General features: G+C 38.5%; 2 protein-coding genes across 7 annotated transcripts; one reads left to right on the top strand and one right to left on the bottom strand.

Moving 5' to 3' along the window:
- Positions 1-23,378: 23,378 nt before the first annotated feature.
- Positions 23,379-207,965, top strand: STXBP5L (syntaxin binding protein 5L). 6 transcript variants are annotated; one of them, XM_077174254.1, is made up of 27 exons: positions 23,379-23,567; positions 39,420-39,517; positions 90,176-90,257; positions 92,283-92,383; positions 112,504-112,638; positions 123,384-123,447; positions 130,347-130,430; positions 135,101-135,224; positions 136,746-136,824; positions 136,997-137,151; positions 138,743-138,815; positions 140,060-140,207; positions 141,767-141,834; positions 143,000-143,040; positions 146,286-146,503; positions 149,749-149,921; positions 154,248-154,373; positions 158,215-158,366; positions 160,054-160,125; positions 174,403-174,453; positions 185,646-185,816; positions 197,324-197,563; positions 198,452-198,812; positions 199,746-199,911; positions 201,706-201,817; positions 202,193-202,413; positions 203,407-207,965. In XM_077174254.1, exons 1-27 carry the CDS (start codon positions 23,379-23,381, stop codon positions 203,446-203,448), a joined length of 3,546 nt encoding a protein of 1,181 aa, XP_077030369.1. In that variant the 3' UTR covers positions 203,449-207,965. The 6 variants fall into 6 exon arrangements, with proteins under 6 accessions (XP_077030369.1, XP_054483838.1, XP_077030371.1 ...); XM_054627863.2 differs by lacking the exon at positions 174,403-174,453 and adding an exon at positions 166,833-166,898; XM_077174256.1 differs by lacking the exons at positions 160,054-160,125; positions 174,403-174,453 and adding an exon at positions 166,833-166,898.
- Positions 207,966-211,377: 3,412 nt separating this feature from the next.
- On the bottom strand, positions 211,378-264,395 carry POLQ (DNA polymerase theta). The gene is made up of 30 exons (XM_054627804.2): positions 264,197-264,395; positions 260,407-260,589; positions 259,553-259,683; positions 257,988-258,144; positions 253,968-254,076; positions 251,124-251,343; positions 249,133-249,277; positions 248,898-249,044; positions 247,012-247,224; positions 243,185-243,327; positions 241,728-241,932; positions 241,037-241,179; positions 238,479-238,672; positions 238,034-238,158; positions 236,285-236,528; positions 232,441-235,496; positions 231,335-231,478; positions 230,534-230,730; positions 228,857-229,097; positions 227,592-227,785; positions 225,729-225,866; positions 224,247-224,421; positions 223,659-223,794; positions 221,098-221,213; positions 220,335-220,519; positions 219,880-219,991; positions 218,182-218,306; positions 216,563-216,716; positions 214,683-214,798; positions 211,378-211,855 (listed from the first exon to the last, which is right to left on the bottom strand). Exons 1-30 carry the CDS (start codon positions 264,393-264,395, stop codon positions 211,742-211,744), a joined length of 7,761 nt encoding a protein of 2,586 aa, XP_054483779.2. The 3' UTR covers positions 211,378-211,741.
- Positions 264,396-264,961: the final 566 nt, after the last annotated feature.

Raw genomic sequence — 264,961 nt, 5'->3', positions numbered from 1 at the left:
AAGAAAGTGTCAAATCCTGAAGTTTAGTGAGGCAGGAAGTCCTTTTTTCTACTTTTTTCCTCTGGACATCACTGGCTTTGTTGTGCTTCCCCCATTCTCATTTTCTGAGCAGGCAGGGAGGACCAAATGACCAAAGAATGCATGCCCAGACATTTTCAGCTGGATTATGACGTGGCAGGAATTTGCTGTAATGGCAAGAGTTAGTATTCATCATCAGAGTTTCATTTCAATTCTTGTTCTTTATCTGACCATCTTTCCTGATACTCACAGGATACAAGGAAATGACATTGCCATAGCCATTTACATTTTAGGCAGGGGATAGCTACTGATGATCAAAGGCTGACACACTTCTCTTCACATGTATGGAAAAAACATTTTAGTTATTCAGAAGCAGAACTGAATAATCTACATCCCAATTAAGGTGCAAACTGTGTTTGCAAGGTACAGAGAAATGCTTGCAAGTTCCCCCTGTGGAGATTGCTTGAGAAATTGTAGGAATGGGCATTGTAAGAGCAAAAGAGGGAGAAAACATCACAAATAGGAATGGAATGGGACTGAGTGATACCTCTCCACCCATCTGTGTGCATTTGTCTATAGCTGTAGGGGTGACAATAGTAAAACCCCCCTAGAATTTTGCTGCCTGTGAGCAGGGACTGCTGCTAACCACCCAGTGCTAGTGGTGTAGGCACCCCAGGAAGCATGACTATGGCCCCTTGCTGTAGCTCGTTCCCCACATGCTGGGGGGTATGAAGAAATGATCCCTTCTTCTCCAGTGGTGAGTCCCAAGTGCTCATCCGCCCCTCCATCTTTTTCTAATATCAGCTGAAAACATCACTGGTGTTCCTTTCCTGCAGTCTCTCAACATCCTTCATTTGTACACTACTATTTATTATTTAAAGCACTGCCTGTATTATTTAACTCACTGAGCATTTCTGGGATATGGTTTCCATGAAAGAGGCAGTGCAGCACCCCTCTGTTGAACTGTGAAATAGCAACATCCTTCTCTGTTGGAACAAACACCACCCATAGTGGTGGCTCAGGTGGCTTTGAAGTCCATAAACATACACAAACATGCATAGCATGCATACATTTGTGTCTGTGCACATACTTTCATGTGTCTATGGTATGTGTCAGAAGAATGTGATAACCTGCCAGATATTCTGGAAAGTCTTTGCTCAGCTGCAGCTTTCTGCACTCTGTGCTGTTTATCCTGCATCTTTGGCTGCTCCATCCCCACACCAGACTGTTTTCCAAAGAGCTTTTGTTTGTAGTGCTGTGTCTCGGATCCCAGCCATGGATTTTCTCCCCTCCACATCCAAACTGGCCACTTTCTCCTAAGCTGCAGGTTTTTGATAGCAAACATGCCCAAGAGATGAAATGAACTGGCCAACCAATTCATAAACACTGTCTCTCTTCTTCAGCCCCAAAGACATTTGGTTTTCATGATATTATTTTTATATACAAAAATACCAATACTTCTAGTTTGGGCTAAGACTGAGTTTGTTTTTTGCCTACTGTTCTTTCTGCTGATCCACCACAAGACACATTCCAGCTGAATCTTCAGTCTCAGGGATCACGGGGCTGCTGTGTGGTTTATTTATTTTTTGGCTGTGATTTGTCAGTCTCTCTCTGACTTCTCCCCACGCCACTCCTCTTCCTCTCATTGAGCCACGGGCTTGCAGAGCCCTGGGCTATGCGTGCTGTGTGGATCTGTTTTAGTTCCCTGTCAATTATCCCTCCCTGTTTACGGTAACAGCTGAGATCACATTTTATTACTGTGGCTCATGTGCCTTTCACATCATTGCTTTTGAAACACTGAATTTATTCTGAAATGCGTCTGGTTTTCAGTCTAGCTCCTCACTGTTTCCTAATCCCAGGAGGATTTTGTTGTTGGTTTTGCATCTTTTTTGCCAGCTGCAGCTGCATCCATGTCCCAGGATTATTGCTCAGGTTGCTGTGAGAAACATGGAAATGTTTTTCCTTCTTGTCTCTGACCTTCCAAGCCCTTTAGCTACTTCTGCCCCATCTGCTCTCCTTTCTGAGCCTTAAGTGCTGTGCTCCCTTCCTGGTCATTGTGTCGGACACAAAGATGAAATGGCTGGGGCGTGTGAAAGCGCTTGACAACGCTTCAATATTATCTTCTCCTGCAGGATATCACAGTTAACCCTGGGTCTCCGCTTCTCTTTACAACTGCCTTATTTTCATTTTGAGGGAACTCAGGCTCTCAGCAGCATGGAATTAATATCTCAGCTGCTGCCATGCTCAGGCAGAGAGCCAGCTTCCTCTCCCAGCGCGTCGCCCAAGTGTCTCGCACTTGAGCACCTGCATCCCTGCGTGAGTAAGGGCAGCCCGGAGCTGTTTATCCCTCTTGCTGTTCCCCCACGTCACTGTGCCCTTCTGTCAGGGCCTCATTCCACCTGTGAGGCTGAATTTTCTAGAGGGCAAACACGATCATCTTAGAGAAGATCTTGCTACCCCCGAAGGAGGGGAGCTGATGTTTCTGATAGGCACTTTTTAAAAACCCAGTACAGCTGATCTGGAGTGGGGAATGGGAGCAATGTACTCTGTTTATAATGTAAACAGGTCTTAAAACTTCCCCAGACACTTGTACTTTTGCCAGCTCCAAATGATAAAAAAGCACACATCAGGTCTCAAAACACACGATTGTCTTTAAAATTCATTACATTTAAGAATATAAATTTTGAATGTTTATTCACTCTTCCCCCTCCAGGCCTGGAATTGTATTTGATAGAAACTTCCTTCTTTGACAATGGAAGCTTTTACCTCAGATACTGGAGCATGGAAAATGGGAAATGCACAGAGAGGTTATAGCTTGGGAACTGAAGCTCAATGCTTCAGTGACTTTGGCAAAACTTAATTTTACTACTCCAGGGTTTAGAGTTTTGGGAAAAAGAGGAAGAAAAAAAGATAGGCCTGGATGGAAGAAGTAGGAGAAACTCCCAGAGAAACTGATGCTGAGAAAAGAGATTAGTTACTTTTACCTCCAAGTCTTGCCATCCCCATCAATTCCAAAAACTCAGGCTTCCTCTTTCATTAGTACAATGTAACTTGTCTTGCCACAGCTTGGGCAAAGTAGGCTGAAAAAGTATGACTTTTCTACCCCTAAGAGCCTAATGTCCTGGTTGACAAGACCTTCCCTACCTCTAGAACCCCCTCCTCCTTATATCCTGGCAGAAGTCTCTCTAGGAAAGGATTTTAGGGTGATCAGGATACAAGCTGCATCCAGAAGCAGCTTCGGACCAGACCCACATATTTTTTCCTGTGGGTGGTAAAACAACCAGGAGAAATTTGGGGAGCATTTCACCCAAAGTGTCCCTCTGGCTATTGCAGGAAGAGAGAGCATGCACGACAGTGAGGGCTGCACGGAGTTATCAGTGTCTTACAGAGCTGAGGAAGCTGGTTCTGAGCAGCTTTTGTACTACACATGCTGCAGGGTAGCTATTCCAGGCAGGGGTTAGAGATTTCAATCACAGCTTGTGGCTCTCAATGAACTTGGAGCAATCCACACCCCTTCTGAACCCCAATTTGCCTTTTCTAAGAGATAGCAAGAGTGAAATCCTTCTGCTACAGCGGAGCCATTGAGAACATATTAGTTCATGTTAGTAAAGCAGGTGGATATCAATCAGTTACTACAGGAAAGACACACAGAACATTTTGGTTTATTGTGGTTGTATGAGGACTGAAACTCTTGCCTATTTTCTACCAAAAAGCATAATACCTTAGTCAGGTATTATGTCAATACCTTTTCTGATAGCAGGAAGGAAGCAACAAGCCAAATCACAATACAAATCTATGAAGTTCAACATGAAGACACAGAAAACTTAAATACAGGCTATTACTCAGTGTAGCACCACCAAATGTAGACTGGGTAACCAGCTGAATAATCACAACTGCTGATGATTACTTATGAGCACTCCTGAAAGTAAAGTGTGACCCTAAATGTTATCTGCTGGGAAAGAATATAAGCCAACTTTTCCTTCCAAGAAATGAGCTAGTTTCCAATCTATATAGGTAATGGAAGACAGGGAGCTAGAACACAAAGAATACTACATCAATTGCTAAAAAATAGGTAAGGAATTAATAACATAGTTGTTGTGTGAGCAGCTACAGCAAAATAAGGTGATAAATAGCAGGCATCTGGGGCTTATAGTGCATCTGAGAAGCCAGCTTAATTATATTCTTTGACAGGATAACAAGCCTAGTGGACAAAAAATACTCCACAGTAGCTATGTCTATCGTTCCCTGAGATGAGCTTGTATGTGGATTACTGAAATCTGAATGGTCCTTCTCAAAGCCCAGCTCTTCCAGCATGTGCCAAATGCAGGGAAGTGTGTCCCCACCACACAGTGTCTTGAAGCCAACACACCCATTTTAAACTCCATGGCTGTTCTAAGCATGTTTTCTCACCCTCCACATCTATGAAAGCCACTGAATGAAAAGTGGATTCCATCACATCCTTTTTTATATGAAGGCTCTGAGGATCTAAATCCTCAACTTCAAGCTACCAGAGGGGCTCAGGAGCACAGCTATGCAGATGTTTTGCTGTCAGAGCAGGCAGTAGAGGCGATGCACACAATTTTGGTTTATTTTGCCATCAGATGGTAGTCAGCAGTTTGCTGGAGGTGGAAAAATCGTTGGAGCTGTGAACAAACACCCTCATCCAAATACATCACGAAGGCTGCTGCTCAAAGGTGCATTCTTCCCTCCTTCTTGTCACCCACTCTCCTGCCTGGTCTCCCATGCTGGGAGGTGGCATTGTTCAAGCATCCTGACTTGTTTCAGCCAGCATGGGAGGAGCTCATCCTTGGCTCTCTGTCAGGCAACTAGAAAGGGCTCCAGGAGAGGGATAGAAGGGTGTCAGTTTATGAGAGATGCTCTCTGAAGAGGAGCTCCATTTGGAACACCATCCATGGTCAGTGTATTGGCATTACTGCAATGAAAGGTGTTTGTTCCCTGTGTCCTGGGTTTGGACCTACAAACACCATGGGCTCCAGTGGTTAAAAACAGCATAGTTAGCACAAGGACTTTGTTAGTATCAATGCTAGGAGCCTAAACATGATCCAAGTGTGGAAGGGGTGACATGGATCAGATCTGCTAACACACAGGTATTAGAAAATTCCTGAACCTCACTGTGGTCTTGCTACTGGAGGAGGACAAAAGTCCATCTTCTTGGGAGAGGTCACACAAGAACACAGTTTGGTCCATTTCTCCTGAGATCTGGAGCAAGTATTTGACTTCCCTATCCCCTCCTGGTTTTTGCTGTCAGTTGCATTCTACATGACTCTGTGCTCTGTCAGCCAGGTGGGTGGCACCTGTGCTCTGGTGGGGGACCTGGAACTAGATGACCTTCAAAGTCCCTTCCAACCAAAACCATTCTATGATGAGTCCTCTCTTATCTTTATGTTGAATGACAAGGAAACAAGAGAAGCTATTTCTTTGCAGAATTGCAAACAAGTCTCTGCTGCAAGAGTGTTAACTGATGATACCTCTGCCTTGTACAAAGCCTGATGGAGAACAGGCAAACAGCCAGGAGAAGTGTTAGTGGTGGAGAGTTAATCAAGGAGGTCTCCTATCATGCCCAAGCAACCCCTCTCAGCTTGAGAGCCTGCTCATACCTGCAGAATAGAAAGAGGGAAGCATGTACATAGCTCTGGAAGGTGAGAATAGACAAAGTGCAAGCTAGAAGAATGAGCTGAAATCAATTAATAGAAGTTCAACCTCAACAAATAAAGGAAAGGATGAATAAACATGAGTACAGAGAAATGAAGAGATCACAGAGAAGAGTCCTAGGGTTAATGAGAACATAGTCAAGGGGGAATTGCTAGATGAGCCTGGCACAAATGCATAAAATGTATTATCAGATGGATATTGGGATTAATAGGTGTCATGACTTTAAACAAGTAATGTAGCTGGAGACTATTGAAGCATGTTTTGATCAGCACAATTCAAAACAAACATAAGCCAAATGGATAGAAATGAGATGAAAGAATTAAAGAATCGGCAACTCTGGGGCTATTTTGTTTGTTTAAAAAACCCAAGACTCAGTGTAAAACTTTCTTAATGCTGATATGAGTAAGTCTCCTGACTATAGAGCTTAAAAGAACAGGACCTTGGTTCCCCCTTTCATGAGGGAAAATGGAATTGGCCATTTCTAATTAGCCACATTTTCAGGAATTACAGTTTTGTTCACTCATGCTGGGGTTTCACGTGCTGTGTGTTTCTGCTCTATTCCCAAGCAGAACAACTCCTAACTAATGACATGTTACTGCTGTGGCTGTGCCCATTGCAGGGCACAGGGAACACACACAGGCTTTAGAGAGGCTGAAGCACAGCCACGCAGAAACTTCTGGACTGGGGACAGGGATGCAAACGTATTAAAAAAGGGAAGAGAGCTCTGCTTACCAGCCTCTAAATCACTGTCAGGAAGCTCCCATTCTCCAGGGCTGGCTTGGTGACTGTAAGGTGACCTCACAGCAAAGAGCAAGTCAGACCCTTTGCAAAGGTGCACAGGTGATGTGTGATACCTGACTGAAGCAGCACCAGTGATGCCAGATTTTAAACAGGCGTTGCCAAACTCAGAAGGAGGACAAAGCCAAAAGTGATGAGCCACACCAGAAGGCACAGATTTAATTGAATTGGAGAAGCAAAGAAAAGTCTGTGTCCCCCTGATACCTGTAAGTGGCAACAACTGTCTGTTCTTCCACTTACATAGTAGCAGCTGCTACACAATGTCAAGATGTCCACTACAGTTTCACTTTAGGATGGAGGGGAGCATGGGCTACCACCCTGCAAAGGAACAGAGTGGAATGGAAGAGGAAAAAAAAATCCCAAGGGACAAGTAACTTAAATAAATTTAAAGATAAAACACAACCAGGATATCTTACAGGTCAGGATAGGCACTGTAAACATCACTGAAAAATTTTCATCTTTATTTTAAAATGAGCTTGTTACATTGGTCACTGCAGAAAAACTGAACACAAACCACTGGCTTCTTGTTCTCAATCAAATATAACAGCAACAGCCCAAAGCAAACTTAACTGTGGAAACAAATTACTGCTGGGCTTTGGTACCTCAGCTCTTGGGAACTTGTTAACTCTTTCCTTGATGGTGCTTAGTGGAGAAATACCCAGTTACCACAGCTACACCTACACTGCTAAAGGCCATCCACCTTAAGAGATGCTTACTCTCTTTTCCAAGCCAAGTCTTGGAGTGGAGCAGTCCCCTGGCTGGTGCCAGGTCCCCCTAGAGAATGTCTACATGCTCAGCCTGGGCATCCTCTCAACTCCCCATGGAGCTCCCAGGGCCAAGGGACAAAACCCTTTCCTTCTTTCCTTTTCTTTCCTCCTTTCCTTCCTGTGTGTGTTAAAACAAAAGCCCTGTGCTGCAGGCCCAGCTGTTTTTAAGTTGCCACATGCCATGAAGGTTGGTGGAGGCATTAAATTCTCCAGTCCCAGCTCTGTTTGCCTAGATAGTGACTCACCTCACATGTTTCAGATCAGCTCCTTTTGAGGAGAGGAGGTGTGATACAGGTCCCACAGCCGTGCAGAAGATGAGGCTCTGTTATGCTTGCAAGACAGGTCTTAATTACAAAGTGAAAATTGTTATTTCATGTTGAAGTGGTGGGAGAAGATATATGAAAGCAGAGGAAATATTCAGTAACTGCTGAAAAGGACACACAATACCCAGACACAAGGAGATGTCTCATTAATTACTTGCTTTAGTCCCCTTTGGGCTCAGAACACAGCAGCAATAGAATTACTTTTGTTAGCAGCTGTGGGTTTTGTTTTGACTAAGATATGTGTTTTCTATTTAGACATTAATGTTTTTTGACATGTTTCCTTTTGGTGTGGGAATTAATTACCTACAATTTATCTAGAGACTGTACTTAATCCACATGTCAATCATTCATGTTTCGTGGTGTTTCACAGACAGCAGAAATAAGGACTACTGAGAATGGAGCAATCCTGCCAGCATATGTGGAGTCATTCAGGGCTACACTGTTAGTTACCAGCCCAAGTAGGTTTGTGATTTTCAACAACTAAATTTCACACCAAAAAGAAAGCACAATGAAGCAGTAGCTGTCACTGACTGAATTCCAGAGAAAACCTCTCCTCCTGGAGACCAGCTTTGTCATTCTATTTCACTTGTCCAGTATTTTCTATTGCAAGTCTTGAAATCTCAGAGAAAATAACAGGAGTTAGTGAGAGACTAAGTACTAAGATGTTGTAAAGTGGTGTCTTTCCCACAGATAAAGCATAGCTCACAGCATAACTTCAGATTGACAAGAGGCCTTAAGTTGTGGTGTCACCTCCTAACCCCAGTCAAAATGTATAAGCAGAGCTATCAAGTGCTGCCTTATGAGCAGGAAAGCACTGAAGTTTGAACCGAGGTCTGAGTTTCCTGGAATTTGAAAGCTACTGTGGTCCAAGGGACTTGTTTCAGAACTGCTCCTTGTTAAATGGAGTTTGTCACTCTCCTGAAAACAGCTTACCCTAAGAATCAGGGAGGGAGGGTCAGGAGGGAGCATCAGTAATTGCTGCTCTGGAGCTATAGGCTAGAATGCAGGTCTGCCTGTGTTATCCACTTGCTCCTTCCCACCTCATTCCCAAAAATAATGGAACACGAGACAGAGTAATTCGGTCACCTCTCCATCGTGCTCTGTCAGCGCTACCCATGATCTTGGCAGTTTATATTTATCCAGGGAGAGAGGAGGCGAAACAAAAAAACCAAAGGAAAGATGGAGGAGTGGATGAGAAGCTAACAATTTCTAAGACTGTAAAATCTGGCAGGCTTTGGTTTTATGGCATCATGGTGGATGGCTGCACAATGAAGAGCTGGCTACTGTTGATAGCAACACTATCAGCAATTTCCCATCCAGCTGGGAAAGGTTTTTTTGTTAATACACATCATGATTTTAATAGCATGTGTGTAGGTGGTGAAGAATTGGATTTTTTTTTTAAACTTTATAATCAAGGTGAGAGGAGGCAAGCACAGTATGTGAGAGAGAAACATGCAGTGTCAAAATACTCTTATCCCCCAGGTCACAGGGTAGATCTGACCCACCTCCCACCTACTGACTGGTCTTACATTTGAGAAATGTACCCTGCACTTGGATTTTTAAATTTATTTATTCTAAAAACTCAGCTAAAGGTGGTGACAAAATACCACTGAGTATATCTGTTCATCTCAGAGGTTAAAAATGATTGCTCACACTTTGTATCCAAAAGGGTGTCTACATGCAGACCTCAATGTAAAGTCTGCCTATGGAAAGAAATCAGAACAGTGTTTGTTTAGTACAAGATGAAGAGGAACGTGCAAAAAACCAAAACCCAGCAAGACAAGGCAATTAGTAGTTTTACTGTTAGTACATATAAATGCAATAGAAAACTTGAGCTTTGCATTCTGGTGACTCAGGTTTAGAGCACAGCCTGCTTCATTTTCACAAGGACATTTTCTCTCTACCCTAATGACAGGGACACCAGCTCCAGTGATGCTTTTTGGTGTGCCTTGCCCAGTGCCTGCAGAAAAGAGGTGCCTTCCTGGCCCTAGCCTGTGCTCCTGCAACTCCCCTGCTTTAGTTTTAAGCTGTAGAAGTTTTGAAACAGCAGGGTGGGCTGAGTGAACAAGCTGATCTGGCAGAAAACTGACATTGCCAAAAAGCAAATAGTTTCAGCACGTTGATCAGACCTACACATATGATCTCACAAGTTTTGGTACAAGGGATTGAGCACAAGGCAAGGGAGAGATGGCTGGTGTAAGGGCAGAGGAAGTCAGGCCACGACTGACCTGTCACCACCAACACAGAGTGGTCACCCATGACAGCTCTGAGACACTCAGAGCAGGAGTCTGGTTGTTTGGGCTTCTTTTCCTCTTTCTAAAGAAAAGGGAAGATTGATTGAAAGGCTGTGTAGTTGGCCTGGTGCCAGTCCCATAAATAATGTCAAACCAGCCCTATACTAAGCTTGCTGCCCCACAGAGATGGACACAGATGTGCTAAGGACTCCTCTGCACTCACCATGGGGAAGGACAGAGTTATCCAGCTGACAATCCACTGTACACCTCCAAGTACATTTCATCATGTGGTGTCTCCAAGGACGGCACAAGTATCCTGGTTTCCGTGCCTCATTTGGCAGAATCAGCCACATTTGGTTAGGATGCCATAAACTTTCCAACCCTTCAAAGTGGCTTTTATGTCTGACATGTTTTGTGGTGATTTCATATCCTTGGCCCTAAAACTCTTTTTCCCTCTGCACATTCCCTGAGGGTAATTTCATCCACACAGATTCAACAAGCATCACGATCCTGACAAACACAGTAGTGACTGGTGTCACTCTTCTGTCCAAACTAACATCTCAGCTTTCATCTGACATAATTTTAGGGCTAAATAGCTGTCAACTTCAATTCAGTATGACCAGAACAGAAAGCTGATTTTGATTTTTCCCATTCTCCCCCACCTTATGTTTTTTCCTCTCCTTCTCTATTAGTCTCAACATTCCCCAAAATGTTGAAAACCTATGGCTTTGTAGTGACACCAGTATCTAGTCCAAATCAGCTTTTTCCCAAATCTCTCACCCTGTCTTTTTTTACGTCTTGCTGCCTTGTATTGCTTATTCTAAAATCCACCCTGTCCTTTTCATTGACTCAACTACATCTGTCAAATGCAATCAGTTTGTCAGCTCCTGTCTCTACTATGCCAGTGAGAACAGAAATTTTACTACATTATTACCTTTTTACTTACAAGCCAGAGCAGGCTGTGTGGCAGAAGAAAACGTGGCCCAAACAAGACATTTCCAAAACCATTTGTGATGCAGTCAGAAAAAAAAGCACAAGAGTTTCTTGCTTAATGAATTCTGTATCTGTGAGGTTACACCAGGCAAAAACTGAGATTCAGTGTGTTTTTATACTTGACATTGTCAAAGCTTACTTAAAATTAATGCAAATCTTCATCTCAGCATGATAGCAAGGGGTTGAAAATATAGTGGTTTGTGATTTTAATGTAGTACTAGAAAGATGGTTTTAGAGGGCCTTCCCTATCTCCAGGTGTAATTGTGTAATCCCTAGAAACTGCAAAAACTTCAAAATTAAGTTGAGTTCAGCTAAATTTGGCTACTTTTCCTGAGGTAAAAGAGCATCTAAATAAAATATAATGACCCCTTTCTTCCAGGAATGATTTTGTGGGGTAGGATTCTCCCAGAGCTCAAGGAAGAGCCTTTGGGGATTTCCTTGCTGGATGAGTCTAGTGTGGAGGCTGTGTGAGCAAATGCCTCAGAGGAAGTGAGAACAGAATAGCTGTTAAGAAGATTAATGAGTGGATTCCTTAAGCTACTTATGGGAAAGGTGATCTCTTATGTGTGAGCCAAAGACAATTAATTAAAATGGGTCAATTAGCCTGTCAAATACAACATGTATCCAGAGTTCAAGTTTTTATGTATTCACACCAGAACCAAAATCAAGGGAGAGGGAAGACCTTCTGAAACTCTACAGGGCAAAAGATGAATATGAGCTGGTGAAGAGAGAGAATACTTCCCAGAGCTAACAGAAGCTCCACACTTGTGAGCAGGTAAATGCTGATGTGCTAAGTCCTGTCACTAGTGTACAGGACAGTGTTTGCCTGCATCTGCAGTGTCCTCCAGTGTAACAGAGCCAGAACAATCTACAGAGACAGAAAAATGTGCAATTTAACACTTCTGGTGTTTTGACTCTGACTGGATGCCAGTGCCCATGAAAGCTGCTCTTTCACTCCCCTCCCCACTGGGAGAGAGCAGGGGAGAGTAAATATAATGAAACCTCATGAGTTAAGGATGGGGAGAAATCACTCACTGATTACTGTTGTGGGCAAAACAGGCTCAATTTGGAGAAAATGATTGAATTTATTATAAATCAAGCCAGAGCAGGATAATAAGAAGTAAAACAAATCTTAAAAACACTTTCTCCTCTCCCCCTCATCCTTCCCAGACTTAGCTTTATTCCCAAATCCTTACCTCCTTCCCCCCTAGCAGCACAGGGAAAGGGTTATTTTTGCTGCTGCTTTCTCCTCAGGGAGAGGAGTCCTTCCCCTTCTCCAGCACTGGCCCTTCCCACAGGAGATCCCCATAAATTTCTCCAGCAGGACTCCTTCCCATGGGTTACTGTTCTTCACAAACTGCTCCAGTGTGAGTCCCCTGCAGGGCCACAAGTCCTACCAGCAAATGAGTTGCAGTGGGGGCTCCTCTTCCACAGAGCCACAGGTCCTGCCAGGGCTCTGCCCCAGTGTGGGCTTCCCATGGGGTCACAGTCTCCCATCAGGCATCCACCTGCTTCAGCCTGAGGTTCTCCATGGGCTGCAGGTGCATCTCTGCTACACCATGGACCTCCATGGGCTGCAGGAGTGTCCTGCCTCACCATGGGCTGCAGGGGAATCTGTGTTCTGGCACCTGGAGCACTCCTGCCCTTCCTTCTGCACTGACCTTAGCATCTGCAGAATTATTTCTCTCACATATTCTCATGCTCACTTGTGTCTTCTCTGGCCACAATTACTTCTGCCCAATAATTCTCTTCCCTTCTTAAATAAGTTATGTGGGCTCAGCCTTGGTCAATGGCAGGTCCATCTTGAAGCCAGCTGGCTTTGGCTCTGTCAGACATTGGGGAAGTTTCGCATAGCTTCTCAAAGAAGCTGCTCCTGTAGTTCCCACCCTGTTACCAAAATCTTGTCACACAAACCCCAACACAACACTGAAACAAAACCATTTCTTACATGGAGGAGTCAAATCCCAGCTATGTGAGCAAAGAGGATGTGAGGAACTATACCCCTTTTTAGTTTCTTTGTAAAAAACTAAAGCCTTTTTTTCTTTCTAAATAAACACAGTGGCATCAGTAGAATCAAAATAGAAAAATCTTAAAACATTGAGGATGCAGAATGGATTAGATTTTAGCACAAATCTTTGGAAAGACAAACCCACCTTGACAGAATGAGTTTTGGTGAGGCTAAACTAAATGCAGTGATCAAAATACTAAGTCAGTGATATATTTTAGAGAGTAGTCTGATGAGAAGTAGAAACATTCTCTGTTCCATCAGTCACTCAAAACACATTTCATTCCAAATGCGTTTAGAATCTGTCCAAGCATCAGTGTATGTAAATTCAGAGATGAAAGCAGTAATTCATAGTGGTAGGAAAGCACAGGGCATTTCTGGTATGAATGCCAATCATCCTCCACAGGCTATGTTGCTGAGTGAGGAACAGGATGTGGACGTACACCTGATCAAAACTGAGCATTTCAGAAGGCATGCAATCCATAAAATGTCTGAGGATCTTAATACTCAAAAGGAGTAAGAAGTTTGGTTTTACAGCTTGTCTGTTAGCAAAGCAAGGCCTGGGATGTTGTGTTCATGTTAACCAAGAATGGAAAGCTTAGACACTCCTCCTCTTGGTTTTTCAACAAATGCTGGGCTTGTAATGAAGCAGGGTCTGTGCTGTCTGGAGGACAAGAGCCTTTGATGAATCACCCAAACTCCTACAGCCCAGGCACCACTAAGCAAACTTAAATACCAAATAAATTACTGTTTGTATCCGTTATACCTACTCACCTTCAAACCTGCCAACAGGTGAAACAAATGACTAAAATACGTGACAAATGAGTTAGAGGTACAATACTTCGTTTTGGCTGCATGTTATTTAATAACTGCCAGATTCCTGGTGTTATCCTTTAGACCAGGATTTATAGTCTTATTTATTTTACAGAGATGAGAAAATAATTCTCAAAAATACAGAAAACTGAATTCTATTAGGAAGAAACTATCAAAATGTTCCATATGATTTATCACTCTGAACACTTCCCTAACGCTGGAGTCAAAGATTAAAAGTGATTTTCCTTGTGGATAGAGATGAGCATGATGTGACGTACATGAGTGGGCTATGCAATTATTTGCTAATCACTTAGTAGAACAATAGAGAGAATGTTTTTTTCAATTCTTTGCCTGGATTTGGGTAATAAAGCATGTCTTGATGACACAGATGGGATAAGCAAGCCCATCAGTCTGGTGCATTCCACCTGGGAGGTGGTGGGTCTGCCTGAGAGAGACCTGAATTTGCAATGGGGACCATGATCTCTACCAAGTATTTCAGAAAAATGCTCCTGCATTTTTTGGGAAACTGCTTTGATTCAATGGTCATCACACAGAACTTGATATGTAGGACAGCTGTGCCTAATTCTCCACTGACAAATGCCTCAAATCTCTACAAAGGATAGAAGTGGAAGTCAGTGACAGCAATTTTGGACTAGGTTGAGTCGATGGCAAGACTGAACGAGTATGTCAGGTTTAGAAGATGATTCTAGTAGAAATAAAATGCAAGCAATATTTGTTAAAAATAATTCTGATATTTTCAAAGCAGATAATTCCTTTTTAAATTTACATTTGGATATTTACTTCAATATATTTTAAATAGATAAACATTATTTTGAGCTTCTGAATTGGAAAACAAATAATTCCTGCCATTTTAAATACTGATTATACATTGAAGAATTAAACTCAGATCTGTCCTGAGGTGGATTCTCATTTCCTCCAGGGTTGCACAGACACAGATTGCAGAGAGACAGACTTTGTGTTCAGCACTGTGTTGCAGATCAGCACAGCACTAACTTCTTAGGTGGAAAAGCACTCTGCAAATATCCACTACCTAAAGGATGCAAATGGGACAGCAAGGATGCCAAGCCCCTGAGACAACTCAATCCAATCCAATCCAGGCACTACACAATAAATTCCTATTTGATATATCACACTGGCACAAAGAAAATCCCTGACTGTGAGAGAGAACAAGAGCTGAGGAATAATACAGCTGTCATTTCTGGCATGAAGAAACATTTTTTAAACTTTTAGGACTGATTGGATTTTCACTGCTAACATTTCTGCCAGACTTCCTTTCAACAAAGTATCAGGACTAGGATGGAGTATTTCATAGAATACTTGCAGAGGAGATAGAATGGTCGCATCTGCCTTCACTTTGCTCTTAAATTAAGATTAAAGGGGGGAAAAGAAAGGCATAAGAGCCATTTCAGTGATTAGATTCACCCATGGAATAGCTCAACAAGACATTAATTCTTAGACAGCTGATTAGGTGGGCAGTCCTGTGCTGAAGGACCTGGCTGTGGTCAGGATGTGGTCCAGGTTTGGGGGATGGTTTGGGACATGGGGGTGATTCTATAGAGTAGCAGCACGGATTTTTTCATAAACTTCAAAAGAAGGTTGGCAGTCAGACTGCAGGTAGCATTTGTTCCCTGGAATCTTCTGCTTAGGCTGAATTATTATGAAGAATTATTTAGTGAAAAAGAGACAAGGGTATTGGTCTTGCAGGTCAACAGCAATTTGCAGAATATATCAATTGTTAAAAATGAAAGGTGCAGACATAAAACTGAGTGCTCTTAATAACAAAAGATTGAAATACTGGAATGTGGGCTCCATTTTACCTCTGTTTTTCTTTTCTCTCTCTACTTTGATCTTTCCAACTACTTTCTAATGCAAATATCTACACTATTAAGGACCATCCGTACGAAATGCAGGCACTCCCTCTTGGAAGAAGATTTTTCTATGAAGGTTTTCACAAATAGACCAGAAATGTGATATCTGATGTTTTGTGAACTGACGCATTATATTTTTGGTTCCTATGATTCATCAAACTAGTTTGAGTGAATGGACATTTTTACCCTACAATTTAAACTGAAGGATATTGAAAGGCAGCTGAAATTTTCCCCAACTAATAAGAAGTCTCTTTTCTGTGAACATTGGAAGAAACCTGCCCAAAAATGCAAACTGTGCTGATGGCTTTTCTATAGAGCAAGTGCAGACTCATTAAACATATTTTTTTCCTTTCAAACTCCTTATGCTTTTAAATGAATTCAAAGATTATGTTTCAAACTTGCAAGACTGTGTGGGTTTGAAAGCAACCAAGACAAGTAGCCCAGTCCTAGCTGAGACCTTTGTTAGGGCAGAATCTAGTAAAGTGAGCTAACAATTTGCAATACATTGGCTGTCACTTCAAATGTCAGTGATAATTTGCAAAACACTCAGAGCAATAATGGAAAAAGGCATAAAATGTCAAATTTGTAGCAAAGCTGACAACAAAAAGAATATTCACTGTGAATTACAGTCTTCCTGACTTGCTAAAGCTCTTACTGATTTTGCTTTAATAAAGGATATTCTCCTCTCTAGGGATTTAAATACAGTAGATTATCTAACATGCTTAACTGATGCTTGAAGTTCCCTATCTGAAAGCTTATCCTTGATGACTGGGAAATCTGTGATCTCTTGCAAACATGTTTGGGAGGGTGACTGGTCAGTTTGTTGGATCTGTTACCTAGATAGGTACACATTTGGTCAAGGACCCCAACATTCCCTGGTATTGAAAAGCTAGGGGCTATTCCATTTTTGTAGATGTCTTTTTTTGGAAAGCTGTTCAGTGAACTATTAACAACTGACTTTGAAAAGGCATCAGCTCCTGCTGATGAAAATGCAGCTCCTAGAGAAGATGAAAATGTACAGAATGGAAAACATCCACCAAAAAACTTAGAAATGCATATATTGATCAAAAGTCAGACATATGCTTGATGGAAATGAAAACTTCAGAGTACAAAAATAACAACTCTGCTTTCCAAAAACCTGTGCCAGTTACTAAAAATATTTTAATGAACCAGTACACCTTCAGATACATGGGATGTGCACAGGCTGGATTGCAAGCCCGGGTCATTAGGAGTTCAAACAGCCTGGCTCACAGCAGGACCTGGGAAAGCCAGAGCATTTTATCTAATCCTTATTGAAGGGGTAAGAGCGGAAACAGGGAACTAAATTATGTGACAGACAGGGATCTATAAAATGAAGTGTTAGGCAAAAGGATTAAGAGGAAGCACTAGAAAACTGTGCATGGAATACAATGCAAGTCGGATGCAGAGAGAATACCAAAAAGTCAGTCTGAGAGCTACAATAAAGGTGGATAAGAAATCTCTGGCAATATGGTACATGGTATATATTAACTACCCTAGAATTTATCAAGCCTCTCGGACCAGTTGTGCCTCCCAGGCATGGCCCGACATTGTCTTGACTAGAACCCAAGTTATCTTAATTTGACATCCCAGATATTTGCAGACTTGCTATAGTAAAAAAGCAAGTTACTGCTGTGCAATCACCTTGGACCCCTCAACCTGTTAGAAAAGGGCCCCTGCTTCAGAGCAACCAAATCTAGGTTGAGTCCCAGAGCCTTGGGAGAACCCTCTGCAGAAAGCCCCATTGCTCTGTCACAACAGGGCAGTCTCTTTGCCCTCAGCTGCTTTTCAGGTGGCTTGGGACAGCTCTTCACTGAGATATGCAGCCCTTCCTGAGCAGGGCAGGTATTTGGAAGGCAGCTCAATAGGCCACCCTCACAATGAATTTTTAGTGTACACCAGAGCTGAACCACATGTAACAAAAGTGGGGCTACCCTCATCTTTCTGTCCAGGTCTGCTTTCCTTTGCACTGGCTCTAGGGCTTGTCTGACTCTGTGCAGAGCTAATCCAGCTCATTAACCCAAAATAAAACTATTGACTTCCCTAGCAAATGAATGCATTGCTGAAGGGACAAAACCCTCCCAAGAGTTCAAATGGATGCAGGATCTTCCTTTTCAACAGCAATGAGAACAGATCACCTCAAGCTGAGGTGATTTATCCATGGGGAACTCTACCCAGGGGCTAATTTACACCTGTACTTTGCCTACTGCACAAAATGGAGTCCTTATTACAAAATTACATTCTCAGTTTTGTACAGACACATTCCACAGCTTCTTCATTAAGAAATCTGGTTTCAGAGCATGCATAAAAGATCTCATTTTTATGGTAAATATTTCCATCCTGTTCTTATGAAAAGAAAGAAAAATGATAATGTATTAATATTACATGAGGATGATGAATTATCTTTCTATCCATTGACACCTCTGTAGGATGAGAATGGCACTGCTGTTTTTCAATCAGCAGTCTCTATGGCACCTGAGTATCCAAAGATCCTTAAAGAGTAGGAGACTTCCAGCCTTCTTATGTTAATTTTTAACAGCTCTCTTTACAGCTAATATTCAAAGAGCAAAAGGAAAGCTCATGTTATTCCCAGAATCAAGCAGAATGACCAAGGTAATAACAGACCTGGCATCCTTGGTAATCCTAGACAAAACAGTGATGTTATGTGAATTAAAGCAGTCATGCTATGCGTGATTCAATCAATAAAGAGTTAAAGGTAGGAATGTAATGAAACAAGTCCACATGGCTTTATGGAAACAAGACTTGACAAGCAGGCCTGACTTCAATTTTTGATGCGATTACAGGTTTGTTTGATCAAGGTAACCACATGGATGTGATAGACTTGGACCTTCCTAATGAATCTGATTTAGTACTGCTTGACATTTTGATTAAAACATTAGCATTATATGGCCTTAATAAAACACATTAAATAGATTAAGATCTAGCTAATTGATAGAGTTCAGCAAGCTGTTCTAACCAGATATTCAGCACTGACTGGGGATATTTTTAGTGGAGCTCTGCAGGCAGGAACACTATGCTTGCTGCCATTCGATGTTCTGGAATTACACAGAAACATGGATAACACTGGCAAATGTCCCACAGTGCAATGAGGAATAGGTAGCTGTGCAAAGTCACAGTTTTGCCTGCACTGGCATAGATGTGTTTCTGGGATTTGATTACATCTTTTTCCTTAGTTTCTCTAAAAGCACTGAAGTTCTTTGCCAGGGTGTAGTTGCAAGGCAGTGGTCCAGTCCGCTGCTGGTGGGCATACAGTGATTTCTCTCAAGGGTCATTGCTTTTAACTGCTGACACATGGATTATCAAAGGGATTCACATGAATCACTTAAAAAGTGTCAACTGTGAAACCATCATTTATTGCACAGTTCTGCATGTATTTTTTTTTAAACTACCAAAAATATAAACTGAGATTAAAGTATGTTTGCAGCTTTGAAGTCAGGAAACTCTAGTCCACAGTCTAAAGTAGGATTTGCTATTAAAAAAAAATTAAACAAGAAAGTCAGAGAACTGACCAGAACATTAATGATCAAAATATATCCAATCTCTAATATTGTCACTTTCTGGTCAGCTGATCTAAGCACATCTTTCCCAATTCTTCATTTTCTTGGTAAGTTCTTGAATCAGATTGAGAGAACACTGAATTAATATCCCTCTCCTTTGCCAGGTTTTATTGTGACCAATCTTTTTATATTACTGCACATAATCACAAGCTTCCTTAAGCAAAAATCAGAATGAAAGTTCATATGAATTTTGATGGTGTGGACTGTTAAAGATCCTCTTTCTCAGCAAAATCTTTGTAGTAAACTGTTATCCTTTTAACATTTGGTTTCTGTTTGACCTTGCAGAACAAGATGACTACTAAATGTAAAAGATACTATTAAAAAAAACCAAAAACACTGAGGAGAATACCCTCTCATTTCTATCTAAAATACAGATCCAGATACATATTTCCCACAATGCACTGGCATGTATGATTTAACTTCATTTATGTATCAATTTAGTATCTAAAATCTTTCCAAATTTTCCTAATTTTATCAACTTTTATTAAAACTGTAAGATTGTGGTGGCAATCTCACAAGTATCCTATGAAACACCAATATCATCTAAACCAGTACAAGCCAGCAACAGATTGCCTCATATCTACTGCTTGTTTCTCCACTGAAAAAAAAAAGAAGCAATAGGTTTTTTTACTGTGTCAAAACCAAATCGTTCCCCTTTTTGTTTTTGTTATACAACAAAACTTCTCAGCAATGTGGTCATTCAATGGGGCTTCTTTCTGCGCCTGTCAAAACTGAGTTTGCCTATGTCCTGCATTGTGCTGTCTCCCTCTGCACCATCCCACAACTCTCATTTCCATCACTCCCTCTCTGCTTCTGGATTTGTGTCCAGCTTAGAGAAAAACTTTCAAAAGGAACATACATGCTTTACATGCACCAGTAGTGAGACCAAGTTTTTCTGACAGTTGTTTATAAACAGGACTGATTGTATTTTATTGGTCAGTTTGTTTTTGTTTCGGTTTTTTTCCCTACAAGTCAGTTTTCCTAACAGCACACTGGCAGTGTAAGGATCCTTGCTCACCCTTTTGGATACTCTGAGGTAGTATCTAATCATCAATAACCCGCTTTCCATAGCGATTCTCTGGAAGAGAAATGTTGTTGGTATTCAAAAAATGTCTGCACCTTATTCCAACTCCAAAGTTATAATTCATTCTTCTAATTTTCATCCTTTTCTTGACTTAAACTGTCTTATCTCTGTCCTCCCTAGAACTGTAAAATTATTATGTTATCAGATTTTCTTCCTCTAGTACCCTCTGACTCCCAGACAGACTTTTTGTAAGTCTCTGTGATATTTTCTTCATCTTAATTATTTCATTTTTTAACCTTATCTTTCCCTTTCCTATTTACAATTCATGTAGTTATGTTTCTTTTGGGCTTTGTTAGCTTTTCTTTTTTTTTTAACTTGCATTCCCTCTGGTGAACATAGTATTAGTAGGACATGACATTCTTCAAATAGCTTCAACTGGGTTTTGACTTTTCCTCATTCTTCAAAACTCTGTACTTTTATCTTTACAGATTTGCTTACTCAGTTCCATTCCCTTTTTCATTTCTGTCTCCTTGCCATAGTCCTCATATATTTTGTTTCCCATACAAAGTTTTGTCCATTTTTTCCTGGCTACAGAAACCTATCAACCTTTCCAGTTTCATCAGCAATGTACCCTTTATTTTTCATGAGGGCATTAAGTGAAGCTACACTTATTCTTTGAACTTCACTGCAATCTTTTTATCATGGAGATGGGGAGTACCTGTGAACACAAAGGGATAAGCTAAAGTGTAAAAAAAAAAAGCATAAATCTCAGTGTAAGATAATGAAATAAAAACTAGGATTCATGGAACTGTAGTATTCTATTTGATTAAAAACCAAATTTGGGGTTAGAGTGGGTATCAGAACTACACTAAGCACCCCTAAAACGTGAAAAATTAGGTGACCAGTGTGCACTCATTGGTCACCTCAAGTGTGAAGAAAGTACAACACTTTGGTGAGGTGTTACAGATTAATTCCTATACAGGAGAGGTGCTATGTGCTTATTCCTTACACCATTTTATTCAGTTCTCGGCTTCCAACCACGTTGACAGCGCTGTGCCATGAGTCACTTTTAATCGCTGCCTCATTTGTTCCTGACCTGAATAACCTTTTTATAGAGGCTTGTGTGCAGTGCAACACCTCCTGTGCCGGATCGCGCTTCAGAGGCCACAGAGCTGTCCCCAGCGATTTGCACGGCTTCGGAGCGAGCCTCGGGAAGGGCAGCCCTGGGTCCTTTGTAGTCCTCCCGGGAAGGAAAAAGGGATTTGCCCCCGAGGAGGCAATGTCAGTGTGAGGGCTGAGCACCGACCCACACAGACCCCTCCGAGCCGCTGCGAGCAATGGGGGCTCCTCTCAGGACCGCTCCTGACACCGCCGAGAGCGCAGAGAGCGTCACCTCCCGTGGCATTTGCACAGAACCACAGAATATCCTGGGATGGCAGCGACCCGCAAGGATCACTGAGTCTATCTCCTGCCCTGCACAGGACCATCCCCAAGAGTCACACCATGTGCCTGAGGGCACTGTCCAAACACTCCTTGAACTCTGTCAGCCTGGGTGCTATGATCACTTCCCTGGGGAGCCTGTTCCAGTGCCCAACCACCCTCGGGGTGAAAGAACCATTTCCTAATATCCAACCCAAGTCTCCCCTGACACAACTTTATGCCGAATTTTGGGTCTGTTCGACGTCCCGCACGCAGCTGAAACTGCGACACCAACTTTCAGTTCCCCCCACCGCCATAAACCCTGTTCCCTTCCAGCCCCGCTGCCCCGGCGCTGCTCCCCTCAGCAGCTCCGCGGCCGCTGCCGCTCTCGCCGCAGTGGGGCGGGGGCTCCCCTGGCCCCGCCCATCCCGCCGGGCTGGGGGGCCGGGCGTCGCGGAACTGCGCCTCTATTGGTGAGAGTGGGCGCCCATCCTCACAGCGCTCCAATCAGAGGCTGCGGATCGCGGGGGCCGTCAAACATCTCTTGTTCCCTGTCTGGAGCCGCCCCTTCTGCCCTGCCCGCCAGTCACGTTCCCGCGGCCGGCCCGCAGTAAGGGATAGGAACGCGCGCGTACCTGTCAATCACTAACGTCTCCCCGCCCTCCCCCCCGCCCACAGCCCAGCCGGCAGCGGAGGCGGGGCGCGGACTGCGCGCTGCTGCGGCAGGCGGGGCCTGGCGGACGGGGGCGGGAGGCAGGGAAAGAGAGGAGGAGGAGGAAGGCGAGGAGGAGGAGCTGCGGCTGACTCCGGCGGAGCTTTCAGTACCTCGGAGAACGGCTGCGAGCGCGCCGGGCGGGCAGGAGCCGCCACCACCACCCTCCGCTGCCCGCTCACCTGCCCCGCTCCTCACCTGCCCCTCCCCGCCCCGCGTCCCCCCCGGCGCCCGAGGGAGCCCGGTCCCGCCGAAGCGGTTCCGGGGGAGAGCACGGCAGCGGCACAGGCTCGGTGATCGGGACGGGCGGGGGTCCGTCAGCGCAGGGACGGGACGGGTGGTCAGCCCGGGACGGCCGGACTGGCTTAAGGGGGTCGCTCGCTGCCGTCGCTCCTCACGGAGCGGCGGCCGGGGCGGCGAGGAGAGCGAGGGGGCTCGCAGCCCGCACCTCGCAGCCCGCTGTGGAGCCCGAGGGGAGAGACAGGAGCGCCGAGTGCGGCAGCGGCTGCCGGCATTTGCTGGGGTGGGCAGGGAGCCGGGAACAGGAGTCGCACCCGCGTCTGGGAGCGGGGAATCCGCTCCGCGGAAACCTCGGGGGCAGAGATACCCCTGGCTCCAAGGGGTTCTGAGGGGAAGGGGCAATTGAATGTAGACGCATTTTGGTAGTTTTGCTGAAATAATCAAGTGCCGAAGGCAGATCTTAGGCAGATAAGGTAGAGGGATGGATCCCACTGTTTTGGATGCCGGCTTGAATTTTTTATTTACTTTTCTGTTTTGACCACTGCTAAATGTGGATTTTGCGAGCGAACCCGATGGCGGTTGTTCCATTGTTCCTTGTTTGAACGTAAATCTTAGTCCTGCTGCTTGTGGATTATTTATTTATTTATTTATTTTTGGAAAGGACCATCCCAGGTAGCTTTTGCGTCTGACAAAATGAAGCCTTTGTATTTTTCGATCAATTATACCTAATATTGACATTCTGTTTGGTACAAGAGACTTAAAGTGCTGCCTCACTCAGAGGACCATTAAAGACTTTCTCGGTCGCTACATGTAGCTGAATGTGTTACGACACATCCTTTCTCCCCCCTCAAATCTTCCTAAATATTTTTCCAAAATGAAGAAATTTAATTTTCGCAAAGTTTTGGATGGTTTAACTGCCGCATCCCCTGTTGGAAGCAGTGGCGGTGGCAGTGGAAGTGGGGCTGGTGGCTCCGTGCACCCAGGAGGGACTGCGGGAGCTGCAGGGACACCCAGAGAGGAGATCCAGGAGACGCTCACTTCAGATTATTTTCAGATCTGTAAGGTAAAAGCTGTATTTTTATTTTCTATGGAAATAATAAAATCTATCCTGGGTGGGGGGTGTGTGTGGGGGGGGGGGTAGTAATATGATACCAATAAGCGTTTTACTTGAGAACTGCAGTGGTTGTATAAGGACTTTGGAATGAAAAGACAGAGATCCAGTGGATGCTTTTTTCTTCCTGCTGCAGAGTTGGGGTGGTCAGTAAATTCGTTGAAATGTTGATTTCAGCACTCAGGGCTGAATTCCAAGTTCACACTTGGACCCCAAACGGCTGACAGGATTGTGGACAGGAAAGCACATCAATTGGTGCTACTACCGATAACATTTACAAGTCATTAGAAATTGAAGATTGTATGCATCTACTTCCCCTCCTCTCTCTTCTCATCCTCCCTGCTTTTCCTTCTCTATTTCAAGAAAAAGGCACAAGCTAGGAATAAAAAACAGTGCAGTGACTACTGAACCCAAGACCTCAATTATTTGTGAGGAGCTGGATGTAGATTCAAGGTGGCTGTTTACCATTAGTACTGAAGTTTCTGATTGCATGATAGCAAACTTAGTGGGACAGCATAAATACCAAAAGTTGCCAAATCTGTTCTGGTTTTTAATGTGTTGATCACTTCCTTAAGTGGGAATTTTCTATGAGTAGAAAGTATAAGATATCCCTGTATGTATTTTGGTTTGTATCTGTTTTCTGCAACAAAGCTTTTAGTGGTGGTTTTAAATACTTGCACCTGTAAAACAGAACAAACTATTTGGTACTTCTGATGAACTCTGGAATATGAAAATCATACTTTTGTGGTGAAGACAAAATACGAAAGGAGATTATCGTCTTCTACTATTACCTGTCAGTTTTATGTGAATTCTGGTGGCTTTACTAGAAATTTTGTTTGCTTATTTGTTTTGATTAGAAGCTTCAAAACCAGAATTTTTAATTAGTGCAATTTTCATTACTAGGAGTAAATGGACTTCACCTCTTAAGTATACTTTTATTAAACAGATACAAATTGATCTGAAATTTAGGTGACAGTCAACTCCAGCACATCATTATTACTTTTTCTGTTTGGAAAGAAGAAAGAAATATAAATAACCAAGACAAGCCTATGAGACATTTTGTGTGCAGATCTGGTCCTTGTGAAACACACAGCTTCCCTGATCTCAGATACCATGTTTCTAATTCTGTTTGGCTTGCAGCTACAGCTGGTGTCAAAACTCCTCCAGAGTTCAAGGGGAAAAGAATGAGCCCCTATGGCTTAAAGACTCAGAGACCTTTAGATAGATAGGTTCTACAAAATACTAATTCTTTTTTTCTTATAGTTCTTTGTCATCCTGAACCACAACAGGTTCCAGCCTTTTGACTCAAATGATTCTGTAGTTTAATAGAGTGTCAGTGATGAGTGCATTAGAATCATACCTGCTTGCCAGGCTTGGATTTGACTACTTTTGCTTGGGTACACAGTAATTTAGCATTTTGTGAAGCTCCAGGTATTCTGGAGTGATTTCTGGTTTTTGTCATGTCAGTAAAAAGATAACACAAACAATCAAGGTACATTATTCAGAGATTTCTAGGTAAGGCTAAAACTCAGCATGGTTTTTTCATGTTTAAGTCATGTGATAAGGACAAAGATCTGTATTTAGTGAGATATATATTCTTATTTTGTATGGCATATTTGTGAAAGTAAGCAACATAAGATGAAATGAATTTTTTTTTCCTAGTCTCCATTATTTCTCTTGTTTGCTTTGATATTACTTGAAGACAGTTACTGTTATGTCCTTGATAGATCTACTTGGAATATGTGTAAAGGAATATGTCATTTGAAGAAGATTTCAGTAGCTAATATTTGCCTGTCTTAGTTCTCAGGTTAAAATGTTCTCAACAAAGTAAATATTTGTGTAGGAAACCTTTTGGTTGCTTGCAGCAGCGCTTGCTTATGAATGTATGTCACTGCAGAAGTCTGTGGTACACAAAATACCAGGTTCCTTTTTCCAAGATACAAAGGTATGCCCAAAGCAAACTTCCAAGCCACTGGGTGCTCATGTGCTCCCGACACTCCGCAGTGTTTATTCCACGGGCTCCATCTCAGCAGCTCTGCCGCACTTCAGGAGCACCTGGAGCGTGGCTGAAGGAAGCCCCAGGAGCTGGGAGGGCCCTGTGCTGCTGCAAGGGAGCCGGGGCAGTGGGGCCTGATGCAGGCACAGCTTCCCCCTGCCTGCTCCAGGGGCCAGAGCCCTGCCAGAATTTGTACCTCGGTCAGTCTGCATCGGATTAAAAGTACACCACACACACATAACCCAAATTCCGTCCTCCCTGAGCTTTTGTTGTGCAGCACCTCTGGTATTTCAGTTGGGTATTTGCATGTTCAGTTACATAAGTTACACGGGCTGCATATTCAAGGATCTGTGATCCTGCTGCACGCAGAACTGGGTAAAGCTAATGGCAATTTGGGTTTGTTATCTGCAGGGTCGAGGCATCTGGGCTAGCAGCCTAAGTAGCACCTCAGACTGGTTTTCCGTTCTTTGCTGGTTATAAAAATCCTCGTTTAGAAGGGAAACATAAAAGCTGACTCATACTTAAGAATTAAAGGGCCTTTCCCTGCAGTTTTTTATGTAAATAAGTTGCCTTTCTGAAGTTAGTGGGAGGTCTGCTTGACTGAAAACACAGATCCAATCCTCTAGCAGAATGCTGTTTTGAACGGCAACACTCCTGCTTTCATTTGTAACACACTTGAAAGCCAGCTCTCCATTTTGTGGCATTTTTAGATTGGTTATGACCACAGTGTCTTTTTGAGATACAGATTAGAGTTTAACAGAAGTAAACTGAATATTTTACACTGAGATGCTCTCAATGAGTTACTTTTGGCCTTTATATTTAAATCATTAATGTGATCTTCCATATTGAAAGAATGAAATATTCTTGAAACTATTCTGTATGAAATAGCTATGTCCTGTTTTAAGCATGATAAATTTATATGTTGGTAGATGTAATAATAAATCAGTGGCACCATTTTCAAAGTATCAAGCAATGTGAAATATTGTCTTACCTATTTTGTGACAGCAGGAAGCTGAGGTACAGTTTAGACTGCATCTAGGGGCTGCTCTTGGGATTTGATATCCAAGTGCAAATAATGAAAATATTGATTATCGTTCACATTACTTGAATTGAATATGTGAGATAGCAGCATCGTCCTAAAACTAGGCATGATCCAGTAGAATATGCTACTAAAGTCTATGTTAATTTTAATTGGGATATACTTAATTTCCTTGGGTTTGGTTCTTTGTATTTTCCCTCTGTATATGTGCTGTTTCTTTTTCTCTGGCAAGCATTTTTAGGCTCACCTGTGTTTGTCCAGACCATCCAGAAACTAAAATATGGCACTGGAGAAAGATCTGCTATTAATAAAGGAAGTGAGAAGTGAGAAGCTCACAGTTAGGATGTTTTAAATCATTTAACTAGAACTTTGAGCAAATGGAACATAAAATGAGAAAAGAGTGATTTTATTACTTTTTCAGAAGGTTGCTTTTTAGGGGATGACACAATTGGGAAGAACTGAGTAAGAATGAAGATGTACATTTTTTTGGTATGTGAAGTATTTGTTCCTCATGAAAACAGGTCTCCCATGTAGAACTACTCGGGGTTTTCTTGGAGAACAATCATAGAGTTGAATTGAATTTGTAGAGCGTGAGGTTAATAACTTTGAAATCAAGATCTCAGTTAAGAGCACAGTAACAGTTGTACTTTACCAGGTATACAATTAATCTACTCTAACACATTTTCTTTTGCTGTGGGCAGCAACTGAGTACCCTTGAAAAGGTCCAGGAACTGGCAATGTAATCTTCTCAAAGAAATTCTTCCCAAATGGTTATGGACTACCTTTAGACCCCAAAGCATGAGATTTATGTTCTTTTCCAAACTGGTCTTCATTGTTATTACTGGGTAGTCTTGCAACACAATAAACATCCTTTAACTCTTGCTGTATTGTTAATATTGATAGTATAGTCATACTTTCAGTATGTTCATTACCCAGGCTTTTTGCAAAACCCATGGAGACCAGAACAGTTTTAGGCTTTTGTTAAAACTGATATGGAATCCCATGGCCAATTGCAATTGTGCCTTCCTAATCCTGCTTACGTTTGGCAAAAACAGGCCTTCAAGATACAGTCCAGGAATAGCCAAGTTAAATACCTTAATTATCTGGATTTCCTATCAGGTGGTCTTAAATTTTAATTCTGAGAGTTTATAGATTATAATACTTTATTTTGTCAACCTATGAAGATAAACATGCAATCCTTCTGACAACAGCCAAGTAGGTACTTTAGCCGCAAATGCAACATGATACTATAGTTCAGTGATGACAGAGAGAGGATGAATTTTGGAATGGCAATTTAAGCACAATGCTGCAGGAGCACATTTTTGATTATGAAGTATTAAAAATGAAAAAAACCTTGTTATAAGCTATCCACAGTGTTTTAGTCAGTTTGAGCTGTTTGGTTAATCTGTCTTGTTTCCTTGCTAAGGTCATACAGAGAGCAAAAATTAAAATGTTTGGAAAATGGTACATTTTAGTGAAAACCCATTTTAAAATTAGCATGAGCTTTTACTTGCAAGTTCTCAGAGTTCATTTAATACTTAAGTGGTAAATAAAATAGTGTGGGGAATTTTTTTTTTCCTCTATACCAGAGTTTGGATCTAAAGTTACATGCAGAACCCTATTCTATTTAAAACTACAGAGTCATAAATGACACTTCTAAATTAGAATATAGTAATTTTGTGAAATTTGTGATGAGCATAATCTATTCTTCTTTTTTAAGTGTTTGTATTAATTAGAAATAGGACTTACCCATGGGAAAGAGCATAGCACATAAAAAGCTTCTTTTGAAAGAATTTTGAAGATTTTAAGGTGCCCCTAGTAGTATAACTGGATTTACTTGCTTGGGGTTTTTTGTGCAAATATCTGTATTTTTGTGTTATTAATCCTAAATGAAGTAATGCACACCCTTCATGGCCAACTCATGCAATTACATCTTCAAAATTATTTCCAGACCTTTAAGGTTGCTGAATAAAGAACTCAAAAAGTTCCACATTTCTTAAATACCTTTGTTTGCACAGACAACTTTTAATTACATGATCCCATATTTCTTCTATAGGTTTAATTTAGCAGAACAAATAGTGTTTGCTCATAGGAAAGTACTTCAATATTTCTTTGCATACTTAAAACTCAGAGCATGCCTGAATATTAAGTTCCCCATGGACTTTTCCAACAGAAGTGCTCACCACTGTAGTTCTGAAAGCTTTATAAACATTAATGAATTGACCTTCATAATCTTTCTGTGAGATGGAAATTATATTATCCCTGCAGTATAGATGCCAGAGAAAATCCAAAATGTTCAGGGTCCTCTGTTTTGAGTTTCCAGCTTGACCTGCTTTGCATCTGTTTTTCTTTTTAGCATATTTAACTTATCCCACATCTTCCCATTGGGCCTCCCATTGTGTTCACATTCTGTTGCACATATTCTGCACAGTTGCAGCGTGATCTTAAGGTTAGTTGTTCTTTTTATATGCCCACCTTAGATAGCCAGAATGACTCTGAATTTCCTTTCTGTCTCAAATGACTGCAGATGGATTTCTGGCTCCACTGTACAATGGCAGAAGAAGATAATTTAATTAATACCTACAAGAGGAGAACAAATTCATACTGCATAGATTAACTTATTTCATGTATTTATTTGTTTTGCTTTTTATGGTTGACCTTGCATTTTTAACAATATAAGAATCAAAGAATTACCTGAGTTGCAAGGGATCCTTGAGGATCACTGAGTTCAACTCTTGATTTCACAAAGGGAAACATAAAGGTTAAGATATTTGCTCTAATTTTGTGTCCCATTTCAAGTGGGGTGTTTTTTTTAGTTGTTGGTTTGGTAGTTTTTTGGGTTTTTTTTCTTAATTCATGGGATCATAGATGTTGGAAGATCATCCAGTCCCAACCCCACTGCCATGGGCACAGACACTTTGCACCAGACCAGGCTGCTCAAGGCACCATCCAACCTGGCCTTGAACACTTTTAAGAATGGGGCATCCACAGCTTCTCTGGGCAGCCTGGGCCAGTGCCTCACCACCCTCACAATAAAGAACTTTTTCCAAATATCTAATCTGAATCTACTCTCTTTTAGGACAATGGGACACAAATTGAAGTTGTTTCCCCAGGTAAAAAGTCCCTCTCTAGCTTTATTTTAGCCCCCTTTAGGTACTGGAAGGTGCTCTAAGGTGTCTCTGGAGCCTAATCTTCTCCAGGCTAAACAACTCCAACTCTAGTGGGAACACTGGCTGTATTATTCCTCACCTGAGGGTCACCAGGTAGTTAATGAGATTTTTTCTCACTATTGCAGTGGGAAAAGCAATTTTTAATCTCTTGTAGGAGGGATACACGAAATTCAGACTGGTTGGCTCACAGTGTTCTGATTGAGGAGCTGTCACATAAAAATTTGGTTGCATAAGCCACTTTGCCCCCAACTTACTTCTGGAAGAAAAATACTTACACTTAATTTTTTAAAGAAATTACCAAGAAATTACTTAGAGGTTTTTGGCTAAAAATATAAAGATTTTTTTTCCCAGATAGAAATACATATTCTGTGTAAAACATGCAGATGTTCTCAGTGGAGCTGGACTAAATCCAAGACAGACCCCATTCTCACTTTGTTTAGATGAATATCCAGTCATATCTGCTTCCTATTCTGAGACATCTGATACTCCCTGGTGTATGATTTATGCCCAAAACACTTTTTGAAGTCTCTGTGAAAATACTATGAAAAGTTAGTGTATTCACTTTATAAACTGAGAAAAGGAAGCAGTAGAGAGTGAACTAACACATGAATATAGCGGTCTGTTGGCTATTCTAAGGAAAAGTGCTTATGAAAGTAGCTTATAGAGTATATTAATTTGTCACAATGTGTGTTAGAGTCATTACAGGGGAAAATTAGAGGACTGTAGGATTAGAAATACAAGTAATGTGCATCTGTGGAGAGGAGAGAAAGCAACATTATTAGGTACAGATGGCTGGCAAGTGTGCTCAAATGTAATAAGATGTTATCTTTGTGCAGTGCTGTGTCCATTCCTAACAGATCACCAGCAAAGACTATGAATAATAAAAAGTACTAGACACAATCTGTCACCTGTAGCTAGGGTCAAAGTCTGAGGAGGTGCACTCTTTATGGCTCCTTTGAAGTTAAGTTGTATATAGTACTGAAAAAACCCCTACCTCAATATTCAAGTCTTTGAGTTGGTGAATGCATGGACTCAGAAGGAGCCTTACTGAATTCTGTGGTGTGTATAAGTAGATGCATGTGTGTACGGTAGCACGTCTTTTTTGCAGAATTTGAATCCAACAAATTAAAAATAATTGTTTCTGTTTCATTTAAAAGTCTGTTATATAAGAATGCTGTGAGGTCAGAAGTCAGGTCCCTTATTCAGCTAGTATCCAATTATGTCTATATGTGAGGCAATCTAGTCTTTACTGCATATTTTTATTTTCTTGAAGTGTTTGCTTATATTTTGTTCCTGTCCTCCCTCACATTTGTTTTGAACATTATACAACATGTGAGGAGGATGAATGCTATTCTGTTTGTGTTCTTTGCAACAGTTCCTGTGAGAAGATCTCTGTTATCCACTGGACATGACAAAAATAGTAAATAATAATAAATTAATGAATGCTCATCTCTGCTTCGTTCATCCTGTTCCATCTATTGTATCCCTTCAGGGTGGAGATGTGCTCTCAGTTACAGCTGTCCATCATCACTTGTGTTACAGATACATTCCATGTAGCTGTGGATGAAACTTGATTTTACTGAGTCCACAGATCCCTGCTTTATTCCTGTTTGTCCCTACGTCTATTTAGAAATGCTCCCCGAATGAGGCAAGGGCAGGAGAAGTGGCCTATGGTTATGTAAACAGAGATCTGGTTCTTAGGATCCTTCATTGGTGGCTGAGCTGTGTCCTTGGTAGCTCCATAGGCAATGCAGAGGGGGACAGTGATGTGCAGGATCTGCTGGATTTCACTGCTCTGAGAGTGTAAAAACCTGCCACAAAATACCTGCATTTCATTTGGAATATACCTTCACCCTGTGTGAGGTGAGATGCTGGCTGTTATTTTCAGATTAAGTTCTCAATTCAACATCAGAAAAAAAAATTCAAATTGAATACAGCATGTATACTGAAAGAAGGTGGGATAAGATTAATTATGAATTAGTATTAAATAGTGAACAACATTGTAAATGCCAGTAATGAAATCTGGTAATAGCATTTGTATACAAGAATGCTAAATTACATCGCAAAACAGATTTTTACAGAAATAGACCAATAATACAGATTATCTTTGTATCAAAGTGGTTTTAACACTCTGTTTCTCTAGCTTCCTCCCCTGCCATTCCCCAGACCAAAGCCCCCACCCTTCAAGAACTTTATCACAGCAGTAACATTTTTTCAATCCCCCAGTATGGCTGGTTTATTTTTTAAAACAAAAATATTTTGAAAGCATCAACTGAAGCTTCTTTTTTCAGAGCAGAAACCACAATCAGCCATAACAGAACATAATTAGTCTAAAGTAGTGAAGTTTCAGAAAATCCAAAAATGGGAAGTCATGCAAAATTAATTAGTGTTATTGTTATGTTGGTCTGATGTAAACTTAATAAAAACAGATTTCTTTTTGTTTAATTTCTTATTAAAGTTACAAAATTATCTTATTCCCTGTATCCACAGTCATGGTGAAGACAAAATATTTCCCTTTCAGGGCCATCAGATAAGTTGAATGATTTTGCAATTCTTGTACATGCCCCTGAAGCAGATCTCCATCAGGCAGATGATATTCTGAACCAGCCTGTGTCAGGTTCTAGAGTGATACAGTTAAATGATGCAATGACAAAATCAATGGAGCTGCTGTTTGAATTACTTTGATTATAAAGGTTTTCCATTTGGTGGACTGAAGTCTTGCTTAAGTAGGTAGGCCAAAATGAACTTTGCAATCAGTAGTTTAGGGTTGGGGTTTTTTATAATTCTCCATTAAAGACAAGGGTAGATATAGTTTTATGAACAATCAAGATATTTCTCCATATGCTGATGCACTGTTTCTTCTTGCCAGTTTACATGGCAATAGTGGGAAGTACATGATACCATATTAACTGTACAGTGGGTGCAATTCCTTCATTGTGCTCTCATTTTTTCTTCCCTTTTTGTATATTTGCCTGGGGTTTATTGTGGCTTTTTGTTTGTTTGTTTGTTTTTGGACTTGGGAGAGTTCTTTTAGAAAGAATAAGAAGGGAAGAGGTGAAAGAATTTTGCATACATCATTCTCCCTTGGACTTGGGATTTCTCCAAAGGGCATAATGCCTCTCTTGGGATGGTTATATTCATGTATTACCCTGTAACTTATTATGCTGTAACTCAGTGCTGTGGTGGATGTAGCAGGATGGTGCAGCTGCCAAGCAGTTGCTTGGCCATAGCTGCACTGATTTAAATAGATCCAGAAAGTGATATTAAAATTCAACCCCTTTAGCTTTGGCAGGAGGGGTTGGACCAGACAGTCTGCAGAGTTCCCCTCCAACCTCACCTGAGCTGGCGATAATGAATCTTATGGATAATGTAATTTTCTTTATTTGTGGATTTTCCTATCTAAATAATTTTAATTTTGTATTTTTGATACACAACAGTGTATTTCAAAGGACAAGCATGAGGAGAATGCTTTTTGAAATTCAGAGGGCCTTATTTTTCCCCTGTGGTTTGCTTAGCTTGGCTGTTTGTATCTATATGAATCACATCTAAATAGAACCATCCTTATTTAATAGTCTAACATCTAGCTTGCAGAACTGAAAATGACAGTGGAAAAACACATCTCTGAAGTACCTGCAGAGATCTTTTTTACAGAAAAAAAATTTTGTATGTTCATTGTACAAAAAATGTATAATATTTAAGTCAGTTAATTTCAAATACTCTAAAATCTCTCTTATTTTTCATATAATTACCAGTGTGTAATATTTGTGAAATGAAACTTTTAAAATTCAGGCTGTATTTGAAGTCTGCTTTATGTCCAGGACAGCTACTTTCTCAAAATTCTACCATAGCTAATTAGGTAACATTTTATAACAAAGTAAGTTCCATATTTCAAAAATTAAACAACAAACCAAATTTGCCTATTACTAAAAGTATTATTCTTCTATGGCAGAAGTTTTTGTAGGGGAATATTATGAAATTCTGCTTGTTTCTTAAACATATCTTTTCTTCCTGCCCCAATATTCCTATTTCAGTAACACTTCTCTTTTGTGCCCACATTTTCCATGTTTTTTTCTTTACTGTATTTTTCTCCACCAATACTGATCTCCTTTTTCTTCCTCTCTGTTTCATTGCTACTGGTGAGGATAATAAGCTCATAAGAAATGGCCTGCTGAGACAAACCCATGGTCCATATCTCCCAGCAGTCAGTCTCTGACAGTGGCAGCGGAATTGTCACTTAGGGAGGGTAATAAATTACATCACTTTGTGCAGTCCATTCCCTTTCCAATCTCCCATCATTCACCATCACTGGATTTGATATGTCGGAGGGAGTATCTTTAGCTGGTCCTTTTAAAATCAATTTAGCAATCATGTCAATGAATTTGTCCTATTTCCCCCCCCCCCCCCTTTTAAAACTAATCTTTAATTTCTTTTAAATGTCTCCATGGCTTTGCCAAATGTGTTTAGCTTACCCCCACTCACTTGTTTATGAAAGTTTTATTTCAAACACAAACAGCTCTGATGTCCAATATTACTTGGCTTTTTGGGGTTGCTGTTGAACATTAAACCAAATATTTCAGAGGAATGAAAACCATCGCAAAAAATTACTTTGCGGAGTTGTAAATGCTAGTTCCAATTTCAGCATTGTGCAGATCTAGTTAAGATTTTTCTTTCTTCTAGATATCTTATATATATCCACACTGAAGCTCATTTATCAACTTCTTGCCCACTTAAGTCACTCTAATGAAGTCTTTCAGGAGTTGCTCACTGGTAGTACTGAATTTCACTATCCAAAGGAGCTTACTATTAGCTGTGATCTCAGAGACTTCAGGGTTCATTACCTTTTATAGGTCTTTAAAGACAATCAATAAAATTGGTCCAAGCATGGAGAACTCTACTTGTGAATTTTCTTCTTGGTAAGAATCCATAAAACTCTGTCCTTTGTCTTCTGTGATCTAACCAGCTTTCAGTCCACAAAGAAATTTCTTCAGTCCCATGACACTTCTGTTTCTGTAATAACATTGCAGTGGAATATTATTGGAAGGCTTTTGGAAAACTTATGTATATTCATATTCCCTTTATTTACTTGCATGCTGACAGCTTCATAGAATTAGAGAGAACTAGTCAGACATGATTTCCCATTGAAGAAACTCTGCTGACTTCTGCAACAATCTTTATCTATGTGCTCTGTTAGTCTTTATTTTATCATCTTGTCAGGGACAGCAATCAGCTTTCCCAGTCTACAGGTCCAGAGTCCTTTCTGTAAATGGCTTTTTCCAGATGACTGTTTCTAGCTTTACACCAAGGAAAAGAACTATCTGTGGGTATATTTATCTAAGAAAAAAAAAGTAATTTTTTAGAATATTCTGTGAATATGCTTAGAAGGTCTGGTTCCTATTAGAGGTTGAGAGCTAGATGGAATCAATAACTTGGGTTTGAAAATCGAAGCTAAGCTGTGATTTTTACAAAAAGCATTACTTTGAAAAATGAAAATTTAACTAATAAAAAATTTATCTCTCCTGTGTTGTTTACTTTGGTTGGAAGCCTGCTGATACCTTGTCCTCTTTCCATTTTTAATGAGAAGGGATCAGTCTTACCAATCAGAGATTACAGACACAGTGATCCATAAATGGGGGATGTCATGGTCTTGTAGTGATATAATACATGGCAGCTCATTTGTGTAAGCACTCATTTTTATCACTACAATCTTGGAGCACCACATTACTAAAAATAGTATTGAAGTGGGGAAAATGCTGTAATCATTGTCATTTTTTAATTTCCGACATAGAGGCTGGAGAGGTTTCAGTCAACACTTCATCCTCTATTCTGTAAATTAATCAATTATTCTTCAATGACATTTTTGCATGTGGCATGTTGGTGACAATTTGGAAGTAGATTCTACATATGGAGCCACAGGTTTAGACTACGTAGTTGAATTTTAGCAAATGTACATATTCTCAAAAATTATTTACCTAAGTAAATCAATTTTGCTGTCAGATGTTAAATGAAACAGAATATCTATAAAATATTAGTAGAAAAGTTACAATTTTTAAGTTAATGCAAATTTTCAGAAACACTTTTGCCTATAAACTCTATTAGTTGATACAGTTGAATATTTTGTCTAGTTCTGTGTTTTCTGGAGTGAGAGAATGTTATAATTACTTTTATTAAAAAGGTGTCTTTGAAATCTGATATAAACTACCACAGAATAAACGTTAAGAAAACTTATACTGAAGAATTGCCTTATGCACCCTGTGAACAATTGTACTGGATATTGCATATTAGTACTAGTGCAATTTTTTTTTCAGCTAATGAAATCTATCATGGTATTTTCGACTGAAAAAGACCATTATGTTCTGTACAGGATATTAAAATGTTCATTGGTAGATTACTAGCAAGCCCAAATAATCAATTTCCTATATTAATTTAGGTAAATTGTTTGTGTAAAGATTACTTTAATGATAAATACATGCAATTCACTGCTTAAAATTATTTAGAAGAGAATTTAAGAGAAAATAACTAAGCTGAACAGAGATTTATGCTGAAATTGTATCTGCATTTGTAATTGTTTTGTTTCAAGTAAATTGTTTTGCATATTGCACGGAAACTGTATGTCCTAGGGAGCACAGACTGCCTCTAGAGACAACGTGCCCAAAAAAGAGACATTAAAGGAAGCTGGATAATGTGGAGAAAAGCAGTCCTGGCTCCATCTGCTGTCTGGATTTTCTCTCTCCCTTTTATTTTCTTGGCAGCTTCTTTCTGGGGGTATTTGGGGTAGTTAGGCCGCCTTATATTTCTTTGATCACAGACTGATTTTTAACCATACTTCTACTTTTGCCTGCTATTGGCCCCAACTGCTTTGTTTTGTGTTTCTGAGCATCACTGATAGTTTTGTTCTCTGTTGTTCCTACTGGATATAACTCAGATAAAATAGGAATGGTTTTTGTTTTTTTTTTTTTGGTCATTCTAGGATCAAGTTAATTTTGTGGCCTTCTCTTCTTTTTCATATGTATTAGTAAATGCTGTAAGGAAGCCCAGCCACAGTTCTGGAACTGTTACTCATCCTTACACTCAGGTTCACTCAAGCTGTATCAAAGCACAGCTGAAAAGTCTACTCCAAGCTCTGGCTTTTCATGTCAATCTTTCTCACAGTCCTTTGAAAAAGAAAGGACCAAAAAGCTTTTGTTACACCAAAGCTGAGGACAAGAACCTGGGAGTTTGGAGTGTTAAAGATTTTCCATGTTCTTTTGTAATCGGTTTAATTTTCAGAATAATTTCTGAGGCTGCACGAATTTGGGCCAAACCCTCAGTTATAGAGACATCTTTTTCTGCCCTAACTCTGTACTGTATTACTTGGCTTTCCTTCCAAAATGGTTTTGTTCTTTTGGAATCTCAACAAATATAAATATTTTAATTGAAAGGTGTAATATACTTGGATGTTCAGTGGATTTCAACAAATTTTTAAAAAAAATTTTACAAATGGCAGAATTTTGCACTCACAAAAAACTGCTAATTTGGACTAGTCTAAATACTCAAAATTGGAAAATGGCTGCAAAATAGAGCACTTTTGAGTCAATCCTAGAGTTCAAAAATTGTACTGAGCTATGATCCTGAAAAGATGTATATCACTGTTCTTTCAAAACATAGTTTTATCTCAAATACAGGACCCAATTAAAATTTCCAAATGGGAAGTCTGACTCTAGATTGCAGAATACTGAAAATACAATGCAGATCCATAATATGTAGACAAGGATGCAAATAGCTCTTTAAAAATATTTATCTTTGCATTTTTAGATCTTAAAAATATTACTGAAAACTCCAGTCATGGCTAAACATCAGAGAAGCATACTGTGACTAGAACTGATAGGATTTCAAACTTTATTATAGACAGCATTTCTAAAATCAATAATTGGAAAAGGACAATTGGTGAAAAGAAAGTTTTTTTCAGATAAGGAAGAATTTTTATTCACCAGAATACAGAAATTTCAAATATAGTAGCAGATTAGTAATGCTACATGTTCAACACACTAGAAAATGCTACAATCCATGGTTGCTTCTATTTTTGTGACATGAGAGGTAAAACCACTTCTGGGGGTGTAAGTCTGGTCCCAGCTTAGATATAAGAATAAAAAAACTATATTTGAGTAATCCTGATACTTAAGAAGATAAGAAAGTTAAAAAACTCCAAAACAAACCAGATACAGAATTGAGATCTTTGATAAATGCCTACATTAACATAAAAAGTGAGTTACTTTTCTACAGCTTACTGAAGTAGCATATGCTTCTAGGTTTTTTCAGCCTAGAAACTAATAATTAGACATTCTTTAAACAACTTCCCTTATCAGCAGCAATTAATATATGAGACAAGTAAGATCTCTTTTAAGGAAGTGGTTATTTGCTGAAAAACATACATTTGGTTGTTCCCAAACTGCTTGTGAATATCAGTTCAAGTGTTTCCAGCTGTAATGGAGGAGCTGGAGTGATACAGCTGTGGAATCATCAGCTGCCTTTTACTCAACAGGTCTGCAATTAAGGAGTCCCTTTTGTTGACATTGTTCCCTAGGGACTGCTGAATGCTTCAGCAGACATAGTTCTTGAACTAGATAATTTCAAGGAAGAGGAAGACAGCTTAAAAAGTTAAAATTCATTCAGTTCAAAGTACTTCCTCTCCAATCCCAACCACTTACTAAAAAAAGAGTCAGTCTTAGAGTTCAAGGTTTTATTTTGTTAAATAATATAAACCATTATTTTTATACTGAAAAATAGCATTTTGTGTCCATTTTTAGGAAAGCAGCCCCCCACAAAAATTTAATTACTGTTCATTTTATGTGTATTTTTTTATGTGTCTTGGGTTTTTTTATGTGTCTTATTATTTTCACTTTTGTTCTTATGTTAGTGTTCTTCCTCATAAGAATTGGGCAAGTCATGTTGGTCATAACCTCCAGGTTAAGGTAACTTAAAATACTGAGACAGTCTTCAAGGGTGTGTTGTATCTTGCTCAGTTTATTTATTCCCCAAAGTATCTCTGCAGAAATTAGAATTAAAAGCACAGTATTGTAAATAAAGATTAAGAAAGGGTGAGTGGTTCAGCTGCTCATTTTGAGAACATTTTCTCTGGCGTCTTTGTTTTTTAAATTGATATTAAGGGTTTTTACCTCATAGACTCGATTCAGTTTATTGGTTTATTGGATCTTTTCCCCTGGACATATTCCATTTCTTTCTGCTGGAGCTGTTCTGTTGAGGCTGAGTGTTTTGAAAGCATATTATGTGTCTTTTTTTTCAGTTTACAGTTCAGCTGCCCTGCATATCAAGGTTATCTTTCAGTGTACCACTTCAGCAAAATATACCAGTTGTATAATAGCATACACTTTGCAATCTACTTCGTTGCAATAAAACTATTTAAAATATTACTGAGTGAAAAGCATAACTAGAAATTCATATGACCAAAATTTACCTCTGTATTTGAAATACTGTATCTTTTTAAATACCTCTCTTGAAATGTATTGAAAATGCTAGAATATCCAGAAAAACACAAGCATGAAGCATTCATGCTGTTGTCAGTGGTTGCAGTTCAGTCACTTTGCTCCTTTGCTCTGTTTCAGACGGTTCGCCATGGTTTTCCTTACCTACCCACCGCCTTAGCGTTTGACCCAGTTCAGAAAATTCTGGCCATTGGAACAAGAACAGGAGCCATACGAATGTATCCTTTCTCGTTCAGAATTTGCACCATTTCTGTGTATTTGTAATACAGGGATGGGAATTACCTTCCTCAAGCTCTCAGGTAAGGCTACAGTTGTTACCTTCTACTTCATTTTGCTCCATGAGACAGACTGGACAAAGATCTGCTGTTGAGGAATCAACCAGGTCCCTAAGGGGTTCAAAGAACAATTTCTCATTGCATTTTTAGCATATGTTTTTGGCATATATTGGTTAAGATAAAACAGAATTGATCTTTTTCAGCATGAAAGTAAAAGTGGACAGCAAAGTGGTAATGAGCAAGCAGTGAATGTTGTGCTAGCAATAAATAAATTCATTGCTGCAATGCAGTTAGCCAATGTTAGATTGCAGTTAGATGGCTGTGTATGAAATTATTTGGACACTTTCAAGTGAATGGTGGGAAATAGGTGATTTTAGGACAGAATTCATCTCTTCCCAGAGGAGAAGGTGAAGCACTATAAAAGTGCCTATTTCTTTTTGTCAATTATAAAGGTACTTCAGTGCCAGCAATTTATATGTTGTTTTTAATACAGTAGGATTTTGAAGTTAGAAGTCTATACAGAATAAATTTAATTACAAGGTAATTAAAATTTGAAGACTTAAATTAAAGAAAAAATTAAGAATATTTAAATGTGATGTATTTCAAAATGTTTCTCTAAATAATTTTCTTAGTTTGGCATGGTTCCAATGTTTTCCACTTCAGTGAAAATACATATAAAGCAAGGAAAAAAGAAGACAAGCAGGTTTAAAAGTTACAGAATACAGAACTAATAAACTAATGTTTTTTACAAACTTTTTGTAGCCAAATAAATTAGGGGTTTAAAATAGGGGACAATGGTGTATGAAACAGCAATATAATATTTTCTGGTTCTTTTGCTATCCCTGTTCCCAAGGTAACTGTAAATGTAGTGAACCCAAGGCAGGTTACAAAGTAAGAAAAATCTCCTTGTGGAAAGCAAGCCTATGCCTCATGTAACATTACTAAAACTTTGGTTCTTCCATTTTTGGGTACTCTTGGTCTGAACAGTTGCATTTTCATAAGCCTCAATTTCTATCTGATCCAGAATTTCTCACCAGACTCAACTAAACCTCAAGTTATGTGACAAGCTTTGCTTTGATAGTTCTACTCTTTATTTCGTACCTATGTGAAGTAGATTGAATATGTTGTGTTCAAATGCAAAGAAGAAAAGTGTCTGTGAATTTGTGTACCTCTGGGAAATACAAGTCTAGTAGTCATGGTTTCTTCTTCTTTTTAGAGGTATGCAAGGTTAAAAATCTGGGCCTTTGTCCCTGGAGACTTAACTGATATCTTCAGAGTGAGGGTATTGGGAATTTCATGGTCGAAGTAGGAAGAAGACCTTGCAGAAGATTGACTCCTGAGCCCACCTCTTCTTTCCATCTCAGCAATGTTGCTTTTCTAGGATGCTGACACTGGCTAGGCATCCTTATCTCTACAAATTCCTCCTTTGAGGAAAATTCGGGTACAGAGCCTGAATTAATACAGGTTCATGTAGATTTAATTTAAACCTGCATGTCTCCTGATACAGGAAATGGAACATGAAGTGGAAAAATAGCTATACCCCTTAGCTTATATAAAATTCTCTATATGTTTTCTATAAAAATAGATTATAAAGAGTTAGGAGAAGGGAAAAGAATGTTTTTCAAAGTGTCCTTCCTTTTAACATTTCTTCTCCTGTTTGCTAGCAAACTGCTACCTCATTCATGGAAAAATTTCTACCAGTTCTAGTATCTTAATCAAGCAAGGGCAGCAGGATTACCAGGGAATTTGATTTTTTTTTTTTTTTTTTGGAAGATATGTCATAACATAAATGCTTCTCAGCTTAGTCACAGAGAGCCTGGTTTGCTTATTTGAGCCCTGAGTTAATGGAAACTGTGCTTTGAAGACAGAGGGTGCCGTAAAAAGAATTACTTATTTATTCATTTTAACTGAGGTTTCTTCACTTGGCTGTAAGTTTTGCAGAACATATTACATAAAAAACCTACTTGTGGACTTATAAATTTGCAGTGAAACAGGCCCTAAGACTACCCCCAGAACACCACTCATTTAAGCCAGTCTTGTTGCAGATGTTTGTAGTTGTTGAAATCAGGCAATAAAATTCAAGTAATGATGTAACAGATTAAGTATTACATCTGAAAGTAAAATTCATAATGTGGGGTTTTTTTAGCAAACTAAGGAAAATATAGGTTTTAGTGGCTCTGAGTTTTCCACAGTATCCTGTGAAATACCATTTAACAGAACTGCACAATTTCATTCTGCTATGAGTAGGTCATGTAAGAAAAAGGGAATTCTTTCTATACATACATTGTGCTTCTAAACAGTACTGTTGATGGAGTGAAAGGACAGACTACTTGGCTGCCACCAAAGAAATTCACCCCCTTATTTATTTGTTTGTTTACTGTTGGTGCCAAAGGCACCTGGTTTGGATCGGGAAGAGATCGGTTTGGATCTCTTCTTTAGGGAACAGAAAAGGATGGGAAGACTGAATTTATGTTTAATATTCATGTCATGATGTAGAACAAGTTTTCCCATTATGAGTCCAAGTCACATGATGTTATTGTTGCTTCCTTGACTTTCTGAAAGATTCACAAGGTATTGGTATTTCTACTGGTCACAAGTTAACAGGTCTCAATATTAATGTCTAACATCAGGCCTTCAGGTGATCATTTCGAGTGATCCAGCAGCAGTACTGAAGTTGACTATGTTAAATTGTCCTGAAATAGAGCGTATCATTCATAAGCTGCCATTAGAGTGCAGAGATGGAAGTTCGTTTTGATATGGCAGTCAATTTTTTTTCCCTAGAGTTCTTTTCAAGGTGCTTAGATGCAACTGCTCTCTCTAGCTTCTGTAGCACTGGGAATTGTTGTTGCTATGCTCTACTGATCCTCACAGTCTCTGTGGGTTTCTCAAGGAAGTTCAAACAACTGTAGGCTACCTCCAGCACTGCAAACCATCAATGCAGGAGTATCCCTACTACCAACACCCAACACAAGCTAACAAAGTCTGCAAATAAAGGGCCAAAACCCTGCTCCTGAAACAGTTGCTCTGGCATCTGGTCATTCTTTACCTTTGTCCTAAAGACAGCAAATTTCATTTTTCCTTTGAGGTCTATTCTTGCTGTCAGAAGCCTGTTCCCAGCTCCCATACTTGTGATCATTGTTCAGATCATTGCTTGATACCACTCTAAGTGGAATATCCTTGCTTCAGGAAAATGCATTCTATTGAAGAGGGGCTATGAAATGGAATTCCTTTTCTTATTATCTCCATATCCATCTTCTCTAGTCCCAGTGTGAAGAACCTTCTGACACAAGAAAACCAACTGTGCAGTCTTGGGTTGCTGTCAGAGAAAGCTCTGTATCACCATATAAGGAGGTGAGAAATTAAGATACTTGGTCAGACTGAAGTCTCTTCTTGATTTCAGAGGAAAAGGAGAAGTCTGGAGATTTTTCACATTCTCAGTCTGAATAAATAGATTAAAATCAGTGTTGTTAACAATGATTATTCCAGTAACAGATCTGAAGAAGTGGCATGCTGTGCTCAGATTTTAGGATGCATATTTCTATATTGTAATTTATCCAGCTGACAAATTCTTGTTAAAATTCATTCTGAGTACTTCCTGGAGTCACTGAGTCCTTTCCTTTGGAGTTCTTTTATTGCATCAGAGCTGTGCTTAGCCATTACAGCTCTCTACTTCAAACATACAGAATGCAACATCTACTGATGTGGGGTTTTTTTAATCAAACTGCTGACTATTTAGTGGTCAATTGGAGTGAGAAATTCTGGAAGAAACTCTTCTCTATGTATTATCATCTTTATTGATCATTAAATGAGAGGAAGTTTGTCTTAAATCCAGTGCAAAGAAAACAACCTACTGGGTCCAGAATGGCCTCCACACCACTGAAAAAGTCACCATCAAACAGGCTTAAATTAGTAATATGGTTTTGTATGTGTTATAGTGTGATCTGGTGCTGTTATTGGTACATATTCTTTAGACTTACAGGCTCCATATTGTTTGGATGCAGGTTGTGGGGCATGCAGGTCTTCACTTTCACTATTAGTTACTTGAGGAAAGCTGTAAGGCATCTGCAACCCATGCAAGGCTTTTCCAGTAGGCATAGCTATTTGTTATCCATGTTATCAGAAAATACAGTGGCCATTTTATACCTAGACGAACAAAGCATTATTCTGACTTGCTAACACATGCCAGTGGCAGCATTGCTCTATCCCCACCTTTAGCTTAGCTGCCCGGTCCTGACCCTTCCTTTGCTCCAAATCTGCTGCTTGTCAGATCTATTTCTGTGAGCCATCCAATGCACTAACCTGAAAAAATATCAGTTCTTCTGCTGTTCTACTTTTTTTTTTTTTGCCAGATTAACAAACTGATTTATCTGGTGCTTACCTCCAATGTTAGTCAAAATGATGCATAAAGAAAGTGGAAGGAGTGCAGTTGGGACTGGATAGAGAAGGAGATGGAGGAGTAAGAAAATTTTGGCACTAAGGAGCAGGTCATTAAATTGACTTGTCTTAGTGGATGAAATTGCATCTGATAAATTCAGGGATGGCAGATTGCAGCTATCTATGAAATTTGCTACAAAACAGTCTTTCAATTTTGAGTGGTATAGAAGATACCATCTCTTTTACTTATGTTTAAAAAATCTATGCATAAAGCCATTTGAAAATCACAAGAATTCTACAGGTTTTGCTCAAGGGAGATTTTGCTTTTGAATCGTATTTGGAATAACTTTTTCTGGCCTGTTTTATGTACTTCTTCCAATGCTTTAATAGGAAGAGTGATTTTTGAATGTCAAATAAGGTGCAGAAACACTTATTTTAACAGGTGTATTTTGTGAAGAAACAAACATGCCTTCAAAAAGGCCAATGGCATCCTGGCCTGTGTCAGCAATAGTGTGGCCAGCAGGACCAGGGCACTGATTGTCCCCTGGCACTCAGCACTGATGAGGCCAGACCTCAAATCCTGTGTCCAATTCTAGGCCCCTTTCTAAAAGGAAGATATTGAGGTGCTGGAGTGTGTCCAGAGGAGGGAAACAGATCTGGGGAAGGATCTGGAGCACAAGTCCTACAAGGAATTGCTGAGGGAGCTGTGGGTGATTAGCCTTGTGAAAAGGAGGCTGGAGGGGCGGAGGGGAGGGGGACACCTTATCACTCTCTCAAGTACTTGAAAGGACAAAAGAAAATGGCCTTGGATTGTGCAGGGGAAGTTTAGATTGGACCTTAGGAAAAATTACTTTGCTGAAAGGGTTGTCCAACCCTGGAACAGGCTGCTCTGGGAAGTGGTGGAGTCACCAGCCCTGGAAGTGTTCAAAAGTCATGCAGAGGTGATACTGAGGGACATGATTTAGTGGTGGACTTTTTAATGCTGGGTTAGTGGTTAGACTTGATGGTCTTGGAAGTCTTTTCCAAGCTAAGTGATTTTATAAGATCATCTTCTTTCTGTGAAACAGCCAGTAATCATGTCTTCAATTCCAGAGTTACTGTGCCATGTAAAGGGGAAGGTGAAATCTAAGCCCAAGATAGCTCTGTTGAACATCATGGATCTTCAGCAGCTGATATACACAGAGAGACTGTATTCCTGGGAGGTAGAACTGAGGCTGTTTGTGCGCTCTGGAAAAAGGAAAATCTGGCAAAGAAGATAAATAGCGCTAATTAAATCATTGCTGGCAGAGTTCTGAGTAGGCATGGAATTTTACAGTAGCTAAAGGAAATGTGGTAAAGAATGTTTGACATCAGGTTGGATGTACTTTAAAAGAAAAGAGGAGAATGTAACTTGGGGTTTTGGTCTGTGAGAAGGGTGGCATAAAAGCTAAATATAAATTGTGACAGATTTACTCTCCCTGGAACTGCTGCCTTTTAATCTAAACAAGGTGTCAGTAGTTCTTTATCCTTAAAATAAGCCAACTGTGTTCTCTGCTGTTTACTCTGTGCGATTTATTGGGCAGATGGAATGGGGGTAGCACAGACAAGACCACAAACCCTAAGTTCTGTTGTTTGACTTGGAGGAATCATTGATACATTTCATCTTTTGTCTCATTGTACAATGTATTTGAGATTTTTCTAGAGAACTTGAGCTATTCAGGAATGCAAACTTCACTGAGAGTCAGTACTCCTAATATAAGTTCTTTTAAAAATTCCCCTGGAAATCAACATACAAATGTCTATTTTTGTGTGTATAGATAGCTAAATAGGTTATTACAGAAATGAATTTATTTTCAATCTATAAGAATAAAAAAATATTGTAAAAGATACCAAAATAATCAAATTTACCTTTTTTACTAAATCTAACAGAACCAGAGTTTGGAGATTTTTTCTATGCTAAGACTACTATGCATTTGGTTATGTGTGCATTCACATATATATACACATAAACATATACAGATATATAAATATATAGGTATAGATATATATTAGGTTTCTGCACACATGCATAAATTTGGGTCCCAGGTATGTTAGTTTCCCAAGCCTCTTCCATGCTTTTTAAGTAAGGAGACTAAATATGTTACAGTTAAATGTACTGGACTTCCCTCACTTTCAGTTGCTGTTTATCTAGGAGATAAAAATGGAATCTGACATCTGCAAACAAATATACTGAGAAAATGTAGATTTTCATATATTTGGAGATGCATGTAAAACTGGCATACAGGTGGATGACTCTGGCAGCATTTTAAGTGGAGCTGATGACTGCATTTATGAACAATATCTGAAAAAAATGCTTTCTGGATATCTGTTACAAGGGGGTTTTTGAGTATAATAAAAAACCCCTCAACTTACTCTCATAGTGAAATTATGACTACTGGTGATAGTCAACTATTTCAAATAAGTGATGTGTCTTAATTAGACCTTGTGTCAGCTTTAGAGCTTTCCCTACCTTCTTTGTTCCAAACTTTGTCATCAACAGAAGTGTTGATGTGCATAGGAAATAAAGTACGTCAATTTGCCCTCCTTTCCAGTCTGCTAATTATCTTTTTTAGACAAATATCCATGACCTAAATTTGGCAGACATCCTTAAACCACAGAAATTTGTAGTCATACTACACACTTAGTTATTTTGACACTTTTCTTCTTTTGCTTTTATCTGGCAGATACTCTTGATGGTAGAGGGAATTGATACTTCTCCAAATAACTTAGGAAAGCTAATATCTAGTAAAAGACAAACCCAAAGTACACAGACACATACAGTGGGAGCATTTTAGTGTTGTGAAAGGAGACCTATTTTCTTCTAGCTACAGGCACTCATTCAATTTAAATTCTTGATGACTTCTTGAAGTTAGGTGCCTTTCTTGCACCTAACTTCTCCCTCCATTAACAACCTGGTGTTGTTAATGGAGGGAGACCAGGGATGAAAGGGAGCTGTGGAGGATTGAATGCCCATTATGAGGTAGAAAGGCTGCAATGACTCTGAATAATTGTCTCTGCATTGGGAATACCTAAGGAGAAGTTTCTGAAACCAAAGAGTTCCCCCATGAGGACCTTGCACAGCAAAGAACATGAACCATGTGATGAGTGATTCAGTAGAAATGGGACAGACACAGTCACACACTATTTCAGCCTAAACCTCAAGAAAAGGTGTAGGATAAAAGCTCAGTTTTCCTGAGGTTCAAGAAATGGGGAGATGAGCAAAACAGAGACTATGATCTCATTCAGGAGAGGGGGAGGGAAAGATTTTCTTGAAGAAGTTCTCTTCCCTCATCCATGGTCAGCCCTCTTTCCCTAACTGACCTAGTTTCACTCCAGTTCTTACAGTTCTTAGATTTCTATTCCTCACCCCTGACCTGTCTTTTCTTAGTGGCATTAAGCAAGCAATATTCTTTCAATCTCCATCTTGGACCTGACCTGTGCAAAGCAGTCTCTGAATTACATCTTTTTCTAAGGAGGCTGTTCAAGTCAAGAACCAAGATGTTTCCCAGGTGCTTCAGATAGCACATTCGAAGCCACACTTGAGTACAAAAAGAAGAATTAAAAAAGACCATCATGGAAGAAGCCAAGTTTGTCCAAAAGAGATTGTGGATCAAGAGCTATCAGAAAATGAATAGCTGAAGTAGCCAAGTCTTAGAGGGCATTAAAGAATGTAAGTGTGGCATCAATCTCTTTGTCCAGAGAGAGCACAGGGAGGAGAAATGACAGAAATTTTGAGTCTGCTCCTCTTTAGTGCTGTTATGGAGATATTCTGGTGTTTTATCAACACTGTTTTAGTCTTGTACTCAAAACACATCACCCTGCAGGCCTCCATGAAGAAAATCAGCTCCATTTCAGCCAGACACATCACACTTCTCAAAGATTCTGCAGTACTGTTTGTTTGAACTGTTGTTGTTTTCAGAAAATGGTGAGTGGAAATTCAGCACTCTTAACATGCTTTAATTGTAAAACTGATAATTTGAGCAGAAAAAGGATAGATCTTCTCTCTAATTACTGGCAATAACTATGCTTTGCAGTAATCAGATTTTTGGGGTTTTTTTCATTTTATGAATAAATAGTAGCATATATTTATATGGTATAAAATAGATATACCATATATAGTATATTTATATGTTGATATTCAACATTAACCCTAAAAAAATTCTCACAGCATAAGAAAGAAATATTGGCATATGGTTCTTTAGTATTATAGTTGATTTCTGGTTGGGTTTTTTGTGTGGTTGCTCCAACAAAGCGCCAGTCACTGAATACACTACATTTTGAACAGCTACAAGAAGTGCATTTTAAATGCTGTGACTTTTAGAGGAGTTTGACTTTCTGTTATGTTATTTAGCTGTATTTTCTGCAATGCAGAATTGATAGCTCTGTGACATATTAATGTATTTCAGTTGCTTCAGTAAATAAATAAGGATTGACTGAATTATGTGGTCTGATCTGACACACACTGATTTCAAAAGCACCATGCTTTTATTATGAGATGAATCAATATGAGATGTGTGGTAGAAGAATACATTTGAGTACATTCATGTAGTAGGCAAGCAAGCAAGTGGCTTTAGTCAATATTCTCTTGGAAACCTATGATCAGAACATACCAACTTAGGCTTTACAATATTTATCTTAATATTTTTGCCTAATTACTTGCAATACATGAGTTCACATTTGCAAATAATTTCTCTATTTCAGGTGTGGATAGATGTGTGCCCCAGTTCCCATTAGATTATAACAGCAGGGCTTTCTTTTTCACAGCAGTTTTATTAATCCTAATTTGTAGATTTTGAGAAATTCCACTTTAAGTTAAATGCTTAGAACTAAGGAGAGACTAATATAACGCATCAATACTTTATCATTGAAGGACTGGATTTAAAATTTCTGCAAATATCCTACATTCTATTTAATAGATGATTTGCATAGTTTTAATACTAATATATTTTATCTAACTGGCAAAATTCATGAGAGGGGCATCATTTTGAAACCCAAGAATACAGTCTCTCATATATAAAAATGAAGTTAAAAGTTAATTTTGTCTTATGATAGAACACTAAAATGATTGATCAATCTTCTCCAGCAACCTCTGTTACAGGATTAGGATTTGGCAGACCGCCTCAGAGAAAGTGTAGCAGGTCAGACTGAATGTAAAATGAAGCAGTGGGTGCTACTTCTAAGGGTTTGTGCTCATCCACTGCCTTGTACTGTGGATGTAGAGAATTGAGATGTGGGACTGTCAGTTCAATTTTCATAGCAGAATGTTTAAACCTACACATCCCGTTGCACACAACATTTTTCCTACCAGAACATATATACCTGTGAGATATTTTTCACCTTAAAGTGTTGCACTTCATAGGAAAAGCAAGTGCAACCCAGTGTTTATAGGATAATGATTTAGTCACGTAATTTAAAGGGGCAATCTTGCATTCCAGTCTGTGCTCAAGAACAGATTATAAATTTTCCTTGGAACAGTGACTAGATGCAATAGTTATAACCTGTGAAGTCCTTCTCATTTTTGTAGATCGTGTTATCTTAGCAAGACAGATGGAATATCTATTTCATAATAGCTTCATATGTTTGGGTCACAGAAGTTGTTCATAAAATATTAGTTTGTAGTAGAAGATCAAATGGTACCCAGTAGATTTGGTGATTTCAAAGTAGCACTTAAATTCAGAGCTGCCTGTCTGCTCCCGTTGTTCTTGTCTTTGGTAAATTAATTTATTTTATATAAACAGATCATTGGATAGCGTACACAGGTTATAATAGGGGTGGAACCTAAGACCTCCCCGTCCTAGGTGAAAACCTGCTAGCCATGATTTCTTGTTCCATCTCTCTTAATTGAGTATTCCTTCTTGTCTCAAACTCCCATGTCCTGCCCTCCTGAGCTGAGTAAGTCAGGAGTTGCTGTAGTTCCAAGTAAGGTGTGGTCAGGACACTATGCTTATAGCACTTTTATTTTAAGCACAATAGCTGTTCCTTTTTTCTTCCTTATTATTTTGAGACACAAAAAATGTTGCACTGTTAATGGGAAAGCTTTTTCATCCTTTGTCAGTACACCTTTTCATTCATACAATAAGGTGTCTAGTGGATAGAGACACCTGCAAATTTAGAACTGGTCACATGGATTTTTTGAGAGAAAAGTTCTAATCTTCAGCAAGAGCCAAGACTTGCCTTTTCAAGTCCTTTGGCCTTTAATAAAATGAGCTTTTAACTTGATTCCTGCTGTTTGTGGCTGTAAAATAGTGAAATATCAACCAGTGTCAAGAAGTCATTAGATTTAATAAATGTAATGCATGGTTTTAAAAGGCTTTTAAGATGAAAAATACAACATTTATATTTTCCAGAACAACAGACAGAGAAAATCCATAAATACATTGACATCAGAGTGATGAGCTCTGTTAAAAGCATCTGTGAATTACCAGGTGTGCTTTAATTATGCCTCCACAGTGTGTGCTTTGAATAATATGAATTAATAACCATTCTTGAGTATGTATTTCTTAATAAAAATAAAAATTTTCTAGAAAATGGACCTTAAATTAAAGATAACTTACCTAAATTATCATCCAGACCATAAGCTTTTCAAGCTGCCAACTTCCTCAAGCAGGATGTCCCAGCTAATAAGAAAACAATACGAGAACCCCCAGTCTTTTCTGAAACAAGAGGAGAAGCAAATTCTCCTGTGAAAATCATCCCTAGGAATGTCTTCTCCTATGCTCCTGAATTTTGTACCTTAGGATCTCTCTAGCATTGCAACTCTCAAATGAAAGGAAAGACTAATGAAAAACTGGCTCATTGTATAGGCTCCTTCAGTTTTAATTGATAGATCACTATTTTGGACTTGAAATTACAAGAATCACTTCATTAGGTTGGTAGTTTTGCTACAGCAAAGAAGCTTTCTATTTTTAAAGTGTAAATTAAATCACTGGGAGATCAGTAAATGCAATAAGAAAACAGTGTTGTTTTCATGGTTTCTGAGCAACTTAAAGACAAGATATTTTTCAGTTGTTAAAAAGAAAAGTTTAACTGTTTTAAAAAGAATTTATATAAGGCTACCTGCTACATTTTCCTAGAAGTAGACTAAATCTTCTGCTGTAAGAGACGACAGAAGAACACTGAATCCTTACTTGTTTCTTTAGAGGAATGGTTCTTTTCTGACTTGAAATTCCTTAATTAGTGTAATTCTGAGCGAGCAGGTAGAATGTTGTACCTTACTTGTCTATTTCAGCTAACCACTGCCAGGGCTTCCCTATTCTAGCTAGCCGTAACCCTTTTTAGGGCTTCACAGAAAAGCTTATATTCAAGTGAATTGTTTTACCTCTACATTGATACCCTAACCAAAGGAACTCAAACATAGAGTCCTTAGAAATATGCTACAATTAGGTCTGCATGTTCAATTCATTTTTCATTAGTCCTTCATCAGTTCTGTCCTCACACTTCTTCAGCTTTGCTCATGTCAGGATTCTTCACCAACCTTTTGCTTTGGGGCTGTGTCAGGGTCCTTGTCTGCTTTGCCATACTGTGAGTTGTAGAGAAAGGAAGAAGCACAGACATTACACTTAGAGGAAATGAGGATGAAAGAATGAAATACTGCTTTTTTGAACTACTGCATTTCTCTGTTGTTGGTTTCCTGTCTCATCTCCTGTGAGACTGATGTTATGTCGTGAGGAGAAAAATGAGAAAATTTTGGTGGTTTCATGAAACAGTCTAGTTGGTTGACTGCTCCCAAAGTACAGCAATCAGATGTCTGCTCTGGTTTCCCTGGCATGTTTCAAACTGGCTACAGGGACTGAAAGTTCTTCTGTTCTCCCAAGAGGGGCACCAGGTACAGCTAAATTTATTCACCTGGGCAAAAACCACCAAAGCTGCTCCCACTGAATAGTTAAAAGATTTCTTCTGCTTCCCTAGGTTAGAACAGGATCAGAATGTGGGCAACCAAACAAATCCAGCAATTTCTGCTAATGTGGTGCAGTTTCTCACAGGACAGGTGAAACTTGTGAATGGTGGAGATGGTCAGAAAGAATCTTCACAATCTGTGTGCTCAGTGTTATCTTTGCTATCCCGAAACAAAACTTCCACTGGGGCCTAATGGTTGTCTGGCTACTGGTTTGTCTCTAAGCACCACTAGATGAGGCTCCTGCTATCAACCTGTATAAACAGATCTCTGAGTTTGCAAAGATAAGGAACCAATAGTTAAGTAGGGTTGTGTTATCTGCCCTTGCTTCTGATATTTCCCATATTTAGAACATCACCTGTGTTATCATCAGCTCCTAGTTTTACAAGATCTGTGCATGGGCAAAAAAAACAGGCAATGGCTGATTGTTACCTTTTGTTTTGGGGCTTCGTCTCAGGATAAATATGTTGCACTTCTGGACTCTGATATGATGTTGGCATCAGGATTTTAATTAGGACAGAAATCAAGGATTCACATGCAACTTTAACCCTTCCAGGTGATCATATTTCTGAATTCTTGGCTTTAATTTACATTCTTTAGCATTCCTTTATCACTTCAGTATGATCATATAGTAAATAATTATTCAAGATTTGGGTCAGTTTTGCGCTAGTTTTGGAATCACAACTTATTTTCTTGTAAATGTACTGAAATGTATTTTAAAACATCAATGCTAATACTGACTTAATAACTACATAAATCAGTTGAATTTCAGAAAAAAGACCCCAGATTGTATAAACTGTTTCAAAATCTGAATTAGAAATAGCCAAATATATTAAAACCATTGGTTTATTTGCCTTTTAATAGCAGCTTTATGTTCCTAATTAAAACTATCATCCTGCTCGCTAGACTTACCTTTAGAATCCAATTTCCATTCAGTATCTCTCATTTTTGCTTTCTCTTCTTCCTTAGTAGAGATTGAAAAGAACAGATACTGTCTATCATTCTAGCAATGATTATAAGGGGAAGTATGTCACTATTCTGTGAGGCTATAAGTGGCTTTTATGAATGAAGTTAAGCCTTCAGAGACATAGAAGGTATCAGAGACATAGAAATTAAGTTAAACATGCCTGTGTTGCTGCTTATGACATGGTTAAGCATCTTGGATGAGAGCAAAAGAAGCTTCCCCCAAACTAGATAGTTTGAGAATTTCATAGGAAGTATTTTCAAACTGCCTGAAAAACCATCAGAAGCTTTTGGGAGGAGCAGACTCATGTAAGCATATTTCATTAAAAAAAAAAAAAAAGTAAAACCAATTTCTCATCAACTTTCTTAAATGCATACTTAGCTTCTTGTTTATCAACCAACTACAAGACCAATGACAAAATTAGCAAGTGTTATTTAAGTGAGAATTTTATACTGTCCATGGAAACAGTGGTTTGGGTTTTTTTTCTTTAGTTCTAGCCAGTTTATGGTTATGTAATCATAGTATGTCTGCCCTGGAGCCTTGTTGTCACTGCTCATTGCAGTCATTCTTTAGACATGATTCTAGAAATTCAGGCAGGGTATTTTTATCATCAGAATCTTGTAAAGTTATCTTTTAAAGAGAAATTGAGCTGTGATCTTCCATGTCAGCTTGAAGCTTGTAATCATATAGGATCTTTCATGGGTCTTCTTTTATTGCAACAATTCTATTCATCAACACTGCATATAGAGCTGGTTGTAGAGGATCATACATCTCCTCCTAGAATTCCTGCTGTAAGTTTAGATTCTCCTGATGTGCATAAGCAACTCAACTGATTTTTTCTTCTCGTGGAAATTATACTGAATTTGTCAATTTTGCACATAGCCATCATTTTGCTCTTTCATCAAGTTATTTTGGTCTGTTTAAAGATTCTTGCTAAACTTGCTAAACCAAATGGATTTATCACATGTTTAACTCTTTAGATCTTTAACAGATTAAGAAATATAGCAAACTTTATCACATGTGTACTGTGATACTGTGACTTTACCAAAATGCCATTGCTTTTGGTGACTATCTTCAGAATGTCAAAATCACTACTGAAAGTGGACTGTGCTCCCTTATCTCCCATTCATTTTTTAAATGCTCTTCAGTTACTGGAAGATCCTACTGGAAAGTTTTGAAGCCCATTAGAATTCAGATTTTTATTGGCAGTAAGTCATACCCTTTTTTTCTATCATAACTGTTATTTAATGGAGGTATTTTCTCTAGTTTGTGTCTTCAGTTAGTTTGTTTTCTGTTTAAGGAGACTTTCTGCAGCCTTTTGATAACAGAGAAAGTTTTTTTCCAATTTCATTACTTTTCAGAGGGCCAAGATGTATCAAGAGATCAGTATCATATGCATATTTTGGGAGGAATTATTGTTAGTTTTTGGAAAATAATGTTTAGACTAAATTTTTTTATTTTTATATTCCTATTTTAATTTAAAGGTGTTTGCAAGATTCCAGTGTAAGATTTACTGTCTTATAATTTTCTGGATAATCTCAAGTCTCTTTTAGAAGTCTTAGCTATGCAGTTTGGGAGTGGGCATTGCTAGCATCCGTTCTGCCTCATTCCTATGCTCCTTTCAGAGTATAAAATAAATATTGTTAAGACTTACTAGTAGTTTACTTGGGACTTGAGCTGCAGGTTTCTGAACCTACCTTTCTGATACCTGCATCTTTAATAATCTTACTTAAACAGACACACAAACACACACACAAATAAGGAGTGTGCAGCAGCATAAGGAACCTTTGCCAATATACTCTGTTAAAAGCTGAATCAAAGAAATAATTAATTTTTTTAAATATTCTTGTTTGATTGCTTCCTGTAGCCTGGGGAACCCAAGAGATTCATCAGGTTTTGTTGTAGTTATTGTTTTTTAAGTTTCCCATTTCCAATGTGATCCAAACATATCACATTTGAGGTTTTTTTACCTTTTTCTCTGTTAATACTCTGTACAATAGTATAAATCTAGAGCAACCCTTTGGAGCTGAATGTGGTTATTCCAGATGGATGTTGTACTTTCCACCTCCACACAGCCTGGCAGCACTTTCCCTCAGGTTTTATTCTCCTTATTAAAATAAAAAAAAATAAAATGTATGAGCAAGAACATCTATTTGCTCATTATGATAATGGGCAAGGAGTTGTGCTAAAAACTGGTTTTACATAAAGAAGTTTGAACTGTTAGCCCAGCTACTGTTCTTACAAAATTTCCATTGTAAAGTCTTTCTTCTGCCTTTCTCAGGAAAAATTATATCCATTTTGGTTCCCTCATATTTTATAAGTAACATAGTCTTTACTTGAAGTGCATTTAGGCTTTGGGGTTTAGTTTCTTAGTTTTTCAAGAAAATCCCTCTTATTAGCCAATGCCTATGGGTGTAACACCAAGCAAACTGCAGGGAATGATATAGTTCTGATGGATCTCAATCAGTTTCTTTAAAAAGGAAGTTTAAACACTCTTGAGAAACATTTAATATGAGGGAAGATGGAATTCATTCAGTTTTAATACTTCCATTTTACATTTGCATGTTTGAACTGATCTGCAAATAGAACAGTTCTAGATCAGTATTTTAAAAGCTATACCCATATGAATTAAAACTACAAAAAGCAACACTGAAGAATGGGGAAAAAGCAGTATTTCGTAGGGAGAACTTTAATCACCAAGTATCAAAATTATTAAAATGGATATTGACAGAGCTATCCCAGTTTTACTGATGTGAGGAAACTGAAGCACTAAAATGATTTACCCAGTCTTTAATATGAGATGCTTGAAGAGCATAGGCCCTTTGATTTTCAGGCTGGCACTTCAACCACAATTCAATGGCATTTAGCCTGAAAGTTTGTGTGCATGTTTTTGGTGGTGCTCTTACATGTTGTCTTCTAGGTCATAAGGAATTAGAATTTGATTCCCTTACCCTTTTGCATTTTGGTGCTGTAATAGCAGCCAAATAATGTAATGTATTAAGGATAAGTTAACTACATCCTTTATCTTATTTTCCCCATTTACTTTACTGTTGCTATGGCTTGATCTATAGCTTTTAGATTGCCTTTTACAATCATTGAATGGCATATATGTCAAACATGGAAATTGTTCTCACAGTCAGGTTTTGAGCACTGGGATGAATACACAGGCATTTGTTTAATGTATTGCCACATACAGAAATGCCATGTGGAATCATGGAATAAATAGATTCAGTGTGCACATTCCTCAAATGAAAAAAGAAGTAAAAATTTCGTCACCCAAATGTGTGTCTCTATGTGTTATTTTAGTCCCTATCTGAAGTGAGGAAAAATGAAACAGTATACACAAAAAAGAAGAGAAAAGAAGATACTTTTGGCAACTGCATGCTTCCAGATTGCATTTGTATTTTATGGGGGGGAGCTGGGAAAATGCTGTGTAATGCGGCCACCTGTCAGGAAAATTACCACCTGTCTCCAATCTTGATTTTAGTCCTTCATAAAATTAAAAGAACAGATAAATAGTGATACCCCTATAAGTGAAAACAGTTGATGGATTGATCTATTTAACAGGATTACAAACTATTTATTACCCAGATAATAAAAGGCCAAATAAATTCTTTGTACTGTGTATCAGAATATCAAAGTCTCAGGCAGACAGAACTGGCTCTTGAAATCTGTGTGCATGTTAGGTTTTAGGTTCTGTAAGGCTGCATATTAAAACCCTCTGTTTACATTTCTCTTCCAGCTCACTAACACTGCTTTAATTTCAGTTACAGTGGCAAAATGATAATCACTCTTGCTTAGGAATTCAAACAACCACCAGCTATATCATCCATATATATATATATGTTATATATGAATATAAATTCATATAGAATTCTACTGTTGGTTTCTCTTAACACCTTTCTCACAAAGAGGGGTTGGGAAGCTTCCAGATCCTCCTTTGTCCCTTCTTCCCTGTTTTTTCTCTCTGAAGGATGAGTTCAAGTAACTGTTGAACTGAAACAATGAGTGCATACATGAAAATTTCACATTGCCTCTACTGCCATAGCCAGTCCTCAAGCTCCTCAAGCCAGTCCTCAAGCCAGTCACTCAAGGTGTGAGTCACATCTTAAAGGAAAAAATTTAATAGGAAAGTGCTATTCCTTTTCCTTGTCTCCAACTGTGTTTTGTTACTAATTTCAATCACTCAGGCAACCTCCCTTGCCACTAAATTGTAAAGCTATGTGGTACTCCACGTCTTGCACCCAGAAATACTTTTGTTCTGCTGCAGTCCTGTGTTCTGGAAAAGTTTGGGGAACCTGGTCTTCATATATGTTTGTCATAGATCCTGAACTGGAAGCTTATGTGTCGGCATCTGACTATTTCACTTAGATTGTAACAAGAGATGGTGAACAGGAGAGAGGGAAACTGAAATCATATCTCAGGGAGAGGACACAGTCTTTTCAAAATCTTCTGCTGTGGAATACTGTCCTGCTATTGCAGAAAACTCCAGTATTCAGTTCCAGCATCTTCAGACTACTTAGTCTTCATATACTGTGGTCTGTGGTATTTCTGCTGTTTCAGAAATCTGCAGCCACCTTTCTGCATTCTCTCAGTATCAGCAGATACCCACATGAAAGCTGTCTTAGCAAACCCAGGAGTCCTTCATTCCAGCCTGCCTAGCACTCCTCTGCACATTTCTCAGGTCTGGCATTTGCCTTTCCCTCTACAGTGTCTCACAGCCTCTCAGCACACCCAGCACATCTTACCCTTTTTGTTCATCTGTAAGAGCCTCCAGGTTTTGCAGAGCTCTGGTCTTCTGTTGCTATTGTTTGCTGCAGAATATATTGACCATATATACTAATATTTGTAACTGAACAGAAAGAACTTACAAGTTATTCTAGGGACAGCTACAGCAATTGCTAAAAATGGAACATACAAAAAAAAAAAAAAACCAAACCAAAATCCAAAAAAACTTTAAAAAAAACCCCAAAAAACAACCAAAGAAACAAAAACCAAACCAGACCAGTACAGTTTTTAACTTCTTTCAATGCAATTTGGTTAGTTGAAAGGAGAGGGAGAATAAATATCATCTGACTTGGACAATTCTTTGAATTCATCAGCAAGTCTTCAGAGATTGTTCAAATACTCTTGCATTTTGAAGAATGTTTTTTTCCAGTTTTTATTAAAGCTTAACGCTTCTAGGGATGTCGCACCACCGCAGGCTTTGCCAGCTGTGGGCATGCCTAAGCTGAGTGACTGGATTACAGTTGTGGTAGGAAAGAACTCAGCTGGTGAGCTCACGTTGTGCCTGGGAATGTGCATAAATGCTGGGAGGTCAGCCCACAATAACCTTTTGGCTGCTGCACATTATTACAATACTGGGACTTTGTGAGCTCATTGGGAATTACCTTCCTGAACTGTAGTCACATCTTTGCTGGCTGTATGGTTGTCTTTTTGTAACTAGAGGCTGTACTCTTTTCATATTTTACAGTAACTCATAAATGTTTAAGACAGCTTTTGAGCAATTAGTGCTGTTTCTGCTCTAGAAGTTATGAATTTGTTATGTGCAATGATTTTCATAATGTGTCACCTTAATTTATTTCAGTCAGTTTGGCAAAGAAAAGCAGCAAAACTGAAAACATGTAAGATTGCAGTTTTCTAGTTGCATGAATAATGTGCAATATGAATTCCAATCTATTTTCATGAAAAAAATAACCAATGACTTATTCTACTCCATTCTTAGCCTGGAAATATGCTGACACATCTAATGCATCATGAAAAGTACTTTACACATGGGTTACCTTGGTTAGTGGCTCACTGGGTCCCCACACTAGTACTTCCTATTTATGAAGAGACTTTACACTTGAATGCCATTTGTTTTGTAATGATTAAAGACAAATTGCTCTTTACAGCTATAAAAATGTGAAAAAATCTGGTGGACTAAAAATCTGGTTTTTTACAAGCAGTTTAGGGGCTTTTCCTCCTCAGAGATGTAGCCATTGTGTGTTTCTTATTCTTCCTTTGTGTGTGACCTATCAGATTGAAGTGGTTTGTGGAGAGGAAAAGCATTCCCAAGACAAAATACTAGGAGCAACACTAGAAGGATTTTGATGCAGTTTTATTTTTAGAAATCCACATCAGAAAGCCATTTAAGGCAATGATTTTTTGACTTGTGACCATGGACAAATGTCACATTTTTTCATATCAAGTTGGAAAATACATTTACATATTTATCTGTAATCATTCCCATCTCAGAATGGGATCATATGGGCTTGATATACTTCCTAGAAATCTTGAGGGGTTGTGCCTTTATGAATTCTTGGGTTGCAGATGAGGCTGATTATTTCATCTTCCTTCAGGATGTCTCCTGCCCAGGCTGGGAACAATGTGGGTATCTGGAAATGGTGGATCTGTGCTATGTCCTTGAACTGGTTAAGGAAAAGCAGTGCTGCAACTCCTGGAACTTTTCACTGCCACTTTATCTCTTTAAATTTCTCTACTTGCTTCTTCTTACCCTTTTTTTTACTCCTTTGCTTTGAGGGGAAGGTTAGGAACGATGTCTTTCTAGCAGCTCTACAGGGAAGGCCAGAAAAAAGTATAAAAATCATGAAATTGTTTCTCTTTAGTAGGTTCCTAAGTAGGGAGATCCACTTCTTTTGTCCTGTAATTGGAATCCCCTTACAATGCCTATTTTGTAATCCAGGATCAAAATAACTTGAGCAATTTTGAAATGTAATCCAGCATATACTATGCTACATGGTTATTAAAATTCTAAAATGTTCTTCTAGATATCAATTCCAGTTATTTGTGTTTACTTAAATTGAAACTTGTGGAAGAAACCAAAACCTTGCAGCAAAAAATGTGTTCTCCTCTTTGCTGCTTTAATGTGTTCAGAGCCAACTCACACATTAAATAAAATTTGGTTTGAACTAAACACTTCAAGATATGTTTTGCTTTTAAGGTTATTCACCCATTAAAACTCATACAAGTGGTTATAAATTTTCCTAGAGCTTCAGTTTTCTCCCCATCTTCCATGAGTGCAATGAAAGCTTTGCTTGAAGTTTTACTCTTGGTGGGTTGAATGACTGGAAGTCCCTTTGTTGAAACACCAAAAACCCTTTCTTTCTGTGCTGATGCAAACAGTGCAAGAAATAAGAAAAAATAAAAGACTATTTTCTCTGTCTGCATACACTTCCTTTAGACAAGGTATTAATTTACAGTATTTTCCTTTGTAAAATGACACTAGAAATAGGGAGTAAAATTAAGATAGAATCATTTGCTGGTTGCTTTTGCTTGCTGCCATTTTGGTTTTAGTATACACTGAGATTTGCATTACAGTTTCACTTCCCATTGTCAGAAAGTAATTTAATCTTATGGTAGTTTCAAGATCTCCAGAAACAAAGTTAAATTAGAAACAAAACTGCCAAAGGGATGTTAAATATACAAAAGAAAGTAGTGGGGAAAGCCACCGAAATATTGTAGAGTCTAGCAATGTTTTGGAGGCTGGATAGCTTGTGTTAGGTTTCTGATCTATTTAGGTAGATAAGAATGGCTTGATATGTTTTTCTCATTAACAAACTCAAGGTAGTTTAACTTTTTTTTTTTTTAATAATGAACACATAGAGAAAATTAGCCATTTTCTCTTTCTCTCTTTTTTCTTAAATCCATTCCTTTATTTGAGGAGTTAAGGACTAAAAATTGTAAAAAGTTGGAATATTTATTTAATGTTGTCTCAACAGCTGCAGGTGCTCAGCTGATTTAAACTAATCTCTGTGTGTTCTTGCTCTGAGGACTGCTTCCATTCAGTACCATCCACCACCAGCCAGCACTGCCATCTCCCCCTCTTGCTGCCTGGTGAGCCAGATCTGGGAGCTGGGAAATTCAGTCTAGGGGGAAGGAGTTGTTTTGTCTTTTTCTATGTAGCTGCTTTTCAGTGCAAATGCCTCCCTGTTGTGCTTGTGTGGCAGTGGAATGAGCCATGCTGTCAGCACAGGGAAGATCAGACTGCTCAGCCAAAGGCAGGAGTGAGAAAGTCCAGAGATCACTTTGGTCAGTGCTCTGGGCTTAAATTTGTTTAGACCAATCATGGAAACACACCACAGCATTTCCCCCTTTGCTGTTTAAGAGTTGATGTTATGGGTGATCTGAAGGTATTAACTAGATTGATTTTCAATTTGTCAGTCATCTTTGCAAACATCAAAAAGATGAACGAGGCAGAGCAGAAAGATCAGACGAACAAACTGGACTGAGTGAAGTCACAGAGCTCCAGGTACAATAACATGTTTCAGAAGTTATTGTATAGTGCAATTACATAACTAACAGTCTAGATTTTATCAACATGTCTGTTCATCACTGAAAGCTGTAGAATGGCTATTTTTAATCAAAATTTCCACAAATAGGGCTTTGTCTCAACAATTTTTTTTTCTTGTTTCAGAAGGCTATCTGTGCAAGTAGCGCAGAATTCCAAATGGCTTTTTGCCATCATCTTCAAAAGGGTGATGTCTGCACAAGTTAATGATTTGATTCATTTTAAATGATACTATAGTTGTAAGATTTCACTTCCCCATTCACATGTTTTGGGAAAATGTGCATTTCCTGTCTTTGAAAGTTATTTATATAAATACTTGTAATCACATTTTTGCTTTATAATACTGTCAGGTAATACAGGTAGTCCAAAAATTCCCAAATAACTTTTAATCCATAATTTTAATATTTGCCTGATCTTCTGATTTTCATTCTTTACCTCTTCACCCCTTCATTTCCCAGTGCTTTGAGGAGTTGGTGTTGAACCATGAACATTTTACAGTCTGCTAGCAGAAGTGAAGTACTGTTGACATCATTTCTGAATCCATTAAAAGCAGGTTCCCACAGGGCAAATATTGCATGTGTACAAATTGTTTACAGCTTCTGTGTGGTCAGTGATGATAATAATCATAGAAAAAACGGTCCTGGGAATTAAGCCATGCAGAGATTTGCTGTTTAATTTTGACAGTGCGTTGGTTTTCGGCTGCTGCATGATCTTTATGCTTGAAATATGCTATAGAAATATAAAGGGCATTTCTTCTAAAAAATTACCATGAGTGGCTGAGACAGATGCTCTTTAGAATGAAATATAATGATATATAGCATTCAAGCAAACTGTTTTTTCACATGTCAACCTTTTCCTTATTCTGTTTAGCTAATTTTGTCAGATCTTACTGTATTACTGATAGCTTGTCATGGAAGAGCTCAGTGTTATGACTCTGACTTTGCTCTGTTTTCCTTTTCTTTCACTGTACTCCATCTCTAAGTGAACTCTTTCCTTTTCTGAGTATGATGTTATTCATAACAGTTGCTGAGTGGCTGAGTTTAAAAATGTTTTAGAATATGTCCTTTGATTGTGTGTTCCTTTCTTTTCCATGTTGCAGTCATTATTGGTGATGGAAATATTTTACATATATATATGTCTGTATTTCAATCAAAGTACTTTTTTGAATTTATATAAAAATATGTTTGATCAATCAGACCTAATTTTAGTTTAACAAGGGTTAGAAATAAATTTGCATCTAACAGCTGTACAATACACAGGTACATTAAGCAAAACAATATACATGGAAAAATACACATGGAATGGAGCAAGTACTATGAGTCTTTTAACTTCAGAATTGGCCTAAATTCAAAAATGCTGTATCTTGAAGCAATGTTCAAGTTTTGTTTCATAAGCACTAAAAGGTTCCTGAACTCAAATAGTCAAAAGAGATTACATTACCTAAGTTATGCATATGTTTTATGCTTCAAGTGACAGTGCCAGGGAACTCACTGAGTACATGCCCTTGTATCCTCAGAACATGGGGTGTGTGTAGCTAAGGGAGCACTTTTGTGTTGCACAAGCTGGAAGGACCTTAGCCCATTTGTTTGCTATATGTTGCCCTCTGGTCTGTAAAGATAAAAGAGATATATGGGGGTGAATCAGGACTTGTTCAGGATAGACATCTGTCATACTTCAGAATTTTCCCGGAGCCAGTGCAAATTTTGGCAGTCTATACTTCTCTTTAAAAGCTTGAGCAATCTACATAGTTCCCCCCCTAACCTTTTGCAGACAGAAGAGGATTCCACATCCTCAGATTCTTAAACAATTCTTTTTAACATTCATAGAAGCAAATCCTTCAGATTTTTTTCCTAACCTCTAGAGGCAGAGCATTCTTATCTTGCCATTTTTTATTATAGTTCATCTTGCTTTTCATCATTCTACAGGATTTAAGTAAAGCAAAGATTTTAGTTAGCTGAACTAACTAAAAATCTAATTAAATTCTGGCTCAGGATTTTATGAACAAGATCATATTTTGCACCTCATTATTTCTTGTCTTTTTTTCCCCCCTGATCACTACTAATTACAGAGTCTCTTCAGCTCTTTAAATTTTCTTTAACTAATTTTTTTCACCTTTAAGTGTGAGTAGAGTAACTCAGAGGATGTATGGGCCAATGAAAATGGTGTCCATCTGAGGAAATGCTTGTTGAACTCCCAGGGATGGCTTACCTTGCTTCAAAACTACTCATGTCTCTGTTTTCTGAGATCTCATCCAGCATAGCACTTGAATGGGTTCCATTAAGGGACTCTGATCCTTTTGTTTCCTTTTCCTTTGTTGCTTCAAACCTCTTAAATATGTAAGATCTGTGTCTCAGCCCTACAGCACAATATTTTTGTAACACATGACAAAGGATGTGTCTTTCAAGCTCCAGTGTGTGATAGGAATGTATGCAGTGATATTTGAGGATGAAAAACCTTTGGAGATAGAGCTGGAAGACTGTACAGGGAAGAAGAACCCAAACCAGGCACAACATTTTCACCTTGTATATGGAGAGTGCTGCATGGAATATTCCTCCTTCTGCATAACTCCCTGGTTAGGTCTCAGAGTGAGCTAAATGCATCTCTTCAAAGCAGCCTGGAAGCTGAGTAACAGTTACATCACATGGATAATCATGGAATCTGCTCCTCACTTTGCTCCTGGGGATTGTTTTACTTAGCAAAGTAGATGCAGTAGTCTGCCTTCCAACTGCTCCTTACAGTCTGGACTAGTTCCACATTCATCTATTGCATTTTTATTCCCTTGGATTTAAACACCAGACAGAAATGCATTTTCTGACAGTTGTCAAATCAGGCAGTCTGGCTACTTAAAGGTACCTACTGAATTAACCAGGACCTGTGGCAACTGTGGCAAAGCCACTGAGGTCTTTTTCTGGAACCAGGCACCATAGTTAAAAACTGTGTTCATGGCTTGTCAGCCAGCTGCTGTTGTCCAGCACGAATGTTTTATTTTTCAAGCATTAAATCACTAAAGACACCAATACAGTAACATGAAATATTATGCAAGATATCTGTTACGCATATATTTAATGATCTTTGCTACTCTTCCTGTCTTCCCACATTGTCAGTGAAGTATCATAGTAACAAATGAATATGTGATATTTATTAATTTCTTATTACCTAGTAAGTAAGACATAAATCTTGATGTGAAGACATAAAGTGCATAATTTAGCCTTTTTTACTTATTTCTTAAATCTGTAAAAAAAATACCTTCTTTTTTTGAGTTCAACTTTCAGGTATTGCCTATTATTATGGCTTTCTCAGATTACAGAACTCTTTGGTAGGCTTTTTTTTGTTTGTTTGGGCTCTTTTATGTTTGGCTTTGGTTTTGGTTTGCTTGGTTTTTTTGGTTTTGTTTTTTGTTTTGTTTTTTTTTTTTTGGTTTGGTTTTTTTCGTTTTTGTTTTTTTAATTTTTATAGACAATGAGCAAATCATGCCTTCCATGTCAGTGTTTTGTGTGACCATGGAATTTTGGGGACTGGAACGAGGCAGTAGAAAGCCTCATAGGAATGTTTTTCTCTGAACCAAGGAAGGGCATCCATCATCATGCAAGATTCTTGTGTGAATGTAGCCTCATAAGTGTTCTGTGGCTCAGTGCACAAAGGGGGGATGTATAGTCTGCACTGTTGAACAGGGCTTAGTGTTGACATCTTTAAAGCAGCATTCATCCCTTTCTAACTTACAAATGCCTGTTGGAACAGAAACACAATAATGCAAGAACCACATAACAAAAACCTGTAACCTGCGTTATGTGAAAGATAAAATTATCCCCTTTTGCCTTAATAGCTTGATATAGATCAGTTTCTTCTTAATGTAATCATTAACAAATCATCACACACAAAATTAGGAAGGCCATTGCATTTTCCAGTAATTTGTTCATATGGCTTTTGAAGATGCTCCAGAGGTCCTACTAGCAAGTAATTTAATTAGGTGAAACTATTTCCTTTGCTGTTTCCAAGCAAGATATTATCAAATTTAATAGCACCAAAAATATGCTCCATAACTTGATATATAAAAATTACCATGCTTTAAACTGAAGCTGAATTATTTTTGCTCCTGGTTTCAGAGTGGCTTTTTGAAATTCTGTTTAGACCTTTTGTTTTTCTGTAGCTCAGAGTTTAAAACTAGTATCATTCCTTGAGGTTCTTAGATTCTAAGAGTGAAAGCTATCACACAATTGCTGAGTGCAAACTTGTAGGCATGCTGCAATAAATCAGGGCATTGCTTAGAATTATCCTGACTCAAGGGAACATTTAAAGGTTCTCTCAATGAGTTTATGTACAATGAATTGACCATTGTTCATATACCTGTTACCTAATGGCAATATTATATCCAGTAAAGGATTTAAGTTAGAGAGACTGGCAGGATAGTTTTTTATTCTTATAGGAAGAACAGAACATAATTCAGGAAGCAATGTATTTAAAATAAAACATTGTCATGCTTGTCTTTGCCACTGTAATTTTAACTCTTTTATTTGAAAATACTCTAGAGGTGGTCTTTAATTGCCTGAATGCACAGTATTTTTTCTGCAGGATCCTTAATGCCATTAAACTTAGCTAATGGATTTGTTTGGGATAAGCTATCCGTTCAGTGGTTCTACAAACATCATTTGTGTTCTTGCCTCAATAATAGTTACTGTCCTGTGTTCAGTTGTGAAGAATACACTCGTAGGGGTTTTTTTTCACATTTCTTTTTAAACAGTTTGTTGCTGTCAGAACAAGCTTGCTGTTACTGTAGTGCTGCCAAATGGATTCCAAGATATGGGTCCGGCATCCATATTGTCTTGCAGCCCAAAATATCTTGGAGGAGTTACTGCTGTTTTCTGTTTGAAAAGTCTTAACTAGCAATAGGTTCTGGAAGAGCTTTGAACATATTAAAAGAGGAGATAAGAGGGGCATTGCTGATATCTGTTGAGGACTAAAGAGTGCAGCAATCAGCTATGTTCAAACCAGCATGTTCTGGCCAGTAGCCTCCTACCCACCAAGTAGCAAGGGAAGCTTCTAACTTCACTTGCATACCATTCATGACCCAGTTTGATCTCCCAAGCAATTATACTCCACGGTGCCAGCAGAGAAAATGAGGAGAGGGTTTATGCAGGGAAGCACAGCAGCAGTAATTTAGACTGGTAGCCAAGAGCAGCAGTAATTTAGACTGGTAGCCAAGCACAGCTATAAAAGAAACCCTGACCCAGACTTTTGGGTGAGTGGTAATCTTAATTACTCAGGTATCTCTGAGTTCCTATCCTGTTCTATTTGTCTTTTTTAATTCAATAGATTTTGTTTGCTTAAATATCTTTGATTGCCACTTCACCACCCTGACACCTCCAGTGAGTAGTGAACATTGCTCCCATTCATAAGTTTCTGGCCAGGACATTACACTAACGTTCTAATGTAAAAAGATAGAAGCAAAAAAAAAAAAAGTTAATCACTGTGTATTTGTTTGAGGCATATTCTTAGAAGCCCTGGTAGCACAACTCCTTGATCACTGCCTTGTCCAGGAGCTAAGAGGAAGCCACTATCAAGATTTGTACATAAATTAATATTCTTGACTCAAGCATCCTCAAAGATCAGTGTTTGTAAGGATAAGGTATGTGGCATCATGTGCTGTATATCCTCCAGTCTGTTCCATGCAGAAACACCATAAATTCAAAATTCTGCAATTTGAATTTCAAAGTGTACAGTTACATGTGCAAAAGGCAACCTGGTATAATATTGTGTAAGGGTGACATTAACATTTAAATACTCATTTATTGAAAGTGCTATCCTAAAAGAATGAGAAGGAAAAAAAAATTATTCAAGTGGAAAGAGTAGCAGAATAGAACTAGCAAAGCTATTTAGAAATATCTTCACATCACTGGAATGTTAGGATAAATCATCATTTTGGAAAGGTATGTGGATGAAATTTAAAATGGATATTTACAGTTTTACAAATTATAGCATTTCATGTTTCTTTTCAAAGCAGGAAATTGTTATCCCCGATCTTTCTCCTCAAATAAGAGAAATAAGAAAGGACAATGACAGTTCCAAAGATAGGCAGGATGATTAAAACCCACTGACTTATGCTTTATATAAATGCAGAAATGGCAAATGGGCATTTTTTGACTGCAATAAACTGCCTGAATTATTAAATAGCTGAGGAATGAAAATGAGCAGAATTTTGGCAGGCATCTTAAAAATCTCATGCAGAGTTTGCCTTTTCCTTAATTGCTGCTCTTTCTAAGGGAAAAATGCATAGATTGTAATAATTTGTTTCATCTTTTTAGGTTATCTCATTGTTATTATTAAAATGAGCTCTCAAAATACAACATTCCAAGAATCCAAAAATCTGTGGATTGGTCTGCCCTTTTCTGCTTTCATAAATAAACTAGAAATCCAGAAGGCACAAATTCTCATTTCTCTTCTTTCTTTGATTTGTTATTACCATTTTCTTACACTCTACAGTCAGTCCTAAGCTTGCTGTTCATATTTAATTACCCTCTCTCAAAGGTAGAATTGTTGGGGCTTAAAATGTCCGCCCACAGTTGTGTTGGAATGTTGAATCCTTTTGCACACCAGCAACAGAGAAGGGTTTACAAATGATGTTTCACCTTTTGTTCACATCACCATGGTGAGTACTCAGCAGGTACTCTCCCCAACACAAGTGGGATGCTGCAGTGTAGTGGGACAGAACAGGTATTTGGTAGTGTTGGAGAAAAGCATGGAAAAGGAGCCTTGAAAGTCTAAAAAATTAAGATGCCACTTTTGAATGGTTTTATTTTTTTACTGCTTCAAAATGAGAGCAAATGAAATGTGAACAGATCTTCTCTCCTACATGCATGGCATATGCAATTAGACATTATAGATTTACGTCTAGCATAAATATAGTCAGCTTTGTTCATGATATCTTTGCTTTCCAACTTAAAAAAAAACCCAACAGCATTCTATTTGCTAACCTGTGGACATTTTACCTGAATAAGAATTTTATGCAGTTTTTCTGTTTACATCAGTAAAATTACCAATAAGAAATATGGATTAGGATTAAATTCAGGGAACTTGGATTCCTCTTACCATACATACTTTTTGCAAACTGAGTTATATCAGTATGTCATTTAGAGGTATTTGGTCTATAAACTATTATTACTGCAAACACTGAGTTCACACTGTTTCTGACTACAGAAATTCTTAGATCAGTAGACAAAGAAAACTGAACTTGCTTAACTCTAAAAAATCAGATTGCTTTTTAAATTGTCTAGGAACATAACTTGAAGTGTACCATTTTAGGCTTATAATTTGAGAGTTGGGGCAATTCTTGCTTTTTCTGGTCTTACAAAGGACAAAAAAGACATAAATGCTTCCACAAGGATTAGTTTGTGTTGATGCTATTGATCTGGTTCCTCTTGTGACCGAAGGTCATGCTGACTGCTAAAAAGAGAAAGTGGCTGAGCAAAAGACCACTGACTTAGAGGGAGGTTGTTAGTAAAGGTGGTTCAGTAAATATTGTCCTTTTAGCTGCAAGCTGAGCTGCCATTTCTGCAGAAATTGTTGTTTTTATTTTATTTCACTGAGTTCAAAAGGTCAATTCTGAGTGCTGAACCAAACAATGGGAATAATGTAAGGTTTAGGAGAAGTCCAGAATTCCAGTATAGAAGGGATATTCTGTCAATTGAAGGGATGCCATCCCAGCAGACCTGGGCAAGCTAGAGAAGTGAGCCCATGAGAACCCTGTGAAGTTCTAAAAGGTCCAAGTGCAATGTGCTGCACCTCAGTGAGGGCAAGCCTAGACCTGAGCACAGACTGGGACATGAACTCATTGAGAGCAGCACTGCTGAGAAGGACGTGGGGGTTCTGGTGGATGTTAAAATGGGTCCAGAGGAAGTCACAAAGATGATCAGGTGACTGGAGTATCTCTCATATCAGGAGAGGCTGAGATAGCTGGGGTTGTTCAACCCAGAGGAGAGAAGGCTCTGGAGCCTTTTTTATATCAACTTTCCAGTATGTAAAGAGGCTTATAAAATAGAGGGAGGGTGAGTTTGTACACAGACAGGCTGTGGTAGAATAAGGAAGAATAATATTAAACTAAACCAGAGGAGATTTAGATTAGATACTAGGAAGAAATCCTTTACTGTGGGGGTGGTGAGGCACTGGCACGGGTTGCCCAGAGACGTCGGGGATGCCCCATCCCTGGAAGTGTTCAAGGCTAGGTTGGGCATGGCTTTGAGCAACTTTTCTAGTGAAAGGTGTCCCTGCCCATGGCAGGGGTCTTGGAACTACATAACCTTTAAGGTCTCTTCCAACCCAAGGCATTTTTGGATTGACTCTATGGTTTATATGTAAGTCTAAGTGCAAGTGTGGAGATATAGGTATATTTATCTACATACACACATATATATGTATGTAATCCAAAGTCTGGCTTTTAATTCTAAGGGTTTGGCACCATTTGAAAAGGAATTAAGAAGGTATAAAGTGAGATAAGCTTCATTCAAACCTTGTGTTAGTTTATGGGGTGGGATCTGAAAACCAGAACAAGGACAATGAAACTGACATTGTCAGTTTTCTTGAGGCTGTCTACACAGTTCAGTTTTTCAATATTTTCACATGTTGCAAGGGGGGAAAAAAAAGCACTAGGTAATTCTTGCTATCTTTTGATAAATAAACTGCTATGCATTCTTGGATTTCTTAGAAGTCTTTTAACTTTGTCCTCCTTTAGGATTTTCTGATGTCTTGTCTTTGTAATTCCATGTTGTTTCTAAGGTCTCAAGCATGTAAATGGAAGAGTTTTCACTGTAAAATTCTTCTTCATGCTAGCAACATATATGTAAATATCCGTCTGACATAGGGAGTCAGTAGTTCAGAAACAGAATTTCATAGACCAGATATTGTTTATTTCTTACTGGGTTTCTTTTCATTTTTGATCAGCATTCTGGTCACTCTTCTTTTAGCTGGTTCAGGAGAACACACACACTCTGACTATATAGTTAGTTACTTTCATGTTACCCCCATCCTTTCAGATTTTTGGCTTGCCTTTTTTTGAAAAAAAGTTTCTTGTATTTTTTCAGTATTTTCGGAGGTCCACCTTTTGCCAGAATTTGTGTTATTGGTTTTCCCTCACGTTTATGAGATCTTTGTTCATTGTGGATGAGAGGTGACCATATCAGCACTGTAGAGCCAGTTTAATAGTATCAGTTCTGGTAAAAGCTGAGTCTCCAGAGCTGTAAAAATGGTCTCTGAAAAATCCAATGACTGCTGCATCTGCAGAGAAGCAGCACTGAAAACTTACTGCAGGGTGAGTCAGATGAAACACAATGAAAGAACATTTTAGCGATTTCTAGAGTTTTGCAATTATTGAGAGTGACATTGACATTTTTCAGAGTAAACTGTGTCTCTGGAGATTGCCTATACAAGCATTATGCATTGTGCAGCCTCACTTAAGCTATCTGGAAGCTTTAAATGTTCCATGGTCTTCATTTGTCCTCTGTAAAAGAATAAATGTGACTGAGGCTGTGTCTTCACTCGCTGAGCAGACATTGACTATGTGCCAAATGTAGCAGTGAACAAGTTTCCTTACCTGGAGACTTTTTTCCAAGCTGTGTGGCATTTAATTTTATTTTCTAGAACTTTATAAACAACATCTTCCTAACAGCAACCCATAAGAAACTGAAATGGGGAGATGGAGGGTCAAGGACGCTACCTGTTTTGGAGGAGCCAGTTCTGTGAGATCTCATGAGCTCTGCTTACACTTGACTCCTAGAGAGAGTCACAGTGCATGACTGACAAAGCAGGATGAGAAAGTGGGGAGTGTGCAGGAAGGGCTCTAATTCTGGCACAAGTGCATGGGCTTATGGCTGAAGGATGGAGCATGCAGGTGCTTAGGCTCATAAATTGGCTAGGAGAAAGGAAGGGCTGTCAGGATGGGGTAGCTTTCACAGTTAAATGGAGAATTTTGGAATGTGCCTCATAAAGAATAAAAGTATTGCATATTTATGTTATCAATGCAGCATTCTTCAGATTGGAGGCAGATGTACAGACCCTAATGGACATGAATGGCTTTAAATAGTGTAAAGTGAAAGACATTTTTCATTAACAGCTCAGAGATGTGTAGTTCGTTGATTTTAAATATATTCAAAAATCAGTTTATGTTTATATATATAGTTCTGTTCTAACACTACTGAAAAGACAACCCACATCACAAGCATTAGTACATGACTTTTAGATCTGGGTTAGGTAAGGATCATGATCACCAATATTCCCTCAGACTTCAGCCTAGAGCTGCAGAAAAATACTACAGCTTGACATTTGCATAGTTAGTCAGGCTTATGTTTTTAGGGAGGCCAGGCCTAAAGTGAAACTGGAATATTTTCTGTAGCTTCTCAGTATGTTACCTTGCTTTGCCCTGCAGAGTGCAAATGTCTGAATATTCTTGTTTTCCTCTTCTCTCTCCTACATCATTCCCACTTCCCTTTTAGGAATCCATGGAAGTTTTCACATAGTGTCAGAATAGCTTGTGTTTAATGATTTCTTTTTCATTCTGAAGAAATAAGCACAGTGAGCTATTTTACCAAAACTGAAATAAAGAGAAACTGCATGTTGATAGTGAAAGATAAATTGCACCCTTTGCTATTTTAATAAGAAGTATTTATTCAGTTACAGAACCACATTAAGATTTTCTGATTATAAAAATTACAAGATAGTCCACATTTTAAAGTACAAATAGCAATAGTAGCAACCATTTAAAATTTGCAACTAATTAACTTATAAATTATTACTGTAGACTGAACTATAAAAGATTACAGCTCTTACGCAGCAATAAACAATCACTGTATTTTCCTTTTATAGATTTACATTTCTTTTATTAAAATGGCCTTGAATTTTCAAAATATTACTGGTTTTACTGCATTATTGATGTAGCATATTGTGTATGCTATGTATATTGTGTATAATTTTCATATGTCAGACGTTGTTCTTCTGATGTTGGTACCTCCCAAATACCTCAAAGGGAATATGTGTTTCATGGGAATCTGGCCACAAACCATTTGTCACTGAAAATGGAGTTTCTAACATATATATTTGGTACATACACATAAGTATGTAATTGTATTTTGTTTATGCATATGTATTGTATTTATATTTCTGTGTGTCGATATATATAGATATATATACACATATAAGCTGTAATGACCAAGAATGTTCTGCATATTGAATAAGACAGATGTCTTGATAGATTGGAAGCTATACGTATATAAGGACGATTCAAAATAAATAGTTATCTGTAGAATCTGAGAAAATCTCTTGGTTTACCTCCAGATACATAATCTGTGAAGAATAGAAGATAATTTTCTGTAAAAAAAAAATTCAGCCAGTTGAAAAAAACCTCAAAACATGGAGGTCAGGAAAAAAATTCCAAGTTTTTAGTAATATTAAATAGGTATCTAAGATGCTTTTTGAGGATAAGTATATTTAGTTAAACTGAGTCTTTCTGAGTCTAGGAAATAAAGATATCAAAATAGTGTAGTCATTATGTATATCATGCTTTAAATCATATTTATGCATGCCAGATATTGTCATTTTATAATTATATCAAGCTGTCTGCAGAGCTTTACTTCATCACTTTTTGTTAAAGCCAAGGAAAATAATAAATCACTATATATCAGTACATTTTTAAAAACAGCTTATTAATCATGGGACTAATGCCATAAAAATATCATGTGACAACAAAAATAACTGTTGGAAAGACTTATTGCATGACATAAGTGAAAATATTAAAAATATCCCATATGCTTCCCCAAGTTATTTTCAGATGCCAAATGACAAAATTATGAATTATCTGGGTCAGTTGAAAGAGAGGTCTTCCATTTGCCTTATGGTGGCTCCATCTTCACTCCTTGCTGGCTGGCTGGATCTCTAGGGCAAAGCTGATAGCCCTGGTTTGCTGTCAAATCCTCTCAGCCATGGGAAGTTTCCAGTTGTGGAGGAGGGAAGAGTAAGGAGTAGAAAACAACATTCCTGGCAGCTTGGTGTGCAGGCAGCTCTGGGGGAAGACAAAACATGAGACCTTTTGTAAGTGCCAAAGAGGAGCCATCCCGGGGTGATGTGCCCCTTTGCAGGTGTGCAGTGTGGAGGTTTCTTGTTAACTCGTTTTTGGAGCAGCCTCACTCCCAACGTGCCTGAGTTTTTATCCTTCCCCGTGTTTTGTGCCCTGATAAGAGCTCATGTCAGTGATCCCGAGCCCTTGGGGAACTCTGGAGGTTGCCCACTTGGGGGAAAAGAAGGAGGTAGCTCTTCTGAAATGTGTGATCATGGCAGGGCCAAGGGGCAATGTTTCTTCTGTGATCAGGATGGGAAATGTGCAGGAAGCTTGGGGGCAAGGCTGTGTTGTGTTCTCTCCCTCCACTCTGGGGAAATGTCTGAAGCAGTGCTTTGTGCTTTCCACAAATGTAAGCCTCTCTTTACTGCTGTCTTAGGGTAGCTTTGCATAATTCAGTAGATCTTCTCTTCCCACTCAGTGGCCACCTCCTTTTGCTCCCTTATCTTCTTGCTTTAGGCAAATGTGGCCTGAAGGATTGGAAGAACTCCTGCTCTTCCTTATCTTCTGTGATTACAAAATTCTCTGCAGGCTTGTCCTCAGTTCCCTACAGTTTCAGGCTTTTAAACAAATTAGTCTTAGTCTCACAGTCTTTGTCACCAAGCAGAGTCTTCACAGATTGTGTCAATTTTTCCTTCAGTGACCTTTTTATTATGCACTTGTGGAACAGATTCTGGATCAGACTCTGTATCAGACATCAGATCTTGGGAGACTAATTTAAGTATGAGATGACAAGCTTTCCTGTTTGTGTCATTTCAAATGTATTTTTTCATAAGCTCTTTAAAAGGCTAGTTATTGGGTTAAGAGTGTTTTAGTCTGAAAAAGTGATTTTTCCTCATTACACAGTCTTTTCTGCTTAAAAAACCAAACACAACAGCCAATGTGGTGGAATGTATGCTCTGAAAAATGTTTTTCAGTCTCTTCTGACTTCTGTATTTGTGTTGGTCAACAACCAAATGACATTAACCTGCAGAATACTAGTATGCTTTCATGCTCTGTGAGAGGTGATGATAATTCAGATTAAAAAAATACCAGGAAATCTTGCATGCTGTTGCCTACCTGACATGGTCTGTGTGGGGTTTTGTCCTTTTGTCCACCTGAAATCTTTCTCCTTTTTTTTTTTTTTAGTGCAGTTTATATAGTTAGAGTTCTAGTTTAGATATAGTTTGTATAGTTAGATTTTTATGTAGTTAGAGAATCAAAAGCATTTTATCTAAAGCACAAGAAATTATTTCTCTATTATTTTATAAGTTATCTTAAATTGTTAGTGAAAGCCAGGGAATTAACAGCACTATATGAGAACTCCATATCTAATGAAAAATTGATTACAGTTGTTACTGGTAACTAATGCTTCACTTCTTGAAAAATTATACTGTTGTGCTTGGGTGATATATTTATTTTTTTTTAGTGTATAGTCAAAATGTTTATTTTTAAAATTTTTAGCTGTTTTATTTGAAAAAAAAATTTAGGCAATTTTGTAATGATAAAATAATAGTTATGTGTTTCATCGATTTATTTCTCAGTAATCAGGAAAAATAAAGGAATTACTAAACTATGATCACATTCTTATTTCCATTCAGTTAAATCCTCCAAATAAGAGGTTCTATTAGAGTTGAGAAAAACATTCCTCAACTTCTTAATGCTTGACCTTATATCAATGTTAAACATGTTGTTTTAGAAACCAGGGCTGGGGAGAGGTGGAGGAGACAGCAAAATAATTAACATTGAAAAATCTATTGCTTGGACAGATTTTTGTCCCCAAAATCTCCTAAAAAATTATCTGTCAGTCTCTCTCTCCCTGCTGCACAGTAACAAAGACTTTGACCATACCAACTGGCTACAGATCACTGTTGTTCTGGCAGCCTTCCTAGTTAGGAAGTGCACAAGTGTGGAGGTAGGTGGCAGCCCAAATCATCCCAGAAACTCCATTATTTCTGTGAGTAGCATCAGCTAGACTTCATTGCTGCCATACAACTCCATGGCTCAGACTGATCTTTACCAGGAAAGAAGGTGCAAAGAATATTTACTTTTGTGTTTACTTTTTCCTAGGTGAGGCACATTCCCTGCCCCAGGACTTAATGATGTTAATATTTGGGAGACAGGGAAACTGCTTTGTCTTCAGAGACAAAGTATCTTCTCATGAAGCAGGTAGCAATTTAGATAAAGAGAAAATTAATGAAATTATCTCCCATGAAGAATCAGAATGCATTTTACAGTCTCATTTTCTGGAGAGGTGATTACATGTTATGCTTCTCTATTTATGATTCTGTACCTTAATGTGAGGGTTATTAAGAGAATTGGTTAATTGCCTTACAAACAGGAGTGTGTGTTAATGGTACTGAAGTTTAACAGTTGACTGCTACATTACTAGTTTAGTTCTGCACTGGTGGTTGAGTTATTTTATAGCAGAGATATAAATTACCAGTGTGTGAAATTTAGATAAGGGCTGAACAACCAGAATGCAGTGCTTTTTAGGGAAGCTTTCACTTTTTTCTCTCTTTTTTGCTTGCGTTGTCTTTTTGTTTTTGTGAATGTAAAAGACAACTGTAGAAATCTTGATAGATTTACAGGAGAGAAACAAAAATTACTTGGCTGGAAGAAGTGTGATATAATGAGAGACTTGAGGATCTCAGTCTGACTTAGTTTATGAAAAAGGAGAGAGAATGATGATTTAACTGCTTTCTACATGCCCTTCCACAGGAGTAAAATGGCTATTGAAAAGATTTTCTAAAGTAACAGAGAAATATATTAGTGGCTTAAAATTAAAGTCTGACAAATTGTCTTAATATTTTTAGCAATATATGTTTTAGTCTTTGAAATGAATTTCCAAGGAAAGTCATAGGGTCTTCATTTCTTGAAATTTTAAACTTTATTGTCTTTCTGGAAGACAGGTTTTTATTAAAGAGTGTTGTGTTCATTGAAGTAATAGAAGGGGTTGGAGTAGACATTTTCATGCTCAACAACCAAGAAAATTTGCTTTTTTTCCATTAACTATCAGAGGATTGTAGTTCTAAAAATTTAATTTCAGACAGAGGAATCTTCTTTTATAGTATTTTGTCTACTGGGGTTTTTATTCTTATGATTTGTTTTAATGCTAATCCAGCAATTCTGGCATATCTGTAAAATTGGACCTGGTAATAGAAGAGGGCTAATTCTGAAAGAATGTTCTAGCAAGAGTTTTGGTTAGACCATCAATAGTTGACTTCCTGTACCTTGAGAATACCATGATATGCTACATAGTGATCTGAAATAGATTCAGCACCAGAAGAAATGAGAGAGTCTTGGAAAATTAAGAATGAATCTGGTTCAGGTTTCATAATCTGTCATGCAAAGATGTCAAAACATACTTAAATTAATGCAGTACACTTTGATATGCAAAGTGCCTTAGTGCAGAGCTTGGAATTTGTGGTATTTGACTCAAATAAGGCTTAAAACAAAGAAGCTGCCCTGATTTATGATTCTCCACCTGATTTTCTACCAGGCCTTTGCTAGGTAAACAATTACAGTCACTTTGCTCTTCACTATTTCCTTCATTTGAAGAATTTCCATTCTTCAGCAGAGCATTAAAACCAGGGGGTCCAGCTGTGGCATTTGCATTGTTCTAGAGGAACAGTATTCCTGGGAATATCACTGCAAAAGAAATATGGCCAGAATCTGAGTATTCTGTATCAAAAGGTGTTTGTCACAGGAATCAGGATTTTAAAAACAGTGGAATAGAGTGCATTAAAGCTGTTGTCATTGGTCTGGATTCTGTTAGGTAAAGCAGGATGCATAATGCATTGGTTATCCACAAGTATGAATGTCTTGAAGTTCAAAGAAATTTAGGGTATTGTTTGTATTACTTGAAAACATCCTCTTCCCCAACCCACAAAATATACCAACAGCAAAAAAACCCAAACCAACCAATTCAGGGTCCTTTCCCCCGAATCTCTAAGTATCAAAAAAGCTATTTTGCTCTTTCAGACACCAGAGACTATGGTAAAAATGGGTCGGAAAGGAGGAAATATGAAATTTTTAGAATTTTAAATTAATTTCTTATCACATTTTATTTCTGGATTAACAAATACAGCAGGGAAATAATGTGTAATGTGTATATTCAGTGAAGAAGATCTTGTACTTTCCAGATGAAATAAAATCAGTGCAGTAGCTGGAGCAACGGATAGATTGTTTGTACCCTCATTGAAGAGATGTGATTCAGAAGAAATGAAGGAAAATGACAAGTATTTACTGTCATGAGGTGTAGTAAAGGAAAAGAATATTTTCACCTGTAACCCTTGATTTTAACATGGTGTGGGATCATCAGTGCAAAAGTTAATCTTCCTTACACTGGGACACAACCTCTTTTATTGTCTTCAATGTATTGACTTAGATGTGTTACTGATTTTTAAAACAAAAATGTATGAAATCTGAAGTATATAGTTGAGTTATTAGGTAGATAAAAATTTCAGATACTTTAATTGCTTTTTGATAAATACTATTGAATCTATTCTTTTTTTAATGTCGGGGACCACTTAAATTTGACACTATCACTATCATTTTATAGTACCATTAATAATAAATCTGACCAATGATTAGTGTGCATTGAATATGAATGCTAAATATTAGACTAGGCTGTGGGAAATATAAATGCCTGGGTGATTTGAATTTAAAATTGCTTAATCAAAAAAAAGCCAACAAAAAAATTGTAACTTTGTTATGGGATCAGAGAAATCATATTGAGCAACCAATGCCATCTTAGTAGTCAGGAAAATGCAGGTCTTAGTCCCTGAAAAAGCTTTGGTGTGTTGAATTTGCAGTTCTCTTATTCATGGCAAGATCAGCTTGGGAAATGTTTGTTGATAAGGTAGAGCTAGAGCTCCCTCTCAAAATTGCTTGAAACCAGACAAAAACTGAAAGTAAGCCACAAGGGGACACCAAATTGGGTAGCAAAAGTCAGTTTAGGAATTAAACTCTTTTGAGTCTATAGAGCTGAACTTCTTGGCAAAGCCAAACCTGACAAAAAAGCTTCACTGTGGGCTGCAACAGCAGAGGACTTCTAGTGAGATTTTCATATTCTTGTGGAAAAATGTGTATAGATATTCCATATCATGTTGTACATAATGTTAGCTTAGGTTGCATGAAAGCAGCTGTTCTAAGTACCTATCAGTTTCAATTTCTGATGTTTGTCTTTGGCAGAGAGGAGCTGGGACACTCAGCAAGAATAAATATTTGCCTCTAAACATGGTTAATTTGACATCATCCCTTTCACAGGCATTTCTTCTCTTTCTATTTACTTACTAATCAGTTCAGTTTTCAAGTTACAAATGAGTGCTAAGATGTAAAACAGGTAAACTGTGTAACTTTACCCAAGCTACGGCCTTACATTTTTATCACATATTAGGATGCAAGTATATCTCATATTTAAGAGAAATCCATCAGCAAATTTGGACAAGAAAGCCTCCAAGCATTGTCAGTAGCTGTGAGTATATCTTGTCAATGCTTGTTCTAATAAATCAGTATTCTCTGAAGACCTTGTACAGCTCCTGCTTTATCTGTACAGATACTGGCATTTCCTTGGGCAAACCTAAATTCTAAATCTGTTTACCTACTCTTTGAAAATTCTGAATCCTTCCAAAGTATTAAAATTACAACATCAGAAGTCTCTGTTGAAGAAAACTGGGAGGTTGTTTAGGGTTTTTTGGTGTTCCCCCTCCCCCTCACTTTGTCTGGAGAATGTCAGAAAGTAAACTTTCTGTTTCTCTGCCATTCCTTATGACTTTCTGGTAGGAATGATCTCATTTTTCTGCCTTTTGCAAGCACTAATCAATTACATCCTTCTCGCCTTGTTATCTTCACATTTCCCCCTTCTTTTAGACATTTCTCTCCATCCCAGTATTTTTGTGTGGATTTGTATTTTCCAGTCTTATTTTGTGCGTGGATTTGTCTTTTCCAGTCTGATTTTTTTGGGCTTATTTAGCAAATAAATTGTGGTCACACAAAAAAACATCCCTTAATAAATACATATTCATTTTGAAAGTTGATAGACTCAAGCTTTCAAGCTTGGAAAACTCCTGCTCGTTTTGGTAAATTAAGTCAAAAGGAAATATGCAACAACAGAAAATAGGCTGTCCAGTTTCCAAATTCAGAATGAGCCTAATGTTTTCCTAGACAGACATCCCAAGAAATGTGATGTTTATGTGCACTGAAGTCAAATGGAGATAAATAACACTCTTCTCTAGTTGCTCCATTTCAACCTTTTGTATTTATATTCCTTTATCTATCTTAATATTAATCTGGGTCATAGTTTCTATGCTGAACTTGGAAGAGCAGTGCTTGGAAAAAGAAAACTTTTTTTCCCCCATTTAGATTAGTAAATTTCCTTTAGTAAAATGGCAAATCAGGAATATAGAAGTGCAGCAACAATGACCATGCAAAGGTGATCTTTATATATCAAGTCTTGCAGACAATATAAGATAACTGAAATGTGACTTTTGTGACTATTGTTTGTGGAATGAAAAGAATAGATACAGCTTTTATGTTACTGAATAGTCAGTAATGTTTGTTAGGGTTTCACAAAATCAAAGCTAACTACATCTCCATGTTTAGCTTCCCAAATATTTCTGTTTTGACCTTCACATTAGTGAGAGTCAAAGGCTTTAACTTATTGGTGGTTCCCTTTCTTATCCTACCTACAGTTTAAATACTTAAACTTCATTATGGCCATATGAGTAATATCTCCAACTGCTGAAAATCAATGTGGGGAGAAGCTCATGCAATTGATGTGTGTATACTGTGAAGCTGGATTTATCCCTGTTTTACTCCAGGTTTCTCCTCTCTTTTGCTCATCCTACATGTATGATAGGTTGCTCTGCAAGAGCTGTCTCTCCCTAGATGAAGCCTATCTTAATAATTAAAATTATAATGGGGACTTCTCCAGGAGGCAGAATGGATTGTCTACACTGTATCTTGCTTCCTCTGCCCAGTTTGTTTCCCTGCAGGCTTCCTGCCTCACATCACACTGCAGAAACACAAATTAGATGGAGCTTAAAGCATTTTTCTCATTGTCTTGAGCAGAGAGCAGGGCCCTGGTGGTGTGTCCTGTCGTGCTGGGCTGGATCTGCAGCTGTTACTGCAGACTTGCTTCCTGACATGAGACAACAAACTCAGCAGATCTTGCCAAAGATCATGGCAGTGGGAAAACTGAGCTTAGAACCATCCAGCCTCTACAGTCTCTGCCAAATCTCCTTATTCTGTAGAGAGGGATTTGGGTTTTTTGGGAGCCAGCACCCCCAGCAGCACCACCATGTTGTCAGTTACCTGGGGGAGCCAGATCTGCTTCAGCTGCAGCAGTGCTTCAGTTCTCTTCAAATCTGCAAAGAATAATCCCTCCAAGGGAGGCAGAGCTTTCAGTCTTTTAAATTAGAATTGCCGAGGAAATGTGGAAGTAGTTTTGATCCTTCTTGATTCTTGTCCAACAAGAATTGGGTTATTCTGAAATAATGCTGTATTAGTATGGTAAGTTCTGAAACAGTATCCTGCTTCACTGAAACATGCAGATTTTCAGTAATTGGCATGAAAAAACTGGGATCCTGGGAGATTTGTGGTATGTCCTATTTTATTCCCAGCAGTAGTCAGTCTATTCTTAAAATGCAAATGCTCTTTGGAACTTATTCAGTATTCACTAACTACATTTTTAAACCTTTACACATGTTTTAACCCATATCAACTAATGTGATTATAAATTTTAATTCAAATAAAACATAAATGCTTTGTACAGCTATGTTCATCAAACATGAACATAGTTTGTATAACACAATCTGCAAGTGTGTGTTTAAAGTGGAAAAATGATAGTTCATACTCATTTACACCAAAAAGACTTCCTGAAATACATTTTAGCCAGCTGCTGGTTACTTGTTTCATGTATATTGAATGGAAGGGCTGATTAACTATGGTCTATATTGTACTTTATTTCAAAATCAGATGGAATAATTATGTGGCTCAGGAGGGTTATAAAAGTGATGAATGTAGATATAATTTAACCTGTATCTTGGACTAGAAAAAAGAGCACCTCTTCCATGTAGCTCATTGCTGAAATATTTTCTTTAAAATGACATGAGTTTTATGATAGTAGAAAATAAAACTATTTAAGGTTGACTGATACTTAAAATGCCTTTCAACATAGGCATAATTATAGTGTCAATTATATGGAACTAAACCTAAGAATAAAACTTGCCAGATGATTCATTGAAATTCTGTCAAATGCTAAATTTACTTCAATTAAATTCTTACATTTTTCTAATTTTAGTAATTCAAATTTGAATAGCTTCATTGTCGGTTTTGGCTTTTATTGATAGCACGTGTTCCTGTGTGCTTTACATGACCATTCTTGCTTAACAAATGAAATTCTAGATTAACATCTTCCTTTATTAAGAGCCAAAATAAATATATTGAGTGGCAAAAGAGCTGAATATTAATATAGCCTAAATGAAACTTATAGCAATATCATTTGTCTGTTTTTCTGGGACAGGAATGAAATTATTGCCTAGTAACATATTGGACTTCCTTTTAATAAGTTTTTGAATATGAAGTACTTTTCTGTGTTGTACCAGAGACCTCCTGGAATCATCCAATACTAAACAGATGATAATAGAGCTGAAGCAGTGGATGAATTTAAGGAATTGCTCATCAGCTGACTAACAAGCTGTGAGCAGTTTCCTGTGGAGTAATGGAATTATTTAATATTTTAGGCAGCACTGCTCTGCCTAAAAAGAACATGGTGTATGACCTCAGCATCTGTATTATCTTGTGGTTGGATAAACACTGAAATTAAATTATTTCCATAGGCATATTGATGTTAAAGGGCACATTCCTTGGAACAGTGGAAATGTTCAAACACTCAAACAAATCTCTCTACCACTTACCACTTCCAAAGCTTGAGTCAGGATCAGGTGCTGTCTTTCCCAATTAGTACATGTGTGTTGGTGCACTTTTTTTTGACTGAAATTCCCTTGCATAATGTATCTCTCTAAGTATACTTAAATGTCTCAGTTTACAAAAGTGATCTGTGATGTTATGCATGGAAATTTTCTGACGTATTACTAAATAAGACAAAAAAATGTATCCTCAAACCATGCACTTTTACTTTAGAGCCTCAGAGTTATATTTGCACAGTATTCCTTACTGCATATTCCAGTATAATCAGAAAATTTAACAGAATGGTTATATAATTTTATTTGAAAAGTTGAGTTCAGACAAGAAATATGTCAATCAGTATACAAGCTCTGTTCATCATCTGTTATTGGACAATCAGGTCACTTTCATAACCCATTTACTGTCTTGATAGCTGGTAGTCTGGAGATTTTCAGGGAATAAATTTCTTAAAAGTAATTCTGGGATTATTTTGTTGTTATTTTAGCAGGTAATTGTAAATTTAACTTTGAAGAAAGTAAGTTGCCTATAGAAAGCATTTATTTTGTATTGACTTTTTTGAATACCTTATAAAGATGCTTGTAATTTTTCAGTGAAGTATATAATTCTCTCACCTTTCCAGTAGAAACTTTTCACTATTTCAGTTCAGTGTTGATTGGTTGATAAAAGCAGTTTTGGCAGGGTCTTGGCACCTGATAAGAGTAAACTGTAGGACATTCTTATTGCAGGACAGAGCACAAAATTTCTCATGAAAACCAGTCATATATGCACTCCTGATTGCTTCTGCTTTGCCTTTGGAGTAACACAATAGGGTGCAAGGCAGTGTTAGTCTTAAAGTTCCTTAATTGCTCATGAAGCACAGAACTAGAGTTGTGTAGGACTCATTGCTGTGATGTACCTGGCACAGAGAATTAGCCAGAAGTAATTGCAACAACTGTTAATTATTCCATCACCTTTGAACAATGAAGTTCTTCTTTCCCCTGTGTGTACTAGCCAAAACAGTGGAACAATTTCATGTAAAAGGGAACATTATCTCATCATTTGCTCCCATCTCCTATAGACTGCATAATTTGCCATAGGACCTTCATCACCTTGTTCCTAGTCTGGTTGTTGGGGCTGGAAGTAGCATTTGGGAAAACAAGCAGTCTTACTTTTATGGTTTCCAGTAATGGCTAAGTGCTGTCTCTGTTTAACAGAGACAGTATAATGTGTATCTCAAGCTCTGTCACTATATGGAGGAAGGCTTAATGTATTCTTTTACTTGTCTAACTTTTCCATAGCAACTCTGAGAGGAATTAATATTTGGGAAAATATATTTTTATTTTCAGTTACATTTACTTCAACAGATCTTTTAACCTTTTACAAAAGACTGGTTATGAAATCACTTTTCATTCTATCCTCTGTTGTCACCAGTTGTTCTTCATAACTGGCATCTATGAAGACAATCTGTGCCTTGTAATCACTGTTACTAATCACTGAAAGTTCAACAAGCATTAGAAAAAATCTGTTGAAGAACAATATGAAAAATACTAAGTTTTGACCTTATGTAGAGTTTGTATAGTCTTTCATTTTTGCTTGAAAAGCACATACAAAAATTCCTTAAACTTTCTTAAATCTGTTATCAGCAAATCCAGTGGCAGAGTGTACAAAACCAGAGAAAACAAATACTAACATAGCATTGGTGCTTAAATTTTAAATTCAGCTGGGTTTAGTATGAAACCATTGTAGATGGATGCATTTGTCATCAGTGACTGCACATGTGATAACCTACATCTGTTACGGATGTTCTGGGTGTGAGACCCACATGAAGCAAATACTGTGTTAAATATTAATGCCCGAAGGCTGAGATGGAAAGCAAATCAAAATGGCTGAGTTAAGGCTACCTGCTTGGTGTCTTTGGTAGGACAGAGTGTGTTAGACTACCATCTGTGCCCACTGCAAACAGATGGGCAGCAAATGGTATGATTTGCCTAGTTGTCTTAAAAGGCAGTAAATTGAATCAAATGCTGTGGTCTTATCAATTTTTTTTTGTCTATATCTCTGCAGGTTGTTGCTCAGGATCTTGGTTATGTTCAAGTAACTTTCTGGCTTTGGAACACACAGCCCTCTCATTTATGTCTGTTTAGTTTTCCATAATCTCCAGTGTGCATTAGGGCAAGAATATTATTCTGTCCCAGCTTATTCTCTCTGCAGCTTTTTACCAGATGGGTTTGTAAACAGATACATTCCTGCTATCCCCATATTTGTCATGCTTTTGACTGAACTGGTGTCTGCACAGGCTCTGAAACACTGGCACCTGTGAATATAATTAATTATACTCTTCACTTACTTCCATGGATTCCAGTTTTCATTCAGTTTTGCCTTTCTTGGTGTTATCTGTATGTGTCAGTTAACTTGCTGAGGTTTATGACTACCTGGGAAAAAAGAGGAAGCCCACTGTGAGTGCAACCTTTTAATTTTTTTTTTTTTTTTTGCTACTGCATGAATTACAGCCTCAAAATACAGATCCTTCAGTGTAGATGCCTGGCAATATGGAGCTTTTACAGATTAATAACTAAATTGCTTCACTTTGGAGGTGAATTTAATGCTAGGTAGTTTCTGTTAATCATTGTGTGTGTGTGTGTATGCATAGGCAAGAGGACATTTAAAATTATTCATATTTCACAAATGAAATATAAAATTCTTCCCCTACATGGGAACTAGATAATCTTGAAGGTCCCTTCCAACCCAAGCCATTCTATGATTTTGTGTTATTTGTGAAACGTTGCTAGAGTCAGTACTTCTGAGTAACTGCTTTTCACAATGTACTGCTTCAGGTTTAGGGTTGATTGAGTTCAGTCACATGTTGACTCTATTTGTATTCTGTTTCTGGAACAGATAATTCTCAAAATGACAAAGACCTTGAAAGGCAGTCTTATCCAGAAGAGATCAAAATAGGTAGCCTTATGAGTTTTGCTTATTCTCATGGTGCCTGCATATACTTTGGGAAATAAAATGGCTTCTAGTGTATAGAGTTGCCATTAAATAGAAGCTATCTATAAGTTTTAACATGGAAGAAATCAAAGATTTGCCAAAAGCAAAATTTTCAGCCAGTAAAGATAATAATGAATATTTAACTGTTCCTGAGATTAACTCTTACATAATTTGTATGCATGAACAGAGAAATCTATGTCAAGAAAAATAAACAAGATAAAGGTCATTGTAGACCAAAATCTCATATTTATTGGTGCCAAAAAAGTTTGAATTTATGAAAGATTGCACATGTAGCATCCTAAGATAGCAGCCAAGTGCAGCAGTATTTCACTTTTTCATAGTGGAGAAGAAAAAAAAAGAGCTATTTATTTAACCAGCTGAATGAACTCCAGACATAATGAAGCTCATTGTAAAACTGAATCCTCTGTGTTCAAAACAAAACCCAGAAAGATATTGTTCAATGAAGCAGTGCCCAGTGAATCTACAGCAAATAGAAGGCTATAAAGGTAGAAAGGGGTTGTGTGTCCTTTGTAAGGAATTCAGTGCACTCAGCTACAAGCAGCTGACAGAATGGAACTTCTTAGGGAGTGCTTATTTTTTGAAGAGCAATGAGGAAGTCTCAAAAACCAAAACCAATATGATTTCCCAATTTGTTATTGTAATAAATAGGTGGTACACACATGCATTAAAAATTATATTGAATATAAGAAATTACAAAATGCAATCTATGTTTTTACATTGTTATAAAGAAACCATTACTAAGATGACGTGTGACTTTGGTTTTGAGATTTGAAAGAAGTTGAGTGCACATTCTAGACTATGTATGAAAACAGACAGGAACTATTCAAAGCTAAGAAGATTGCTGGTGACATGAAAGTAAAGGAGCTCAGAGTTTTTTCTTTTATTTATGAAGAAGATAGATAAGATACAGCAGGAAATTCCTGCTAATATGAAGGTATTTAATTTAGCATTAAAAAGATGTAATGATATGCAAAAGCTTGAAACTAAAGCTAAATTTATTGATTCCACATATAGCATGACATTCTTAATAGTGAGGATAACAAAACAGTGGAGCAATACACTTCAGAAGTCAAAATATAGAATGTTTCATGTAAAGAGAGAAAAAATCAGTTTGAACCACAATTTTGTACTCAGGACTTAGGCATTTATTTAGGACTTAGGAATGTGGCATTTATTTGTATCAGAATATGCACTGTCCTTTGTAGAAAATAATTGTGTGTGAGACATGGAGAAACTTCATGATAGAACTGTAAAAATATGTATTCCAAGAACTGCAAGTAGCTATGTTCAGAACTGTAAATCTAGGTGCTAAAGGTGCTGTTTCCATAATTATCTTTTTACAAGATCTGCCCCACGACACAAATACAACTGAGAAACCTTCTGGTTGGTTTCGGTGGTCAGAGGTGTGGTTGAATTCTTTGATCATTCTTGTACTTGACTATTTAGATAAATCCATTGGTGCTTTTTAAACTGATAAATCACTCAATTCAGTGGGATAAGTCTTCTGCAAGAAAAAGCTGTCCTATATTCAAGTTACACCCCAAGTCAGTTCTGCAGTTGGTTTATGTAATGGAGTAACACCAGCCCACAAGCATCTGCTCTTAGGGTGCTGCATAGTCCTACTCAAACATGTACCAGTCAGTGCAGATCAGATGACAAGGACTCAGAGCAGCAATGCTACTTTTGCAGCACCCCACAATTCCCAAATGTTTTAAAGGAGAATCTTTAAATGGAGATTTCCCATTTCTGTATGCATCATTTTAATAAAATAGTAGATGTGAGATCATAGTTTCTGCTCTAATGTTAATTTCTGTACATAGATTGTTCTTAGTCATGGAAAAAGTTGGTTAAGTACCCCAAAAAAGTTAGAGCTGCTTATCTACATAGCTTGGTGTCATTTTCTTCTATGGAAGAGTTTTGGTTTTGAAAAAGGTGCCATATGTGATTTAGGAGTTTTTACTTGAGATATCCGCTATCTGCCTTGGAAGGAGGTTCTTTATGACACCGTATTTTCACTTCCTTGCCCCTGCAAAGAGGAATGAATCACACTGCAGGCCTTGTTATTGCTAAAAGATTTAATCTCACACTACTAAAGAGTCACTGTCTTAATGAAGGAAAACATGTCCTACCTTATCCCCTTCTGATCCTAAGAAGTTAAATACCTGCTGCAAGTGACACTGGCCTCAACTTCCCGAGTCAGTTCTGAAGTATCTGCGCTTTTGGTTCTCAGTGAACACCAAGGACTTACAAGTCCTTGAATTCCATTAGTACTAACCTCCGAGAAGAATGAGACATATCAGATCTGTGTGCATCACATAGTAAAAATGAGTCATGGAATAAAAAAGCTGTGGGGTACTGTGGAAAGTGGTCATAGATCATGCTATGAAAAGATTTGGTCATTGTTACCTCTCATCATGAATGTAATCATTCACTAACAACTTTAATTTCCAGTATGTGAGAGTGTAAATTCTTGGTTACTAATGTATTATGCTGTCATGGAATTCTGCATCTTGGAAGATGAATCCAAGTATTTAAAATTAGTCATCTTAGCAACTGATTTTTTTCCCAAGTAATTATAAGCTTTGGAATATCGGGATGTTAAAATACTCAGTGAAAAAGTGTTGCATACAAATGAATGAAGAGCAAAAAATCCTGTTTTGCTCTCACAGATATTAAAGCCAGGATTAAGTGTAGTTTTCAGAAAGAACAATTTTCTTTTAGAATGTTATTGCTGTCACACTTTCACTGCTTGATGCACGTAATTCTAATTCTACTTGTTTCGCTCTAGATCCCAAAAGACATCCAGACTTAGTTTTCATCTTTTCCCTTTTATGTATAAATTAGGATAATCTGGCATGGCTTTGAAGGCCCCTGGGAGATCCAACATACTGATGAGAGAAGATAGTGACTAGCTTTTATTCTTGAAACCTATGGTGTCTACTTTGCAGTATTTAGACGTATTGGTCCCCCCTTTTAATATCCTCAGAGATACTCCATTCTCCCTGATAGCAGAGTCATCATTGAATGAAAAGGCAAAAGTAAAAAGAATAAAGTCAGTCCAAAGCCTGAACTATAGGTATTTCTGCTGTATGTCCTGTTGTAATACACTGCTATGAAAAGATTTGATGAAGTAAGGTTGTACTTGTCCATGCTTGGCAGCAAAACACAGAATTTGCAGAAGATGGGCTCAAGTGCCAAGAACATGTGCCAAGTCATCATATCTCTTCAGCTTCTTCTGCTGGAAGGACCTCACTGCAGCTCCCAGAATGTTTGAAAACCACCAGCAGTCAGTGCTAATGCTGCTATTTAAGCATCAGTTCTCACTTCAGGGCAACTGGCCAAAATGAAGCAGACAGCACAATTTCTCTCTTATTTTAGTAATTTGTGAGTACTTTAGTAATTTGTTTTTCAGGGTGAACACTGATGCATATAAATGTGAATTTTTGGAGAGTACTTTGTTTGTTTGGGATATGCTGAGTGAAATCATCTACTTTGTTAGGATGTTTCCTAGAAAACTGACTTAGCGTGATACTGAACTGATGCTGAAGGGTGACAGATGCTTAATCAGGGCAATGCAGCTGTAATTTTCATTAACGACATTCATTAAGTAGTGCCATGTATTTGCACTGAGTATTAAACTCAGGTTAAAAGGAAAGCACTTATCTCTTAAAAGTTCCAGTTAGCTTGAAATCCCAGGTGGGTTGGTGACTTGCTTGGTTGGTTTTGGTGCTTTCTCTCATGTTACAAGAAGTGGTTGTTAAATGTTAAAAAAGAGTGCCACAGAACAGTCATTCAGAATGGACCAGAAGATTACCATCAACACTTAGAAAGTGCCTTAGACTACAATACATCTTTTTTGTCCATTTTGAATAGGTTTTTTTAAAAGATGCAGGTTTTTATTATTTTATCAGTTATGATTGTATCCATGACTACAGCTTAGGAGCAAGCAGCAAACAGAGTTACTTCTTTTTCTCTGCCTTGATGATCTGTAATGTAGTTATGGTGTTTTATACACAACTTTTCATCTATAAAAACCAGTTTTGTAAAACTCTATCTCCATCTTACAAATAGAGAAAAGAAGGCTCAGGTAAGAAAAAACACTTCTTTCCCCCAAAGGTTATCCACTAGACCAGGTGACAAAATCAAGAGTAGATTTCAAGTCTCAAGGTAAGTGGTATCCATTAAGCTGCTTGTTTAACAGTTGGAAGAGCAATTGCTTCATACTTGGAGCATTTTAACCTCAAATTTGCTAATTAATGGATTGTACTTTCTGGAGGCCAATATTAGAATGGTTTACTGTACATCTTTCTCCTATGAAAAGGGAAGTAAAGATTCTGACATTTACCTGCAGCTAAAATAAGTGGACAGTTGGCTTTTTTTGGTCAGGGTTTTACAATATGCTAATATGATTGTATATTACAAGTGGATCAAGCTCTGTGTTGTAAAATATTGTTTCTAATCATAATCCTGATATTTTTAAAATGTGGTGTTTCATATGTTTCACACAATATGATTGCTAATAATATATTTCATATTTCTCCTTTTGCCTTACTTTTGATCTTCAGTAATTTTCAGGAGCAACAGTTTCTTGCTGAAGTCTCTGACTCAGATGAGAAAGGCCATCATCCTCTAAGTTAGGGAGATGACAATTTAGCATGCACAGAAAAAGACCTGAAGAGAACAGATAAAAAGCTACATTCATTATATGTCTAGTCTTGATAAGTACAAAAATCTGGAACATTCATGTGTTATATAAACCAATAATGTATAAAAATAAATTTTAGATGCATCCTGCTGAATTTATCTGTTAATTCTTGTACTTTGTCTCGCAGGAAAAAAAAAATAAGCTAGAACAGATCACTCACAATTGCACATGTTTCAGGCTGCTGAAGTTGGTACTTTAATTAGAATAGTGGAATGTCAGCATGAATTCTTTTGTTTTACAGAAAGCAGGAAGAATTGAGGTTAATTAAAGGTTAATTAGAGTTTAATTGGTAGTTCTTTCTTTCCCTCTTTACTTCTGGTGATAACAGGAATGTTAGAATCCTTGACTTTGATGACAACAGATTGGGCAGGCCTGGTGTTGATTGCTACTGCCAACATGAAAGTGGTGCTGCAGTTCTGCAGCTCCAGTTCCTAATCAATGAGGTAAGAACATATTTACTCAGATTCTTCTGTATAAATTTAGTTTAATAAGTCAATTCATGTTATTGTAATTGAGTGATATAACTTCTCCCATTGACAAATTGTGCCAACAAATAAGTGGTGTACATCCAGAGAACATTCAACATACAGCCTTTTAGAAGAATATTTATGGGACTGCACTCAGGGAAAACTATTGCCTTCCTATACATCAGTTTAAAGTACTGAACAAAAGGCAGTCAATACATGAATGTGTGTAAAATGATGTAAAATCCATTAAGTTACTGAATATGCTGCACAGTTCTGGTTCAAATAGAAATTAATAAATGAGCTAAATCTTTCTATCAAAATATATTGATGGTTATTGGCTGAAAACTCCAGGGATTTGCTGGGGATATGCTATTATGTGAGGCAATGAAAAGCAATTGCAGGGATCATCAATTAAACCATCATGCTTAGTCTTTGTAAATGGTTTGTCAAAATCCAATTTAGACAACATGAATAAACAGTGCCAGATTATAGCTTGCTCTTTGCAGAAGGTTCAGAAGATGGGAATAGCCAAGAAGACTTTCTGGTCAATACAAATCAGAGGGGGTTTTTTTGAGGACCTTAGAAGTTGGCCAAGTCTTAGTTCAGTTTTGATTAATTTTCTCCCATGACACAAGGAAACACTTTTGACAGTTGCAAGTCCTCTTTGTAAATGGGGAGGTCTTAGAACTTCTCAGGAAAGAGTTTTAGTTTGATGGGTTTTTTAAACCTGAAAAATCTTTAATTTTTTCCTACACCTATTTGGAGAAAGTAACTGAACTGTGGACACTGAGGAGGGAGTCCAATGACACAGTCTGGTGAAATTCTTAAGAGTAATGCAGGGATGAGAACAGGAAGGACAAAGTTTGAATTAATATTCTTTCTTTTCATTGGGTGAACAGCAAACCCTATAATACATGGAATTAATTTGATTTCAGTGGTGGATAGTCTTTCTGACTCTTTGGGAGATGAGAATTAAAGCATGGATTACACTGTATTAGAGAAGTCTCACCTCCATATATTTTATTTGCATAGGTCAATGTTGAAAAGAATATTTACTAGGATAAGAGAAGTTTATTAGCCAGTCATAGATTGTAGGAACTAATCTTTCCAGTTACATGCTTGCCCTTCCTCAGTATAAAGCATTGCCTTGGTTTTGGGCAGTCTGTTCCCCTCTGTGATGGTAATACACAAGGGTAGATCTGTGCCTGGCCTGATGTCAGGTGTAAGTGTAGCAAAGCACTTCAGGAGCAGTAGGGAACTTCCTGTGCAGGTAAGTTTCACATGTGATCAATATTCTGTGGTGAGGAGAAAGGCAGTTAAAAGCAGGTAGAATAAGTTCACTCTAAGTTTCTCAGTCAGATAGAGGCCTGGGCTTTGAAAGATGGCCATTTTTGGGACACCACAAGCAGAACCAATCTTCAGAGTATTTCTGATCTGTGATAAAGACTCTGTCCTTCTGTCTACATCTCTTAGTTCTTCCTACATCCTGTCCTCTTGCTACCTGTCCCTACTTTCTTACTTGCGTCCTCTTTTCACAGTTCCAGTTTTGAATTTTCATTTTACCTTGATATGACTACTAAGCTGTGCTTGGCACTGTCACATGTGTGCCCATGCATGTACTAATCCCTTTATCCTTCAGTTATATTTTTCACACTCACCTTTTTAGGTAGTGTTGTCTCCTATTTTGTTAGTCTTCCCGCTTATGTGGAAAGAGTTGAGAGTTGGCTTGTGTAACCTTGGTACAAAGCTTTAATTTGAGTTTTAAATTGATGGAGTTTTAATTTAACTATGGCTGATCTTGTACTAATTTAAAATGTTTACATTTACCAGATCGATTTAATTGTGTATTATTTGTGGTAGAGTATTTTTGTTCTAGAAGAAAGGAACGATTTTTCATAAACTGTTAGTTTGACAGGTAGATTTTTAGCAGTGAGGATCATGTAAGAATAATACAAAGCCTGCAGAAAAACAGTGTGTTGCTGTATTTTGTGTCTGCTCTAGGGTGCTTTGGTCAGTGCGTGTGCAGATGATGCACTTCATTTGTGGAACCTCCGGCAGAAACGACCAGCTATTCTACATTCTCTGAAATTTAACAGGGAAAGGTAAGACTGTGTGACACAAAATAGAGATCTCATTACAAAAACAACACTTCCTGATTTCTTATAATATATTTTGCCTTTCTACAGGTGGATATAGTTTTGCCTTGAATATTTTTCTTTCAGGTTTGTATCTATGGAACAAAAACTTCACTTTCTCTTTCTGCAGCTTCTCAGAACTAAAAAAACTTGGTCTTCTTTATGCCAAAATATTCTTCATTTTACTTCTATTTGTATTAACTGCTGTGAACAGTAATTAATTTTTTCTTCAGACTGGACACAAGCACTCACTTTTGGCTGAACTGTTGTTCAGTAATAGAGTACTTCAGCTGGCTGTATGAGGGTAATAATTATTTTCTTTACCTGGAAGTTTAATAGAAATAGATTGTGAATTTGGGAAACTCTGGTAAGTGTAAAGTGAATCAGAGTGTTTTTCTTAATTTTACTTTATCAGTACCTAATTGTAGGAAACCCTACTGAAAATGGATTCAATGAGTGATTGTAATTTTCAAACTCAAACAGGAACTGAGCACTTCAATCTGTATTTAGTCACCCAAGTAAAACCTGATATGATGTTAGGGAACTTCAGTGCTGCACATCTATTAATAGTGAGAAAAAGTTCCAAGTTTCTCTTAAGGAATTAGGGCAGTAGTCAGGAGACCAAGATGCAGTACATAAATGCAGCAGTTGTTTTTAACTGGAAATTTAACTCATATTTTCATTCTCTTAGCGTGTGCATTCAGTGTTTATTAAGATGCTGCAACTTTTTTTTATATATTTATATTTGCTTGTGCAGTGGGAAAAGATCCCAGTACTTCACCAGAGCAACAGACTCATCAAATCTTTAGCTGTAGCAAGTCTGAAAATTATTATGGAAATACATTTTTCTTTGTTGTTTATTATCCAGATACAAATCGTATTTGCACTAAAATGTCACTGAGGTGCATGATTTGTAGTGGGAAGTACTGTGTAATAATTTAGGAAATGCATAGCCTGATTCCAATGAGTTTATAACCTACAGCAGAAGTGTATCAAGTGGTTTGGGACTGAGTGAGAGAAGATGAAAATGAAAAATTAGGTGTGCATTTCTAGCTACTTCTGGACAGTAAGTTATCATTTTACACATTGTAAAATGTTTGAATCTTGGTATTCTCATCAGGTAGGTGCATTATTCACAATTCGTCATTGATAAATCTAAATATCAGAGAAGTTATTCCAGTACATCTTGGTTGAGCTCTCCCAGCCAGCAATCTGACACACAACCTAACTGATCATTGCTTATAAGAATGCAGCCTCTGTTCATCTCTGCCTTCTCTTTAGAGATATTAACCTGTTATCTTGGTCAATATTTTATCAGTATTTCTTGTTAAGAGAAATTCACGCACATTTGTGCTTTGCTAAGAGCAAAACATTTGTCATCGCACCTGCCTAATTTTCTTTTTTGTCTGACACCCTAAAACATTGAGCAAAATATTTGCAAGCAAGTTGTTTAGAATACTGGAAAATTTGCTTAAAACCAAATTTTCTCTAATGACATTTTTGAATGAGGTGCAAGTAGGATATGAGAATGTAAGTTATTTGTAACAAATACATAGCTAACTATACTGCCTTCTATCAAAATCTAGTAAGTTGTGAACAAAAAAATACTGTTAGTTCTTTTATGTATATTTTTGTACAGGGTTCAATTGCTGCCATTTAAATAATTTTTATTAGGACATCAGAGTCTGTGAGGCAAATATCCTGCAATAGAATATTGTCAAAGAAATAAATCCAGTCTTAAATTAAAAAAGAATTTTCCATAAATATGAAAAAATAACATTGTAGGCAGTTCACTCCTTCTCAGGGTTCTCTAGCACTGCTCTAATCTTCTGGTTGTTTGGGTTTTTTTAAAATTATTATTCAAGCACTTGGCTTCAGAATGAAATCTCTTCATTTTTATTACATTTTCTTTTTACATCCATATAAATTTATTTTAAATCATCTAACTTTCAATTTTCTAAGCTCAATTACACATTTAGTATGTAAAATTCAACATAATCCTCTGGGCAAGTAACAAAAAGCTAAGGCTAAAGCTCTAATTAACCCTCTCAGTTTGGAACATGTATATGCCTAATAGAGCTAAGTCTAAAAGAGAACTTTCTTTTTTTTTTCTGAATATATTTTTGGCATTAGAGAACAGAAACTGTAAATTATGGAATGGTCAGAGAAATAGTGAATGAAATAATAGTTGCTGTAGCTATATGAAATCTATGACTAAATGGATGTAAAGGGAACTTGAGAAGCTGATAAAGTCATAAGATCAGAACTGATTTTCTTAGAGAAATTCAAAGGTCTGGCCTTCAAAAAGTAATGTTTTCCTCACGGTAGGAACAGTTAAAAATACTTTCTTTTTATCCTTCCCTCTCCTCTTGTGGAGAGGGAGGGTTAAGAGAAAGCAAGATTCATACTGAATAGAGATTCTTTTGTCTTAAGTTTGTGAACCAGTGAACAAGCTGGTTTTTAAATGTTTCTTAAAATACTCATTGACATAAAATAGGTTGAAAATATGAATGCATGTCTTCAAAAAATAGTAAGGTATTGAAAGATGCCATATAGGGAAGTGTTTAGAAAGTGAAAGGCTAGTTCTTATAAGATTATTTATAATATAACCTAATTTTAGATTTAGGTAGCTTTCACAGGGCCAACCACTTAATTGTTCAGGTGCGTTTCATCTTTGAAAATGGAACATGTAAATCCTTCAAATTTTTCCATTTGCATGTCTCTCTTCAGGATTTAAAAAAAAATAGTTTTATTCATCCAGTATATTTGTCTCCTTGTTACCCTGTTTGGTTTAGTTGTTTGGTTTTTTTTAACAAATGGCAGATTTACTCTATGAGGTGATGTCGTATAATGCACTTAAAATTCTAATATTTTATCTGCTTGTGATGATGAAGGTGATTTTATTATTCGAAATACTTGTTTTATTTGACATTGATTAATTAACTTTCATGTAGAATCAGTTTTTTCTGATGTTTTATGTTATTTGGTACATGAACCGTAGAGCTGGTAGTTTCTCTTAGACAGATGAGTGTTACTTAAGTCTTTGGCTATTACTCACAATGCACCAGTCATCATGTAGTTGAATTGTTTAATTTGCAGTTTGCTTCTGCTTCTTGACATTTAAGATTTCAGGATAATGGACTACAAGCTACTCTTTAGCAGTGTTTCTGTGTAGATTTCTGTAATTACTTGAGTGAAGTTTCCCCAGGTGCATACATACATATATCCCCTCTCTCCCTCCCACAAAAGTAAAAATGTTTGTTCTTTTCTTTGGATGTTGGTAAAAACCTAGTTGTAAAGAGCAAAGAACACTTAAAAGCAGTAGTCTTTGACTTAAAAGGCAAGATATAGTATTAAGACACTGAATGGTTTATGAATAATAATTCACTAACAAAGTGCACCTTTATAGCCATTAAATCAGAGTTTGCAGCTTCTCCAGATTTAGTTTTTTCTTCTTCTGACCTACTGTTAAACTAATGATGATGCAGCACTACCAATAATAATTCATAATTCACTGCTCCTTTACTAAGTGTCTCTTTGGAGCAACAAGGAAAACTAAAGAGACTTAATAGCAAAGAGATATTTTCTGTTTTATGGTGTAATGCTCTGGACTTTTTTGGACTTAAGAAAATTATACATTTTTGCCAAAAAGTATATATTTATTTGATATGAAGTAATCATCTTAGATTTCTATTGCTATAATTGGAATGTAATACAATGCATTAAGAACTTTCACGAAAATACAACTGTAAGCAATGTGTCTCAGTGCTTGGCTCCATACCAAGAGCTGTAATGATCAGACAGTTACTCAAAGACATATTTGACAGTAGCATATGGTTGGTAATACATGATTTATGGTTTCTTTTACAAATAGGGTAGACAGGTAAAACATTTTAAACTCTGTAAACATTCCATAAGAATTGCCTCAGTGTTTTTGAAGGTCAAAATTGCGGACACCTTCCATATGTTAGTACCTCTTTTTCCTTCCTTGATGTCATAGGAGATGCCAGATTGATCTTCAGTAGGCATTTTAGGCAACGTAAATAACTCAGCTGATTCCTCAGGTTTTAGCTTTTATATTTTTCAAGTTCTATTCTGCTTTAGTGTGTAAGTCTAGGCTTCATCTTAGCGGATATTAAGCTCTCTCCACAGAATAGGTAGACAAAACAATTCCTTCTCTAGCTGGGGACCAAGGACAGGTGATCCAGATCTCAGGCCCAAGGGCATAAACAACAGTGGATCGAAGAGAGAAAACAAGAAGGATGGGACTTCATGGGCTAAAGCTGCAATTGGACAATTAGCTACAATAGGCTAATGGACCAAAATTTATAAAAGTGTGAAACCCTGGGACCTGTCGTCCATTTTGTGGCCATTTTGGGTTGTGCTGCCCAAGGTGGATCTATTGAGGCCTCTTAATGAATACCTACTTTATTCTTTAGCTCTGTCTAGTCTCTGTTCTAGGTCAGCCTTCACAAGGCATCAGTTTTTGGCATCAAGCTACTGGAACTAGACACTGTCTCTATCTGCTGCAAAGAACATTAGGATTAAGCAAAACCACTGGAAACTATTATAGGTCTTCATTATTTTTAATATAATCAGAGCAGTATTCAGCAAGCACAGGTTTAAATATACAACAGCTTAAAGATTCCCATTTAATATAAGTGCAGCTGGGGTAGGAAAACCAGCAAGGATTGCAGGGTGAAATCCAGGTCTAAGCCAGCAGGCGCTCGTTTCACTTACGAACACATCAGTTCATAAGTTCATCTCCTCTGAGCTGGTTCAGGTGTGTTGGCTGAAACAGGGGACAGTCCTCCTCTCTTTCTTCTTTCAGCCATTGCTGACTGGTGTGTGACAAAGGAGCCAACAGTGCTGCAGCAGCTTAGCCAGTGACTTAGAGCAGCACACATGAGTACAGTGTGACACAGATTGTTGGGTCTTTAAATCCATCTGCATGCACCCCATACCAATGCCCTTCTGAGGGGAGTCACTAGGTGACACAATCTCTATAACTGGCTTTGAGACTCTTAGCACTTTCTTCAGTGTTAAGGTATGCTGGCACAGAGCAAGAGGAGCCTCTTAAGTGGGTGACTTTTAGAGCAGTTCTGTTAACTGTAACTCACTATTAATTAGAAATTTGACTCCTACAGTTGAGATCTTGCAGTATTTGAACAAGATGATTGAGAGTATTACTCCAAATGCTTGGAACAAATTAAAACAAACCAAACCCAAAGCAAACAAAAAAATGTGTGTTTTTAAATAAGGTAACTTCTTGAGTCTATATTCTTTCCTGACAGTAGGAATCTTATTTGCCTTACTGTATCTTTGCAGGGTTTTGTGTCCTGTGTTAAGAGCATTTTAAATACTTTCTCCTTTTCAGATAAACCTCATCAAAATGACAGCAAGAGGCTATTGAGTGAATACTGGTGACTGGCTGTGCAGTCACAGCAGTACCTGTGTCTGTACATTTGTATTAGGGAACTTATAAGGGCTAGTTAAAGTAGATTCTCTGTCTCACTGCCTGTTCAAGGAACTGGATTCCTGTGATAGCTTGCCTGCTCATAAATGAACCTCCTTGTTAATATTGTGTAGCTGCAAACTCTATTTATGTACTTTCAAATTAGTCAGAGGCTGTCATCAAGCAAGGTTCTGTACAATTGCATGGTCATGCTATACAACAAAACAGATTCTGATTACATGGTGTGGTCTAGCATTCAACTATTGCAAAGAACCATAGAAACCAAATATAAAGCAATATTTCACCATAAAGACATGCCAGTTTCTGGAAAGGATGTAAATTTTCTCAGATTGATGATGGAAAAAAATGAGGAAACCAAAAGAAGTGATGTGATTGGCATTCGCTTCCACATCTTGATGAAGATTTTACAAAACATTCTTCTGGGGGTTTTTGTTTGGGTTTTTTTTGTTGTTGTGGTTGGTTTTGGCAGTGGTTGGTCGGTTGGTTGGTTGGTTGGTTTTATGTGTAGTGTGGTCTTACATCAGCATTTGTCACTTTTGAAAGAATAGTGCTCAAGGGTATAAAACCCAACATTTTCATGCAATTCTTGAGCTTGAAAAGATTCCTGAAAGATAAAAGGCTGGCAATATTCTTCAGTGAGACTGACCCAAATATCTTGTTAATGTATTTATTTACCACATGCCTCTGCATCTCTGTTTAAAAAAACCCAAAAAAACAAACCACCAAACAAACAAACAAAAACCAACCAAACAAACAAAAACCCCCCAAAAACCCAACAACAAAAACAAAACAACAAATCAAACAAAAATAATTCTTTTTTCACATCTTATATCATGTTACAGAAAATTTTGTAGTGCATTTGACCTGTAGAATCAATGAGAGCCATAAGCTCATCCTGGAAAGTGTCATGCAACCCAGCTGAAAAGAAGACTGTCTTGGTTATAAAAAGAAATCAAGCAAAAGCATTTTGGGGTTTTTTGTCTTCAACACAGGTTAGCTAAACAACCAGCAAAGAGGAAAAATGCAAAACTTAGAATTGCTCATTGATACCAAGAATCAACAGCTTTGATTTTATGGATTTTTAAGACTGTGCAATCTGCTGAACTAGAATGAAAATTCAATTGATCCTTAAATTTTTTTTTTGATAGACATGTGAGCCTTCTAAAGGAATGGAGCTGAAGGGACCTCCCTGGTCTGGTTCCCTCAGTTGCACACCAGAGAGCTCATATACCTCCCTGTCTTAAATGAGCAAGCTGATGATGCTTTGTATTAAGGTTTGCCTGTCCCTTATGATCCCAGGAAGAAAGGCACTCAAGGCCTTAGAAGTTAGCATTCAAAATGCTATTTATTAGAACTAGCACTACAAAGAATGGCAGAAGAGCACAGGGAATCTTGCATCCCTGTAGATGCTGGGAGTCCTGAGTTACGCATCATCTCACAGGCCTTCAGTCAGCAGGTAACCCATCCATAGAAAGTGTCACCCCATTTTTGTCATCCAAGTTATTGCAGGATTTTCTTGTAAGGAGACAGCTGTGTGTGTGATTCCTACTATCAAACAGAAAGGACATTAAAACTTCCTTCTGCACTGTTGGTGCAACACCCAACTCCCAAGCGGGAGCCGCCTGCAGGCTTCTCAGTGTCTATGCAGCTTGGAGGGGTACGTGCAGCGCCACACAGCCTGGAGACCGCGCTGCTCATGTGGCCCCTGGTGCCTGCCTGGGGTCACTCATGTGTGGATCACCAGCTCCTCCACATGCAACAGTCTCCCAGCCAGGACCTTGCACTGTTATGTAACTACTCAAGCAGAAATCCACTGTTTGCTCTGCAGGAAAATTGTTTGTTCGTTTGGTTTTTGGGTTTTTTTGGGTTTTTTTTTCACTACAAAAATCAAGATTCTGTGTTTTCCTTTATAATTTTTTTGTCTTCATTACCTTTTATTTTCTTTGGGTCTCTTTCCTCATATCAATTATCTCTGAGCTGATGATTCATCAAGGAAGCACATTCTAGATAGGGTCCCATCTGTGCTGTGGCCATTGACAATACCATTTTCATTTGTAATCTCTGCAGGAATATGTTTACTGATGCATGCAAAAATGGCATCTTCCTTTCATGTGGCTGCATCTTACCAGTGTTTGTGGTCTTGCTGTGATTGACTAATACACCCATTACACTCTTCCCTGATGTATATCTAGCTGGCAGGGAATGTGCTACTTTTCAGTGCAAGGCTTTAATAGTGGAAGCAAAGCAAGACAAGCAAAATTGAAATTATCTTTTTCCATCAATTCCATATCATGAGCTCTAACCCTAAAGTGGAAGTTCTTTGAAGTTTGAGGCTGTGCCCATTGCATTTTAAATTTAATTTAATTTCTTGTAATTTACTCATGCAGATTGTCCTTCCTCTCTAATATTGTGTCCCTCAGAGGTTTCATTAGTATTAGTACCAAGATCACTTGTGAAATTACAACAGCTGTAAAACTAATTCTTGAGAATCTCTCAAATATTCAATAAAAAAAAAATTCCTTTTGCAGTAAAACCCAGTGTAAATTAGACATTAAAAATAGAATTTTATAGTGATGGGTTTTTTACAAGTGCAATATTGAGCATATTTAGATATGATGTATTTCCTATAATTAGAATATTCTGGAATAGTTTACCTTGGTGAACCTACCTTCCATATTTTACTATAACTTTCAAAATTTTTCCTTTTGAAGGACAAACATTTTGAAGGACACCAAACTTTGGTTAGGGTGTATTTTTAAGTATAAGTGAGCAAGTAGTAATAACATTACAGTCAGAACATCAGAGATAACATCATGGCTTAATTTTATCAGGTTTAGTTTTTTATGCTTACCATCTTGGGTGGGATTTCTATTTCAATCTGAGTGTCACTTGGTGCCACTGCAGAAAAAGTGCTGCAAGAGCTTAAGATAGCTATTCTAAAACCAGTTTGGTTTCTTTGTGCTTAAATTACACAAGGGTAAATGTTACTCTAAAGATCATGGAAGTCCTGGTCATATTTTTCATTCTAGAATATTAGAAGGATCTCTGTTTTTATACCTAGATCCAAACTTGAATTTAAGAATCTCTTTTCTTTCTAAATGGTGGCTTTTATAATCTTTCCCCAAAGTAACTTTTAGTCCATCAGGATTCTGCCAATATTATTATCATCAGTTTCATTTCAATTTAAAAAGCCCTTAAATGCCACAGTATCTGCTTTTATATGTGTTTGTTAAACAACTTCTCTGAGGGCAAAATGCCTAATATAATACATCTGAATTACTCTTAGAGCTAGCAGCTGTCTTTGATAGCAGAAGGGAAAAAACCCCTGAAAGATGACTTACAACCAATCACTTAACACGTGCACACTTGAAACCATAATGGCCCATAGAGCTGCTGGAGAAAAATGTGTAGCCAGCACAATTACCTGAGGACTTAACAACAGCACAGAACCCTCTGACCTGACAAACCCCACTCTTCCAATCTACATCTTTCTTTGGGTCTCTCTGGCTGTAGTTCCTTCTATTCTCTGAGAAAAAAAACCCACAATCTCTTCAAAACTCCATTAAAAAAAAAACATCTTTGTGAAGTTTTACTTTTCTTTCAATAGGGAAGAAAAACGTGTCCTGGCTTATTTAAATTTTATGCCACCTGGCCACATGTGATTGTTTGCCTGGATTTCTTCCTTCTGGAAAAGATTCCTTAGCAGGAGACATAATGTTTCTATATGCTGTCAAACCTTACATCATATGCTGAGCAGTGTGCTAGTTGTTTCTAATGCTTTGTAAAAAATAAAGCATTTTTGTCAGTGGATTTATGCTTTTTTGCGAAAACACAGGGTAACATGTTCTGTTGTTTTCACATAGCGGCTATGTTGCCAAATTGCTCTGAGGCCAGGTTTGGATAGCAAAATTTAAAATATATACTCACAGCTATGCATTGAACAGCTGTTTCATGGTTTCAGTCATAACAAATGAGAGGCCCAATACTGTAATACAAAAATGCATCATATCAGACAACAGAAAAGGTCTTTTAAATGTATGACAGTTCAAGCAGCATGAACAGTCTACGCTATCAATTGGAATTTTCTTGTTACAGTTATAATGTAGATCTGGGAATTACATGGTTTTCTCTTTTGAAGTTTTCAAATTAGAGTTTCGAGACATCTTTCAGAGTTCTGTTCAGATCTTTCCTTTGACCTTTGTTAGATTAGATTTCCAGTCATTTCTTAGAGCAATGAAGAACAGTCACCCATTCAGTTGCAGTAAGTAATTTAGTTCTTGGAAACCACACCACCTCTTTCCTGCCCAGACACATGTCAGCTTCGAGCAAGAACCCAATGCAATGATTTAGGATACTTTTCCTTCTGTCACAATAAACTCTGGGCATTATTCCAGTAAATCAGAAATAGAGCTAGTAATGTCAGTGTTGAGATTATATCATTAAACAGTACATGAGCAGGAAGAGAAGAGAGACTGCAGATTGCAGAAAAACAAGGACCATTAATCACAGAGTCCCTGTCTACTGAAGCGCAACAAATGAGAACAGCTGGTCTCCAATAAGTCTACATGATTTTAATTGATGGAAGCTGTTAAGGAAAAAAGCATGCATACAAAGAAAAAGCATACATATGTAAAATTATTTTTTCTTTGAAGTCAATTTCAGTATTTCAGTCTTATCCTGATTTTAGCGTGTCATTCAAAATAACTTGATTGATATTGATATAAAACTGGGTTTAAACTTATTTTAGTAAGAATGTATGATAAACACAGATTTGTGTTTGCTGCAGCTAGCAGAGGGTGAAATACTTATGTATCTTTAGTTTACTTTTCTAACAGCTCTGTGAAGTCAAGCTGTTAAACAAAAGACAAGTTTCAACCTTTCATCTTTAAGCTAGGTCCCAGTTTACTTTTTTGTAACTATGAGATTAGAAACCAAAAACTGCATTTTTGATTTATGTATTCAATGTTGGATGAAGGGATGAGAGAAACTCTACCCTTAGGTGTTTGGGGTTTTTTAATGCAGATGCTACAAAATCAATGAAATAAATACATCAAAAACTTTCTCTTTTGAGAACATCATCCTCCTGTTCCAGCCTTTGTTATTTGGCTTTCTTTCATTGCTAAGTAATTTAGTGGCTCTTACTGTGCTCTGTATTGCCCATCACTTTCACTGTGTTTGGTATTACTGCCTCATTTTTACTTAACCTTCAAAGAAATTTATGAAGGACAAGTGAAGTATTACAAATATGAAATAGTGATTTCACAAGCCAGTAGACAAGAGAAAAATCATGTACATTGTCTTTCCCCTGAAGATGGGAGCAAGAGCTGTTTTTCAACCCTGTTTCATTAATTTGCTCACCTCACAGATTTTGTGGAACTTTTATTCTCACTTTTGTTGTGTAATGACCTTGAGTCAGCATCAGAAACAAATTAGAAGTCAATGAAAAGTATGCTGATTTCTTCCAGCCTCTTTTTCTATTTAAGGAAGTGTGTTTCCATGTAATTTCCTTATCTCTTTCTGTTGGGACCAAGTGTTCATGTTACACCTGTTCGATCCACAGCATTACTGTTGTGTAATACTAAAGATCTAGGCAGGGAGAAACTGTAACTGTCAGTGATCCTGCTCCTACAGGTAAGACCTCCAATGAATTTGCAGTCAAAACCATAAAAGGGAGTTGACAAAAGAGCATGTCTCTTTGCTGTGCATTTGCCCAAGAGGAAGGAAAGTAATTTTCTGTCATTCTGAAAATGAAACAAATTATCTGTAGCACAGGCTACCAAAGCTGTACGTCCCATTGCACACCAGGATGTCAAGAGTGACTTCTAAGTTGTTCTTGAGCTCCAATAATGCCCATAACTTGCTGCAGTGCTACTGCAGATGGCCTTGGAGTTATTGAGGGTGGGAATTTCAGTGCCTGTATCTCATAGGAAGTTATAGTGCAGCTGTGTTTCTGTACGCGTCATGGCATGCTGGACAGATCAGGGTGACCTTTTGTGGAATTGTAAATAAAAGAAAGAAAGAAAAGAAATAAAACTGGGAAAAACCAAAGGTCTCTGTGGCATGCTGTAGACTTTGACTGTCCTTGTAAATAGTTCATAATGACCTCATAAGATTTTATCTAAATACATAGATTAACTCTTCATTCAAAGGAAATCTCTGGGTTTACTAATTAATCAAATAGAATGCATCTAATGTGTTTCTGAACATGCTTTTTCTGATTTGTTATAGGTTCTTTTAAGCTAACTGCTTGTAAATAATTTATGTTGACACCCATTGCAAATGTTCATATAGTTGCTACACTGATGTCCTTTGACATGAGCATTTCCAAAAACAAGTATTTTTAAGTGCTGTAAGCTATTAACTACAGTTGTGATTGTAAAGTCATTTTAAATACTAAGTGAACAAGTCAAGAATGGGCCTAAATTCAGGCTTTTAGGGTTATTTCCCCTGTCCAGAATGTTTACACAGAAAGTTCTGGCTTTTGCAGAAACATAGGAACAGCCTACTTTTATTCTCAATTTTTTAACAGAAAAGAAGGGGGAAAAGAAACACAATGTACTATTAATAGTGCTTTATCTTGAATTTTGTATTTTCGTTTTTAACACTTCAAAGGATTAATGATCAGTACCAATTTCTAAAAAACAGAATGCTTCAGAATGTGCCAATAGATCCAATGAAAAAAAGACACAAAACCAAAATATCTTGAGAAAGAAATTGTTTTCCAGCTGCATTTCTTAAAACGTTATGGGTGTTTCTTTGGGGTTTTTTTGTGCTTCTTGTATTCCTGTTTCTTATTCTTGTAAGTTTCTTATCTATAACATTTCAGGTAGGGAACACCATGAAAAATACTTGTATCTTAAACACTTTGAAAGCAGCAGTGGACCACCAGCCAGATGACATATCTAAATAATTTGATGGAAAATAGCAGCATAAGCTTTTTTGTTTTGTCAAAATAAATGTGTTAGATATCTCAGCACTATTTAAGCCTATTTGCCTTAAATGAAACTCTAAAGTGAAAATGTTTTCTTAACATTTCTTCTACATAGAATTTGCAGAAATTGAAGTGGGGGTGGGGGAGAGGAGAGGAGGATGTCTTAATTATATGTAAGATGTTCACAAATAGCTAGAAGTATACTTTGCTTAGGATAATTTGTATTGAAATTATAGTTTAGAGGTGGAATCCTGATTTGTTGTACTCAGCATTTGTAGAGAATCTCCCATCACTGAAATTCTTTAAATCAAGAGGTGTCTTACAGTAATTTGTTCTAGCTCAAGTAGTAGTTAATTTGAAGAAATCAGATTAAATCAGTATTAAACAGAAGAGAGGAATCTTAGAGGTTCATTTCTTACATTCCAATCCACAAATTAAATTTTTGCTGTTGTACAAGCAGCAGTGACTGTGATGAATACTTGTATCTAAACCAGTATAAAACAAAGAAAAATAAAACTGCTCTCTGGACTGATTGGGTAAGATGAATAGTCTGAGATACCAAACTTGAAAGGAACATCGAGAAGCAGAAGTCTAGAAAGTAACTGTTACCACTGCCTTGACTCCATTTTTCATTCATGTTTCTTTATAAGGAACATGTATTAGATTGCCTCATGTAAAGCATTTCATTTTACTGTCTTACATTGATCTTTACGGATATGAGGTGTAAGCTCAAGTAATGTCTTCAGGTGATCCTACTGTCTGCAGGTATTGGTTGTTCAGTCAGGAAGTAGGCACAGTGGTATGTGAGCTAAATGATGACTTGTTTCACAGTTTTCAATGTAAATAGTTTGTGACTTTCATTATTAAGTTAAAATTTATTGGTAGAGATGACTCACGGTGTATTTATAAACAGAATAGTCACATTCAGCTCTGAATTTGGTGGAAAAATGCAATTAAGTTTTAGTTCTTACCTTTCTCATTAGATAGATACTCTTCATCTACCCAGTCCTGTCATCACCTTTATTTGCAGTGGATGCACTATAGCCTTAAAACAGCAAATATTTGAGCAGTCTGTATAACACTCTGGAAAAAATCCAGAGACAGAATTGTTAATGCAGTATTTTGAGAATATAATTTAGCTTAATATTCCTTTTATGTCCAGATATTCCTAAATAACAATGGGGTTTATCCCATGTTATGCTGTCATCAGGATGCAATGCAGTTTGTGTTCAGGGTGTTTTTATCTCTACTTCACTTTCTTCTATGTAAGTAATTAAAACATAAAATAAGACAGATCAACTGATTTTAATTCAAAATAAAGGTTGACTGTTGCTAGCAGAAAATATATGTGAAAGAGATTTTTCTTATTTTAAATTAAAACTAAACCACATTATTAAAAAACTACAAGTATCAATCTCAAAGGCATGTTTGGTTCATTCACTTTCCACTAGGATCTGTGTGTGCAGGGCTGCTAGAAATTTTTGAAATTATCTTATATGGTATTTGGGGAATCTAGTGTGAATAGGAGAAATACTCATGTTGTGATTAGTATCACCAAGACCCTGAAAGGAAGGAACTCTCCAGATATGTTGAACTGCTCTCTATTTCATTTGGCTCTTAGTCAGCCAGTTAGTAATTTAAAGTATTTCCTCTGCTCTTACATTGGCCTCACAGACTTTGCATACTCTGCAAGTAAGTTAAAATGAGAGTTGAAGTTAAACATTGGAACTCATAATAATGGAATTCATCTTGGGTTTCTGCCTTCCTAGGGCTTCCTGGTATATAACAATACCTCCTGTAGCAGAGGAAATGTTGTTATTACTATGCACAGACCCAGTTCACATCTATCTGGGGAGCTGCACCACCATCTGCTGAAAACACATCACATCATGTGGATAGCAGACTGCATGAATTGCTGCTATTGTTTATTGTTACATGTCTTATGATGCTGATGAGCTCCAAAATTATATATAGACCAGGAAGAAGATTAAATACCTCCAGAGGCCAAATAGCTCATCATTTACTTTCTTTGCTAGATCTGCTGGAAACTACTCCTTTCTTTCATTGTCAGTAGCTTTAACCTGTGCTTCTGTTTAGGCACTTCAGGTCAGCTACAAATTACTTTGCCTGAATATCTGTCCAAATCTTCCTGTGTCCATGTTGTGACTTAAAGCAATGATCTTAGCTCTAATATCCTCTACTAAACTGATGGAAAAGTAACCTTACACTTCCTGAGAGTAGTGGGTAGCCAGAAGCTACCTCAGTCCATTTTCAGCCACTGGAGAAGGAGGGGGCACTAGATGAGTCTGTTGTGCTTTGTTTTGTATTACTTTTTTTTTAAATTACCAAAAGATTAAGGGAGTAGGAGGGAAGAAAATAAATTGTGTGGGAATAATTTGTGCTTGCTGCTGGAGGGAAAAGAGGACTGATACAAAGTCATGAAGCCCCCTCTGCAGCTGTAGTTTTTTTGTTGGAGTGGAGAAATCCTGCAGAAGTCAAGAAGGAAGGGAAGGATTTATGCAGTGTTCTTCCCCTGTTGTGAATATTCACTGAGGGCTACATAGGCCACAGATTCCTCTCTAGAGGAATCCTTTCAAAGAGCTGCTTTGAAAGAGGACATAAGATCAGTCAGTCATTGGCAAGTACCAGGGATGCTGCCCAGTCCATCAGGTGGCAGTGCCAAGAGAACAGCTCTTGGGAATGACCAGCTGAAGGAAATAGCATAAATTAGTGGAAAGTACTGAAAGCACCAGAGGATGCTGCAGAAACTCCTTGGAGTCAGGAAAAAAACCATAATCACTGCAGCGAAAAGGTAGACTTCTGATAGCCATAACCTTCTTCAGAAGGTGATTAACTTTCTCAGCAGCTGAATTCGTCCATGCTGGGGCAACTCACTGTAAATTGGGTGTAAGACAGTGGCAGTCCCTTAGGAGCCCTGAGAGCATAGGGCAGGGCTAGGACTGTGACTGGCATGGGCTTGCTTCCTGTCAGCTATTCATGTTCCCTAGTTACTGCTCCTTCATGTTTTATCTCCCTCTTTTCCTGTAAATTTGTGAGATTTCCATATTTCCTGAAAACCTGGATGCTGTAGATTATTTTGGTAGGATTCTGAAAGGGAGCTCAAGCTAATGGGTTTTTTTCTGTAGAAACTTATAGAAACAGAACTCTGAGAGTCAGTGCTGGGCATAAGGAATACACAGTTTCTATGCTTGTTCATATTTAAGATTATCTGTATAAAGGGAGAAACCACAGTGTAAATTTAATTGCAGTTTTGATGTCTATAAATGCACGACTAAATAATTAAATTGGAATAACTGTTTCTCATTTTGACAAAAATGCAATTTACTTTCCACCCTTCAGCAGGTCTTCCCACTCACCACCAGCAATAGTGTTCCAGGAAACTTTTCATGCTAAAAAGAGAAAAAACAAAAATAACAAAGCAGAGGCAAAAAGTGCTCTCAAAATTATCTTTTCTTTTTCCTAGAGGAATACAATTAACATAATAAAGATGATTTTAAGTAATCTGAGAGTTTTTACTAATACTTTAGAGGCTATAGCATTCTAAATTATTTTAACATTGTAGTATTCTACTAATATGCAGTGAGGTTTTGGCCATGGTTGTTAGACTTTAGAGTGCTGAGATTTTCTGAAAAATATACCTTTTCAAGATTTGCTAGTCAGAATATATTCCTTTCTAAAATAAAGTTCAATGTTTTGACAATGCCTCTTTCAGTTATTCCATTATATCTCTTTTTTACTTTCATAATTTATGTAAATAATATGGAGTTTTTTTAGGACCTTAGCAAAATAGTTTTCCTTACTAAATTCCACTTTAAGCATTTTAGTTAGTACCTCTGATTTTTTAAAAATTACTATATCCTACAGAATATTCTATATCCTGGTTTGTCATTTGGAAAAAATTATAAGATGTTTCAGACTGTTCTGGCAGAGTAGAAACACCTTTTTTTGTATCAATTCATCAATTTTTCGCTATTTCTTAAAATGATCAATAGGATTTATGTTGTGGTTTGCTGCTAAGAATGTACAATATCCACATTTCTGGCTGACTTTCTGTTAAGTGATCAACAATGAGAAAATCCTCAAGTTTTCATTTAATTTTGTTGCATGTTATCTCAATCAGATTGACAATCTGATTAAACTTTGTCAGAAGCACTTCATACTGACATAATTCAGTACAACCCCTAACTTCTTAAAAAGAAAAATAGCCTTTCTTTCTTTCTGGCTTATTGACTCGTTTTTGTAATGGCATCAAAAGACATCTTAATTTGCTTGTGGGATATATGACTAACAGAGTCATATAATAGAATACCTTTCATCCCCAATGAAAACTACAGTATGAGACTTCATTGTTTTCTCTTGAAGAAATCATTATGTAATTTCAGTACTTACTGAGATGGAAGATGTTCATTAAAAATCTGAGTCTTGCTTCAAAGCTTCCAAGCCTCAAAGTCAAGTTAATATTTTCTGTAGAAGTGAAAAGACTATAATATATAAAGCAGTTTGAATTTAATTTACATAATGTAAAATAAAACTACTTCAGAGAAGTGCAGAGTTTTAGGAGAATATGAAAATCATATCGGTTTGTTTGGTGAAGCCTAACAATATATTGTATTAAAATGCCTAGTAATCCCTGTGCTCTAATAAGTTTGTTACATACCTGGATTTTCTTCAAGGGAGTGCTACTTTCTTATAAGCTCACATATTGTAAAAGGTTTCATAATGACATTTATGCATTTCATAATGTTTAATAACAGTTTGGGTAAACAATAAAGATTCATAGGGTAGTTTTCATTGTGAAAGAAAGAACATGCAGGATACTTTCTTACGTGGCTGTCCTATACATTTGGCAGAGCAAAATGATATTATTTAAGAGAAAATAGTTGGGCTTAAGAAAACAGGCATGTCTGTGGTGCTTTTTTTTCCATCATTTAGCAATACATAATTCTCTTTTGGTCCTTCATATTGTGCATCCAGGCTTAGTAGTGACTGGTGTCTGGGATTTCAGATAGGCCAGCAAGATATTAAGTCTAGTAACTTATGACCTAACAACTTTTTGGTAGTTACTACATTAGTCTGATTTTTCTCTTGCTATAGGACCTTGTTTTTAAAGCATTATGTTCTTGAAATTTTAAACCTAAGGCAGGCAAATGGAGGACATGCAACACCTGGGAATGCAGACCCCCACTTTTTCTGTTGGTTGTTGTGGCAGTGTGTCTTAGAATTATGACACGGAAGCAAATCTCTAAAAGGATGAAAAGCAGCCCAAAGCTGCCTCAAACAGTGTGTGAGGTGATGTTGAAACTTTATTCATAATCAAAATGTTGAATTCATTCTTGCACATGGGAGATCAAGTTTTCTGCAGTACCCTGTAGTGGCTTGTGCTTGGGTTTAACAAAGGACTGAAAAATAGCTTTATCCTAGGATGACTTAAACCTGCTTAGTCTGATGACACTACTGCAAGAATTTGGAGTAGCAGCATTCAAGTCAAGTAGGGCTCACTTTGGAATTTAGGATTTTTTTGTTAGTGACTAGACAGCTACATTTTCAACACTTTCAAGTCAAAATTATCTCCTCTTCCTGTAATTTAACAGTTTACCACAAACAAGTGTTGGGTGATCTTCAACATGAAGCGATTAAGAGGGTTTATTAGCCAGAGAAGTTTTTTGTGGGACCTAGCAAAACATCCATATGCTTTGCAGTGCAGGAAAGGAGAGTAGAGGTAGCACAGAAATGCAAGAAATGAAACAACAACAACCAAAAAAATGGACTAAACAAGAATTTAACCAGAAGTGAAGAAAATGGTGCACCAGAAGAGAAAACAAAAGAAAGTGTTGTTTAAAGGAAAAGGATCAGGAAAGATGTGAACAAAACTTCCCTTTTGAAACTATGAAGCCAAAACGGCAAATGGTTCCTGGCACCTGTTACGAGCAGAAGAATAAAGCTCATAGCTTGAGCTCCATCAAGGATTATGTAGGTGGCATATACCTTCTGCAGTTGTTTCTGTTGGATCTTTGTTGGTCTGACTGTATCCACAATTTCAGTATTATGTTGCTGCTTAAAGGCATTTTTAGTTATGCCTTCTAAAATATAGCTCCCATTCTCAAAGCAATTCTCTTGAAAAAGCTGGTGCTCTTTCCACTAAAGGCTCTGGAATTGTTGCCAAACTTAGACAACTGATGGTAAAATTTAGCCCTGTACAGCAGGACAGATCAAAGGCAATCTCATACTTAGGTCTGGCTTTAATCAACAAAACAAGATTTCTGTAAAGGATAAGCCTTATTCCATGATTCCACAATAAGTTTCTCCATAAATTACAAATGTGACGACTCCATATTTCAGCTGTATTCAATCCAGTGTGATGCATAAGTACAAAAAAGTAGTTTTCCTCACTTGAATGAATCTAGCATTAAATGTACTGACAGTTTATTAGATACTTGGAAAACTACAGAGCTATGCAAATACTGAGTATAATCTGTTTGGAACCTTTTTGTTTGTTGAGAGTACTTTACAGGGAATCATTACATAAAGTATATTTAATTTGTATAATTATTGATCAATTCCTTAAAGAGTGGCAAATGCTCTACGCAGAAGACTTTACTTGACTGAGAGAGCCAAATTACTGAAAGATTGCCAACACCCCCTCACTCCTTTATAATAAACTCAAAAAATTGCTATACTATAAGAATTAAATTTTTTTAATATGCATGCTTTTAAATATTGTATGTACTTTTGTGGTGGTTGAAGGTGCTAAGGAAGAAAAAATTGAGTTTGTATATAAAAGCCAGAAATGGCCTGTTTGTGGAACTGAGTGATAAATATAATAACGTGTGACATACCAAGCAAAATACCTGCTTTTTTGTGAACATTTACAAGACTGTACCATAAGGTTGGATTAAGTTTCAGTCTCTGTAGGTAGCATGCATTCACTTACATTTTAGTAGCAAATGTTTTCTCATCTCATAGATTTAGTTTTGTTTTAGTGTATGTAATATCTATATAATATAAAAGTAACCTGAACCTACTCATTTGTCATCTGTGGAAACTTTTATGTATTATCATGAGAAATTGTCATGACATCTTTCCAAGCTAATGTAGCACTTTTTCATCACCTTGTAATGAGTGTAGGGTGCAATGTGTCTGTGGTAGTTCAGTTTTGATAAATGCTCTTATCTAAGGCCCTGCTCTTCCAGATGGCAAATAAATGAATGTTTTCTCGTGTGAATTATGGTATTATTCTTCTGTTGTGCAAAACATGAATTCCACTGATGTCTATAAAACTCTGTTTGACTGGATAATCTGCTTATTCTGAGAAAGGATATAAGAAAGCCTTCCTTAAGAGTCTTGACTACCATCAAAGTGCAATTTACATACTCATGGAGATAGATAGACTTAATTCAGTGCTCAGGTGATGCTTCTCTTTTGTCCTGGCCTTAATATCGGCAGGCAGGATGGCCCTGTTTTGTTTCATGTTCTCTTTTATCATTTTCCTGGAGATGACCCCCAGAACCTGCACATTCTTCAGAATGCCTTCTGGGCAGGTTTTTCTCAAGTTATAAAATGGAAAGAATAATTCTTTCAGCTGCAGAAGTGTTAAAAAATATAGTTAATGTGGTATTCAGTCACTTTTATTTTGTTGTTTTGTGTTTTTTTCTTTTCCAGGATTACTTACTGCCATCTACCTTTCCAGAGTAAATGGCTTTATGTTGGAACAGAGAGAGGAAATACACACATTGTAAATATTGAGTCCTTCATTCTTTCTGGATATGTTATCATGTGGAACAAGGCAATAGAACTGTAAGTGCAGATCTATTTTTTTTTTCCATTTGTATGTGTGGCCATTTTCATAGCATAAATTAAATTTAATTTTAAAGAATTATTTGGTTTTTCAAATATTACCAGATCTTTTGAAGCCTTTAATTTCAGTGAATGCATTTGCAGTATTATGTGTTTTTTTACAGGACATTAGGAATCAGATTTATGTTGGAGACCGTAATTATATTTCATGTAAAAGAAAAAAAATTGGTACTGTTTAACTATGAAGTTCCATGAAATACAGAAAGTCTTTAATCACTAAAATTCAGATTTTGCTATTTTTATTAGGAAAGCTTGATCACCATGTCCTCCATCCTGTGAAGAAAATAATGGAGGGTATTCGCCCTAACATTCTACAGAGAATTTTTCTTCATTGAACTGTGGAACTGTAGGCTTCTCATTTAGATGAGAAGGGACAGGAGGAGGTCTCTAGACCAAGCCTCCTGCTCAACACAGTGAGAATTTGAAGGTTAATTCAAACAGATCAAAACCTTATTAAGTGATAGGAAATAGAATGAGTGCCTATTAAATGATAATTTTCTAACAAGCTAAGCAAGGTGCCTGTGTTGTGGGTATGAAATGGAAAGAGACATACAAAAATCTGGGATACATTTATGCTTCCTGCAAGGCTTTCCTTCCAAAAGCCTTGACAGAAATGAAAAACTCTTTCTCTGCTGGTCCCTCTGTGAAGTTCCAGCAAGAGGAACTTCTATAGGAAAGCTCAAAGTACTTCTCGAAGTTTCTGAGACATTTGCTTCATGTTGTGAGGGACCTGTAACCTCTGATAGTAAACTGAAATACACTGATCTCAGTGAGCCAAGAGAACAGTAGCTAAGAGCAGGGTTACAGGCCTGCAGTGTAACCCCAGTTCTCAAAAATCCCTTCCTTTCTTTTCCCTCTATTATTATTACTAATTACTAATTACTCTGTCCCCCAGGTTGAGCTGATGCCTCATTTTCTTTCTCCCTCTCTGCCCTCACCAAACTTCATAGGCACAGTTGTAAAAATCTAGGTTTACCTTCAAAGGACATAAAACCAAGGATTCAAATAGTAATCAGGATTCAGTCTGCTGGTAAATCTTTCATCCATTTCTCAATTTTGGAATGTTTGGTTGTTCTGCCCTTGTGGGACTGCTTGGCTCTGTTTAGTAGTTTTGGCTGCAAAAAAGTACTGCTGGAAAACATGGTTTCCACCAGAGTATGATAATTTTGATGAGTTATTCAGGTGGAAAGTATCCTATTTTTTTTCTGTTTCTCACTTTGTTTTGGTGACATTGACATATTGGAGGGCTTTTTAATTTCTCTATTTTAGAATGTCTACATTTACTACATTGAGTAGATATGTCTTTAAGTTTTTGGGAACAACATGTTTTCATTTTGTGTGCACTTGTAATTTTCTTTCCTCCAGAAATTATGATGTTTCTATTCTATAAGGAAATAGATACAAAAGTTTTTTATGGACTGGAAGCCTTCCACCAAGTTTCCCTTTCTAATTATTTCAAAATTCTTCTGGATAAATGTTTTAACATTATTTTAGGGGTCACAACAAACATTTTTCATGAAAGTAGAGTAGAATGATGCCCCTCTTTCTATATGGAAAATAAGGGTTGCTTTCTAACAAGCTTCACAACTGATTTGTTGACATAGGCTAGATGCTGTGCAATATGCTCCCTCTCTAGAACCTTCAAGGAAGCAAGCAGCCCCTCCTAACTATCTTCTTTGTATTTTCTATGCAGGAAAATATCTAGAATTTCAAAATTTTCTCTTTCCATAAGTTGTAAAAGGTAATAACAACAGAATAAACATAGACTTTGTCACCTCAAGTACTTAGATGTGCTGCATGGTTACAAAAATGGGTTCTTCTTCTAAACAGCAAGTTTGCCATGTACTGTTTTGTTGATAGGTGAGCACAGAGGTATTGAATGAGGTATTCATTCATTACTGCTTCTAGTTCTACCAGTTTACAAGGATACATTGATCCATGTGAGCAGTGTGCTTCTCTAAAGCTCCATCCTTTCCATCCAATCTTACCATGTACTCCTTGATATGGAGTGGAGGAAGTTGTCCTTGTCAATCTTTTGCAGGTGGACATGGGATCACATGTGTCTCCAGATTAGTTTCTCTGTATTAGAGGAAGAGGCTGGTGGGAATAATTGTGATGTTTGCCACAGCAGCCACTTTTATAAATGCTACAGTCCCTCTGAAGTTGAAATTGGGTGACTCAGTAAAGTAATTTGAATGCTCTCTGGTAATAAACTCTGATGTCTGTTCCAGTATTGTTGCTTTCCTGCATGCAAAATGGAATGTAGATTAGCTTTTAGAGGAAATGTTATTACCTTTAAATGTAATTCATGAGGATGAACTTATGATTGTAGACTTTCCTTTAGAATAATATTGAGAAAAATGGTGGAAAGAGCAGTTTTATTTTGGGCCATGGGTATGTTCTGATTTTATTATATTTTTAATCTCCACATTATTTTCATATAATTTTTGCATATTTTTCACATTTTAGTATTATAGAATCATAAAATAATTCGTGTTGTAAGGCTTCTCTAGAATTTTCAAGACCAACTTCTTGCTTGTAGTAAAATCAGGTTTTTCTGGGGTGTATAAGTTCACAGGGTCTGTTGATATTAGGTGCTTTCAAAGATGAAACAAAATAGGAAAATATATGTATGTAAAATTCAGGAAAATCTTCAGCCTTACCATGAACAATATAAGGGGCAATGGTGCTCGTAACATTATGTTGAATTCTGAGCCAATGATAACATTTCAGAATCTGAAGTGAGCTTGAAGATGTTACTATTCTCTATAAAGCTTGGAAGGAAGGGGATTACCTTTGCTGCAATCATATGTCTTTCAAGCTTATTGGCAAGAAAAGACCAGTAAAAGCCATTGCTCTGCTGCTGTATTCAAGTCCTCAGCTTAGATGGAGGGTTTATAAATTGAATTTTAAGTGTGACAAGCTTGTGTATCATCTGCTCTAACAAGCCTGAAGGAGTTCATCCCTCTTCATGCAATTCTCATCCAGTTTCTGAAACTGAAGGTCTACCAACATAACTTCTCTTTCTTTTAATTGTCCCCTCTTACTTTTCACTGATTTGTATCTACTTCTAATCAATTTTCCATGTAACCTTCATCGTCAGAAACAACCAAATAGTTTGAGTCATGAGGCCTATCAAATGCCTGCAAGAATTTTTTTGTAACAATGATTCTGTTGCAGTGAAAGACTGAGGTGAAAAGGCTTGGTAGTTTGAAGACTTGAAGGGGAAACAGGTTTAGATGCAACATTTTTAGACTTTGCAAATGATGCAAGAAATCTGATCATCTTGTCCTGCACAGCTACTTTTACTTACAAAGTTGGCATTTGGTGCAGAGGGCTTTTTTTTGTGATTTTCTTGTCTACTTTTGTATTTGAAAGATCTCTAGAGCATAATTTTTTTGAGTGATAGTGGTTTTATGCCATATTCAGAAGCATCTAGTGAAGATACATGTCAAAAATATGATTGCAATATATATTTCATCATAAGTGTCTATTGTCTTCTCTTAGGAGAGAACATTCAGTGAGCTTAAACAGAATCTAGTGTTAATTAGAAATTAAGGCCTGAACAGATAATAATGCAAAGGAAACAGATTGTTTTTCTTTTCTTTTTTTTTTTTCTTTCTTTTCTTTTTTAGATTATTTTCAGAACTGAGTTGTAACCAATTCTGGAAGTAACAGGAAAAATTTCCCTCTTAAATTATCTGCACTGTCTGTGTCTCAGTGGATCTGTCCTTGAACAGAGCTGAGAAAAAACACAAGCATATGGGTACCAATTCTTGTCTCAGCCCTTTCTATCATCTCATGCATCATCAATACTTCAGGCCACACAGAAGAAATCTTCTCAGCTAAGAATGAATAAATCAAAACTTTTTCACTTGTAATTTCTCTGTCATGTATCAGAGCTAGTCCTTTGCCAGAGGGGTTTGAGGCTCATGATACTGTTTCGTTTTCTACTCTCTAATAAGCAAACAGTTTATCTCTTTTCCTTCCAAATGTTTGGAAACAGCTTTGGAAGAGAAAAATAGTCAATGAGCCCAGCATGTCTCCATTTACTCCAACTACAATGAGATCAATTTTCACAGCATGATCATACATTTGGGAAAGTCATCTAGTGTTGGAAAGGAGAAGAAGATCTTTATGTGTCCTCTGAATTCCAAAAATGAAAAACATGCATTATAAGCCCCCAGTAAGATTCCAGTGTTTTAACACCCCACTATCTAATGAATGAATAACTGAAACTTGCCAAAATGTATAGGATTTGAGGGATCAAAGAATTGGGTAGACTGGAACTATGACAGAGCCATAACTTTGTATCTCCTTTCTTAGCCCTTTGTTTGCCCATCCCCATTTCCTTAAATGGAAATTCAGAGTCGGTAGATCCACAGCAGTAAGGGAAAGTAGTACAAGGAGGAGAAGTAACAGTCTAGAAGAATCTGCTACCCCCTCTGTGTGCAGACCCAAATGGAGAAAGTTATTCATATAAAGAAAGCACAATTTTCAAGGCTTCCTTTTTCTGGACATTTCAGCAAGGATGTCTAAGACTCAGAGTCGCATCTTGAGGTTGAACTGATTCTTGCTTACTCCAGCTCCCAGCTTTGATCCACATCATATGAATAGTGTGTCTAACTTATTGATTCTCTTAAGTTTCTCAATGGCTCTACCAATGAAAAGAAGGTCTTAAATACCCTGGAGCACTGCACCTTAATGGAAGGCAGAACTGTGGTTGATGTCTGACTACTGACACGGAAGAAGTATTTGTCTATGCACGTGTTTTTTCAGCACATTCAGTCAACTTCAACTTCATAACAATGACTAATAGGATGTTTTCTTTCTTTTTCCCCTCTCCTAACTGCTTCTATCATGTTCTAACACCAGATTTTTATCCTTCTCAGAAATCATTACAGTACTTCTCCAACTGTGCAGACTATTTTTTCTTTCAAAAGGAAAATGGTTTTGATTTGATTCTATTTTGTCATAGCATACTTTTACCTGCTTTAAAGATTGTCTTGGTATTTGAAGTTCTTATGACAGTATTTAAGTCACTTAATTTCTTAGAGTGCATAAAACCTCCCAGGATGATTGAGGAATACATCATCTGTGTATTTTCCACATTTTGCTGGGTTCAGATTCTACCACTGCTTAAGTCTTCTTTTGGTGTTTGCTAATTTTAGGATAAAATAATCAAATAAAAGCTTCCATCCTTACAAGTCTTTTGAAAACTGTTTTACAGTGACTGCTGTCTTAATTTCAGTGCAGTTCTTCTGAGTAAGAGTCATGTCTTACAGCATAACCACTCTCTCATTTCCCCAAATGAATATACACCAAGTAAATTAATACCTGCTGCTGTCAGGAACAACTTTTGATGAAGTGCAAAACAACTCAAAAGTATCAGTATCTTCTTACCAAATGCCTAGTTTTAGTTCTCTACAGCTGTCATGGGAATCTTTGGTTCCATTTTTCAATTCTGCAGTCTGTTTTTTTGTGCTTAAAGGTCAACGAAGACTATGAAATGTTGAAAGTTTTGTATCGTTAGCTCATACTTTTTTCTTGCTCTGTTGAAGTTAGCTTTCATTTCAGAAATTTTTTACTGCAAATCATTGCTGATAGTTTTTAGACTTGACCTTCTTTTTTTTCTTTTTTCTTTCTGCTGAGTATTGACTTGGATTTGTGTTTTATCCTTTTTGTGTCTTTTATTTTCTCAGTCATTCTCAGCTGTACCCTGACTGCTATTTGGAAATGAAAAATGCCCTGGTCAACTATTTCACTTATGCCTTATTTTCACCTGCTGATTCTTCTTTATTTTTCCCTTTCTCAAGGAATAGGATCTAGTTAGTTTTTATGCAGCTCCCCAAGGCCAGCTTGAAGGAATGCCTATACACAAATATCTGTCATCAACAGTAGAGTGCTTTATTCACAATAGCTTCAAATCTGGTTGGTTTTCCAGCACCTCTTTGTCCTTTCCAGGAGCTGTCAGATCTCTGCTTTTGCATTTAACATAATTCAATGGCACGTTTTTTCTTTGTAAGCAGTTCCACAATGACAGTGTCCAACTCTCCAACCTTCTTGGCAACTTTACTGTAATAGCAATGAGGGGAAGCGGAACATTTTATGTATATGAAAACAACTTGAGGCAAAATAGAGTTTGTGTGTAGACATTTCCCCATGCAGTATAATTTACTGTATGAAGGCAGTAATTACTGTTATCTGTAGCTCTGATTGTGCTTCATGGGTTCTATAAAATAATGTTTTTGATATAATATAGTTAACTAAATAATTGCTTTGTTTAATCCTGCATGTAGTGCAGTCATGATGTCTATCCTCATGAGAAATTGACTGTACAGCCTGATGCCTTGCTCTCCTTTTACGAGCAGCACTTCCCTAGGGCTCCAAAAGATATTGTTGTTATTTCTATTTATACATAGCTTCCTTGAGGAGACAAGGAGATGCAAGAAGTGAGGCACTGATCTGCCTTTGGCAGATAGTTCCTGGTCTTAGTGTGGCACAAAGGACAAGGTTTGGGTTCCTTGCCACAGTCCTGTACCCAGAGGGAGATAACATCACTTCAGGAGAAGCAAACCAGAGAAGATTTACCATGGCTCTCCTTCTGTATCGAGCCATCAGGCAGGCTCAGATCAATGAGCACAAGGTCTTGCAGAACTGAGGAAGTTGTAATGCTTTCCCACACAGCAATGCTGTCTTCCTTGCTCCACCTGCACTGGGATTATTTTGTATAGCTTTATTCTCCCACAAACATCTCCCCCAAGATGGGACTGTGCATGTTCATCCAAAACCAAACTTTATGCTTGCTGCATCTTGTGAATATTCCTTATTATGTAGTCCAAAGAGGAATCAGTTTTGATGCAAATACTTTACTTGCTGTGTATTAAAAAAATCAATGTTTCTTGGAGCCCTGGAAAGGCAGTGCAGGAGGACTGCCAGGGAATAGGCTCTACACTCCAAAAAGCTTCAGGAACATCTGTTGTCACCTGTGTGTGATCTTATCTGTGATGGCACATTAAATACATACAACTATTTAAAAAGGATCCTTTCTGCTTTCCTGACAGAAGCCATGTTATGACTGCCAAACTTAATAGGCTCTTTACTTACTCTTACCTATGGATAAACAAAGCTGGCCTCTGTTAAGCAATCAAGGAAATTGGAGGTTGGATCCTGGCTGGTTGGGAAACCTCCACCCAGCTGCTCTCTCACTCCCCATCCTCAACAGGACAGGGAAAGAAAATAAGATGGAAAAGTTCATTAATAATGGGAAAATCAGGAAGATCATTTACCAGTTACTGTCAGTGGAGAAACCAGACTTGACTTGGAAAAAATTAATTTAATTTATTGTCAGTTAAAATAGAGTAGAATGGTGAGAAACAAAGACAAAAACTAAAGCCCCTTCCCCTGAATCCTTATTTTTCCTAAACCAATGATGTGTGTATGAAAACTAAAGAATGGTTTGTTGAGTGTTTTGATGGAGTGGCATACCTGACAGTCTTAAATGTAATAGAAGTGAAAGAAAAAGGAAGAAGACAGAGCAAGCCAGGTATTATACAAAACAACTAAATTATTAAAATAACAAGAAGGTAATATGAATACTAAGAGCATACTTATATCAAATATAGAGGAAAAACAATGGGGAAAAATAAAATCTCATACATTCAGTACACAGACTGCTGGTTTTGGTATCAACTTTGCTGATAGTATATATATAGCTGTTTTTCAACAAAACTAAAGAAGTAACTAGGTGCATAAAAATTAAATTACAATATTCCTAAAAGAAACAAAAAGTGCCTAAGAAAAAAAATACCCAAACCCTTCAATATTAATACAGTGCAGTAAATCCCAGGATCCCCCAAATACAATGAATTCAAGAGGGAAATGGAGGAGATTGGAAAATGTATTATATTAGTGAAGGTTTCCTCTTTCAGCTGAGTTTTTAGCATGGACATTTGAGGCTACACCCTGCAGGAATATAAGATAAAAATAAGACTGGTAGTAAAAGACAGGGGTTTTGTACCATTTACAGAGGAACAACGAGCTTTCCTATACTATGAAAGTATGTTTAGCCTAAAGAGTAGAGGACAGCTCATGTAAGAGTTTGCTTCTACCCAAAGAGAAATTGATGCATTCTTTGTTAAGCAATGTCGTATGTGTCCTTCAAAGAAACTGGTTGCACAGATTTATCTGAACTGTTCCTGACTTTTAAAATTAGTAGGTACAAAGAGCTGACCTGACTAGATGGAATCAATCTTTACCTTAGAAAGACACTGTGCTTTTTTCCTTTCTCCCTCCATTTGTCATGATTTTGCCAATATTCCTGGTCATGTACCAAGACTGGAATGGCCAAGCATCCAACCGTGCATCCTGGTTGTTTCAATGGTTTCAATGGGATAGCTGCCCAACCCATTGTGCTTTGTCAGCCTCCATGTGCTTCTGCTACCATTTTGTTTGTCCCCAGCCTTCTGGGGAAACATATCTGATGTTTGTTTGCCTCTACTCTCTCTTATGTGGTCTGTCTGTGATCTGGCTAAAAAGTGAAAATTCTTATACTGTGTCTTCTCATCTTGTTTTTTCCTCTTGTTCTCACCCTTCCTCCTTTGCCCATCACTGCATAGGCAGCATATACTCCAAACAGACCTAGTTCTTTCCATCAAAATACTCTGACCAGTTCAGACAGGTGAATCTATGTCAGAAACAGCACTTGAAACTGTCCCAAACTGTCACATGTACTCCCTCAGGACAGATGTACAAGATATGTGTAGGTCTAAGCACTGCTTGCCAACAACCTCATCTCGCCCCCCAGTTCCCTGTCACTGCCTACCTACCCTGCCTGCTCCAAGGCCTGGTGTTGTGAAATGATATTTTTATTTCAGTACAGGTTACTCAGAAACAGAAGCTCAGCCAGAGGGGTCCCCTCTGGTAAATTGGCTTGTATAGGAATGACAGCCAGATCTCCTGCTATCTGTATCTCTGTAAAAATGGCTTTGTTCCATGTCTCAGGAGAAATGGGTGCTTGTTGCTGGCACCATCAAAGACAGTCTGTATAGAATATCACTGTATAAAGTCTGTCCACTGCTTTCCTGCTGACCTCATTTCTGTGATGGGATATGCTGCAAAATGCTCTTGCAGAATCCTTGCTGGTGGAGACCTCATGTAGGAGAATAACATGCTGCATGTTCAGGATGTCTGGAGTAATTTTTCATTGTCCTCAGCTCAGATCTTTGCCTCTCTGCTTTGACTCAGATTTGGTGCATTGACTAAATAGTTAAAATATTTCAAACATAATGTAGGCAAAGTATAGAGGCCAGAGAAGAGTGTGCATGCTTTTAAGAGAATTGGAGCATACTGTTCTGGGAAGGAGAAGCTTATGAGGCTATGGATCAGTCCACAGTGTCTTAATACTTGAGTTGTCTGAGAATTTTTGTGACCACTCTCAGTCTTGATTTGGAGTCTGACCTATAGAAGAGAGGCCAGTTTTGCTACAGTGCAGTATTCAGCCAAAGGAAGAGGCCATTATTTTAGAAAAATCCTTTGAGTAATTCAGCTGGAGAAGCTTGTTTTGGTTTGTTTCTGTAATTCTCTTGCAGATTGTTTTAAAACTTGGAGCCTAGGTCATTTTACGGATGCTTTCCAGATAAACTCTTCACTTTATGGGTTCTGCCAATCTCTGCCATATTTTTTTTCCTGATGACATTTGGTGAACCAAGACCAGTCATGCAAGTTCAGATCCTAAGCTGAACTCCAAAGGGCATGTACTCTGACCCCAGAACGTAGATGGGAGAAAGGGCCTCCTCTGTGCAGGCATTCAGTGTGGACTGGTGCTTGTCTTCTTGCTCTCTATGACTGCCAGGGCCTGAAGGTCAGGTCAGAAAATATGAAAAATCTCCATCTGTCCAATCAGTTTCCTTTGACAGAAAATGATTTGCATTTTCTGTCAGGTGCTGGACATTAACAACTCAATACTAAGTTGCATATGATGTGGTTGATACATGTTGCAAAAAGGGAGGGGGTGTCAAGGATAGTAATTAATTTCTCTATAGGTTTACAGAGACTCATAGGATGGGTGTTGTGGCTGAGGAGCCCCACTGAACGTGCATTGTGGGTGTAACTGTGTTAGTTGGTCTGAAGATGAGGTAAGGCTTTACAGATCAGACAGAGGCAATTTGCTCCATTTCTGAAACCCTGCTGAAGTAATGCTAAAACACTTCCTGACAGGGCAGTGTAGGTGAGGTTACTGAAACCCTTTCTTTAGTGACATAGGAACTTGGTGAGTCATGCTATGAGTATCTGAAATGAATCCAGTGAAGACTTTGTAAATCTTTGGCAAATTAGCCTTCAAATGGAGCAAGTAAGGAGAGAGGGTCAGAAAGAGATGGAATAGAGAACAGAAAAGGCAAAAAAGCTGTAAGAATGAGAGAGGAGGAAAATTACTGTAATAGGAAGAATACTGAGATTTAAAAAAAAATGAAGGAAGGATTCATTAAAAAAAGAGAATCTTTGCCTTCAATGGCAAAAAGGAAATAGAGGAGAATGTTAAAAGATACCTATAACTACCCTGTCAGGCTTTTTACAATTATTTTTAAACCATTGGAGGTACATGTTAGCACACCTAGAAGCTGAGGTATCTAGCTCTTCTTACAACAAAAAACATTCAGAGATTTTAATTGATTTTTGTATTGCAGGTCCACCAAGACTCACCCTGGCCCAGTTGTACATTTAAGTGACAGCCCAAGAGACGAGGGAAAAGTGAGTACAACCAATGGTATAAAATTTTGCAGCATTTCATAGCCTTTATTTGCCTTGCTACTCTTTCCTTTTGCTTACTCACTGATTTTATCATCTGCTTCCTTTGTACGTTTGCAAGTAATTTTAACTATTTTACTGTTCTTAAGAAAAAAATTATCTTTGTACAAATTTACCGAATAAACATTTGTGATGAAGACAACATACTGTACTTTGAAATGTATGCCAAAGACAATGTACCTTGAAATGTATAGCCATCTAAATGGTTTTGTTTAAAAAAGCTTGACTAAGTAAGGTTGACTAAAAGCTGTATCATGACTTTGGTACTTGAATAAACATGCACTTATGAAGGCATTATAATAAGTTTTTATAAGATAGGAAATCTTTTCTTATAGGAGAATTATCATGATAATAACCCAAGTTTGGAACTTGCTGCTGTTTGCAATTCTCAACTCTGTTCACTGTGCACAAGTGGAAACCAAACATACAGTCAGAGCATTAGGGTTGTTACTGATATCACCAGGAGGCACAATCAGAGCTGGCTTTCTTTGTATGGTACTTTTTCAAAGATGAAATATGATTGACAGAATTCTGATTCTATTACACCTTTTTTTTTTTTTTTTAATGTGTTGCTACTGATATTTGAGCATTTTGCCTGCATGGAAAGGGTATTTAATTCTCTCACTGGTTTTGATAATTTTTATTAATTGCATTTCAGTGTGTATTTATAAAGTACTGCGTCTTCCAAATGGTGTATCTGTTTGACAGTGTGCCTCACATAGCAGCTAATAGTTGTTAGAAACTGGCAGCAGTTTGAATTTCTGATGCTGCTATGGGGGATATTATGCTGGAATTATGGGTACCTAGAAAAGCACTGATGACTGCATCTGATTTTCATTTGCATCACTTGTACTTGGACTTACCCATATTGCAAGGAGAACTACACACAAACAGTGCACTTGTGAACCAACCCTCCAACAACTTGGTTGGCATCTCTGAGCCTTTCTGGAAGAATCACAATAGGTCAAGCAATTTAGAAGACTATCAAATAAAGTAATTAAGCATATTGAAGTGTAGTGTTGCAGCCTCAAACAAGAAGCCATCAAGAAATCCAGTTTAATTATCTCTGGCAAAATACCTGATGAGAATAAAGGTTTATTGATGAGACATCATTCTCGTTTGCCGGCCACAACAGAAGCTGCTGATGAGCTACCTAAGGCACATAGTGTAGGAAAAAAGGGTACTAAAAAAAATGGTCTTGTCAGTGAAGATTTTTTACAGGAATGCCATGCACTGTGTCCAAACAGAAACCTAAAAATATTTTTCAGCAGAAAAGGAGAAGACGAAAAGGACCCGGGCAAGAGAGTTAAAAGAGAACTGGCTTGGGAATACAAGTGCTTGTTGCTCAGAGGGCACATGGGAGACATCTGGGCACTGATGAAGTACTAGCATTCAAAGAGCAACAGCAAATTCAGACAAATGCCTATGAAAAACAAACATTGAATATTTATGGGGAGCAGTAGTAGAAAATGTAAGGTATACTAAAACCATCTCAGTACAGCTCTTTATATCATTGATAGGTTGAGAGTGGTGTAAAGAATGAATTGGTACTAACAAAATACTTGCAGTTTTGCAGAATGTAGAATTGATTGTGTTTACAGGAAGATATCAGTAAAAGGTACACAGGTGTAAGAGAAAATCCAAGCATTAAATCAATAGACAATTCTAAGTTTAAAAAAAGTCAACAGTGGGGAAATAAATTAAACTACATTTTTCAACTTAGTCTCATTAAACTTTAGTTAAGAATGCAGAATAAATCAATCGTTATTCAGAATGAGGAAAAAATGGGGGAAAAAGCAGCTCCTGGGACTTTTACTGTTCAACATGGTCATATATAGCCTAGAAAATAGACTAAGTAGTGATGTCACCTGGTTTGCTGGACTTTAGGGGGCTGGGAAACTCAGCAGTAAAATGGCAGGTTAAATACTGTCTTTTTAAGTATTTCAGGGTAAATGATGGCAAGTGGTACATGTAGGGCAAAATAATTCTGACTTTACATATAAAACAATGGGTGTGAGCTGATGATTCCTGTTTGGTATTAAGAGCTTTGAGTGATGGTTGATAATTCAATGGAAATGTCAGTCAGCTCAATGCTCAGTAGTGAACAATAAAGAAAATCAAAATTAGGCATTATGCAGAGACGAATAGAAAACAAAGCAAAGCTATTAAAGAAATGCATTGTTGACCTGCCTGCTGATTACTGAGTATAATACTTGTCCTTCTATGTCTAAAATGAACATAATGCTAAAAGCAATTCAGAGAAGGGACTGGGTTTTCTATATGAGAGACAACTTAGTGAGACAGGAAAATTCACTATGGAAAACACCTGATTGTGATTCCAAGTTTGAAAAAATCACAGTTGATATTAAGAGGATGGAAACAGCTCAGAGTCTCTTTCAATACAAAAACTAAAAGGATACCAAATTAAGCTGACAGGTCAGATTCCAAACAAGACAATTAAGTACTTTTTCAAATGTGCAATGGGTAGAACCTATGAAACTTTTTCCAAATGCTATTGTGTGTGCTGAAAATGTACGGATCACAAAGAAGACTAGAAAAGTTAACAGAAAAGAAATCCATGTGAAGGTAACTGATGAAATTTGCTGAATTCTCCTAAAAGGTTCTTAAAGATGAGGTTAAACAGGACCATGTATAGTTGAGGAGATGGCTATACTTGAATGAGAAAATTACTTAGAGAATATGTGTGAATGTTGCAAACACTTGTCTTCTTCCCATATTATTTAGTATTTGCTCTTGGCCATTTCAGTACAAGATACTGTCATAGGTAGACTTTTATCTAATTTAGCAGAGTTATTCTTAGATAAAAGAGCTGTTTGATGATAGTTCAACATACTTTGCTAATCTCCACAGCTCCAAGCTAACCAAAGACCACCAAAATGTATTGGAGGCAGAAGTCAGACTCCACACATCACATCATGATAGGCAAGAGAGAGAAGTGTTCTTTGCATATGTTTCAGGAATTTTTTTATAGTGGGTACAAATCAGTCATAATCATTACTCAAAATGCAGAGGTTCTTGTACTTTACAAGACTACTGCTCTACAAGTACTTTGCCAAGAGTCCAGTGGTATAGCCTTCCCTGGCATATTAAAAAGTTGGTTATATACCTGGGATAGTTTTGCTGAAGTAAATAAGTATTTCTTCTATGAACGATGAGTGGTTCAGAGTCCTGAAACATAGTCAGACCTTTCAAATTCTAGGACAATCATAAGAGCTCTATTTAAAAGCCAGGGAGGTTTGTTCTCTGGCAGTATCTTCACCTTTTTCATTAAGATCCTTTGAATTCCTAAAAGTTCGAGTTCATTTCATGGACTGGTGATGGGGTTCCTTGTGCCAAAAGAGTGAATGCAATTCAGGATGACTTCTGCCATTCAAAACTTGTCTAGAGTGGCTTCCAGTCAAGCTATCTAGGTAGGCTTTGGAGACAAGTCTCTTTTATGAATCTAACAAGATATGGCTGAAAGACAAACATCAAAGAGAATTTAGGCATTTAATGTGTCACTGAAGAACAATTCGGGGACCAAGTGATTAAGTTCATGAAATAAAACTGTGTCTGCCAAATCAATTAATAAGTGTACATTAGGGACAGACTGGAGTGCACAGACATTTATAAGTGGCAGATCTGTAGCAAACATGATTTTTCTTGCTGACAAAGGAAAAGACATTAACTGAATGATCTGCAGTTTCCCAGCAAACAGAGAAAGCTTAATAGGTAAAGGTTTAATGTTATTTACAATTAGCTGGTGAGCTAAACTTCCTATCTCTGAGTCTGAGTTCTGAGATCTAATAATACCTAAAACAGCAAGCCTGTTTGGCAGGCTTGCTTGTTTGGGATTTTTTTCTCCAGCTGTTTTGTGTTACCAGGACAAGGAAGGGGCTTGCTGTCATGTACCAGAATGTAATTAGCTGACTGTGAAAAAGAAATTTCCTCCCATCATCAAAAGCATTTGATGAAGAACGATTTAAGTCAAAATGTGAAACAACTCCTCTAAAGGAAGATCTTGCCAGGACTTCTCTCTCCAAATTCTGTCCTATGTTCTGCCTTTTTTGTAACCTAATTAAGCATGAGTAATTAAATGAAGTGCCATGAAAGGCAAGATACATGTTTGGAGTTTTCTCCATCCTCGACTCTTTTTACAGATATTGTTTTTCTTTGTCTAGGTTTTCCTCTCCAACTTCAGTTATGGATGTTTTGCTTTTTACTTCTATTACAGAAATAGAGCTTGTCTTATAGATCTCCCAAGTGATCACTATGACCAAGAGGAGTGGGAATGTTTGAGTTTCTTATGGTTCAGACAGATCAGAATCCAGAGCATCACAAATATCCTGGCAATGAGACTAATCTCATTCACCCAAGCTGGCTTCAGTGCTGTACCACAGTTTTAGTACTAAAGCAGCATGACTACTGTCTGAATAAAAAGAGAGATTCCTGACTATGCAGCAAATCTCTTTGCCTTTCAATTTCTTCCCTGAAATCATACTTTGTAACTTGCAATTCTTTAGTGCAGTTGTGCATTAAGCATTTCAGCAATAGTTCAGGTGAAATGCAGCCTCTGATAAAAGGTATTTAACCTTTAAGAAATTACCGGGAGCATGATATCTTTGCAAAAGAGAGGGATAAAAATCAAAAGGCAAGCCTGCTTCCCCAGGGAAGAAAGGCATATTAAGAAACAGGGCCACATACTAAATGCTTTTCAATTCCTTCCCTTTTCTGAATATATTTGTACAAAAGCTGAGGTGAGAAGAATATTGGTAGATATAAACTGAATGTGACTGGTTTGGTACCCAGTGTAATGCCCAGGTGCAAGTGCTTGTTGTGATGACAGTAAGGAGGGCACACAGACTCCATAACTTACTAAAATACTATTTATTGGAGTGAATACAAAAAGGAGCATGGGAAGCCCAAGCTGTGTAGCATGGGATGAACCTCCAATAAGGGCATGGCACCATCCTCTATGAAGAGGCGCTTGCCAACATTTTGGTCTTTGGAGATCCCAAAATATTTTTTTTTAAAAGCGACATATCCATTTCCACAGTCAAGCAAAAGGATGTTCACATGAGACATGCTGCCTTACATTAAGATAAGGGCACAGAGGTACTGCCCTTACCTTTATCAAATGGGGGAGGCCTACAAGGTCCTTTAGAAATAGCAGCTAAGTTTTTACCCTGTGGCCAAGAAATATGTGCAGGCCTGAAAGCCAAGTGCTGTGTGCAGCACAGCACAGACCTGCACCAAGTCAAGTGACCTGCTATGAGCATCACTAACTCCTGGATATACAAATAGCTTCCATTTGGGATTGCTATACCAACAGTGCAAGCATCTACAGTAAGACCCTCCTTGTTCACTGTGTCAATGGCAGCCCATTATCCCAGAATACCATATGGCATCCTGACATAAGAGCTATCCAGTTAGCTGCATGCTTTCTGATTCTGACACAAAATCCCATATGGAGCCATCCAGAGCAAAAATGCTACATATTCTGGAATTTTTCCAGGGCAGTTTGAATTTTTTTCAGGAGAATATTTTTCAGGAGCATAAGTAGTTATTGTTTGTATTCAGGTATTAAATATATTAACTATAAATAATTTCCAGATTAGCTAGAAGATTCCACAAAAGGAATACTCTCCTGTCAATGAAAAGAACCATATCCAGTAGAACTGAGAGTATTCCCAGGCTCTTTTGTAGCAGTATTGATGTATCAGTTATACTTCGAAAGAAAGTGATGTTTTGTTTAGCAGCCCAGCCAAATTTCATTTTTAGGACTCATGCAAGCCAAAGTGAGTGATAGTAAAGGTGCTGTTAAGGTTTCTCCAGCTAAGAGATTGTCTTGTCATTATTCTTCACAAATTCTTTATATAGAAACTATAAATCCTTGCCTGCATCTTGTGATATATCTGTTTACAGATGATGAATAACTGCAACTATCTTTGCCAGTTTTATAAAATATTCTATCACAGAAATGTGAGTCTGCCAGTTTAGCCATTTCCAGTCTTCATGTCCAGAACAGGTTCTTAAGAAGACAGATTCTATGGGAAACAGTTTCCAGGACACCTAAATAAGCTAGATGTGATCTTGTCCATAAGATCTGAAATTAATTGTGTTCAAATGAAGAGTAACTCTACAGTACCAGATCAATATTTCACTTCTTCTGAGTGGAAACAAGGAGATATGATTGTGTTCATTCTTATTTTTCTCCTGACTATTGTTTTTCTTCTCTTTCATATTTTCAGAAATCTTTGCTGGTATTTCTCTGGTGTGCATGATGATATAAAGTCCCAGTTCTATAAGAAGTAAAAATTGACGTATCAGTTAATTTATTTTAATTATTGGAAAGCAAGCAATTTATTCTCTGCTGTAGGAGTCCTTGAGATTGTTTTAAAGCAATAGTAAACATAAATAAAAGGAATATAAGTAGCTAAATGAAAGTTTAATCTGGTGATTCTCTTGGTTTGAAGTTATTTAGGTGGTATCTTAGGTGTCAAACATTTTTTTTCTCCAACAAGGGGAGGGAAAGTAAGACCTGGTAGGAACATGCTACCATCTTTGGTTTTCAGCAGATATGCAATTGAGAAGACTGTCCAGGTGCATAATCATCCAGGGAAAAAAAAGGTGTATAAAGCCCTTTTTCTTTTCCATGTCAGATCTTAAATTGTCAGCAATGTGAAGTAATTTATACTGAAAGATAATTTGAAAGCAAGGTATTATGTGTAGGGCAAATTACAATCTTGGCCATCACTTTGTTATTTCTTTTTATATTATTCCATATTTATATGTACCTTTTGAATCAGAAAATGTAATTGTGGTTTTTTTCCCTCCTCCAGCTGTTGATAGGCTATGAAAATGGGACCATCGTGTTCTGGGACTTACGATCTAAAAGAGCCGATCTGAGAGCTTATTATGATGAGGTAAGCAATTTCCATTAATTCAGCAAAGCCATTATTCAGCAGTTTGCCATATGTCTTACCAAGCAGATGGATGTTTATCTAAAGGCATTGCTGGTTCTGGAAATACTGTTTGTGCTATGCTTTTTGGGCAAATTACTGACAATAGAAATCAAAGTCTGAAATCTCTAGTTCTGATGCTTTAAGCTCTCATGAGTGTACTATGACACAGAATGTCCTCCCCTTGATCCTGACAAGTTCATCAGCTTCTCTGTGGGGATACTCAGTTGAACAGAGTCTAGCAATGAGCTGACCTGAGATATAGCTACAATAGGAATTATATAATAATCTCTACTGGGTATATCTAGAACATTCATTATATTGGAAGATGAATTGCCTTGTACAGCAGTTGATATTGCCTAGTATTTAAGATCTGATTAAACAGTTTTCAAAATGATATTGCCATAGTTATCACAAATTGTCTCTTGTCATTTGTAAGCAGCCTGCGTTAACCACAGGTGCAGTTCTTTATCAATAATCAAGCTGCTTGAGAAATAGATATATTCCTAGTTATTATGATTTTAGCACTAGCCCTAGGAAAGAATATTCTTTGTTCTGCCAGTCCTCTAAAACCACCATGGATGAACATGAATGCAGCTAGGCTAAAGGTAGAAAAGGACATTTTCTTTAAAGTGATCCTGGCAGTAATTGTTTTTTTGTAGTTCTCTTTCCTTCTTCATCTTGTCACCTTGCTATGTATAAGGAGTGTATACACATTTATTTCCCCTCTAAAAAGCAATCTGAATACATGTGGACCCTGTACTCTTTCAGACCTGCTGTCAGAGGCACATTAAAGCTACTCTGAGCTTCAAGGTTAAGTTTCTGAGCATCAACATAGCAAATGTTCCGAAGGACAAGTTTGAACAGGCCAGCACTTAAGCCTCAAGACATGCCCACTGAATTGTCTCTCAGTGACAGTCTGCTTGTGCAAACACTTGTGAAATTGCACCCCTTCTATTACTTAAGGCTGAACAACTTCTTCCTTTTACAGGTCTCCTCAGGAAGGGTGGGGGTGGGGATGTCTGTTCACTCACTGTCCTCTCTTGTACTCAGAATGCGACTGCATGAAGCAGGATCTTCTTAATGCTGGTTCCCCTTTTTTTTTTTTTTCATTTTGAGACAGAGTGGGTGGTTGTTGAAAATTCCTCATACAATTTAGAATTTAGTTGTTCCACATTTTGTCAATATTGTTCTCAGGAACTTTTTTTGCCTTTTAATCAGTCCCATGCTTTCTTCCTCAGTGGTTATTTGCTATATCATTACTCCACTTTGTGCAACTTGTTCTAGCTTCTTACATACTGAAATAATGGCAAGATTCTTATTTTGTTTTTAAAAGGATTGTTTGACTAGCCATTTTACTTTATTCCAGACTTTCAGGCTCCATGTTCATAATGTTCCAGACCTGCTAGAATTCCCTCAGGGAAGCCACTACCCCTAGGGAGCCACTAAAAAGGGATATTTTTAAAATCCTGGGTTACATGTGCCACTTGGTACTTTGCAGCAGTCCAAATTATCAAGCCTAAGCCTCATGTTATGGGTTGGCCACCAAAGATCACAGTGCAGAAGTCATTGTTCCCTTCACCATGCTATCTGAACTGATGGGAGGCCTCTGTGCCCCATGATGTCTGACCAATCTCTCTGGCATTGATCCAGAACAGTTCCAGTTGCAGGCTATCTGTTAAGTCTCAGATAAATTCCTGTAAGTGTTCTGTATCTTCATTGAGTACAAAAGTGCCTCTTTGCATGAGTTCTGAATTAAATTAATTCACCCTCACTTTTCTTACTATCATTATGATTTTCATCTTCTCAGTGGTGATATGCATGAGATATTGAGGTCCTTCCAATCAATGCTCCTACACATTGCCTTCTATAAAAGGCTTTCCTTCCAAGCTCTTTTATAATTTCCTGCAAAAGTTTATTTCCATCAAGTGGTATAAAAAGACAGCACATAAACAAGACAGATCTTTCAAATGGTTCTCAAGTTGTTACTGATAGTTGGCAAACCCAAAATCCAGCCATCTTCCTGTGCAGGCTTTAGAAGTTTGCATCAACCCCCATTCAGAGCTGTCTGAAGGAGTTGTCATCTTTCACTGGAACACATCCCAAAATGAAGATGCAGAGTTCTCAGAGGCATATGCCAAATTACAACTCCCTATCTTTGTCTAGCACTGTGCCACTATGGAAGTATCAAATTGGATGTGGCCCTTGCTTTAATGGTCCTGCAGTACTATGAACACAAATAATTTTTAGCATTTAAATAGTAAGATGAGACAAGCATTGCTCATTCCAAAATATGGTTAAAAGTGGTACTACAGACCGTCAGTGGTGAGGGTTTGTGGTTAGGAAGGAACTGAAATGGTGTTAGGCATGCTTAATTTTAGTACAAGCTGAGTATGAGAGAAGATGGAATGTGTATACAACCGCTGTGGGTATTGCAGAAAGAGAAACATACCTAATCTGGAGTGAGATGCTTTATGTGCTTACACTCTGTGAACATTCACATGAGCCACCCACCATGAGGAACTCCTGTTCTAAGCAAATAACTGCTCCTTTGTGTTTGGATGCTAAAGAAGTGGATCTGAATGCTAGACATAATCTAACAGAGAGAAAATTTAGGACTTTTTCAGTATCATCTTTCAGAATTACTCGTGACTTGCAGCTGAGACCTCCAAAAGCATTTCTGTTCTTCTTGCCCATTTTGTGGCAAAGTCTAACAGGTCCGTTTGAGTTGCTGCTATGCCGGCTGGCTATGCCAGGATCATCCCACCTCAACTCTGCTCCATGGGAGTTTTATGCTGGCAGGTGGTACCTGGTCACAGAGAGGCAGTTTAACAAGCAGCTCAGTACAGGTTTTAGCTAGTTGGTAGCTTCTGCTCAGACACAGTCAGTGACTGTAACCATGTGACATGTTTCTAAGTGTGACAACACATCAAAACCAGATTCAAATTTGGCATGATAGCAAGCATGAATGAGGTCATGTCAGAATTAATTTGCATGAGGATAGACATGTCTTCAGTGTAAGTGAAGCAGTGCTCCCCGCAGAACTAAGGTTATTCTACCTGAGAGCAACAACACTGGACTCTGCATGAACCATCTTTCTGAGTTGTCTTTTGTTACTGCAGTTATAGTTCAGTTTCTTCTGGTTATTTAAGAGGAATTGTGTACCAACTCCCTCTCTGGAAGATAGAAGTTTGGGTGATACCCCTTATGTCACCAAAAAATAAATACCTAGAGTTCAATTTTTTTCAGCTCTGTTTTTTGTGTCCTTTCTGACATGACTATTTTAGTAGTTTAGTGTTAATCAAGCATTGATATACAAGGCATGTTGGATTGCTGTTAAAACATCTGGGTCATCTTAATGCAATCTCATTTGTGGCTTTGCTGTCCAGCCCCAAGAGCTGAGTAAAGCTTTGGTAAAGGGTCGTGGCCCTTTGGTTGATTTCTTCTGATACTCTCTCCAGACCATGAGCTGTAACCAACCATAACAATCAATATAATGATTAAAAGAGGAAAACCAACAGGGAGTTTAAAATACTGGCCAGTAGCACCTGAATACCCAGGCATGATGTTAAGTCATTTGAATAAATCAGGTAAATGTCTATATGCAATTTTAAGTGCATGCAAGGCCTTAGCATTTCCTAGGTAGAAAAAACCCTGGAAATTTATTAAGCTGCATTCAAAAATAGGTCTCTTTTATTTACATTTACATAAGATTATGTTGTGTTTTTTACTATTTAGCAGTGAACATTTCTGGAAGGGATATGGATTCAAGGGAGAATTCTGTGAGTTTGTGCTTCTGTGAGGAGTGTGTGAGGAACTGTGGTACAGAATGAATGTTTTTTCACAATATGGCTTTTGTTAGTTTCCAGCACATATCAGGGAAATTGAAGGACTCACCCCATTATCCTTTCCAATAGTTTGATGTAACTATGGATATTTTCAGTTCCACTAATTATGCACAAAATACTAAGAATGGTGTACATAACATTCATCATGTAGTTCTTGTAGCATGCACAAAGGAGTGTGATATTCCTCTCCTCTGACTCACTATCTCTTCCAAAACTATCTTGCATCATTGTTTTGGTAATTTTCTGTACCAGTGAAACAGCCCTGGATTTTTTAAAACCAAAACCTGTTTTGGTTTTGACATTAAACATCCCAGATTTCTGTGGACTTGCTCTGCAGCTGAAGTATGTGAGAATGCATGTGGAAATTATCCAAGAACAGTGTTTTACTTCCTCTGAGGAAGACTCTGTGTGTGGTACCTGTAAAGATTTTTACATAGAATTACCTGTAAATTTACCAGATTAAATACTTCTAAGGAGAGCTATCAGACATATTACAACTGCATTGTATGACCCTTGTTCTTACTTTTTTTACCTTAATACCCTTTTCCTTCAGTTTTGGCCTGATTCAGTACAGGCTTTCTTACATTACTGTGCTACATTAGCCTTTATGATGAAATGTGGATTACAGCCATCTGTTGGTAAAAGTGATGGTAATGGAATTCAGACAAACAGGAGCTGTCCAACTCTTGATATACCATTAGAACAATATAATCTAAAGTCATACATGAAACTATCAGTAGTGTAAACACTGTATTCCACTCTCAAGTTCTTCTTTCATTTCTGTAGGCTATTCATTCTGTTGCTTGGCATCATGAAGGGAAGCAGTTTATGTGTAGTCACTCTGATGGCAGCTTGACCCTATGGAATCTGAAAAGCCCTAACAGACCATTCCAGACCACAATTCCACACGGTAATTCTGATAGTTAAAATGTGTAACTAAGAAGCAAAACAGTGTTCTCAGTGCTGCTTGCTGATATGTATGTTTATTTAATTTTTCCTTGTAGCCCAGATGTTGCTTCTTGCATAAATATTTTGATCCACAAAGTATCTGCAAATTATTGTAAAATCAGTAACTTAGATCAAACTTTTTATTGTAATTGGTGTCATAAATACCTCTTTCTGATTTTTTTTACTCTAATGTCTTATCCAATTCCATTTTAGAGTCTACTGCTGGATTGTGAGACCCTCAGGCTCTTTCTTTCTTTTATAGTTTGTACTTTTATGTGCAATTTTCACAACAAATTAATGCGTTTTGTACAAGGTACTGTGGTATTTGTCATGGGGATGGTACAAGGCTTCCCAAAGAACTGCAATGAAGAATTTAAAGGAGCCATAGTAAGAGATGGGTTTATCTTTATGTGTAGGGCATTATATAAATTTGCTTCAAACAAATTAGGTTTTTTAAAAGTACTGACACCATTGTAAATGTATACATTTACATTTACTTTACTGAAAAATCTGACTGGGTAAAGAGGGAGAAAGGAGAATAAGTCAAGATCTAAGTAGGCTCAAAAGGATTTAGCATTTTCTTAATTTACCTCTGTTTTATCATTTTTAGTCATAATTCTATAATGTCAGAAGGGAACTCTCAGCCAGTCAGATGACCAGATCAAAAAGGCCTGATTTGATGAGTAAACTCAGGACATTGGGCACTTGAACACTTCCAGCAAAAAATTGCACAACCTCTTTGGGCAATATCTTTTGATATTTAATGACCCGTGTGGCACAATTTTTTTGTTAATATCTAACCAGAATTTTCCATGGCACAGCTTATGTCCTGTACCTCCCATGATAGCACTGAGCACCTCTGAGAAAAGTCTGGATCCATCTACACTGTATCCTCCAGTCAGGCTGTTGTCAAAGCAAGCATAGACTTTCCAAAGCACAAACTCAAAATGGATATTTTTTTAGTTTGCAAGTGACTTTTCTCTGATTGGAAGAAAGTACTGAGCCATAATTAACTAAGAACTAATGAATTTCAGTTGTATGCTTCATTTAATTTTATCTCTCAACTAGGTACACTCCAAAGCGTGTAATGTTTTGTCAACAACAGGAATTATGTCAATCTAAGAATGTCTTAGGAAAAAATGAAGCTGTTTATGGTCATTATGTGTTCAGAAAAAAAGGCATATAATTAGTATGATTCATTCATTATTATTTAAGATTCATACTCAGAAATCTGCATGCTTTATAGATGTCTTTGAAGTGTGTTCTGTGGTTCTTTAGATGTGGTAGTAAAAACACAAAGACATAATAAATGTAATTAATTTAGACAAATGCATATTCTATGGAAATAGGAGCTAATACTTCTAATCTTTTGTAGCTTTAAAGTTCCTTTTTTTGTTTCTTATACAGTTGTTTCAATATATATATTTTAGTTTGATCATTGAATTTCATGTTTTAATAGTTTCCATGTTCTTTCTTTCCTTAGGAAAAGTTCAAAGAGATGGAAAAAAACCTGAATCTTGTAAACCAATTCTTAAAGTAGAGTACAAGACCTGTAAAAACAGGTTTGTTTTTAATTCTGTAATTAAGTCAATATTACATTCTGGAGTTTAAGTCCTTTTAGAATCTTTTCCTGCTTTCTTTTAACAAACCTATTTATTAATTTTTGCAGATACTAAACCTATAATGTAAACTTGTATGTACTATGTAGACTTACATCTATTTTTTTTAATACAGTGAACCATTTGTGGTATTTTCTGGTGGATTGTCATATGATAAACCTTGTCGAAGACCAAGTTTAACAATCATGCATGGGAAAGCAATTACAGTTCTTGAAATGGATCATCCTATAGTTGATTTTTTAACTCTTTGTGAAACCCCATATCCAAATGGTGAGTTTATTTGGAATAATACAATTATGGAAAATGTAAACAAAGGGACCTTTCCTCATACATTAATCCCATTCCAGGGACTTCCATTGTAATATTTGTTTTCATCTCAAGAAAACTACATAACCGAAAGTACTGGGAAGTTGTTTGAATTTCTCAAGTGAGTAATGAATGGACAATAAAGCGTGCATAAATCTCCCAAGTATAGGATTGAAACCCATGGGCTACTGTGAGAAAATATTGCTATTAATCAAAGATAGGTGCTCATATTTGTGAAATTTTTCATCATTTACAGCTCGCTAAATTATAAAAAATTAACTATCACTTACCTGCAAAAAAATTCTTACACTTCAGCATGAAATTAACTGTTAAAAAGTGTTATGTTTGCTGCATACTGTGGGGCTGCCAAGTTCTGAAATATTTTGTCAGAAAGTTCTAGAAAATAAATTAAGAAAAGCTGTAAGTCAAAAAGGAACTAACTTTACCATTTTAAGCCCTCAAGCAGAAAAGTAAAATAAATCTTATATACATAGCTAAACCAAATACATATTAAAAACATTTAGTAAAGTGTATATGTGCTTCAATATAATGCAAAAATTTAATTTTCCGTAATCAGAGTTGCTTTGGGCCTTCATTTAACTTTGTCAAATACGTCCCTGTCCTTAGGTCTTATAGCATCTTCCCCTGCTCACAGACCAATATTTGAACATTTTGGTTTAACTTGTGTTATTCATAGCCCAGTATAAAAACAGGCAAAAAATAATGTGCATTCATAGCAGGACTGAAAGGAAGATGAATCAGTTGCTCTCATTTACTCGTCCTTTTGGCATCACCCATCTGAACAGTTTATTCTGAGCTTGCACGTGCTGGAATGATTTGCTGCTGTTGAAAAGTCATAATTTCACATTTATATTTTTTTATAAAAAATGTAAATTATAAAAAGTATGTAAATGAATATACTCTATGCATCAAGGGAAGCATTTATTCGTCATCTTAATTCTTTAATTTTGATAAATAAAAAGAGAATTGTATAAAAAACCAAACCATATAATCCCCTAAAGAGTGTGCAGGAGGAAGGGACATGTTATTACCTGAATTGAAAACAGCAGACTAACAGGATTCCTAGGGAATATTCTTCTTGAGTCACCTCAGAAATGGGGGCATTGTGTATCAGGAAGTGTCCTGCACAGTCTATTTCTGAAAAGCAGTTGTACGCAGTAGAAGTATTACTTTTGGACAGCAAAAATACTTTTTCTGTGTAACAATTGGATTCAATAATGCAATGATACACAGAACTTATTCATATTCTACTTCTTTACTTTCAACATAGCATCATGCTGGCAGTCTATAATACTCCAATTCTTCTGCTGCTTTATATGTTTGCCAGCAGTACTATCCAAAAGTAATTTCCTACTTCCTCTCTGGCCCTAGTTTCCAGCTCTGGCTGGTTTGTGCATATGTTAAGGGTTTATACCTCAAAGCTTCTAATATACTGTGAAAATGTAAAGAACATAAATATTGCTTGCTTGCTTGCTTGCTTCAAATGGCTGATAGGAGAACTCCATGTCTTTTATACTTGATTCCTTGCTTACAGAATTTCAAGAGCCCTATGCTGTAGTTGTGCTTTTGGAAAAAGATCTCATTGTTGTTGACCTGACACAAACCAAGTAAGTATAAAAGGTTTAGATGAAGTTATTTGTGTGTTTAACTGTCCAGTAAATTACCATAAAATTCAAAATCATTTAACTATCCAAAATCATATATTTCACTCTTATAAATAACTCTTGCTAAATATTTACTTCCACTTTAAGAGCTAAGTTCATCTAATGAACAGGAACTTATGATAATATTTGTTCTTAAACTTTGGAATACATCTAAATCTGCAGTCCTTTCAGCACAGCCCTCAAACATTTATTCAACACCAAAGTTAAATAATATTTGAACACATATGTGGCTTGGAAATAAGATCAACAACTACTTTTATGCATGTCTAGCCTCAGTCTCTTAATAAATAATGGCATCGTTTTATATGGATCTACAGAATTACTTTATGATCCAGTTGCTGGTTTAAATGACAAATAGTTCTTTCATATCAGAATCAATGTTCCTATCAAAGAGGAACTCTGCATCATGTAAAGCATAATCCAATTATTTATTTTGTTCTGCCTCCAACACTACCAGTAAAGGACATCCACATTCACACTGGTGTAACAAGGAACAGATTTTGCTGTCAATGGATTGGAAAATGTTAAGTGAATCATATTCAGATCTCACTTACTTTAAAGAATAATTCAGATCATCTCAGCAGTATAAAATGGACATAACTGAAATCAGAACCCAATTTCCAATGTTTTTCAATTGTGAATAGCATTGTATAATGTGTGAAAAGTGAGGTTTTCCTCCTTATCAGGCTGTTCAAACTGATGAAAGTGAGAAATAAACTGAGATCTACTCATCTGTTACTGCAATTTTTCATTGTATAATCAGAAGTCTACCAACCCAAGCTAAGATGTTCAATATAAAATCCACACTTGTAAAAGTAGTTTGTAGTTCATACTATATATCATATCCATGAACCTGAAAATTCTGGAAAATTTGTCACTTCTGTATAATAAGATTTTGAGATGTCAGAAAAAAATTAGTTCTTGTTCATTCATAAAGGTAGCCCTCTTAGCCTTAGGGACTATTTATGTAGGATTCTTGACTTGTTGAATTTTTATGTCTTTATTTGAGTAACTACACGTTATTACTGATATTAAAAATAATACATAAGTTTGAATAAATAAGGGAAAATATATTTAATTAGTAGTAATTTAACTTAGATTCTGTTATATACTTTAATATAAGAATATGTTTTATTCTATGGCTCAGTGTGTCACAGTGCTTCTAATAAATTGTCTTCCTTAACTAGTTTTCCAATCTTTGAAAATCCATATCCTATTGACATTCATGAGTCACCTGTTACCTGCACAGAATATTTTGCGGACTGTCCTCCAGATTTGATCCCTGTACTCTATTCTGTAGGAGCAAAACATAAAAAGCAAGGATACAGCAATAAGGTAAACAAAACAAATATTCTTGTTTTTAAGCAAAGGAAGTAGATGTGTAACCTATGTATTTATAACCTCTTACCATATTATTTTTGTTTTACTCCTTTAATAATTATTTTAAGGTTAGTCCAGCCAGCAGCTTAGCAGCCTGATTACAGGCTGCTAAGTATTTGTCCCTCAGAAACATGACCATTTAAGCAGAACAATTAATTATCATTAGATAGGACTTAATCATTAAGATGCTGGAGTTATTCCAGGCCAGATTGTGTTAAAGGCGAGCTAGCAGTGTACAATTCAAATTTGTATGGATAGGTTCTCTTTATCAGAGAAAAAAGTGAAAGCATTATAATTGGAAGACTTAAGCAGATGTTCAGTGAGAGATGACAATGTCTGTGAGATTTGTTATTAAATAGGGATAATAATAATAATAATTTTACTGAGCTACCAAAGTCTTACCATAATGCTCTAGAAATAGGACAAACTTCAGGAAGTAAAAGAGGAAATGCAATTAATTTATAAATTTCAAGCTTTTAACTGGTTTGTATTTTGGCTAGAACTAATGCATTTTAATAAATAAACTAGAAAAAAATACTGGGTAAGCAAGCCAGACATCATCAATTTTCTATTCAAATCAACGGAAGTATTCTCCTTGGAGCTGGGTTGTTTTCCATTAACTCAAAAAGTGAGCTCTCTCTACTTCTTTTGCATCTTGGTTCACAAAAGTACTCCAGAAAATATTTTTACTTCTTCTGTTTGAATCTACCCTTACCTCATACACTTTGCATGCCTGCCTGTATTCTCTGCATCCTCTTTTGCCTCCTTGCTTTATTTGTGCATGTACAAATGCACTCTGAAAGCAGGTGGTAACTCATGTGCCAGACCCATGTACCCATTTCTGTAGCCACTAGCATCCATTCCATGTATCCACACAAACAGTTTGTGCTCCTGGTTTTTCTCCACCCACTCATACTCTGCACATGTCCTGACCCACTCTGCACATGTGTCACCCTCTGCATCCTGGATCCATACATGTCAGGGCTTTAGGCACAGGGCAGCATTCTAGACCATTAGTAAACAAAGGGCAAGGAAGAGATGATGATCTCATATCTTCTGTAAAAGTTGCAATCTCTTATCTCATGGCATCATGCTCTGATACTTGTTTCTGGCCCAGCTTCTTCAGTGGTCTTTGTATTCAAAATAAATTCTCGGTCTATTCAGTGTTGTATGGAATCTCCAAGAGAAAAGCCATTCTCAAAAGACCAGCAGAATTGTTTGTTATTCTTCCTTCTCATTCCTGGTTTAGGTTGTTGAATGTTAGCTGTGTGGAAATATTTTTAAAGCATAGAACATTAGTTGATAATATAAAAGGGTTATTAAGTTTCCAAAGCCTGAACTGATGACACAAAAATGTTAATAAACTGTAAAAGCCTTGAATTATACATATTTTTGTTCTTTTACAAGTTATAGTGGTTTTTTGGGGGGAAGATGTTGTCTACTCCTGAATTTAAAAAGTAGCCAAGCAAGGTTCATCAGAATAAGTTGTGATCTCTGCACTTTTGTTTGTTTAGGAGTGGCCTATCAGTGGTGGAGCATGGAACCTTGGAGCTCAGACATATCCTGAAATCATTATTACAGGGTGAGAATGAAACTGGGGATTGGTGCTTTTAAACTATTTGTGTCTACTCCTTTTGATTGTGGGTTACCTATATGTAAGAGTTGAGACTTCACCACTTTTGCATTTCCTGGCTCTTCTCTTGAGTAGTGTCACCACAGAAATTCTCATTTGCTCTAGAAAGCAGAGCTTAGTACCCAGGGTTGAGCTACAATTAAGAATGACCATTTGAGCTCCCAGTGTTAGATAGCAATGCTTGTGAAGGTGAGGTCTTTGGAAAAAAAAAATCTCTTGCAAGAGAATATTTTGGCCTTGAAGGTCACAGAGAATAGCTTCAAAAAGGAGAGCAGCTGTTGTCCCCTGGCTCTCAGGACTCTGTCTGGGGACAGTTTGGCAATTCATTTTAATACTCAGCATTAGTGAGGGTGTGGTACACTGGGATGAATTTCACCTTGTGGGCAGAGAAACAGAGCAAAAAGGCCTAGAAAGGCTCAGATTGTAGTAGGAGCCCCATGAGCAGTGCCTGGTGGATTCCCAAGGGATCACACTGTAAAACAGACACTATTCATTGAGCTAAGATGCACAATGAGTTTTTCTCTAGTCTCAATCATGTATTTGATGAATTGTTATTATCAATTATACTAAAGATTTGATTTTAAACATAAAGTTATGATGTATGCAGTAGTATGAGAAGGTGATGAAGGGATCATTCTCATTGTAAACAGAAGTGTCTCCTTTTTCCAGCTTTGCTTCAGCAATTTTATGTTAATAAAAGGAGCACAGTTGTGAAGTATCAAGCAGAATGAAAGCACCTTCTGTCCTTTCAAAGTTCACTGTACATGGCAATTTTGAGTGCATAGGTTTTGCTGGCCCACTGCAAAGCCAAAAGTGCTGTGACTTAAACTTTTTATTAGTATGGGAATTAATTTCTTCTTGTTTCAATCTTAAAATTTATTGGGGGCTTAGTTCTCTGCAGGAAATGCATAAAAATATGTTGTTAACCAAATGAAACCAAATAGCAAAATATTTTCTTCTAGTTTGTACTTATGTCTTTAATATATTGTCAGTAAGTTATAGAGAGTTACATAAAGAATTTTTTTTTCTGATTGTTTTTATTAGTCACTGAAAGTAGATAATGTTCTAGAATTGCATCTTGTTTTAACACATTTAATTTTTATATTTTTTTAAGCCATGCAGATGGATCAGTAAAATTTTGGGATGCTTCTGCCAGTAAGTTTCTAAAGTTCACTTTTACATAATGCTGATAAATTCCACAAACACACATTTATATATAAAACAGGATATTTAACAGGTTGAGTAGTGATAGCTGGGCTGATATAATTAGGTCAAAGGGGTGAAATTCAGAAAATGTTTAATAAGTTAAGAGAAAAAATGTTGCTAATGAGATATATTAGGCAGAAAAGAGTGAGGAATAATAACTCAAGGTCCAGCATACCAAAATCTATGAAGGATGAAGTGTTGGTAAAAAATCCCTAGGGCACATTCTTGTGTGTATAGAGGAGAGGGCTCAGTTAGATCTAACATTCAGTTCCAGTTGTCATGTCACTTCTATATTGAGTACAGCAAAGTCTTCTTTATAGCTAAGTAAAAATGAAATATTGAAGTACATTCATATATTTCAAAACATTTAATCTGGTGAGGGTGGAAAATACTGAAACCATTTCTTGTCCAGTCTCAAATCCCAGGAAATAATTGGGAAGCATTTCCATTCATCCTAGCAGGAAAAAGCTTCAGAAAATACTTGTTCCATATAATCTGACTAAAACTGCACATATCAGCAACCAGTATTTTCCCCTACAGAAAATACATATGGTATTCATTAGTAAAATATGTTTATTAAAATACACATACATTTTGATGGAAATTGAAAATATTCTGCTTCAGATAATTGACAGTACTTCACCAAAGTTCCTGTAGAGTTGCCTTGTATTCTTGTCTCTTTGATAGTACAGGTATGTCTGGGTAATATCTCTCTTTTATGAGGTATTAGTGTTTTAAAGAAGAAAGAGTATGAGAGAAAATTCTGGATGAAATGTTAGGCATAGAGAGATTTAATATGACCCTAATAACCAGTCTGTAATGGGTGCCAAGATCATGGAGTATGGGGTACTTAAAATACCTGCTAGTTCCACATGGTGCCACAGAATTGAAATTATTAATATTGCTACCATTACCAACGAAGCATGGGGAATGTTGACAAGTTTTTAATGTCAGCTAAACCTGATTACTTTGTCAGGTACTTACCTTTTTGCTTAATACCAAATATTTTCACTCAGGATGGACAAGGACAAAATGGGGATTTTCAAAGCCTCATTTCACAAAATACATTTCACGTATTAAATAGGCACAGGAACTGAACATGGCCATAGGTTGGTTTTTTTTATTATGTAATTTGTCTGTTTGGAAATGGTGGGAGAACAGAAACATTGTGCTCAGAATTTACATCTTCCTCTGTCTTCAAGTTATGGTGAACACCAATCATCAAATGAGGTCAACAGTTTATCTGATGAAACAGAAGTTTTTGAGGGCTTTGATATGAACAAAAGTAGGATAATTAGTTTTATTTAGAGAAGTATGGTGAGACATTAGACTTTGTCTTGTGAATATTTCAATTTTAAGAAGAATGTGCAAATACAGACTCTAAAGTTAGGGTGAAAACAATGCAGACTGTGGGAAGACCCCAAGGCATTTAGTGTGTGTACTGCACAGGAAGCAGTGTGCTAGTTATTCCTTCTAGAACTCTGGCAGAAATGGGGAAAGAAGAAAAACCTCTCATAGGGAATATAAGCATAACCTAATCAATATATACATGCTGCAGTAGGAATTTTTCTTAACATTAAAAGCTTAGATGATCATGAATATTCACAATCTCTTCAACAGTGCTGGTATTTTCAGTGCATCTCTGATGTCCTGATTTTCAGGGCATGCACTATGTTACTCCTACCGCACTTGGTACTCTTTATTTACAAGGTTTTGATTATTACAAAGTTTTGTTATTTATTTTATTTACAAGGTGTTCAACTTTTTCATGGAGTTCAGAGTTCATTCGAGATTCCCTAGCAAACATAATATCCTACCGGTATTTGAAGGCACAAAATACTTTGCTTTTAGACATATTTTAATTGTGTAGTCTTGTGTCTGAAAGCACAGATCTGTGAGAGACAAGGACTTGCTAGGCCACTGGAGCTGTTTCCAAAATGCATCTTTATTCAAAAGATATTGCTGGTTTTTTATTTACTTGTGCAGATGGTACCCAGTAATAGAGCATAGAGAGTCTTGTCTTGTACTCTGTACCCTTTGATTCTATAATTCTTCCAGTCATAATGTGCATGGACCCATGATGCCTGATTTGAAGTGCCGCTCTAGATTTGCTACTGGCACTAACTGGCAACCTGAATCCTCTTTATTTGCCACTGAGGGCAGGAAGAATTATGTATTTATTACAGAAGCCCTTACTGTAATTCGTGAAATCAGAAGTGCTTTATGTGCGAAAACTTTTTAAAACATTAAAAACTGTATATGCTAAACCTCCTGGACTATATCTGCACTGCCAAACAAAAATGTAATTTTGCTGCGTTCATCATCTGGTTACATAACTAAAACACTGTCCTTTCATCTTCCTATTGCTCTTGTTACACAAGCTGGCCAGGCTGAGCTACCACAATTACACTGACGTAGGCAGCAGCTTTGCCTTTGTGGATATGCACACCTTTATAGATGCTGAGCTTGGCTGGCTTTCTCTGACATAATGCAGTTACTGATTAATGCCACTGAGAAACCAATGTAAAAGTAGTAAAAACAGGGAAGAATGTGAAATATAATGGGGTGAATTGTCACCCCTCATTTTACTTCTGGAATTTGCTGCAGTGGAGTTCTAATCTCGACAAAAGCTTCTGGACACTAGGATTTTATATACAGGTATAAATATAGAGCTATATATTAGTCAAGAAATTAAAAAATTTTTTGAACTCCCATTAATTCAGAAGAATTTTGTCTTCACCAGGCCACCAGCATGCTTTCCTAATGTTTTTTCTTGAATTGCCATACACTCTTTACATTCTATCAAGACCATAACCTCAGACAGATGAAATCTTAGTTTCACCTCTCTTTAGAAAGTATCAATATGATCAGAGCCTCTCTATAGCACTCATTATAAGCCTAATTATGAACACAATGATTTACACCTTTGACACCCTTCCCCAGAAAGTACTAAGAATATTGCACAGACAAATACCCTTCTGAGAAGTATTAAATGCATATCCTACCAGTAATGTGTACCAGAACAGTATCGGTATTGTTGTCCTAGTTTGGACAATTGTATAATACATATCTTCTCCTCTTAGGCTTTCTTAAAATTCCTTGTTATGCCACAACTGAGAAGAAGGTGGGAACTGAGGAATTTTATATCTGATTTGCTTCATGTTAGTATTTTTATATGTTTTAATATATTCCAGTTACTCTACAGATGTTGTACAAACTAAAAACATCAAAGGTCTTTGAAAAACAGAAAGTGGGAGAAGGAAAAGCAACAGCTGAGATTGTGGAAGAAGATCCTTTTGCTGTTCAGATGATGTACTGGTGTCCTGAAAGCCGAATTTTCTGTGTGGCAGGAGTTTCTGCCTATGTGATTGTTTACAGGTTCAGCAAACATGAAGTAAATACTGAAATTGCAGTAAGTACTCATTTCACTCTCTAATAAGAGAACGATTTCTAAATCAATTTGCCTTGCTTCATCTGTGCTCAAGTACTTAAATAGAAACAGCAATCACTATAAATACAGGTTTAGGGACATTCCATTTTAAACCTTTCCAGGGAAATCTTGATCCTATGTCAGTTACTGACAAAAAGCTGAGGGTTTGGGAACCTACTCTCCACTTTCTTTTTGCTTTAGTAAAATACATACTGCACATACAGTGCAGCTTTCAGACATAGTTTGCTTTTAAGACTTGGTGATACACTAATCTCTGTTGCATTTATCTGGTCTAAAATTACTGTCTGCTGTATGTTTTTATCAGTTAATGTACATTGTGTATGTGCACAATGCTCTTTTTAACTCAAGTATTTAATCTCTTTAATTTCTGTTCATAAGGAGACTGAAAATTATCAGTGGCTTTAACAAAATATCAACAAAAGAGTTGATATTTTTCTGGCTTATGCTGACGTTGTTTCCCTAAAGATGGAAACTATATGAAATGCCAGATTACTTGTTATCTTCCCTGATTATAGTTCTTTTCCTTTTCACACTATTTTAATGCTCTTTAGAAAGTTCTACTGTGGCAAAAAACCTGTTACTGTGTTATTTTTGGCCTCCAGCCATGTGCCATTCTGTATGGCATATTCATAACTGTAGTTATGATATTCATTAGCTGTAGTTCTTCTGTTTTCCACTCTTTTCTCCTCCCCTCCCCCCCCGGCAATTATTAAGCTGCCTGAATGTATCATTTCAGGAAAGGTTTAAAACTGATGAAGAGTAATTTCACATTACTGACCAGCTCATGTATAATGCTGCTAAAATTACTCCATTTCAGTATTTTTACATTGTTCTACAGAAAATGCACCTTATCTTTTATTATCTATAATTTAATGTCTTTTTTCCCTGTTGTTCACTTCTCTGGCTGAATTGCATCATTACTGGTATTTTCCAAAGTGTTATAATAGGTGCAATTTAACATTTTCTTAGATTTCTTCTGTAATTAATAAGCATTTTTCCCTGAATATTAAATTATGCAATCTTGGTGGCATACTCACAGAATTCCCCTGGGTTTTGTGCATCTCTGAAATGGCCTTCTCTTTTCTTTCTGCATTTTTGCTGCTTGCATTCAAGTCTTCGCTCTAAATGATGGGAGGGATTTTTAATCAAAAGTATGGAATTCTTTGTTGGAATCTGTACTTGACTTCAGGCTGTGTGGTTTTGTCTGTATTGAGACTGAGCTGGCCAATCTCAGGATTTCTTTGCTGCCTGAGGCACAAAGCACTTTGTGTCCTCCCTTCCTTATCAGTCAGGCTGAATTTACCTTGAGTTCAGTCTCCAAATCCCAGTATTTTAAGGCCCCCACATTGGTTTGACTGCCCTGATGTCAGTGTTGTAATGTTTTTGCTGTGGCAAATGGGAAGTGTGGGGGCTACTCAAAGGTTGCTCTGTGTAGTAGGGAAGTCTCCAGCTGAATATGCCTCAGGGGCATAGGCTGTGCCTGGAATTTCTTCAACACAAGTATTATTTGCATCATTTCATATCAGATTCTGGAGGCAAGGAGTATGCATGTGACAAATTCTGCTTCATATCCAACCTTGGAGTCATTGCCATGCAGTTATATAAAAAGCATTTACTGCTGTTATTTTTGTTTTCTTATCTGAATCCACTCCATCCTGTCTCAAAAGGATCTATTAATTAAACATGATCACTTTCTCAGTGAGCAGTCTTTCCTCAGTGAAGCTCCTCTTCAAATCTCTTGAGAAGAAACATAGGAAAGAAGTTTACATTCATTTGAATGTGGAAAGGGGAATCAATCAATAAGCCCAGTGATGAGATCCCCCAAAAATATCTTTACTCTGTGTCAAAATAAATCAGTTCAAGATTTCTATAACCCTCCTAAGGTCCAGCCAAAGCAGGGACAAAAACAGAAGACAAATTTACAGTCATGTTTTTGGCCTGAATTTTTCCTTCTCTTTTCAAATGCACAACAGCTAGAACTTAACAAAATTAACTTTAGTAGAAAAAGAAATACATGCAGAAAAAACATTCAAAGAAGAGTGATGCACTTCTGACATGGTAAGCAGAAGAACATACTCTTCAAGAGTTACTCCAGTCCTGCATAAAGATTAAACAGCATTATAAATTGTTTCAGTCAGCTGCAATTACTTCCAGATTAGATTTTCCTGAACTCAATATTTCACTCATTAGTCTTTGAAGGCAAATGTTGTTTGTACGTTTCTTTAAAAGATTCAGGCACAAAATATCCATGGATTTTGAAAGGAGAAAAAAGGGAAACTTTGAGAAAGGAGTCTCTCTCCTGGTTGAACAGAATCTCTTCTTTCTGAAATCTTTTGTGTTTTAGCACAATGGTTGAGAAACAGGTGACCCCTTCAGTACTACTCACCTTTATCTCCCAATTCTCCCAAAATAGGTAATGAAATTTAGCTAGTTTGTTAATCTTCATTCTGGTACAGATGACGTCTCAGTGAAAGATCACGAAGATTGAGCTTGTAGTGTCTACCTCTGCAATTACTTCTATTCTTTTGAAGGTAGCAGCACTGAAATTACTGTTCAGCTAGTAACCCCCAGACCTTGTCTCTGAGAGCTGTGCCTTGTTTTTTATTCTTTCAAAATGCAGATTTCCTTGGACAACTCATGAGGTAGAAAGAATTGTTCAGTATTTACTTACCTAGATTTGAACTTCCTGTCCAGTGCCTCCCTGCAGTCCTCAGTTAATATTTCCTGAATTAGTAGAGAGAATTGTAGGGTGGTTTGGCGTCTTCTTCCCTTTCTAGAGAGGCCAGAAGGAAAGCAAAAAGTAACTGGTTTGAATTTTGCTTTCTAAAATCCACTAAACTTATGTTCATTCTAAGGAACACAGAGCTGTCTGCGCTGTAATCTCTGATTTCCTGGCCCCACCTATGGATAAATGAAGTTTATGTACTATTCACACTGTCAGGCTTATCCACCCTGGATAAAACTTGTCTCTTAGAGACTCTGCTGTACAAGTAATCAGGTGGCAGAGTTGGTGATCCTTCTAGTTCCTATCTGATGCTGTTACTCTGTATAAATAACAAATGACAGTATTCTTTGCCTGCAAATTATAATGATAAATGAGGGTTATTTAAAGAAAAAAAAAGGCATATTGATATTTATTTGAAAGTGACAGAACTTTCAGCAGCTTTCCTTATAAAATGATAACTTAGCTTTTTTATTTATTTAAGTCATTAGAGGTACGACTTCAGTGCGAAGTAGAAGACATCATTACTCCTGAACCAGAAACAAATCCTCCATTCCCAGATGCCTCCTCCCAGCTTCCTTCTTTAAAGAGCCTTTCAGGCAGTACCAACACTGTAGCATGTGAAGGAACAATGAAGGACAGTATCCCATGTCTTAGGTAAGTTTATGCCATTGTTTAAATATTGATCTTTATAAAAATCATTCTTATCTGTTAGTCAATCCATCAACTCCCAAGAAAAAGAGATTAATTGTCTATATTTGACACAAAGAAGAAACCAGAATTTGGAACAAACAAAATAATTAAGGCAAAATAATCAACAAGGGATTGTAAAACGATAGAAGTAATTTTGAAGAATATAAACTGTTAGAGTGAAGGTTTGACTGTCATTTTCCAAGGTGATCTAGGAGTACATCTGCAAGGAATTTCTGAGGGTAGTTCATGAAGAAACTTCTGTAAAAGCAGGCATGTGCAAAGCTTTCTCTCCTTGATTAATTAATATACTACTGGATTTTTTTAAATTTAAGAACTGTATGCATTTTATGGTGTGTAAGACATGGAAACTGTGTTCATACTTATGAAACATTCTTCAAAATGTATTACCATAAAACAATCGCATAGCATAGAAGTGTATATTTGTTTAATCTTTAGGAAAAAAGCAGATTGTTTTCTGCTAGAATACATTGTCACTGTTTTGGAGTACATCAGTATGTTGTTATTATTAAGGCAGATAATTATGGATTTGAATAGCTTAAAACAGTAATTCTGTACAAAACTCTATAAAAACTGTAATTTTCCAGCAATTAGAGTGCATTGCTGACAAGGATTGCTCTCATTATTATTTTGGTCTAATTATTATTAAATCTTTTAAATGCCTCAATTATTTCAAAAGCAGTTAAAATGAACATTTCCTGCTTTGCTACTTTGGGCTGCTTGGCTCCTGAAAATGGCATTAGCATTTAAAAGCAATATTGTGATATTGTCCCTGAAAAATTAACAGTATTTTTTGGCATTCTGTTCATTTGTCCATCTCATTCAGTCAGGCAGTTGAACTTCAGACCTCAGTTTAATCATTAATTTGAAGTATGAAAATCAACAGAAGAGGCAGAGATTAGTTATTTAAAAAATCCAAATGTGAAATCTATTTATGACATTGATATCAGGAAGAATGCAATCATTTAATCATTTCACTGGCTAAGAGTTTTGCTTAAGAGATTCTTACTTGATTTTGTCTGTGAAAGAGAGGAATTGTCGACATTGGAGGCAGAAAAGTTGTAATGAACCCACAGAGGTTCAGCCTGCTACTTTTTAGAAGTTTTCTTATCTCCAATAATCTCAGATTAAGCTGGCCAATAGATTTTTGTCAAATTTTAGACAAGGTAACTGTAGTCTTATTTTGACTGAGAAGTGATTTTTCAAAGTCAGAGTAATTATACCACTAGAACTGCTGGCACACTCCTACATTTAGATAAAAATATACTTATGAATGCTATTATCCTTCTCAGGAAAGACATACAAATATCTGCACTTTCCCCCCAAACCTTGGCTGGGTCCACAGACCTTGTCTATGTAAGAACTTCTGATCTAAACAGAATTATGGTGGTAAAATGAAAGTAGTGCTGAAAACACTGGAAAAAGCCAGAAAAGACCAGGGTGATGCTGTTGACTTTATATGCAAGTCATTCAGGTGGGCAGCAGGATAGAATCTAAAATAGAACAACATTAATGTAAAGCTGCAACCAGCTGCACATGGAGGGTGAGTGCACAGCTTGAACTGTATTGATAATGCACATAAAAATTTTCACACATACATAACTGGCTCCATTATGTTTATTTTCATATCTGTTTCTCAACATTTTTACAGCAAATGAATGGCACTCCACAGTACACAATTTTTTCTAGCCAGAAGTCAGAATGACTGAATGTGTTTGTGTCTGTGAATAGCTACTAGGAAGAAAGTAATTGAAGGGACTGAAGTAATGAAAACTTGGGACTTTTCTCAAATCAAAAGTAACTGTTACCAGGAGAGGCAGGCAGCAGTATGGAATAAATACTGTTCTTGCTTCTTTCAGAAGATTTTGCAGTGAAATAGGCAGCTGTAATAACCTAAGAAACCAATGGATTTGTGATTATGCAGATAAATACTTTTGATGTAAATGCTGTTATCGTAAAGCTGAACCCAGAATGTCAGTCTTTGTTCCCAGACTTCTAGTATCATCCCAAAATTGGGTCAATCAGGGGTTTTGACAGTAGCTTCAAGTAACTCCAAAGTGATAAGGAACTGTGAATATCTTGTGAAAACAACGAAAAACCAAAACTTTGCAACAATGAAATTCAGTGTAGCATAACAAGAACGTGTCAAGGAAATCACTGAAATGTCTACATTCCTTCTGCTCATACTCCTGCAGTCTGTTTTGGCTTTTATTATAAACACTTCAGATAAAAAGCCATCCAAAACAAGGTGCAGAACTGAATATCTGCATTACTGTTTAGGCAGGTTGCTTAGGGAAACAAGAGAAAAAGCTCAAAGATTCTTAAGGAGTAAGATGTCACAGAAACATGGTAACAACAATCTGAATCATTAAATCTGAAATTACTTTACTCCGTTATTATAGTCTTTCACCACCTACAGTTTATTATATGCTTAGAGAAAATCCCTGTGAAATAATAATCATTTTTATCAAAGCAGATCCTCAAATTTATAGTGAAAAATATTTAGAGGGAAATGTGTTTGCTTTTTTCCCCTCAAGTGACAGCAATCCAAAAGAAAACTTAGAATGTACTTGCAGTTCTCTAATTTTTCAGGATGCCATTAAAAACACATTGGAAAAGTAGTACCACATTAAAAAACTTGTTTTAGAAGATCAGAATTACTTCTTCAGCCATTGTCAGTCTCATGGTAGCTTTTTTAGAAGGAAACAGATTCTTGCTTTGACAGATACTTGTTGGAGCAGCATGCTTGCATCTTGTGTCCTGCCACACCATTAGTTACCCATTAGAAAATATGGATGGAAAGCTCACCTAAAAGGGCATTAGACTAAGTCCTGGTTCTTGGATTTCATTTACCTGGTCTATATTTTTCTAACATTTTTAAGGGCAGGAGCTGAAAGCTGAAAATTAGGTACCAGATGGAAAGACCACCCCTATTATGCCTCTTAAAGGCTTATCCACAGATATTAGAAGTTGAAGGGCTCCATCACAAAGATACTCTGAAAGACTGTTTGTAAAATATTCAGCTTCTGCTTGCTGTGAAGTTTCTTTGAAAATAATACATTTTTACTGTATACAACTCCTGTAGTTTCAGTTTATCCTGGTCTCAAAGGGCCCCTCTCCCTTGGCAGCTTGAGTTCACAGATGTTCACACCTTTGTTCTCAGCACAAATACTCCTGGGTAATCCAGAGCTTGCTTCTTTAAGGTTATTAATAGCATCGCTTCAAAAATGCTCATGGCTATGTATCATATGAACAAAGAAAAGGGCAAAGCTTTTAGTGCCGGCAGAACAGGTCAGAAATTGCAAAACTCTGAGCAGAGGTTTGCTGTTGATAGAAAACAACAATACGAAACTGTTGCCAACTGTAGTGGGTTGAGCACTTGCTGAACTGCTCTGTCACGTCTTTTCTACAACAATATCCAAACCAAGTGCCTGATTACTGCTCCAGACACATGTAAGGTCTGAAGAGTACTACAGGGAAAAGAAATAGAACAGTGAGTGTGCCAAGCTGCTGTTAAAGAAATGCATTTAGAGGATAGATCAGGAATGACTTTCTCATAAAGTATACTGCCCTATTTTATGCCTATGTGCAAAGGGGTGCAATACAAGCACTATCACCAGTAACAGGTACAGTGAAAATGCACTGACTAGTGGGTTTTACCTGTAAAATACTACTACAGCATGAATGTACTAATGACTTACATGAATACCTCAAAGTATTGCTATTATTGCATAATGATTTCTTCCAGCGTATCCCACATTGTTGTACCACCCAAAAAAGCACATAAAGCAGTCATACAGAGGTGTTCAGCTCTTACATTTCCCCTTAAAATGTACACCTTCACTACCTGCTTTGCAAGTCACTGAACTTACCATAACACAGTAGGAACAGGTGTTAATAGTTATATCAGATTTGGTGTAGGAACCATTCATTCACATAATAGGTTATTATGCTCCTAGAAGTAAAACAGGACTTGTTTGCACTACATGGACAGATAGATTTGTCAAGTCCATAAGTTTTTAATATGCTCTGGTGGGGACCACTGCAGAAAGGTGTATCTTCTCATCTTCTCTAGCCTCGTTACATTTTTCTGTCATGCTTTGCTTCATAAGGCAAAAGTTCCAAATACACAGAAATGCCCTTTTTCAAAGTCTCAAAATAACGTATTTTAGGTTTTCTGTTCAAGTTTACAATTCATAATGATGCAAAGCAGTTGTTTTTCGTGGCCCAGTGTTTGTTTGCTTGTTCTTATTTTGTACCTCTTCTTCTTAGCGTTAAGGCTCGACCTGTGCGGATGCCTCCTGGCTACCAGGCAGATCTGGTTATCCAGTTGGTGTGGGTGGATGGTGAGCCTCCACAACAGATTACCAGTCTTGCTGTAAACTCTGCTTATGGACTGTAAGTAACTCAGAATTAAGGTTGCATTGATTTATTGGTTATTGCCCTAAATCACATGCTTTCCAACTATACTTTGAAATTTCCCACCAACAATTAAGGTCAAAGCAAAGTATTCAAAAGATGCTGTAAATCAGATTCTTGGGGGAAAGTTATTTGAACTAACACAGAGATTGTAATATGGGATGTTAAACTGCCATTCTTGCCAATATTTTTACTAATCCTATTTAAAAGACTGAATCTTTTCACATAATTCTTTCCATCCTTTCAAATAAGATCTAATTGCATTTCAAATCTGTAATTTTCAAAGTTATTTTGAAAGGTTCACCAAGGTGAAATGCATTTAATGGAAAATGGTGAAGTGATTAACTGTTAAATACCATTTTTCATTACATCATATTTTAGTTGGAAATTGTCTTCTGAGAGCAGCATTTTTATGTCTGTGCTAATGTCTGCTTGCACAAGAATCGGTGACCTGAAATTGAGAATTGAATAAGGAGCATTTAAATGCTATATTCTGGATGGCAATGCAAATGAGTGTGTGTAATTGTTTCCTCAGGTTCAGTTTATTTGCAAATTTTTAATGTTTTCCCTTACTGGGAGTCACCCTGATACATTAAAATGGTTTTCCCTGTAGGTGTTACTCCAGTAAAACTATTGGCTGTAACTGGTGTTAGGTGCTGACTCCTGCTGATTTTCAGTAAGTCACTGGACTCTTTTCAGAAACTTAGGCCATTTAATGCAGAGTTTTTACATTTCTGCAAAAATACTGTCTTCTGGGGCCTGATTTTTCAAGTTTTCAGCCTGAATTTCTTGACCATTTCCTATTAATGAATTCTAGGAGTTTCTTCTCTTTACTGTACCTTGATACATTTGTCACTTGTGCAAATTGTTAGGCTTTGCTCCCTTCCAGGTCTCAGACCTCAAGGCAGCATCTGAATGATCACATCATTCTATCACTTGTAAACTACTCTGATAGGTTGTGGTTCTCCTAATGGTCACTGTGGTTTCCTAAACTACTGATTGATTCAATCAAGAGCTCTAAATTGTTTCATTTGCTAGGAGCAATAATAGATTACAGGATAGCCTCCTTTAAAACACCATAAGCTAAGTACAAGAGTGTTTCAGAAATGAATGCATGTATGAATAAAGTAGGCTGATAACCTGAATTTAACTTTCCTACAAAATCTACCCAAGAAAGATCTTTTTCCTTACATTTTTTTTCTGCAGACTCTCTTCTCTCTTTCTTTGTCTTGTCACTCTTAACTTTTTCCTCAGGCCTATGACAAGGCACAGTCCTTTCTTTCATCAGAATTTTTGTTTACTATTTTGTCACCTGTTATCTATCTTCACCATGTGGAGAAACCTATTCCACTTCAGCATGAAGCCTGAGAGCATGTAGTTTTTGCCATGCTAATCGTAGAATTATTTGGATCATCTTTTGCCTTATTTTTCTTCATACACCAATCAGTTTAACTAGGTCAAAGACATAAAATGGTGTGTGTTCTGGAGAGTCTGTTTCCAGCATTCTTTTAATTAAATTTCTATGATTTCTGGAACTGTTATACTGCAGCCATGAAACAGGAATAAAGTATGATGCAAAAAACCCTTTATTCCCAGTAAAGATGAAAGATTTCAGACACTGCAAAATTTTATTTAATGTAATTGGTTTACTTATAACAGTACCAAGGCTACAAATTAAAAGTATTAACACCTGTTTTATTTATGTTGAAATGAATCATCAAAAATTTCTTCATGTTATCTTGCAAAATGCTTCAATTACAACTGAAGGATTAGGTTAACCTTGAGGAACAAGGTTAAATACAAATAATAAATTTGTTTTGAAGTAGGTTCTGTTGGACTGAAAGCAGTGACTGAAAATTTATTACTGGCTCATGGGGTAACAGTTTTCAGCTAATCTGCATATTAATTGTCCAGAAATGTCTGATGAGGGTTTTATGACATTTCTGTGAAAGATACCAACAGAATAGGACATCACCTAGCAACTAATTCTGTTCATTGCTCAAAACTGAGAAATTCATTTTGGTTTTGATTTCATAAGGACTTGGTTGTTAGCAATTTATCTTAAGCCTTGCAAAGAGTAATGGCTGTCTAGATTTTTTTTATCCATCCTCAGAAGTGTTATTAATAAGCAACTTCAGATTCTTTTTTAAACTCATTTGTTTGGGTATAAGAAATATTAGATCAATGCTTGTGTGTGAAATTAGAGGAGTTTAGAAAAATACAGACCAGGAAATTATACATTTTGTTAATGTGCTGACCAGGGGTGTGAATGATCACTAGCTCTTCTTGTGACTCATGTTTTCAAAAATTAATTAATCTCAGGTTAATAATTTTCAAAGTGCAAATGACCTTTTTTTCCCTAAACTATTAATAGATGAGATTGACACTTGTCTTTGTTTTTTGTCTTTTTTTTTTCTCCTCCCAGAATGCAGTAACTTATGAACACATAGAATCAATCCTCTCTTAGTCTAAAACCATTGCCCCTATTCACACGAGCATTTTCTCAAGTTTGTCCAGGTCCTTCTGGATGGTTCTTGTCCCTCAGGCACATCTCAGCTCGGTGCTGTCTGCAAATTTACAGAGGGTGCCCTCCATTCCATTGTCTCTGTCACTAGCAAAGACATTAAGCTGTACTGTCCCTCAGGGCCCCTGAGGGACACAAATGGGGGAAAAAATACCAATGGAGAAAAGTCGAAGTACATCCATAGTTTTTCCATAGATGCTGTACTGCAGTCAGTGTTGGGACTAAACACAGTGTAGTAACAACCAGTAGAATTCAAGCCACTGTTGCACATGGTGCCTTAATTTGCTAGTTTGACAACTGAGGGAAAATAATTTCATTTTTCTTTACTATTACTTTTTTATTTGCTATATGGAACCCTCTTTTTTATAATAGAAGCAGTCTAAGAAAAGGTAGGACAGAAGAAAATTTTCTAGCTACCCTGATTTCCCTCCACCTCATTACTTTCCTTTTGCATTGTTGTTTTTCCACACACAAATTCCTTTCAGATATTTTGGAGATACATTAAGAAGAGTCAGGTGGAGGTGAGTGCACACCTCACTTTTAGTGTGAATTAAGTGCTTTTATGCTTCTGTGCAGAAAATTACAGAACCTGATAGCAAGTGATTCTGAATATGATTGAACATAGTTTGGGTTTTTGAGTTTCTTTGTGGCTGTACCTGCAATCCTTTCTGTCTGGAATTTAAAATTGCAGTCTGATGCAGAAGGAGAGAGATCTTGCCCATAAATCAAACCAACATCAAAATGCATTTGCAGAAGTATTTCAGTGGGGTAGAGACTGTTTTAACAGAAATCTCTGCTGTAGATAAGCTGACAGAGTTGGAAGAAATTTTATAAATGCGTTTCAGATTTGGGTATCTCCACCATACAGCCTAATATATTTCATTTTTCATTAACATTTAGCTTTAAAATGTTAAATGTAATGTATTTGTATTTGTATTTATATTTTAATTTGTATTTTATATAAATACATGCCCACTTTTTAATATCTATGTCCCAATTTTTAGTCTTAATTGATATCATTATCATTAGAATGATATTGTTCAATGAAGGAATGTTTAGACATTACTGCAATGTGTTTGATACAGAAAGTTGGTAGAAGTTGTAACTGCTTTCTGGAAAATTAATTCAGAAAACAGTTTTTTAAATTCAGGATTACAAATCTGTAAGAAATAAAAAACGTGAGCTTGAGTAGTTCCTGAAGAAAAGGTTTGTGCACTATTCATAATAATAATTATTATCGTTTTCAGGATTAAATTACATATTGCTAACACTTTTGAGGGACATTTCTCTTTGCAGAGTGGCTTTTGGGAACTGCAATGGTTTGGCAGTTGTGGATTTCATGCAGAAGACAGTCCTGCTGAGCATGGGCACCCTCGACCTCTATGGGTCCAGTGATCCGTACCAGCGGCAGCCCCGCTCACCCCGCAAGAGCAGGCAGTTTGCTGCAGGTAGGAAATAAATCATTGTGCTTATGAGCCTGATATGTTTCTTTGGTTTTTTTTGCCTGTGGCTTTTTCTAGTGCTTTTGGAATGCATGACTATTTGCCGGCCAATGGAGTTTCTATAACTTGGCAAAAGAAACTTGACATGCTCTAGGTGCGGGCATTTTCTCAGAAATAAAATGTTTTGTGAGGTTGGTTTTTTTCCTTTTGGGATGGAGGTCAGCAAGTAATTCCCTTAGCTGAGTCTGTAAAAAATCAAAATGAGCAGAGTAATAAATTGTTTTTCTGGCAGTCACTTGATGTGTAGTTTGTATGCTATTTTATTTCTGATTTCAATAAGTTCATACCACTAAGTAAGACTTCAATTTAAGCTTAAATGTATTTTCTGCCAGGAGCTATTCATTTGAATAGTCAGCTGTGTTTAGAGGTGTGTAACACCTGGGAGGCATGTTATGTAGGTAACACAAGGAGCTCAAATTAAGCACTTCATTAGTGCTTCATTAGTGAAGTTCTTAATATAAACCTAAAACCCGTTTTAAAATTTGATGCTAAGAGGATCAAGTAAGTCATAACTGTTGTTATGTGTTGTGTATTAGAAATATTAATTCTTCAATAGAGCTAAATTTTACCATACTTTGTTGGTTATCTAAACATTTCCTTGTATAAACATTTATTTGTATGAGAAAAAGTTAGATCATCTGTTTCAAGTCTTTCCACTTGACATATTCCATAGTAACATGCAAGAGTTAGACACAATTATGAAATGTGTTTTTCATAGCTGTGAAGTTTTAGAATTCGATTTTAAAATATCTTTGAAAATGTGGAATTTTAAATCTAACCCTAAAATTATAAAAGCAACAGATTATAGTGGGTTTATGCCATCAGCATTTTCATCAGCAGACCCTGCACTGAATCAAGTCCTACTTCTCCACAGAATTATGGGATTTTTTTTTTTTTTTTTAATTGGGAATGTGTTTACACTCCAAACAGAAAGTAAAATCTAGAGGAAAATTTATAGAATAAAATACAAGTCTTCAGGCCTACTTCTGCTCCTGAAAGACCATCTCACTTTCTATGCATTTAATCATGGCAAGCTTAGTTCCCATCTGTGCCAAGTGTTAAATATGTAAATTTGGCACAGCTGAGGAGAGAAGAGACAAGCAGCTTCAAGTTACCTTCAGCTTCTCTGTCTAGTTTCAGCCAGCCTCACAGCAGCTCCATAAGAAATGTGAGCAGCTAGCCACAAACAAGGTGCTGCAGAACTCTGGACAAAAGGTGGAGGATTGCTCATGTAGAAAAAGCTGTTATAAGCACTGTATCACAGAGGGTTTTTCTCTGTCAGTGGCAGTCTGGGCCAATCCTTTAAGGCATCATTCCAGCTATCCAGTGCTGCCAGAATGGAGCCCACTGTGGATAAATGACCACTGAGAAGGATTGCAACTTCTAGATTGCTCATAGAAACTATGCATCTAAAAAAAGCCTCAGCTGCTTTCTCACCATCCATCCCACATCTTTTACTTTTTTGATTATTTTTCTTGTTATATTTCCCAATTGGAAGGTAAGCATCTGCTGAAATTTCTTCACCTTGGCTGTTCTAGATGCTGGTTATGATATCACTTCCTTTCACTTTAGACTGTTTTTTCTCTCTTTCCTCTGCCTGCTGCTGATGCTGGTGTACTGGCATGTTCCAAAGACAACTTTTGCATGCGTGGCCTGTCTAACTTTTATCCAGATTTAACGAAACGGATCCGTACTTCCTATCAGAGTAAGTTCTATAAAGGTTAGGCAAAAAGCTTTATCATGATTGGACTATGCCTGACTTAAACCCATGTGTTTGTGCTTTGTAATGTGTTTTTTTAAACACATTCAGCATGCATGCAAACTTACTACATTTTGTGATGTCAACCATGCTTATTTTTGACAATTACCTTTATTATACAGAAATTCTTTTCTTTAAAAAAAAAGTCAAAGAGAAAACCTCAGTGTTATATGGGACAGATTGGGCCTTAGAAAGTATTTTTCAACAATGTTATGTTCTTGGTGACAGTATCTCTCTTTGGTTTTATATTTGTTTCCATGTACATTTACTAATATGAAGCATTTCTTGTTTTGCAATGGCACTATCTGTAGTTACCAATAAATTCTTCCCTTTTTTCAGAAGAACAATGTGGCTTAAAAGAGTACCCATTGAATTGGATGCTGTGAAATTTAAAATTTTAATCTTGGTTTGGTACTTGAATATTTGGCTTTGGGGAGCCATCCCATGCCTCTGTTCTTTGATGGGGAATGTAAAGTGGGCATAAAAATACATACATCAAAGAGGGCTATGAAAATTCATGGTTTTAATATCTTTAACATTTGAGTTATACTGATATGAAATTTAAATATTAGTATTCATCACTGCAGAATACAGTGAACAAAGCTATAATTAATTTTGCAAAAATGACTGTTCAACAGATGAGCCATACGTATCTTAATTAACTGCAGTGCTTATATGTAATTAGGTCTCTAGGATGCCTCTTTTTAAAGTACTTTTCACAGAAAAACAGGATAGGCAATTTTATATTAAATATTCAGTATGGACAGGATAAAAGAGTGGCAGTTGTTTTATCATCTCTCATAAATATAAAGTTATGTAGCTATTGAAATACATTCATACACTTGCACGACACATTCTGTTCCGTCCCTCTAGGCTGATTTCTATAACTTTATTTCATAATAGTTCATAAAAGGTGGTCTGTTTATTTAAAAGACTAGTCCAGTTACCAATTCAGCAGTCCATTAAAAGGTTTGGTGTATGGTATCTTAAAGTCTATTAGTCTGATCTTGCTAATTTCAAGTCTGTAACAGAGAACCTGAGTGACAGACAGCAGCCAAATATTTGGGGTTTTTTTGCCCCCTCTAAAAATTAATAAATTCTAAGGGCAAAAATTACTAGTGTTTTCATTCAGAATTACAAACATAGACCACAGAATCTTTCATAGCTGAAAATGCATTATCTTGTTTCTGTCGTCATCCCCATAGTCAGAAAAGTCCGCAAAAATCTTCCTGTGAAGTATTAGTCTGAGTTCTAGGCAAGAGCATTGTTTAATTTCTTTCCTCAAAAATGGTTCTTGCTTTTGTCATTTGATACTTATACAGGAGTACATATTGTATGATCTGAAAGATGCAGTAAGATCAAGAACAGGACTAGAATCTGTCACAGACTGAAATATCTTGCCAAGTCATTCTCAAGTTGTGCTTTGATATATCTCTTATCTGAGAGATGTATTTTAAAACGGGTATTAAGAGGGAATTTTGGATTTCACTTACAAGTTTATCTTTTCTCATAAGGGATGATGATGGGAAAAGTAAATTATTTTTGGGAATCTTGCAGTCAAAGCCAATATTATTATGACAAAAGCAGGAGCAGTCATGTGATAACAGAAGCATTAGGTCTAAACTTTTAAGGGTTATATCAATGAAAATGGAAGTTAATGGGAAGATATATGAGTAGTTGATTCAATTAAGTAGTGAAGCAGGAAGATAATTTCATGTGGATGTGTATGAGAAAATAAGACTTACAGGTATTGAAGCCAAAGAAGAGATTATGGATGAGCAAGATACTTACTTACATTTTTGTTGGTCATTTTAGAGGTGATTTCCATGAAAAGACAATGTAATCTAGTGTCCAGCTTAATTATGAGGTTAAAGTGTGACATTCAAAGATAATATTATGTATTAGAGTACAAGAGAAGACAGTGATGATGATAGCTCTGTTCATGTAGTAAAGAGGAGATTTCAGCACAAAAATACGTTGAGTTGATCTTGGCAATGTTGAATTCCTATTTGGAACTATTTCCTATTTGGAAAATCCTGAATAGATTTTAGAAAGACAGGATTACTACTCTAACTTGGATGGAAGAAATCCAAGTTGAAGATGTGTATTTATGAATCACTAGGGAGATATATATATATATATATATATATATATATATTAAAAACATTATTGCTATGTTTATACAAAATAATCTCTTCAAATGCTAAGTCAGAGAAAGAAAGTGTTGATATTTCAGTCTGAGATGTCCTGCAACTGAACAGGGAAAGGGGAAAAAAGAATGAACACGTAAGAGGAAAGAAGCAATATGTTGGAGAAGAGGAAAGACATAATTGACAATGTCAAGGACATCCAATATGGAAAGCACTGTGGTGGAATAAATGTTCTCGATTTTAGCCAATAAATCTATAGATAGCTTGATACTGGTTACATATGTAAAGTAGACTCCAATGCACCCAGAGTGGACTTAGCATTAAGGCAGCACGTTCTCTGGTTTGGGAGGTGAAAGTGGGAAAGGGAAGCAAGGAGGGGAGAAATGTCACCAGTTCTAGGAGTACACAGTGGAAGAGACTGGAACGTAATTGTCCAATCAGGGAAATAATCTGAGGAAAAGAAGAAGCTAAGATGTGCATAAGTGCAGAGCTGGGGATAACTGTCAGGTGTTGATGACTGGTTCCATTTGCTGTAACATCTACAGCCACCTCCCTTTGTAGCAAGACTATATGACAAGCTAAATAAAATAAACTCTCTGTGCTGTACTGCAGAATTATGAGGTTGCTTGGTTGTTGTTTGGTTGGTTTTCTTCTTCAGTTGAAATCAAGTTGTATGTGTTATTACATGGTTTTGAGTAACATGCATTCAACTATTAAAACAAGTACATTTATTGCATCTAGAGGGATAATGTCTGCAGCAGAACATAAAAATACCAAAATGATGCAAAAGGAATTTGCATCTCCTACTAGAAATTCATACCATCTGTTGGTAGAACAAGAAAATAGTCTTTATGAAGCATCCAAAGTGTTGTCAAATCTGAAGGATGTTGATACATTGCAAAATAATTTTCATAATGAAGACTTTTCAGTGAGAAGTTCTTGTTTCTCCCTCGGGCCAGTCCCTTGAGAGGGGGTGAGCAGAAGTATGGTTGGTCTGACAGGAGGATACAGAAAACTGTGTGCTATGAGTCATTGTATATCAGTAATTGGCACTTTAATTCACACCTAAGAAGCTAATATAGGTTGAGTTTAAGTCAATAGCTATATTCTGAGCTAACTAATTTCCAAAGAATGCATGCATAGATATATATAGGTATATAAACATAAAGAAAACATGGTATGATAATTCGCTGTGAAGATGAGGGATTAAGATAACACTGCGCTTACTTATTTTATTGGCTTGTGAATATTTATGACAATTTATTTATAATCCATTTATTTATAAGCAAAGATGTGATGGCTTTGGGGCTTTAGAGTAAATGATTGGTCTGAATCATTCAAACATACAGATAGAAATTTCAAATTTCAAACATAATTTTAAATTATGGGTTCATTAAAGTTGTTACCTCATACTAGTTTTGATCCTTGAATAAAAAGGAAATGAAAATCACACTAAACTTGGAAAATTATCCATAGGACAAGTCTTTAAAAGTATTTTAATGTCTTATGTGATATATTTACCTCTTGCACTATTTACACATTTATAATTTGCTCAGACTAAAGCCAATAATGTCCATGGGTATATCTTCTCTCAGATGGTTGTTTACATTGCCAGTCTTGGGTTTTTGCCTTTATTTTTACTGCTATATTCCTCTTGCTCTAGGTGGGCTCAAAATTTGCTGGGGTGGTGGTTCGGGGGGGCTAAAAATAGCTAAAATATCTTGGGGCACAAACTGCCTATAGAATTCAAAATGGAAAGTGAAAATAGTTTTTAATTGAATTTCAATAGCTGTTGTAGTCTCTCAGACATTTGAGGGAAGCTGAAGTTCATGGAAATATTTATACATGGTTAATTATTGAGAATATTTAGTTTAGTTTCCTTAAAAAGGAAATGAGAGTAAAAAATGAGCAGTAGTATAAGGAAAAGCTTGAGAGCTCACTTTCTTATCTCAAAGGGAAACATTAAGTGGAATTAAAGGTAACACAAAAAATTTGACGAATATGTGTTTATCCTTTTCACTGAATGATGATTGAGCAATTCATTGCCTTACAACATCTTCAGAATTTAGAATTTAGCAAGATTAAAAGAGACTTTGGATAAATGGGAGTGTGATGAACAGAACTCATTAAAATATTTCAAAGCAATAATGATTTATGGCAGGAGAAAATCTGCAAGTAGGAGTGCTTAAGCAAATCTAAGTGAGATTAAGCTAATGCTCTTGTGCAGGGCACATGGTACCACTTACACTTCACACGGGGATATATTGCACTTCTTCTTTAAAGGCATCTGTAGGTGGTCTTTGCTAGGGGTGACTGTGGCTTGACAGCAAGTCAAGGTTTGTAGAGAAGTTTACGTGTTCAATATTCTTAAATACCATAACATGAAATGTATCTTTAATGTTTCATGTTGCAAATTGTGCCAAACATGGAGAAGTCTTGGTTTTCTTACTGTGGTTGCTCTTGGGTGGTGCAGTTTGGTGATTTTCTTGTTTAAGTCTATAGCACCATAATTTATATTGAGATGGAATATTGTTTTTATGAACTCCATAGTAAAAAAAGAAAAACCCAGACTATTTAGACCCAAAGTCTGACCTGGGATTTGGTATTGTATCCAACACCAGCGCTAATTATACAATGTTTAGAAGATCTTAGGCAAGGTGTTAAAACTTACCTATCTCAAAGAATACATTTACAAAAGAAACAGTATCAGTTTTATTTATTCAAGAACTATGCAAAATTGCTCCTGCTGCACCTTGCAGACAGTTCTGCAGCAAAAAATCAATTCTGTCCCAAACCTCTAGGTACATACAGAAATCTTGGGTTCAAGTGGAAGTAAGATCTGCTGTATTTGAGAGCTTCCTAAATTATTACAGTTTCTGAATATTCTCAGAACATCAAAAGTGACTGAACTTGCAATTGATTGAAATGCAATTTTTTTTTCTCACAGATTCTAATTGAAATGAAAGAAAGACTCAAGTACATTTTTCAAAATAAAAAATATTTGTTTTTCAACAATAGTGTCTAGTTTGACAGATCTTGTTTCTTAAATCAGGAACAAGTATGTTGTTAATACTGACTTAGCAGAGTAAATCAATACTGCTGGTTTTCCAAAGGGCTCTCACCATTATTCTTGCACTCCTGCAGCTTCATTAATGGTAGGAGGTTTTTTTTTGTTTTGCTGGCTGGGGCACTGGATCCTATCCAGTTCTTATAGCAGTTCAAAACTACATTGTAATAAAGTTGTCACTACCTACATTAAGATTCCACTGGATTTAATTCTAAGAAAGCAGGACTGGTGACTGAGTGGCAGAATTTTCCAAAACAAGAGTGTATATGAATTTTAGTGGTGAGGGTCTCCGGGCCTCACCTCTGAGGGTCCAGAAGCAATAAAAATTATAACACATTCTCCTACAGAAGCCATGGTGCCTGTTTAAAGCATACTGAAAGGTTCTTGTAGGATGTTTGATTCTCATGATGCAGCACAAGCAGAGTGTGTGTAAATCCAGTATCAGTATGACAGTAATGTACCCCTGACTGTGGGCTCTGACCTGAGTGCTGTGTGTCCACCTAGCTGGCATGGGAATGTCTGGGCAGGGCTGCCTGTCAGTCCCAGGCAGTCAATGGTATGGAGTGCCAGAGCTCCTGTAACAAGGGTGAGCCACAGGGCATTACAGATACATACAAAGGGTGCATTTGAATAGGTGTGGCCATGCCCAGTTAGCCCATGGTAAAAGACAGAGTGAGCTCAGACTTTCCCTCCCCACCATGCCAAAGGCATATTTGAACTTGGAACATTCAACCTATGCCAAAGATGGATCTTAGTTTGCTCACAGAAACGAGCTCGAGTTTTTGCAGTACAGGCTAGGATTGCTTTCCTTGGTGCTGTCTTCCATGTAGGTGGAGTTCTGACAAATATGTGTGTATATATATATATATATATACACCATATATAAAGTATTTTGTCAGAAAATTCAGTGTCACAGCCAGCATTATCAATGTTTCTGTGTCCTTTAAAATGACCTGTCTTGTGTGAATTCATGAAAATTCTAATATTGCACAGTAGCGGTAATCTTACTTTTTTTCTTCCCCTCTTTTAAGATTTCCTCCCTGCATTATGCAGCAGTTGAAAGCACAGAGTTGATTCCACATCAGATTGACAGGGATGAATGTGTTTGAGTCATATCACAGACTTTTAAATTTTAAACTATACTTACTTGTTTTCTTTTGTTAGGTACAGTCACTCTTTTCTATCCCGAGGCACTCGGAAAACAAATCTGAGTTAACAAGAGGTGTGATTTTTTTTTTTTTTTTTTTTTTTAAACCAAGCCTAAATTGCTGCAGTGACAGCCTGATAACTGCACTTATCTGAAATAGATTATTTCCCTCTCATTTCACACCATTCCTTTCTCCAAATTGACTTTACAGTGCAGAATATCATCAACCAAGAAAGTTGAAGCATGCCCTGTTAGATTGTAACTTAACTCTTTAACTCCATTTTTTCAGGCCTGACTGAACTCAGTGACAGTCCAGTTTCCCTGGAGCTTGAGCGTTGCAAGTCTCCCACTTCAGGTAAAGGTGATTGGCTTCTCTTCCTGCAGTCTGTATAAGCCATTCATGTCATGCATCACTGTGTTTCATTAATCCCTAAGAAGTGAAGTGCATAGTTCCAAAGAGAAGATATTACTGGAGAAGCGCTTTTTAGGTAGCACAGTAAAATCCTAAGTCTGCTTCCTTAAGGAAAACTTAAATGTACGTGGTGCATCTTGAGGTGAACAGTGCGAAAACATTTGAAGTAACAGGATCATGCAGGTATATTCCTATAACCTCCTATAAGAAGCTTGTTTCTCTGTTTTCTTAAAAGGCTTTTTAAGTTTTTTTACAGTAGGGAGTCCTTGTAATTCTATACATATATATTATGCGTACGTGTACATGAAGAAATTGTTTGAAATCAGCAATATGGAGATGGTAAATTTTAGCCATTAGAACCCCAGTGCCTGATTTATGTAATTTGCAGTGAAAGCAGAACCTCAGAAAAAAATATTTGCTTATGAGCCAGGGCAGGGATATCTTGGCCACACAAAAATTCCTAAATGTTTCCCATTTTGCCCATAGTCGTTCAGAAGGTGGAATTCATCCACTCCTAGAGACCTTTTCAGCAAGTGCCTAGTCTACATTGATCTCTTTTATGTGAGTTCACTGTCTTAAAGATGGTTGCTAAGAGCTGTTTTCTAGTAGCTGGCTTTTAAATGTTATGGAAAATAAGGAGGTGTAGCTGTGATACATTTGTTTTGCTTGTGGTATGCATATCACAATTCTTTTCCTTGTAGTTTGGTAAGTATTGACAGATATTTTTTCCCCCTTAGTTATGGTAACAAATACCCATAGTATGCTATTCAAATTCTCAGTTATTGTTTCACATATTTTATGTCATAATAACAGGATACATTAATCGTGAAAGCCACTAATTAGTAATTATAAAAAGCTGAAACTAATAAAAATGTTTCCCTGACATAGTAAGAGCTGAAACAAAACAGCTGTTTTGAAACATGTATTTCCTTGTACTATTTGCAACCCAAAATCTGTAGATATGGAGATATCCAAGTGAAATGGGCTATAATAATATTGGTATAAAACTAGGAGCTCAAACTCTTGAGCAGGGCCTCAGAAACTCATGATATAGGCTTTAAAATAAAACATTTGCTAGCTTAGTTATATTTAGATTATTTATTGTGTGGCTCACTGGGATTCAACTTTTCACTTTTCTCTTCAGAAATGAGCTAAAACCTTTTCTTTCACTGAAATCTAAGAGATGACTGACTTGGTAACCATATGTGCATATTCTTAGTTTTATAATGATGTGTCTCCTATAACACTTTACTTTTTCTGCAGTTAACTTCAATTTTTCATTCTGGTGGTGCTCAAAAATAGCTTTCTTAGATAAATCTGAGATAATTTGCTCCAAAATTTATTCTGCTTTTTTCTGTTTTGGAGATATTCAGCAGGGAAAACATGGCATATTTATGGGTGTTTCCTATTTTAGCACTTTTATGTTGTTTTCCAAGCTATATTTATATTTTAAAATGTGAAATCAGGTGCAGTTTTGTAGGAAGTAACTATTATTAGAACTACTTTTTAAAACAAGTTTCTTTTACTGTGACTGATACTAATTATTTTTATTTAATTATTGCACAATTTAATTAATATTGCTTCTGCATACCTGCTATAAAACACGGCAGGTTTTATATATAAAACCTAGTCACTTGGAATAAGTGACCTCAAAACTGCGCCCTCCAAAACTTGGGAGAGGAACTAATTCTGTGCTTAACCAGCACAGCCTCACACCCACACCAGCCTTCTCACTGACTAATGTTCTTGCTCATAGAGCACAGCTACATACTTATGGATCTGTCAGGCAGGATCCTTCCACTTCCAGCCTTGCCTTTATCTGTTTTAAGTCCATGGCACACGAGCTCTGCAGTGGAAGTGTGCTGTGTTCTGTAAGAGCCCCATGATCTTTGTGTTTGTAAAACCACTGACCGCATTCCTCTGCTGAAAACAGACCAAGAGGTGCTCCTTCAGAAATTCAGCAAAACCAGAAAGAACACTTGAAGTGCTCTGTGAAGTGGTTCAAGTTGCTGCCCAGTGGAGGAGGGCCTGCTGGGTATGACTACATGAGGTTGCAAAGACAGATGGAACAGAGTTTGATTTGTAGCTGTTCATTCTGGTTGCCAGAACAGATCAACATCAGTTCTTCACCCAGCAGGGAAGGTCATCCCAGGTGCTGGCCCTGAGTGTGCTCAATACATACAAAAAGTACAAACTGCTGGAGGACATGAGTCTAGATGGCAAACACTGCACACGTGATGGATGGCACAGTGGTGAGCATCTTCATCCTTAGCTCCATCAGAAGGGCAATGATTGGAGGAACAGCATTGCTGTGCTCACTTGTGTACTTTGAGACTCCCAAGGTAATGCCTAGGAAGAATCCCCAGGGCACACTAATTGCCAGTGTAGACATGAGTAGTTCTAGATCTGAGAGAGCCATTAGGAGCTTAGTCAGATTTCCATTCCAGTCAGGCCATAAGAACAGTGTTGGTAAAGGCTTCTTGGAGAATTTGAAAAATCTCCTGCCTCCTCATCTCTTGGCCTGATGTTGAACATTGCTTAGAGTGCCTGAACTGTATGTTTTCATGAAAAATTGATTATGCCTGTAACATTCTAGTGCTTGGCAGTGTTTTAACCTATGACTAAATTTCTGCAGAGACAGCCTAGGTCAACTCAATAATTTGGCTGTGTTGTTTTTCTTCTCCCTGCCTCAAAGCAGAATTAGGCATTTGTGAGTTCTATCTTTGATATGAGTGATGGAGCACTGAGCAAGAGATTCAGGGCTGAGGAGTACTCCTTATTTCACATGCAGGGCTAGTACATAATTCAGTACAAATCCTACTTCTTCATTAAGTAATATTTAACTTGGTTCACAAGACTGTCTTCTCAGATGTTCCTCCTGTGCTACTTACTAAAACATGACTTTGCAGATGATATAATTGAAAAATCAGATTCCTGTTCTGAACACCGTTCAGAATAGAACATAAAATTAAACCATTTGATTAAAAGTTTTCTGAAATGAACAGTGCCACACAGAGGTTAGCAGCAAGTGAAGAAATAGCAACCTTGCTTTTTAAGAGTGGTAGGCAGAGGACAGGAATAATCTTCCTGGTATCTTGTTTAATTAAACTGGTATTTAAATGCTATAGTGAGGCGTTTACAACACTGTAAAGGAAAAGAAGAAGTTAGTAAAACCATTTGAAAGACTCTGCTTATTTTTGAATATCTGAGAGGTGGCAATTTCCACTGTAAATGTATTCTGGATGTAGTAATATGTATGGAATAACACTGGTAAAAATTGTGGAACAAAAGAACTTTAAACTGCCCAAACTCTTACCTATCTAAAGCTTGTTTCATGAATGTAAAAATGCAGCAAGGCATGCCATATCATGGTATCTGGTGGCTTTAAACCAAAAGCCTCAGAAGATCCTATTCTTATTCCTGCATGCCTTGTTCTTTCAAACTGCATTTTCATTTTCGTTTGTGATTTTGGGGGTCGGAAGGGCTCTGTACTCCTTTCATTCTGCAGTGGCACAGTGTGCCTCCTCATGTAAGTGGTGCTGTATCAAATGCTTGAGTTAATTACTGTGTAATGTATTACAGAACAGTACCCATTCCAGTAAATTTTGTCTTTATCATCTCATTAGGTAAACTTATTCGGAGGCTCTTAGGAATATAATGTATAATATATAATTATGTATGTCCATTACTGTTTTAAACATTGATATGGAGCTTCATAATGAAGTGTATTAATGGGAATACACTGTGAGCACAGGGAAAATGCAACTTTGGATAGGTCATTTGTTGTGTGAGATGCAATTGGACACTTAAGACTTCTTTCAAAGACCAGAAGGAAAGAATTTCTTCAGTCTCTGTATAGTAGAGTTACTTCTCAAATGTTTGTTCTAAAATGAAAAAGGATTTGTGTTTTTTATTGAGAAATACCTTTGTATTGGGAGCTTGCATCCAAAATGCTTTTAAGATTTTGAAGCTTAGAGAAGGCTGTGTAAAGATTCCCACAACTAATTCCCATGAGCTTTGAGACAGATCCCTAATGGCAAGACCGCGCATTTTTATACATACTATGATTTCCAAGCGTTGCTGTCCTTATTCATTTCACCGATTAAATCTGCTGGGATTAGGCCTTCGCCATGCCAGTCTCCCACTTTCCTATGTGAAGTTTTTTTTTTAAATAGCTTTCTTTCAAGAAGAATATTGTTAAGTTTCTTGACAATCATTCTCTTTCTTAATATGTGGGTGACTTCAAAGTACCTGAAGAGATTTGACTGCATTTGAAAATTGTATTCTCCTGGAAAACAAGCTAGAAAGTAAACGTTTCAAAACATTTAATGTGTCTGCAAAACATGGAATGTAATTTATTTTGAAACTTATTTACTGATAACACTGCAAAACCATTTCTGCTTATCCATGTTAAATTAAAAATAATGTTAAGTAGTCAGAGGACAGTAATTAGAGATTAGCTTCAGCAGTGTGGATACAAGGTGCATTTTATCACTATTTCCCATAAGCAAGGGAGTTTCTGAACAGGTGAATTTATGCTTAGGTTTTTGAGAAGGGACTTGTGTGTAGGGATTGGCAAGGAACAGGGAGCAGTGTGAGCTGAGGACTTGGGTTTGGGCCCTTGTGCAGCCCCTGGTGCCTGGCTCAGGGTTCAAGGGGGCTTTAGCAGTAACTGGGACTGATATTTCCGAATGTTAGCCAGGCAGAAGCTCCTTAGTAGAAAAAAATCCTGCATGAAGTCACCTTCATTTTGAATAATATGAAAATCTGTGACCACAGTGCTGCTGTAATAGCTGAGGGAAACTCAGCATTGAGTGCCAGAGCTGTGAGCACACATTTGTTTGTTGGTTGTGCCTTGGTGTTTTTCTTGAAAGACTGAGAGGAACCAGATGGCTGCAGAGCAGGATGTTGTCAGGTCAGAAGACCTGCGTGCTCAGCTTAGCTGGCTGCTAGACTGTACCTAGGAACTCTTCCTCAGCCCACAGTTGAATAATTTGACTCTTAACACTTGAAGCTCTTTTGGTTAGGGGCTGTCTTGCCTTATGCTGTAGCATCACAATTTTTGCTGGCTGCCTCCAGCACGAATGTAAACAAATGATGATAGCAGACAACTCTGCTGGCCTCTCGAGCCTTAATACTCTATTCTCAAATAAAACTGGAGCTTTCAAAAGCTCTCTGTCAGCAAGATAGGCTCATGTGCGTAATCCTTCTTTATAATAAATGTAAAGATAGTAAAACATGCATGATTTAGGTACTAAAAACAGGTTACATAAACTGATTGGAATGTGGATATTATTAATAGTTAAAAGTTAGTTTAAAAAATTCATATAAACAGCTTTAATCACAGTAAAGCATGAAAACAACCAGCTTCTTCTGTTGTTTTTACCCTCAGATATGGGGTCTATCATCAGTGATCTGTGCTGTGTCCTAGTGCATCAATGTCCAGCTGTGTGATAGCCATGTGGAGGGTGTGCAATTGTCACGTGGCAGTTCCCAAACCAAGCCTGCGTAGACTCCTTCAGAGGAAACAGAAAGTCCAAACCTTGCATATACTCCATGAGCCTGCACACAAACAGCTGGGAGCTATTGGGTTCAGGCATGTGTCACCATTTGGGACACAGCTGTGGCATGCAACACAAGACACATAATTCCTGCTGTAAACAAACACCTGTAACCTAGAAATAGAAGAGGTTAGACTACCAATTTGCAAAGCTCAAAGCTGCATGATGACAGCACTAATTTAGCTACTCTAAGTCCTAATCTTTTAGTGAAGAGTCCTACAGTTTTTCTTATGAATTGCTTATCCTTTTTCAGAGGGCTGGTTAAACCAGATGTTGTCCTTCCCCTAAGAGGAGATTATATCACAAGTGATGCTTCTTTATAGCAGAGCACTGATATTCTGGAGCAGTAGCCACCCATTCACAGTCTGAAAGAGTATTTGACAGCTGCTCAGATAAATGGAATCGGTTTTTAAAGGCTGTTCTGAAAATCAAACTACCCTTTGTGTGAGTGCCTAAAATGGACATTGGTGCCTAACACTTGGTATCCAAATTAGAGAATTTTTATGTTGTAGTGTTAGGGGTGTGTATTTTTGATGTCAGGCTGATGTGGAGAGACCTCTTCACTGTGTCCTGATTTAAAGTTATGGCTACAGATGGGTTACTGGGAGGGCTGTGCTGGTTCTACTGATAACAAAATATTGCTCAAGAGTCTCATGGGTTCCCCTACTCATGCCTGAAGAGAAAAAGAAAACCATCTAACATAGGTGCTGGCTGATATTTAATTCTGCCACATTGCAGGCTTTGCAAAACAATACAACAGAAATTTTTTATTTCAGGGATTTTGTGACTTAAAAGAGTGAGTGTCTGTTCTGGGCATCCTTCTGACCTAAAAGCTTACTAAATCCAAATTGCAAAGAATTTGTTTCTTATATTCATATGTTCCTGTCACTGTAGTACTTATCACGTGGGACTTTCTTTAGAAGTAAAATAATAGTAATATAATAATTAGTTGACAAATATTTGATTGTTCCCTTCTAATAACAGACAGCATGGGTAAGGGGTAAAAGCCATAAAACCATTTGAAAAAAATAATGAATACAAAATGAAATAAACAAATTGGAAATCAAGTCTTCTGAATAATTAATAAAAGATTTCTTAAGGCATTCTTCTGATAAATTTAATGCCATTTTGACTGCTACAAGACATGCTTTATTTCAGTTCTCTGATGTTCATTGTTTGAAAATGTGCTTGTGTGTGAGGAAATGAAAACATTTTTGAACAGAAGCAAAATTACCGGTTTCTTGCATAATTGGAACACAACGAATAATTAAACCTTCACTAAATTGAGTGCAAATTTTGATGACTAGATAACACCACATTATGTCCTGAAGCTGCTGTATTTCGTTTCTGTGCAATCTGTCTTCCTTTCCATAATATTACAACAGTATGTTCTGTCTCCATAATCTCTACAATATGCCCTCTCTTTTTCAAATGCTATCTTGAGGTATGATTTCATCAGATCTCATAATTTCATTGCACCCTCTTATTAAATTGGTTTGCAGGTGTTTAAATATTTGTGATATGCTGCATAGCCAGCATTTGCAATATTTGCCTTAATCTTATTTGTGGTTTCTTTTTTTATCATTCCTGTCACCACAAGGTAAGATATTGCAGCCCACAGCCAAAGCTGTGTAAAACATCATTCACTCCTTGACAGCTGGAGTAATTTTTTTTTTCCAGTGCTTCTTTGTTCAATTGCATTTATTTTGCTGAATGGTGTAAATGAAAATATTTAAACCATTATTCTGCCTTTATATGCTGATTAAAAGAAAAGTGCTACAAATTTGCAACATGGTTTTAACCAGAAGATGGCATGTTGTTTTCCCTCACTCCTTTTTCTTTCTTACTTATTAACAACTGCCTTTCTCCTTTTTCTGTTGTTTCAGTTAAAGGATCAAGAAAGTTAAGTCTGCCAACAGATCTTAAGACTGATCTTGGTACGGTAGGCGAAAGCCAACAGCTTTAAACTTCCTTACATTCATTGGCAAAACATTTTACCAACTGATTCATGAGATAACACAATAACCTCAGAGGCTTTGTCTGAAAAGGCTTTCTAAAAACCACCTATTAACCCATACAGTTCTGTTGGCAGCTCTCAGCATTTTGCTTGTTTAATATTCATTTATTTCATGTAGACATATATTGCCAATCATTACACACTGTGTGTGTAATACTTTATTCTGAAAAAACTCCAGAAGTTTTTCCAAGCTGGTTGTTGGTGAACTCTGCCTATAATACCCAATGCATGCGCTGGTCTATTTTCTTTATTTGGTGTACAAGTTGTGCTACCACAGTGATAAGACAATTGAACATCTGTATTTTATGGTGTCTTTGAATGTCTGAGAAGTCAGATCAGAAATCAGTCATTTGTCTCAGTCCTCTCCTTGAGACTTACCTCAGCCAGCTGTTAAATACATAGTTTGCTGTAATATTTTTTCTCAATTCTGCTTTAATATTTCAGTGGAAGAGCATGAGAGCACAAATTTCACCTCTAAAAAGCTAAAATGAAAATTTCTGTATCTTGAATAACCTAAAACTGCTAGGAGCAGATCGTGCAACACTCTATCCACATAAAGGGTATTGCTCCTGGTATTTGGATTGGAATGTGTGGTTCACACAAAAAATTCTTATAAATGTTCTTTAAATATTCTCAGTCTCAAGGACTTCTTTCTAGTTTTGCTTTCTTGGGGAGTTTCCCTTATAAGATGACTGACAAAACCAAGTAGCCATGCCTCATTACTTAGTGTCCTTTTAGAGATAAAAATTAAAGTTGGGTCATGGCCTTGGATAAGACAGCTGAATTCCATTTGTGTCACTGGGAATCATGTGCACCTGTTAACCAAGGTATCACTTGTTCCACAAGGCAAAAGTCAGGGATATAAATATGTCTTTCACCTTATAAATGACTGAGAAACTTGGAAAACTGTCAATTGCTCCTTGTAAAGATTAAGTGTTGAAAAATCACTGGAAAATTCAATCCAAATTGTGCAGACTCCAGAGTACAAAATGATTCAGTTGAAATAAGTTTGAGAAAGTAGGAATGGAGGAATACACCCAAACGAAATTTGGAGTGGAAAATCTTAAATTTCCTAATAGTCCAAAAAGGTGAAAGAAATGGGCACCTATAAACCTGTACAATTCATATTTATCACTAAAATAATGGGTAGCTATTAAGAGGGAAGGTGACTACTTACAGTATCAAAATAGCCAGAGGATAGAATTTAAGACTAAGCCATATTCTACAGATTAACTTCTTTTTGTTAGTATTATTAAAAGTACGTTGTCTTGAAGGACACATAGCATTAAATAACTTTAAACCCTGAAGCATAAGACAAGCAAAAGATAAACTTAATGGACAAAAGACTGTATTTAGAGGATTTTGAAAAAGGAAGTATACCATCATAATTAGAATTGGTGAGAGCTTTATTGTGTAATATAAAATGTTGCATATCAGAGAAAAAGCTACCTTATCATATTCCTGTAATCATGTTGGGAGCGGGACATTGTAAGCTTTTCCTAGAATATATTGAAAAATTGCAGGCAGATTTATATTTTAACTACCCCAAACAAACACCAAAAAAAATCCCCAGAAAACCCTAAGGACAGGGGAGCAGGGTAAAAAGCTCCAGAAGTTAAACAAATTCAACCTGAAAACCTGAAAGGGTTGGAAGCATAATGATCCATTTTAAATGTAAGACATATGTAGGGAACTTGGAAGATTAATGGAATGCATAATCTTGCCTGTAGTTTTGATTTCAGAGTAGTCATGTTTCTACTATTCCTTTATTTGCTTGTATTCATTATTTTTAATAGTATAGAACAAGCTAAGTATAAACTAGAATAAGCCTAAGAAGGTCTAGTTCAATGTCTTGCAGAAAACAGTGGAGTGCCATTCCACTGTTCCTTTTGGTTCCAAAAGGTTCATAAACACTGAAAGGAGTGATCAAATTGTCACTAAAGCATCCTGTTTGTTGTTAGGGCTGCAGCAATCAGGTATCCTGTGCTCAGATCACCCAGAAGCTAAGGATGAAGCATGTGGAAGAAGCATTCAATGTGTAAACTGGCAGATACTCATGGATAAACAAGCAGAGAGAGGTTTAGAAAAGGAAAAGAAAATAGACTGAAAACCCCCCAGACTTTCAGCTCTAATTCATGACTGTCTTAGAAGGGAAAAATATTCCTGTTAATTATTCTAGCCATTAAAACTGTGCTGAATTATAGATTTCTTAGTTTACAACAGGCTGGTAGGAGCCTCTCTTTGTCAGTATAAGGAGCTACATTTAAATGAGAGTTCCTGGAAAAGGTGATGACCGCATTTCAGTTACTTCTGCTCCAAAACGTCCTGGCCACACTGTCAAAGCTCTTGGAGATTATTTATCCACTCTTTGGCTGCTGCCTGAGACTGTCCCCATAGTCTGAATATTCAGGGGCTAACAATAGTTTTGGCCCACACTTCTTGTAAAGATATTCAGGTCACCACTTTGAGATGATAAAATATTGTCCATTCATCCCATTGGCTCTGGCTCGTGGCTCTTTAGAGAGTGCTGATGCATCGCCCACTCTCAGCAGCGGCTGCAGCTAATTGGGACATACATTAGCATTTGGCAGCTTACAGTTCTGCTCCCTTCTTGTGATCTGCCTCATGGAATGTCCTTGCTTTCACTTTGCTTTGAATTGTAAATAGTAGAGGTTAAGTAGAAGTTAAATCTATTTCAGGTGGAGGTGTTGCCTGTACTGGAAATTGTCTGGGGAGTAGTTTGCTATCATTTAGGGGAATAATGTGTGATCTGATGACTCAGGGTGTTCTTGTTAAACTTCAATAGGATTTTCATGACCTAAAGGTACTTTGGGACTCCATTTTGACCTTTATATGACTGATGAAGTTGATCTCAGCTTCTTTTTATTTTGCTGTGATGATTATTGTCTCTCCTTGCCGAAGCACTTGTCACCTGTGGATGCTGTATCTCCACACAGAAATGAGTGATGTGGCACATGAAGGGATACATTGAAACCTCTTGATAGTTTTTGCTACTGCAGGTCACAGCAACCCAATGTTTATTTGAGTTGACCAGAAGGGAGATGTGGCAATGCTGCTGCATAGACTCTATTACCCTTCAGAGGCAGCTCTGAATTATAGTATATTTTTAAACCTAATAATGTTTCTCAAAGTCTTCTGAACAGATCATCTTCATTTCCTTGCAGTGTTTCACAGAGATGAATTATGGGGATAATCCTAATTTTATTGAATCAAGTGTAGAGTCTGAGATATATCCAGACACATAGAACTGCTTTGGTATGAGAGCCTTCTAACATTGCTTCACCAGCCACTTCAAGCATCACCTTGCGTTTTCCTTTTAGAAAATATTTCTGCTCATTCTGCTAAAAGCTTTTAAAGGTTCCAGCTGATCACAGGGAGCCTGACAGAAGCCATAGCTAAAGATGGGGGAGAATCAGTAACTGCTGACTTTTCTAGAATTACTATGAACAGATGGTTTGACTGTAAGGAATTATGCCATCACCTAGACTTTATTAGTGAAAGAACAAAAGGAAATGCAAATATAAATAGATGTCTTTTTTTTTTCTTCTTGCTAAGCTGTGATCTTCAAAATTGTAATATATTTTCCTATGCTTTCTACAGATACTTACAAGCAGTAAGATCAGAGCCCAAAAACTTTAATTCTGAAAATTGAGATCATAAAACATAATTGTAAGGATCCAATTAAGGACCTGGGTTTATGGGTTTGTACTTCATTTTGTCCATTTTGGGTGAGGTTTGTGGAATCTGTTTGATTTATGTATATGGTAATAGAGTTATAATATGAAAATATCCACCATTTGATGCCTTTGCATTTCATTGACAGGGAAGTAGCACTTCCTGGATGCTCCTAAGCCTATGAAACAGTACCTGAATAAATGAAACCTCATTTCCATTTTAAGAATGAGCAGCAGGGTTATAGCAGTTCTTGCTTTCATTTTTCAAAGTATTTACAGCAGACACTAGGCACTCACACAATTTTTAAGCTTTTAATCTGTTTTTGCTTACTACTGCATTGGACAAACTGGTAGATTTTAGATGGAGCATTCTGTATTGATTTACCTGAATCTATAGTTCTGTTTACAAGGCTAGAGAACATTTCAGAAATTTTGAAACTTTATGAGTTGCTTTCCTCCTTGGTATGACTTTGTAGAAAAGGCACCCCAGATATCCAGCTGTACCAATGATTTTCTTTAAATGCTTGGCAGTATACATTGGAAATTATTTGTATATTTGCATGATAAGGATTTTAGAGACTGTCCAGTGTATGTCTCCTTCCAGAAGGGTAGAGGAACTTTCTGTCCCCTTCTCAGTCTGCAAGTACCACCTGAATTGAGGAATCATCTCAACTCTGCTTCTAGGCAGAATCACAGCATAATCAGGTTTGGAGGGGACCTCTAGACCCCACAGGTCTAGGTTGTCTAGACCCTCATCCTGCTCACAGCAGGTAGGTCAGGACAGTGTCCAGTCAAGTCTCACAGCACTTGTTCTGCAGTCTGGCAAATGCCAAATACAGGGGAATGATTTCAGCCCTCAAACAGCTGCTTATGCTCTTGCTGAGTCTGTGGAGGATGAGCTTTGCCTTTTCTGCTTCAAGTTTGATCACTATGAAGGTGCAAAACATCGTGAAGTGGACTAAAGTCTTTCACTTTTACAGAAATGGTTTTAAAACTTTAGTCTTTTGGCTATTTCACATCTCGAGGCTTGGATTTTGATATTCTGTATTGAGGACCTTACCAGACAAAAGTCTCTTAGTCTTCTGAAGGTCAGGTGTATGACAGCACCAGTTTTTTCCTTCCTTAAGTAGGAGAATGTTTATAGTCAAACATTTTTAAAAAAGAACCTATATATCTAATGGATATATTAGCACTCTACCAGTCCGAATGACCAGAATTTTGAAAAAGCAACAAGATAATTCAGTTACTATAGCAGAGTACACATATACTCTGTGGTTATATTTCACAGCAGAAAGGGGCTGTGTTCTAACTTTTAATGTTTCCAGATGAGAAAAAAACAATACAACAAGCTGATCTACTTGGGAATTTTACAAGCAAGTAGTTAAAAGGAAAGGTAAGTGCCTTAAACTATACAAAAATACCCTAATTAAAATGATTATAAGTGACACAGTTAAATTTCATCACAAAGGAAAGGCAGTGAAATTTGGTAGCTGGAAAAACAAAACAAGCAGTGAAGATCATCATGCATTTAGGAGCTGGTAATAACAAAATGACATGCAACTGGCTAGGCTCCAGTGTCACAGGTACTCACTGTTCCCAAGTTCTTTGGTTTTACATAAAGAGTTCCTTACTGAGGACTTCAAAGGTAAGTCATTTTCCACTCCTTTCAAGCACTGCAAACACATACAGGGTATTCTTCCATTCTGGGGTCTCTGTTCACCTCTCAGGTTGTAACATTTTTCACTTTTAAAACCAGAGAATGAATGCCAGTTTTTTCCATGGTGAAAATGCAAGTGCAGTGCTACACTAAGGGGTGCTCAGGACAATTTGTTGATATCCAGGTGATCTTGTGGTCCATCCACTCTGCTTGCATGTTCCAGTGTCGTCCTCTGTGCAGCCCAGGATTTATCACATTTCATGCTTATGTTTCAGAATTCAATCAAGTTTTCTGTCTTATGTTTTCCTGCTTATTGCACAAAGCATAGCAACTATTTATGTTGGATTATTCTGTGGGGGCACACTTGAGTGCTGTGTACTTTTTGAGACAGTCCAGCAGTGTGGTGTGATCACTAGAAATTCAGCAGATGAATCTGAGGAGCAGACTTAGATCCAAGTAGTCCAAAATTTTTCCACTATTCTGTGGGAGGAAAGGTAGATTTCTTTCAGGTTTGCACTTCAAAGTTTTGATTTTTCAGATATGATAACATAGAGGTGATGTTATCGATAATGTATGACATACGATAATGTATTCTCAATGTTTTTCATTTGGAGAGTGTTTATTTTTTATTTTCATTTCATTTTTTCATAATTTCAAGCAAAAATTAGTAGTTTTAAAAGAGAATCTGTCAGTGATCTGACAATGCATTTAATGTTTTCAGCCTTCCCAGTATTACTGGGAGAAGTAATTACTCTTCCCAGTAATTTGGTTCTCTGACAAATACATCTGTTCATCCTACTTTCAAAAACCATAGTGGATTTGGAACCAAGTGTTAGATAGGATTTTGTTACCATAGGCAGATACCATTACATCATACAGGCAGAACATTACAATGACAGCATATTATAGTGTTAGAGTGGACCTTGATATTCTACCAGCATGTCATTAGGGCAACTCTTCCTTCCTCTTCAAACTGATGAAGACATGATGTTAAATGTACATTTTTGTTGGCAATGCATCTGCAGTAAGCTCTTCTGCCAGGGCTTTCACCTTCTCTCCTGCCTGGCTGACAGAACTGCACCAAGGGAAATTTATGTTTCTGACTTTTTAAGGAAATTTCTTTTTAATAAATTCCTTTAAATTCTTATATGTTATGGTATCAGTCTGTGTTCTCACTAATGAATATTCACACTATTACACTAATTTTGATTATTTACAGACAAACCTGAGGCAGCTCTTGGGGCCATTTGTGCAGTTTTAAGATTACATTTTTTTCTTAATTCAAATGTGTATCTCTTTGCTGTGTAAAAATAAAGGTTAGTCACCCTTATAATCATTACTCAAAATCTAATTTACTGGTAATACACAGAAAATCCCCCCGTGGAAACAGATGGATTTTTCTTCACTTTAACAGTAAAGATTGTATTCTTCAACAGTTGTTGAGAAGATTCTCTAAGACTTATTTCCCAGGTTCTTTCTGCTCCATATTAAAGCATTTCTCTGGTTCTCTTCTGGTTCTCATCTTCTCTTTTATTGATTACTTCCTTACAACTTAAAATGGTATTATAATGCTTCTAATTATGGATATTTATAGTTTTTGTCTCAGACTCTCTCAAATCATTAGTAAGAAGGTTTTCAGCTAGTTTTTCTGTTTGAATTTATCCCTTTGTTAGAACTGAAAGAATTGATTGCTCATATTCTTTCCTGATTTTTTCTGTCAAGTATAAAAAATTGGTAGGCACTAACTGTAAATGAGTGCTTCTTTCTTACTGACATTTTTATTACATTTAACTTTAACAATTATCCATCTTTTTACTGGTAAATTGTTGGTCTCTTTTGCTTTTTTGCAGGAGTCACCAAGTTGTTTAGAACTTCTATGTTTGTAATCAGGCAGGTTGTGTAGGATATACATGTTACTGTGTGTAAACTAAAATCCACATATGTATATAGAATATTCTCCCTGCACAACATGCCTCAAAAAATTTGGTTTAATTTGAGGCTGCCCTGTGTGTTTGCTGCTGTCATGTTGCACATCACATCTCTCAGTAGTTCCATCAGGTTCACAGAAATTGTTGTTACTTCTTCAGTTCCTCTTGATCTCATCATCCTGCTGGTATTTTGTGTGACACTCTTGCCTTACATCTAGCACAGTTCTCTTTCTTTTTTAAAGCAGTTTGTGGGGTGCACAGGGCACTGAATGGTGCTAGTGTTTGGTAGCAGGGACAGATAAAGCATTTTTAATTCATATGGGTAAGCAGTTTTAATTCCATGTGTCCAGACAAAGGCACACAACCATGAACTGCACTGTAGAAGCAGCACATGGAGAGTGTTACAGAATTTTATGTCATGAACTGTTATATATTTTAATACATCATATATACATACCATGATTTGCTGCTTTGTTAAACCAATACAGTGAAATTAGTATAACTTGACTAAAGGGGTAATTGCCTATGATTACTTCCAATGGCTTGCATGAGCCCTAAATTTTTTAATTAATGCTCAGAATAGCTATAAAACTGAGCCCTGGCCATTTAGTTCACTATCCACAGGGAGTAGACAAGGCTGCTCCCCTGGCATAGTGGGATGGTTCTTACACAGTTTGGAGACTGCTTCAAGGATAAGCTCCACTAAACCCTGGTGCCCAAATATATTGCATTAGTATGGGACTGGCTGAAGGGATCCAGGAGCACTGGAGAGGATAATTCTAATTCCCTTCACCTCACAGGCAGCAGGACCCATGGGTGTAGGAAGTGATGGCAAATGCAGTGGTAGAAAAGGGATATTTTGTGCAGTGTTTTCTTCAGCAACAACTCTCTGCCTCCTCCAGAAGAAGAGAGAGTGAGGCGCTGCTGGACTATTGTGTCAATAGCACAGAGCAATCTGTGCATTGCTGCTTAAGTCCAACATTCATGTCCCTGATGTCAACAATGCTCCATATCAATTAATATTTCTGAGCTGAGAAGAGCCCAAGTGACCATGTGACAAAAGCAGTAATCCAGCAAGGACAAAAGTGAAAATGTTGCTTTTCCTCACAAATCAAAGAAAGCTGGAAAAAAAGCCACGTTTTTACAAGCCTCCTGTACGTGTTCTTTGGGGTGGTTGGGATGCATCTGTCATGGCAAAGGAGAATCAGGTGACTCAGGCCCCAGAGGAGTAGTAAATCATTGCAGTGATTCTGAAAGTCTGGGAGCTTGAACATTCTCATTCTCCCTTAGAAAGTACACTGTAGAAAGTAGTACATTTTATTTTTCTTGTCACTTTTCTTGTACACTTCATCTTTCTTCAGACAATGCAGCAAGGAACCTTTTCTTAAACAGTACATAATGTTTCTTTAGAATTGTTTTGTATCACAGGCCTTAGAGCATTAAAAAAAAAAAGAGAATTTTTAAATACACACATAGAATTTTCTCATAGATTGAGTGGTCTTTATCTGCTGGATTCTTTTCAGTTTCTCCACCAAAAAAAATTGCAGTCATGTTTCCTATAATTATCTTACTCATTGTACGATGCCTGTGGTTTTATTAAGGCTTGAAGACCTGCATTTCTTCTTGTATACATTTTTAAAAGTTGGATCTAATCAGAAGAACAGAACAGTGTTAAAATACAGACAAGGTTGTAGCTGATCACTAAAATCCCTCTTCTGGTCACTGTTATAGCACCCACTAATATTTCATCAATTTCAGTACTCAAAGGTATACCCCTACAGCTTCTAGGATGAGGCCTGATTTTTGTTTTTCTTCCCAGGAACTGGCTTTGCTTATTCAAAAAAGCATTGTCAAAACAGCTAAAGGGATTTAGGTGCCCAGATCCTAATGATGATTTCATGTGGGCTCCTGAAGGTAACTGAGACAAGCCAGCATACTTAGAGAAACATAGCAGCACTTCTCTTATGCTGAGGCATAGTGAGCAGGGGTTTGGATGTGTTGTGGCCATTCTGTACAATGCTCAGGGGAGAGGACTCACAAATGTTGTTCATGTTTCTATAGAATATGATTTTTTTTCATTCAGTTATGTTCCTCACCACTTCCTAGGATTCTCCCTGGAGATAATTAGATATCATGCTGAAACACCTTCCCACAAACTGAATTTTGAATAAAGGAAGCAGCTGGATGAGGATGTGTCTGTTGCACTCAGGTTGAACACTCAGCCTGTGTCCTTGAACAAAGCCCCCATCTCAAAGGACTTTCTGCTGAAATATACAAACAGTTCCAGCAAATTTTGGAAAATTTCCTAACTAAAAATTGAATGAGTCATCCACATCAGTTTTATATCTGCTGTTAGCTCAGTTAATAGCCATGTATTAAGGAAAAATGACAAGAATCATGGAAGTTGTGTCTCCTACAGAGCTATTTTGTTACACAGTACAGATACTAAATTGCTTTCTAATCTATAATTCTGAACATTTTTTTTCCACTTTTGTTCATTAAGAGTGAACTTTTTTCACATGGAAAGGACGTGACTTGCACATTCAAAGGCTACATGTACCACACTGTACACTGTATTCAGTATAGGACCAGAATATTCAGTGAATATAGAGATAGCTTTTCATAATTTACACTGGTGCTATCATGGCATGGTAACCAAGAAATAAATTTATCTTGGTATGTGAACATTCATCTTTTCCTTGGATACAATAGAAATCATACAGAGTTGACTGAATAGGATACTTAAATGCACTCTTGAAGACTAAGATAATTCTCAGATATAAATAACCCAACATTTAAAATTAAGGCAGAAACCCCAAGATTTCCTACCTAAACCCCTACCTACAGTGTTGAGGTTTTACAGCTTTGAACAAAATCCTCAGTGTGCTTGCATGAACCTGAACTTTTGTTTTGCTTATTACCTGCTGTTTACTTAAAATAACCTGCTGACCAAAAATAATTCACTTATACCTGAGTGTGTATCCTTTCATATGTTGAAGGGGAAATTGTGCTCAGTAATTCTCCTTATGTTTTCTTGCCTGGCATGAGAGGAAGAAAGATACAACATGAATATTTTACAGTCCAGTCCAATTCTGAACTCTGATCCAAACCCTGATCAATGGATGTTGTGGTTTAAAGACCTGTTGACCAAGAACAGATGAATGCAGTAAGAGTTTGAAGCAGGCATGTTTTGTTTCCCACCCCATGAGACAGCAACATGCGCTGTGCTGATTGACCATGGCCTCATTTCTATAGAGCTGTTGCAGACAAATCAATTGTTCAGCAGTCAGTTTCCTCAGAAGTAAAATGAATCTATGTGATATATAAAGAATAAAATACTTACCAATATTATGGCTATTTTTGTAATTATCTCAACTAGTGGCCTGTTTCCTGAAGCTTTAAGTCAGGCAGGGAAGATGTCTAGCTCTGAATTCTACCCTGGAGTAAATTATACTTGCAGTTCTTATGAGAGCAAAGAGGAAAGAAAATACTCAAATTGACTTGGTATCTCTTAGGAGACAAAACAGCAGGGTGCCAGTGTTACCTGCAGTACCTTGGTAACTGCCTGTGTGCAGAGGTCAGCAAAATGCTGTGGGATCTGCAGCTCTAAGAACACGTACCAGTTCTGTGGCCCTTGGGTTTTTTCAAATTATACCTTAAGGATATGGTGAGTTATTTTCTCCATACTGTGATGAGTTGCTAAAACAAATCAGCAGTTATTCACAGAAGATTTGATTTAACCCATTCTCAAGTATCAGAACACACATCTCTCCTCCATTCTGAATCTTGGGAGCTGCCACTTTACCTAGCATTTGTTGCATTCACTTTCCAGATCACGTGAATGGTCACTGTACCAGCCCAACCTCCCAGAGCTGCAGTTCAGGCAAACGCCTTTCCAGTGCAGATGTGTCGAGAGCAAACCGCCGAGGGCCCGGCAGGCCCCCCTTCAGGAAAGCCCAGTCTGCAGCCTGCATGGAGATTTCCCTCCCAGTCACCACAGAAGGTGGGTGGCAATGACTCTTTTGCCAGCTATTTGTGAATTTCTCACCAGGTGTGAAGGGGAAAAGTTCAGCAGGATTCTTGTCTGGGTTATTGCCTTGAGCTAACTAACACTTTAAACTGTGATAGGCTATCAGCAACACCATGGTCCTAATCCTCTTCTTGTGAGGAGCATTTATATCCTCAGCCACCCACCTGCAGGGATATCTGCATCACAGTTACAGCTGGAACCAGTGCTCCCTGATTTCCACACCTGTTAATGAAGACAGAGCAAGGGGAATTATATCCCTCAGATTGTCTACCTTTGTATTTTTAAATGCAAATTGTTTCAAATACCTTTGTTATTAGTGGCACATGGCTAGAAGATTTGATTTTTTAATTTTTATGGTAACATAAAGTAGCAAATTTTTTCCTCAACATTAATGACTGGTTATCAACATAAGCCTTTCATATAGCTCTCTTTATTTGCCACACAAACATGGTAAGTTACACTGTCATATAACAGCTCCTGATGGAAAATACACCACTGTCACAGTAGTTTCTACTGCTGAGTGTTTTTGTTCATCCTATGTAGTACCAAACTCTTCTGGAATTCTTGTATCTGATATTGCTGCAATATCAGCACTACTTGTACCTGCCAAGGTCACAGTATTATCTAATCCTTTTATGCTTCTTTTTTTCTTAGATGCTCCCAGAGTAAATAGGGTCCCTGGCAGGCAGAACCCACAGCCCCCTAAGGTCCCACTGGCTCTTGTGTACAAAGCATTTAGCAATACAGTGATACTTTCAATGGCATCATGGTGCTTTCTGCATACCTGTGTCATGAAAGATTCACTTTATGTCATTCATCACTATTTATAATACCTATCAAGTTTAATATAAGCATGTATCTCTTTTAGAGATAGTAATCTAACTTGCTTTCAGGCTTGAGAAGTAAATTGCATTAATTGACATTAAAAATTCCTATTTGAAGGTATCACTTAAATAGTATTAAAACCTTCAGTAAAGTCAGTGAAACGACTGTTGCAAGAGTGAGCCAGGCAATCTCCAGAGTCATTTATATCAGCATGTCATGATGGGGCATGGTTGCAGTTTGTCCTTGGCTCTGTGGATTTGTGTACAAGTCACCTTTTAGCAGGTTTGTTGACTAAAATAGTTTTCTGATTATCTGTAGTCTCTCAGTAAAGCAAAGCCTTCTCTCCAGCTTGTCTAAATTATTTTTCAGTAGGCAGTATTACTTTTTTGAGTTCTAGCTCAACTGCCTGGAATGACTGACATTCCACTGTTCTTCATGTATCTCGAATTTCTAGACATACAGTTTAGTCAAGTGGTTTGATGTGTTTCTAAAGGTTTTTCTACTAAATAATATGGTGGAAGGTGGTATGATGCTTGAAAGATTCTTAGTCTGGGTGAGGGAAAAGAAAGAAGAGAAGTTAAAAGGTTTGAGACAGAATATGCTGAGAATAAGAATTCTCTCTCTAATGTAAAAGTGGTTTTGATCAAAACCTTCTGGTTGAGCTGTTCCAAAATAAAATGAAAAAAATCCCCTCTTTGCTAAGAATTTATTGGCTACTTAGGAGCATATGGTGCAACAAAAAATAGATGTATTCCCAAGAAATTATTTCCTTTATTTTTATATTCTCATGAGGTGAGTCAAGATACATGTTTTATATCCTTTCTAGAAAGGCAGCATTTCAGGTCAGAATTTGGTTGGATTTTATTATTCTACCAGAGTAGAATTTTGATTAGTTTGCTATCTCAAAAGGACTTCTTAGACATTAAAAAAAAAAAAGCCTTTGTGTGTGGGTAAATGGTTCTTACCTTTTTTAAGCCTGTCTCCAAGGAACTGATAATACTTGGAGATTTTTTTAATAATGCTTCCAGTTCCTGTTCTTTACAACCTCTTCTATATGATTTGATTAAAAAGATAATACATTTTGGTAAGTAATCATAAGACATATATTAGAATAATAGATGAATCTTCTCCCCTTGCATTGGATTTCAAACTCTACTTACTTAAATCTGACCTGCTGGTACAATAGGAACTGTACTCCCAGCATTTTCATCAAGTCTATTTTCAACAAACTTTCACACAATAAATTCTTCTGACTTTGTTCCAGTGAGCTGATTGTCGAGATTTTGCTGACTCTCACCTCTTTACTTCTGCACAAGGACTCCTAATATAGACAAACATTTTTGAAGAATGTCTTTGCAATGATGAATCATAGGAAGGAAATGGGGGGTGGGGGAGTGAAGGGCAGGGTAGTTGTCTTTTTGTCTGCTGGTTGAAATATTGAAAACTGCTCAGATTCATACAGTGCTGATATTTCTCCCACTTTAATAGCAGAATAATTCAAAAGCCAAGTAGCACTGGCACAGGAGTGGTGCATCATTACTGTTGCTGCCTAAACCTATGTTTTTCCCAAGCTCTTCATCATCCTCTTTTATGCTTTTTGAAATGTTGCATGTTGTCTCAGTATCTTCTGCTTTCAGAAATGCATCTCTCTCATGGCTGTAGTAAAAAAATCTGTAGTTCCTCAGTATTCTATATCAAATCTTAGCAAAAAATTAGAACCTTGTAAATTCTCAATAGTATATTATTATTTATAAGGAAGAGATTTTTTTATGTGAAGCATTGGAACAGGTTGCCCACAGAGGTGATCTCTGGAAACATTCAAGTTCAGATTGTTCAGGGCTCAGAGCAACCTGACCTAGTGGAAGCTGTCCCTGTTTGTTGCAGGTGGGTTGGAACCAGATGACCTCTAAAGGTTCGTTCCAGACCAAACTTCTCTATGATCCCATGATCACTGATTCTAAACAATTTTGTTTTCACATACTTTTGATTAAACAGTATATTTCTTGAGATAATATAAGAATTTATGAGCATTGTAAACAAACCCACAAATACAGGAAACTCCATTGCTTACCTTCAAATCCCTTTTGAAAAGAAGTTTTTGAGATTTCAGGAATTAGTGGTTACACTTCTTTGATAAGGCTTTCTTGCACAGAGTATAAACTAAATTTTTTTATTATCAATTTCACATTGTGCTCTTAAACAGTAATAAAAAATACACATGAATGCAAATTATTCTTAGCCAATTAAATCCTTACAGGGATTCTGACCCATGATAACATTCTGTAGAATGGGAATGTGTTTTGTCTCCAAGCTTAGTGGATTTCTTTGAGGGCTGTAGCCATTTGCACTGTTCATGTTTCAGTCTATTCCAAGCTCTGGGTTCTGACTAGCACCCATTTTTTTTCTGCAGGTCTTCAAAGAAACACTGAAATAGGGATTAAGTTTTTGTTTAACTTCCTGGGGAAAATGTGTGGCTCGACTGGTTTGCCCTCTGTACTGTGGCACAGACCCAAAATAGTCCATCTCAGCCTAAGAGCTAACATCATAGTTTTTAACCATGCAGAAATCCCAACCTGATAAAGAATTGCAGTGTAGATTAATAGATCCTAAACATCTGCTTCTTTTCTGCACAGGAAAACAAAAAAACCGGTTTTTAAAAAATTTTTAATTGCAATTTTAGATTAAAGAAAATCCTGAATTAAAGAAAACAGTGGCATTAAAGAATAAAAATAAAATTGCTGTGGGAGGGAGCTCATTGTGGTTGTACTTGTGTAGCTGGTGGGTACATGGATGTGTGCACAGATCCACATGCTGGCACAGATTTCTCTTTTGTGTGTTATGAGAAGCCTTTCAGATTTGATACTTCTTGGTTATTGGTTTGGGGTTTTTTCAAACACTGCTTTTTAAAGCTATTTTGCATTCTCCAAATGTTTGTCTCTGGCTTGTGTTGGCTGAGCCTGCAATTTTTTTCCTCCTTGTCTGCATCCATACAGAAATGTGGGCATTCTGCACACATATGTCCACCTGTGGTTCCATTGTACATCATGGGAAGAAAGTAAAGACAGAGTGGAGTTTTTCCTTTGAAGTGTTGTGTTTGGAAATTCATTTACTTCCAGCAGCAATGATAGAAAACTGTCTTCCTTTTTTTACTATTATTTGTATTCCCCATTATGTAGTTTTTAATTAGTCCAGCCTAATCACCTTGTTCTGTAAAGGCCAGTTACATATTGGTGTTACAAAATTGCCTCTGAACAAGGAATCCCAGCAAAGTTTTGCTGTGCATTGTAATTTTATAGGAATGCTAAGAAGAAAGACTTGGAGTTTGCTTTCACTTTCCTTTAAAACAATTCAGTTTCAGCACTTAGCTTTTGGATTAACTCTTTTGATTATATGTAGTTAAAATTTGATACAGAGCACTTGAATTGAAATGCCACTATGAGCTGGCAAAACAAACCATTCAAGTAGTTATTATTTTTAACTTAATTAATTAATATTTAATAACCTTATCAAAATTCTATGGCATCCATTTTAACTGATCCAGGGTACTTTTCTACCTGAAGTTTTTCTTTTGTGTCTGACTATGCATAGGATGACTACAGTTATTCAGGGATAAGTTGTTCTCTCATCTACATGATTCTGCCCAATTTGTTTTGGAAAATACACAGTATTTGGTATATACTATATAATTGAAACTTTTTTTTATTCATAGAAAGTATTTGTGAAAATTACCATTAAAAAAAAGCCTTTTAGGTAGCCTGATGGAAACTTCCAGGTAAGTTCAGTGTCCTGTAGTTGGGATCTAGAAACAGGATATTGAGTAGTTATCTTAGGAAAAAGGCCACTGCCTGAGGAAGCAAATTCACCTGGTGTCGTGCTGAGCATTGCAGTGTTTGCTGTGTAATTTATATAAAATTTATATAATTTTTCTCCTGTCAGTTATGACTGTGCTGTTAAGCTGTCTCCGGCAGTGCTGGATCCATAACGCATTGGATTTTTTTGCACTGGATGGGTAAATGTGGCCATGAGGTTTTCTTCCCATGTGGCAAGGTGGGGGTAGAAGAGGGAGGTTTCTATTTTTATCACTGGCTCTTCTTTTTATTGAGTCTCTTGGGTCTCTGAAGCCCACATGTGGATGTGAGGTAGGTAATGAGGGATGGTTGGTATAGTTTTTAAGGCACTGCTTCCTAGGCCTCCAAGGAAACTGAAAAAGAACCTGATTGCTTGATCTAGAAAAATATTGGGGAAAAAAGCACAAAATTATTCAAATGCATGGCTGGGTACTGCAGGGAGGAAGGGAACAGTCAGCTGTCTGTGTCTCTTGAGAAAAGGACAGGACATAAATTACCAAGGCAGAGGCCTGACTTAAGGAAGACAGTTGGGGATTCATTTTGATCACAAGGGTAGTTAACTGCAGAAATTAATTCTCTGAGGAGGTTATTGCTTCTCTGGCAGGTTTTCAGAACAGCTCATGTTCTCCAGCATGTTCCCTTTGCCAATACAGAGTGGATCATTGCTGGTAAACTTCCTTGCCCAAGCAGCCAAGCCAGACTGACACTCACCTGATCCCCTGGCGCAGCAGTCCTGGGGCCACGCTTCACCAGGCCCCTGAGTGCCATGACTTTTCACAGCTGGACTTTCAGAGCATGTGGAAAAGCCCTTAGCTTGATTAATTAATTCATTCATTCTCAGGGAGGGGCTGATGGTGTTGATTCTTCCTATAAATCATTTGAATTCTGCTAGTATTTGAAGTTACTTTGCCATCAGTTTAATTAGTAAGGCTTGTATAACAGGAAAAAAAATTAGAGACACTATGGTAAACCACAGTCCCTACTAACATTTATGTTTGTCACCATATTTCTTGTCTGTGCAGAGGAGCAGATGAAAATGTTGCAGAGAAGACCTGTTCTAGATCTAGAAAGTGTGTTTCTTACTTTCCTTGGAGTATGTTTTCTGTTAGGTTCTGCTAGGATGGACTTGATTTCTTATGAGAATCTGCAAATTTTTCTTGTTTTTAAAACAACCAACTCAATGAAAATATTGTTGCTCTTACAGTCACTGAATATCTAGTCAGTTTAGTCAGTTTTAATTTAAATAATGATTTGATTCCAGGTGAAGCTAATTTCACACTGTACTCCAGGAATGTTGAATTTGAGGATGGGTTATGCCCTGAGTACTCAAATTTAGGTTTTTTTCCTTGCTAGCCATCACTTCAGATCAACACAAAGTGTTTTGCTATATCCATGGTCACTTCCCTTGGCCTGCCTCTTCCACTTCCAGTGCCCCTGGAGGTTCAGGATTTTTGGATCTCTGGACTTTCACCCCAGTGGCAGCCTGGGGATGAGACTGAGGTCCCCAGCACCATGGGTGGCCCAGGTGAGAAAGGTGTGGAGGCAGGGATGTTGCCGTTCCATGGCTTCGTCACCTTCTATGATGCCTTTGGTCTCCACCTTACCCTTGGATACTTCCATGTATAAAAGGTATACAAGTTATTCTTTCCTGAACCTTCAGTGTTATGAAAGATGCTTCAGCAGAATAGATAGTTCAGGTTGGAGTTTCAGTTCTAGAGAATTGTGATGTCTTTAATTAAAGAACATATGTCCAAGCTCATAAACTGAGTCCAAACTGAGCTTTTAGTGAGGTTAATGTAAAGACAGTTTGCTTGTGTAAGTCAAGGGAAGTGATTCATACAATTAAATATGGATGTTTGATAGATTCTTACTGCAAAGATCTTTTGCATTTTTGTAGAAATTATTTCTACTTCTTCAACATGAAAAATAATTCTGTCTTGACAGTTCCCTTCCGTTTTTAAAAGTTGCTGAACTAAAACACAAGCCTTAAGTTTACTGTATTCTGGAAATACCAAAGATCCAGGTCTACTGTCTTGAATCTATTTTCTGTTTCAAGCCTTTATTTGCCATCCACTCTGTCAGTGTTGTGTCAGTGGGAATTCCATGAAACCTTGCAGGTTACACTGCCTTAATTGTAGCAACTTCAGGGCAATACATTTCAGAAGTTTCTCCAGGGAGGGTCAAGCATCCCACAGCTGTGAGGTCCATGAGAGCACAGCCACAGCCATTCCAGTGGTTGGAATGCTCTGCAAGCTGTATATCCACAGCATAGTTTTAGAGTAATTTATATAAATTGATCTTGTAGGAACTCATTGGCAGTAAAATTCCAGTACATTATTTCTGCTTAGGACAACTTCTGCTGCTTTCTAGTGAGTTGTGTTATGTGTTATGCAGCACAGAGTGGTGCTGTGAAAATGTTGGTTTTATAGCCAAGCAAATGTTCCTTAATGTGTGTTCTGTCCTGCCCCTTTCTCCTCGGTGTTGCTGAAGCATTGCCATCAGCACCATGTTTGGTCTCTGTGTCTCTGTGATGTTACTGTGCACAAATTCATGCTGTAAGTATAATTCCTTTACTGTATATTTCCCCTTGACATTCAGAGCTTTGAATGCTTTCCTGACTACCTAATTTTGAAAGTGACAGATTTCTCTTAAAATGTAAGATGATGGTCTTAAATGGGCAAATGTTTTAAATAGTTCCATTGGCCTCTGTTAGGTTTGGTGTTTGGGATTAAAACTTCTAGAGTTCTTCAAGTGAGGAGAATATAAACCATTCCACTTTCTTTTTTTCCATAATATATTGATTTCCATGTCAAAAAGGTCAACTTTTGTATATATTTCATAAACAGATCAATTACTCATTACTTTAAGACCAGGAAAGGGCCTATAAATAGCATCCAAGACGCTAAGAATCAATTGCAAAACTCTTCAGTAATGAATGTAAATATTTGCTATGAAAATGTTGGTCTTTGTTACTGATAGGTTGAGGGTTTTTTATTCCTCTTAACAAGTGATGCTTCTATCTTCCTGATTCCTAACTTCATAAAGAAAATCACTACGCAGGGCTACTTTTGTATAAATGTCGTGATGATGTTTGGCTCAGTCATTCCCGTCCTTTTGCAATGCATGTGTCTTTGTGGCAGTGGGTGGCATTCCCAGTGCTCCAGCACTTCCATGGAATCAGGACATCTTCACACAGTGCGTGGCACTGCACTGCTCACACATGGATGAACAAAGGACTCCAAAGCACCATCTTCCTTTTTAACCTGCCTGGGCATTGAAGTGTCCTGTGTGTTTTTCCATGAGGTGGGAAGCAACTTAAAGAGGTTTTGGTTGTTTTTGAGTCATAAAGGTTCTGTTTGTGTGCTGCTGGCTTGTCACCCAAATTTAACAACCAGTCCAGTGTCACAAAGGAAGTTGGTTCCTGAGTTTCCATCTGCAGCTCATTAACCCAAACTGTGCATAAGATGGGGCTGAATGAAAACGTTTTGAAGTAAGCAAGGCTACTCTTAGGACAGCAGTGGTGTTTATTCTGTGTGGCCTTGATCCATGGAATGCACTGACTGCAGGTAGTAATGCTTCAGCTCAGAGCTGTTCATCATCCAACAGCAGCATCTCCCAAATTGCAGTCGCTACCTTAGCACTCAGGGGCCACTGGGTCCCTCTGATGGTGCTCTCTGGAGCCTGGAGACCTATACGGGAGAAAAGAAAAGCCAAGAAATCTGGGTGTGCAAGAGGAAGAGGAGCAAGGATGTGATGATCTGATGGGCTGTGTGGGACCTAATGGATCCTGGGAGCTGGATATGTGCCTTTCAGAGAAAAGGGAATACTGGGCTTCCTCAAAGCAGGAAGAAATCTAGTGATAGGAGCACATTTATGAGACAGTGCTATGTAGCAGGATGTTCTCAAGAAGAGGAGAAAACAGAAACTTCTGAGGAGCTTTTCACAGGTGAATGTCCTGTCCCCTCACTGCAGCACAGAATCCAAATCAACTTTGACCTCTGTCACAAGGAAGTGGTCCTAGCTCAGACTCCTGCAGACAAATGTAGCTAACATTCTGGCTGCACCCATCATGCAGAGCAAGAAAAGGGAAATAGAACATAAGACCTGGAATATGGTGGTTGGGTTAAGGATTGCTACAGACTGGCAAGTCAACTTTGAGAAGATGGGATGTCATTTTAAGACATAGAAAACATACTAGCAAATAATTTGGCAAATTTTTAAAACTTCCCAAGGAAAGTGCTTTTGTGTTTCTCCAGGATACAACTGAATGCTTTCTAGATGATGAATTTGGGATAGAATCTTTTTGAGAAAAGAGTCCCAGGGAACAAGACTTAATTTAATCCTGAAATTTAGAAAGAGCGGAGATTTCTACCTTGCTTTAGAGCCAGCCAATAAAGTCACCTAGCTGTTGCAGACTTTGCTGTTCAGATATGTTTAATGACATCAAATTTTGGCATATGTCTTGCTGATCTTTAGAATTTCAGTTTGAGCAGTGTATTTAATAGAAAATGGCACAGTATGTTCCCAAAAGTGTCCTAAAGATTATATCTGTTAGTGTCAGTTTTGCAGAGATGTATTAGTTAACTGTACTGCACAGGAGTGAGGAACATTTCTTGTTAATTTAGGGAGGGAGAAAGCTTGATGACACATGCAAATGGCACATCATATATTTAAAGTAATGTGTATGTCGCCTACACTAACTGCATTTGTCCTTTCAACATCTTTCTTAGCTTGAGCACCACCGGGTTTGAATTTTATGTGACTGTGATATTAATACACCTGTTAAAGAGAAGATTAATTACATAATAGCATTTTTATTAAAGATTAGGTACCCTATGGGAGAAAATATATATACATATATATATAGAGAGAGAGAGAGCCCTGATGATTTCTGCCTTGTGATGATTTCTGCCTTGAAATTACTGTCTTCCTTTCTTTACCTGGCAGCTGTCAGTGCTCAGGAAGGAGCTGGGCCAACTCATTCCCTGCAGGAGCAGCACAAAGTTCTTGGGGTTATGGGAGACACTAATTCTCAAGGTATTAGCAGCTGTGTCTGTAGATGTGCCAACAATCCCAGTTTATGCAGCTACATGGAGCAGTGCTGAGACACAGCTAGAGAGCTACAACAGTGCCTACATGAACATGGAAATGGGGTGAGGGCAGTGCTTGGAAGTTCAAGTAGTATAAGATTCTCTTCCATGAGAGTGGAACTGAAGTGCCAGGAACAACTGTCCTGTAAAACTCCTCTTTGACATGCTACAAATGCCCTCAAAGGACAGGAGGTGGCCCAAGTGTGAAAGAGTGTGGGAGAATCTGCCCCAGCCCTGTGTGCCAGCACTTAAGGCAGAAGCACCTGCAGAAATACTTGGTGTGGTTCCAGCAGTGCTTCACCCTGGTTCTCTCCAGTCTTTCCCAGGGAGCTGCAGTGTAGGGATGACTTTGCACTGAGGCAGCTGGGCAGGGGAACACAATGCTGCAGTTTGTTGTCTGAGGAAGAGATTCACTGGCAAAGCTGCTGCTCTGGTGGAGCACAGGAGCCATGTATACAGTGTGGGGATTAGGTCAGTTTTAAGCTGGAGTATGTGACAAAGTAATTTTCTAAATTTATTCTTCAACCATGGCAGAAACTATTCCTCTTTTTAGACCCTTCTATTGGCTCTGAGGAGGTGACTCTTCTGAACTATAAAAAGGACAGTTTTGTACCAGATACAGATCTGCTTCATAATGATAGGTTCAGGAGCAAGACCTTTATCTCAGATCCAGTACCTTCAGCTATTTCTCCACTTCCAGTCATTATTGTTGCAAAAGAGCATGTGGGATTTCCAGGGATCTGATCCCATGTTTAACTACAGGTTGGTAAACAGCAGCACTGGCAGCACTGGACTGTGCAGCAGCCAGCCCTACTCCCATCTTCCCTCTGGCTCCTTGACTCTTCAGGAACTTTTTAGCTCTCTGTGCATCATAGCCTCTGATGTTCCTGCTAATGCCAGGAGCCACCTCACACAGCTTTGTGCTTCCTGCCTGGCACTAGACAAAGCAAAGCAGAGCTCCTCAGCCTGTTCATGGTTACCTCTCTCTGAAAAGCTCAGAGGGAGTCTCTGTACCTGGGCACTTGCAGTGGGGAGAGCACAGCTCTGTCTCCAGCTGGCTCTCGATGCTGCCTGCTAAAGCTCAGGCTGTGCCAGCTCACTCTGCAGTTGTTGCCAAGGGCACAGAGCAGGTTTCTCACTTCACTCCCTGGGAAGCCAGAATGGATGTGTACCCTGAGATGTTTTGGAGACTAGGCTCAGTTCAGCAATGGGTATCTTTTCCCCAGGGAGCAGTTATTAATGCCTTCACAATAAATGAAGGTTGTGAGCATAGTGCTTGAATGTCCTGGTGATGGCAACAAGATCAGAGCAGGGGACACATGCTCTGAAGCTGGTAATGGCATCTCCCTTCATGTCCTGCAGCAATGGGATACATGGATTAATTCTAAATGCATTGGTAACATATGGGTCCAAAATTATTTTGTGCTATTTAGAACAAGTCCTTTGAGCAAAGGCTGTTGTAATTTCTAATTAGTCCATGCTAATCTCCATAATAGGCAGCTATTTCTAATGCAGATCTAGCTGATGATGTCTGACAGCATTTTCCACACTTATTTATACACTGGCAGCAAGCTGGTATCATGCTAGGGTCACAATGTTTGCTCAGGTTAAGAAAACTTTATTTTCTGTACTCTGCAGGGAGTTTGTATTTGCTGCAGGCTTGTGCCTGTTCCAGGAGCACTGATTTATACCTGTTTACTTGTATCTGTTTGTGCAGAAAATAGGGAAAACTCCTTCAGCCGTTCCCGAAGCTCCAGCGTGTCCAGCATCGACAGGGACTCCAAGGAGGCAATCACAGCTTTGTTCTTCATGGAGTCCTTTGCCCGAAAGAATGACTCCGCTGTTTCCTCCTGCCTCTGGGTTGGGACAGGCCTCGGAATGGTCATAATCCTGTCCCTCAATCTGCCTGCTAGCGACGACTTACGGCAGTCAGAGCCAGTCATGGTGTCTCCAAGTGGTGAGAGTGCAGCTCTTTTCCTGCTTTTTATCTGTCTTGGTACTATGGGGCAATAAGTGCATGATTTTGTATGGCCTTTTGGGCAGACGTGTCTCAAAAAATCAAGCAGTGGTCACTCACTGAGTGGAGGGCACACAGGTAAAGATGCTCATGAGGGACCAACAGCTTCATGGACTGAGACACTTTGGTTGTGTTAGTTCTAAGGATTGTCTTGTGTTACAGGCAAAGTTACATGTTCTTTTGTAAGGACCAGAGCTCCTTCATATTGTGAAATTACAGTCCTGTTTACAATTCTGTCTGGGATTCTGCAAGCAGTTTGGCTGTCTCAGTATCAGAAAGCTGCAGAGAAGCAGAAGGGAGTTCAGGAAAGGAAACAAAAATGTTGGCAGGTTGCTGTACCAGGAGAGATCCTTGGCTGAGTGAGTGACAGATGGTGTAGCAGAGAGAACAGAGGGCTGAGAGGTCAGGTCTGAGGAGAGGCAGCATGTGCTTAAAAAATGGACAAAAAATGGAGAATGCGCAGAAGCAGAGGTTTCCCACCCCCAGTTTGTTTAGAAAAACAAGGTGGAAGGTCACCAGACTTGGAGCAATTTTACTGCTGGGGAATATATATTCTGCTAGTATAATGTAGAGATAAACAACAGGCCATCTTTAACAGCATGTATTCCATCCATCATTATAGATATCAGCTGCCTGAGACCTTTCCAGTACTGGCAGGCTGTTTGTTCACCTTCTCGTGTGCTCAGAAAGAACTGAGCAAGCACGCCTTGTCACCTTGGCTGGATTAATGTGTGTGCTGTGTTTACCAAAGCTGGTGTCATCTGTGCTGTGCTGACAGGCAGCCTGGCTGTGGTGCCAGTGCCAGTGAGAGGAAATTCTGTTCTGCAGGCACCGTGCTGACCCTGAAGGGAGCCGTGCTGACCTTCGCGTGCTTGGACTGCATGGGGACACTGACACATCAGCCCTATGAAGTATGGAGGGATCCACACAGTGCTGATGACGGTGACAAAGCAAGGAAAAGGAAACTTGTCATGCATTCCCCTTCCTCCTCCCAGGATATGGGTGATCATCAATTTGCAGTCATTTGTTCAGAAAAACAAGCCAAAGTCTTCTCATTGCCTTCCCAAACATGTCTTTATGTCCACAACATCACCGAAACGTCCTTTTTATTGCGAGCAGATGTGGTCACCCTCTGTAACAGCGTCTGTCTGGCGTGCTTTTGTGCTAATGGGCACATCATGACACTGAGGTACTTATCTAACTAATCTTGGGGCAAAACTAAGCAAAGAGGTGGCACAGTGCTGTCATATTCCACTTGTGTTTGCTCCAGAGTGCCTGATGCTCTGCATTAACTCCCTGGTGGGTGTGTTTAATTCCCTGCCTTGATGCAGCCGTACCTGATCCTTGGGCTGTCTCCACGTGGGGAGTTAAAGCAGGCAGGTGCACAGTAAAGCAAGCTCCTGGTGTTTTCTAGTAGTCCCCTACCTGTGACAGTTGATGGCTGGTGATTTTTAACTGTGATAAAAGAAAGCCCTGATAATTTTGCCCAGTTATGGTGGGTCAGGTATAGAGAAGTAGAAAACTCAGCCGTAGAATGGGTTCTGTTTATCCTTTGTGAAGTATCAGGTCCCACTCTTGGCACTTCTGTAGCTTTTCTGTTCAGAGCTCTTGGTTCCCCTTCCTTGCCCCTTCCCCCCAGGAACTGATTGTGCAGTAGCCCTGTAGTTGTACCTTCACCTTGCTGCTCCCTGTTTCCCTGGCCAGGCCATTTAAATTTGGAAAAAGTACTGCTCAGAAACCACAGGAAACTGGAGGACAGCAAAGGTGATGCTGGAGCCTTTGTCCACAGGGTGGAAGCAGGGCCCTGCCAGGCCCTTTCCTACAGATGTCCCTGCAGGCCTTGCCCTGCAAACGACCCAGCTATGTGGCACAAGCTGTGCCATGCACATCCCATGTCCAGACAGAAGCAGAAGCCTTAGGGCCATGGAGGCAAGGCAGCTGAAACCCCTCCATGCAAGCAAACAAAATCCGATGGGAATGCAGCATTTTTATGGCAGGATTTTTCAGCTTAGAGCTGTACTTTAACTGTTGCAGTTGTGAAGAGCATAAAGTGAAGTGTTGGTTGAAAATGCAGGCACAGAGCAGGTGTTCCATGCTAACCTGGGAATGTGCTTCTCCTCAGCTTGCCCAGCCTCCGCCCGCTGCTGGACATGAATTATTTGCCTGTCACAGACATGAGGATAGCACGGACCTTTTGTTTCACTAACGAAGGGCAGGCTTTGTACCTGAGCTCTCCCACAGAGATCCAGCGCCTGACCTACAGCCAGGAGATGTGTGACAACCTGCAGGTAGGGCTCACACCTCACCCTGTGCCCGTGTGTGGCAGAGACAGTGGCCTCACTCATCAGGGCTAAACTGGCCCTGATAAGGACTGCAGGGGCAGGACAGATCTGCTCCTCTCCACTTGCCCTGACTGAAGGGTGCCAAAGCAACAGAGAGAGGTCAGCAGCTCTGTTGTTCCTTGGGCTTTTTCATGCACTCTGACCTGCACCTGTGCAAAAAGTCTTTACAATGTTAGAGATGGGCTGGTTTGGTTTGGTTTGGTTTGGTCATTTTACAATGAAAATGCAAATAAAAATGTCATTTACTGAGGAGAAGGAATTGTGAGAGGTTACAGGGAGAAACATGAGTAATAAAAGGAAAAAAAAAAGAAAAAAAAGAGAGGGAATAAGTTCTGGGTTATGTAATTAGCAGGGAACCAGAATGGAAGTATAAAAGAAATGGTCCTGCCAGCACTCATTATGCCCTAGGGAATAACATGTGCTGAGCTGCTCAACTCACATCACAGCACTGTCTGTCTCAAGTCTGAAAAGGCACTTTGAGGAGCAAGCATTGCACACCAGCTTTTGTGCACCAGAGAGGAGATTATTTTGCAAGGAGCCAATTTTAAAATAATCTAAAGGTTTGACCGATGCATCTTAGACTGTGGACCTACAGCAAGAGGCTGTTGCAAGCTAAACTGGTTTTTTTACCAGCCTTAACAGCACCATGCAACTACCAAGCAAAGGGAAACACGGCCCTTGCTTCTCTGTACTCCTGGACTATGGCTGCTTTTATCTTGGCTTTTAGGCAAAAAAAAAGCTTTGCATGGTCATTATGTGTGTACAGAAAGCAGATGACCCAATGTCACCTGCTACTTGGGAAAACAAAGCTGGGCTGCATGAGAGCTCCACTTAGGCTCCAAGGGCTGCAGTAATTTTTCTCCCCAGAGCAGGTGACTGTGCAGAGGAGCAGTGGCTGTGAGTCACAGCGCTGTCCTCGCCCCCAGGATCTGCCTGCTGTGTGCAACACAGCAGCTGGATCTGCCTGCTGAGGCTTGGCTGAGCAAACACAGAGCTGAGCAACAGGGCAGGAACTGTTCTCAGTACACACAGCCCCCTGGTTTCAAACACTAATGGCACTGCACACTTTTCCCATCGGTTTTCCAGAGACCCTGCTTTTCCTAATACTGCTGCAAATCAATCTGAGCCTGACAATTGTTGGGAGTGACTGTTCCAAGATGTGGCACCAGAGCAGTGCCTTCAGCAGATGTGCTTATTTAGCAATGCTGATGGCACACTAATGGGGTGGGGGAGAGTTGTAGGAAGGTAATGAATTTTGCTTAAAAAGGAAAAAATCAACTAAACTACAAACCACCAAACTCTGAATTGCTGGCAAGCGTTGAACTCAGGTGTGCTATAAAAGGAAAGCAGAGTGACTGCCCCAATCACAAAAGCAAAATACATAATACACAACAAACTGTTTATTCAATTATAGTGTCACCTCTGCTGTTTCTAAGCAAAATGTGACCTTACCACTGGTATTTTCATTCTGTATTAGCTGCAGGTTTTTTTCTCTGGTAACAAACATGGGGCTGAGCACTGACAAACCAAGTCCCTTTGAAAGCATAAGTGAGTCTAGTTAGCCCAAGCATTTGTCAGAATACACAAATATTACCTGCACCATCCTGGTCACACAACAGACTCTTTTAAAATTAGTTGATTAGGTCCAGTGCATGTGGCTTGTTAATGAAAAGCAAGAAAACACCTAGAATCACTTTCACCTCACTAACCTTTTACATGGACTTTTTCTGGCTTTACTAGGACATGCTTGGGGATTTGTTTACTCCTGTGGAAACACCAGAAGCCCAAAACAGAGGCTTCCTCAAAGGACTTTTTGGAGGAAGCGGACAAGCTTTTGACAGAGAGGAGCTTTGTGAGTAGTTTATTGCTTGGGGTTTTTTGGGCAGCAATTCATTCTTGAGATCTCCTGCCCTTGTCATCTAGGAATGGAGCAGTACACAAGATTTAGATGACTGATGAAAAGAGAAAGTTGACCTGGTGGAGGAAGGGGAGGGTCCTTGTCTGCCATTCCATAACTCCTTCACCTTGGCAGCTTCTTTTGATCAGCTGAGTGGGGGGCACACGACTGCCCTGCAGTGGTGGTGGCAGAGCAAAACTTCCCAGATGTGCCAGCTGCCCCTGGAATGGTGCCACTGCTGCAAGGAGGCAGCTCGAGACTGGGCAGCACTGACAGAGCCAGGCCAGGAGCTCATCCCTGTCTCTCTGTCTGTCCATTTCTCCTGTGCAGTCGGCGAGGCCACAGCAGGAAAAGCCTCCCGCAGCCTGGCCCAGCACATCCCGGGGTCGGGCGGGATCGAAGGCGTGCGAGGAGCGGCGGGCGGGGTCATTGGGGACCTGACCCGAGCGCGCATTGCCCTGGACGAGAGGGGACAGAAGCTGGGCGAGCTGGATGAAAGGACTGCCAGCATGATGGCCAGCGCAGAGGCCTTTTCCAAACATGCACACGAGGTAGGAGCCCTGGCACCCCCACCCTGCAATGGGCACTGCCAACCCGGTGTGCTTCCCTTTGGGAAAGCCCAGTGCCCTTCTCTCCCTTCACCCAGTCGTGGTGTTGGAGGTGTCAGCATGGCATTGTTCCTGCTCCCAAATTATCAGAATGCCAAAAATAAACACAGCCCTTCCTTTCACGTTTCCAGAAATGAGCATCCATTGTTAGCCTCTGAATTTAGAACATGGCACTTCTCATCTTGCCTTTCTCACTAATTCGTTATGGTTTGTTTTTTTAAGCCACTTAATGCAGCACATCCATGCACTAGGGCAGAAAAGAGGTAGGTGGATGAGTGCAGAGGAACCTTTACAGATCTTACTGGGAAAAGGAGAACATTACTAGTACAGCCCTGTGGTACTGTTATGTAGAATAGGCCTTGCCAGGAATAGGAATAGCTTCTGTGCTTGGAGCTGGAAATGGAAAGCTTTTCCATCCCACGCTGTTAAGACTGGGAAAACTAAAATGATTTTTCTTGAAGATAAAACAACATCAAAGCATACTTCCCAAAATGCACGTTTTTCAGTTCATGTGCATCACATCTCCGGACAAGACCTTTACATTTTTATTGGCTTTTGTTAGTGTGAGGCAGAAAGAATGTGCCCTGAATTGCAACAAGTTTATATAGTCAGGGCATATCTACTATGCTCCATCTTTTTATTCCTATAGAAAGCAAGTTCCTTTAATTTTTGAAGAAGAAAAGTAGTAAAGTTCCTCAGGGAAAATCTTCTAAAACCAGCAATAGCAGGTAACACTTTTTAAATGTAATAACTATGAAATTAATGATGAGATCTCAGTGGACCCAAGACCTGCTGACATTGTTAGTGAAGTATTGCATTGTTCTGCATTTATTAATTCTGAAGTTTGACAGTTGATGGGCCTGGGTCAAGTGTGGTCTCTCAAATGCAGGGTGGTGTTTGATTGCCATTTGTTTGGTTTTTTTCCCATCTCTGTAGGTGATGCTCAAATACAAGGACAAAAAGTGGTACCAGTTTTAGACTTTCAAAGAAGCTGCTTGTGGCTTTATTAAGAACACTGTTCAGGGAAGCAGCCTTTATTCCCAGTCACTGGCCAGAGACAGTTTTTTCTCCTAGAAGATGTTTTCCTGTTACTGTTATTGGATTCATCACAGTGGACGTCAAGGAGAAATTTTACAGACCATGGGATGGAAGCTGGAATCATGAGGGTCTTTCCAACAGCTGACTTATGGGGGGGCCAATTTTTTTCCCAAAAGGAACTCAACCATCACTGTGGCATGTAGTTTTTCAGAAGCTGTAGGTATGAACTGTGGGGAGTGTGTCTGGTTCAAAATATTCTGTACAAACTCGAATGTTAATGCACTTATAAAACTTTGCATGACTAATTGCCAACTTAAAAAAAAAAAAAAGAGAAAAAGGAAGCATGTTGTGACCGAAGAAAAATGGGATTTATTTCTATTCTGAGAAAAAAAAAAAAAGAAAAAAAAAGGAAAAACACCTTAAATGACAAAAATCTTTATTTTTTAAAAGTTACATTATGAAAAGCCAGGACATTTCAAGCATGTTTGCTACTGTTCTCCACATAAAAATTAGTTGAGCTGCATTATTTTCTTATCTGCTATTTATTTCCCTTGAAAAGCCTTGCTCAAGGCAGTGCTCTTTAACTCCTAACAGAAAAATAAATAAATTTAAAATCCTATCCCCAAAATCTAACGATTTTGCAGGTAGCTGGACAGGCACTATCTAACAAGATCATTAAGAAATGTGCATAGATGGTTTATTTGCAATTCAGAGCACATGAAACATCATCCTAATCTATACTTTTTAAAATGTGCTCTAGATTCATCTGTTGTCCTTGAAGGGGGGCCGTGGCCCTTTTCATGCCCGTGGAGTCTGTATCACTTGGTTGCCTTATTTCCCAGTAGAAACAGGAATAGAAAACCAGCTTTGGAAAGCATTTCTTCAAGTCAGGAAGGGCAAGATGGGAACCCACAGTCCCATCAAGCACTGCTCAGAGGCTGCTTAGCAGCTTGCAGAGCAGCTTCAGTGCTCAGCTGAAATTATGAGAGGAGGCCTGCACAGAAACCCCCCCAAAACCTGTGACAGAAAGAGAGATTAGAGCAGGAACACTACAGAGAGGGCCAGGGAGGAGCATGGAAAACCATTGCCAACATATATATGGAACACAGATATAAAGTGACACCATGGGTGAGTGGCAATTTATACTCTGCTCACACTGCTAAAAGTAATTTGTTTCTGCTTCAGAGTGGCTTGTTTGGTTTTTGCAGTGAATGCTGCAGGAAACTCTGCAACCTGCAGCCACGGAGGAGAACAGTAAGCTGGATTTATTGCCCATCCTGCTGGAGTGCTCCACCCTATCCTACAAGACTCACTGCCACACAGGTCAACTCTTAGGTTAGAAATTTTTCCAAGACTGGCTTGGAAACAAGGCAGTGAAGGCTTGTTTTCATGTGTCTGGACATAATTTCAAATTAGAAAAAAGAAAGTGAGGAAAAACTGGAAAAACAGCCTTTAAATTTTTTTTTTTTTTTGAAGAAATGTAACATCTTCTGTCTCTTCAAGGAATCCTGTTGGACACTGATGGAGACAGGCACCATCCCACTCCCACCTAGACCTTAATTTCACTGGTGTTTGTATCATCACAGTGTTCAGATGATCCCTCTCAAAGACATCTTTTCCTTCTTCTTCCTTTACCTACAATAAAATACAGCCCAGGAAGCTGGACCATCCATAAGTCTGGCCTCACAACTGGCCCACTGCACAAGTTAAAGGGGTGGAAGAGATTTGAGGTGTTAAGTTTTAAATTCCCATTGTAGCAGAACAGAATTTCATGATTTATAGGATTTTTACATTTTGCTGTAGCCAAAACCAAAATGATGGCCCTGACAAGTCTAACTCACCTGGGAATGAGACTCCACGAGTTTCCCTGGCACAGGAGAAACTGCTCCATGTTGTCAGAACTGTAGAAACTTGCAGGGAAAAAGGACAAAGCCTGAGCAATGCCTGGGCTTCTGGTGAGAGCTCAGGAATTGGAGTTGTCCATGGCCCAAGAGGATTTCTCTGTGTGTAAGGATGAGCCAAACTTGCCAATCTGATGCCAGTAGGAACTGGGTTGGGGAATTACTTCCAGGGGCTGGGTCACAGAAGTAACCACTTGTGCCAGTGAGGAAGCACTGCTCCAAGCAGGCATTGAGAATGAGAAATAAAGGAGAACATTGCAGGAATTTGATCTTCAGTCCAAACCTGCATTCACTGGGCCCGTGCTCTGGCCAGGAATCCAAACCCACTGTCTCTGGGCAACAAAATCATTTGGGGCAGCATTCAAAATGTCCAGCAGCCAGCTTGTTTTCCATTCTGCCCTGCTGTGTGGCAGTCAGAAGCAGCTCCAGAGGCTGATTGGAATCATGGGATCCTTGAAGAAAATTTAAGAGCAACTTCTGACTGCTGATCACTGCAGCTCACCCAGAGAGAAAAGTGTCCTCAACAAGTCTTTACACAAGGTCCAACTGTCTCTGGCTGCCAACAGTCTTTAACACCAGGGTGAAAAAAAAACCTGCCAGTAGATTTCCATTTGCATTTTTATGCAACAGAGAAATGAGAATTTAGCAGCCCTCAAACTTAGAATTTTTAATGCTAAACTTTTAAGCAACTTTTCTTTAGTACTCTCCATCAGGTCACAGCTTTCCACTCTTACATATTTTACATATTTCCAGACAGTTACCAATTACAATTTCTGTTAAGTTCACCACTTGTGACTATAATTATCAATTTTCTTGTAGTCTGTAGAGATCTAAAAAGTTGTATATGTTTGTATATAGAACATTCTATATATATAATATATATATGTAATGTATATGTTGTATAAGTTTGTTAGTGCACACTGTTAAATGCTTTCTATCAAGATTTACCATGTATGTGGAAAAAACCCATCACTTAAAAAGTTCAATGAGGGAGGAAAAACTCTTGCCTGGGTGATTTATTGTGAAATGAGGGGGAGTGTGGGATTTCTGCCAGGCTCGCCCTGCACGCTGCTCAAGGCTGTCAGTGACAGGCACAAAGGAGCTGCAGCATTCCCAGCGAGGAGCACAGCATCTGACTGCAGGACTGGGACTGGCTGGAGGAAAATCAAGGACATTGGCTGTCACTGGATGTTGAAATCTTTCTGTGCTTTCACCTTTCCCACTCAGACAGCAGCACCTCAAGCTAAATCCCAAGCTTAGATGTCTCTTCAGCCTCGCAATCCTCAGCTACACCGGGCCAGATTGGCTGGAAGTGTTAGTTCAGTTTAAAATGCTGTTTGTTCATTTAGATACTTTGTTCTCTCATGTTCTTCTCTCCAGGAGCTCTGTCACAATCAGATCCAGAACCAGTTACACAGAACTTCCAACAGCACACACACCTTTGGGTTTGACCAGATGTTTGTAATCTTATGTCTAGTGCTGTAGATAGACAGAAAAAATGCATTAAATTAGATTATTTATAAGTCTGCAGAGTTGGCAAGTCTTCAATGAAGTACAAGCTACTTTATTTATTAATAAAAAAATTAAATCTATTCCTAGAGCTTTAACTTCAGTTGCAAACCTTGAATTAAAAGACATGACAATTGAAATTTTGAGAATCAGGTTTTGTTTTCTGTAATTACCTGGGGGGAGGGGGTTTAAGTTTTTTTTACAGTTCTACAGTTCAACTCTCTACATCAATTAGTCATTCCCCACAGCACCAGGATTGTTACAAAAATGTGTAACAAAAATACTCTATTTACTACATGTATTGTATAAAATTATCACATAAATACTTCTCTAAAACAGTCTCTACTCCTTTTCCAGAATCCCTTTCACACCACAGTGTGTGCATAATGCAGGTGGGCATAGAAAGCTGCTTTTTTTTTCAATAGAAAACACTTCAGGGCTGCATCCAGCCTCAGCCCTCCTTCATATACAAACTGTGTGTGCTGCAGCCCCAGTTTTTGGTTAATTATGCCCCTCAAAAAGCCCCATGCACCTTTTCCCATGGCCCAAAGGTGAATCCAAGCACAGCATATTTCAATCTTGGATGTTTCTCTGCCTTGGCAGGCTCTGGTAGGAGCACACACTCTCTCTCATGCAGGAACTGCTGTGGACATTCGTAGGCAACTCTTCCTCTTAGGTGTATAAGCAATAGTCACGTAAATGAGTGTTTCCATTCATGTGTTTTGTTTTGTGATTAAATCAACAAATCAAACATTGTACTTTTTTAAATAGCAGCAAATATTCAGATTCAGTGTCAAGGAAATGTGGGCTGAGTATGTGTGTGGTTTGTTGACGAGTCATTACCTGTCTCAGAACGAAGGCTGATCTGGGGTGAGCCACACACTCCTGTGCTAACCATGTCCTGTTTCCACAGGTATCCTAAATCAGTACCACAAAGCTAAGGCATCTTACAGTGAGGCTGTCTCAAGCCCTCATTAACAACCAAAAAATAAATTAAAAAAAGAAAAAAAACAGAGGGAAAGAAAATAAAGGAAAGAATTGATACTAGTTGGTGTAATCTCTTTTTTTTTCCAACTTCTACATTCTTTATAGTATTTCAAAGGTGCAAGGTTTGTGTAAAGCCTTTGGTTGGAGTTTTCACTTCTCATTCAGGAATACAAAAATTGCAGTTGTGGTTGTTGCTGGGGTGGGGATGGCCACCTCCCTTCCTCCAGCAGCTCCTGCCAGGACAGAACCCATGCCCAGCTGATGTTCCCATGCTCCATGGCAGAGAGCTCACATGGAGCTCCTGACTGCCATGCAGGGAATGTCACCAGCCTTGGACCAGGGCCCTTCCTGTCCCTCCCTCTTCAGGGTGAACTCTGGGAAGGGCAGGGTGAGCTCAGTGTAAGGGCTCCTCCCAGCAGCACCTCTGAATTCCTGTGCCAGGAGAAGCTCCAAGTGTCAGCCACAGGTGCTGAGCTCCCCTCTCCCTCTTGTCAGCCATGTACAGCTCTCTCTGAGAAAGGCAAAAGGACCCAATCAGATCGGATTACCAGTGCCATTATGTGACACCTGCCTGTCACCCCTTCCAGTAGCCAGGGTTTTAGAAAAGGAAAGCTGCAGCAGAAAGCCAAAGCAAAACAAGCTTGTGGCCTGCATGTGAGGAAAAGGACCAAGAGGCTGCAGCAAACATCAAAGGAGTGAGTTCCTGCTGCCAAGGCTGGGCAAGTCCTGCCACGGACCAGTAGCCAGCTGAAGGCACATTTGAGTCATTCTGAGCACAAAAGAGATGGGAACCAACCAGACCAGGCTGCTCAGCAGCCCCAGGGCACAGGCTGTCCCTCTGAGGAGCTGGGTCCTGCAGGTTCCCATCACATGAGCACAAGGCACTCCCAGTAACAAGAGCTGTTTGCCAGGACTGCATCCCAGCTGGGTTTCCTTTGGCAGGCAGGTACGTCCCTGCTGGTGCAGCAGCCAGGCAAGGGCAGTGCAGGGCTGGGCTGCAGTAGGAATTCTGTGTGCACCAAGGGACAAGGCTGTGAACAAGTTGTAACAAACAGAACTCTTACCCTCCTGCAGCATTCAGCTGTCCTTGTGCCAGGCTGTGCCAGCTGACAGGAGGCTGGCATGGGCTGTGAAGGGAGAAACAAACAAGCTGAGGAACAAACACTACCAGATGCATCCCATCCTGACTACACACAGACTGAGACTCACCTGCACCCTGGTTATCAGGTCCTGAATTAATAAAATGCCCTCAGCCAATCAGAGGTGGGAGGAAAGGAGCCCACAGATAAAACCAGGTAATGTGAGCAGCCAGGCTCCTTCTTAACACCGTCATAAAACAACATAAACCCTTTTCTGCAGTTCTGGATAGTGCCTCTGTTTACCTGACTTTGCCCTCTTCTGTTCCACTGCTCAGTCTTGCTAACAGTTAAAGTCTAATCAGAATTGAGAAATGTAAATAGCAGCAATCAGAAAACAGCTCAGAGCCAGTCCTTGTAACACGACTCAAATGCCACAGTGGCTACCTCTTATCTTCTCATTTGCTCCAAATTACTGCTTAATTAAAATGAGCCCATTGAGTTTGTTAGTCAAAATAAGTTTGGGTACATGTTAATCCCCTTACTGATTAGCATCGCCCCCTTCGAGAGAGCTTGCTGAGAAATCCGTGTGAGATCCATCCTCGGGAAACTCTGAAGGCAGCGTGTGCGAGGGAAATACTGTAATGTGCCAAGGAACAAGCAGCCCAAATGACAGCAGCCCCAGAGAGGCCTGGAATGCAGCACAGGTGTGTCCCTGCAGGACACCCAGGACAGGAAATCATTAGGCCATGTGCATTGATAATGAGCCCAAGGCAGCATCTTCACAGGCAGAGCACACAAATGGTCAGGCACCAGGGGGCCGAGGCTGGGATCTGTTAGTAACAAAAGCTTGAATAAAGTAAGAAAAAAGACAATGCTGTGGATAAAGAGCTCAGCCATCAGGTGACAGGTGTAGAAAGCCATGGCATAGAGCAGGCAGGAAGAAAACAAAAAAACCTCAATGTAAGGTGGAATAGAGAACAGGAAAGAAGGCGAAGACAGTGCTGAGAGGGGCAGTCAAGGCAGCCTCACCTGGGGCTCTGGCTCAGTGTCTGCTTTGCTGCACAAGAGGCAGACGGTGGATCAGAGTCCGGGATGCAGCCTTTTGTGAGGAGGCTCCATTAACATCTCTGAGCACTCCCCGCGTTCTCCAGCCCTCGGTGATGTCAGGATAAGGGCCCTGCCAAAGCGCCGCGTTTGAAGTTAACGATGCCGAGCCCCTCTCAGGCTGCTGAAAGCCAAGTGTGCATCCTCTCAGATCAGGCTGAAACAGCAACTTCAAAAGTACACTGCTCAAAAAGGAGCCAGCAGAAGTTCAGAAATGAAAGGATAATTAGGGGCTTGAAAACTTCTCACAGGAGGCAAGAATGGAAAGATGGAGATTGATTACATTAGGGAGGAACTGCAGAAAAAGACAGGATACAATAATTAGAGGCATAAGAAAGATGAGGGGAGGCACTTGTCCTCCCTTTCTTGTGAGATACAAGGGCTCGACGATGAAAATTACAGAATTCAAGGTCAGGCATTGTGTGAAGTTAACAAAAGCAGCTGAACTTGTGTAACCATCACAGCTGTCTGGAAGGGAAATGAAAACTTGTGATGTAAGATTTAGCCAGACCAGAAGGTATTAGTGGGGAGAGTGATGCCAAATAGTGGCAGATTAATTCCCTGCAAGCTCCTTCCTTGCCCCTTCTTTTGAAGGATCTGATCCTGGCTCAGCTTGAGAAGCCCAAACTCCCAGGAAAACTTTCTGCCTCATCATAGGATCAGGGCCAAAGACACTGAGGCAAAGAGTGGGGGAAATCTGAGCAGGTTTAAGTGGAGCTCCAACAGGCAGGTGTGAGGCTTCCTTAGGAGAATGGCCTCTGAAGGAAGAGCCACAGTCACCACCACAGTGTAACAACTCCCCTCAAACACACCAGACCTCAAACACCAACAAGGCTGCCATGTCAGCTGGCCAGACTGAGATAGTTTTCTTCTTCAGAAAAATATCATTGCCATTTTAAAGAATGAAGCTCAAGTTTTTAACCAATTCATTGAGCTTCATTCTTTAAAATGTTTCTGCTGGTGATTTTGTATTAAGTCTAAGAGATGCCAAACAATATTCCTCCTCTTGAGGCCAGTTTGCAAGGTAGCAGTAGGATGAATTACAGCACTCAGTCACCAAAATGCTTTCTTAAAAGTCAGAGGCCAACCAAGCACAGGTTCCACTCACTGTGAAGGCTGCACAGCTGCTCAGTGAGGAATCCAGCCAACTGTAAAGCCACTTCAGCACATGAGTGTCATCAGCAGAATCCAGTACAAGATAATCCTGGCAAAGGCCTGCAAAATTCTACATCAAGTGCAATCACAATGACTCTTTTTGCCCTAGACAATTATACACAGGCACTGCCAAATTATGTTTGCACCTTGTTTTAATAAGGTAATCCAGCTCATTTAATATGTAATAAATTCATTAGGCTTTGGGGGTTTATACAAAATCAAGCACCCTTGACAGAATTCATTTAAATATCCTTCTTTTAACAATTAATAATTTCACAGTTTAAACATGCTTCAGTGCTCTGACTGAGCTCTGGATGGTTTGGCATGGTGAGCTCATGCCAGCTTCCACCCCACACTTCAGAAGGCAGCTCAGTATCCTGCCAGCAGGAACACAGCCCAGGGGATCACACCGCCTGCAGGTGATCCCAGGCCTGCACCCGGCCCAGCCCAAGGTGCCTGCAGCCTCCCCTGGCTGCATGGCAAAGTCACACAGCACTGTCACAGCTCCAGGTCCTGCAGGTCTCCCCAGCTGGGGCCAATTTTCACTTTAACATTCAGTTTCACTGAGAGTTTGATGGCGTTTTCCATCTCATGTTTCACGATGTGAGCAACCTAGAAGAAAACATCAGGCATCAGACACAGACACAGCCTCAGTGCTCTGGGTTTCTGTCAATTGCTGGGGCAGACAAGCACCTGGAATCCTATCCTGCATTTATTTGCACTGACTTACCACCAGTGGGAACGCAACCAAATCCTGATTAGTGCTTATGAATGGAGAAACTGTATAAAGCCAGTGAGATTTTATGCAGCACAGAGCTGTGACTGCTTCTGCAGTGTTTGGGATTACTCAAAAAAGGGGCCAAGATTAACTTTCTGTTAAACACCTGAGAGTCCTGAAGAGTCTCATCTTTCACTCAGCTGCACAACTCTAAAGTGTTTCATGGAGTCTGTTCTGAAAACTTCAAGCTACTGAAAGCAAGACACAAAACAAATCTGCCAGAAGCAAAAGAAGGGTGGCTCCTCCGTGTTGTGCCAGCTGGAAAAGCACTCTGTGAAACACAAATCATAAACCTCTGGGAAAGCAGGTCACATTCCATGTGGGTGCTACAAATACTGCCCAGGTTCCCCCTCACTATTTAGTTTAGGCAACTCCTGCCCTCTAGTAAACAGATTAGGTAACTGTTCTCTGCTCTCCAAAAGTATTCCTAAGAAAACACTCATTTCAACACACAGTTAGGAGACCAGAAATTATTTCTTTCTGCAGCACTTTGGATTACAAGAGACTGGATTTTTTTCTCCTGACTGTAAAAACCTACCCTGGACAAAGGTACCCCCTTTCCTGCCCCTATGGTGAATCCAGCCTGTCCTGGATTGCTTATTTGAATGAATCTCTCAATCCACAGCCATCCCATGAGCCTTTCCACAGCAGAGTGAAAAGAGGCTTTGAAGTTATGGTGATTCCTCAGCTCAGCTAAAAGCCACCCTTGGCAGCAGAGGAACTATTCAAGCTGTCTGACCCATCCTTGTGTTTTCATAGTTTGCTGACAGGTAGCCACCATAGAAATTCCTCCACAGTTTTTGCTGGGGAATGGAGGAGGGGATTTGAGGAGATCAGAGCACAAGACTTTACAACAGCATGAAGAACTAGGGGAAGATCTGTCTTCCAAACCCTTATGCCCCTACACACTGCATTTCAAAATAATCTTGATAACCTAGAAAAGTGCTTTGAAATAAGCTGTAATTCAGCACAGACAAGTACAGAGTGGAAAGAAGCAGGGTAGAGAATTAGGACAGAAATAATCTACTGCTCAAAAATAGGATGAAAAATAACTGCCTGGGCAGGAAAAAAAATGGGGTTATCAGAGATTAAAAACTGAACAGGGCCTAAGCAAGGCACACTGCTGTGAGAAAACAACGAAATGAAATTCTGGAACATGGAAAATGTTGCTTGCATGACACACAAATCAATTTTCCACTCTATTCAAACCACTCCAGCTTTGATCAAGTTTGGGGCCCAGCAGATCAAAAGAAACATGAACCATACAGAAGGAGATTCTCTGAGAATGGTCACAAGTCCAGCACATGGCACCAGCAAAGAATATCTTATTTGGGCTGCTGCACCCAGAACCAGGGACAGCAGCTGTGCTGCAGGGCAGGGAGGAAAACCTGCTGGTTTAAGCAACTGCCTAGAAAAATCTATGGAGAAATACATCTGAAGGGAGTTAGAAAAGCTGGTAATAATTGCTCTTGAGGTTGAGGTAGTTAATGCAATAAATAAAATACAATAAATAATAAGCAAATCATTCATTTGTCTCCAGTTCTCCTGGGAACACCATGATAAACTGGAGTCAGTATCTAAAGATGTTAAAGCCTATACTCAGGGGATTTCAGTCTTCTACAGGAAGAATATTAGGAGCCTTTCAGTCCCAAAAACAGCCTGCCTAGACTGAAGCAGCAGATGTCTGAACAAAGCTAGCAAAATGAGAAAAAGCTCAAGCTGAGATTCAAGACAAAAATAGCAAACCTTTTGTTTTTATTTACATGGACGTATCGGTATTAGTATTAAATATACTCACTTAAATTCTTCACATATTTATTAGCACATATTTATTAATATATACATGCATGCTCAGGCCAGTCAGCACTGCTGAAAGCTCTGTCAGACAAGGAGTTACTGCTTTGCATCAGGAGATGACCTTTTGTCATCAGCAAAGTGCCTGCACAGAAGGGGAAGAAAGGAACCCCAAGGTATAGAAGCACAGCCTGGGAGCCTCCTGTGTTCATGCTCAGGACTTGGGAAACACTGAGCTGCCAACATCCAGCTCCAACACCTGCCCCTGAGAGGCTCCCCTGTGCCCAGGCCCTGGAGTGCCCTCAGGGAGGAGCATACACAGACATTTTAAGGGCACTTAAAAACCACAGAGCACATCCCTTGTACCTACCCCACTGCCAAGCAGCACCACAGTGCTCCGACCAGGAAGAGAAGCAGGTAGGGAATGAGGAAATGAGCACTAAAAGGATAGAATCCTCCTTTCCCTGCACAAACCACAGCTATTATAATGCATGTTCTGAGTTAGGCACCAGAGCACTAACAGGAAGGCAAAAATACCTCCAGATGAGGAAACACTTCCCCCTATACCTGTCAACAATATTAAGCCACTTCACTCATCAAGCCTCACAGAGAAGTTGCATGAGCTGCTGTTACAAGCAACAAAGCACAAACTGAAAATGAACTTCAGCCACGGGGATGGCTTGAATCCAAAAATCAAGGGATCAAGCATGCAAACATGCTTTTTTCATCCAGCTGAACTTTGTTTTCACAGCCCTTTCAGCACCCATGGAGGGGGGATCCAAGGAAGACAATGTGGGCTCCTAGAAGGAAGGCTTGTTTGAAATACAGCAACACAGCAGAGCTGAAAGAGGAGCTGCAGGGCTGTACCTGGATGACATCGTCCTCTGCAACTTCATAGAGGAGCTCATCGTGCAGCTGGAGGATAAAGAAGCCTCCTCTGATGGGATGTAACATCCCTGTGTTCCTCCTCCTCAGCAGCCTTCCTACACAGGTGAAGAGCAGAGTTTGTTAGCACCATCACACAAAACTGTGTTTCTTGTGTCCAAAACCTTTGCACATTCCTAATGCTGAGAAAAAGAAGGTGAGGACCTTGAAAATGAAAAAGCCCATGCCTACAGACAGAACCACAAATCATGGCTACTCTATCAATATTTGTACAGCTATTGAGGGAAAATATGTTAATGAAAAGTATTTTAGATATACACATTTCAGCATTACATTATAAAGACATGAATCAGAACAGAAGCAAGAGACAGTTGTGTCTCCTGAACCATCTGTTCTGAAAGTAAATTTTAAACAAAATCGTGCAAAGTTTAATCAGAAGCTGCTTTACAACATTCTCTCTGGCAATGAATTGGGATTCTGCTTTTCTTCCACAACCATTTTAATGGCTAGTTTAAGAAAGCAGTCAGCCTCCTGCAAAATGCAGTTTCTGAAACTGTAGCTCCTGAGTAGAACTGAGGAAGGAAGAAAAGAGCAGTTATTGAATAAACAAGTAAGCAGCTGACAAAACCAAGACCCTGGTGGGCCTTCCCTGACAAAAAAAAAAAGAAACAAACCCTTCCATGGTAAAAGCTGTTGGTGTTTTAAAATAAACAAACACCACCTCACACACAGAGACTCAAAAGTTATTTATTTCTCAGGTTAGCTATTAGGAGGACTTCAGTTCACAAGAGGATTTCAAGCCATCATCAGCTGCTCACACAAGCCTCACACTGAAGCAGCAATGTCGAAGCAGCCACATGATGCAGGATGCTCCTCTGATGGCACAGGCATCTCTAATTTGCTGAAAAATAATTCCTTCCATTTCTTGAAACACTCAGTATCAGAGCAGGGGAAAACTGTCACAAATGCATCCACTCACCTCCCTACAATTACACTGGCCAAAGGTCAGGAGCTTCTGCTGCTCCTAGGAGGGGTGGGAAGCTCTGCCAAGCTCGTGCCTTCTACTCCTAGCTAACCTCTGAACCTGGTCTCTCCAAAATAAACTCCCTGACACATTTTTAGATGTTTGGCCATTAATTATTTAGTTTCCAAATCAGACTCTTCATAATAAGACAGCTTCATGTTTCAACTGAAGCATAAGAACTATCAAAGAAATACAGCTTTCCATCTCTTAAGAAGCCTTTATAAAATACACCTGATGAACAAAACATCATCTACAATAAGCTAAAAAAAGTCTCTGTGGCATTCCTATGGGAATGAGCACCCCAGCACATGTTTGCTATCTGTAGAAAAAAACTTATGCTGAAAAAACTTATGATGATAAGTGCTTCACATAATACTATTGTGAAGACTCTGTACATCAAATTCCAGCCAACAAATTCCAAACTTATTTCTAACCAAAAAATGTATTTTTGGAACCAGAAGTGAGCCCACTCATTTTTTTTCACTGCCTCTGAAGCCAGAGTGTCTGCTCAGCTCCTCCTTCCTCCTTCTGAACAATTCTGTGGTGGCATCACAGACCACATCACACAAGAACTCCCACTGCCAACCTTCGCAAGACCTGTTCTGAGGTAACTGGAGTCTCTGTTCTGGTCACATTTGTTTCAGTTTGTTGAGCAGACATTCTTCCTCTTTCCTGATGACTTTTTTGCCCATTGAACAAAGCCTTACCACTGTCATGAAATAAAACTTCTCCCACCTCTAGGCCCAAAAGCACTCTTTTTTTTTAGTTTGGTTTTTGTTTTTTTTAATTAACATTAGTGACACTGAAAATCTTGCTCCAGTGTAGATGGCAACCATACCAGTTTTATCCCTCTGGAAGGAGCTCTCCAGATGTCCATGGGACTTGAACACAGAGGAGAAGGCTTCCAGACGTCTCTGAATATTCACAGTGGCTGTTTTGACAATATCTGCAGCAGATCCCTGGACAGTTGTATTCACAGCCTGGCGCTCTGCCTGAACACAGATAGTTGTTCTCAAAACTCACCCCCAAAAAATCAAATCCAACATGTCACATCTAGTTAATTAAAAATAATAAATACATGGCCAAATATACACAGAGTAAAAATTCCAAATAAGAGTTTGTTCTATCTGCCTGAGAGAAAGAAATATTAGAGACTAGCTTCAGACACAAAATTTCTACAGGCACCTGAAAAAATTCCACAAATTTAAAATTAATGAATATCAAGAGTCACACCTGTAAGAGTCACAACCCACAAGAAGGTGAAGCCTATACCCATGGTAACAGTTTCAAGGGGAGAGGAAAATCTCAGTTAATGCAAGCACCACAAGACACTTCTGCCTATCTGCAAAGCCATAGGGGATGGACAACCGAAGGCAAGAAACTGGACTTTATGGCCTAACAATCTGGTCTGCCACCCTAAATCCTGACTGCCAGAGCATTACAGCTGTGCAAAAACACAGCAGACCACCATTTTTTTTTCAACACAAGCAACTTCTCTACTAATCCCCTCCTCAGACAAGAAAACTGTATTCAAAGTTTCTTCTTTCTTTGTTTAGAGCTGAAACATGTGCAAAGAATTACGAGGATGCTGAAATGAAAGTGAAGATAATTCATTAACTGGTCTTTAATATGATTTTAATGACTAAATCAAATTTGGACAGAAGATGCATCTAGAAAGCTTCCTGCTGAAGTATTTTTCAGATCAAATTGTCCCTTATTTTCAAAAGTTTTTTGAAAGCCTCCTTGTTTCCCTGTCTCTTTGGAATACAAACTCCCCCATTTCCTCCCTCTTCTACTCTAGTCTTTAATTTCACAGCTTCCTACTGAGAAGTATAATGCTTTTTCCCCAGAGAAACACCTTCCTAGGGAGTCAATTTACTCTTCCTGAAGTAAATCTATGGCAGAAGTGTCCAAAATTACCTGGAAAAAAAATTATGCTAGTGCAAAGGTGTATACTAAGTAAATATTTATCTAAGAAGTTAGAGCAATTTTCCTTTCAGGGAAAATAAAAAAAGGAACAAATACCAAAAAATACAGGTCTTAAATGCCCTTTCTTGTTCAAGTGGTGACAGCATGTAACATACAAAGACTGCTGAGTGGGAGCAACTCAGCCTGAAGAGTTAAAGTGTAGCCCTGTGTGGAGGCTTTTTAAAATCATGTCCATCGATTTCAATAAATTACTCACTGCAGCTCCAGCGTGGGAGTTCTGAAGTGAGGTGAGCACAGTGATGACAGCTGCACACCCAGCCACACAAGGCTGACGTCAAACAGGCCATGACAAAAGCTCTGTTATTCACAGAGTGACTGAGGGAACAATGAACTAAGCAAGAAGTGGAAGGTCATGACTAAGATGGCTCACAAACCTTGTTAAACTGCAGACATGGCTACACAAAGAAATCTGGCATTTTAAAAATAAAACTAAAAGAGAGTTTAAAAAAGGCACAGCACTCAACATACATGAGCTTTGCTGTAGGGGTTTGGGTCTTTGATAGCTGGCAGGTAGCGGCGTCTCCCCAGGATGGTCTGCACAAACCCATCTCTGCTGCAGTTCCGCACTGTCTCCCTCAGGAACTTCTGAACCCCTGTAAAAGGAGAGAGGAAGTTTTCTGCCATACAGCTGATGCTCTGTACTGACCTCTCACTGAAAGCAGTCTGGGGCAGCCAAGCAGCACAGAGGAAATCCTTTCAGTTTCCCAGACCCCATCAGTGGACAAAAGCACACCATCACTCATTCAGCTCTGCTGCAAAACCTGTTCAGACTTTTGAGGTGGAAGAGAGCACACAGTGTCAGGATATCTGGCTGTGCACAAGGAGGTACGAAGTCCGTCCTGCCCAGTGGCCAGGCACAGAGGGTCACACATTATTATTGATAATGGAGAGGTCAGAACCTGGACCAGCACTGGAAACACAAGTAGTAGGGAGGGAGTAAATTGAAAGCAGAAGCCAGAGCCCTTGATGCCTCAGGCTGCCTGACTTCAGGCTGTGTCCCTTCAGATTCTAGGATGAAAGAAAATCACCCACCTGCACTTTGCAAGGGAAGGAGCAAATCCACCAAGAGTGTTAAAAAGAAACTTAGGTCAAAGAAAGGTGAGACAGGGAAGAGTGAACTTGCACTGCAAGTTCAGGTAACAACTGTACTGAAGTGAGAAAAGTTAACTTCAGACAGTTTCTTTCCATGTTTACATATACATATATATAATATAAAACATAAAGGAGATATTCAAAATCAGGACTGACAGCCTAAGTGAATTCACTAGGTATGTCATTTAGCAGTCAGCCTGGCAACACCTAGCAAGTGAAAACCCACGAGAAGGGAAGTTACAAAATAAGGTACGCTGCAGTTTGTATGCACACACATGCACCAAGAGAGGGGAAGCAGGAAGTCTTTCCTAATGGTCATGAAGGACAGACAATTCAGGAATTAATGAAGACTAAACAGAATCTTAACAGAAAACTGTTTTTCTGCATCTGTCTCTAAAGAAACAAACCCTAAATCTTCAGAACATCATTTTCCAGCTCATTTTCAAGTCCTGTGATTAGAGCTAGCTGCCTCTTGTCCCATTTACCCTCCATTCTTTTTCTGATTGCAGCTCTATTGTCTCTACATCTTTCCTAAAAATTAACATGCTTCTTTGAAGCATAACCATGTCTTTTTACAAAACAGGGGAGAGCTACACTGAGCAGCTGGATAAAAATTAAAAGGTAATATGCAAAACAGTTTAAACTCCATGAAAGCAGAAGACAAAAGCAGAAGAAATAAATGGTTATATTTAAAAATTATAAGAAGCATGGTTCTAAAGTTGTCACAGCATATCATTTGAAGCTGTGTGTTTTAATAAGGAAAAGCATGTTTCTCATTCAGAAACTGAAGAGCTTTAAAATTACTCCTCAGGGCTTATTAATTAATTAAAATAACAAAAAAAATTATTGTAAGAAGTAAAGAACAAAGTCCTAAAGGTAAATAAAACCAGAGAGAGTAAAACATTACAGAGTATCAAACTGCTACATTCATGACTGGACATTTTCAAAATTAAAAGCATTTTCAAGAGATATGAGTAGTATGTTGAGACAAATTTAGGATTTGAAGAGACATGGAGAGAAAGGATTAAAAACAACAACCACCACCACCCAGCTCCCAAACAGCCATATCCAAACCTGTGTATCTTGATTTGAAGGATTCAATGTAATTGGCAGCTTCATTTTCATCAATCCCCATCTGCTCTCCTAAAGATTTTGCTCCTATTCCATAGATGATTCCATAGCAGATCTGCCAGAGGAAAGGGTGAAGAATCGCAACCGTTTGGTCAGTCACGCAGAGAAAGCAGACCCAAAACAAAACGTGATCCACTGGAAGGCAAGTGTATGGAAACCATGGCAAGTATTCAAGAAGAGAGACCCCCTCTCAGTCCAAGCCATTCATGCTGCTTTTCTCCACCCTCATCCCCCAAAAAAACCCCCACATCTCCACCTGCAATGTACTGAGTGGGAGGACAGACAAAGCAACTACTGAACAATCATGGCCAAACTCAAACAGAAAAACATCTGCAATGTGTTGAACACTGAACCTTCCTGCCCAGAAAGTTGCTATTGAATTTTTTTCCTAAAGTTACCTGCTTAGCTTGTTGCCTGGTCCTGTCTCCCACAGCTTCAGGATCGATCATTTTCCATTCTGCTGCGATGCTCTTGAAGACGTCGGCACCGCCATTCAAGGCTTGAATGAGGCGGCAGTCACAAGACAAGTGAGCCAGGATCCTCAGCTCCAGCTGAGAGTAATCAGCAGCCAAGATTAAGCCACCTGAAGTCAAGAAGTTATCAGAAAGCATTATTTCATAAATTACTCCAATATTCCATCCAACTTGCCAGCAAGAAGGACTGAACCTGTCCTTTATCTTCTGCTCTGGGAGTTTTTCACAGCAATTTCTACCAAGACAAATTCTTGCCTGTTTCCCCAATGCTCGGGCCTGCATGCTTTACATCTAGTCACATTTAGAATCCATCAAAACTATATAAACAAGTATCTGTCCAGGTGTCTAAGACAGAGCAGGCAATGTGAGAACTGACATTTGGATAGAAAGAACACTAGGTAAAGTGCACTTTGTGTATTAAGAGCTGCCTTAGCTACCTCTTTAAAAAAACAGGTATTCTTTAAGAAGAAATGGAAGTGTGAACATGTGAATGGTATCATTTGAATACTTTGCCCAACTGAAACTCTCTCTTTTATAGTCATGTGAATAATTTTGAAGGCATGCTAACTACTGCACTAGTTTTCCAAGTAGGCTGCTCAGACACACATATATCCTTAAGCCTTCATTATATCCAGGATTTTTTGCTAACCATATACTTAACAATTGCAGAGCAGGACTTGGGCATTACCTGGGAAAGGAACAAAAGCATGCCTCATGCTAACAGAAAATGGTATTCCTCTTTCTTCAGATCTGTTTGCAGCTTGAACCTTTAGCCCATTAGGCAAAATGGAACGCTTTCTGCATCTGTGGAGAAAAAATTACTGCCCTTCACCAATTTCTAAGATACTAAGAGATGCATAATCATTTTTACCACAACAGATCAGTGAAAACAAGTGAGACACCAGCCTCTATTCAATTTTTCTGGACAATCCATACCCAAATTTGACCATGGAGGAACTGGACAGAGACCACATAAACATCTGAAAGGGATTTATTGATCCCAAAAAAGATTTAGGGATAAATCTTCCTAGTACATTCAGGATTCAGTTCAGAAATTGGATAATTCTGCTCTAAAACAGGTGAGATGAATGGCCCCAGATCTGTGATGAGCTTATTCCAGAAAGGCAATGGAGTCACAGAAATCCTAAAAATTCAACACTTTACCTTGAGTGCCCAGTCTCTCAACATCATTCTCCTCTACAGAATGCATACACCAGCCCAGAGGCAGAAAAATCCCCCCCAACATCACCTTCATTACTGCACACACACACACATTCACAAGTAAGCCTGTAAAATCAGAGCAGAAGTTGCAGAAGAGGTGCTCATAACACACTGCACGTTTCCTCCCTAAAGACTGAGGGAAATAGTGCCCCAAAGCTGCTCAATTTTCTTTTCTGAGGCTAAAAGTTTACAGTGTCATCCACATGCTCTGCATCCTCTCAGGGCTTGCTTAGGTCTCTTGTCCACTAAGCCATTTGTAGCTGCAGATGGAATTGTATCCATGAGCACATCCACTGAACAATGCACAGCTCAGACACCATTCACATCACAGTCTCCCATCAGCACCAGTCTACCAGACAGTCCAATGGGCTCTTCACTGGAAGGCAAAAAGCCTTTTTAAATCCTTGATGTCTGGATCAGGGATCTGAGGAAATACTTCATCAAAATGAAAAGCTATCTCTGAGATCAAGACTAGTTTCAGCAGAGCACAGAAAAAAACACCATGCTCTCTCTCCCTTGTGCACTTCCTTTTCTTCTTAAATATTGGCTTTTCAGGCATGGTAGGGATCAAAGAGATGAATGCACAAAAATCACAGAAATAAATTTTCAAAAGAAATAAAGGTGAGGAACAATTGCATGTCTGGTTACTGCAGACAATCACACTGTTCAGCATAGGTTCTCAGTTTAGTTAAATGTGTAAGGGCTTTATACCATGACCTAATTTAGCTACACTCATTTGATCAGAAGCTTCTTACAACAGGAGGAAAGAGTAGCAATAGTGGTTAGTAAGATAATAGACAGTTTGGACCAAAGTCTGGAAGGCTGATCAGACTTGGCTGGATTGCAATTTCTTTTGTGCCAGGAGTCATTTCTGTGCCTGTAGGATTGCCCATCTTCCTAACACTGTGGCTGCTTAACTAAGGAATGTAGGAAAATGTAGGAAAAGACAGTCTGAGAGACCTATCAGAGTCTGGCAGGCACTTCAGTTCTTTGATGGGCTCTTCTTTACAGGGAAGACTCTCAAGAAACCAGCACAGCTCCCCAGCCATCCTGAAAAGCTGCTGCAAGCCTGAGCACTGCCACAGCTTCATCTCAGAATGACATTCCTGCCTCCATGGCTATGCCTGGCTCTTCTGAGATGGATATGAACAAAACCCTTCTACTCCTGGGTTCTTTTCTCATTACTTTCCCAAGGCGGTTAAATGCATGGTGGTAGGAGGCACCAGATAGAAGAAGCAAAAACCTTCTCAAATTTCTCACATCTTGCTGTGGGGAAAAAAGCTTAGAAAAGTCACTCAGGTGACACAACTGGGACAAGAACCTGAATGGAAAGAGAAACTGAAAGGGCAGAAAAGCATCACCAAGTAGGAAGCCTCAAAGCTCACAAGGTAGATGCTAAAAGATTGGTGTTTCACTAGACCTCCACACAACTGTTAAGGCATTGGCATGTAATGCTCTCAAAGTAGAACTGTAGAATCATAGAAAACAGGGTATTTGGTTAAGAGAAATCAAATTTAGAAATCTTCCTCTGCTATCTGGTAGTTACTGCAGGTCACTATCACAAATGAAATTATTAACAAAGAATGAAAAATATGTTCACCCCTGTTCCTTTAAAAAGGAACAGCATAAAACAAATGAATTTTCTTCTGCTTCTTCCACAATATTCAATGCTCTTTCAGAGTAGTTCTTAGCAAGTCAAACCAGATCCTAACTTCAGTTTGGTTATTTTCAGACTCAGGCTTTCCATCCAACAGCTGGGAACATAATGCTAATCCCACTTAAGGGGTTCATAAAGAACATCAAAAAGAAAGCAAATAGCTACATGAAACCACATGCTATTAGTATCATTATGTCTTTCATGTATCACTGATTTTTAGGTATTTATTCTCCTGTAAGAGAAACACTGAAGAACAAGTCACACTGAAGAACAAGTCACACTGACACGACAGCAGCCACAGGTGAAGGCAGAAAAAAGAAATTTGACAACTCGACTACATTTAGACAGAAGATTTGTCAAGATCCTCCTACCTGCCCCCCAGTGCAGCACAAGAATTAACATTTCCATGGGCTTGGGAGGGGGGGCTTTCTTCAACCACAGTTGGCATTTCAATCTCAAAATCTCTTGGCACATTCTGTATATTCGGCTCTGCGAAGCTTACTCGACCTGAAAGGAAGATAGGGCACAACTAAGGAAGGGTCCAACAGGAGTCTCTAACTCAATACAGCTGCACACACTGCATCTCCAAAATACAATGGCCAGGAGAGGGAGAGGACACAACCACTGAAAAAAATTTTAAAAAGGAAAAGTAATTTGTGTTTAATGGGCTTGTGATGGTTCCCCATTTCTGTATCACTAATAACCTGCTCTGGAGTCAGAGATTTACATGGTAATATGTGCAAGAAATGAATAATACTGCTCAGTGAACACAAAAGCTATTTTAAATACATCTGGGTTTTTAAGGCAGACATATGTCAAACAGATGTACCAGTATCTTTGCTTGGTTGAAGCAGAGCACAGGCTTCATTTCCTATCTTTTCCTCTTAGAAAAGCTGCACACACATACAAAAAGACAAAAAGCCAGTAAGAAACTGAGGTACTTGCACACATTTGTTCACCTGTAGCTGTGTGAGTCTGTGAAATTGGGTATATCCTTTCCATTCCCAGTGCAGAATTCAATCGCTTCTCCCTCTGTAGTGGAAACACCACTTTAGTAATGGCATTGTTGATCCTCCTCCATTCCAATATCAGCCCTGGCAATGGGTGAAGTGTCTTTAATTTCTCCAAAACATCCTTGTGGGAAGAAAAGGGCACAACTAATCAACGGCCTTTAAAACTTTATAAATAAAGTTTTTGCTGCTCTGCAGGAAAAAGTGACTCCTTCACCCACAGTGAGCTTCCAGTGTCACTGCCTTAAAATTAAATCCATATCCTCTCCATTTACACCACCTACACCTGGGTAATCAAAGCACCACCTGACACAGCTGCAGTTTTATTACCCACGAGAAGACAATCACTTCCCTCTGGACTTCTGCACCCTCATCATCACTCTTTATCTGCACCAACCAATAAACCACCTGAAATCATCACTTGCCATAGGTCACCTAAGTTGTCTCCTCTTGTCCAGCATTAATGCTTCTCCTCCATCTTCTTGCATATTTTTCTCCCTGCTCTCTCCTATCTGTACACTAGGAACACCAAGTGAAGCCCTTGACCACGCTCCTGGTAGACAAAGCTGATCACTAGCAATCAAATCCTTTCAGTTTAATCAGAAATGTGAAGGGACTAACAAGAATTTCAAAAGACAGTGGCATGCAAACATTTCTCAAAATAACTTTTTTTGGTGTGTGCTGCAGGCAGCTGCAGCCTCATCCCTCCACATCACAAAAGGAGGAAATCCTCCCTTTGCTTCTTGCTCCCTGCTCTGCCATCACCACTGCACCCAATGTCTTCACTGCCACTTGAGTTCCAGAAATCAATACTTGTCTTCTGAGTACAGACTACACTGAACAAGGGGAAACTAAGAAAACAACACAGATTAATGAGTCCTGAAAACAGGAACATATATATCTGCTAATTCCACTTGTCTGGCAAGAGCACCCATTAGCCTGCAGCAGCTGGTATTAATGCAGGTCCACAATATTTATCAACTGGCAAGAATGTCAATAGCCTTCACATTATACAAGCTTCTGAGGTACTAAATTTGATAAGCCATCAGATTAGCCATTCTGAAGACAAATTCTCTGAAGCAAAAAATACAGATTTGATCATAGCAGGAAGAGAAAATATTGTATTTAGTCGACATGGTATTTAAGTATCTTTCAAGCTGATGTGGAAAAATTCTTCTGCTATTGGCTTTACAAAATTATTGTGCTATTTTGGTCTTACACGTGATTTGGGAAATCAGATTCTGCCTGATTTACTCTTACTGAAGCCTGCTATTTACAGGCATGTCCTCACTGCACTCAAGCTTTAGGAGAGTAGGAGTCACTAATTCTGCTAACAGAGAAGGTAGAACCCAGTTTGAATTTGCAGTGGTAACTGGAGGAGCAAAAGGCAATTAAAATTTACTTTCAGACTAGAAACAGATTTTACTGTACCTTGGTTGTACTGAACTGCTTGCTTAGCCTGACCCTGTTTCCTTTAGCAGTTGCTCTTCTGGTGTAACCCAGGGTTTTCTTGTTCCCTTGGACTTTCACATCTCCATTTTGTGGCAACTTCAGCTCCAGGAATAACACCTGAAAGAGGCCAGCATTTCAAATCAGTTTCTGCATGCTGCTCCCAGGAGAAAACAAAAGCAACTGAGCACTTAAACAGCTTGTTCCAGCCAAAGGATAGTACAAATGCTTCAGGTAATTAAAAAGCTGATTAAAGATCCCAGCTATCAAAGTCATTCCTCCTCATTTTAATTAACTACGAAATGCAATTTAAAATCTCATTTTCTGAACACTCTAAGTTTAAGTTCAGAGGTATGTTTTTAGAAAAGGTAATTAACTCCATTCAATAAGTGAGGTTATTACTGACAGTCAGCTGTAATAAAATGTAATGTTCAGATGACTGAAAGTGGGAAGAACATTGGTGAAAAAAAAAGAAGTGGTAGCAGGGAGCAGGCTTCAGAACAATATGAATGGCACAGAAAGAGGTGGTCACAAATACTTCTAGAGAATAGCCAGAATATTAGTTTTTCAAACAAATTGCCAAAAAGCAGAAAATTAAATATATGCTCATTTGGTGACAGACAGAATACAGCTCCTAATTTTTCACTTTATGTTTCTATGCAGCATGATACACTACTTAGCAGCTATTGTCTTTGATTTCACAGCTGGCAGAAGGGAACAGAAAGCTTTTCTCCTGCCCATTTACGGCACAGAAGTTTTACTAACACAAAACTAGAAGGGTAAAGTTTCATTAACTTATACAAGGTACTTTGCATGACTGGTAATAAATTTCCACATGAGATACAAGCTTCTGTAGTTCAGAAAACAGCATTTCAGACAAAACTTTACTTCCCCTTTTCCATGAAGCAGAGTGAAACTGAAGTCAAGCATTATTTCAGGAGTCCTAACTTAGACTACTGTTACTGAGCAAGACTTCTACATTTGCAACAAAGAAGGAATATTTCTGGGGAATTTCTTTTACTGATAGCTGCTTGCAGATTTTGACTACTTTCATATAAAGTACAGCCCCTCCGTGAGAAAATAGTATATGGAGAAAAAATAAAAGAGAAGGGGGAGAAAACCATGCACAGCAGTTTTAATAGATTTCAATTATTCCAAGTAATGTGCATTAAAAAAAAAAAGTTAAATTCTTCAGGAAAGAAAGCTTTGCTATTTTATATAGAAATCTGTTTCTTAGACTTTAAAAAGTAGCAGTTCTTAAAAAGTTCTTAAAAGCAGACAGCAGTTGATTCAAAACTTTTAAAGCAGTTTTTCCTCCTCATTCATGCATGTACAGGGGGGCAAGGGTAACAATGCAACTTTTTCAGTACAATTCTTCTTAGACTCAAGACTACATGACACCAAATCACATCTCATGTGTGGGACACTGGCATTGCAAAAAAGCTTCTCCAGTGCTGTACAATTAATCCAAAATACTCCAAAAGCCATTTAACTGGCACATCTTCTCATGCACCCTGAGAGGCCACGGTCTTATACAAACCACATCCTTATTTTCACTTGGTTTTTACTTCCAAAATACACATTTCCACTTCTACCTTCTTTATCTCTGCTAAAGTTGACAGAAACCAGAATGATCAGTAACAAGCAGGAGAGACCCAGCCTTTTGCAGGCAGCAAGCTCACAATGAGTGTAAGGATAAATGAACTCTCAGCAGAGCTGGGTTTGCATTTTGGATTTTCTTCACGCCATCTTCCCATGAAGAATTCTTTTTTCTTATTTTAGCCAAAGGCTCTTGATGATAACTTCTGGGGAAGTTCTCCCCCTCCCACCCCAACCCTCATGTACCTCTGCAATGTCATCAGGGCTGGTCAAGGAGAAGCTGTGCCCTGCCAGCTGATATGCCTTGGTCTCAATCTGGCTCAGTTTAGCCTGCATGACCTGTTTCTGGGTTTCGTAGGCTGTTGTGCTGAAACCAATGCCATTCAGCTCCAGCAGAGCCAAGCAATAGTGGGTGGGCATCTCCACTTTAGAAAATACATCTGTAGTAAGTACAAACCAAAGAAAATCTTTTATAAAACAGATCAACTGCAGATAAACACATTCATTTAAAAAATAAAAAAAGAAGAATCCTCAGTTTTGAAAATACTGAAATGTTCTGACACACTAAAATCTACTGTAGATTTCATTTAAATACTTTTGTTTCTGGAATAAGAAATATTTCATAATATGAAGTGTTCCAGAACATCCTATCACAAAGGTACTAAAGAAAGCAGCTTCTGTCAATTTTTTTTCTAAAAAATACATGTCTCCATATATCAACATTTTATAAACTGCAGACATTTAAGCCTTACTTAATGTAAGGCTTTCTAACTTGATGCACATTAATTCCACCACCCACATCTTTTTAAAATGTTCTAAGGTTCAACTGTAACAATCATAAATGATGTGGTAAACTTGCAATAAAATGCTTCAGCAGGATTGGACCACAATCCTCAGCTCTGGATATAATTTAGGGGAGACTATTATCATGACCACCTATAGTATATTTTTGGGGTTTTTTTTTGATGGCTTGTTTTAAAACAGCACAAGCACTCAGCAAATATAGAGGATCATTCACTATGGAACCACAAGAGTTTCATGGAGACAATGCATACATGACAAATCATGCTATTTGGGCAGGCCAAAGAGCAAGAAATCTCCTTCAGAAAACATTTGAGGATTTTAGGAATTACTTCTGACAAGAAAAATCAAAAACTTCTGAAAATGCTCATGAGAAATCATAGACAGACCCACAAGTCCCTCAGAATGGCCAAGGCACTCACCTGGGACGTAAAAATCTGCTTGATTTAGAGACTTAGAATAGACTCTGCTACAGCCTTAACCACTGGAACTGGTGGAGGTTGAGGATATAAGAATTATATTTTAATTTTTCTTTCAGAATATATATGCTTCCAAGGGAATTTCCCTCTTTTCTTTTATGAACATTTTGACAGAATACATTTAGGTAAGAACTTCCAAACCACCTCTCTTCTGCACGGATCATTCAGCCTGTGGCAGCACAGCTGCATTTGCCTTCCATCTTTGCCCCCAAGTGGAGGAGGTCTCTTTACCTGTCAGATCTTCCTTCTGTAGCTCCTTGTGGAGCTGATCCATGACATTGAAGACAAGCACAGACTCTATGGCTGCTCTGTACCGCCCAGACTGGTCAGTGCTGGCACTCAGCCCCAGGCTCTGCACCCCTTGGCCCGTGCCCACTCCTTCCAGGAGGGGCAGCTCACTGGGGAGAAAATTGGTCACCATGCTGTGAAGGGTATGTTCCTTGGAGCCAGAATCCAGCAGCCAACATGCAACCTTAAAAAGGGAGACCTCCATGAGACTTTTTTTTACCTTTTAGTCATAATAAAATGCAAATATTTAGCCAGGGCTTAATTCAAGGTTATAGTGGATATTATTTTTCTTCATTTGGCAGGTAAACTGCAATAATTTGTTGGGTCATTTCAGTAAAATCCTTCAGGAGGGCCTAAGTCACTGAAGAGCTTAATTCTTGAGTGAGAATGAAAAGTTATTTCTTTCTAAAAGAAAAGTTATTTCTGTACTTTTGAAAACTTTATCCTCTGTCAAATAAACACATCTTGAAATGTCTTTTCACTTATTAAAATTTGACTCAAAGGGAATAAATACGAAAATCAGGATCAAAACATGTTTAATCTGAAAAATTACTTTCTGGAGATCAGAACTTGCTATTGATCTAGAATATTAGCCAAGCTGAGCTCTCCTATCTTTTGCAGAACAGGACTAATGCCAAGAATTCTGCATGGGATATTTTACTCCGGATAAAGCTTAAACTCCTGTCTTCAAAGCAAATTAATTTATATGTACATTTCGATTTCTTGTGTCAAAACAGGATGAAGCACAGATTTCTACATTGCCTCTGCCATGCAAGCAGAAGTAAAAACTCATATGTATAGATATGGGGTTGGGGAGGTATGTATATATTCATTGTGTCACTAAAATGAACCAACATGAGTATGACTATTACATGGAACCATGAAGGGAAAGATGTTTTTACTACTCTTCAATTTCATCCTAAAACTATGTCTTGGTATGAAAAAATCTATGTTTGTCCTTGTGTTGAACACCTTAGCTGCTTTCCTGCAGAGCTGAGTATTGCAATGAAGCTGTTCAGCACATATGCAAAGCCAGCTTTAAAAATCAACAGCATTTTCTGTGCACCCAGAGCTTTTTGTAACATGACCAACAAGATGCTTTTACCTCAAGCCAATGTTTCATGTGAATTACAACTGGCAACCAAACCTTTTGAAATTCCATGTAAACTTTGTTTTGTTTTTAGAAAACAGGGGTAGCAAAGTGGTCTGTATGCATAGTGGGTAAATCTTTTGCTTATAGAGTCTTCTGCTCTCAGAAGGAATAACCTGACCAGAAGCACTTGTGACACTACAGTGCCAGGGTTCTTACTGCAACAAAACAAAAGTTAAGTCATGTCCACTGGGACTGGGGAAAGATTTATCTTCATTTCCCCTGCCAAGTAAGGTATGAAATAATAATGCGCTAACCTCTGAAACTCTTTGTTTTTCTTGCAGGCACCAAGAACAAAGCAAATGTCTCCTCAAAATACTTTTCTAGATTGCCCACTGAAAGAAAATTTCACTAAACTTCCTGACAGATTCATACTGAAATAACAGAAGTACCAAAAGGCACTCCTGTCTTTCCACTCTTGTGTTTAAACTAGTAGCTTCACCCAAGAGAAATGTCTTAATCCTGCAAACCTTTGGGTCCTCAAAACTTCCTTCCAAGGAGATGCCACAAGCCATCAGCAGAGTTTTGTAGTGCTGGATGAAGTCATACATGATAAGTGAGCGCTCCTTCTTGGTCTTCTTCTGCAGGTACAGCTGCAGATGGTTCAGTCTCTCTGTCACAGGTAGGCTTTGGTCCAAAGGTGGGGGTGCCAAACTCAGACTGATTTCTAAGGCAGGAAATACAAGGAAAAATCATCTTTTAACCCATTACATAGTAAAAACAGCAAGAGAAAAATTTTGAATACAACCACCTAACGCACAAAAGCTTCAGTTGAACTGAACAAACAATACATCTGTAGCACTATTACATGTTTTATCAAACCAGACTAGGCTCCCAAAAGCAATATGCTGTGTCTGTACTAACAAACAAAGGATAGCCAGGAATCAAACCCTAGTCACAAGGTCACTTAGCACAGATTGGGCTATGATCAGCATTTGAGTGCTAGATGTGTTCAGGAGAGCAACAAAAGGAAGAGATCAAAAGGAAAAAGCAAGTTAGACAAAGAGAACTTGGGAGTGAGCAAATGTTTTAGCCATATGCATGCTCACAGTCCAGGGTCTGAGCCAATTAGCTGCCCTTATTACACAGTGCTATAGATGTATCCACAGCAACCTGTCCAAGGGTGTTTAACACCTAAGGCTGCTCAATTACTCCACCACACAACTGAGCTGGGGTCGGGACAATCAGCACTTCCAAGAACCTTATCTGCTGAAGGAACTTTCTTTAGATGCAGTGTCAAATAACCCAGCAGAGCCTGTCTGCTCACTTACCACTCTGGTCTTGGATCTGCTGCAAAGAGATATAGTAGGCATCTTTTCCACCCCAACACACTGCCAGTCCAACAACCAAGATGTCTTCGCATCCTTGGACAGGAAATCCTTCATCTTTAACTTGTGTCCGCTGAGGAGAACTCACTAAAGAAATAATTTGAAGTTACTATTATAAAATAGCATCCATAAATAAAGAAGATTTGGGATCCTGAAAATGCAAACATGTAGAGTTGAGCCTAAGATTGAATATTATCATGTTTTGTAAAGCAAAGGAGCTGCACGTGAGTAGAGGATGGAGAGTTAGTGTCAAGCATTTCCTTGATAAGCCTCTGGTGATAGTAATGAAGTGTTAGCAGCTAGTTGGTATGTGAGAGCATCTGAATATTCTTCTGTGACTGCCTCTGAACCAAGGTTACATACTTTCAAATATTTTCAAAATGTAAACTTGGTTCAATATAAGCACATGTGAAATTCAGATCAGTCTCTGGGTTGTTTCAATATTGCTTCTTTTTTTCCCCCACAGAAGTACTCATATGCTGCAGTTTGCTGCTGCTTTTTAAACATATTCATCCTTTAAAATGACAAGATTAAGCAGTTAGATTCTTGCTGTCACATCACCATAACAACAACAGCAATATTTCTTAACTATCAAAATAGATTTTTGACAGGCAAATATGAAATGCTTTTTAGACTGAAAGGAAGGAACACACTTCTATCTCAATTCTTGAAGAGGTTGCTAGAAAAGGCCAGAATTTGGAAGGAATGCTTTATGGGTGGTTTAATCTGAACAGGAGGAAAACCTTATTTACTTTGAGGGTGAGAGAACACTGGAGCAGATTGCCCAGAGGTTGTGGAATCTCCTTCCCTAGGGCTATTCAAAAGCTGCCTGAATGTGATCCTGTGCACCCTGCTCTATGTGACCCAGCTATAGCAGGGGGGTTGGACTGGATAATCTCCAGAGGACCCTTCCAACCCCAAACACTCCATGATTCTGTTATATCAGTGATTTTCCTCCTTTTTTGCCTATCCTTTCTTTCTCTAGGCTGATTTAAGCTGAAGATACCACATGCTGTTCACAAAATAATGCACTGGAACAGGAAACTGACCTTTTTTGAATTTGCCACCAATCGTTGATTTGGGAGACAAAAGGCACTTTGTTCTTTCACATGCCACTGAGATGGAGAATCTGCTTTTCTCCTTCCATTCTGCAACAAAAGTCTGGAAAAGTGCTCTGTCGCTTGCTACATCAATAATAGTGAAACTTTCAGCACTTAAGGGAACAAATGGAAAAACATCCTGAGATAGCTGCAATGAAAAGCCTTGGTCTACAATGGAATTATCTTTTATCTCATCTGCCTCAGCTGGATCTAGACACTCAAGATTGTCCTGGAATGTTTTTACCTGCTGCTCTGCATTGCCCTCACTATCCCGCTGTAGCTGAACTGTCTGCCCTTCCTTCTTGCAGGTGACTTGTCCCTTTTTTGCAGATGGGAGAGAAACAGAACATTTTGGAAAAAGCTCTTTGGGAGGTGTTGGAGGAATAAACCCATTATTACTATCTGCTGCAGGACAGGATGTTCTGTTGCTTCCCTCAAGCTGAAGTGTTATGCCATGTGTTTCCTGAAGATCCAAGTTTTCCATTTTGTTTTCTTTAACCTTGAAAGAGCTTTTTAAATCCTGGCAAGTGGGCAAAGGCTTTTGCTCACAACAGTCAGCTTCAAAAACTGGATCTGGCTCTTGACTAACAATAGGAACAACTAACTCTCCTTTCAAACTGGAACTTGCTGAAACTGTTTCAATGCCTGAGAGGCTAGGCCATTTATCCAACACATCCTGCAACCCTGGGCTTAGTTCAAATGAGCATTCAGTCCACACCACTGGATGGGGGTTCTTCTCAAAAGCTTGGTGGCTTCTCTGGAGCTTTTCACCTTGATCTCCTACTAAATCCTTTGGTCTGGGGTCACTGTTACAAATGGCTGAGCTTCTTAATCCTGACTGACCTTGAAATGTAGAAGGAATGTCTTTCAGAAAAGACGGGGAATTTCCATGGTCTAAAACTTCTGCTATTACATCTGAGGAAGCTAGAGACACATTGTTACACTGTGCAGGATTCTCATGTTCTTTCTGATTGTCACCGACATCAAATTTATTCTCAACAGGCCCTGGATTCTGCAAAACACCATCTGGAGGAAGCAAAGCCACAGGGTCCTTTCCATCAGCTTCCATGATGTGAACAGCTGAAAGGTCACTGACATTACTGAAGCTCTCATCAAACAGCAAGTTATCGCTGATATTTAGGCTTGTTTCAGGGACAGGATGGCATTCTGCTTGTACAATGTGTTCCCTACCAAAATGAGAGCTTGCTTTATTCAGGTCTTTAGATACACCTTCCCCTTCCACTGAATTTTGGGTCTGGTAATCTTGTAGAAATCTGTGTAGCTGTGAGTCAGTCATTGAGAAATCGCTCTCTTTAAGGCAAGGTGCAGGTTCTATTTTCTTCACTACAGGGTGTAAATTAAGGCCTCCAGATTCCAAAACTTTATTACTACAGTGCTGAGTTGTGTTTTTTGTAATGTCATTTGTTGTGATAAGACTTGGGAAGCTCAGTTTCCTAACTGTTGCAGCCAGCCTTTTATCAGTATCATTCTCAGTCCATAAACTGCTTCGTTTTTCTGATATTTCCTGCTGTGGTATTGCTGCCAGCTCTGAACCTTGTATCCCCTGCTGTCCTGTGATTCCAGCTGCTCCCTCCTGTTTTATTATCATCTCAGTTTGAGTATCCAACTGGATGCTGTCTTCAAAGTCTCTAGAGTCAGAAAACAGATGAGAGGCTGGATCATTCTGAACACCATCTGCATTGCAAACACCTCTGTATTTTACTAAAGACCCTTTCAGAAAATCTTTAGGATGACTGTTGCCATTCTGCATGGTTCCAGCTTGCAACAATATTCCACTGGGCTTTTCATTCCCATTTTTGCCAGCATTCTGAATCTGAATATTGCAGGTTTTCTCTTCACCAGGACAAAAATTCTTATCAATCCTTGCCTCAGCACAGCTCACATCTGTTTGAGTTTTATTCCTTTTATTCTGCTTAACATCAGTTTTGTCAGTTCTTTGTGTCCTAGCACTACCAGGTATCCCTCTACTTCCTACAGTACTGTGTGTCTCCACACTGGTGTGTGGAGTACCCTTCAGCATAACAGGTGCCTGAAAACCTGCTCTCCCCTTAGGCATACCTTCATTAGTGGTGCTAGGCTCTGTAAATAATCCTTCCATTTTATCTTTCTTCCCAATCTTAATGCTCCCCATCTGTACAGAACTTGAGACTTTATGAGTTACAGAATCTGTTTCCATAAATTCCTTATTATTTTGGTTTGAAACAGAATTATCTGTAGAGATGGTGGTGTGGGAAACAGGCAGCTTTTGTATATCTATGCTAAGCTTATTTGAATCTTCAAGAAGTGACCTCTGCAGTTTTGAAGAGGTATTTTTGTTCCTAGTCCGATTTAAATGTGTATCTGTGCTTTTAATCAATCTAGAAGCTGAAGAATCTGGTCTCAATGTTGGTGTTTTTCTGTGTTCAGTAAGGTGCTCTGGGACTTCTGTTCTGGAATTCATCTTGGTTTTGACCAGAGAAATATCTTCTATGTTTTCATTTCCTCTGCACACATTTGGCCGTTTTCTAGCACTGTACACACGATCACCCTTGCCTTCCCCTGCTCGAGCCTGTTTCCTGCCCAGGACTTCACTCTCAAATACAGAGCTTTCTGTGCTACTGCTCAGTCGCCCTTTACATCCCTTTTTAATATTTGATAAGTTTCCAGTCTGAGAGCCAAGGCCATTACAGTGTTGAACTCTGCAGCCTTTTTTGTTTAACACCCTTGAAGACTCAGCAGACTCCTCTCCATCTGATCTATGCAGTCTGTCTTCCAGTTCTGACTCACTGCTGATCACAGAGGATGTATCAGTCTCGAATAAAGACTCTGGGTTCCACTGCACCCCCAGCAGTGCCAAATCCTGCTGCAGAAGTCTCCTGGCTTCCTCCACAATGACAGAGGCTGCTTCTCTTTCAGTGAAGCCCTTCATTCCAGCCATCCAGATGCTGCGCACGGCCCGGCGCTCCTCTGCTGCCTCTTCATCCTCATCCACAGCCCTACGAACACTGTGGGGAAGGTAACAGGCACATGTAAACATCCACGCAGCATGCAACAAACACAAGGAGCTGGAACTCTTCTCTTCTGCTCCCATGTCAACTCTTTTCACAGCTTCCTTTACAGAAGCACTCTACCTAAAATATAATGCACTTGATGGGAAATAACTTAATTGGAAATAACTATTTCTAAATATGAAAAGATGTTGATGAAAGATATTGCTGGCTGCATATCCCAAAAGCATTTCCAGATTTCTGTGTTCTAACATACCCCAGACAAGTCCCAATTCCCTGCCAGGGCAGGTCTCAATAAATCACCCTCTATGTACTGTTTCCAAATTAAGAAAACTTCAAAAGCATGAACCAGACAAGTATCATGGCACAGTCCAACAAGTACTTGATCAAGGAAACTTATTACTGCACTAACATATAAATCACAAGAGAATCCCAAAAGATAATCAGTAAAAAATCGTTGAACATATGGTGAAGCTGCCTTTTAGAGGCAGCAAAAACTCCCCAGAAAGCACTGACAATTTACCCAGGAGTAAACAGTGCATTGAAAAGAAGAATAAGTAGAAAATTTCAGTGTCAAAAACTTATTCTGTAAATACAAGGTTCTTCCATTAATTTCAGAAAAATCATGGAATGATTCTGATTAGTCGGAGACATCTACAAGTTATTTCTAACTTAATATTTGACACAAAGTTCCAAAGGGTTGCCACATTTTATTGCAGGTTTCATCTTGTAACCCTTCACCTTACAAAGTCCTTTACTTGGCTTCAGACTTAGTGATTTCTCACCTTTTAAATGGTACTGAGCTCTTCAGAGCAGCTGCCACCTCATCAGGACTGGCTTTAGCGAGGTCAGCCACGGTGACAAAGCCAGCGCTGTAAAGTGTCCTGGCACGCTGGGCATTGAGCAGAGACACCCGCACCAGGTCACACAGCTCCCTCTGCACCCCAAAAGTGAGCCTGCTCTGGAACTGAGACAGCAACATCTCCATGTTGTGCCAGCCCAGTCGATTACAGAAAACTGTTATCATTCCTGGAACACAAAAGTTACATTAATGTCTGAACTCCAGCTCCAGTTCTACTAAGCTGGATTCACACTCCACCTCCCAATCTGATTCAGCACTCACTTTACATTTCTCACCTTCCATTACTTACAAAAACTAACTCGTGTTTATCACAACTATGAGTAGGAGTTAGTCTTGCAGAACTCAATCTGCAATTAAGTAGTTAATCAGTGAGGCAGAAATTCTGAATGACACTGTTTTTTTTTAAAGATGCTAATGTTTGAAGCACATGCATGTCCTGAAACAGGAGTCCTATGAAAGAATCATACAGGGAAAAAAAAGGCAAAGGAAAAAGTAGCGATGAGAGTCATTAAGGGAAGCCATAGATCTCTGACTAAACCCAGCACTGACATCCATAAAAGTAGACCTTGGCCTGCAGGATTTCAGTTCTGAGGGCATCATAGGAGGTAGCAAATCCTATGATACAGGTTACAACTGCAGTCCCCAGTGCATGGGAGAAGGAAAAGAGCACAGAAAAGACAGTTTCTTATTCACAGATTGCATCTACAGACAATGAAAACCACTGAAAGACATGGCATTCCTCACTAATTTTACAGTGATTATAGAATACAATTTTTATCATATCTCTTAACTCTATGTCATATCACTAGTTCATTTTACTTCCCAGATTACTCCTGTGAAAACTATTAACACTGGAAATACAGAATTATGAAACTGCTACAAAGTTATTTATACTAAAAAGTTTTTTTAAAAAAGTTATTTATACTACCAGAATTAAATTAAACTACTCTGCATCAGTTGGCGTGACCTTTTCATTTTGGGGCTTTGACTCATGCTGCAGCCCACACAGAGGGTTTCGCAAGTCGAGCTAAAACTGTCTTAAAAACTGAAAACCCACTTATGGAGTAATGAAGGATTTAGGCAACAGAAAAAAAATATCTTGGTCACTGGTGGGCTGTTACTTCTACTCCCACACAGCCTTCTTAGGGAAGTTAAAGGTAGCAGCTGCTTGACCTCCTGTGAGCTGCTGATAAATGACCCAGAAGCCACTCACTCTGTTCTGACAACTGTAACCTTATACCTCCTGGCCAATTAATTTTGCATTCAGAAGAAAGCCATGTCCCATCTTAGAGGCTCCAAACTTTACTCAATGCTGAAAGGTATTCTTTCCTCATAGAGCAAAGCTTTAGAAGGGACTTGCACTAATTCCATACTTAGTATTGAACCAGCTACATTCCTGCACTGCACACACAGCTGACTTCCACAGAGCTCAGCATGCTGCACACTGCTTGATTCCCCTCAGCTGCCCCCCTTCCCACTGCACACTCTGTGGTTCCACAGCAGGGGCAAACACAGGTTAAGCTATAAATCCGTAAGTGGTTACACAAGGCTGTTTGCTGTCAGTACCACACTGTGGCTATCTTTGCCCCAAATCTGAAAGGACAAAAAAAAAAACCAAAAAAAAAACCAGACTAGCCTAAGGCTCCTAGGGTATTTTGCTCAGACAACTTGCCTGCATAAGTGGCAGCAGATTGCTGCAAGGACTGAAGCTGGCCACGACTACAGCCATATTTCTTGGTCATATCTTGTAAAGGAACCTCGCTGATTAAATCCAGAAGGGCAAGGCTGGTGAAAAACCTGTTGACAAAGTACAAGAAGAAATAAAATTGTCATCTGGGGCACATTACTCTACATGCCAAAATGTGCTGTGATACATAGGACAGAACAGTTCTACACTATAGCACACAAAAGAAACAGAGAGGATGGCTTCCAAAAACATCAGCACAAACATCTTGTGCCACCAGTGTTCTCAGACCACAGCAGACCAGGTGCAGGTTCTCTGACCTATCAGCTCACTCAGAAAAAGAGCAAGTTCCTGAAAACAGACACAGAGCCTGTGCATTACAAATGTTATAGCCTCTGATCTCTGCACTTTCACACCCACATTCTGTGGCTACCTTTTGTGGATGGCCATTTGTCTGTGCTGTTTCTCTGTTTTAGCAGTGATTTTGCCCTTTACAGAGCGAGCTAGAAAGCCTTCTTCAATCCCCACCAGCTCAGCCACACGTTTCATTGAGGCAGGCAGCTTCTCCCATAGGCAGAAGAACTGGTACCAATCAATGGTGGTCCACTCCTCATACACTGGGGTGACCTAAAGAAAATAACACAATGCAAAAAACTGTTTTAGAGAAATAAACAGAACTAAATAGAGTTTTTAATAAACAAAACTACAGCCTAGGGAATGTGGTTAGAGCATCCTACGCACGACGTAAAGGCACTGAGTCACAGGCGTGGACCATGAAGAAAGTAAAAGCTCTTCTAATCCAGTTTCTGTAGTACTTGTACTGATGAGATCTGACTCATATGGTACTCCAATGATTAAACAATTTAAAATCTTTGTCAGATTATTCTTTAAATCCAAGCCACTAAACTATTTTTAAGCTGTCTCTTCAATGTCCTTTAAGAAAACAACATTTTATTCTTTTTTAACATAATTTACAGACATCTATCAACTTTTTAAAACCACGAGTAATCACACTAACCACTCCCACAGCCTCTGATAAAGCAGGAAGGACACAGAACTTGCCAGAACTTGCTGAAGCTTTCATTCACCTGGACTACAAAAAAATCTCCACTTTTATTAACACTAACAAAAAGCCCTCCAGAACTTTTTTTTAATGGTTTTTAGACATAAAATCAATTCTGTTAATGTTTAGTCAGCACAGAGTCAGTTCCTCTATGAGAAGACAAAATGTCTTCATACCTTTATCGATATAAAGCAAGATTAATTATTTTGAAAGAACTAAGAGTTGCTTGGCACAAATGTTAAATGGCACAGAATACTAGATGCCTATGTGGTTGTAAATCATCCATGCTTCTTCATCTGCCGAGAAGAACAAAAGTTACTAAGATGGGGGTTTATCTTTTGTTGTTTATTGGGCTTTTGTTGTGATTTGTTTTTTGTCTTTAAAGAAAATTACTTTCCTGTCTAGCAAATCCTTATTTGTTTTAATCAACTTTCCTAAAATACAAGGGCTTTGAATTCAGTCTCATATTTGTACATGTAAAAGATGCAAGGGTAAAAGAATTTAAAAGTATTTTAGCAGATAAACTCCCTGTAGCTCATAAGGAACACATGAAGAACAATACTTAAAAAAACTAAAAAAGCAACAAAATGAAATAAACCTTTGGCCTTGAAAATGAACAGACTTGCAAGAAAGTGTTTTAGAGTAGCTTAACAGAAGAGAATCTCAAGAACATTTTGTTCAACAGTGTATGATTTAAAATAACCTTAGACAAGATGCTGCAATTAAAAAGTACAGCATAAAAACATTATGCCATTGCTGCCTCTACCCCAGAACAGGAACAAATTTCACCCTTTTTTTTCTGCTTTGGACATGCAAACAGGGAAAAAATTCACTGGTGCATAACACAAAGGAGTTCATTTTATCTGGCAGAAATAGAACAAAATATAATGTGGTCCTCTAAAACAGAGATATGAGTACATATGGGACAGCAGTAGATGCAAAAAAAATCTAGCTGTTTTAGCCCATAAGTGGGTTATTGAATTCACCAAGCAGAGACAGGTACGCTCAGATTCCTGCCTGCCCCTGCCTCCCAGCTCAACAAGCTTTGTAACTGCAAGCACATTCCTCTTGAAGTGAACTTTCTTATCAGACAAGACTCCCAAGCTCTGCCTTTGATATATCATCCAGGTAAAGAGAATACACCTTACTCCTAAAGAAGGCTAAAGCTGACTGACAGATTTCAGCTGATGCTTGCATGACGGGCCTCTGGCAGCCATGAATCCCAAGTAGCTCACTGCAAATCCATCTGGTTTCTTCAATAATCTTCACAAGTTCATGGCTTCCTCTCCCAGGGTCTTAAATAGCAGTGCTTAGCTTTTCAGGTCTATGTGCTCATAAATCTTGACACACTCTGGGACACTTTTCCCTTATAAGATTTATCACACTCCTTCCTTTAGCTCTGGCAGCATCACCAGGCAAGTAAATTAAATCAGGGATGAATTTCACTGTAACTGAATCAAAGAAAGGCTCATCCATAGAAAGGAAGTGGTCTGGGTCTCTGAGGCTTTTTGGAAGCAAAATAGATACTAAAAGCCCAACATCTTTCTGTGCCTCCAAAAGTAATATGAAATTAAGCCTGCTGATCCCAAACATACATAAAAAACCCAATTTGTTTTATCAATTTCAAGTGCCTCAGAAAATCTACAATTATTTTATGCTCAAAAGTTATTAAGTTCTGAAATCTTAGTAAGTCAAGGGTGACAAGAAGGGGTTAAATGGCACACAGCACCTGTCTGCACAATAGACACTATGGTAACACACTCATTCTGAAGAACCTTCCATTTAGAAACTTTTCTTCATGAAGGATAAGCTAAGCAAAGCACAGAAAAACCCAAACCTGTGTTCATGGAGTTGCCAAGAACTTCGCATTGTGCTGTCTCCTCTTAGTTTTGGTAGTGGAAAATACAAGACACAGAATAGGAACCTACCAAATAGACAATATGCAGATCATTCTCCAGAACAAAGCTTTTCATAGCTCGCTGCAGGTCAGCAAAGATTTCCATGGCTTCAATTGGTGAAAGAGAAGAGGAAAGAGTAGCTGAGCCAAGATGTGTTGGGTGATAAACCTTTGCTGTTAAAAAAAATATATATATTACATAGAGAAACATTTACATGCAAGTTTATAATAATTTTCAGGTTGTGCTGCATTTGAGAGATTTCTAACTTTTCACAGCTGCTTTTTCAATAAGAAATAGTGTATGTCTCCATTCTAAAGACAGAAAAATGGAAACAATAACAGGTTTAGCCTTGCCTATGTCTAAACTAGCCTTTTTCTCTTTAGAAAGACAAAAATCACAGTCTGCAGTTAATATGCACCAATCCTGTGGTAAAAGTTTGCTTTGTTTAAATATTTTGGGAATTTTTAGACTAAGATGCATCAGTCTTAGAGGTGATGTGCAAGTGATATGCAGGTGATGTGATGTGCCTTCCAAGAACATGTGCATGCAAAATATGATAAAAGAGGTGTAAAGATACCTTCCAGAAAGATAGAAAATTCTTGAAACACAATTCTTTAAAATACAATAAAAATGCAGAGAAGTCCTTACTGTTAATTTACATTGAACATCTACTCAGTTAGCAAATCAAAACTGCAATCACTGGGAGGAACACCAGCTTTACCTTTCACATCATTGCCAGAGTCCACAACCTGAATGAATTCATTTTCCAGCAGCCATGCCACACAAGCCTCAATAGGTCCAGCCTGTGCTTTGTCTTGTTCTTTCCCATTTTCCCACTCTCTTTCCTTCAAGCTGGATGCAAGCAGAGTGCAAGAGGCATAGGTCTGCACATCCTCTGGAGTGTTGGCTACTCCCCCCACTATGATCTGTTGAAGAAAAATACCTGCTCATATTGCCAGAGATGCAGCAGGACAGAACGCTAGATCAGAGAATCAAAGAGAGTGATCCATCATCTCAGTTTTAAAGAACCATTTTCCCAGAGAGGGGAATATGAGGCAAAGCAACAGGTAACTTTTAAAAATGTTCTTGGCAAGAAGTCAGTCATCTTGGGCAGATGTAAGAGAACTAAGCTATGGAAAAGAATGATTAACAAAATCTTATTTTGAAAGTGAACATACACATAGCAGCAATTTAGATTTGAGACTAGCCTGAGGCATTTTTCTTAGCCAACACTGTGAAATATTAAAGTATGTTAGAACACAAACTGCAATTTTGTGAATACAAAAAGCCAACCATGAAAGTGAAGTTCTTGTAAGGCTATTCAGCATACTGAAGATTTCTCTTAATAAATATGAATGCTATACTTCACCATTGTTTTCCTGATTGAGAGCAATTTTGTTCACCTTGGGTTTTGGTTTTGCCTTAAAGGAACCCCCTTCTTTTAGATAGCTCTTACGCAGAAAAAAACATTTAGAAATTCCATCGGTCTGCTAAAATTCAAAATCTATGGAAGTACAACTCAGTTCTAAGCATCACAAAAGCTTTCAAAAGACAGTAAAATATAGCAAACAGATTCTATTTAAAGAATCTTGTATCTAATCCAAGTTCAAGCCCAAAAGCAGCTTTGGAAAAGGACATAAGCTCACCAATGTGAAATGAAATCCTTTTAGTCCTATAGGAACCCTACAGAGGAGGGAGCAAATTGGATGCCACCCCTGTTTGCTCATCCAAAATGTATTCCCAAAATTTCAATCATTCCTGTGCAGAAGAGGTAGGTAAGTTGAGGGGGTAAATAAGAGACCCTATAAGGTTCCACAAATGTCATTATGGCCCAATTCAGTCTACAAAGCCTCTAGGATCAGTAATTTACAAACATCCTCCAGTTAACAGTGTCGGGTCACACCTGAAGTTTAAGAATCACACTTAGTTCTGCCTGCTGCTCGAGTACATCTAACACAATAGCAAAGCTCCTTTGCGTGTCCCACTCTGCAGCAAGCAGAGAAACATCCTAGACAGAATGCTGAATACTGAAGCAAGCTGGCAGAGCCAAATAAATGACTGGCTTGACAAAGGAGGAAGCACATGAAAAAGAAGTGCACAGAAAACTTTTGGTGGTGTCACAGAAGAAACCACCCTGCAAGGGTCCAAGCACAATTCTAATCCCTGAGTGTCCCATACCTCAAGTATTGCTCTTTTCATGCTAGAAGCAACACCTTCCCCTTCTCTTCTAAGCAAACAGCTGCAAACAGGCTTGAGAGATCCCTGAAGTAGAGCAGCACCTTTTGATCTCTCCGAGGGCTTGCAGACTAAAATGCTCTCACCTATTGGAGAAGAAAAACAAAACAAATACAAAACCAATTACTTTAGTACTGCATCTTAGCACTAAAACAGCTGCACACAGCTCACCAAGGACATATTATTGGAATGGAAAACTGTAAGTATTTTCAAAAAAGTTAAGTAACAAAAGAAGAGAAAAAATGTGCAACCTTAAACAGTGCATATGAATTGCTATGTAAGAACTGCTAGTACATCAGAACTAAGGCAGAGCCAGCTTCAAAGTTACATTAGGCTAGTCTAGGTCTTGCCAAGTTATCCACAGCCTCTCTGTTCATCTGCTTTGCTGCTGAATCACTCTTGCTTCTTGTTCTGGAGTTGACTGGAACTATAATATACAGTGGCATTAATTTGACTTTTTTCATTACATTAATAAACTGAAAAAATTTTCAAAAGGAATAAGAAAACATAAAAGCTGCACAGTATTTTGACAGTTTGTATTAAGTCAACCAGCTTTCATTTCCAGAAATAACTAATTCAGAAATCCAAAATTACCAATCTAAGTAACTATGTATCCTCTAAACTATCATATACGCATTTACATACACATACACCTGCATGGTTTCCACTAAAAGTACATCTCAATATATCCTACCTTAAAATTCTCTATCAGAAATTGTTCAGTTAATCTCCAACTACTGAAACTCTGTGGGAGACAAAAACCATCCCAGAGTCACAAAAGAAAAATGAAAATAATGGGTAAATTCCTTTAATGAGATCATAATACTGAGGCAAGGGGGTTAGAAACTAAAAGGTGATTGATTAAGGACAGCTGTTTAATCATGTGTATTGTTTAACTTTTGCTGTGCTTGCGAAGACAAAATGAGAAAATGCAAGGATATTTTGATAAGGAACTGTGACCCAAAGCAGGAGGGAAAGAGTACCAGACTTGCAAGGCTGTTGAGATAAGCAAGGCTCCTTGGACCCCCAGAAAAGCTTAGACCAGCCTTGTGATTTGAACTGCCACCAAGAGAGCAGGGAGCACGCACAAGGAGACAAGGAGAGAAGTCCACCCTGAGGAAGTCGTTGGAAAGCTTGTCTGCTTCCTCCCACACAACCACCAGATGACCACCAGAGCACTGCACTTATTATTAATCATAATGCCAAGCAGGGCTGGGCAGGGCTAGGAAATGAATATGCATGGTGAACTGCAAAACCTTATGCACATGTAACCTCTCAGGCAATAAAGAGAGGGTGAAGTTCTTCAGAAAGCACGTGCATCTTGTGGAGTTTTTCCATGTATCAGCTTAACCATGGAAAACACAGTGGTCACATAAAGGATATTTTTTCCACAAAGCTATTAGGGAGAAACTGGATCACTGAAGACCTTGGCTAGTTGCAAGCTTTGTCAGCTGGTACAGGACAAATGAATTATGGGTAGGACATGTTTGCCTTTGACTAAGAGAAGAGTACTAGTTTTGGATTAGCTGCACATTAAATATCATGACAGATTTATGATAACTTGTTAAGATTTAAATGCATGTCATCTGGACACAAGGTAATTTTGGTAGTGGGTATCTGAGTATGATCCTAGGAATGTTAACTTAGGATAAAACTGTAGCTGTGGAAATGCTACAGTAATTTGCAAATCCAGAGGTAATGAAAACACAGCTGCACTTAAATTTAATGAACAGAATAAATAAATGCAGTGTAGGCAAGTAACAAAATACAGCTTAAACATAATTACATAAATTAACTACAGAATGAAATGATGTTCAGAGGATGTGTCTTTGATTTTTTTAATCCTGCCAGGTGAAAATGTTGATATCAGTTGATCATGTACTTTTGACAGAACTGGAGAGTAGGTAAGATAAACTGCCTGTAAAGCAGTTTGGTGAAAGAAAAGCTTATTTTTATTTTAGCAATAAAGAACATCTATTCATTTTGTATTTGGGTTCTGATGTGACCTGAAATTTCCTCTGAAAACTTCCCTTTGACTCTTTCAGAGTGATGTACCTAAAAGAAAATCTAACAGAAGATGGGTATCCACTTAGTTCTACATTATCTGACAGTTTTACAAGACTTGGGGGATATTCTTTCCCAAGATGCCACTGATAATTCAAAGCTAATAATTGCAATCTAGTAAACAATAAATTTTTAAAAAAGGAACTGAGCTGTTCCAATATCCATTATTGAACATTTCAGGTACTAGGGGAAGTCCAGGTTAGCATCAGACTAGACAAACTCTGGATATCTAGGCATAAAACTCCATTAAAACCTACAAAGGCCCTACTAAATTCTAGATTTTCTTCAGCTTTACCTATTTCTCTTGGAAAACCATAGTTTTGATGAATACTAAAAGAAACACATTTCACTCTCCAAAATTATATTTTTAAGTTTCTATCAAATCAAGAAAAATAAATTAAAAAACCAAAACGGAAGACAATCCAAAACTATAATGTTGGGAGAGGAGGAGGAATTCAAACCAACAGCATTTATCTTTTGTCTGTCAGCTAAATTTCATATCCACATAAGGAACTTTATCCAGCTGAAGTTGCTGTCCTCCAGTCTCCCTACTCCGTGACAGAGTAGCAGCTGGCAACATAGCTTTATGTTCTCATCCAAAAGACTCTGTGGAGTGGAAAAAAATGGTACATTCATGAAGCTCATCAGCATAAAATCAACTGCTTACACATCAGAACTGTCACATCAGAACTGTCAAAAAGGGTACTAATTATTGTAACTTGAAGGAGAAAAAGAAGAAACTTCAAGGAATAATGTAATTTTACACCTGCCTGCTACAGTCAAATGAGAAAGTCTGGAAAATTTCAAAATCCAGCCTGCAGCTGCCCTTTCCTTGAACGCACAGGGAGAGCTCACAGAGATATAGGTCGCAAAATGCTCTGTTGCTATGCTACTCAGGCAAAAATAGAAAGCTAAATGTAAGAACAGTCTGCTTACATAGGGCTCCAGCAACCACCAATCAAACAATCAGGAGGGCAAATCCCACTTCCCGCATCTGTTGAACTTCTTCTTTTCTACTGTGTTTATACCTGCATAATGTGGCTTTTTGCAATCATCCACAAAGACAAATTTCCATTGCAAATTAAAATAACAGGCAGGATTTTTTTGTTGAACATCAATCAGTGCCACTGTATGCAAGAAGGTACCATATTACCTGAGAACTACTGATCATATTTCCTTGTCTGTCTCATTACTACTTTCAAGATCCATAAAATTGATGGTTAAGTTTAATAAATCTAAATCATAATTTCAGACAACAGAAGTTTGTTAAATTAGGGTTGTAGACTTGACTTTGTAGACATGTATTTCTTACATTTTAGGCCCATCCAATGAGAGCTTACTGCAAATTTTCTCACTAAAACTCTAAACACTTTAGTCAACTGACCATGGCTCACAGAATTAAGGCAAATGAACAACACAGCCTTAGAAGCTAACAAGAATTCAAAGGCAAAAATAGCCTGTTCCTGAAGTAACTGACATATAAATACCAAAGTCAGCCTCAGGCAGTGAAAACAATCCCCTGGGAATTACAACTTTTACTCCATTAATACCAAACAAATTAATACCAAACAAACTCATCTTGATTAACCTAATCATACAGCACACTGAAGGAATCCATCATGATTAGTCGCTAATTGCGAAGTACCGCCCTGGATTTAATCAGGTTAACACTGCTCCGACAGAATGCCAATAAAGGCTCTGCTCACCCTCTGTGTCCACCCCTTTCCTGCCAGCCCTTCCAGCCATCTGCTTGTAGGTGAGGATGTCCAGCAGCCTGCCCCCGAAGGTAGGCGTGCGGATGATGACGCGGCGCGCGGGCAGGTTCACTCCCGACGACAGCGTGGAGGTGGCGGCCAGCACGCGGATCAGGCCCTGCCGGAAGGCTCCCTCAATGATGTCCCGCTCGTCAAATGTCAGGCCTGAGGAGACATGGCTTTTAGTGACCCTTGTGATGGTGAGACTGAATGTTAGAGCTGAAAATACTGCTGTCCAGCAAGGGAAGAGCAAACTTAATGAACATTCACCAGGCAGCATTAGGAACCAGACTTGCAGCACTACTTTAGTTAACTTCTGACCGCTAAGTGAAGAGAAATTTCACCATTAAGTTTTTACTATTCAACTGACAGTGATATATTAGCTTTTCTAAGATGACAAGATGAACTACTTACTCCTTAGTAGTACTTACGTACTACTTATTATATTTACAAGCACTGCAAGTAAATATATAAAGAAATAAAATAAAAAAATGAGAAAACAGGGAAATAGGATTTACTCATCTGCCATCCTGACCCTGGATTCCATCTTCATTATTTCCATTACACATCTAGTATGTATCTTTCTACATTACCTTCAGGCTTCAGGCCAATTTTATAAGAAATACAGATTCTGTAAGCATTTGGAGTTATTCCTCCTACATAATCAATGCCATAGCTACTGTTTTCTCTCCCAGTCAGTCTTTTCTCTCAGTGAATCAACAGGTGACATGCTCTATTACCTACCTAAGTAAGAAATAAAAAATCCAAGCAGAAGTGTTCACAACACATGCTCCTTTTATTTTTATTGTTATACTGCCTCTATTCACTCATTTATTTCAATATTAAGCTGAGGAAAATTGCTCTGAAATACTCTGGCAGCTTTAGGAAAAACTTGAAAATCCTGGAGCTGCAAATCAGTTAAGTTTTCTGCCATTTCACAAAGAAAGGACCAGGCAAGTTGTATTCCAGAAGTTGCTGTTATCCAACTGTCCTGGTTTAGGGCAAATTTGGGAGAAAACCTCCAAAAGGGGGGCCCTCCAGAAAGCAAACCCACACAGCCCCTCCCCCTAACTGGTTTGGGAAGGATTCCTCAGAGAGAAGTGGAAAGAACCTGTTTATTTAACAGGCAAAACACCCCCCAGCACGCAAAATGAACCATACCAGATGACACCACTCTTTCACCACTCTGAAAAAGATAACAAATTCAGAAAGTCTCTCCTGTTATCAGTCCCTCCAGTGCTGGGAATGGCTGCTGCAGGCCACAAAGTGAAAATTCTCAATGTTTCCCAGGTCCCAGTCCGGAGCAGGCTCAAGTAGTTCCAAGAAAAGGGAAAGAAAGACAGTCCAGGGAAAAATTTGGACTGCCTAGCTAAACTAACAAGCAAAAGCAAAAGCAAAAGCATAGCAGGAGCAAAAGCAAAAGCAAGAGCAAAAAGTGAAAGCTGCACTATGGACTGCCCTGTCTGCATCCTGCCAACTGTGGGGGAGTGAGCAGGCTGAAAACAAAACAAAACTTTGCTTTTCAGAGCCAGTCTTGAAGGCACAGAACATAACATCCAGCACAAACAGAACAGCTGACTGGGGATACAAGTATCATAAAGTCACCCTAGGACACCAACACAACATAGAGAAGATGCAGCAAAACAATTTGTGAATTAAAGTCTTCAGCCCCCAAAACGAATTTCAAATTTGCCTGTTACTGTGGGATTCTTAAAGCTTATTTAATGATAATCTACAGAATGCTTTAAAAAGCAACTGGTAAATTGCTGATACCTGCAAGGAAAAGAACCCATATGACTTGACCATTACTAATTCAAGACCAAGATATTCAGGAATACCTGCATGATGAAATGCAACTCCCCATGGCAAAGTACGCTGGAGCACAGAATCCAGGCCTGAAATCGAACGCTTTAACTGATCCAGGACCTCATCAATCCCTTCTCTGTTCACAACAACTGGGGCAAGGGCTGAGTTTTTTGCAGAACCTTGAGAAAGAAAGTATTTTTATAGTTCCTACTAAAATTAATTTTCTTTAAAGGCACTGTAGTCCTCTATTAAGTACTTTTCTCTTACTTTCAGTTTGTTGCAAACCGTAGAACTCCTTGGCAATGATGTCTGCCAGCTTCTCACACCAGTTCTTGGATGGACAGAAGAGCAGGACTGAATGGCCACCACAAACAGTCTCATAACACAGGCTCACAATATGGTCTTCATCTCCCTGAATTGAGATAAAATATTTTCAGTGCACTCTCAGATTGAATGATGTCTGTAAATGCTGTCCTTCTTCTTTATCCCAGTAGGAACCTTCTACTTCCAGTCAGAAAGAGAAGCAATCAGAACACGGAGGACTGTTAGCTCAGTTTCTGTCTTGCTTTATGAAGTACAAGCACTAGTATGACTACATTGCTGAGGGCAGTTCTAGACCTACCCATGAATACATGTAATGCTTTTACATCTTGCTTTCAGAAATCTTTTTCTGAACGAAGGCCACACACAGTGCACAAACAAATCACTGCAACCTCCACATCATGGCTAACAGCAGTGGGGAAGAGGCCCAAAGGAAAACCCCTCTACTTAAACTAGGGAACATTTTTTAACTTGGATGTCTGAACTAAAAGCCTGGCATGTAGCAGTCTAAGCATCCCCGGTAAGAGGCACTCAGCAAGCACTGCTGACCAAAGACTGCAGGTGTTCAGAGCACAGTGGAAGGCTTTTAGGGATACTTATATAGATGTTCATGCAAAAACCTGCTGTTTACAGCTTGCTTTTTTGGTTTTAAGATCTTAAGAGAGTCCCTGCAATTGATCTGTTATGCTTGCCTATGCCAGATTCTCTTGTAGCAAGCAGGCCAAAGGAAGAAGTGAAAAATGTAGGAGTACAGCAAGAATTAAAAAGCACTAAAATGCAAATGAAAACAGGGGAGCAATGGCAGGAACTTTTCCACAAGGAATCAGCCGAATTCAGCTGAAGTGGTGAAGTTATCAAGTTCCCTTTTATTGGTCCAGGCTGAAGCACAGAAGTCTGAAGGTCCAGTGATAAATTTCAAGCCCAAGATCCCCCAATCTTATAAAATAAGGCAACTCCCTTAAACTATTGAGTCATAAGCCTAGTTTAGTTCTTTCTCTTGCTTAATTTAGTAACTATCCAAAGCAACTGTCTCAAAAATATCCAAATGCAACATCACCTTTTCAATATGATCACATAAAAACTAACTTCCAAATGCTCTAGTGAAAAACACTTCCTTTTGTTTCCAGGATACTTTTTCTTTGCTGTGCCACCACACTACTGACAAGAGAATGTCTGTGCAAGAATGGAGTGCAAAACTTTCCAAAATATTGCTGCCATTCAGCCCATATTGCCCAACTACTACACTAATATTATACAGAGCAGTTAAATCAACTGGAGAGAGAATTTACCCTTCAAAGACTCCACAGGAAAGGACCTACAAGTAGAGAGCTCAAATTTCCCACTTGTACCCATTTGGTTCCTTGAAATCATCATAGTATGTTACCCCTAACTTTCCATATCCTTTTCAAGTGTGCAAAAGAACTACTGAAAACAGATTCAGAAGAATTGGAACGGACATCTGCCTTCTAATCAGTGTCAAAATTAGATCATTTAGCAGTTTAACAAAAGCAGGTTCAATACCAGATTTTAATACCAATATTTTCTCCCAATTATGAATGCAAATTCCTTGGCCTAAGCAGGAAATACTTACCTACATTTATGAAAGGGAAGTATATTTCCAGACACAAGATAGAGTGGTGGGTAAAGGGAGAATGAAACTCTTTATACCTGTCAAGTACTCAGAAACAACATAACTGCAAAGTCAATTTTGTCTTCAAGTCAGATTCAAAAATCTTCAATACCTTCATGAGTCTGTATTTTGGGGTTTTTTTGTTTAAGGCAGGAGAAGACAAAAATACCAATTTTATTCTCAGTTTGAGCATGAAGTAAACAACAAAGTTGTGAATGTCATCTATTTTAAAATAAATAAAAAACATGCCAGGAGCTGTCTTTTTAACTTTAGCACTACCAAAGGCACTATCCCAAGGTTTTGTTACCTTCAGTTGCAGCTTGGGCTGGAATTCTCGCACTAAATTCATGGAGGAGTCATATATGTTGCTGCCAATTTTCACCCACTCCTTGAGGGGCACAGGGCGGAAATCTGTACAGTAGAGCTCTGCATCTAACCATGAGGCCAGGAGCCCCAGGTTAGGGAGGGTAGCACTCATGCCTACTATCTGTATCCCACCAAAACCAGGACTGGTGCTCTTTGTGTGTCTGGAAATGGTTAAAAGAAAATGAAAGTTAGTGACAACACAGGTTACTGTTCTGGAGAATGGAATTCAGAAAAAACAGTTCAATCTAATTCCTTCCAGCCTCTCAAGTCCAAAGCTCATTTTTCAACTTCTTGACAAAGAAAGAAGCCATATTAGAAAACAGGTCAGGTTATGCACTGATAATAAGCTAATTCAGCTTTTAATCAATTTGAACCTAAACCTCTACCTTCTTTAGGTAGCCAACAGCTATGAATTGACTGCATATTTGGAGAGACTGAAAACAAATACAAAGATCTAGTTCCTTGCCACTAACAAAAATATGAAATAAAGGAACGGCTCAATCTCCACTGCAATCTTTCTAAGCTTAAATACCTTAATTAAAACACTTCTATTTGCTTCCATTTCAGGACAAATAATATTAGACTAATGTCTTCCTAGATATGGGAACCAAAGCCCCAAGAACAGCAAAGAAGCAAGTAGCTTCTGTTCCTAAAATGCTGAACAGCAGCTTTCACTAAAGACAGTGAGAAGTAATGGACTCCTAACAAACCTGACAACACAAACTGTTAATTTAGATACCCAAATTTAGATTCTAATTCAGGCTTTTACATCCACACAATAGGGTTTTTTATGCTTCTAAGCTTGTGTTTGAAAAGTACTCATTTGCATTGCACTGAGCCACAAATCGAGACTCTAAAAAATAAAAAGATCTAACAAATCACTGTGAACTCAGAAATAACCTGAATCTTCTTAGAGGACCCTGGTAATCCAGGCAAAGACAAGACAGAGAAAACAAGATTATCCAGAAGCTGAGTATAAAAGGCCAGTCACTGATGAGACAGAAATAAGGAAGTTGAAGAGAGGCAGGATCTCTGTTATCCAAGCTCTTTAAGCATTTGCTGGTACAGCTTCACCATCAAGGCTACAGATTTTTGTCCCTACAGGAACTCTGGACCTTTTCCTCCCTAAGGCAATTATTGACCTCCAAGGATTAAAAAAAGTTCTAGCTCTACAGCATATTATGTGACTAAGGAGGAGAAAAATCTGCTGCAGAATTTTGGCTGAGTCTGGAAAAGCCTTGTGGAGAAGCATGGACACCCACACAGGCAGTGGCCATCTGAGAACATTTTCTTGCTGTGAAGACACAGCTTGTACTTCAATGGGATAGGCACTGATCATTCTGATAACTGGCCAGACTGGACAGTGTTTAAAGACTTTATATAAGCTCATTAAATAACAGAGGAGAAAAAAACCCAAAACACAGACTTAGAAGGACATTTGAGAGAAAATGTGGTCTTCAGCTCCAGGAATCCAGTGGATTCCAAACTAAAATTAGCTGCCACTTCCTTCATGTCAGGAAGTGGTAGAGGGTACCACTGTCACCTTGATCCTGACAGAGAGATAGAGAACCTGGGTCCCAGCATGCCTGCATGAAGGATGAAACAGTGTCGTCCCAGGAACATTCCTTGATGCACCTGTACTTTTTTCCTCCTGGCAAGTGTTTTCTCCTTCCTGCTTCCTCAATGCAAGGGAGTAAAGCAGAGGGTGAGCCTGCACCTGTGCTGCAGCTACCTGATAAACCAAGAGAAAAGGAGTGGCAAAGTCACTCACACTGCTCCAAAGTGTAATAACTTCCAGGATTTATGGGGAGAATGTGAGAAGTCAGATGTGATTAGACCAAGAACACTGCTGGCTCCTGGAAATCATGATGGGCAATACTGGGTGAAATGTCCAGTGGAGAGACAGTGTAGAAATGGCAGCTCCCCAGAACTAAATAGATGGTCTCTGCTTAGCCAGCACTGGTACAACACACAAGACAAGAAGCAGCAGAGAAAACTGACAAAATTTGACTTTTTGTGCGAAAGAAACAGTTGATTTTGACTCTTCTCTCAGCACCACCAATAAAGATTAAGAAGGTTACACTACCTCCTCCATTTCCTTTTTTCTATGTTTGGGCACTATGGAGCAGCTGGACAGCTTGGTGCTGAGGATCTAGATACTTAATTCTTAAAAGTTTCTAGAGGTCTTCTCAAACATCTTATCTAGTCCCCTAAAGAGTCAAATCAATTCTGCTAAAGGCAAGAAAACATGCAACCACTAGGCTATCACATGTTATAAGCAAAAGCAGAGCTCACCCTGAGCAGGGCTAACCAAGCAGACTGCTGACATATCCTCTAAGCCTTCTGATCATTTCACCATGCACAAGTTAACAGCCTGCCCACTCTTCCATCACACCAGAGCATTCCAGTAGGATAATTACACCACTCCATGAAGCACTGAAAAATTAGGCAGGGCAAATCTGCTAGCAAAACTGTTTTAAAAAATCCAAAGTTTAAAAAAAAAAAAAAGGCTAAAGAAGTAAATGAAAGCTTCAGCCTTATTTCTTTTCCTGAGAGGATAAATCCCATGGTAGCACACAAATTGAAAACCATGTGGAAAAGAGGGTTTAACTACAATGGCAGGTTCCTGAAAAGGGCTGTGATGAGATCTTAATAAACAAAATAGTCTAGGTCATCGCTCTCATAAAAACGTTGGAGCTAACCCAAGTTTCCATTCACACAGAGAATAAATATTTAGAGTCATCAATTATTTAGCAGTAAAAGACAAATATCTCAGTCTGCTCACCTTTTTGCTACCTTCTCTGTAACATATCTCACTTTGGTCAGGAGGAGTTCCAGCAGATATCCTCGATGAGAGTCTCCCAGCATGTGCAACTCGTCCACAACAATCACTCCTGATAAAGAAGAGCACTCAGGTCATTTCTGACAAACCTCCAAACTAAGAGCAAATAGCCTCAATCCTTTCCCATTCCACATGATGAAGAATTTTAAATTCACAAATCCATCTATGCTTACCAACACCATGATTGGCTTCCTTCTGTCACTGAGAGAGACAAATCATGACTGATGTCATGAGGTTTTATACCCACCACAACCACACATAGACACAATCAGCTTTTAAAAAATAAAATTAAATCGGTAGAGTTGTTAGTCAAGACAGTACACAAAACAGTATTACAGCATCTATACTGTAACCTCCTTGCAAGTAAAAACCCTCAGGCTTCAGAGTATCTGGAAAGGAAAATTCCAGCACTCAAATGACCTAGCAAAAAATTTTGTTGACATCACTGTCTTAGTTAAAAACATCATTTTTTACTAATGCAGTTGTGTCAGAAAAAAAACAAGAGCAGATGTAATTACACTGGCAGAGTTTCTTCCTATTAAATTGCTCTTCATTAACCAAACCTGAACGAGTTCTACTACTTAGCTTTGGCTTTCTAATGAAAAAAAAATCCTATGTGACAGCTTTGTTGCCCTCCTACTGCCTGCAAATGACATTTTAATCTATTAACCACCTCCATCAAATTTTTAAGGTGTGTAGAAATATCTAAAAGACTAATGTCTAAAAAGGCTTCTGAATGTCAGCAGCTAGAGACACCAGACCAGACTAGAGTGTTCCCTGAGGAGAAAACACAGAGCCACTACCACTCAGGCACCCAGTGCACCTCCTGCACACATCCCAGCAGCAGCATGTACCCTTTCTGGCCAGCTGACAGGGTCCCAGGGAGATGGAGTAGGATAAAGGAAGGTTACACAAAAAAAAAAGCAGGGCACAGAGGACACCACACTTCATTAGCTCTGCTGCTGTGGAATTTTTTTTCCTCCCTGGTGCAGCTATGTAATATCTTTCTGGTGCGGCTAAAATAGCAGGAGCTTAAGGGCAAATGTGACCTTACATTATCTGTCTCAATGCTATTTTTCCTTCTCTTTTTTTTCTCTCCTTCCTACATATGTTCCTTCTCTCTCCGTCTGTTTTCTCCCTCCTTCTCTTTCAAGCCACTTAAGTTAGAAAAGAGTGCTGCACTGCTTCATCAGCCTCTTTTACAAACTCCCACCCATCCAGCTCCTCTCTCTTCCTCTACTTCCTCTGTTCTGTGCTTGCTTGTAAATAATGGCAATTCATTGGTGACCAAATACATATTTGTTCAGCTACCAGAAAAGGCTTCTTCCTGCTTCCCCATACAACAATCTGCCTGAATTCTCCCAGAGCTGAGACAGGACAGTTTAATCAGATACCTACCAAAGCAAAATCCATGCAAGTCACTTCAAACCTTCATCATACCACAGAGGTACTGAAAATGAGGCTACACTCAGTCTGCTATTTCTGTCTGCAAATTAGGTGTATCCCTAGAAGACAGCAGAAAAAAAAACCTACCAAAAAGTACCTGAGAGCTACCAGACATGTTTACTGCAGAATAACTAGGTTGTTTTAATTCCCCATCCTGTATAGAACTAAAAAGTTTTGAATGAAAAGCAGAAAGGACTTGATTTTTTAAAAATATAATTCAACTAGTAACATTTTAATTTCAAGTTTAAATTAAGAAACAAATATCACAACAGCACATTACAAATCCATTCCCAGCTGACACACTGCTGAGAAAGCAGCAGATTATTCTCTAATAATTTTCCTAAAAATTTCTTTAGCATGAGTGTCAAGAGGCTGAACAAGAGGAATATCATCTCCCATGTACCTGGATGTTCTAAACTGACACCTTATATAATAATTAGCAACACAACATTGCTTTTAAAGCAAAGAGAGCTCTGGCAGGCAGAGGATTTGAGTTTCTCTCAACAATTTCCAAAGGCAACGTGAGCTATCAGCATGGGGTTGACATCAGTAAAAGGAACAGCTCAAGCTTGAGATGGAATCCAGCCAGGATTGCAGTCATCTCCCAATAACTCATCTCAAAAGATAAAACACCCTTGTTACAAACTGGTCTAAATTTAGAATTAATTAGAAGACAAGGTACAATCTTGCAGTTTCAGACAAGCTTCCTTTGGGTGACAGCTAAACTGGCATTTTCAGTTCATACCCATACTTTACAGCTTCTATGAAAATTTACCTCCAAACAGAAAACTTGTCCATTTCCTACATAACAATAACTTTTTAAAATCAAATTTAATTTTTAAATTAATGTCAGAGAAGCATATAAAGAAAAAAATAAGCATTTTACCCTTATTTCTATTACATGGCCATAATGGGGCATAAGGGAAATGGAGGTTTGCAGCAGAGATATTTTCAAATGGTGAAAGAAAACCGTGGTGCTTTAAGGAGGAATTGGTATTGAGAACACATCTTCAAACTCAAATCTTGTAGTCACTTGGCTGCTTATATTTAAATTACTCTTTTCAAGTACATTAATCTTTGAAAGTGCAACAACATGTAGGGATGAAATGGAGGTTCCAACCAGAGGGATTTGGTGTATCTCTACCTTCTGAAAGATGATATCATTAAACAATACATTTTAATATTCTGAGTATTCTTCCAAGGCACACAAGCCAACAGAAAGTTGCTTATCCTGACCCTACTGTCTTCTTTGTGGTGGCAGTACAGCTTGCACAGTGTGGTGACATAGGATCACACTAACCCTAGCTTAAACAAGCAAAAAACCATAAACCAAATAGCCATATATTGATATAAATAACAGGTTTTCTTCCAAGTGAAGGGATGAAGATATACATTCAAGAATCAAGCTGGACTGCAGGAGCCTTCATTTGAATGAGTTTAAAATGCTGCATAACAGTCACCACTCATCTTCCAGCCCACTGGCAGTCTCTAAAGCATTCATGGTGATTCAGCCCCTATAGAACCAGGTGTGAATGTGTTATCCCATGATCTCACACTCTGAAAAAACCTACAAGGTTTTATTTCCCATTTTCTCTCTAAAAAGCTCTTCTGGTACACAATGCAGCAGATTATGATGATACCAGATGCACACAGAACAGCAGTTTCAAAGGTGGAGGTCTCAGAGCAGTTCGATCCTCATCTATTTTTATATTCTTAAAATAGCACCCAGCTTATGTTACAGGACAGAGTGAAGATGGGAAGGATTACTGTGTAAAACATAACTGGGTATAGCTTTCTGGAGCAGAGAAAAAACGAGAAGAACAAACTTCTGATTAGAACAGGAAAGCACATCTCTCTCAAGAGTACATGGAAACATTGGGCTTCTTCAGCTTTTATCTTATCCCCAATACTTAATGAGTACTTTCATTATCTAGTGGCCATCAGGGCCACAGTGAGCCAGGAGCCAACATTACAAGGACAGAGGGGTTTTGAGCAAACAAGACAGAAATGAAGGGCACAGCCCTCCCAGTCAAAATGCCTACCCAGAGGAGCACTATGTATTCGTTCTGCTTATCTGGATCCAGATGAGCACAGAATATAATTCCTTCTCTTCCTCAAGCTAAATGAAGACAGATCTTAGATTCCACAATCTCTGTCTAAAACAAACGAACATAACATATTCCTGAACTCAAACATGTCTCAGAACTTTGATTCAGTTTTATTAATTAGAGAACAGTTCCCAGCAATGGGAATCATTGTTAAATGCAGCTTGCCATCCATTTGAGACAAACTAAAGCCTGCAGATTCTATCTACTCATCCCAGCTGCTGAGCTACATGGAACAGTGCTGCCTGTCCTTCTAAATCCAAATAAGAGGTTCTCTGGAAGAAGAAAATTGCTGCATATTCCTATATGGTATGTCTGTCACCTACAGAACTCAGAAAATTTGAAGCATCCTATGATTTCACATGCACTCAGAATATGTAAACCCCACAATGGCCAAGCTGTAGTATTTTACCCAGTGAGTCCATTTTGTTTTCTTCTATGAGCCTATTGATTAATCCATTGGCTTTCTCAATGGTGCAGACAGCAACATCCAGAGCAGAGAAACGTCCAGCAGGAGCCATGCTTCCCATGTAGCCTTCAACTCTCACATCCACCTCCTGGAAGAGGGCCTGTTTTCCAGGGATAAAGAACATCATGCCAAGATTACAACTCTGAACATCTGACCATTGCCTGCTGGAATCACATAAAGGCCTGCACTCTGCATCTACAGTTTCTAGTATTTTTAATGCCAACTAATCAGATTAAAGCCAGCCATATCCCAGCCAGTTAGTGACACATCTCCCCACTGTCATTTTTTATTTCCAAAGCAAAAGCCACAGAGGACACATTGCAAGACAGTGTACATAACTGAGTAAAAGATGAGGACCCCTGCTATGTATAAGAAGATCTAATATTAAAAATGTTAAGGAACACACAGTGTAACAGTTTATAATATCAGTGGCTTATGTAAAAAGACACCTTCCTCTTGAGAAATTCTGGGCAAAAGCCAAAATGGAACTCCAAACACAGTGATGACACATCTCACACTGAAAGCCAAGAAACAGTAACTTCTTCTCTTCCAGGTCTCCTCACTGCAGTGCCAAAGTTTTGACATATCCCACAGGGCATTAAAAAAAGATACAAATATTTGCACCTCACAGGTAGGTCACCTTTTGAGTTCAAGCATGTGAAGCTGTGGCCAAACCTCTTTCCAGGAGTAGCAGAACAGAGCACTGATAGTCCTCCAGTTTTACAAGATTAAAGCAAAAACGTGTCTCCATTATCAAGCACTTCAAAGTAGCTTTTGCACTTTGTTTGTAAAATTTCCTAGCAATTTGTAAAGTTAAGATACCATCTCAGTTGATGGACAACCAAACTGTCTTAACTGCTAGAAACTATAACAAACATGCAAAAATGTCTGCTGGGTTTGGATTTGGTTTTAGTCATTGTCATTAGCTAATGGCAACAATTTTTGATATGGAAGTCTTTCAAGAAAAAATATTTATGTCTTGTAGAGTGTTCCCACTGTAATTTTATTTTTTAAATAGCTGGGGCAAGGAAACCAAGACATAACCATATTCTGGCAGAAAAAAAAAAAAATAGCAAAGTTAAAGTGAAATCAAATGCACAAAATTGTGGTGGAATACCCCAAGGAAAGCTAAAATATACTTTTATCCTTAAGACAGCATTTACACCTTCCCTTTGTATTTTTCCTAACATGATCTTTCATCAGAGACTTCATTTAAATTCTGTTTGTTATCAAATTGGTGAATAAATGCAAGTAACAATGTTTTAAGAGTCAAAGCTGAAATAAAATGTTGTAATCGACCTTGTAAATTTTTTCAAAGTTTACCTTTTTGGCTAAAAGTTTCATTTTTTATGTCCAGCTTGGAGAAAATTTTAAATTATCTACAATTTTTTTTTGAAAAAACTCAGCAATTTTTTTCCCCCCAAAATCCATGCTTTTGCATTTCTGTTTAAAAAAACGTGACCCAACAACTACTACCCACAAATTCACCCTCCTTGAATTCTACTTACCTGCAGGTAACATTTCTTCTCCTTGGCCACAGAGACAAAGGGAAGGATGAGAAGAGCTTTCTTACGAGTCTCCAGGACTCGCTTCAAAATAAGCAATTCTGCGACCAGAGTCTTTCCAGCACTGGTAGGAGCTTGAAAAGAAAAGGGGAGGGGGGAATTAATTAATTTTTAAAGTTTAAAAAATAAATCCAAAAGCATCACAAATCTAGCATAGAAAGCAGTTACTGGAGAACTTGGGGTGGGACTCTTCAGTTGATGTCTCTCACCCACAACCACATTTGCAGTCACCCCTATAAAGAGTCAAGAAGACTAAAATCACCCACCTCTCTTCCAAGTTCTTCATCCTCTCAGTGCTGCTCTAGAACCTTTTTCCCATGAAGGGTAGACAACCAACTGTCATTTCCTACAGATTTCTAGTCCACCAGTCCTCCTTCTCCTTTTGCATTACTTCCCCTCCTGCACACACACCCCACACACAATATGTGATGAAAAACGACAAATGGACTGAAAAAAACTAATAGCAAATAATATTCTCAGTAGTATGTATATCTTCAATTGTTGGTATCATTCAGTTCCTAGCTGACAGTCTGTAATAAAGAAGAGTCACCATTAGCTGACTCCTAACTAAAGGAACTTTAAGAGAGAAAATGGGGCAAAGAGTCTCTCTCCACATCTGGAAAGGAGATCATTAAGTCAAGTTTGAGGTACAGAAATGGGACAGATCTTAATATGTCTCCAGAAGAACATCTTGACTTTTCTACCTGTCAGATCCAAATGTCTCAGCACCAGTAAGTCCTTGTAAATGGCAGTGGAAAAGGTAGGGGGGGGACTGGTTTTGTCAGATGTTTACATACCTGAGTAAACGAGGTTCTTTCCCTCCAGAACTTGTCCAAGCATCAGGCATTCTGCTTGCCATTCAAACATCTGCACTACTCCCAGACTGTGGTATTTCTCCAGAACTGCTTTGGGAAGATCCCAGCTTGCAAGGAGCAACTTGTCTGCTTGGTCTTCAGGAACATTTACCTGCTGATATTGCCCTTTGGAAGGAGAAAATAAAAATAAAATTTAAAAAGTCAAGTATCATCTTTGCATCTGAGGTCATTTAGGTTATACACCCAAATGTCAAACTTCTCTACAAACTCCTGTATTACAAGAAAAGGCAATAAACTATCTGTTTCTTTTTCTATTTTTCAATATTTTGTGTGGATGGTTCACCATTTTTCTTATCTTCTGACATCTTTTTTTCAATTTTTCCTCCTGTAAGATTTTCCACATTCAATTAATTTCTTCACCAAACTCTTGCCCTGGTATTTGCTTTTGAGACAGAGCAGCCATTACCAAATACATAGTCAGAGAGAGTTTCAGCACTGATGGATGTAATAGCATTGCAATGTATTTGCCATCTTGTCTTCCCCTTTTAAGAAGTTACTGCTACTGAAATTTCATTAATTCTCACTGATTACAGAACTGCCCAGGGTTTTTTTGTTCTACAGATGAATGAAAACCACAACCTAAAGCAAACAAGCAGCCCAAGATACTCTGTACAGTGTGTCATATTTCAGTTTATTAACACTGATAGCATCTTCACAATACTGCCAGTTCCTCTAGCTTAATTAAGTTCCTTGCTGATTATTTCTTGTCTTAGTAACCCTAAACAATTTTGTGCTGACTACAGACACTGCCTCCTCCCTCTCCTTCTCTGTTTTTCCAAGCCATTAAGAAAACTCAAGCTTTTTGTCCCATCCAGGTTTCTGATGCACAGGAATGCCTCCCCTATCACCCATAAATATATATAGTTCCAGTAAAAGCATTTTGTGAAAGACCTTGTCAAATTGAGATGAAAACCAAGTAATTGTGTCTACTGCCTCTACTGCATCTGTTCTTCTACTGGTAGGTTCAAAAAATTCTAAAAGAAACTTCCCACCATTGTTGACAGCATAAGGGCAGGCTAGATTAATAATATCAGCCTGCATAAGCAGCCAGCATTTCTTCTCTCATCACACTAAAAACTTCAACTGCTGCCTTGAGGTTAACCCCAATCTAGGCTGTCACTGCTGCATGATCAGTCTCCTCTACACAGCTTTGCTTCACTTTGTGTAATCAAAGTACCATAAAATACTAAACAAAAATTTATGCACCATTGTGAGAGAACAGAAATATGCTACAAAGCAGTACAGACTTCCCAAGGGGAATTCAGAGGAGACCAGAATTGTCCATCCTAAACTGTGACTGTGGTGGGTTGACCCTGGCTGGACACCAGATGCTACCCAAAGCTACCCGAAGTCATTCCCCTCCTCAACAGGACAGGAGAGACAAAATACAGTGAAAAGTTCATGAGTGAAGAAAAGAACAGGGAAAGACCACCAAGTACCATCACAGGCAAAACACTTGACTTGGGGAGAATTAATTTATTACTAATCAAATCAGAGTAGGATAATGAGAAATAAAGCAAAATCTTAAAACTACCTACCCCCTACTCTTCCCTTCTTTTCAGGATCAACTGTACTCCCAATTTTCTTTACTTCCTTCCCCCCAGCAGCACAAGGGGACAGGGAATGGGATTTGCAGTCAGTTCATCACGCATTGGCTCTGCTGCTCCTTCCTCCTCAAAGAGGAGCTCCTCACACTCCTCCCCTGCTCCAGTGTCGGGTCCTTCTTACAGGAGACAGTCTCCATGAACTTCTCCAGTTCATGTCCCCCACAGGGTGAAAAGTCCTGCCAGCAAACCTGCTCCAGCACAGACTCCTCTCTCCCCAGGTCCTGCCAGGAGCCTGCTTCAATGTGGGCTTCCTAAAGGGCCACAGCCTCCTCCAGGCAACCACTTATTCCAGCACAGGGTTCTCCCCGAGCTGCAGGTGGATCTGTGCTCCACCATGGACCTCCATGGCCTGCAGGTGGATCTGTGCTCCACCATGGACCTCCATGGGCTGCAGGTGGATCTCTGCTCCACCATGGACCTCCATGGGCTGCAGGTGGATGACAGCCTGCCTCACCATGGTCTTCACCAGAGGCTGCAGGCAAATCTCTTCTCCGGCACCTGAAGGACCTCCTCCCACTCCATCTTCACTGACCTTGGTGTCTGCAGGCTGCTTCCACCCCATACTCTCACTCCTCCAGCTGCAGGTGCCATTGTACAGGCTTTTTTCCCCCTTCTTAAATGCATTATCCCAGAGGGCTTATTGCCATTGCTGATGGCCTTGGCCAGTGGCAGCATTGGCTCAGTTCAACATAGGGGAAACTTCTGGTGGCTTCTCACAGAAGCCACCAGAAGCTTTACAGTCCCCCCACTTGCTATGCAAATCAAATACAGTGACTAATATGGCAAGAGTTAAGATTCAGAAACATAAAAAACCCTATGTGACGGGACCTCAAGCTTTTTCCCTAGTATTCAAACCAACAAATTTTATGTAAAAGATGGAATGAGTAAAGGATCAGGTGATTCAGCTATTTGGAGAATATCTTTAGATTAGAACTGAAGATGTGTTTGGAAACTTGTGGCTTAGACATCTATATACAGAAGTAAACCTGTGAAACTAACTTTTTTTTATTTACTAAAACAATGCTAAGAAACAGTCAAAATTAGGAAGATACAAATTGCTGGTTAAAAGCATTAGGTATTAGAGTTCGCAGAAGGAAAACCATTCCAGAGTGTGGGGCCAGTTAAACACAAGAGTGCTGCTTACTGAATTGTCTTTGGGGAGCTGACTGTGGAAATGTGTACATTTCCTTGCTCTGTTCCATTTGCAGAAATTGACGAAATTGTATCTTGCAGAGCATAATCACATCAGAGAAGATGTGACATGACTGGAGAAGAGACCGAGAGATGTAAACGCTTTAAAAAGTTACAGAAAAATCACAAAAGAGAAGAATCACAAAAGATGAAACTGCAATATGCTTTGTAAATATCTTGATTTAAGATGTTGTATACAATCTCGATGCTGTATACATCTTGATTTCTCTCTTGATTCAAGAGCACAATAAGCTGGTAAAATTTATGTATGGAATCTAGAAGCATCACTTAAAGTGGCTCTGTCTGGCAGCAGGAGCACTTGATATGACACCTTGCCACAAGATGTTTATACAAAATCTTGTATATTGCATACAGAAATATACTTCTTCTGTATTCTATGTGTGTTCTTTGATCGATTTCTCAACGTAGGTAAACAAACCTAGCCTGGTACACCAAAGAGAACGGACGATACCGATTGCTGTGTTATGGCAGCACCTAGAGGCCAATCCAAAAATAAGGCCCACTGTTACACGGCACACAGCGTGCCCCCATCTCACACCTGTGCACAGGACACACATTTCCTTATTTTCTTCCTCGATTACATAGCGAGGGGTGCAGGAAATGCTTCCATCACCACCCCGCTAACACAAGCCCGTCTCTCGGCTGAGCCGCTACCCTCCATGGGGAAAGGAAGGGCCGAAGCGCGGCCCGAGCAGCGCCGCCCTCAGGGCCGGAGCCCCGCGCCCGCAGAGGCTCGGAGGGTCCCGGGCCGCTTCCAGCAGTGCCCCGCTGCCCCGGGCAGCCCCGCTCCCCTTGCCCAGCACGGCCCGACCCGCCGCGCTGCACGACCGAGGGGAGGCGGCGAGGGAAAGAAGGGGAACGGGAGAGAAGGGCAGCGCTCCCCGCTCCGGTACCTGCCGAGCCGCTGCGGCGCAGGGAGAGGTCGAGGCCGGGCGGGGGGCTCAGCACAGCACGGCGGGGAGCGGCGGGGCCGGGCGGCACGGCCCGCCCCGGTGTGCGGGAGCTGCGGCCGCCGAGCCCCGCGGCCGAGGCTGCGACGGCACCGCTCGGGGGAAAGACAACGGTGCGGCCGCCATCTTCCCGCCGCGCCATTCAAACCTGGCCCCGCCCCGGCCGGCGGGAGGGCGGCCTCGGGAACAGGGAACGGGAGGGAGCACGGAACCGAGCAGCCCGGCAGGCCCGAGGCGTGCGGCCCCCGCAGAGTAAGGGCTGTCCGTGTAAAAACACCGGCGTTTGCTGAGGCAGCGCTCCGAGCGTGCGGTAACGCGCGCTGTACCGGTGAAAGGCTGAGATAATTCAATGAAGGAAGGGTCTGCTTCAACAAAACAAGGCTTACCTTGCAGGAGAGAGCCAGAGGACAAACAGCCTCGTTTGCTGTTTCTAATGTCTCTGACGCCAAAATAGCTGTTTCAGATTCTAAAAGACTAGGACTGGTTTTACCTCTCCTCAGCAACGTGAATATGAGGAGCAGTTCTACGAAAATTCTGCAGTACCCGAAAAATGCATGTCTTTGTCCATCACCCACAGAAGTGTTAAGAAGCATTTTATATCAAAAAATAAGGTTTTTCTAAGTTGCTTTTCACTTCAACTGAAGAAAACATACTGATCTTTCCAAAAATAAGGACAGCAAAGGGTGAACATTGAAAGCAGGAGTGTGA

This window comes from Agelaius phoeniceus, chromosome 2 (assembly GCF_051311805.1).
Source record: "Agelaius phoeniceus isolate bAgePho1 chromosome 2, bAgePho1.hap1, whole genome shotgun sequence".
Taxonomy (NCBI): domain Eukaryota; kingdom Metazoa; phylum Chordata; class Aves; order Passeriformes; family Icteridae; genus Agelaius; species Agelaius phoeniceus.
Note: the sequence above shows the minus strand (reverse complement) of the source record. Positions and strands in the feature narration are given on the sequence as shown.

What these genes read in the sequence shown, in the direction of transcription:
- STXBP5L (XM_054627863.2), top strand. Translation starts at nt 23,379, where the DNA reads ATGAAGAAATTTAATTTTCGCAAAGTTTTGGATGGTTTAACTGCCGCA. An exon ending in TGAAACCCCATATCCAAATG is followed by an intron (nt 137,152 to 138,742) that starts GTGAGTTTATTT and finishes CCTTGCTTACAG; the next exon opens with AATTTCAAGAGCCCTATGCT. An exon ending in CCTGAAATCATTATTACAGG is followed by an intron (nt 141,835 to 142,999) that starts GTGAGAATGAAA and finishes TATTTTTTTAAG; the next exon opens with CCATGCAGATGGATCAGTAA.
- POLQ (XM_054627804.2), bottom strand. Translation starts at nt 264,395, where the DNA reads ATGGCGCGGCGGGAAGATGGCGGCCGCACCGTTGTCTTTCCCCCGAGC. An exon ending in CGGTTTGCAACAAACTGAAA is followed by an intron (nt 249,045 to 249,132) that starts GTAAGAGAAAAG and finishes TTCTTTCTCAAG; the next exon opens with GTTCTGCAAAAAACTCAGCC. An exon ending in TGAAAAGAGCAATACTTGAG is followed by an intron (nt 241,933 to 243,184) that starts GTATGGGACACT and finishes TTTCTTCAACAG; the next exon opens with ATCATAGTGGGGGGAGTAGC.